This window comes from Sebastes umbrosus, chromosome 1 (assembly GCF_015220745.1).
Source record: "Sebastes umbrosus isolate fSebUmb1 chromosome 1, fSebUmb1.pri, whole genome shotgun sequence".
Classification (NCBI taxonomy): Eukaryota; Metazoa; Chordata; class Actinopteri; order Perciformes; family Sebastidae; genus Sebastes; species Sebastes umbrosus.
The window spans coordinates 30580769-30856183 of record NC_051269.1 but is presented as its reverse complement, the minus strand read 5'-3'; the positions used below and the strand labels follow the sequence as shown (position 1 = coordinate 30856183).

Here is a 275415-nt window from a genome sequence, read left to right as displayed (position 1 = left end):
TTGACTATGACTTGCACCAAACTGCATGTGATTTTCATAAAGTGGTCATGTCTGTAAAGGGGAGACTCGTGGGTACCCATAGAACCCATTTTCATTCACATATCTTGAGGTCAAAGGTCAAGGGACCCTTTTGAAGATGGCCATGACAGTATTTCCTCGCCAAAATTTAGCGTAAGTTTGGAGCGTTATTTAGCCTCCTTCGCTTAACCAAAACTGAACCCTCTACATCCTAAAAATCGCACATTATGTTAATGCGTTAAACAAATTAATGCCGTTAAAACAAATTTGCGTTATTATCACGTTAACTTTGACAGCCCTAGATACAATATATCAATACATAAGCATCCTCCCAAAGTTTAGGAATATCAGCAAGTCATAGCAGAGTCATGAAGCCCAAACAATTAAAAAGGGACACAAATTTTAAGAAAGAATGAAAAAAAATAAGATTAATATATTTTGAAAATGATTAACTACTTGTAAAAGCCAAAACTAAATTAAGAAAACAAGGTTCTGTGTGTGTTTTGATTTATTTTTTTTAAAGTGTGCTGCAAAAAAGTTAAAGTTTTGCAGGAGCTAATAATGATAATAATCAATTAATACATTTAATTAAGTGATCCAGCTTTTAAGAAGACTAAACTTCCTCTCACACACAAACTAAAACACACACATCTTACAGACTGTGTTGAACAGGCCAACACACACAAACACACACACACGCCGTGACATGCAGCCTGAGAGCTTAATTAACAAATAGTTGTGTGGATAGATCAAGTGTGGCTTTATGAACAAAATACCAAATAAATACACACACACATTCTCATATTCCCTTCAACATCTAATCAATGAGATCATTTCCTCACATCCCAGTTGTGCATTTGTTTTGGATGCAGCGTCAGATAGCTCAGAGCATCTTGGACAAATATTTTCTTTGGACCAGAACACGGCAAAACAGACAAAAATCATTAATGTAAAAAAAGATTTTCCAGTTCCATTTCCCCTCGCTCCTCTGGCCTCACATTGTTTTAGGAGTAAAACCAGGTTGTTTGAGTTTGAGCAAGTCAAAGTCCCTGAGGTGCTGGAGCACAGCGGAGGGAGAGAGACTTAACTACACAGTGAGATCACCCTCCTCTTCATGCCCTGGAGATGAGTGACGTGCAATTTGTGAACAATTCGCTCGCCTTGAATGACTCATTTTTAGCAGATCTGAGTGGGAGAGAGGGTGTGAAAGTGTTTTCAACGACTAGTTCTTCAAAGTTTGTTTAAATCCAAAAAGATGTTCAGGGATCTCTTTCTGAAAAAAAAACTCTGAGTCTTCGAGCAGCTCCTGAAGCCAAAGCACCGCAGTTTATGAAAAGTTGCAGACCCTCAAAGTCCTGCATGACTGCAAACCACAGTTGGTAATAATAAACAGGATGGAGAGTATCTGGCAGCATGAGGAGAGCCACTAATTTTCCACTTTTGGGAAAAGTCAGCCTGCAATTAGGGTCAAACATCGGCAGAAACTTGACATCCATGTTGCTCGCATTAGTAATACATCTGATACTGGCCCATTGCTGTGAGGTTACGCCGACTCTGGCCGTCTGACGACACAGTCCCAGACCGCGGCAGATGAGAAGGAAACACACTGTCGGGAAGAAAACATGAGAAGAGCAGGATAGGTGGAGAGGAAAGCTGTGAAAGAGTTTTGACCTTTGCACATCTAGAATGGGATGTCAGGGCGGACACCAGACAGGATGCAGAGTGGAATTCTGGGTCGTCTGAGGTCACATTCAGGGTTGAAGTCGCTGGAGATGGCGACAGAGAAATGTGTGTGTCCATGTGACCGAGTTCCTGATAACCCAGTTTCATTCACTCATTCTTTCGTGCACCTTGATCACCTTGATTCTTAAAGCTGCAGTGGGTAGAAATAAAAAAAAGTTATTTTTATAAAAACTATAAAAACTATATCCTGACAGTAGTGCATGAGACAGGTAATCTGAAAAAAAAAGTCCTCCGGTGTCCTCCGGTGCTCTTAATGGCATCTGCAACATTTCACAGACTGGAGGAAAACAACCAATCAGAGCTGAGCTGGAGCCTGCTGTCTCTGAGCAGCTGTCAATCACTCAAGAACTCCGATCAAACAGTCAAACTAGGCAGCGCTGATCAAATATGAATCAATATTCTGTTACCGTAATGCCTATTTCTCACCTCAAATGTTTTCAGAAACATCTTGTAGTGTACTGTTTAGCTGTAAAATGAGGAAGTTTGTGACCCGGCAGCCATGTTGAGATCAGTTGAGGAAATACCAAGCACCGCCCACCAGCCAGAGCACAGCCAATAGGAACGCTCTCTGTCTAAAATTACCTGTGATTGGTCAAAATCTCCCGTCATGGGCTAGATTTTCTAAAGCCTGAAAACAGAGCCATGATGAGGTGCAGAAGTCTAGTTTTCTCTCAGAACACTTGAATTACAAAATACTGAAAGGTTATTATGGAGTTTTTGCCCAATGATGCCAAAAATATACTGCCTACTGCAGATTTAATGTCTTGGCCACTAAACTTTTTATTTTAAACTGGGTTGTAGAACTAAGAGCAGTTCTTTCAGTTTTACCACTAAACTGATTCTGCTCCAGGTCCGTCCCTCCCATCCTCAACAAAACCAACTTGAGAAAAAACAAGAACATTTTTGATTTACTGAAGCTTCATCTACCAATCCTTTACATGCAAAAACACACATACTCTCAAATTGTGCATGTGCAGACTGCAGGGTTGTGCTTTTTGAAACCTTTTCTCAGGCAGGTAATTTATGTTCAAATAATTATGCTCAGACTTATCTGACAGGATGGGTTCGTACCAAGGTGCAAAGAGTGCTGTTGATCGACAGAGCTGCGAATGAAATCTGCTGTAACACGCCCAGTGACTCATGCCGAATGGATTCAATCAATTGCAAAACACTTTTTTAAAATACCAACAACAGAAATATTATAAATAATGTCCTCTGGGTACTCTGGTTCTCTCCCACAGTCCAAAGACTGTTGTGGAGGTGAGGTTAATTGGTGACTCTAGATTGTCCGCAGGTGTAAATGGTTTTCTATCTCTGTGTCAGCAGCCCTGTGATAGACTGGCAAACTGTTATTGCATGGTAAACACAGGTGTAACTGATAACATTAATTGGTATTGTGCATGCTGGCTCACTAGAATGGCTGTGACACTAAATAGAACAAGATCATAGTTCATTCAGGCTGTTCTCATACACTGTTCGTAGCTATACCTTCGAAAAGTAATGCACTATAATTCGTATATATCCCACAAAATCAATTAATGTGTAATTAACATAATCGTGAACCAGGAAATATAAATAGTGGTGAATAGGGAGGAGGTCGGGTGAATGGCTCCTCCCTAATCTCTATATACATAAGCGGTCAAGCTTCATCACCTCACAGTCTGTCATGCAGACTCTCTCCGTTTCCATCTGATACTCCGACTCTTCTGGTCTCCCAATCAGCTCTACCTCTGAACCTCGTCACCATCAGCTCTGACTCAGCTAATGATAATCGGACCAACTCACCTATATCAAAAACTTTATTTGATTCATAATGTACATAAAATTTGACCTCTGCATTTAACCCATCCCAAGCATTAGGAGCAGTGGGCTGTTACTGTCTCGTTCAAGGCTACTTCCTATATGCAGACAATAGGAATTGGGGATATAACCGCCAGCCTTGTAGTTAAAGGATGACCCGCTTTACTCACTAAGCTTCAGCCGGCCCTATAGATGCATGCAACACCTCAGTGTTTATCAAAATAGCAACATCAATCACCAGTAACCCATACAACTGGTGGATTCACAAAGAACAACTACAGCAGGATATGATTCTCTCAAAACAAATACTTCACATGAAGTCCAGAATAAAACACAGAAAAACCTCAAATCCTGAACAATCACTCAAAAATGCTGTAAACATTCAGGGTGGAACATAAACCCAACATCCCGGCGTCTAACCATTAGATTATAAAAACAGCTTGGCGGCACTAACAACAAACACATGAAGTCAAATTCCTCCTGCTTGTCTCGTGGACTTCGTCAGCAACTCAGACAAAGAAAGGAATAATTACAAGAAAAGGATGGAGAGAGAAAGAAAGGGGGGGAGGGGAAGAGAAGATGTAGGTTGTTTGTGAAGGTAAAAAAAGCAGTTTACCTTTATGACAGGATAATTCAACTAAATACAAACACACTTAGTGCTCCTGAGGTGATTTCCAGCCTGAAATAAAGTTTGCTTCTTTAGTCAGGAACTGTGGATATGACAGATTATTTCCCAGAGTGGAAAAAACAACAGTGAAATTCAAATTCTCAAGTGTGAACTACGACCTTTTTGCGTGCCATAACTGGGCTGAGGAATTGAATCCGTTGTTATGGTCATTATTGTAGCCTTAAAGTAAAATACTGAGCTCACTCTTTTTGGCTCCACAAAATACTCTGTTTCCCTCTCTGGAGTCTCAAGATTGAGCGTACAGTATACGGGGCTGAGGCAAACAGCGCGGTATTGTGATTGTAGTTTGACTGGAACAGCAGAGGTCTCTGAGGGCAAACACACACACGTCAGTCATCTTTATTGAAGCAGACGTGGACAGGCAACAATGAAAAATCACCTACTCCTCTTCCTCCTCGCCAGAGTACAGCTGGTCGAGTGTGAAAAGATGATGAGGAAGCGTTTCCACTCAAATCGAAGCCCTGCTCGCAGGTGTGCTGGGTAATGTTCACTTTGTGAGGCAGAAGACTGAATGAGTTGTGTGGAACGTCAAACTTAATTGGGTGCAACCTAATATCAAATTTCTTAGTATGCTTAATATGTATTGCAGATTTTGGGGTTATTACATGAATATCTCCTTTTGGTCACTTTGGTGAAAAATCACAGCAAATATTAAATTGCTTTAAAAACTGTACAAATATTCACGGTCCTCCAAGGATGAATCTTGCAGACTTTAATGATCAGCTGACTTTTCCTCTAGCGCCATCACCAGGTTGACGTTTTTGTTTTTTAGTGTCTCTTTCCCGATGTAAGTCTATGGGTAAAAGTCTTTTTGGGTCCAATGGCATCACGTGACGGACACAGAAGTTGTAGTACCGCCGTTTGGCCACTATGAAAAATGTGCATCAAAGCAGAGCGCTCTTCCTGGGGGCTTGGTACCCATAGAACCCATTTTCATTCACATATATAAACTCGGAAAAGAAAGTTTGGAAATTTGTGTTTGGTGGATTATTTTTCTGTTGTTGCAATGCTAATTGGCGTTGTATTTTACATCGTTGAAAAGCCTGTTTATTTACCTTCACAATGATGTCCAACTTGTAAGGATCATGCATGTGTGGGATGAGCAGCACAGCTGATTATAAGGGTAGCGCCCAAGTAAAATTTGCCAAAATGCCATTTTCAAATGCCGGTTTTTCCTCGTCAAAATTTAGTGCAAGTTTGGAGCGTTATTTAACCTCCTTCGTGACGAGCTAGTATGACGCGGTAACTTTGACAGGCCTAATTTAATTATTAAATTGATAACTGGAATAAAGAAAGAAGTCGAATCATGAACTTCAGGCTACGTTAGAGTTAGCATTTAGCTCAAAGCACCACTGTGCAGCCTCACAGAGTCACTTGCATGGCTGTAGAGTCCTAGCCTTTTTTAATGGGGGTGGGCGTGCACTAATTGAAAACACAAAGAGCTGGTCTTCTTTTCTTAAAAGGAAACACCGCCTCTCCGAGTGCAGATCCAAGTAATTACCTACAGAAACAATGTAGCCAGCGGCAGGTTAGAGAGCTCAAAGTTAGAAACCTCTCTGGTGGATTTCTTCATGCGGAGCGATGAATGACAGACAGAGTGAAAGACTCAAGTGTAGCTACTTGAAAAAACATGAACATAAAGGGGGGTAATTAAGGAAAAAGATATACGGTATTAACCAATCAGATGCTTGGTGATTAATACAAAAATAAAAAAATGAAACAAGAGCATCCAGAGAAAGTAACAGCATTTGAAAACCTTATACCAGGCTGGATAAATAAACCAGGTCCACAGATAGCCAGGTCCTCTGGAAGGGACCACCACTGTGCCGTCGTATGGCCTGACATCTGTTTTGCAGCTTGGCTGTGCACGGTGGTTTATGTTGAGAAAGCAGTGTGTGTATATCATCTTTGGCCCCGGTCCATGGGGTTTTGACAGTTGGCTGCAGGCAAGGTTGTCTGATGCAAAGGTTTCACGGGGAGAAGAAAGAGCTAACGAGGAGACAAGACGAGGAGCCGCTCTCGGCAACACTTTCAGTCTTTGCTCGAGAGGTCAAACGATGCGCGAGAGGAAAGCTTTAAATGTCCAGCTTTACTGCAGAACAATCCTACGAGAGTCCCTGACACAAAACATGTTTGAAATGTGTCCATTTTTTTGGCTTCTCCTCTTGCCATGAAAACCCTGCCTCTCGTTCACTCGGTTTTTATGCGACACCACCATATGGAAGAAATTTGCTTCAGCTCTCCTTGAAATTGTGTTGAAAATTTCATCTGCCAAGATGATTTCTCCTCTCAAATGGTCCTGTGTTCTCTCTCAAAGTGCACCGGACATAAAACTGGACATGAGAAGAAGAGGTCAAAGTAGGGCCAATGAATCTTCAGGATTTATGTTGCTTTTAAAATTTGCACCACTTCTTTGAAGGCCTTTGATTTATTAAGCACTGAATCACACTAAACATGTTTTGCATGCCAAAAGGCATTCATCATTCCTGACTTGAATACATGGATAGCAGGAAACATTACAATTGAGGTTAGAACGTTTTACTTGAATTCATTACTTGGTTCTGGTGTTTGGCTAGACACGTTTATTATAAAATATATTGCAGATGAAAAGGGAAAATAATGTAACACTGTTGTTTGCACCTAAACCAGGAAACTGGTTCAAATTGTTACATGAAACTGATCGGACAGGTCTGGAAAAGTCAATGAGGCAAAAGATAAAAAAGCATAAAAACAGAAGTCTTTAACACACCCAGACTACAATTCACATTTCTAGATTGTGATTACACAATAGTTTCATCCAGGGATGTGCACAGGAAGCTTCTTTTACAACTTTACATGATATTGTTTTTTATTGTTTCATTTATATGTTGAAAGCTTCGTAGATTTAGATGTTATGATGACTCAGAGGCTCTTACCTGTCGATGTATTATATTTTATATTAAAATAATTAAAGGTGCAGTAGGTAGGATTTGGCGACATATAGTGGTGTGGTTGCAGATTGCAACCAACTGAGTACCCCTCCGCTCACTCCTCCCTTTCCAAGACTGCCGTGACGTGATTCGCCGAGTGCAAAACTGTGGTAACGCCGTTCACTTCACTCAGAGGCCATCCTTACCATAATAACACTACTTTAGGAGCAAGTCAGACGGCAGCTGCCGTTACCACAGTTTTGCACTCTGCGGCTCACGTTACCGCAGTTTCACAAGCGTGTCAGAAAACTACGGTGGCCTTCAGCTGCGCCTCATTCTTTGTTCTGTAATAAACAAGTATTTAATTTGTTTTAAAGCTGTCATCTTTGTCATTTAAAAAGCAACAATATACCTAATAATAGCCTAACAATAAAGCGTATTTATATAGCACTAAAATCAGAATATATAAAGTAATTTGCAAAAAAAAAAAGTTGCAATAATACCGCCTATCGCGCTGTTTAGCCAGTCATTGTCACCGCAGAGCAAATTCCTTCACCGCGACGGTACTCATGTTTGGTTTTCCCGTTCTGGGCTACTGTAGAAACATGGTGGAGCAACATGACAGACTCCGTGAAGAGGACCGGCTCCCTATATAGATATGACGGGCTCATTCTAAGCAATGATTCAACAACATAGTTATGAATATTATATTCCATTTCTGCTAATAGATCCCCAAAAATGTTACACACTGTTCCTTTAATTTCTTTCAAATTCCACCTAAAAAGTAACATACAGTACACATGCATGTTATGAAGATGACATCAACTGTGACAACTAAAACTAATCACATGGGAAGTTTTGTAAAAGTTCATTTATTCATAAAAAAAAAAACTACAATAACTGTTACACAAATGATTATGCTATTGGCAAAGCAAACCATATGTAGTTTAGAGAAAGCAAAAAGTATAATAAAAGCAAAACTTTCATTTCTGACACAGAAAAAGCCAATCTTGTACCACCCCAGGCTCACTGGCTGGACTTAATGAGTGCTCAACACTCTGTTTTCAAATACAAACATTATACTTTCATTCAGTACAACGTGTATGAACAGACATTTGCATAAAAGAAGAGTTTGGAGAAAAAAAGGCACTCTTGGGAAACAATTCACTGAATTTAAAGAATTATACACTTTGGGATATTTTCTTGGGTATAAATAGATGCAAGTAAATGAAAAGCAGGCAATGGTAGAAAATAATGATGTGACGTAATGTGACGTTAGGTCTCGCAGCTTTTTACACTTTGGCACAGCTGCTCCTCTGTAACTATACGCTCCTATAAACAGCCAGAGCATTATGTGAAAGACGAGACACCTCAAAAGACGGAGGGTGATTTGGAGCATGTTGACGATAGTATTTCTGAAGTAATTCTAATATTTATACAATGCATTATGTGTCCAGCACAGAAAGAAACAAGATATCAAATTTTCAAAGCTTTAAAGCTGCAGTCGGTAACTTTTAGCAAACATGATAAAAAAGTTATTTTTATAAAACGGTCACTATATCCTGACAGTAGTGCATGAGACAGGTAATCTGTGAAAACAAGACTCGGTCAAAACCGAGTATATGGCTGGACCGTCTACGGTCTGTTTGTGAATTTGTGGCTAAATTCTTACACAAATAGTCAGTGGTCATGTCGATAATATTAAATGCAGTGAGTCTTTCTTAAATGTAGCCTACTGCAGTAGCATATCACGACATTGTAAAGCTATGTATGAAAAAATAAGCGCCGGTGAGTGGAACCGCTGACACGCCCCCCTGAAAACATAAACAAAGGACTGTTCCAACCTTTTCATTTTGAAAGAGCAACAGCCAACGAGGAAACTCCAACACTCGGCTGACCAATCATGTAACTTCCACACTCACTCCGTCGCTCAGTGACTGACATTTGCGTTTGTAAAAAATCATGTTCCTCTATGTCCTCCTGTGTCCTAAAGTTTGCTCCAGCTGGTGGGCGGTGCTTGGTATTTCCTCAGCTGATCTCAAGTAACAAACTTTTCTCATTTTACAGCTAAACAGTACACTACAAGATGTTTCTGAAAACATTTGAGGTGAGAAATAGGCATTACAGTAACAGAATATTAATTCATATTTGATTATCCGTCTCGTGCACTTCTGTCATGATATAGTGACCATTTTATAAAAATAACTTTTCATCTCATTTGCTCAAAGTTACCGACTGCAGCTTTAAATGTTGTTCAACAGTTCATCCGCCAGCTGAGAGCTCTGTCTGATGTTTGGAAAATGTTTGTGCTGCCACTGAATTAAACTAAGAAAAGACAAAGGGGTTTTTACAGCAACAGTTATTCAGAGAGAACAATCACACTGGACTAATGGGGTGAAATAAGAGTTGAGGAGATTTAGATGAAGATCTCTGTGAAAACCATTCAAATCCTTTATCTCAAAGGCAGTTAATCCCTCACTTTAGTTCATCTGGGGAGTCAAAATAGGTCAAGTGAAAGCCCTCCCAACACACACTACGCACACACTCACACACGGTACTTAGAAGTATACGGATAAGGATGTAAATGGGAACGAATGGTCTCTTTGTAGGTGACAGTCTCGATAGTACAGGTCAATTTTAAAACTAGTGTTGTGCAGGTGAAGTTTGTTGAAATTTGGTATGTTCCTTTTGAAATAAGCATATTAATTAGGTTAAAGACATGGAGTTCATTGTGTTACTCTAAATTGATCACCACTGTCAATAGACTTTTTTCACGGCAGCCACATTGACATGAAACAGCAGGTAAACACAGGTTTAATTAATGAATTTAATTAAGATTCCATTTAGTCTAGACGAGCGTTTCCAGTGAGCCAACATACACAACAGCAGCACACTGACTCTGTTTGTCCAGAATGGAACCAGACCTTAATTAGCATCATTGGTAACACCTGTGTTTACCTGCTATTTCATGTCAACATGGCTGCTGTCTAAAAGGCCTCTTGTACTCTAGTTTTTTAGTGTCCTGGAGAGGACCTTTTTTAGGGTCGTGTCCTGATCCGGGTGAGTTTGGGGCGTCTTTGACTCGTAGAGCTGTTTGAGGCCGAGGGTCTGCTGCTCCTTCGTCGTTTCTCGTTGGGCCTGGCGCAGCAGACGTTTCATGGTCTTCACCTTTTCCCTCAGGTGGTCGTTGGCTTTCTCCAAGGAGCGCACCTTCTGGGAGAGAGTCAAGACCCTCTCCTCCTCCTCAAACAGAGCCTTCTGCACCGCGGAGCACAACAACTGGGAAGAGAAGAGGTACGTTTTGTTTATTATTTGCATTAAATGCATTTGAAATATCAGGAAAAGGAGCATTTGAACACTTGAACTGTCAAAATATTGATTAATGGCTTTCAGGTTACTTGCTCGAATAAGGCCAGGATCGGTTTATATTCCGTGAAATTTCCAACAGATTTTCATCTCGCTCTGCCTTTTGAATGAAATCGTACACTGGAGTTTTATCCCATAACGGCTCACACTAAATACTAGTGTCAGATTTGGTATGTTTTTGTAACATTTATGACGTAGCCCCAGACAGATCTACTGTTTTTGATGCAGGATTTCCTTTGGATAAATCATATGAGAGAACACATGTGGCATGCTCTTTGGGCTGACAACCAGCGGCAACAGCTCGTAAGTCTTTCAGCATATTCCACTGTTTTTGGTATGAGTGAGTCAAAGAAAGAGAAAGAAAGTTTTTTGGCTGCTTGTAGCCTAAAAAGAAAGAGAAGAGAAGGGGAAAAAGTCAAGAAATTAATTATTGCTGTAAGTATGTTTGAGATTATTGCTTTCTTGCTGTGGGATAATTCATTGAGACTTTAAAGAGGACCTATTGTGCTTCTTTTCAAGTGCATACTTGATTACATTACAAACATGTTTTCATGATTTAATGTTCAAAAAACACTTTATTTTTCTCATATCAGCTGTGCTGCAGCACCTCTTTTGACCCTCTGTCTGAAACGCTCTGTTTGAGCTCCTGTCCACCCCCGAAAAGCCCAGTCTGCTCTGATTGGTCACTTTTCGGCCTCCGCTCCAGCTGCGCTCTATCTAGCTTTGTTTGATGGTGTGTCAAACTAGACACTAGGCAGGGATTATGCAAACGTATTACTCGGTGACATCACCATGTTACGGAAGAAAAGGCGGGACTTCAATCAAGGCATTTCAGGGAGTTCAGGAGCAGTGTTTCTGTGGGGGAGAGTAACTCCCTTTGGCGTGGACTTTGTAACTTTGCATATCTTTTACTTTCACAAAAAACTACTGTATATAACACACAAAAAGGAAAGGGAAAAAGCACAAAAGCATCATAAAGACCTCTTTAAGAGTTACCATGTACACAACACACAGTATTGCTCCAGATAGGGACCAAGATAACTCTGAGGTAAAATGGTTACACAACATGCTGCGAGATGAAACCCAACATGCCTGCGAACCTGCGACAGACGATCCAAAGTTCCCGGACCTTTTCCTAGGTGAAAAAATGAGCTCCAGCTGCCTCTGACTGCATGCCTGTCTGCCTGAGTGTGGATTTCCTCCTCAGATCCTAATGCTTCCACATGGGGCCAGCGTGAAACTCTGATGTATATTCCCTGCCATCAGATAACAACCGCTGAGGGTTTTGAGGAAATGTTAAAAATGTGCGGCTGGCTGCCGGCCCACGTCACTGGTTAGTGCATTACCCGCTGTAATATTAGCTCTGGATTTTCTCCCATGTGCAGTTACTTATGTCCCATAAGGGATTTGAAACTTTATAATGCAAAAGATGAAGTTCAGGAGCAGAATAATCAAGTTATGTAAAGCAGGAGGTGTAAAACGGCATATCGCTGCTCTGTGCACCCAGGTATGACTTTCACTCAAACACAAGACGCCTTCAGTTGTTTTTCTATTTGTACACGTTGGCAGTTTTTCAGTCTAAGCTGCAGTGTAGACAAATACTTAAGTAATTGCCCTTGAAACAGTCTGGAGTCGAGAGTGAGACACAGTCATACAATATAAACCTGACATATTTTTCTAGTGATAAGCTTTTGTAATTTATCAATGTGACGTTCATACAGGAGACAAGAAAGGTACATTTCTGTTATTTCTGTGCAATGTAAGGGTAATAATAAACAAATTATTGTACCACATGTCGGGGATAGAGCTTGATAAAGAAGCTAATTACAGTTACATTGACAAATAACAACCTAAAGAGGACAGAATGATAGACAGTGAAGACGATACTGGCTATAGACTACTACTGCGCTATCAAGAAAAGCACTCTTTCCTGTGTGATATACTGTTTCATAAGCATTAATCAATCATCGGAGCAGTTTAACTACAGGCAAGAGCTCCAGAGCAGCAAAGATGAGGTACGACTTGGCGATTTTCCAACAAGGGTTTTGTAGATAAACATAGACCAGTGGTTATTACGTCTCTGAATAAGGGAACGCAAAGTGGTGTTATTTATCATATAAAATGCAGCAGTCAGTATTTGAATTGCCTCCATTTAGGAAGTAAACTTAGAAGTGAAAGTTTTAAAATAGTCTTAAGGGCTTATGAATGGACACAGTCGCATATCCATGAATCATATCTCTATAATGTTTTTTACAACTAATTTGGGAAGCATTGTTCTGTTTCAAAAAGTCAAGCCTCTGTTCTGTCACAGCTTTCCAACAAGATTTCCTATATGACCTTTTGCCATAAAGCCAGGTGCCAAGATTTGTTTTCTCTCAATATTAAAGAGTCCGAGAGGAGAAGTTATTGCCATCTACAGTATACCTCTGGATCTCAAAAACAACATATATTTTGTTACATACAATTGTTATTTCTTAAAGGAGCTGTTTGTATGATTTGGCGGCATCTAGTGGTGTGGTTGCAGATTGCAACCAACTGAGTACCCAGCTCCCAAAACACTGATTCTTGCATTTCCCACAATGCAACTTTGTTACATAGTGCTTTCGTTAGACCCTCCCCGTCTGGTAAATGCCCACGTCTTTCAAACGCAAGAGCCCCAGTTTTTGAGAGGCCCCAAAATGGATCCATGTGGCACACCCTCGGTACCTAGCAGGATTTCATCCACTCTTAGTCATCCAAACCCAACTGCAACATGGACAAAACAAAAAGGGTTCATATTTTATGCAAGAACAAAGCCTTCTTCAAGTGTCATTTCCCGTCTCAGAGGAGGCATGATTGATATCTGAGCGAAAACAGACACATTTTAGTCATACCACGTTAACTGAAGCTGAAATCTTGTGAGTCAGTTTTGCCTTTATAAAGTGTTTGTAGCCCTTCAAAGCTAATATTTCCGCATTAGTGTTGGGACCATAAAACTGTGGGAAAATGCTTAAAATAATGTTTTTATTGCTGATAGTGTTCGACATTAAATGTCACCATGACTACATGCTATCTGATTTACTGTGGTTGACACTGGATTATGTGATGCGTATAGCATGATCTGCTCTGTCAGTTTAGGTCAGTTGTCCAAACAATGGTTGCGCAGTACCAGTAAAAACAAAGTCTGTTTTTATTTTGCTGTAGAAGGAAATCTAATCATGAGAATGATGTAAGAGAGCAGCATTGATATCTAAATGTTGTTCTGTAATTATAATCACAATCCTGGCCCACAAGTTTGCAGTTAATGGAAATACAAACCATGTTTTCATTCTCTTTACCCATGGCCGGCTTTTGCTTTTATAGTCAGCAGATGATTGGAAACAGACAGAAGAAGACTGGCCTGAATCAGGGGGATTAGGCCAAAGGTTTAGATTCATTAAAGGGGATAAAGCAGCGTTGAGTAACTGGAAACCATTTATATACCGACACATGGACTCTGGGACGAGATGCAGGAAATTTACAGAGTCAAGGAGCACCAGGTGTTAGTGTTTGCCAAGAGTGTTAAGGTAAAAAAAAAAAGAGCTTTCATCAATTAAACAGTGGAGCTGAAGCTTATTGATTCGGTCATAAAAAGAGTAGTGACCTTTAGATAGTCTCACACTGTCATCAATCTGCATCGTCCGGTGTAATCCAGGAGCATTTACTTTTACGAGGTATCCACTTCCCCTGGTTTTACTTTAGTTAGTGATTTTCTACATTTCCATAAATTCTTTTCCGTAACCCCCAGAGGATGGACATGATATTGTTGCATTGGTTGTATAAAAAGGTGGAGAGTTGGTTTTTCCAGTCCTAAAAAAAGTGATCCATGATTTCATAAGCCCACATTTAGTCCGTTTTAATTGATCTCTGGTGCAGTTTGTTTAGGCGGTTGTGAACGCTGTAATTATACTCTGGTGCGGACCAAAACAACCGATTCAAGACCACTTGCGAGAGGTGCTCTCAGACCGTTTCCAAGCGAACCCTAGGTCGGATTGAGAATATAATCCGACCCAATTGCAGGAAGTGAACCAAAACGCAGGGAGTTTTGGGCTGCCCGTGCCGTTGTCTGATCACAGCAAGTATTTGGAAATAGTTGCTCAATATATTGTTTACAACCCAGAGCCTTAACTGGAGATGTTTGTTCTGAACTCTTTCCAAAGGACTCTGATGAAGACGCAGTTGGCGTTGAAACGTTAGTCTGTAATAAAGTTGATTGCCTTAAATCCATGTGCTCCAAAGTGCTTTGGACCTGGTCTCTGAAGTCTCTCCTGGATTTCTCCAAGATTACCCGATTCTGTGAGCACCGGACACGCCTACTATTCCTTGTGAAACGGTTGAAGCGCGTTTAACCCTCTTTTCCAAATGTGTTTGGTAGGAACACCAAAGCAGGATTACAGCTAGTATCACCAAACGTATCCACGGCGCATTCTGCTCCATGTTGCTCGGTTAGCGTTATCGCTTTCCGTCTTTACATTTTCCACCGCCAAATTTCTGACCAATGAGAAAGATTTCTGGCCCTGCTCCTTCATAAACGCCCCTCAGTAAAAATCATTTTTTATTTGGTTCGCTTTGATTTGTGCACTGTGAAACCGAACCAGACTAAATAGAAAGCAAACCAAAAGTATCAATTTCGCTTTGATTTGGACTAACCAAACCAACTATGGCTTGTGAAAGCGCCCTAAATCAACCTCTTTACACAATATTCATCATATCTTGTGGCTACACTTGTGTTGTGGTCTAAAAACGTTACCATTTCTTCTGTGGTGAATTTTGCTTCTTTGTTGAACATCTGCATAAAACAGCACTTTGTATTTGATTCTGAGGGACTGACACCCAAAGCTGACTTTAGTGTTTTGTGAGCCATCCGAGACAATTGAAGTTTAATTGGACATGTCTCCACGTGATCTCACTTACTTCTACATTAGAGCTGTCGTCTTTGGGCACAAGAAACTTTTCTATTAAACAACAAAAAGGTTTGCCAAAGAGCTGGCAAAAACAATGTTGTTTAAAGTAGATTTTTCCTTTAAACATAGTGAGTTCTTTGTGTAGTCGAAACCTCAGAAAATGTGTGTTTGGTTTCCCACGTATTAAGAACATATCTAACTTTCCAGTTTCTTCATAGTATTCCTTTGAAAAAAACAGGATGTAATATTGAATCCTTTTATGTGTGCACCGCAGTACTTCGGGCTATTGTGGCTGACTCCACTCTTTTTCCCAAAACATTTGCGTAATCAGCATAAATGCGCAACAACTGCCTCAAAATAGACGTCCTTATCACTAACTCCTCCTCTTCAAAAGAAGCAAACAACACTAGGAACCAGTTAGTGGTGGTGGTTTTGATGTGCTACATACCCGGCTGTCCTCCTGAGCCTCCCACTCCGGGGCGTAGTTGTGGACCTGAGTACCAGACGTGCAGTTGGAAAACTGGAAAAGGCTGGCAAATGCACGGTGGTTCTCTGGAGTGTCGGGGAAGATGGGGTCCTGGAAGTTCACTCCATGAGGGATAATATTGTAGTCCTCATCCATCCTGCATGGCAGAAAAGATTGAAGTTGGAACGAAGGCAAAAATGAACATATAAAGTTGTGCATGTGTCAAAACAGAAGCAGATGCACACAAACAGAAGTCTACTTTATCTTCATGTCATCTGGATGTCAGATGAAAGCAAACGGACAGGTTTCACCTGTTCATCTCATAAAGTTGACAGTATGTCATTAGCAAAAAAGAAACATTTGCGCAAAATTGTTTGCAGATCCTGGTCTATTTTTATGCAAATTCAAGCATTATGTGGATGTGTAACGCCAGCAAACTACAAGCCAAAGGGATTTACTGAGCATGTTTCATATCTTCAAGTGTGAGGGAGGAAGTCTTGAAGCAGTGTGTTTCCATACATCTGGATTCCATCTTGCATCCCTCGAGGGACATCAAAAGTTTGGTTGTCCCTCAGAGACTGTGTGGGTATGTGGGGGTGTGTGTGTGTGTGTGCATGTTGAAAGAGCAAAAAGAAAGCTGATGTTTTGCTTCACCAGGAGAGGTCAAAGGTCAGGTGTAAGCAGAGTGACCAGGAGGTCAGAAGGAATTGTGTATACAGAGGAACTCTACAATGATGGAAACAAAAGTAAACAGAAAAGTGACATAAAACTCTTTTTTTACAGTAAAAATGTAGTACATTTTTGGTACATATGTACAACTCAACATATTACAAAAACTTGATTGTCAGTGACAGTTTATATAAGAAGGGAGAGGGAGTTTTTACAGTGAATGTAAAGCTCAAGCAGAACAGTTGGTCTGGTTCATTTAAAGGTCCTGAGGGAGATCCTGAGTTACATTTTTCTCCATGCTAAGCTCACATACGTTCTGTCCTGGGAGCGTATACTCATGATTGATTGGAGAGACTATTTTTGGGCTGAGATAAGTGTTGTTGGGGCTTTTATAACAGGAAATGGATGTCCATTGGAGAGTACGATGAGAACTTTTCAGTTTTGGCTTGCTCATACGGTGTCTGGGACTCAGTGTTGTGGAGCTGCCACAGAAACACTCCTTTGAAACTCTACACTGATCTGTTTTAGGTTTATGATGGGGAGTTTCACGTTAGTGAGAATGCCACAGAGTGGGACATGTGTAGGCAATTTGTTTAGCCATATCTCATTTCTTTCTATTTTCATGAAAGTTTAATTTTTTTGCAGAGACTTAGATGAGAAGATCGATACCACTCCCATAATTGTACGGTAAATAGAGTGCTGAATGAGCATTTTTGCACTTCTGGTTCATTTGCCTTAAGTCAATGGGTTTTTTTAATGTATTTTTTGTTAGATGCCTGAAATAAGGTCTTCTGTCTACGACTTAAAATATCTCAATAAATACCCCACTTGTGAATTTTGAAGCTTTTACGTGTCTTAAAAAAAGGCGGTTGCTAACAAGTGGCTAAATGAGACTAATAAACGTCATCATGCAGAACACTAATCCGCCTTTAGCTTAGTGGTGGTGATGTGAAGTCATGCAACTGTGGTGTAGTTCGTTTATAGCCCAACGTTAGTTTTTTACTTCTGCCGATTGCATTTACACTTCAAACCACATAAAAGTGGTGTTCATTTGTGGAGATTATCTTGCTGAACAAAACGTGTAAGCATCATATACGTTTGATTGCGACAAAGTTTATTTTTTGCAATAATTCAAAATCCAATAGAAAAATTCCATTGAGTTTTTGTCGAGGGAACCAGGGCGATGCTAACTTCCAGGATGGCCTACAAATATACGTCATCCCTGCAGCACTCTTTATGAAGCTAAAACCAGAGGGCAGTTAGCTTAGCTTAGCATAAAGACTGGAAATGCAGGAGACAGCTTGCATGGCGCTGCCCAAAGGTAACAAAATCTGCCTACCAGCACCTCTAAATTTAACTAATTAGCATGCCATTCCATACAAAAACTGAAGTGTAAAAACGACGAGTTGGACATAAATATTATTTAATACCCATCTGAACTATGTTTTGTTTCCAATAGGTACATGCTTGTAGGCTAAAGTCTGCTGCAAAGGAAAATGTGCATGAGCGTTTTAGGGGAGTTGCTCTCCATTATTTCCCTGGTAAACAACTGGCAAAACAGCTTTTGTTTTCTCTGGTTTACTGAAGCAATCTTTGCTTCTTAATCATCATCAGGTCTGCACTTAAACACAACTCTGTTGTGACTTTAGCTTCAGGAAGTTTCCGATGGTGGTCGCCCGGCTGATTACGGGGATAACGTCCGGATGTTTTCACCATCACAACAGGGGACAGCAAAGTCGTCCCTGGAGGTGTAATTAACTAAAACCAGTGAAATCATCTGTAAAGTCTTTTGCATGACCACACAAAGTGTGAGTGTGATTCTGTGCACATGATGTGTAACATATGCTATAAAGAATACTATTGTGGTTGGCCCTAATGTGGGACAGCCCCAAACATTAAACTTGAGGAATGCTTTCCAGTGCCCCCCTCTGAATATCTAACTCTTCATCTGTTTGAGAGGAAAAGCAGAGTAAGAGAGAAATATTGGTATAAGGCCTGTCAGCACACGTTCCCTTCATCATCGAGCGGCAAACTGGTGTGTTTGAGCAGGACAAAAGGTGGTCCTATATACCGACCGGGTTTACCTTCAAGCTTTTGGGAAATGTCTGGCTCTGTAATTACGCTGGCTGGAATGCAATAGACGTTTCCTGAGTAACAGTGTTGTTTCTGTCCAACACAGACATTTAAGAATTAACCTGCCACACACTTTTTGTTGAGTGGAATGTTCGGCAGGTTATTAAATACATTATTAACCTGAAATCAGTGGGCTACGGTATCACATGGACAGATGTTGATTAAAAGAGAATATGTGAGGATGGTGCCAATCCTCTGCTTTTGACAGCTGAATGTGTCCTTACAGGCCGACGATTGATTGAATCCTCCGAGAGTCTTTACTTCCATGACAGATCTCTGCACAGGTCTGAAGAGTTGATGGGCCAGGAGGAGGTGAGGTTCAATCCATGGATTTTATATCATAATCACAGAGAATACATTACTGAGGTGGACTAGCGATTAAGACACATACAATATACTCACTTCAGTGTCATTCCCCCTCTCTCTTCCCTTATTTTCTGTCTCCTTTCAACTGTTTATTGAATAACGGCAACTATGCCCCCCAAAAAATTTAAAAATAATTTCTAAAAAGAAATGATGGATATCCTGCTGTTGGACAGTTTAGGGCCGTCGGTGAGCGTCTGTCGGCCTAGTATTTGCGGTGTGTCCTGCACCGTCGGCTCTAGTCTACCCGTGTTGGAGGCTTTTTGGCCGATTCAGCATGTTGAATCGGCGGCGGAGCCCGTCTGTGAGAGAAATCACTTTGATTGGCTGTTCAGCTTAAATGAATCAGTGAGCGAGAAGAGAAACAGAAGTGAGGAAAGCAAACGTGTAAAGTCAAAAGAAGGCTCATCTCATTTTTCATCTTCATTTCATCTGATCATTCAAATACACGGATATTTTCGACATGGCCATCTGGAATGAAGCTAAGTGGTGAGTGAGAGTGGTGTGAAAATGGTCGGCAAACGCCGTTATGTTTCATGTACATATCATAACAACGGCTTGTAAATCGTATGTCCATAGTCCTCGGTCTTCCGGTTTCCCGTTTTGAATTTTGAATACAGACTACCGCGACCTGCTGGTGTGGAGTCATTTCATCTCACGCTGGCGTAGAACGTACGTGGTAGTTGGTTATCAGCTGTAGTCAAGTTCAAGTGCAACTTTTTGGCCAAGACACAGCCGACGTGAGGCCACTCAGCGGTCGGCATTTCCGCCTGGATATCTCAAGTGTGATTGACTGATGGTGCTTACCCTGTTGTTTCCCACTTTTATAGAGATTGAATAAAGCAGACGTTCTCACTTTTTTTCCCGCCCTTACAAAATAGAGAATATACCGGGGACTCCCTCATGTATGTTCCTGGGAATAATTTGACGTTGCCTATTTTTTAGTCTTAGTTATGTGAAAGAACAAGCCAAGAAAAATGCATTAGAAAGATATTAGATATGTATTAAACATATTTTCAGATCAGTTATAGATTTGTTAGATTAGAACTAGGGCTGTCAATCAACTAAAACATTTGTCATGTATTTAATACTCTTATCAACATGTGAGTGGGTAAATATGCTTGCTTTATGCAAATATATGTATATATTTATTATTGGAAACCAATGATCAACACAATGACAAATGGGGACAAAAAGGGACCCCTTTAAAAATGATCATGACCGTTTTTCCTCGACAAAATTTAGCACAAGTTTCGAGCGTTATTTAACCTCCTTCCTGACGAGTATGCCGGGGTTGGTACCAATGGATTCATTAGGTTTTATAGTTTTGTATGATGCCGGTATCTTTGCTCTAGCTTTAAAACTAAGCCCGTTACAACCTCCAGAAGATCGATTGCATTAATTCCTTAAATAAATTAGTGGAGTTAAAACTAATTCGCGTTAACGTGTTATTAAAGCTGAAGTAGGTAAGATTGGAGCAAATATGATTAAAAAGAGTTATTTTATAAAACGGTCGCTATATTGTGACAGTAGTACATGAAACAGGTAACCAGAAAAAAATCATGTGTCTCTGTGTCCTCCGGTGCTCCTAAAGGCATCTGCAAGATTTTACAGACCGGAGAAAAACAGGCAGTCAGAGCTGATCTGAGGTCTGCTGTCCATCTGCTGTCTATGAGAGCCGGCTGTCAGTCACTCGCGAACTCCGACCAAACGGTCAAACTAGGCAGCGCTGATCAAATATGAATCAATATTATGTTACGTTAATGCCTATTTCTCGCCACATGACCGGATCACAGCCAATAGGAACGGTCTCTCAAAAAGATTTTTTAAAGCCTGAAAACAGAGCCATGATGGGGTGCAGAAGTCTAGTTATCTCTCAGAAGACTTGAATTACAATATGCTGAAAGGTTATTATGGAATTTTTGCTCAATGATGCAAAAAATATACTGCCTAATGAAGCTTTAACAGGTTAACTTTGACAGCCCTAATTAGAATGTAATCTATGAACTATTATACTGTAGATTTCAAAAGATATATATATTATTCGTTGGACTATGAAGCCTTTTGCAAACAAATATATATATATATATATATATATATATATAAATTATAGCATGATAATTTAAATTATTTAATCTGAAAACTTTTCATTGACCCTATGGCAGAGTACCACGGACTCCTGGGGGTCCGTGGTACCCCACTTTGAGAATCACTGGAATATACAATCGGTTATGATCAAATCATTAACTTTTTGCCATTCATGGTCATGCATTCCAACAAGAAAAGGAGGCAGTCCTGTCATCTTTTACTGGCTGAGTTTATAGACTGTCTTCACCTAACTTGACAAAACAGATGCCTGATTCTCCAGCACCCAGAGTTTTAGTCAAGTTTTAACTTGAAATAGCAAAGACACAAACACAGTTGGAAAAGAAAGTGCAAGTGGGTCTCTGAACATCAGACACACTTTTAAAACTTTCAGCCTATAACAAAATTATATTCATATTCTTGAAACCTTACCCTGATAGGGTAAAAAGTACATTTATAACAGGGCATACATTTATAGGACAAAGCTTAACTGATACAGCCCAACTGAACAGTTTATTTTGTTGGAAATTAATCATAAAAAGATTAGTTTTTTTATATCCTATATAACTCAGATGCATAAAGATTCTCCACTCCTTTCTGCTCCAGGTGAATAAAACTGAATGCATCTGTGACAATAAATCATTTTCATGATTGATTAGATCAATAGGGATTATCTGTGTATATACTGTGTGTGTATATGTGTATGTATGTATATATGTATACAGTATATATATGTATATATAGATAGATTTTATTTTATTTTATTGTTTTAAATTGTATTTCTTTTACCTGTGTATATTCGTTTTACTTATATATCTATTTATTGTATATAATGTGTTTTTCCAGTATCTATACTGACTTATTTTATATTAAAGGGACTGTTTGTAACTTTTTACACGTATAAATCTATGGGGTCGGGATCCCATGCGCGCTCGCATATGCGCGCTCGCGTGTGGCTACGCTGTTCAGACTGCTCCACTGCCTGCTTGCCTTCAGTCACACAACGCGCGCGTTCTCGCTCCACCCCTAGACGTGGATGCGCGCACACTACACACTGAAGGAGAGTTAGTTTAGCTCTGAGAATATCTAGTGAATGTACAGTGGACGTTTGTGCAGAAATAACTGCTGCAGCTCCTCCAGACCAACAGAGGTTTCCCGTGTCTTGTGAAGGGATGGGGCTCCGCAGAGAGAAACGTTATCGTCTCTGACTGGCTGCCGGTGTCTCCCTCCGGCTGCGGTCGGGAGCCGATAACGTTTCTTTTCCTGCTTCAGCCCCAGAGGCTGAAGCAGCGGGGCTGAAGCAGGAAAAGCCAACACTAGGATCAGCAGTGATTCATGGAGAGACCTTCGTCTGGTCAGCTAACATTACTGCCAAGCAGGTGAAATATAGAGTGATATTGGGGTTTTAGCTGACGTGTGTCGCCTCACTGTTTTGAACGATGCACGTTCATGTCTATTTAGAGCGAGCAAAGCGCGAACCTGACGCTGACTTTCGTTAACTTAACGGCCACAGGTGTCGCTGTTAACAAGCATTTCTGAAAGTTACAAATAGTCCCTTTAAGTTTCTTTGTACCTAGAATGTTATTATTGGGGACGTTTGTGAATGTTTATTCTGTTGTTTCAAAATGAACAAAAAAATAATAAATATAATATTGGAAAAAAAAAATAGGGATTATCTGACCTTAGAAAGAAGTAGTAGTTGTTGTTTTTGGTGACACTGTAGGAGAAGCAGGTGAAGTAGCCCAGGCCGGTGACATTGAACCTGGAGCCTGCAGGAACCTCCAGCATGCTGCCCCACGCCTGATCGCACAGCAGCTCGATCTCGGCGGAGAAAAGCAGCTCGTTGTCGGTCTCCAGGACGGGCAGGTAGTTATTATACACATTGTAAGACTCCTTGTGCAGTGCCAACACCTTGGCAAAGACTATGATCTGCGCCAGCTCGGCTCGGCACGCTTCTGTCTGAGGTCTCCAGTCTCTGGGCAGCTGACATCCCCAGCTCCCATCAGGACCCAACGCTGCCACGATGAACAACACAATAATCCACATGATGATCCGGCAGAGAGGAGACGACTAGTGGGTCAGAGAGGCGCACCGAGGCGCACGATGCTGCTGATGGAGGAAATCACCAAAAAAAACAAAAAACCTGCAAGGCTTTACATGCATATGCTTCCACTAATGCTGATTATTCACAGTAAATCAATTTAAACAAAGGTTTTACGCAGCAAAATAGTCCTGTCAACTTCTCTGCTCTCTGCTCTCCCTCCTCCAGCCACAATATACCTGCAACCAGTGGATCAGCCCATTCACACCAGCATCCCCATGCAAAAAAAAAGAAAATGTGCCTCTGATCTGACCTTTGAGATGAGATCAGGAGGAGTAAATAAAGATTGTGCATTCAGGCCTGCATGCGTGTCAACTTTCCAAAGTAAAAACTTTATGAAAATGTACAACAAATCCTCCAATGTTGTGAGATTAGGTGGCATTTAATGCAACAAAGAAGAACCGTATTGAAGTCTACACAGCAAACAATGAAAGTTTAGAATAAATCAGTGGCGCCCTCTAGTGTCAATATGGACACACAATGGTCTGTAGTGGAGTTTATCCAAAACTGGGTTGAGCATCCTTTGACTACAAGGTCGGTGGTTCGATCCCCGGCTCCTCCTACTCGCATGTCGATGTGTCCTTGAGCACCTCACTGTTCCTAAAAAACGCTTAGGATGGGTTAAATGGGTTCATGTACCTGTATGTACAGTATATGACAAGTCTTATAGATTTCCTCCTGGCTATTTCACTGTAAATTGATTATTATAGGCTACTTCAACCTTTTCCGGTGGCACACATAAAATATTATGTGACTTTGAATTTCGCCTGGAAAATGTATTATTATTTTTATTTTTTTAAGGTTCAACACAATATATGAGAGAGAATATTTTCCAATCAGTCTCATTATCATTGTCGCAAAGTTTTACATTCATAAATGCAAATTTTGCGAGAGTTAAACCTCACTTTAACGTTTTCAAGAAGGAAATGGAACTATATATTAAGACAATATCTTCTGTGAGTTTGTGCTCCCTTTTTTAATGTATTTACTTTAGTTAATATTATTTATTTATTTATTTATATTATCCCCTGACATGTTTTGTGTTTTATGTAACTTTTTTTAAATTAATTAATTTTATTTTTATTTCTGTTTTTATTTATCCCTTTATTTAATTTATATGTAATTCTTTACCTATGTGTTGATTTAATTGTTCTTTTTATTGTTTACAAATTTAAAATAAAGTCTATTGAAAATATGTATATATATATATATATATACATATATATATATATATATATATTCAATATACTTTATTTTAAATTTATTTTAAATTTGTAAACAATACAATATTTATTTATTTTTATATTTATTTATTTATCTATTTATTTATTTAAAAAAATAAATATATATACATATATATTTATTTTTTTAAATGTCAGGGGATAATATATATATATATATATATATATATATATATATATATATATATATATATATGGAAATATGTAAAACAAAAACAAAAAAAGTGCAGGCCTGCTGTCCCATTGTGTTCAGCCTGCTGCTCAGGTATGGCAGGTAGACTGCTGTTGATCAGCTGACTCCGATAGGAACCAATCACAACACAGCTAAAATCGACCACGTGGGTTTAGAGGTTCCGTAGGGCCAGTGGCGCAATGGATAACGCGTCTGACTACGGATCAGAAGATTCTAGGTTCGACTCCTGGCTGGCTCGAATTTTCAACATCGACATAGTGCACCCAGAACACTTTAATTACTTAACTCATTATAAACTGTCATCATGTCTACAGTAGTTTGTTTTTTTCCCCTCAACTATCAAACACAGACTATTGCTTAAAATTGGAGATAAAATCAACATGGTAGCCTGTCATGTCTACAGAGATTGCTTAGAAGCGAATAAAGTCTATTGTATGTAAGGATGGTTCCAGTCCTGTGCCTTTGGGTGCAAAAGGGCTATAAAACTACTAAAAAAACTCCCACAATTGCTCAATGGTTACAAAAAGACAGAACAGGTGTACATGATGGAATACATGACTGCCCTGGTACAACTGAAATTGCCTATTTTAAAAAGGAGATGGATGTTAGTTATAGAATACCTTAGTCAGGAATCCTGTACTTAATTGTCTTTGATGTATAGTTTTTGTAGGTATGTATGTGGGTGGATGTGTGTGCACTCCATCCATATGCAGCGTTACTTTGTTTTTGTGTACATGTATGTCAAGTGAGGCCCAGTCTCAAGGCGGTTTAGTGTTGTGATGATAAGATAAAATAAGATAAGATATTCCTTTATTAATCCCGCAGTGGGGAAATTAGCAGTGTTCAGCAGCAAAGGGGATATATAGTGCAAAAAACAAGATGCATCATCTAACAGAGTAAAAAAGAGCTAAACATAGTGTAACAAAATATGAACCATTTAAATAAAAGGAAGTATAAAAATAGGAGCAGTATATACAGTATCGAAAATAAACAGACTGTTAACAAAATTGCACAAGTGGAAAATTATATTGCACAGTGAGAATTAAATGAAATTTCACCTGAAAATATCAGGTTATTGTCAGTTTTTTGGTGTGTAAGTGGTCTACTGGGAGCAGTGCATTTCTGATTAATTGCCTGTTAATTTGTATCAATGGCAATAAAGTAAAAAAAAAACACAATCAAGATGAGGCCAATTGCCTGTATAAGGGTTTACCATAAGTTATCTAAGTTAGACAGATAGTGGACGGATAGTGTAATGATTATAATAGCCCAGCAAGCCAGCATGTAGCCTAGAATACATAAACTCTGTATATTAAGACTTGACCTTGTAGACACCGCCAAGGCAGTACTGAAGCCTTCGGTTGAAAGGATCCTGTGAATCATTACCGAGGTAACACAGATCCCTATGATATCTCCTGCTGGCCGAGTGAATCAGTCATGTGAGAGCCAATCGCGTACCCTATCAATACCAAAAATCTACCAAGATTTGACCAATCAAATTGTGAAAACCAATCAGCTTTCGTTGCGCTCTCCAAGATATGACCAATCAGAGGCCGTCCCACTAGTGCTATGACCAATCAGGAGCGGTAGATCTACCAAGATACGACCCGAAGCCGGAAGCCCTCCCCCAGAAACGAAGGTCAAGTCCTTTTAATGCATCCATGGACAAGTCCTCCTTTGAGGCGGGGGAGCTGGTTCGGACCGTTCAGACTGTTAACTTTTGCTGTATTTTAGGTAAATTAACTGTTATTCTATTGTCTTGAAGTTTTAATATTATATTTTAAGTTAAATTATTGAAAATATGTGGTTTACAGTGGTTGCGAGGCGGCATGCTAGCAGGCTAATTATGAAAATTGCATAACCTAGTTAGTTTAAGCTGGCCAAAGTCACACAATTCTCCATTCATAACCAGCTAGGTCAGGGGTCGGCAACCTTTACTGTCAAAAGAGCCATTTTAGGCAAAAAATAAATAAAAATCTGTATGGAGCAGCAAAACATTTGAGTATTATGATGAAGGTAACACAGTTTATAGTCTAAGTATATATAAGTCTAATGCAGTGAGGGCCAAAGAGCAAATGTACTACGGAGTATTAGGGCCACATTCAGGGAAAAAAAAATCTGAGATTTCCAGAATAAAGTCATAATATTACAAGAAAAAAGTCGTAACATTATGAGAATACACATGATAAAGTCATAACTTAATGAGAAAAAAGTCATAATTTTACAAGAATAAAGTCATGACTTTACGATAAAAAAGTCGGAATATTACAAGAAAAAAGTCATACTGTAACATAACTAAAAAAAACAGTCGTAATATTATGAGAATAAAGTCATAACTTTACGAGAAAAAAAAAGTCGTAATATTACAAGATAAAAGTCATAACTTTACGAGAAAAAAAGAAAATAGTACGTAAAATTATTACTTTATAATATTATGACTTTATTCTCGTAATTTTATGACTTTATTCTCGAAATCTCAGATTTATTTTATGTCCTCAATGTGGCTCTGGTACTTCGTCGTACCGTCGTACCATAGACCTACAACAATGATAAATAAAAATGAAAAAGTAAACAGACAGTTATTCATTTCCATTTTTAACAATCCACAGGGAGCCACAGGGAACCACTGGAGAGGCGCCAAAGAGCCACATGTGGCTCCGGAGCCGCAGGTCGCAGACCCCTGAGCTAGCTGATGTATAACTACACTTTATTTAAGACTGCTGAGAGCATTTAGATGTGTTAGCCTATTGTTTACTTAGTAAATCATGTACAGTTAATAACCGGCTGGCAATAACACTGACGTTATCTTATCAGTAGAATAAGATGGAAATGACACAGTCTACAGGTTAATGTTACCGACATAATCTGTCCCCAATTAAGTTAACATACAAAAACAGGCTAAAATAGATGAATAAATATGTATGGGTCAGTCATTGTATTTAGTTATTTGATTAACTTTCTTGTCTACCTGCCACTGTGGCTGGTGGATTTCAAAATCTACCAACCACTCAATAGATTACCATAGTTTTTTTTGGCTGGTGAGTGAAGCAAATCTAGCAGCCACTTGTATATTTTACAAGCATTTGGCTGGTGCTAATTTCCAACCCTGATGGCTGTTCTGCGTTGCGACAGGACCCTGATAATGAGCAGCATCTCCTGGGCCAACATCAGCTACAGTTCATAATCTTGAGGGGCCAGACATTTCAGTGGGTGGCTGAGGATGCACTGGGGTATGCTGGGTATGTGGTTGCATCAGTGTCAGGGGAGTCAGGAAGCTCTGATTCATATAAAAACCTCATTAACAAAAGAGCTTTCCAGAGGTACATTTCACTCTAGTATCTCGTGGTCCGTTATGCCATTCAGGTCAAGATGGAGATGAGATCCTCCAAAAGCCGGAGCCGACCTGCCACTGCTGCCACCTCATCACAACCTTCAGCCTCTTCGCAAGCTGCCATCTGGATGGGACTCCTGCCTGGAACAACATTTTTTACATTTTTGCAGAGCATCCAGAACACTTGCGTAACGTAAAACATCATGGAAAGTAATTATAGCACAACAGCACAGACTTTGGTTTAGGGCTGCAACTAATGATTATTCTCATTGTCGAGTAATCTGTTGAATTTTCCCCCCGATTAATCGATTAGTTGTTTTGCCTATAAAATGTCAGAAAATGATGAAAAATGTCGATCAGTGTTTCCCAAAGCCCAAGATGACGTCCTCAAATGTCTTGTTAAGTCCACAACTCAAAGATATTTAGTGTACTGTCATAGAGGAGTAAAGAAACCAGAAGACATTCACATTTAAGAAGCTGGAATTAGAGAATTTTTACCTTCTTTTTTTTTTTTTATTACTCAAAACGATTAATCAGTTATCAAAATAGTTGGCGATTAATTTAATAGTTGACAACTAATTGATTAATCGTTGTTCTACTGTATCTATTTTGGATACAGTTTAACAGCTACAGAAAACAGGCCTCTGTCAGAAGGAGTAAAAAACAAAAGTACTTCAGGTATTGTGTTGTCGCTGGTGTCCAGGTGGAAATCAGTCCCAAAAAAGTTGGGCTCTGCAGGGATAGGAACCAGCGGTATACACTGACATCTTACCAAATTATAATAAATATTATGTATTTATTGTGTTTCTATATCAGGATAAAATCATCATATTAAGTTATCATGTCTAAATGCCAGATAACAAATGTGCCTATTACTCAATCTAGTTATTTAACTTGACTCACTGAGCTGAACAGAACAGATCGTGTAGGTTGAATACTTCAGTAAATGTCATGACATACAGTCATATGGGTGACTGTACAAAAATGTCTCCCATGCAGTCATAGTCAGTTGATATAAAACAAATAAACCTCTAGGTGGCAGCATCATCAAGTATCAAAGCCTTAAGGCCTTGAGATTTAGTACAATTGGTCTCCATTATTAAGATAAGTTGTTGCCAATCCTTCACTTTTAATTTGCTTGTCGTCACTCAATTGAACTATCACATAGAAAGCCTGATTTGCAAAACATTCAACACAAGTACAGACACTGAGTACAGATTTCACTCGAGGGTCTTCTGATAATGATTTCATTGTTTAAAGCACCATTACTTGAATGCTACAGTGGCAGTTACAGTTTGTCTCTTTTGTCCGAACGCCCTGTCAGTGAGTCATAGTGAATCATACTGCCAGAAAAGTTACTCACCACAGCAAATACAAAGTTTTAAATTGTCCTTCAAAATTAAAATTCTTTCCAAACCAAAATCTATTCTTAGGACTTTCTCCAAACACAGACACACAAATATTTTTCTCATCAAGGCCTTCAAACAGGTAGTTATGATGTTTTTCTCCACACCCTCACAACACATTTTTTCCCTCCCCACTGCTCAGTACAAATCCATCCGATGGCTGTTATCCCCTCGGGAATGAGGCTGGGAGGCCGGTGGGCGTGGGGATCTCTCAGGTGACAAACACAAAGTGCCAGGAGCGGCAACAACACTCAAGTGTGTGAGAGGTGAAGAATCTGCACGAGGACATGGATGCAACACTGTTGACCGTGATGCTCATGATCCCCTACATCTGCGAGGGAGGTGAGATGTTTTTATGATTGATAGTTCCAAGAGAAAATGTAACCTCTCAGCTTTTATCTGTGAAATTAATGCATCTGTTTATGTGATAGCGCTGCTGAGAAAGTCGACAGCAACCAACTTCCTTCAAAAAATAAGAGAGAAGCGTGAATCTGAGTGTTTTCCTGGAGGCTGCAGCACCGAGGTCGACGAGGCTGGAGAACCGATGGAAGCAGAAGATGGAGGATATGTAAGTTCTCTGTAAATTGTACTTTCTTTCACATTCAATGCCAATAGAAGATTCCATACAGCAAACATGTACCTGATAATACATTCATTTGACATCAAGTTAGTCTTGGTTTGGTTTTATTTTTGGGAGAAAAACACAAATTCCAACTTAAGGGGAGACACTAAGGGTGAATAGGGGATCACAGATCACCATTTAACTTCCCCAGTTGATTACTTATATTAAGACCATTATTTTTTAGTATTACAAGTTTTATGAAATTGTATGTTTAAATATTCAAATGAGGCATTATCTTATTAAATATGTGCTAATTTGCAAACATTTCCAGAACAGAAATCTGAACACTGGATGAAGCCAGGTTCAAATTACTTCTTTCATTTTGTCGACAAATTAGAGTCAAAGGTTTTTACAGAGGGGATTTTGGATATCTCTTTTTGTCACTCCATAAATCAGAAAAAAAACTGTCAACAGCCATAGAAAACATTTTTTGCCATGTTTTTAGGAATGAAATGTTCTATAAAAAACAATTTTTTGCCTGTAGTGTCTCGACCTTAATAATGTAACTCATTAGATAATGTTTATTCTCAGTGTTCCTCTTTAAACTAATTCAGCTCAAGCTTTTAACTAAAACAAAGTATAAATAACAAATTTCAAAGCACAAGTTTATTTTTAATATGTATTCAGACTGAAAATCTTACTCTCTGCAAGTTCTCATTTTTCAAAACAAGTGTAGATGTCATGTAACTGTAGTCGATGTCAACAGGAAGGTTTCAATTAAAAGTTGGCCATTAGCCAGGTCTCTGCACAGAGGGAGACTCTATCCACATGAAAGTACTAATAAAGACCACGTCCAGAGCCGAGACTCGAGGGTTGAGAAGTACTCCTCTGTTCGACAGGGATACGCTGTAACTCAATCAAGCGAGTCACTGAGGCGTTTACCATTACCGTGTTCCTACATACCGGGCTTAGAGTGAAGGCAGGCCATTAACATCCACTTTGTCACTTAGTGCACCTGCTGCTAATATCAGGTGACCGGCATGAAAGCCAGCAGAGAGGAGGAATGTGATCAGCTAGGATTTCTGTCATGTTGTAGGACAATTAGTTACATTATTGTTTATTTCACATAAATGTCATGGCATAAACCATTTTTTTATTTTAAAGGTAGACCTCATGTATACTAATACTGTCATTAATACTGCATTTACACTGTTCAAGAAATATTCGTATTCATTTTGTATTACACCATTCTGGCATTTATATATAACACACGTAATAGATCCCACTTTTCAGCGTTTGTATTTACTTATTTGCACTGTTGTTGTTTGTTATATAATGCACGTCTTAATGCAAATATTTGTACATATTACATATTTCTGTATATTCTTATTTTCTTATTTTAAATTTTAGCAGTGCCAGCTTAATTCATAGGCCATATAAGCGGTCGCCCAGAGCACCACCTTCTGGGGGTCGCTGGTCGCCCTCTAAAAAAATAATTTAAAAAAAATGCCGTCCTTCCTCATTTTCTGCATTGAGGTAACAAATGAACAATTAAAGAAAGAAAGAAATACACTACAAATGCACTTATTTGTTAATAAAAGTGTAAATTGTAGAGAAACTGACTGATCACTTTTAAGCTAACAATATCAGGGTCCAATTGTTTATTTATATATATTATATTATATATATTATATTATATTTATATATATATATATATATACATATATATATATATATATATAATAAATACAGTTATTTATGAAAATAAGAATCTTAATTTTTGTCCTATAACCATTGTGATGGCCACGGGGGGGCTTCAAATCCGAATTTCACCCAAGGCACCAAAACTGCTAAAGCCGGCCCTGAATTTTAGTACTTAACTTATATTTGTTTACATTTATTGTGTTTATATTGTAGCATTATGTACATAATTTACATGTTAAATACTCCTTTATTTCTATTTTCTTACATTTCTTTATGTTTTTACAAGAATAAAGTATTTCTGATTCTGATTCTATTAGCAATCATGGTATTGTTGTGTATTATGTGCATTTGGAATAAACATAACAACTCATTTATAGGACGAGAGTTCCAGCCAGCTGTATAATGGAGGTGCTGCTCAGACAGAAATAATCAATGTAAGTTGTAGTTTGGTTTTGAATCTTATCTTCATTATGTTGTTTTTAATAAATAAATACAAGTTATATTACACATTATGAATAAAACCGTTAAAATAAAGCCTAAAAAACCCTTTTGTCTTGTAGCAGAGCCCTGGAGGGGAAGTCCAGGTGGATGAAGGATCTGGGATGTAGCCAGGAGGGAGAGTGCAAGACGATGACGTTGTTGCTGGGTCGAGGGAAGCTCAGCCTTCCCAAAAGCATCCTGCTACCAACTTTTACTGATTGTATATCAGTAAAAAAAACATTACTAGCAATACACTATAAATTAATAATATAATCACTAATATGAACCTTTGAACAAAGAATTTATACAATTAAGATGATTTGTTTCAAGGGTGAATTTGCATGCTTAATTTCCTTTCATTAAAATATTAAGAACGGTGCTAAAGAACACTTTTTATTTGTTACCTACAGTTGTTATTGTTTTTAGTTTAGTACTGGATACTGATATCTTGTTCCAGCTCAGTAACTTGGTATTGAGTTGGAAATAGAAAAAAAGAAGGTATCCTGTACGTTAGAAAACTGAGAATATTTTGTAAACACTGTTTCATTACACATATAATTTTTTCAAGAGTTTAAAAGTACATCAATATTAGATACATTTTGTAGTATAATTATAACTAACATTTAAAAATATATTGACCTACCATGAATCTTATGTGTATGATAAGTACAAACTAACCATTCTCAACAGGAAGCTTTATATTAATGTTTTAATAAATGTATATTATGCATGTTTGCTAATTTTGTCTCATCATGAGTTAATTAAAGGACTGTTTAGTAAGATGTTTGGTCGCCCTCAGCCACTTGGTAATGCTGTGACAGGGTGTGTACAAAATGTAATCATTTAGCTCTTCATTTGGGTTGTAAATAAGCCTGTGTGTCGTCCTCTCTTCTGCTAGTTAGACCTGTGTGTCTTGTATGCTTTGTTATTGTGTTGGTATTATTAGTCCATGTGCTGGTTAAACCAATCCAGATAATTAGCACTAACCCACTGATTAATCGTTTTAATAACTCACTCATTAGCCTGCAGCATTAATTCATATCTGTGAACTCTGGGTGTTCTCTGAAACAAAGCATATCATTGTCCTCTGAGTACTTTCTATTTATAAGTCAGAGAGCAATGCACACAATCAACAAAAATGCTCCAGCAGTTTCTTGCTCCAAGTATTTCATATTTGAACTATACAGAGATCCCTTTTGTCCATGTGGACCGCTTCAAATAACGATTTGTTTTTCTTTCTCTATAGCATTTGTGAAATATTAGTTTTAGTTCCCATGTGTCACATGCTGATCATGGGGTTTGATGGTCGCCTCCTCCTCCTCACATATCTACTGGACAGTGGACCAATAGAATGAATGGAGGGTGAAAATAGACGGCGTTACTCTTCTATTTTAAAGACTAATCATCTATCTTGCCATATTTTCAAGTACAAGCTCCCTTTAATGTTGTAATCCAATTATGTGTTAATAATTGTAGCTATGCACAGATGCCTTTAGCCTACTGCCTCTTTAATGCTGCCTTCAGGCTCTCATCGTAAACTCACTTTTGTTTTAGAAGTAAATACTTTCTTATTTGAATTTTTCTTATTTACTTCCTTATTGGGTGATATTTTATTTTCGAAATTAAGTGGCACAGCTTTGTGCATGATAACACAGTGAATAAGGAATATTACAAATAGATAAATTGGCTTTACAACTTAGGTTTTATATATTAATTGTGTTAAAAAAAAGTTATTCTATAGATAATATTCAAGATTCAAGAGTTTTATTTGCCATTTGCACCTAATTGGAATTATGAGCAGTTTACACAGAGTCAGCTTTAAAAAAAAAAAGAAAAAAGGTAGAAAAGGCACAAGGTAATTACAGTACAAAATAAGTAGCACATTCAACTCAACACAATAAATTAATTAATTATTAAAATATAAAACTACCCTCTGCATAGGAACGATACCCCCAGAATACAAATATACAGTATATATGCTCCATGACCATGTTAAAAGAACTTGTAGCTCTCATAAATATTTTTAAAAATAAATAATTAATATATTTCAGACAGTTGCACAGCATTACAGTCCATACAGTTCAGGTGTACTGTGTGTCAATAATGGTATGGAGGTGAGGTGTGGGGTATTTATATAATAATTGTGCTACAAATTATATATTTAATTATATATATATATATATTATATAGACAATATTATCTTAATATAAATTGCCCTTACATCTTGGTACAGCTAATAAAAATAGAAACTCCCACTTTAGTGTTTAATTACCTCGTTTGCGTGCGTATTTATTTGTCCCATTTCCGACAGCACGTGAAGGCAGCATAACAACCCAGAGCAGTAACTGTTACGGGTTGACACTTTAGCTTTTAGCTTTTAGCTCACAGTCAACAAACAGCGTCGGTGTCGCTCAGAGAAAGTTCATTTCACAATGTAAGTCTTTCATGTTTCTACCAGATGTTTTTATAAATGTTACTCCGTGAAAGCTGCATAACTTACCGGACTCTTCCGGGTGGATTTGGGGAAACAGGATCACAGAAGGAAAAGCAACGCCCAAAAGTTTGAGACTAACGTTAGCAAGCAACAAGTGCTAGTTGTTAAGCTAAGCTAAGCTAGTTATCGCAGTGTTACATTAAGAGTTCAGTAACTTTGCCCAACACAAACTATGTGCATTTGTTAGTTAATTAGATAATTAAAGGAGAACATACATGGCAGGTTTATATCATGTTTACAGCTGCGTAAATAAATGTAAATATTGGGACAATTAGCTTTATGCTAACTTTAGCATTTCCTCCGTGTTATTGGTTGAGCTAGTAACGTTTATGACGTGTTTATGTTCAGTTAAAAAAAGCGGAAAAACAGGAACTGTAATTGGGAATCATTAACAGTTTGAGCAAAGTAGTGTTGACATGTAGGAAATGTATTGATGGTTAACTTCATGTTAGTGGGTAATTAAAGTGGTGTGACTAGGAGTGATGTTTTATTCTTGTCATTCACTGTTTATCAGATTTAATGTTACAATAGATTTAAAGCCAAATCAAATGCCCTTGTTTGTTTCCCTGTTTCCACTAACCTCCCCCCCATCCCTTCATCCACTCCCACCCTGCTCCTACCTACCACCCCTGTTTACCACTCTACACAGGAAGTCTGTCTGAATAATATGTAGGAGTGTAATCCAATGAACAGTCAAAATTATATATTGCAGCCCTGATCAAATCTATCCACATTTAAATAGTACTTGTTGTTGTTTAGGTGAGGTTAATCCACATAGATCCTGGTATAGAATATTCAGGAGGCATTGTAACCAATGTTTTAGTGATTTATAAGTCAAGGGAAGTTTTCAGAGTAGCAACCCAGATTTTGCACGATTAAATGGAACTGGTGTTTTTATTAAATCAGTGTTAAAGACACACTGTTATGATGAAGGATTGCATGAATCATTTAATCCATTTTTGCTGACATTGTGATTTTTTTCCAGTGTTTGACATTAGTCAGCTAACGGTTAAGTCACACTACACAGATACATGACACATCTTAACTACCTAATTTGTGTGTGCTTTATGCTTTGACAACGCAGTAGAGAACCTACAAGTATAGCCAAATTCATTATCTCAATATTTTTTTTGTCTTCGAGTTATGAATAAGTAGTAATTTATACATATGTAACATCTGTCCAAAGATTGTGGGTTAAACGCCTGAGTAAAAACCTTCAAAATTAACAGGAATTACAATTCAAGTATAAACTTTTTTAATGCAGCAACAAATTAGTCAAAACTTAAACAGGAATTAAAATTACAGTATGTAATGTGTACAATATATAAACATAAAGTTTAATTTAATAGACCGGCACCATTGTCACCAATCCAGCTATATCCGATCCAGTATATGTATCGGTGCATCCCTACTGAAGAATATGACAGCAATAAAGGCAAATCAAATAACAGTATTTGTTTTTTTTACTTTCTATAAATGGGCTGGTTTGCTTCAGGAAAACCTACGTTGTCTAGCCACAGTTTCATGGCGTAGAGAATGGATGTATGACATGGGGTGAGCATAAAGCCATTTGAATACATTCATTATGCATTTTCATGAACAAATAAATAGTAAAACATCAAAGTTAAATTAAATCCCATAATACATTGTCTCATGCAATTGCAGTAACTTTGGACAATTTTAAGCCTGTGAACACATCTTACACCTCTAGGGTCAGGAGAGATAGGAGAGAGTCTTAATAATTCAAGATGTTTATTGTCACGCCAGTTATACAAGTACAATCATGTGAAATGCTTTTTGCTGGGAAGTGTAATCTGTTTACAACCGTTTTACATGGCAGACATTTTGACATGTCAATAGAGGAAATGTCAGGTGTAATTATTAATAATATAAATGGTTGCTTCTCCATTTTGTCAGCCAGTTTCAGGTTCCTGTTATTGTGTAAGCTGGCTCTCCTGGCACGACTACTTACTGGAGCACTTCAATTGAATAGAGTCATCATTCATGTTAATTACACCTGTGATGTTTGTGGTATCACAAGTCTGAATGTCTCTTGTGTAAAAGGTAAATAAAAGACATGGTCAAATAGAAATTCTACAGAAAAAGTCTTATTAAAAAAATACAGGTTGCAGGGGTACATACCGTGACCTTGCAGCTAAAATTAACTATCATGTTTGTTAACAGGCAGGCAACAGTAGTTATAACTGATAAGTTGATCGACAGAAAATATATTATCTATTTTGAGAATCGATTAACAGGTTATTCACAGTTATGCACAGTAATCAGCTTCTCAAATGGGATTTTTTTTCTGTTTTTATAAATCTTCGATGCCAGTAAACTAAATATAAAAGTTTTGGACAGTTGGTCAAACAAATGAAGACATTTTGAGACGTCCCGCTATTTCCTGACAGTCTATAGACCAAACAGTGAATCGAGAAAATAATCAATAATGAAAATTAGGGATGCGACGATACTGGATCAGATATCGGGCCAATGCTGCCTCATATAGCTGAATCGGATATCAATGACAATTGGGCCAATATATTAAATTCAATTCTATGTTTATATACCATATACATTATTTACTGAAATTGTAATTCCTATTAAGTCTTGACCAATTTGTTGCTTCATTAAAAAGGTTTACACCTGATTCGTAATTCCAGTTAATTTTGAAGTTGTTTTTAAGAGATTGTTGGTGCATGATTTATTATTTTAATAACAAATAATTCAGTAAATTTATATCTATGTATTCGTTACATTTTGTTTTACAAAGTTAAGAAAGCAAGCATCAGTCAAGTCTGATGTCGCCTCACACATAAAGGAATGATCCCAGTCATTTCCACAGAGTGAGGCTTATTAATTAAACGCTGGTATCGGATCGGTACTCAGTATCAGGTGATACAAAAAGCCCAGGAATCGCTATCGATATTGAGAATGAAAAAGTCTAATAGGTGCATCCATAATGAAAATAATCGTAAATTGCAGCCCACTTGTTTAACATTTGCAATATTTTCTACTTGCAGATTGGGCTCGCAAGTCAGAGTTGTACTTGCCCCCTTTATGTTTTCTCTGGCCCAGCGGGAAAAACAGCTGTTGGGTTGTTTGTATTGAATCGGCAGCATTATGACATCATAAGAATAGTAGTTATGTATTCATTTATTTTTAGATAAGCTGCAGGGCCTGCTGCCTCATACAGGTTTTGTCCAACCTGTGCCCCCACACCTGTGCTGTAAGCTTGTATTGCCTTCATGGGTGTCTAACAGGGGAGCATACTCATTTTAAATTTAGCACACCTATTCACCATTGTTGGGTGTGTTGTTTATCTTCCTTTTGGAAGGAGTTACGTCATGGATTTGTTTTTCTTCCGGAAATGAAATTGGTTAGACTTCCTGGCATACATGAGTACAGTTTCCATTGAGGTGACTGTGATGCTTTCCTGTGTGGTTTAAACCAACACAGTTTGAATGTAAGTGAGCTGTTGTATCTTTCTCCTGGCTACACTTATGCTATCAGCTGCAGTCGCCTCTGAAATGCTGACAGATGTTTAAAGCACACTGACTGATTTGTGATGTTTACGCAGTCTCTCTCAGCAACTCTCTTGCTCTGTGGCAAGTAACAGCCAGGTTGTAGGATCAACCAGCTGTCATGCTTTGTTACTGCTGCACTCTAAAACTAAGGGCCTCTTTCTGTAATACCAGGAGAAATAAGAGAGGCTGTGAGGGTTTTCATCAGCGTCATGTGAGAGTTAGTGCACAGCAGATCTAATCTGCAGTTAAATGTTAATGGATCAATTTGTACTGCTCACCATCAGGTTCTTTGGCCCTTTTTAACTCTCAATTTTGTTTCATACCTTGATTTAATATGAATCTGATATTTTAATTTGATGAGCTTTTATTTATAAAAAGGTTAAATAAAGCCAGTGCCTGACCTACACTGAGGATTAAGCAATTTAATTTATAGCTTTGTTTGCCACAAGGGATGTTTTTAACATACTAGTAAATATATTGTGGGTTTTGCGTTTGTATTTTATGGCTGTAACTGTTTGCTGTGTGCAGTAACTGTTTTGCATGTAAAGGTAAAGGAGTAATCCATCTACAGCTGTCTTTTAATGTGGTCTGAGTTTTTGGTGTACACTGGTGTCTTTCACTGAGTCATGATAAATCCTGTATAATCTCTACAGTTCGGCCTTCAACCCATCCTCCCACATTCAGTTATCTATCGTCTTTCTTGAGAAAAGTGTAGCCATTGCAGAGAAATGCTGTGTCGTGCCAGAGGGTGGCAGTAGCTAACCGCTGTGAAATGGGCTGGGCTGTAGGGTCAATCTAGAAACCATAATTAAATGATTCAAGTAAACAGTATAATTTCCTTGTACGAGTTTCTGTGATTTATATTTGTGTCCTTGTTTAGAAACAATCTCCCAAATTGTTAATGAAAGAACAAGCTTCAGAAAAATAAAAATTCAGAGGCTTGCTTGCAGTTTGAGGTGGGCTGTGGGTGCATGACGTCATGTCTAAATTGCGCAGCGGTTCATTTTTTCCATGTATTTCACCCAGCTCTCTATTGTCAATTATTTAACTGTTATGAAGCATTTATATGAAGCATTAATCATACAGCAACTCTTTGGGCATCCCATTCATTCCTTATCATCATCCAGTGTATTCTTGCTTTACAAAAAATATCCTCCATTGTCATATTATCCACCCTCAGCTCTCATTTAATTTTTTTGAATCACACCCATAGCCACCGGGCAGACATGATGAACATTACATGTTAAGGAAAGTGTGCTTTATAACTGCAGTTATTGGCAGAGGGACAAAACAAATAGAGCATGAGTGCAATATTCACATGGCTAGAAGGCCCCACCTCTTCCCCTCCCAAAATGTTACATAATTATTCCCTAAACTAAAAGAATCAGAAATACTTTATTGATCTCTGGAGGGGAAAATGGGGGCGTTACAGTTGCTCTTATAAACATAAAGAAATGTAAGAAAATAGAAATAAAGGAGTATGTAACATGTAAATTATGTACATAATGTTATATATATATATATATATATATATATATATATATATATATATATATATATATCTTTAGGTAGGTTAAGAGTTTAGGATGCATTACACTATTTTAGCTTGTAATCATGTAATTGTATGGGCCTCCCTATATGAGCCCCCTCCAATTGGAGGTTGCAGACATTTACCTCAATCACAATAGGTTGAATATTAGACTGTATTTTGAGCTGCAAAATAAAGTCACAGGTGTGTAATCATCAGTTCATTTCTTTACAATTTTACAATATTTTCAATGGTGTTGACTGATTCAGGAGATATATAGCTATGGGATAAACTAGAGTTTAAGTGTGATAAGAATGGATTTTTACAATTGTCGTTAGGCTGTTTGCTTCCACTTACCACCAGCTGTTATTAGTCATATGAGTCTCAACAGTTATATTTTTATATTAATAATATTTTTTGGTGAAATCTCACAGAAGGCTAATATCTACACTTAATTGTCATCATTTCACCAGGTCAGCAGCCGGTCCAGAAGGTTCCGGCGGAGCGTCAGGCAACAAGCGCTTGCAGCAGACCCAGGCCCAGGTGGATGAGGTATGATACGTCTCTTTTTACTGGCTTACGAGGTCCAGATAAAGCCCCAAACTTATGTTTTCACACTAGCTGATATTGATGATAATCCCCCAAAAAAATACGTTTAGAATCTCTATTAATATATGACCTACCATGAGTAATACACACATTTCTGTTTATAATTTTTAAAGAAAGCTGCCATATAAGAGACCATTTAACTCTTTCCCCTGTCAAAGCCAATCACATGTTATTTATGAAATCAGTGGACAAATTTAGAGACGGTTCTACCTCGTCTACCTTGTCTCTCACCTAGCTCACTCTTATTATTGACCTCCACCTTACCCCCCACCCACCCCCTCCATCTCCAGCCACTCTGTGAGACTCCCATCTTCCTTAATGTCTGTGTGGAGCAGAGACTTGCATAATCCTTGGCAGCAGTGTCATGAATCACCACAACGTGGAATCAGTGGCTCTATAATGCTCCACCTCCACATGTCAGCTCACATGCCAGAGAAAAATTATATTCAAAAGCATGTCAGGAGGCCACCAGGAAGAAACGTCTGCTTAGTCTCACTCCTCCTGTGGTTTTGTTCTTAATCTTCTTTACAGTTCCCTTTCTTAGCTGTGGCCGTCTTGATGTTGGCCCCTCCTACACAGCGGTTTAATGTAGCATGTCACACAAAGCCTCCAATTGGCTGCCAGCGGGTTATATAATCGCTGCCTCCATGGTTATGTAAGAGCTGCATGGCCCTACACACTTCTCTCCACCCTGCCACTCTGTCTGAGAGGAGGGGCAGTTGTAGTGTTTGTGGATCAGTGGAACATATGGGTTATGTGTAGTCTGCGATAGTGTGTGTGCGCACATGCATGCCTGCCTGATTGTAGGTGATCTCTGTCATTAAGCAGAAAATGTGTATTATATACCTTTTTTTTTTTTTAACCTTGTACAGTAAGGTGTGATCTCTACTTTTGGTGGTTTTGTTCGGTAACATTGTTACTCAACATTTCCAGCATTGATGTCATGATTCTGCATTGTATATAGGTGCATTTCCAATCTCTTCTATTAATTCTAAAATAACTAATTAAGGCAGTGTTTGATTGATCTTCAATGAGTTGTAGTCACGATTAAAGCCGTTTCACACCAAGCAAGGATTTTTGTCTGAAAAATTTGCACGTAAATTTATAAAAACTGATTTTGTTGGTTTTTATGAATGCCCTGCGGAACATTCGTGCGGGGGAAAAATATTCGGACAGGCCTCGATTTCAGGAGATTTCCACCTGCGGAAATATGTTTGACCAATGAAATCCTTTGTTCTAACTGATTACCGTCATTCGGCATGATAATTAGTAGGGATGGGGGGGGGGAATTGATTCACCTATGTATCGCAATTATTTTTTTTACAATTTTTAAATTTATTTTTTAATGCCAGAATCAATATACTGTATTTGCTTCATTTGAGTCTATGCGGAGGTAGAAGGAAGTTACCGCTCCAGCACTACAATACTACACATACAGTAAAGTATGGAAACACTTGGTTTCACACATTGCCAGGAAAAGCAGAGCTAGACATCACGGCTAAAGCTGCGTGCTAACTCTGTCATGGACAGGAAACGTTATCGTATTGCGGTAACGTGCGGTCAAGCCAGTCGTCACGCTCATCTCCGTGGTCAAATCGGCCGACGCTACAACTGTAGAGCACCCATATACTGACATTTATGCTAAATGTATTCAAACGGCCCCGATAGAGCTGATCATGGATGTATAAAGAGAACAGAGCTGACGGGAAAGCTAGTGACGGACTTGGTGAAGTTAGTGGAAGTATACACGTGTGACTATATCCAGTTTTCAAAATAAGGTGTTAACAAAGGGAACTGTATATACAAAATACATATATGGAAATAAGATTGATTGGATTATATTCACCAGAAGTATAAAACATTACATGTCCCTTATAAATTAAAAAGAAAATATCACTACTTTGTGAGGGAAATGTCTTTATTCTTTGATTTTTGGGTTGCTGGAAAAAAATGTAATAAATTATTCCTGACAATGACTGATATATTTGACTTCAGGACATCTCTGACTACAAACACGCTGAAAATCAAACATTTTCACTGTGTAAATTTAGAGATTTTCCAAAGTAAAAGTCCCTAGAGGTGTATGATTGGTGTATGCTAGCCACAACAGCTAACATTAACGTTAGTATCAAATTTAGGGTTCGATTAGTTTATGTATTTTGTAGTTAACGTTAGCCCCTCTGCGTTTTTGTTGTGTGAAGTGGACACGGCAATTTTTAGGAGGAAACCCACTTGGCCTCAAACGCAGATAATTCGCACCGGAACCGGTGTACATAGTTGTCACACACATAGTTGTATGCCCACACGGCATTTTTGCGTTATATTTATTGCATTGCAGGTACAGTCATTTAAAAAGTACTGACATTAAACCATATGTTTTGTTCTTGCTTTGTGTCTTTGTGAGTAGGTGGTGGATATTATGCGTGTTAATGTGGACAAAGTGCTGGAACGTGACCAGAAGCTGTCTGAACTGGATGACAGAGCAGACGCACTGCAGGCCGGAGCCTCCCAGTTCGAGACCAGTGCTGCCAAGCTGAAGAGGAAGTTCTGGTGGAAGAACTGCAAGGTGCCTAAACACAGTTTGGTCCAAAAAAAAACACACACACCCCTTTTCCCTCTGTAAATGAAAATAACTAACTGATCTAAAATGAACTCCATACCAGACGTCTCTTGGCTGTAAGTGGCCTAAATTCTATGAATAGTTTAATTTGCCTACACAACATACATTATATACACATGCCACTTATAAAAGTGAACTGAAGTGAAACAAACATATAAAAAAAGATATTGTTGAACAAAAATTCTTACATTTTCCAGTTACTAATTGCAGTTAATGTGTGTGGCACTGAATTTGCTGTATTATTACTCCTTGCAGATGTGGGCCATCCTGATAGCTGTCATATTGATCATCATCGTCATCATTATTAGTGAGTATCAAGCCCGTGGTTAGAGGAGCTTCTCATCGACAGCTGGTGCAGTTTTTGTTACTTCAGATGATTAAAAGTATCTCTATGAGTTTCAATGAGTTTCTGCACAAAGCCCTTAATATAATCAGAAATACTTTATTGATCAACCGGGGGGAAATTGGGGCGTTACAGTTGCTCTTCTATAAACATAAGAAATGTAAGAAAATAGAAATAGTAAGTAACATGTAAATTATATACATAATGCTACATTATAAACAAAATATATGTAAAAAAATAAAATTAAAATAAATATTAAAATTAAAAATGAGAATATAAAAAATATGAAATATGTACGTGCAAATATATGCATTATATAGCATGCAAAAAGGTAAATACAAAATTCTGTAACAAAAGTGTGTTAAATATAAAACAGAAATAAGAATATTTGTTGAATGTACCGCATAAATGCAGTATTAATTACAGTATTGCACAGATGAATTATTGCACAAATTATTATACAGTTAAGTCAGTAAAAAGTAAATAATAATGATATAATATATACTGTATATAATAATAAAGTGTCATTATAATTACTTTACAGAGACTTCAGTTTAATCTGGGTTGTTTATACTGTTTATATATATATATGTACACCAATCAGCCATAACATTAAGACCACTGACAGGTGAAGTGAATAACATTTATTATCTCGTTACCATGGCACCTGGCAGTGGGCTGGATATATTAGACAGCAAGTGAACATTTTGAACTTTGTGTTGGAAGCAGAAAAAATGGGCAAGCGTAAGGATGTGAGCGACTTTGACAAGGGCCAAATAGTGCTGGCTAGACGACTGGGTCAGAGCATCTCCACAACTGCAGCTCTTGTGGGATGTTCCCGGTCTGCAGTGGTCAGGACCTACCAAAAGTGAACCGGGTCAGACCCAAGGCTCATTGATGCACGTGGGGAGCGACGGCTGGCCTGTGTTCTCCGATCCAATAGAAGAGCTACTGTAGCTCAAATTGCTGAAAAAGTTAATGCTGGTTCAGATAGAAAGGTGTCAGAACACACAGTGCAACGCAGTTTGTTGCGTATGTGGCTGTGTAGCCGCAGACCGGTCGAGATGCCCACGCTGTCCTAATGTTATGGCTGATTGGTGTATATACTGTATATACACACACACAGTATGGTGAAATATAGTATATTTAAATTTCAGATACTTTTGTTAGTTATTACATTCTTGTTAAATCAAATTAGTTCATGTAAGTCTTTCATCTAAGAAGTTCCTGCCTACTTCATTCACAGTTTGGAATTACTCCTAAAACGGCAGCCACGGGAGGAGCGGAGGAAACAATGAAGAAGAGGAGAGAAACGACGTACATAATTAATGTCTCAGAGGAAGACGTCACATGATTACTGGGTACTGAGCTCCACAACATTTTTCTCCTCGCAGGGAGTCTTCATTCCTTGTCCTGTTTTGCTCCCTGTGTGTGTTTGTGTGCGCGTGTGTTTGTGTGAGTATTTGTACATGTGCCTGAGCAAAGGATTGTCATAATACCAGAGGTTTACCCTACATCACTGCACCATACCATCTTTCAACTTGTATTAGAGTTCTATGCCAGTTGCCAAAGTAAACAGAAACAGTTTGATAATTAAAATCAAACTCAAACAAACCTAAAAAGTACAACTGAATCATCTTTGAAAGTATGACAAAGAACACATAAACACACACACATACTCCAACCTCAGGACTAGAAGTGAAGATGTTGTTGTAAACTCTCCTCAACTCATATTTACTTTTTTATGTTTTATTAATAGCCATTGATTTTGTGTGCCAGGCTAAGAGAAGTGCCTTTGAGGATATGCTGTTCTGTGTTAGTTATGATTGTAACAGTAACCCTGCATATCGTTGAAGAGATGCCGCTTTCCAACACACACATTTATACTTTACAGATGCCAATATTTAGATTTTTCTCCTCATTTTTTTTTTTTAATATAAAAGATTTGCTGGTCTGTCATTAGTGTCACTAGTGCAGTGCCTGTTCAAAACGTGCCTGTTCAAAACGTGCCTGTTCAAATTGTGCCTGTTCAGAACGGGCCGATCGCCTGGCCTCCGGTGTTGCTGCTTACAGCTTTCTCGAGAATCGCTCATCCAAACAACTTCACACTCCACGCTGCGCTTCCGTTGATCCCTATCAATACACCTGCCATGTCATAGTTGCATCTCCTAGCAATGCAAGAGTATAGGCGTTTGGGTGCAAAAGCTCACGCGAACATCGATGGAGAGTGAGCTGTAACCAGCATGCCATTTGGTGGTGTAACAGTTAATTGGGATCCCCTCTCAATCCCCTGCACAGTGTGCACACAATACACTACCAATACATTTGTCCCGTAGATTTCAAGAGCTTGAATCCTTGGGTCCTCACCCACCAGGTGTGAAGTCGATCGGATCAGCGGTTGTCGAGAAAATCAAAGGACATATGTACCGACAGAGACTCCTTCCATTTTTGTGAGATGGTTACAGTCAGCCGGGGATTGGTGGGATCTGATGCCTTTATTTTATTTATGCACATGGTCTAGAGCTAATTAATTTCTCTGTGTAAGATGTTTGATTTTGGATTGAATAAAAATGAATTTCATTGGTCACCCAACAACAAATAAGCTAACCAGTAACACACTGTTGAACCACCTGATCATACCTATCCTTGTCCATCTTCCTTTCAAATAGAGCTTAGTTACAGTTAAAAACTAGTATGAGCTTGTGTTTAGATAAGTGCCTCTATGTTAAGACCTACAGCCTCACAGCTAGAGAAACTGCCACGGATTTATAAAGAAAGTGCTACACTGGGTTAAAAGTGTCTCAATCAGGTGCTCTCAAGGATGTGCCAGAACGTTTGCCTTTGTGATATATTCAAGCACAAAAAGAGAAGTAAGAAAATGTAGTGTTAGACAGATGCCTTAATGGGTTTCTCCAATGGAGAACAGCCAAAATACAGCCACGCCTCCTTGATCATATATAAAGATTAGTGCCTTCTGAACGCTCCAAACAAATACTGTGCTGCTTGCTTATTCAGCTGAGCTTATTAACCTTGAATTAAGTCTTCTGTTTAGTTACACTGGCATTTATCCCAGCTGATCAATGCAAAGTACTTCTCACGTGTGATAATTTAGTTTTTATTAACAATAGCTTTTTTTGCAGTCTATTATATGTAGATCTAACTTTAGGGAGACTGTATAGTATTTTTTTGTCTGCTGGTGAGCGTCATGCGTGTTTGAGTGTACAGAATGTTGAGCAATGACGGTGTTATATACCGACACTGGATGATTGCATTCCCTGCTGTTGCCTCTATCCTATTAAAATACATGTTTTAATGAGATAAACAGTTTGGGATTACTTTGTACATTCATTTCACTCTGTGTTGAATTTCAGTCCTGCAAGTACAACTGCTTATGTTGCATTTTTCAGTAAGGCATAAGAAGTTATATGGCCTTCCCAGTGTATGCAGGATAATATGGTAATTGAAATGAACACTAAAACAAGGATGGGCTCTTATTTTTTAGAGTATATAGATATAGACAAACTGTAGCCATTAAGGAAACTGTAATATTTTCAGAGGCCACTGAAAATGCTTTTGCAGACCAGGCTTCTATCACAGATGTGTGGAATTGTCATCATCCTCTCACGTCTACACGAGAAATGTGAGACCCAGTAACGTCAAACCCTTGCTTATGTCTGCCCACTGGGAACGCATTTGGAAATAAGTGCAATTCTACTCTTTGGCCCAAAATGCCTTTTGCTTGAATAAAACAGATTTAACTTAAATCACAAAGCCTCATCTGTTATTTGTTTCTGATCTGTGACAGAATAAATGTCAAAGTTTGCTATTTTCAAAAGCAGCTCAGGGACTTGTTCAGGGACGCACCGATACTGGATCGTATTTCGGGCCGATACTGACTCAAGTCAATGGGGTTTTATATTTTAATTCCCTTTTAAGTTTTGACCAATTTGTTGCTGCATTAAAAAAGGTTTACACCTGTATTGTAATTCCTGTTAATTTTGAAGATTTTTACCAAGTTGCTGGTGTACGATTTATTATTTTAATATTTATTTAATTTATTTGTTTACAAGTTTATTTGACAGGGACCACATATAATAAACAAACTTAAATACTAATAATAAATGTGATGCATAATTAATAATTCATTCTATGTATATCTATGTATTTATTTTATTTTGTTTTACAAAGTTAGGAGAGCAATGATTAAGTCTGGCCTGATGTTGCGTTACACATAAAGGAATGATCCCAGTTTCTTCCACACAGTGAGGCATACAGTTTATTAATTAAACACTGGTATCGGATCGTTACTCGATATCGGCCGATATACATACAAAGCCCAGGTATCGGTATCGGGACTGGAAAAAGTCAGATTGGTGCATCCCTAGACTTGCTGTCTCACAGCTCCAGCTTCATAGACGGCTATATTGTCTTTGATTCCTCTGTTGGAGCCAGATATAGACATACTTCTTAAATAATTCAAAGATCCAGATGGGTCATCTGCTCTGCTGAGCAGCTTACTGGCCGTCACCTGACTGTCACTGACACTAGAAAGACTGTAAGAAAAACAACAGTAATATAGTGTTACGTCATTGCTATGAATTTTCCATAGAAAAAAAGGGTTGTGGCTTCTTATTACCCGGCACCAGCTGTTCATCTCAGTAGCTTTCTCCTATATGAGCATTCAACCTATTTATTAGCCATGACACCCAGTCCCAACAAACCTACAACAGGAGGAGGACTCCTGGCATCAATTAGTTTTCTTAACTTTGCAATTGTCACTATTATTTTTACACTTTTGTATTCAAAAAATAATTTGTACAATTCCTGCAATCAGGGCAGGAAAGACCTAGGTGGAAAGGGTGCAAAAATGAGCTGTGGGCCTCAAATGATCCCCTAAGCCCACTGTGTGCCTTACTCATGTACAGGAAAAAATGATCTCCAAAAACCCCCCCATCAGATCAGATATTTATATTTGGGCTATTTTGGGCCTTGGACAACTGACCCAGTGTTCCTCCTCTGTTGGCGGCCCAATCTAATTACTACAAATCACATGATGAACCTGGAGTCCTTGGCCCACTGAGGGTCTGGGGCAGTTGCCCACTTTGCCCAATTAGTAATCCAGACCTGCCTGCTCTATTACTATGTAGACTAAGAAATAACAGACATCACTGTATCAAACCGTTCTCAAGTTCAAATTTAAGTTTCTTTGTGATACCAAATAGTTCAAATTAAATAATTTGTCTTCAAGTCCAGATTGTAAAACCAAGAAAACCAAATTAGGGCCACAACTAATGATTGTTTTTCAAGCAATCAAACAACTAAGTTTGATTTTATAAAATGTCAGAAAATAGTGAAAAAAATTTCCAGCACAATCTTGGCATTTGTGTCTGAAAAATGCCACCTTGGCCAACTCTGTCTAGCAAATATTCATTATCTTGCCAGTTGATTCAACAAAAACATATTGTTAAAGGGACTGTTTGTAACTTTTTACACATATAAACCTACCGGGTCGGTGTCCCATGCACGCTCGCAGATGCGCGCTCGCACTCCACACTGCAGAAGAGTTAGTTTAGCTCTGAGAATATCTAGTGAATGTACAGTGGACGTTTGTGCAAAAATAAATGCTGCAGCTCCTCCAGACCAACAGAGGTTTCCCGTGTCTTGTGAAGTGACGGGGCTCCGCAGCGAGAAACGTTATCGTCTCCGACCGGGTGCCGGAGGGAGACACCGGCACCCAGTCGGAGACGATAACGTTTCTCTGAAGCAGGAAAAGCCAACAGTAGGATCAGCAGTGATTCATGGAGAGACCTTCGTCTGGTCAGCTAACATTACTGCCAAGCAGGTGAAATATAGAGTGATATTGTGGTTTTAGCTGACGTGTGTCGCTTCACCGTTTTGAGCGATGCTCGTTCATGTCTATTTAGAGCGAGCAAGCGCGAGCCCGACGCTGACTTTCGTTGACTTAACGGCCACAGGTGTCGCTGTTAACAAGCATTTCTGATTCTTACAAACAGTCCCTTTAAGTTTCTTTGTGATACCAAATAGTTCAAATTAAATCATTTTATAAAATGTAAGAAAATAGTGAAAAAATGTCCAGCGCAATCTTTTAGCGCCCAAGGTGGCATTTGTGTCTGAAAAATGCTCAAGATCAGATAACTGACAACAATTCAAGAGGTTAAAAAGATAAAAAAATTCTTGTGAAAGGCATCCAGATGTGTGAAATGCATCAGCTGGACCATCATGTAGGGGCTCTGTTCATTCATTCTAGTAGTAGAGGGGTGGATGGTCGGTGCAGTACAGTGAGTTGGTGCCTACAGCTGCAGCTCCAGGAGCCTTCAGAGGGGTGGATGGATGCAGTATAGTGAATCCTCCAGCTCCAGCTCCTGCAGCCCTTCAGCTCCAGCAGCCCTTCAGCTGGCTTGTTGTCCCTCCTGTTGCGTAACACTGAAGTCCACGTGAACCATCAAGCCCACCACACACCGCTCTGTTAGACACGCCCACCTGTCAGACGCCTCGTCCAATCACAGCACAGATGTAATATTCCGTCTGACCAATCAGCGCGCAGTGGGCGGAGTCTCACCACGCTGGCGTCACGTTGCACAAATGTGTGAAACCCCTTCAGGAGTAGATGAAGCTTTAAGCTAACTTACTGGCACATAAAAACAAACAAATACTATAACAACAGTCTAAATACAAGTTGATAGAGTTTTATTTGTTCGGCATATTGAAGCGGAGACACACGTGGACTCAAAAAAGGTAAATATTCATTAAAAAGACCGAAGATTTGAGGTGAGTTGGCTGAACAAGCTAGCTAGTTAACCACCTTAGCCTCACTAGCTTCAACCAGAGAGACTACAGAGGATGTAAACAAATGACATTTAAATAGCTTTCTTGTTGTTTTCTTTACTTACTTTGTGAGTGTGTATCTTGTAGTTTAAGCTGGATACTCCAAACAGTATATCTTAGTTGTAAAGCAGTGCTCAGCAGCCTGTATTGCTAATGTGTTTACTAAACAACATCTGAAATAGTCAGTTAGTGACAAACTGTAGTTAATGACGTCACTCTTACACTGCATGAATAACAGTTATCATATGAGCTAATACAGCAGCAGATGTATTGATTAGTTTACTTGCTCACTTACTAGTGCCAGGATGTATTAATGTTCACATCCTATATTAAAATGTCACATTAAATGTAATGTATAGCTTGCCCAATGTGTGGCAATATACACAACAATAATGTCATTGTAATGTCATGATTTTGTGCTTTAGTTGTTATAGTAGTGGCTGCCTCTGTGTGTTTACTAAACACACTAAACTGTAGTTAATGATGTCACTATTTCACTGCATGAATAACAAATGCAGTTATCATATGAGATAATACAGTAGCAGATGTATTGATTAGTTTACTTGCTCAACCTACTACTGCCAGGATTTATTAATCATCCTATATTAAAATGTGACATTAAATATAATGTATAGCTTGCCAAATGTCTGGCAATATACATAATAATGTCATTGTAATGTCATGATTTTGTGCTTTAGTTGTTATAGTAGTTACTTTGTGAGTGTGTATCTTGTAGTTTAAGCTGGATACTCCAAACAGTATCTCTTAGCTGTAAAGCAGTGCTCAGTAGCCTGTATTGCTAATGTGTTTAGTTTACTTGCTCACTTACTAGTGCCAGGTTTTATTAATGATCACATTCTATATTAAACATTTTTATTGACATGTAATGTATAAGCTTGCCAAAATGTGTGGTAATATACACAACAATAATGTAATTGTAATGCTTTTGTGCTTTAGTTGTTATAGTAGTGGCTGCCTGCCTGTGTGTTAAGCCCTAAGACGTATAGATGATGTCATGTTGCTGGGTTTGTTGAGGTTACTGGGTTTATGTTTGGGCGGGGGTAGTGAACGTCAAATGAGTGTCAAGTTTGTTTACTAAACAAACTAAGCTCTAGTTAATGTTGTCTCTCGTACACTGCAGGAAATAACAAATACAGTTCTAGTGCCAGGATTTATTAATGATCACATTCTATATTAAAAATTTGGCATTAAATGTAATGTATAGCTCGCCAAAATGTGTGGCAATATACACAATAATGTAATTCTATTCAATTCAATTCAAACAACTTTATTAATTGGTTTGGAGCAGCTTGTACATAAAAACATAGATAAAACATAGTGACACACAACAACAACAACAACAACAATATATGTAAGCTAAGAAAATATATAAAACAGGACCCAAAACTTGTAATGATTTTGAGCTTTAGTTGTTATAGTAGTAGTGGCTGCCTGCCTGTGTGTTAAGCCTTAAGACGTATAGATGATGTCACGTTACTCTGGTGGTTGCTGGGTTTGTTGAGGTTACCAGGTTCATGTGGGGTTGGGGGATGGTGAACCGTCAAACAAGTGTCAGGTTTGTTTTGAGTGGGAAGAGGTCATGGGGCTGTTGTTGAAGGTTTTCTTTTTCTAGTGGGGCGAAGGTCTAGTGGGGCGAAGGTAAAACAGGTATACTATTCATGATGACTTAACCTTAAATCCTCTTTTATATCTGTTGTATTTGTGTATGTTTGTTATACTCTTTGGTGTGAGGTGACCTATATATAGATGCACTTACTTACTTACAGGCTCACTATACTACTTCTGGCTGCACATATATACCTCAACTCATAAATATTTAATTCAACCTATTTACACCTAAATCTTCCTGGTATTTTCCTATGTGAAATACATGTTAAGGTGTGGATAGCCAGTCTGTATTAGGGCTGCAACTAATTATTTTCATTGATGATTAATCTGCGATTATTTTCTCGATTAACCGATAAGTTGTTTGGTCTATAAAATGTCAGAAAATGTTGATCAGTGTTTCCCAAAGCCCAAAATGACGTCTTCAAATGTCTTGTTTTGTCCACAACTCAAAAATATTCAGTTTATTGTCAAAGAGGAGTAAAGAAACCAGAAAATAATCACATTTAAAAAGCTGGAATAAGAGAATTTTGACTTTATTTGTCTCATGGCTGTTCTTTGACCCGGCAGTTAGGTGTTGCAAATTCCCATTTAGGCATAATTATGAATATTACTCCAAACATTAGCTATGTATACAAATCAATAGGGCTACAACTACAGATTTTTTATTTAATTGTTGATTAATCTGACGATTATTTTCTCGATTAACCGATAACTTGTTTGCTCTATAAAATGTCAGAAAATGGTGAAAAATGTTAATAAGGGTTTCCCAAAGCCCAAGATGACGTTTTGTCCACAACTCAAAGATATTCAGTTTACTGTCATAGAGGAGTAAAGAAACCAGAAAATATTCACATTTAAGAAGCTGGCTTTTTTCTTAAAAAAAAATAACTCAACCGATTAATCGATGATCAAAATTGTCGATTAATTTAATATTTGACGACTAATCGATTAACCATTGCAGCTCTACAAATCAGTGTCAAAAAACATAAATAACTTTACTTTTTTTCTTGTGATAACCTTCATTAAATGATCGGGAGTATGTGTCAATCACCAATCTTAGTGTTGCGTCTAAACTTTGTTTACATTTGGATCACAATGTACTTTGAACAAGAATTCAAACTCACACTATTCATCTCGAGAAAAGTACTAATTACTAACCTGCCTGAGCACCATGACCATGGCTTTATCAGGTGTTGTAAATTGAAGCAAGGCCAGAGCATTATCCCTACACCACCGTAATCACAGGTTTGCGTCGTACGCACACAGTACAAATATAATGTCTCAAGTAATAGGAGGATGGCTTATACGCTCCGAATTGAGCAAGCTGGTTATGTAATCCTGCAGTGACGACCTGTTGAACGACGCAGGATATTTTCACTGGCTCCTGTTTATATCTCTGTGTGTGTGCCTCTTTGTCTGTGTCTCACTTATATTGTCTCGCTGCTTTGTGTATGTGGTGGTAGCAGCCGGTTTGGTTTGTTTTTTTAATTACTGATATTATGATGGCCTAAAAAAACTGACAACAGGCAGTTTGACTGGAGAAGACAAATGCATTTACTTCTGTTATGTTGAGTTCGATTTCAGAAAGATACTTCACAAAAAGAACTATTTTGAAATATACAGTAAATACTGTGTCTGAATTTAAACCAATATGTATGGGTTACTCTACAAACATTAAATAATATGCGTCACTTCTGAGTGTCTGCAGGGGATTTGAACTGCATTTGATTTCGGAGGAAAGATGAGGAACATTTCTCAGCTATTATGCGACAGAGTATCACAGTATTATCGTGTTATTGGTGGTGTGTAAAGGATGGCATTTGGCAGAGTTGTTGTTGGCAGTATTGATGGATGAATTGTGCCCATATGTGTGAGTCGTGGATGATGGGAGTGAGTCAGAAAGCAGTGAGCCAGTTTGATAGTCAGATTGTCCAACAGTATTAGATAACAAGGCAGATTGTGTTTGTTCACATTTGAGAAATGAAAAACATAGAACAGAAGATTTGTTTATATTTGATTTTATGTTGTTTTTTTGTGTTTTTACCACCTCGGGCTTGGCACACGTTTTTTGGCATTTTAATTTGGGGTTTTCCCTGCCTCAATAGACATTTTGACACGTCATAGCAGGAGAAAGCACGGCACTGGTGAAAGTAATTCCAGTAATGATGGCCTTGTTTCATTCAGTTAAAGTAATGCCTGGAACTAGCGCACAGAAATAGAAGGCAGCAATCATCAATGTTATTAATTACACCTGTGGCCTTTCCTGCTACTCCGTATTATATCTGTGTCCCAGTTTCGTACTGATTCTAAGAGGATTCACTGTGTTCACACTGGAAAAATGAAGTATATTCAAAACATACTATCAGATAGATTATTTTTTTGATTCACAGGGGTCCCACAGCTAAGACATTTTCATTTTCTTGTTGTGATATGCTTGCTTTATGCAAATGTATGTATATGTTTATTATTGTAAATTAATTAACAACACAAAACAATGACACATATTGTCCAGAAACCCTCACAGGTGCTGCTTTTAGCATAAGAAATATGCTCAAAACATGACATGGCAAACTCAAGCCCAACAGGCAACAACAGCTGTCAGTGTGTCAGTGTGCTGACTTGACTCAAAACTGCATGTGATTATCATAAGTGGGCATGTCTGTGAAGGGGAGACTTATGGGTACCCTTAGAACCCATTTTAATTCACATATCTTGAGGTCAGAGGTCAAGGAACCCCTTTGAAAATGGCCATGCCAGCTTTTCCTCGCCAAAATTTTGCGTAATTGCGGAGTGTTATTTAGCCTCCTTCGCAATTCTAGTTTCATATGATGCCAGTATTTTCACTCTGGCGTTAAAACTAAGCCCACTGCGGCCAGGATTTTTAAGAGGTTAATTAAAAATCAATACAGTGTTTTGGAGAATCAATACAGTATCGTAAAACATAATATCGCCATACTCATGTGTATCGACATTTTCTTACACCCCCAAGTTTCTTATATCTCTCTTTACTTCCTTTATCTTACAGTGCTCAAGGCCGACCCTCACATCCCACGCTCAGCACTGATTCATTGAGCACCGATTTCTTGTCACCACATGGAACCCATTCCCTGGTTGAACATATGAAGACCTCTACTGACCACTGTAGTTGGACAAATTACTATTGATGTGTGACCAAAGCACCGAGATGCCTGGAGGTGACTGCTGTCGTGATGGGGATGAGCCTGCGTTACTGTCAGCAACAGCAGGAGGAGGAGGAGGTGGACAGGAGGCGAGGATGTCGTCAAGGCAGCAGGACGGAGAGGCGCCAGGTGGAGAAGTGGGTCAGGAAGATGAGGAGATGACAAGTGGATCGCATGATCTCTCATCTCCGGCCAATCACAGCCCTGGTAGCGTCACAGGATCCACCTCAGCTTCAACCAAGAGGTAGTTATCTGATTGTGTGTGCCTGGCGTATGTTCACTTCATACCACAGTGACCCAAGCTGCTGCCACATCTCTTTATTCATCTCAGGACAAGTTTTAAAATGAACCACAGCAAAACGTAGCAGTGTCTTGGTTTTTATTTTTGTAGCTCTGGCCTTTGGTTCTATCCGTTATAACACTGTACTCACCAAACTAATAGCTGAGAACTCCAATGGAGACACACGACCAGTCAGATGATCATACAGGTTGTAAACAAGCTGACAGTTTAGCCAGATTACACCATTTATTTTGGAAGTAAAAACTAGATGAATTCGTTACACAGGAAAACAAGCGTTGCGTTTCAAATTACATTATCTTTTTACTTTTAGTACATACTGCAGCTGCCCTCACACAGTACATACTGTTGCATGCAGTATGCATACAATTGTGACACACTACTTCGTCATGACATTGCAACTTGAACTTTGACCCTGTTGCTCATATATCCGCTTCACAGAGGACTGTGGGTCAGAATAGCCAGAAAAACATACTGGCTTACATACTCAACTCATCTTTATTTATATAGCACCTTTCATACAAGCATGCAGCCCAAAGAGCTTTACATAGAAAGATTAAAACAACACAGACTAAAATAAAAACAATGAAAAGTGGAAAAAGTTACAACAATAAACAATACAATGTTAAAATAAAATAAACATCAGGGATAAAATGATTTAAACTTACGACAGGCAGGAAGAATTAGCGATGTTATCTCTACTTTGTACTGAAAATTCACGAAGCAAAAATAATATGTATGAATTCATGGAGACACGTTAAATAAACACTTGTGTTGGTGCCACAAATCAACAAGTTGGTTCTCCATTTTCCATCTTACTACTACTTTATGCTCCGCGTTTGCATTTGCCGCCTTTGGTCTTTCTTAATTGACTGCGTCATTGGTTGTCATCAGGGTTTCCCACACACAACATGATATCCGATAAATATTGTTTAATGTTTATGATTTCAATACGGTGTGGCCAGGATGGACTTCTGAGCAGATTGGGGGAAGAATATCTGAAAAGATAATCTTTAGAACCACCAAAAAAATCAGGGCTTTGCTCATCAGTGTCGAGGAGGGAGGGGGGAATCGGGCCTGAAATCGGCTTGACCCTCGTGTAGTGTGTACCCGGCATTACTGTCCCCAGACTCAAAACGATAACGGAGAAGCAGCATTCAGATTTTATGCACCACATATCTGGAACAAACTCCCAGAAAACTTGAAATCTGCTCCAACTTTCAGTTCTTTTAAATCAGGGCTTAAAGCCTTTTTTTCTGTTTGCTGCTGCATCTTATTAAGTTAAACTCTCTGAATGTGTGTGTAGCAGTGAAAATACAGACGGCAGCAGAGGACAGGCCCACAGAGAGGTGATGGTTACAGTGTCTGAGATGAAGAAGAGGATCCCATCAGAAAAACGCAGTCGCAGCAAAGCCAGCACTGTGGAGGCCTTACAATACGCACTCAACTGTGTCAAGCAAGTGCAAGGTAAACTTGAAACCCTTTGTTACGCTTAGAAACTGTTTTGTTTTCTTTCAAAATCAGAGTAGTCTGTTTTTCTCCAACAAGCTTGACATCATTTGGTGTTGTTTCAAAGCAGCATGTGTGTTTGTGTTGTAGCCAACAGCGAATACTACAAACTGCTGATGAAAAACGGTCAGGATGAGAGGAGAGATGCCACAGTCTGCACCCTGGAAGAGTTGGAAAGAGTCACATCTGAACACACCCTTAAAAACACGGTAAGAACACACACACACACTTGCATACATACAGTACGTGCACATGTTTATTTGCCTCACACCTGGGCATGTGTGTGAGTGTATGTGTGTTTACTGCTTTGGGTGTGTCAGTGACACTTTTGTGTCGCTTGTGTGCGTGTGTTTCTACATGTGCGTGCGTACTTCTCTGTGCGTAGGACTCCTTCGTGGTGGTTTTCTCGCTGTCGAGCGGCCGCGTGCTGTACACGTCGGAGCAGGCTCCCAGCATCCTTTGCTGCAAGAGGAAGTTCCTGGAGTCGGCCAAGTTTGTGGAGCTGCTCTTCCACCAAGATGTCAACGTTTTCTACTCGCACACAGCTCAGCCGCATCTGCCGCCCTGGAGCAACTCGCATACAGGTGTGTTTGGACCACAATTTTATATTTTGAATAAGTTGTCATTTATTTATTTTTTTATTATATAAATATTTCTATTTATGATTTGTTTAGTTTATGATAGCTGTTATTGAGGTTTCAGTTATAGTTTTATTCCATTGTTTTCCTAGGCAGCGGCTTTGAGATTCAGCAGCTGTGACTTCCTCATGAATAATTGAACACAATATAACTAGGGCTGTCAATCCATTCAAATATTTCATTGCATTAATCGCATGATTGTCCATAGTTAATGACGATTAATCGCAAATTACTTGCACGTTTTATGTCCATTCAAAATGTACCTTAAAGGGAGATTTGTCAAGTATTTAAAACGCTTATCAACACAGGAGTGGACAAATATGCTTGCTTTATGCAAATGTATGTATATATTTAATATTGGAAATCAATTAACAACACATTGATTATCATAAAGTGAGCATGTCTGTAAAGCCCTTTGAAAATGGCCATCACAATTTTTCCTCGCCAAAATTTAGTGTAACTTTGGACTTTGGCGTTATTTAGCCTCCCTCCCAACAAGCTGGTATGACATGGTTGGTACCAATGGATTCCTTATATTTATGTCTAGTTTCACATGATGCCTATCTTCACTCTAGCTTTGAAACTGAGCCGGCTACAACCTCAAAATCGCAAGTTGCGTTAGAACTTAGAAATGGGAGGCGTTAAAATGAATTTGCATTAACACGTTATCATTGCGTTACCTGACAGCCCTTAATATAACACAAATATATTCTAAAATCCTTTCGCTTTTTGTTTCTTCCAGGTTATATTTAAATTGACTGTATAGTGGATTTTATGACAGTGTCTGTTGTAAATATTTTCTGTTTTATTTTGAACTAAAACTAACTTTTCTCTGCTGTTTGTCTCTGCAGCGGGGGTTCTGTTTGACTGTGCCCAGGTCAAGTCTTTCTTCTGCAGAATCAGGTCAGTATCTACATTCAGTTCAGGATTTTCTTCACTTGGCTTCCCATAAAGCTGTGATTTCACAATAATAACATCTCTCTGGGAAAACCGGATGTGTTCAGAAAATATGAATTCTTTATAAACATTATCTCAAATGTCTTTACCAAAACCTTTCAGTAAAGCACAGCTGAAAGTCACTTTTTAACGCTCCTCATACATCCTGCCAACCCCTTTAGGCTTCATATATTAAACATACATTGACATACATTGTTGTTACAGAATTATTTCTAGTAGAAAGATGGAGATTTGACTGCATTTGTTTAAATCGTCTCCAGCTTGACATAATTTTTTCGGTGTTTACTATTAGTTGGGTAAAATGTCTCATGTTTACTTAATAAATTACAGTACAAATACAAATTGTAATTCATGTTTTAGGGGCGGAAAGGACCGTGAGGGTGAGATGCGTTACAACCCATTTCGGGTAACCCCCTACCTGCTGACGGTGCAAGGAACAGGAAGCAGTGGGGAAGAGGAGGAGCCGTGCTGCCTGGCGCTGGTTGAGCGCATCATCTCTGGATATGAGGGTACAATTATTAGCACAACTCAAACAGCCTTTCCCCATGAATAGTAAACAACAAATTATTTATTTTACTTCCTTTTTTGGCTTGTGTTTGGATGCATAGCTTTAACATAACAAGACTTTGACATGTTCCTAACGTTGATTTCATTCGCTCATACAGCACCTCGGATCCCCATGGACAAGCGCATCTTCACCACCACACACTCACCTGGCTGTGTGTTTCTGGAAGTGGATGACAGGTCAGTACGCACACACACACATAAACACACACGCATGCGTGCACAATCAGAGTTTACATTGAGCTTTTAAAGTGCCGGTGTGTGGATGAAGCTTAATTTGATGGTCATAATCCACAGGGCTGTGCCGTTGGTAGGATACCTTCCACAGGATCTGATTGGCACGTCGTTGCTGACTTGCATTCACCCAGATGACCGCCCCCTCATGCTGTCCATGCACCGGAAAGGTAAGGAAGTTTAAAAATAGACATAATTTGTATATTGAGACGAGAATTTGTCTGCCGATCAGCGATACAGTCTACTATCTAGTCTACAATCTTCACTGCTCTCTTGACGTTTTTTCCTCACTTAAACTCTCCGTGCCATGTATAGTGTTGAGGTACGCGGGCCAGTCTCGTCCGTTCGAGCATTCTCCGGTGCGTCTGCGCTGTCAGAACGGAGACCACATCACCTTGGACACCAGCTGGTCCAGCTTCATCAACCCTTGGAGCCGCAAGGTGGCCTTCATCATCGGACGGCACAAAGTCAGGACGTAAGTGGCAGCGCTGTTACACAGAGCGTTATTGAAATGGAATTACATCATCATTAAGATGACATCACTGTGCTGTCGTCTTTTCTCACCAGGAGTCCACTGAATGAGGACGTGTTTGCTGCTCCGACTAAGGAGGATGTCCCCGTCACCCATGAAGAAATAAAAGATCTGCAATCAAAGATCTATAAGCTTTTCCTGCAGGTCATTATTTCAGTGTAGTTTATTCAAATATTTATTATAATTTATAATTTCATAATAATAATAATAATGAATTTGTTGGCCATTATTGGCCTTTTTCAAAAAAAAAATATTACTATATAATTGATGTATTAATGGTGAAAGCAAGTTGACACAGCTCTTACTTAACTAACTAACTTTTGTTTTCTTTCTTTTTGTGTGTCAGAGCTTCTATAGTACCTTCACTTGTTTGTGTCTCTCCTCCACAGCCGGTCCGTAACAATGGTTCCAGTGGTTATGGCAGTTTGGGGAGTAACGGCTCTCATGAGCCCTACATCAGCGTGGCTTCATCCAGTGACAGCAATGGTAACCTGTGGGAGGACTCGCGTCGGGAACCGGTGAGACAACACAGTGAACATCACAAGCCAGGAAGCCAGTAGTAACACTGCTGCCGAGGTTAATCATGCTGATACTTTGTTTTGTGTGTTATTGCAGATGACTTTGCAGCGGATCTGTGCTGATGTGAACAGAGTCAAGAGTTGGGGCCAGCAGGCTTATCTGGGCTCCAACCACAAAATTGCTCTTCTTGGCAAACCAGTCACAGGTAATGCAGCCCCAAGTACAATTACAAAACATAAAACATACACTGTTATTCAAATGTGCAAATATTTTATACTATTTGCTAAAATGATCTTCTCCCCCCCCAGCACGTCTGCCCCCTGCAGTGTCCAACCCTAAGGTCAGAGATCATGAAGAAGGCAGGAAGCAAACACACATTCCCTCCTATCAGCAGATCAACTGTGTGGACAACATCATCAGGTGTGTGACGGCAGCATCATCACGCCACTGTTGGATCGTTTCAGTTTATTACGCGCTAAAGCGCCTCATTCCTGTCACACTCATTAATTGTTTCATGTGTTGCAGATATTTGGAGAACTGTACAGGCCCAGCCCTCAAGCGGAAGAGTGTTTCTCATTCCCTGGCCACGTCCTCTTCCTCATCCTCATCCTCTTCCTCAGAAGATGACAAGCCTGCTGAAGCCACTCACACAGCTCAGGCCAGCTCAGACGGTATAAACATGGCACATACACCCAACTGTTCACTACTCGCTATAGGGGTGTCACGATTTGATTCGCTTTTGACTTAAAGGTTGAAATCAATCGATTGTTTTTGGATTTAGAATCGCGACACCCCTACTCGCTTATCATTTGGGTAATATTTTGTAATATTAACTGTTTTACTTGTTTCTCCTCACTTTCCAGTGGTGTTGGACAGTGCGGCATCAGTGGCCCCGACGGCAGCAGCTGTTGTTGGAGCGCCTCTGACAGACATCACAATGTCCACTAAGGCCATGAGTGTCACTAGCCAGTGTTCGTACAGCAGCACCATCGTCCATGTGCCACAGCCTGAATCAGGTACATAAACAAAAATGTTCTTTTGTATTTTAATGCTTTGGATCACTCTCTTTTAGGATCTTTTTTAACATTGTTGAACATGTTTTTTTTCCTCAATGTTCTTCCACAGAGGCCACGGCACTGGAGGACGTCCCGATGGGCAGTGAGCCTGCTGATGCTGCTCCGACCCCTTCCCGTCGCGCCCCGAGCCCTGCCGCCGAGGGACGAAGGTTTATAGGTCTCACTAAGCAGGTGCTGTCAGCTCACACCCAGAAGGAGGAGCAAGAGTATGTGGATCGATTCCGCCATCGCATCCACCAGAGCCCCTACAGCTCCTATCTGCAGCTGGACAACAGCTCTGTGGCTCACTCCCACCACCCAGGTACTTATTTACTTAATATAAGGCTTTTACTGAATATAAAGGACACTTCAGCGCCTTCAATGAAACTTATTCTGCAGCCTGTGTCCATATCACCACAGGCGACTACGTGTGTCCAGTAAGCGGTGGCGGGTTAAACCGCTCTCGGAGAGGGAAGCCCAGACACAAGCGCCCCAAACCCCAGGGTTCCTCAGACAGCTACGCTTCCCCAGCTGGCCCTCCTCGCCGTGTCCCAGACTCCTCCTGGCCCTCCTCAGAGTCCTCCCAGCCCCAGATGGGGGCGCCCTACAGCCAAACATCCCCACTCCAGGCGTCATTCTTCCCCATGATGGCAACCCAGCCTGGTCCTGAGCAACCGCCCACAGCACAACAGCTGCCTGCAGCAACCCCCATGGTGCTGCAGCCTCCTGACCAAACCCAGCTCGGCTACAACTTCAACATCATGCAGTCCGCTCAGAGCCTGCCGGGCATGCAGCCGTTCCAGATGGACCCCTTTCAGAATCTGCAGAATATCCAGACATTTCCCAACCTGCAGCCCATGGCGCCAGCGCCGGGCATCAACCCTTACATGACTCCTGTCATGGCTGTCATCCTGCCCAGCTACCCATCGTTCACTCCAGGTTACCCGTCCATCTACCCACCGGCCGCTCCTTCCATGCTGCCCCTGGCACCCATCACCATGACGGGCTTCGCTCCCGCCGGTGTCCCCTTCCCTCAGCCCCAGTTCCAAGCCCTGCCGGGCCCCTCACTGACCTGCCTGGGCCCTCTGCTTTGCTCACCCAGAGCCAGCTCCTCTGTCGGGGAAGAGGAGGAGGCAGCCGAGCCTCGGGCTTTATTCTCCAGCTCTCGCTCCAGTTCTCCGCTCCAACTGAACCTGCTGCAGGAGGAGCTGCCAAAGACGAGCGAAGGGCAGAGCTGCATCGGGTACAACCACGCAGAGAGCCTCCACAAACAACATGCCAACCAGGTCAGTCCGTCATACATACACAGTATATGTTGATATAGAGTTCATAGCTCTCCAGTTGTATTCACAGCACAAGTACTTGGCTTAGTTCTGACTGTTAAACCTTTTGGCTTGATCAGGGTGATAACCCCAGTGAGTCTGGGCACCACGACGCCCAGTCTACATCCAGTGAGCTGTTTGACATGCTGCTGCAGGAGGATGCCAGGTCAGGGACCGGCTCTAACGCCTCAGGGTCTGGGTCAGGGGAGTCTGGAGGCTCCCTGGGATCTGGATCTGGCTCCAATGGAACCTCCATCTCACTCACTGGTAAGAGGGAAAACACACACATATATCTATACATGCACCAACAAACACTGTCCCCTTGGCAATATTTCTAAAACACATTCATAGTTGAAACAATCTGCATCGAATTAATAAAAAATACATTTTACTGAAGCGATTGACGCAGATCACTCTCGGGCTTACAGGCAGCAGCAACAGCAGCAAATACTTTGCCAGCAATGATTCATCGGACACATCGCGCAAAATCCGTAAGAGCCAGGAGGCAGCGGCAGAGCACCAACACAGCTTCGGCGCTCGGGAGGAGAACTCGCTGTGGGGCATGATCCAGCACACGCCTGAGCGTGTCATGATGACGTACCAGATCCACACCAGGTACACAAACAACACCACTTTTAACCGTTTCATTCCACTCAGGATGTATGAAAATAAAATGTCATTTACTTTGGTATACTGATTGAAATGTGGCCATAAAAGCAACATTTCAACCCGAGCAGATCAGAGCATCAATGTGATTTGCATTTGAAATCACCATCCTTTGGGGGTGAAATATACTACTACTATATATTCAAATTATATTATATTTATTTATTTTATCTATTTATCTTTTTTAACAAAATAATAATAATAATAATTATTATTATTATTATTATTGCATCATGTGCATCCACATAGAGAGCAGTCTAAAATAAGAAAGGGAAGAAATAAAATAAATGAACAAAAATACCTTAAAAGAAACTTGTTAATTTTGGCCAAACTCATAATTAAATCAATACTTAATATGTAATTTAATTTTGGAAAGTTTCAAGAGATTTTGCATTAACCAGTGGATTCAACTGTTTGGTGAATAATGCATTCCTTACTAATGTCTTTCAGTGTCCTGTCAAGCTCTTTGAAGCAGCTGGTTTTGGGACAAAAGTCTTTTTGTGCTCGCCATCTTTTTAATAACATTCTGTGATACGGCTGCTCGACAGTTGTTTGATGACTTTGCTTCTCAAATTCCCTTGATCTTCACATTAGTATCATAGCTGCTTCTCAATCCTGGTTTTACCGTGGAAAACTGTTCGAGACACTTTTTCTGGACAATCACTGTGTCTTCACTGGAGTCGTCTTTTAGAGAGGGTAGCTGCTTAAAAGGCAAAGGTGAAATTCAGTTTTACAGGTGCCCTCTGCTGATTTGATTGTGTAATGACATTGTCATAATCCTTGAATGTAAGACAATCCCACCTTTTCATGTGTAATATCCAGAAAAATGCATCGTCTTTTATGTGTAAGATGTCAATTAACCCTTCATCCTCTTGTCTTTCCTCTCCTGCAGGGACCAGACTGAGGTGTTGGCAGAAGACAGGGAGAAGCTTCGGGTGCTTCAGCCACTCCAGCCCTGGTTCAGCCAGGAGCAGAAAGAGGAGCTGGCGGAGGTCCATCCCTGGATTCAAAAGCACACCATCCCACAGGAGATAGACACACAGGTGGGCATCTCCGATATCACACACACACACACACACACTCATCACAAACATATTAATCTTTCTACTCACCTGAACACATGTTTAATGTCTCTTTGTGTCTCACAGGGTTGTGTGAGTTGCAACTCTGGCCCAGGGGTCGCCCACCCGCCTCACCGTACTGCCCCCAACAGCTCGGCCCCTCTGCAGATCCCCCTGCAGAACTCCGTCGGACCTGTGGAGGACACTTGAGAGACCTGGGACCACAAAACCTACAACCTTACAGCGAACAAGCCCTGCCAGAAACCTCAACAACTCCCACCATGCGTCTCTTCTGACCACCGGAGGAGCGGGTCCCTTTGCTTTAGTTTAACATGTTTTTGTAAAGGTGTCGGGAGGCTGGACCGGGCTCTGAGGAACGGAGGAGGCAAAAAGAGACGGACATTTTCTCTCAGTCAACCTGACGTGACTGCCTTTATCAGACCATAAATATTATACCTCTCTTCTTGTTGTGATCATAGACCCCTGTAGGGGTTTAGTTTCTATTTAAGACTGGCACCGTGGACCACTTGACACTCAATATAGAAAGATGGTCCCATGGTTGTTGCTCCCTGAACACGAACACTGTGTACATGACACACCCGGTCTGTCAGATGGGCGCGACCGGCTGACAAAGACGGCACTGGCCCAGTTTGAGAGCACACGCCGTACTCTTCTCCAGAGACGTGGAGGGCAGGTTGTACAGTACGTCAACTCCTTCAACTGCGTAGTAACTCACCGTGGTTGACACATGGTGAATGTTTTTTTTTGATGGACATAAAGACAAAGACACATTTGCTGCTCTCTGTTTATGATATTCAGATTCTAGTCTTGTAAGTTGTTATTGGAGTGTATTCTCTTATTCCATATGTTGGTTTCCTCTTGTCTGCAACATCAGTTTTTATGTTACTCTGACTCACGAACAACAGCAAACATGGTGATCATTTTAAATTGAATTTATTGCTAAAGCACAAGTCCAAAATGTCCTGTAGCAAGTCCTTACTCCACCCAGTATCCTGGTCATCACCCTACTGTATCTGTAGCTTACCTTTACCTTTTGTAAACACACAGCGTGGCCCCAAATATCCTCTGATCCTCCTGGGTTTACTTACTGAATGAATTTCTTCTTAGACTCTGTGTCTGTTTGACTGTGTATGTGTATGAAAGAGACAGCCAGAGGGGAATTAACTAACCCGTTGTAGTTCTGTGAATGTCGTCACTCTTTTTTCTTGTACTGGCTTCAGATTGCAGCTGACTTTGTGAATGTGAGCGGGTGAGGGTGCGATTGAGAGCTGCTTCTTTCAATAGATTTGTCCAACAGTGCAAAGACAGACCAGGGTTTTCTACCATTTTTAAATTTAAAGTATATTACAGTACCATGTATTTTATAGAAAAAAAGGACACAAAAACAAACTTCACAAAGTGTATAAAAAGCCATTTGTCTTGAATTCAGGGACTGTTTGTTTGTGACACAAAGGAATGAATAAATAAACTATGTACGTAACATCATGTACTTTGGTGTGACTGTCTGTTAAGCACTATAGAGTGTTATAGGAAGGAGTCCTAAAACCCGGAAATTAGTTAGCTTTAGTTATTTTAGCACTTACGGTTCCCTCGTCTGGAAGTCAATGGGTTTTTTGAATTTTTAGTTAGATGCCTGAAATAAGGTCTGTGGTTAACACAAGCTGAAGAGATTTAAACGTTTTGTTCTACGACAAAAAATACATCAATAAATACCATGCTCGTGAATTTTGAAGCCTTTATGCGTCTTCAAAAAGGCGGTTGATAACAAGTAGCTAAATGAGACTACTAAAAAAATACTACTACTACTACTAAAAATCATAGAAGTGTTTGTGGAGCTTATCTTGCTGAACAAAATGTGTAAGTATCATAAAGGTTTGTTTGCCACAGAGCTTATTTTCTGCAATAATCCGAAACCCACCCGGGGCGATGCTCACTTCCTGGTTGGCCTACAAAAAAAAAACGCCATCTCTGCACCACTCCATACACAAAAAAATAGGCTATAGCTATGCTGATACCTACCATCATGTATTTCTACTCTCATCAGTGCTACCAGTAGGTGCTGGCTCAACGCAAAATATTAAAAAAGGCAAACATCAGCAGCAAAGTGTTTACATACATACAAAGTGGCACTACAACCAGGGTTGTAACCACCAATGAGGACACAGACGTCATGCCCTGAGGAGGAGTTCACTTTCTACAAAATCACATGGTGGCTTTTTAAAGCTGATTCTGATATTTTGTAGACTCGATGGCTGCGTTCCAAATCACATGCTTTTTCTTTTTACTTTTAGTACATACTGCAGCTGCCCTTACAAAGTAGGCACTGTTGCATACAGTATGCACACAATCGGGACATACTACTTTTTCATAACATGGTGCCTTGAACTTTGACCCTCTTGCTCATAAATTTAAATCAATATAATAAAAAATTCAATGCATAGGTGTGGGGTGAAACTTAAGTTGACAGACCATGGGTGACCAGATGGGTGACTGCACAGCATTTTTATCACTTGTCCCACATCCCACTTATTCAGACGATGTCCCACATTTTCATTGGCTCTAGTTTTCAAAAGTCAAACCATGAATGCATTGCACGGCTGCTTACATACATAATGAATGGGAAGCGTGGAAAGGACGGAGCCTGTGGACACGTACCTTTAGTCATTTGTATGCAAAGAGACCGACCACACAAATAATGGACTCCAGTTAAAAATCAGCATTGAACATTGAAGTTTATTACATGTACAAAAGGAACCTTCCACAAAAAAATACATTTTGAGCATCAAAATCAATCATTTGTACATACACCGCTTCATTGGTCAGTTAGCATTCAGTTAATCATCGTCTACAGAAGCAGTACACACTGAGAGTCACGCTTCAGTCCAGTCAGTGAAGCCAAGATGGATATGTGAGTAAAACATGAGGAATAATGATCATAGCTGTAATAACCGATAATTCAAATTCACTCAATCACAACTTTATTCAAAGTATGCACACATTCATTTAAAAGTCAAGGCTCGGTTTAAACTCCCCTCTGGGTGGTGCTATTGTGCTGTGGTCCAAGTCCTTTTTATTGAGGTTGATCAAGTACAATTAAAGAATACAAAATTTCTAATACTGACAATTTGAAACCACGAGGCCTCAATGTGAGCTTCTTCTTCTTTTACTGGTTTTCTGTATCATTTAGTCGTGTCGCTGTCTCTCCTCCCTGGACAGAAGTCACTCGTGTGGAGGTGTTCAGTTTGGAGCCTCTGGACCAGCCAGTGACTCCAGTGTCACTTTTTATTTGTCTTCTCCTCACTCACTTTGTCTTTTCACTCTCACTTGGAAAAATTCTCCATCTCTGCAAAGACAAAATTGTGGTTAAGGAGGATGAAAATGAGACAATTCATGATAGCTGACTTTGCACGTGTGTGTGTGTGTGTGTGTGTGTGTGTGTGTGTGTGTTACCTTTGTCAAGATCAATGACTTTCGGCTGAATGTTGCTGTGGACCTTCTCTTTCAGCAGGTTGTTCTTATAGTCTGAAATCACACAGGAGAAAGTTAAAACACACTTTATAGACTGTATATAAAGATGGACGACGCGTCTCCACAATTCCTCCCACTGTACAAAATAAAGCCAAAATATCCCAGATTCGGAAGCTGCCATCTTGAGATTTTGACGTCATTTGGCGGTAACAAGGTCCCGCCCATACACACACCCGAGCCAATCAAGAGCCGAGAATGGCAGCAGCTGCCTTCTTTTAGACGATTAGTCGACTAATTGGTTGTTTTAGTCTTAGTTGACTAAGATTTCTTTAGTCGATTAGTCCTTTTTTATGCTTTTTCATGTTGAATGACTTATTTCCAAGAAACTTTTGAGCACACTGTCATGGTCCTGGGTTTTGGTCGTAGTGTTTCCTATTTTTTTTGAAAATTCACTCCTCTTGTGTCTTGTCTGGTGAACTTCCCGCCTTTGGTGATTGTCTGCCCCGCCCTGATTTGTTCCACCTGTGTTCAATCACCCTGCTCACCTGGTGTATTTAGTCTGTTTCTCTGTCAGTTCGTCGTCACTCCTTGTGTGTGATTTTTCACCCTAGAGAGTCGGTTTTCCAGTTTTCCTTTTCCCGCACATTGCTTTTTGTACCATACCATGTGGATTGGCTTTTGTACTTGCTTCGATCCGCTGCATCTTTGTTTCCTGTAAGTGTTTTTTCCTGATAACCCCGACACACAAACCTTTGGTAAACACAAGATGTGCTGCTTTTGTGTGATTCTTTGTGGAGAAACTTGGTTTTACAGATCTGCCGATTAAATCAACGAATCGATTAGTCGGCAAAATCGTATGAGTCTTAGCCGACGAAGAATTTCTTTAGTCGAAGACAGCCCTAATAGTTTTGACTTTTTAGTCTGGCCCATGTCCCATCCACTAACATGGTGGGGGCTGGATTTATACGATACTGCAGCCAGCCACCAGGGGGGCGATCGAGATGTTTTGGAGAGCTGACATGTCGTCCATCTTTATATTAAGTCTATGCGCACACACACACACACACACACAAACACACACAGTCGAGACAAAAGACATTTTCTTTCTCTTTCTTCTGACTCACCAAATGTTCTCTCCTCCTGACAGCACACGTTAAGTTCAGTAACGTCCATCTCAAACTCTTCCGAGCTGCTTTGACATCTGCTGGACCTATCAGGGTGATAAAGAGACATCTGAGAGTGTGTTGAAGAGTAAGACAGTGATTATGTGTGTGTGTTTGTGAGTTCTCACCTGGTGGATGGCTGCGGATAAAACTCTGAAAACACAAGAAAATCAGATTCAGAAATGTAAATTCAATGTAAATCTACAGTCAGACTGAGGCGCTGGAGCTCAGACCTTTGGTTTTTCGTCTGCGTGTGATGAGGATGATGATGAGGATGATGAATGCCAGGAGGAGGAAGGAGGTGAGGACGTAGCCCAGCGGCAGGAGAAAGTGGTGTCTCTGATCTGGCAGAATAACGTTGATGACTCGCGGTGATTCAGCCTTCGTGGCGTCTGAGTGGAGCAGAAATCACAACAGTCAGCATTTAGTTTTCCTCTGAACAATGTGTCACTGTGAGGTTTACAAATGTAATAAACAAGACCAGAACTTTCACTGAATACTACAGACATTACACAACTCATGAGTAACACAGAACTCCCACTGAACTGTATTTGTGGAGTAGTTAACTTCCTGCAGGTTCATAATTCTCTTTCTCAGTCAGAGAGTAAACATGTTTTTAGCTGCACTTGCAGTGTTGGTCAGTCCGTCCACTCTTTTGGTCCAGACTGAAATATCTTGACAACTGTTGGATGGATCGCCATGAAATTTGGCACAGATATTCCTGATACATAGAGAATCAATCCTACTGACTTTGGTGACCCTCTGACTTTCCCTCTAGTGCCAACAGCAGGCCAATATTTTCAATTATCCTGTGAAATATCACATCTCCTTGATATATTGACACAAACTTTGGTCCAGACATTCATGGTTCCCTGATGATACATGACTCATTACTATCCTTTCCTCTTGCACCACCATGACTTTTCCATTTGTAGGTTTGAGTGAAATGTCTCAACAGTTATTCGATGGATTGTCATAAAATTTAGGACATATTAATACCCTGTATATAAGAAGTGGACGTAGTCACCATGACGTCACCCATTGGTTTGTGGACTGACATTTTAAAGCCTTAAGTTCGGCATTTTGGCTATCGCCATCTTGGTTATTTGGAACCAGAAGTGACACGAGAGGGTGGAGCTGAGTACAACCGAACGCTGAATAAGACATTTTTTAGGCAACCAAAAAGGTTATTAATTAACTTCCATGAACTGAAAACACACTGTGAAAGGGTTAAAGTTGTAAGACAAAAACACGGACAACTCCCAGACCGGACAACGCCGTGGTAGCAACTTGTCAATCACAAGGTAGCCCCGCCCTAAAGCATACCCTGCTTTATGGTCTATTTGACTTTAATGGGACCATAATTGACTAAATGAACATCATGCTGTATTGAAGAAGACTTGAAACTAGCGATTGAGACCATAAACTCATGTTTACAATGTTTACTGAGGTAATAAATCAAGTGAGAAGTAGACTCATTTTCTCATTGACTTCTATACAATCAGACCTCTTTTTGCAACCAGAGGAGTCGCCCCCTGCTGGCTGTTAGAAAGAATGCAAGTTTAAAACACTTCAGCATTGGCTTCACTTTTCGGACCCAGAGCTGCCCATTGATTAATACCTCCGTTCAGAAGAATTATAATCATCAGGTCAAACTTTTAATTTGTCAAAAATGTTAGTTTAACTTTGTTATTTCGTGCTAATTTGAAAATGTTAGCATGCTAACTAAGATAAATACAGTGTAATCATTACTGTCTAACCATCAGCATGGTTCAATAGTCATTGTGAGCATGTTAGCATACTCATGTTTAGCTTGAGTGCTAAATACAGTCACACATAGAAACTGATGCAAACATGTAAGCTTCTGTGATATAATGATCAGGTTACTACTGTACTTAGTTAAATGATTATTTCTTCAGTAAACAAGGAAATCATTTAAAGAGGGAAGATATTCTCTTTTTTAATGGATGAATAATATATCTGTTTTCAATACCCACTGTCACTTTGTCTTTCATATCCTCATTTTTGTTACCAATTTGTGGTGAACACTGAAGACACTAAAAGACTGGATCAAATTATCTTGTCTTTGTTCTCAAGGCATTCTGTGGTTTGTGTCTAATGTGTGTTTGCAGTGGCACACAACATCTAATGCCAACGAAAATCATTTTCAGTCTGTGCATGTGGCTGCATATGCGTGTGCGTTTGTTGTTGCACGTGTGTGATGCCACGTAAGGTCTGACACCTTCAATTTTTATGTTTTTTTCTTCCTTTTTTTCATGCAATGACATTTCCTGGCTGTAAAAACACATTTCCAGGGCAGCGAGGAATAATTAAGCATTAGGTGAGATGTGCGGTTCTAGCCGAGTGTTGAGAAGCAGAGGGGTGAGCGAAGGCCTGGTTTCATTTTGCCTTGTTAAAAAAGTGCAAGGCAAGGAGCAGCTGTGGACCTCAGACTCAACATATTTGAGCCAAAATGAGATCCAGACAGAAACTCACGCTGTGATTTACTTTTCCTGGCAGTAAAACACAGAGAAGCGATGAGAGGAAGAGGAGAGAAGGAAGGACGGAGCGGGGTGGAACAGAGGAGGAGAGCCAAGGGAGAGGAAGGGGACGGCGAGATGTTTCTCCAGAGGTTTGCCTCGCAAAAATGAAGCTAGAAAAGACCCTTGATCCCCAAACACAAACTTATAACGCGCATACGCAGCTGCAGAGTACATGAAAACAACATGTTCATTAACATTACAAATCCTCTGATCCTTTTATTTAGTTTAAAGCCAGTTTCTGCTGACCCGTGCCCAGATGGGAACATATGTGTTTGTGTTTAGACTGGTTGCCCCGTCCTCTCCCGGCTCAAGGAGAAATAACTCTGATGGGAGGGAGGGAGGGGTGACCTACATCTCCTCTCCCGTGTTTCATCAACCGACTCCTCGCCCCCGTCCCTCCGTCTCTCTTTGTGTATCTCCCGTCTCAAAAACCTCATTCCTCTCTGTCTCAGTCTGTCTGTGGTGGCAGCTGCCTCGCAGATGAGGCAAACTTCCTGTTCTTGTCAACCAAAAACAGCTCTCTTTCTTCATAAGGAAAGGTTAAAAAGAAAGTGATGGAAAAGAGCGAAGAAGAGAAAGGAGCGTGATGAAAATAAACAAACCTGAGTTTGTGGGATTCTCAAATGGGGGGAAAACAGAAAGAAGGCCAGACAGAGGGAAGTGAAACTTCTCCAGATGTCAGGAGAGAGCCAGAGTCAACAATCAGAGAGGGCGAAACAGGAGCAGATTAAGATGATAAAATACTGTCTGAGGAAGAAACTGTACAAACTCACTCCTGCGCTGGACGTAAATCATTTATGTGTCTTGTTTCTAAACAGTTAAATTCCCATGGTGCAATCCTATACTGTATTACAGCTCAGGCTCAGGGAGTGAAGGATTAATTGTGTCCAGTATCCGAGAGATTCCGACGAAATGAGATCGGACTTGGCGCGCTCTTTGACACACACAGATGGACCTGGCCACAGGCATCTCTCATTTGAGTCATTTCTAAACCTCTCTCAATGAGTTTCCCACATTGATCCATCTGTCATTATCTGCTTTGCTTCAGTCACCTCCTGGAAACACAGACACATGCACCCAAAAAACGATCTCATTCAATAAGAATTTGAGGTAGGCAACCGGCATGCCAACGTGCAAATCCTCTCCCTTTTCTTTCCCTTTTCTCTAATCGGGGAAAGAGTTTTGAGGCAGATCAAAGCACTGAGAAATGTGAAGTGAATTTTTGAGAGAGGAGAAATGGAGAGGAAGAAGCAGAAAAGAAAGTGGGATAATGCACTGAAGACAAAAACAGACCTCCCCAAGCACACATATAGGCCTACATACCAAGAAAAAGTCTGCCTAGTAGCTACATAATGATGAAATAGTGGAGGGCAGTGGGTGAGAAGAAGGTGAGAGGCGATGAGGGTGAGGTTTATGGGAGGGAGTGTGGTTTCAGGGGTCTGGCGTCAGAAAGGCTGACGGCGCAAGAAAGAAATCTCTCATGAAACAAACAGAAAAGTTCAGCAATAAGAGCTTTTCTTCCCCCTTCTCCTCCTCCTCCTCCTCCTCCTCCTCTCATCTCCTTTTCCTCTAATGTTACTCTGTGGAGAGTCTGAGGCGAAACATGGCAAGGATGAATGATGTCGGCACAGAGGGGAAGAGTGACGGAAAGAGCAGATGTGTTTTTTTTATCCTAATTGTACACATGATAGTTCAAATCCACTAAGTCATAAAACATCCTCTCTGCTCAGGCACTCACTATAGCTAGAGCAGGAGGAGAGACTGAGTGTGGATGTATTTGTATATTTGTGTGTGTGTTACCTTTGTCTCCACTGGGCAGAGCTTTGGCCGGCAGGGTGGCCTGAATCACTGGTGCTTCCACTGAGACGTGAAACTCTCTCCTCTCATGTAGACCACAGTAGTGGTGGTGGAGGTGGCAGGAGTACATCCCCTGGTCTGTGGGCTGCGTGTGGAACGCAGACAGATAAACACACAGATGAATCATCAAAATGTAAACACCACCAAAAACAAAAAAAGAAACTGAAGTTCAAAAACACAAGAATGGATTGATTTGAATGTGCACACTAACGCAGGATAAAAGTTTCTGGTGCTGTGAGAGGGACTGTATGTAAGTTTTTACACATATGAACATTTTAAAGTGTTTTTTATTGACAATGTGTGAACAGGTTGTAACCTAACCTAAAAAATAAGACCTCCCGCGACTTTCTGGGTTTCCTCTATCAGCCTGTAGACTACTTTTGATGTGAAGAATGCCGAACGTTTTTTGCAGGAAATTCCAACGGATGTGACTTCATGTGCGCTCCACCTACAGGGCCAACAATGTGCAATGATAGCTAACGTTCAGTTAGAAATGGAGTCCACTAACGCCAATAAACGACCGGCCTCCACCACAGCTCAGACTCTAACACAAACTCCACCGAAGCACAAAAAAAACACAGATGTCACTGTTAACAAGCAATCTGATTCTTACATATAGCCCCTTTAAAGATGTGTCTATGTCATAGACTGTATATAAAAATGGACAACACGTCTCCACTTCCTCCCACTAAAGAACACACACTGTCATCTTGAAATTTTGACATCATGTGGAACCATAGTCTGCGCAGTAGTGATCAGGCTGTGGAGCCGCAGTATCGACGTCCTACCCACACAACTGCCTGAACCAATCATGAGCCGAGCGCGGCTAAAAACTTGTCAGCGAGAAAGACTCACAGCTGTCAATCATGACGTCTCACCCCCTTTATATAGCATCAAATCACTAATTAAAACCAAACTTATCAGAAAAATGAACACTTAAACATACATTAGTGTGATAAGAACTACCTAAAATGACAGAAACCATCTTTTGGAAAAATGTATTTGAGGTGTACTTTCACTTTTTAAGTTTGGCCCATGTCCCATCCGCTAACTGCAGGACTTATGACCTTTACTGCAGCCAGCCACCAGGGGGCGATCCAGCCAGATGTTTTGGCTTCACTTTTGGGGAGCTGTCATGTCGTCCATCTTTATATACAGGGTAGTGGCTAGAAGGGAGCCCGCAAACTGGGGAAACTCTCACGAGATTATTATGGTTAGGCATTGATCTTGAATAGTTAAGGTTAGGACAGGTTGTCGGGCAGCGAGTCTCGTGAGAGTTTTTGCAAGTTTTTGCAGATCTCAGATCAGATATTTTTTGCGGGCGCCCTTCTAGACACGACCTATAGTACCTATAGTACAGTCTATTGTTCACAGCAGTAATTTAACCCTTTAACACGCAACCCTTTTGACATTTTTCTGCCTAAATTGAAATAAACAAGGATGTCTGACATTGACATCAGAACGTTTTGTTCACCTTTCGCATATTTTCTTATTTTTCATCATCGAGTTAAGTAATCACTCTTTAACTATCTATAATTTGTCAAAAACGTATGTCCCTGTTTTGCATGTGCTTTACACAACATACTTGTGTAGAATAAACGCTCATTTGCACAAACGGGATCATTTTAAAACACTTAAAACTTCTGATATAGCAGAAAACTTGAGAAATTATCTATTACTGTCCTGCCAGAATAATAGATTTTGTGTCAGAGCTAATTAATTCTACTTTTATATTTTGAAACCTAAAACAAGAACAGAATTGGTGTGACAGTCTGCTGAGTGTTGCCTGTAGCTGACTGGAAACCTGGCCCCGTTCCTCAGCGTGGTAGTGAAGCACAGTAGCCCGCTGAGCCTGTATTTAACCTAAATGTTCTGATTTATGAGCTCTATCAAAAACACAGAGACCCTGAGTTCTCTAAAATGTGACTGTGAACATTTCTCTGCTTGCTATCACTACAATAACACAGAGAGGGGACTGGTAGGGGACAGACCTTGTAGGCCTTTTGTTTGTTATGTTACTGTTGTTGTTTTTAAGAAAACTGATGTAGTTGCTCAACTTACTGTGTCTGCCAACCTAATTTTCTCAACGGAGCGATAAAGAGCTGCATTACTAATGACGGTACCATGTGTTCTGGAAACACTGTTTACATGTACACACACAGTCAGGGAGACTACAATGGGAACTCTTGCCAAAGCAGTAAATCTGTACTGTGTGTACTGAAACTAGCAGGCCTCTGTGATGTTTTCTGTTAAGTTGCTCTCCTTTTACACCCACCTGCAGACCAGATATGGAAAGTGAGAAGTCTCCCTCTGAGAAGGCCTGATTGCTGATGTTCATCTTCCTCTGGAGGAACAGCGGTCCGTAGCTACGCTGCTCCCCAGAGGCATACAGGTCCACCAGCCGGTCGGCGCGGTCGTGGCGGACTCCTGGGGACTGTCGATCCCAGTGGACCACCTGGACGCCACCAAGGTAGAGAGGGAGATAAATGTTTCAGTAAATATCACAAAATCCCTCTAAATTAAAAAATTAATCTGGACTAAGATTGATTGCCTGAAAACAAGCTCATGCCCTCCACACACCTGCTGGTCCTCCTCCTCCTCGCTCCAGTCCGTCCACACGTTACGTCGGTTGACGCACGGCAGCACCACGGTACTACCGAGCAGCACCACGTACACCGCCTTGTGTCCGTCCCAGAAGCGCTGCTGTTTACGACCTTTATGAAAAGACGAACCGAGTCAGCTTTAATGTTGCTACGTCTTGAAGGTGCTGATAGTCGGTACGGTACCATGTGATACGTACGTGATTTAGTGACGTTGAGCTGGACTCTGACTGTCTCGTACAGGTGGCAGTAAAGATGATGAAGGTTACAAGAGTACAGACCTCTGTCGTTCATCGTCACGTCTGTGATGCAGAAACACAGAATATGAAAACATGCTGATAACGTCGGGTAAAATCATTGTTATCTATTTACTTAAAGGTACAGTGTGTATGATTTGGCAGCATCTAGTGGTGTGGTTGCAGATTGCAACCAGCTGAGTACCCCTCCGCTCACTCCTCCCTTTACAAGACTGAGGTAACATGAGCCGCTGAAAAAACGCTTCATAAGCGTGTCGGAGAACTATAGCCTTCAGGTAACGTAAAAACAGGAAAGGCTCTCTCTAGAGTCAGTGTTTGGTTTGTCCGTTCTGGGCTACTGTGGAAACATGGCGGAGCAACATCGCGGACTCCGTGAAGAGGACCCGCTCCCTATGTAGATATAAAAGACTTATTCTAAGCTAACTAAAACGAAACGATTCTTAGTTTTAGGTGATTATACACTAATGAAAACAAAGCTATGAATATTATATTATTATTGTATTATATTATATTCCATTTCCGCTAATAGATCCCCTGAAATGTTACACACTGGACCTTTAAACTTAGATGTAGGATCCATATTCACTGTTCCTTTAAAAGTCTACAAAAAACTACAGTGCTGTGCTGAAGTTTATGAGTTAGAAATCATGATACTTCATGTTACTTTTATTTTTTCATGCAGCTGTTGGAAGATAAATCAACAACAACACGCAACCACAGATGTAAAGAAAATAATCCTCTAAATTCTTGAGTCAAAACCGTTGGAGTCAACTCTCAATTGTGTTGTTGTTGTGTGGATGTTGCCCACAAGCACATGAATGCATTTATCAAAACAGCAGGCTTTACCACATGTAATACGAAAGTGCTGCCTTGCTTGAAACAAATACCACCTCATAAAAATTAAAAAATTTTAGTGAAATAAAAGATTAAACGATGGTTATTATGTGTGATGCATTAAGATCTGGTTTATCACTTCTCCTGAACAATGCCTTATGGGGAACAAACCCCTTAACTAACCTTCTTTTCAGCTGTATAATGTGACAATAATGCAACTTCAACCAACAAACACAAGGTCACCGTAGTTCTCCGTAGTTCTCGCTTATGAAACTGCGGTAACGTGGGCCGCAGTGTGCAAAACCGTAGTAACGCCAGCCGTCTGACTTCCGCTGCTCCTAAAGTAGTGCTATTATGGTAAGGATGGTATCTGAGGAAGGCGAACGGCGTTACCACAATTTTGCACTCGGCGTAACCACAGTCTTGGAAAGGGTGGAGTGAGCGGAGCGGTACTCAGTTGGTTGCAACCTGCAACCACACCACTAGGTGCCGCCAAATCCTACACACTGCACCTTTAAGTACAAGTATAACCAAGTTGGTCCTTTTATAGAGATCAGTTGTAAAAAATGACATAAAAGCAGAGTTGTAATGAATCAGACAGACAAAGTCAGTCATAATGAGACCAATTCACCAACATCAACAGCTACAGACATGAGAGTCAAAGACAGTGAGTATGACCTTTGATGACCAGAGAGAAGTTTCCGTCCCTGAAGGCTCGTGGGCTGAGGCCGACCCGGCCCTGGTTGTAGGAGTTGTAGACCCTCTGGTCGCCTGCAGAAAACATGTCCATCACCCTCTCCATGGCGTAGTCTGGACGGGCCCGGTACATGTCCCAGTGGACCACCCTCTGCCTGTCCCTCACGCTGTCCCGGGTCCACACCATGCGTCCGCTCACACACTGCAGCACCACCTTCGACCCAGCAGGGGCGCTCACATTATACCCTGCCACCACCACACTGCTGCTGCTGTCACCCTGACCGGACACTGACAGACACAGAGAGGGTGAAGAGTTACAACACTGAGACATTCAGCATCTAATAGAAGTACATATGAATTATGATTGCACACACAAAGAAAAACATACCTGCAGTGAAGAGGCAGGCCACAGGGACTGAAATGGAAACAGTAGGGAGTGTGTGAATAATCACTTAAACAGATCCTGTCAGACTGCATGTTGTGTCAAAATGTATAACTCCTGCATGTTGGAGGAGTCTCTAAATTCAGATTAAATACAGCTGAAGTTTGTTCAAGTAATAAAATGATTCAAGGTCAGCAAGTGAGATCAACAACAGACAATTTACTGCAGCTGTTTAAAATAAACTAAATATGGATAATTGAAAACAATAATGGAAAGTCTAAACTCTTCATAATGTGCAGTTAAGCAAATGACTGTTGATGTTTTGGACAGTGAGTCAGTAGAACTCATCTGACAGGAATGTGCGTGTCTGCGTGTGAATCATGAGGTGGACAGGATGAAAGCATCAGGTCTGGATTTAATATAAACCTGAAAATATTCAGATAAAAAAGATGAAAAAGAGGACATTAGGAAAAAAATTGAAGAAAAACTCAATCTAAACAAGTACTGGTGCAGTACAAATGCTTGGTCTTAATAGGCCAATTTTTCAATATTATATTTATTGTTTTTTTGTTCATTTTGAAACAACAGAACAAACATTCACAAACGTCCCCAATAATAACATTCTCGGTACAAAGAAACTTAACAAACCTAATATTAATATAAAATAAGCCAGAATAGTTGCAGGAAAAACATATTATATACAAAAAAATAGATGAATAAGTAAAAAGAATATACACAAGTAAAAACATTTTAAATAATAAAATAATAAAATAAAATAAAATATATTTATATATTCGTTTTAAAAACATTTTAGTTTAGTTTTAGTTTATTAATTTTTTGCACAATTTAAAAATACACAAACACAACAACATATTATTATTATTATTATTATTATTATTATTATTATGATGACGATTATTAATAATAATCATCATAATAATAATAATAATATATGCAGTGCAGGACGAGACAGAAAACCCACCTAAAATAAGCCTAAAATAAGTTATATAAGCATTCATACATCTGCATGCATGCTTTTTAAATATAATGCTGCAGAAAGCAGACTCCAGCCTACTTACTGTGGATCAAGAGGAGAGCCTGAAGAATGATGTCCTCCCTCTCAGACTTCATGTTGACTATTATTGTAATGGTAAGAAGGAGACTTGTTAAGGTTGTGCACCTGGTGGCAGACGCTCCTGCAGAAAGTAAGAAAACACGTCTCGTGTATCCATCCGCAGCAGAAGCAGCAGCAGCAGGACTTGATTTGATCAGATTTCAGAGTTTGGAGAAGTTAACAGGCAGCAGCACGTTAGAGCTTCAACACAGAACCAAAACAGAACAGGACTGATCTGATCCCACCCGGAAAATGAAACAAGACACCAACCGGTCTGCATGGACATCCCCTCCCTCTCCTCACTGAACTTTACTTATAACAATAACAGTAGGCTATACTACCATAGACTGAATATTACCAGAGTATAGTAGGCCTATTATCCTATATGTTCTCCTATATTTGTATACTCTACTTGATTTGTATGACAGCTACGTTTACTACTTACTTCTCAGATTATATAAAGTATATATAAAGTATATATGGATATAAATATATATAAAGTATATTTATTTATTTATATTAAATCATATATGATAATTTTATATGAATTATTATAGATTATTCTACCCTTGAGTATATAACATTGACTCCACCTTGAACAGCCAGAAGACCAAAATGCTGCTTTTTCAGAGCGTCAATGATAATAATAATAATAATAATAATAATAATAATAATAGTAATCACCATCATAATAATACTAGTAATAATAATAACAATAATAATACATATAATGATACGAATTATTATGATTATGATTCATTTTTATTTTTACTTTTCTTATTATTATTATTATTATTTATTATTATTATTATTATTATTATTATTATTATTATTATTATTATTATTATTATCATCCAACAATAGCCTATATAGGTAAGAGAAATGTATTTACATTGCACAGTTCATACGAGTTATTTTTTGTTGCTTTACAAACATTAAAAGGAAGTGAAAACAAACTTTAAAAGATTGAATAAAAAATGTGACTTTGTGTACAAATATTAAGATAACATATAATAAGATAGGAGACATTCTTGCGAACTCCTACTTTCGATACCTACAGTACGTATGTGCTTTTAAGTAACTCAAGTTTTGAATGTGGGACTTTTAAAACATTTTTCTGTAAATTTTAGAATTAGAAAGATGTTTTCCACTACAGCTTGATCTCTGCATGTTAATGCATAATTTTGATAGGGCAGGGCAAAGGGGTCATATCAAACTTTTGGTTAGGCTGTAGTTTGTCCTTAATCGTCATCAGTCAATAAAACCTCCACATATAAGCCATTTGAATGTGCATCATATCACTTTTACTGTATATTGCAGTATTGATCCTATTTATCCAGTAAAGTAGCTCAGTATCTAATTGTTTCCACTGCTCCAGCTGATACTGCTCGTTTTTCAGCTCAAAGGCGACCCTTAGTGGCTGATTTCATGCTATGACATGCACAATTACTGTATAGTCATCAAGGCTCTCTTGTAACAACATTGCAAGGTGCATATTATATCTGCATTGTGTCTATTCATGTGATCGCAAAGGCTGGCGGTAGGAACAGCCGTATAGGCTCTATATCTGTACATTTGGACATTTAAGGCACGGATTTCTCTATTCAGTATAACAAAGTCCTGAGTTATTGCTCACTTATCTTAAAAGTGTGTTCCCATACCGGGAGTCGAACCCGGGCCGCCTGGGTGAAAACCAGGAATCCTAACCGCTAGACCATATGGGACCGATACGTGCAGTATCCACCACCTCTCACAATAAATACAGTTTTATTATTGAATAGTAATAATAATAATAATAATAATAATAATAATAATAATAATAATAATAATAATAATAATAATAATAATAATAATAATAAATATGGCAGGTTCCTTCCAAATTGTGACTGATTAATGGGACTGTCCATAGTCTTTAAAATTAAATAAATCATGACCCTATGAATTGTATTAGATTACAAGATCTGTTTTGTATTATCCAGGTCAGTATTCCAGTAGGAATAGCCTATTCTGACTGTCCTTTGTGATTAGTCAATGACTTGCATGATTGGGATATATTCTTGATCTAGACTAATTAAAATTTAAAAAAAAAAATTAATAATAAATTAAATAAATAAATAAATAAAACAAAAATTAAATAATAAATAAATAAAGAATTAAAACGCCAGCAAACACATAATTAATAAAATAAAACATACATACCGATCAATTGATTAAACATTTTGCATAGGATAATATACATATATACATAGATACACATACATTTGTAATTTAATTTAATTTAATTTAATTTAATTTTATTTTATTTTATTATTATCTATTTATCTTTTTTTTTTTTATTACTTAATTTTGAACCATCATTCCCTGTGTAGACATGTTATAATACGTTATTTTGTCTAGGCAGTGGGAGAAAGTGAAAATGCTCTTTGTTAAATATCTGTGAATAATATTATTTTTCTTAAATAAAAATATTATATTTATAAAAAAAAAAAAAAAAAAAAAAAAAAATGTACATTAAAAAGAAGCTCAGAAAATAACAGGATAATTTATATCAAGCCCCAATTTATGTTTCTGGGATGTTTTGTCTTTCCCAGCTAAATTGTTAATCTGTGTTCTTTTATTGTGGACTTTCACAATAACCTGCCCTGTTATGTAATCTGTGAATCAAACACATGATTTATTTGATATCAACGTATTTTTTATAGCAGACATTATAAATTGTCCTCGTTGCTAACAAACATGATATTTAAAACATTGTGTGAATGACACCGTGGACAGCGCTGCACACACACGGAACCTTCGTTTTTGTTCGATTTGTTGTCAACCGGCGCGTTTCGGATGTTACACCCCAGACGCTTCCTCTCAAACAAGCGAACTCATTGAAGTGTTTGTGTCTGGAGGTAAACGAGTCAAACAAGTGGGATTATTTAGAGGAATGTCGCGGGATTGTTGATAAATGTCATGTTAAATATGATTATAATGTCTGAATGTTGATGTTTGACTTCTATCAGCGTGTTTATGATCAGTTTTAGTGATTAACTGCACGGCTAGCTGCATGCATGCTCGGTCTCTAGCTAACTGTAGCTAGCTAATCACCCGGTGTCACGGAAAACTCTGAAGAATTATCCTCTTTATAATTGCTTTAACTAATTTGTGCGGTACATAAACCTCTCCTCTCTCCTTGCAGGTCCTGTGTTCAACGTTAAAAGATGTTTTTGACCAGATCGGAGTATGACAGGTCGGTGCAACACAAACTGCTTTGTCATTTATTGAGCGCTTCTCAGTTCAGTGGAAACGAGCAAACTCAGAAGAGCACAGTCATGTTAAGAAGTTGTTTAAACAGGCACTTTTTTTTTATTTTAAAAGCTCATGGAAATGTGGAAATACTCTTGTTTCCAACCCCTTATTGTAACCTTGTAGCTGTTTGTTGCAGGTAGTGAGCTAAGAGCTACAGCTAGTAGTCACTTCGCAACAAGTTAGTTTGCTTTCACTTTCGATATCACTTTTTTTTACTTGATTTAACCACCCAACCTAATTTAGATTGTAATGTGGTGTTCAGTACTGTTCTACTTAAGATACGCAGCTAAAACGATGCTATTTTGTGTCTTAACTCTAAACACAAACACAACATATTGTTAAATATATGTATTTGTTTGCAGCACAAGTTGTTTTCAAACTATATTATTAATAATTTTCACTCTTCTCTCTGTCTTCTAGAGGTGTGAACACATTCTCTCCTGAAGGAAGGTTGTTCCAGGTTGAATATGCCATAGAGGCCATAAAAGTGAGTATTACACACTGAATCATGTCAGTTTGCTAATATACTTCTTCTGTGTGATATAATGTATACAAAACTTGAAAACAAGTGTCCACCTTGAAGCTGATAAGTTTTCTTTTGTCTGGCTTTGCCTTCCCAGTTGGGCTCCACTGCCATCGGTATCCAGACAACAGAGGGGGTCTGTCTGGCTGTGGAGAAGAGGATCACCTCTCCGCTGATGGAGCCCAACAGCATTGAAAAGATCGTGGAGATTGACAGTCACATCGGTGAGTGGAAAGACACAAATTTGCATGCCGTCCGAAGACGAGTTAACTTGAACATGTTATTTGCTGCTAATCATATCGCATTACATATTTTTCCAAATTTCTCAACACTAATGAAAGCACTAAAATGCTCATTAAAAAAATGTTTTAAAAATGCTAAATGGTGATAATATTTAGTAGCTGCTTAAATATTTTGGGAGCTTTGGGATGATTTTTTCCCCCAAGTAAAACATACACCTTCGTTGTTTAGTTGATAGGATGCTGTTTCAGTCATATCCCTTACAAGTGACTTCAAAGTTTGATCAGAGGAGTGATATGTTGCATAATAATGTTCCCTCAGATAACAAAGAATGACATCACATTTCTCCCAGGTTGACTGTGCTGATTGTTGTTTAAGGCTATAGCAGGTGCAGGACCTGTAGTTTCTTAATTTTCTTTCTTTCTACCTCAAAGGTTGTGCCATGAGTGGGTTGATAGCTGATGCCAAGACTCTAATTGACAAAGCGAGAGTGGAAACACAGGTATAAATGCTGAGCACACTGTAATATAAGCATTTCAATGACCTTGTTTTTTATCTATAATTAATCTGTTTAAATTCCTCCCTAGAACCACTGGTTCACTTACAATGAGACGATGACAGTGGAGAGTGTGACTCAGGCTGTGTCTAACCTGGCACTGCAGTTTGGAGAGGAAGACGCTGATCCCGGTGCCATGGTCAGTAACTTGGCTTATCAATACTCATCTATTCAAACCTCAAGCCGAGCCATGTCGTGTCATGTTTTTTTTTTCCAAAGGCATAATGTTTGATGGTGTTCGAGTAAAGTACCATAACCCATAGTCTTCTCTCTCTCTCTGCTCTGTTCCTCTGTGCTGTCATCTATACAGAGTCGACCATTCGGCGTAGCACTTCTGTTCGGTGGAGTTGATGAAAAAGGACCCCAGCTGTACGTTCAGATTACTATTTGTGTACCTAATATACTTGACATTTTAAACAGAAACGTGTTCACCTTTAATTCTGACTTCTCAGAGACTTGACTGTTATCTCTTTGTGAATGAAGGTACCACATGGACCCATCAGGAACCTTTGTGCAGTGCGATGCTCGGGCCATCGGCTCAGCGTCCGAGGGAGCACAGAGCTCTCTGCAAGAGGTCTACCACAAGGTACCGACCACTGCATGATTAAATTCAACAAGAAGATTAGCTAAGCAAATTGTGATGTTAAAGGGATAGTTTGGGTGTTTTGAAGTGGGTTTGTATGAGATACTTATCTATTGTCAGTGTATTATCTACATTAGATGATGGTCGGCATGCCCCCAGTTTGGAGAAGCAGACAGGAGTAACCGCACGGGAGCAAAGCAATGTACTGCTGTGGGCGGGACTGGCAGCAAAACACATTTTGGCACCTAAAAGAAAGGCTCACCTAAAAAAATCAGTTTAGAATATTATTGCCAGTTTACCTTTCCATCAGACAGCCCATTCCGACGGAGAACTACAGCCATTGTATCTGTCTATGCTCTTGCCAAAGCCACCAGACTCTATTGAAAAAGAACTGTAATTTTACCTTGCAGAACATAAGGGTTGCTGGTCTACCGCTGTAGAATTACTGTTTTTTTAAATGGAGTCTGGTTGCTTTGGTGAGAGCATAGATTAGGGCTTCAGTTCCCAAACTTCTCCAAACTGGGGGGCGTGCAGATTGTCATTTGTAATACACTAACTATGGATAAGTACCTCATACAACCCCACTTCAAAACACCCAAACTATCCCTTTAATAAGCTGCTATCTTGTGTGTGCGAAATGAACATTTTTAGAATGTTTTCAACCTGTATAGGCACAAGTCGTCTAAGGTAAAGGAAATACATGCAAATCACCAGGATTGACAAGTTGTTTCTTTTCCATGTCTCCCTCTCTCGCTGGGTAACTGACAGTCCATGACATTAAAAGACGCCATCAAGTCGTCTCTCACCATTCTGAAGCAGGTGATGGAGGAGAAGCTCAACGCCACCAACATTGAGGTTTGTTCGTTGTTTCTCACCCAGTTTCTGAATAATTGATTTTACTACAGCAAGGTGCTTGAAGATTGGACTTGTCTGATAATGTGTAGTTGAAACCACATCAGTAGAAATGCCTAGTGTAATTATTTTTTACATTTGTTTGAAATAACAAACAAACGTAGTGTTGAGTTTGTACAGGACTGCCAGAGTTTAAATCCTCAGGTTTCATGCAGGCTTTCTTTATCTGTGTTTCTCCTGCAGCTGGCAACGGTAGAGCCTGGGAAGACCTTCCACATGTATTCCAAAGAGGAGCTGGAGGATGTAATCAAGGATATCTAAAGAAGGAAAGACTTGAAAGTCTTGGTTTGAGTTCTGGGCTGGAGAGGAGAGGACATGGAAGTACACCTGGGCTCAAAGTCACAACACAACCACAACTTTACATCAGCACATTCTCATAGCTGCATTCAAATTTGTTTTGATTGCATAAGAAGCTTCTCTTTGTAATGTGTAAATTTACTTCTTGTCTCTCAGTTTCTGTACAACCCTGTACAGCAGCCTGACCAGCGCTTACAGCTGAGTGGCAGGAAAACAGTAGGGGTGGGGGTGGGGGTGGGGGTGGGGGGGTATTTTTTGTTACGAATCAGTACTACAATTAAACTGTTGTATTCAGAAAGTGGTCTGACTCTTTGCATTTTTTGTGTATTTCTTGTTCTTATTGTTTCGAGTATAATGTTTAAAAGCTGGGTACTTAATACTAGACAAAGTATTGTACTACATGTACACGGCAACATCACATTACAGAGTGATACTCATGGTAAAAGGAATTAATTTGTTAACTACAAGAAAATCATTTAGTAGTTTAATCATTTAGTTAGGGCTGCAGCTAACGATTATTGTCATTGTTGATTATTTTCTCGATTAATCGATTAGTTGTTTGGTCTATAAAATGTCCGAAAATGGTGAAAAATGTTGATCAGTGTTTCTCAAAGCCAAAGATGACGTCCTCAAATGTCTTATTTTGTCCACAACTCAAAGATATTCAGTTTACTGTCATAGAGGAGTAAAGAAACCAGAAAATATTCACATTTAAGAAGCTGGAATCAGAGAATTTTTACTTCTTTTTTTTCTTAGAAAATTACTCAAACTGATTAATTTATTATCAAAATAGTCGCCGATTAATTTTTAATAGTTGATAACTAATCGATTAATCGTTGCAGCTCTATGTATATCAGAAACAAAAAAATATTGTAGGGGTTTAAGATTCTGCCCATGCATGTCTTATCCAATCTTTATCCCCTTGTTTCCTGTCACTATCTAAATAAGGCAGAAAATGACCCTCAAAATAAATTTAAACTTAATTTATTTGTCTCTTCTATTTATCCTTTACTACTATTTAATTTTAACTCCTTAATTTTCCTTTTTTTTTGTCTTGGTACACACTTATTTATCTATTTTCCGGTGTAAAATGTCCTATTTTTCTCACCACATTTTCTATTTAATTAGAAATAAAATAGTAAAATAAGTACATTTTAATTTATTAAACCAACTGATTGATGGTAAAAGAATATTTTTTTTTCAATCAACTGCTTGGGGGTTAAAATTATAAAGCTTTATTATTGTTTTTACACTCCATTTTGAATACTTAACTAACAATATTTTTTATGATCGTAGAGGTGGTCAGTTATATTTTTCTCCTTTAGTCAGTTTCAGGGCTTCATAATCATGAACTGCTAAAATAATAGTTAAAATGTCATAAGATATTTCAGAGCTTCATTATGTTTTATTAGTAGACAGAGGATTTACAGAAGACAATTACAAATACTTTGCCTCACGCACGTTTTGACTATTTTACATCACAACAAAAGCAAGTGCTTATAGGAAGGAAACAAACAAGATAGCAAAGACAAAAAAAAACATACAGATTCAAATCAATTTCCATTAAATGAATCATCAAGACAGTCATCTCTATTATCCAGGGGAATGTTTTATACTTATATACTAAAATATTATTATTAATAATAATAATAATAATAAATGAGTAAATTAAATAACATTGAAAGTATGAAAAATGACGCCTTGTTACTTATTACTTGTTTTATCTGACATTTCTCACCTTTGAAGTGTCTGCAAACATAAGACATAAAAAACATAATAAAATTACCAGATGAAAATATATTGGGTTCCTTCCCCATATGTCATATTTTACAGACATCAATTGCTGTTACCAAACATAACTATGTACAACACAAGATAACTGGGAGGAATATTCAAGTTATGCACACGTGTTTCACATAAAGTCTTGTCTTCGGGGTCTGATAAAATCAATCCACTTTGACCTTTCAGAGCTTTTTAAAGGTCCCATATTGTCAAAAGTAAGATTTTCATATCTTTTATATTATAAAGAAGGTTTAAGTGCTATATACATAGTGTGAAAGTATCGAAATGCTCAATATACAGAGAAATGCACACAACTCGTTTTCAGAAATTGTGCGTTTGAAACGAGCCATCAGGATTTCTGTCTATTTGTGATGTCACAAATATACACTATATAGACTGTTACACAGTTTTAAATGTGAACATTCTAAATGTGTCTCAGATTATTTCTTGTTGCAGTGTATGTGAATGACATCAGCTGACAGGAAGTAAGCAAGGACCTTAACTGTTGCTAAGCAACGCAATTCCGTTGCAATTCCGTTGAAATGCACTAAAACGGAGCGTTTCAGACAGAGCGTAAATACAGGTATATTCAGGCAGACAGAATGAGGAAAATAATGTTGTTTTTTTTTACATTACGGCATGTAAACATGTTCTAGTAGAAACACAAAATACAAGTATGAAGCTGAAAATGAGCATGATATGGGACCTTTAAAAGAAAAAAATAAACTAATGTTATTGTGGGGAAAACAAAAAAAGCCTGTCCTGCAGACTGGGTGTTCTGTTTTTCTTCTAATTCTTGGAATTTCAAATTCAAAGAATAAAATGTCACCATTATAAAACGAAAAAAAAGTTGTCCAGGTCATTGCTCAGTCTGTCCACCAGGGGGCGGTGCAACACCAGAAAACACTTGACATGTCAGCCGTCCAATCAGAGAGCAGGATATTCTGGCGCTGACCAATCAGCTGCCGCGGTGGATGGGCCGTTATGGAAGCTGCTTTCTGGTGATGAGAGGGGGGCAACAGTTGGGACAGAGAGAGGAGCTGCTCGTTGAGTCTTAAGTTACAGTCTTCTTGTAAACATGCTCTCCTCCGTGGTGTCCTGCATTTTGGCGCTCGGGTTGTTGTTGTTGTCGTCTGCGCTGGGCTCAGACCTCCACGAGGGAGAAAACTCGTCAGGTTTGAGGAGGCTGAAGAGGGAGTTAGTCGGTGATGAGGAGCGACTTAGTTTAGAGAAGTTAAAACGCAGCGCAGGACTGAATGAACAGACATGTACAGATCTGCCTGGAGGAGAGGCAACCCTGCAGAACAACACACACTCTGTAAGTCACTTATTCATGTTTCTCTTTTTAAATTAAAATAAGCTTTATTGGCATCTTTTTACTTTTTACTAGAATTTTGTCTGTGGTCACTAATACTGTTTCTGTGTGTCTGTGGTCACTAGTAGTGTGTCTGTGGTCACTAGTAGTGTGTCTGTGGTCACTAGTAGTGTGTCTGTGTGTCTGTGGTCACTAGTAGTGTGTCTGTGGTCACTAGTAGTGTGTCTGTGTGTCTGTGGTCACTAGTGGTGTGTCTGTGTGTCTGTGGTCACAGGTAGTGTGCTCACTAGTAGTGTGTCTGTGTGTCTGTGGTCACTAGTGGTGTGTCTGTGTGTCTGTGGTCACTAGTGGTGTGTCTGTGTGTCTGTGGTCACAGGTAGTGTGCTCACTAGTAGTGTGTCTGTGTGTCTATGGTCACTAGTAGTGTGTCTGTGGTCACTAGTGGTGTGTCTGTGTGTCTATGGTCACTAGTTGTGTGTCTGTGGTCACTAGTGGTGTGTCTGTGTGTCTGTGGTCACTAGTAGTGTGGTCACTGGTAGTGTGTCTGTGGTCACTACTAGTGGGTCTGTGTTCACTACTAGTGTGTCAGTGGTCACTACTAGTGTGTCTGTGGTCACTAGTAGTGTGGTCACTACTAGTGTGTCTGTGGTCACTAGTAACTAGTGTGTCTGTGGTCACTAGTAACTAGTGTGTCTGTGGTCACTAGTAGTGTGGTCACTAGTAGTGTGTCTGTGGTCACTAGTAACTGGTGTGTCTGTGGTCACTAGTAACTAGTGTGTCTGTGGTCACTAGTAACTAGTGTGTCTGTGGTCACTAGTAGAGTGGTCACTAGTAACTAGTGTGTCTGTGGTCACTAGTAACTAGTGTGTCTGTGGTCACTAGTAGAGTGGTCACTAGTAGTGTGTCTGTGGTCACTAGTAACTAGTGTGTCTGTGGTCACTAGTAACTAGTGTGTCTGTGGTCACTAGTAGAGTGGTCACTAGTAGTGTGTCTGTGGTCACTAGTAACTAGTGTGTCTGTGGTCACTAGTAGAGTGGTCACTAGTAGTGTGTCTGTGGTCACTAGTAACTGGTGTGTCTGTGGTCACTAGTAACTAGTGTGTCTGTGGTCACTAGTAACTAGTGTGTCTGTGGTCACTAGTAGTGTGTCTGTGGTCACTAGTAGTGTGTCTGTGGTCACTAGTATTATGTCTGTGGTCACTAGTAGTGTGTCTGTGGTCACTAGTAGTGTTTCTGTGGTCACTAGTAGTGTGTCTGTGGTCACTAGTGGTGTGTCTGTGGTCACTAGTATTATGTCTGTGGTCACTAGTAGTGTGTCTGTGGTCACTAGTAGTGTGTCTGTGGTCACTAGTAGTGTGTCTGTGGTCACTAGTGGTGTGTCTGTGGTCACTAGTATTATGTCTGTGGTCACTCAGCACATGGAGCTGCTCATAATGTCCCACACTGTAAACAACCTCACAAACATTTCAAAATCACTACAGATCAACCTTTTAGATGACTTTTAACTGGAGCTTTTCCAATGCAACAAGATGAATGGTTCTGTAGTTATGCTTTGACAGCTCTCTTTGATTTGAATGAAATGAATCTGAGAGGTTAAACGATTAATCGACACAAACAGAAAAAGTAATCGGCAACCGTTTTAATAACAATATCGTGTAAATAATCCAGTACCTCTTAAATAATTTTTTATATACAGTTATGGTTACAGATTCTCCCTCCACTTCCCTCCACTTGCATTTTGAGTGTAATTCATTTGCCAAAAAAAGAGAAAAAAGTTAAAGATGAATTAAACTGATAGGATTTTTAGCCCCACCGTGAATGTTTGGTATTTTTGCTTGAAAAATGACCGAAACGATGAATCATTAGACCAGTCGATCAGTCAACTCATCGTTGAAGCTCTGATCGATGTTACAAAGATAAAAAGCAGAGAAAATTAGCATAAAATGGAGAAGGTGGAAATGGCAAATGTTTTGACTAAACTATTGCTTAAATAATCTATTGTCAAAATAGTTGTCAATGTATTTACTGATGATCAGCTTCTCGTTTCTATCTGCTACACTTTTTAAATTGATCTGAATTAGATCGTCAGTCCGGGTCAAATCCATTAGTCCTACTGACTAATGGATTTTATGAAAGGTGAATAGAGGATGTAACTACAAAAAATCATAAACATTTTGTTGTGTTCTTCCAGTCTGGTAACAGGCTGATGTTGAGAATTGATGGCACATCCAAAACCGATGTGACAGCATTTGACAATATCAGCATCTTTTGTTTTTTTTGCCTTCTCTTTCTTCTTCTAGTCTTTTAACTCTCTCACATCTTAACCTTGATCCCACATTATAATACACCAAAGCACACCTTGTGTTATTTAAGTACTGAACATGGTGTAATAGGAAGCACAACAAGAACAACCCAGATGTCCAGAGGAATGTTCAAGCATAACAGCGTGGTCCAAAGCTTCAGAGCTCCACAGGACAGTCTTCCTGTTGTGTGTGTGTGTGTGAGTGTGAGTGATGGACGAAGTGGACGTTACATCATTTCTGTGGCTTAGACACCTGGGCTAGCTTTTGAGCATGAAAACGATTCGGCGCACTCACTGAGAGCAGACCGCTCCCGTCTCCTCTGGCCCTGACTAATATTCCCCAAGTTTTTTTTTTGCTAGATTTAATCGAGATCAGACAAGGTAGTATGAGCATTTAGATCAGTGGTACACGCTCCATTTTTTTATTTGCTGTTTAATTTGACCAAATCAGACCAGTCTGACCGAGTCCTACGCTTCTGTGTAGGCTATTTTAGGCCCTGATAGACTACACAGGATGTGTTTTGTTTGCTAGAGCCCAAGCTTTGCCTCATGTTTTTTGTATGTTTGTGTAAGGTTCATTTAGCTGACTCTGTCTGGTTTACAAACTAGCTTGCTGTTTCTTTTTTTTTTTTTTTTTTTTATCCAGTCCTCTATCCCCTCTGGCCAGAAGACTGTAGAGAAAAAAACATGTTGTGTTTTCAGGGTGAAGCGTAACTGGGTCGCAGCCAGCTGTTGGAGCACCAAGAAAAGCAGCAGAGTTGATGTTCCACATGTTGAAAGAGAGAGAGAGTTATGGAAAGTGTGGGTTTGTTGATATACAGAGAGAGACGTCCAATGAGATCAACAAACTGGTGAAAATAGAGAGGCACTTGTGGACTTGTACCTGAAACTTAGAAGGTGGAGAAATAATTAAGTGCTTATCTGTGTTTGCATTTAATTGCATCCATTCCACACTCTTACCAGTGCTAACAGTCGATTCGCGTACGGAAAATCAATCAATAACATTTTATTTGTAAAGTCAAACGTTTGTGTTTATCAAGCAAAATTCCCAAACTTTGCTGGTTCCAGCTTCTTAAACGTGAGGAAATTAGCTGATTTTCTCTGTTCTGTATAGTCACTTTTCACAGCAGACATTTCGACATGTCATTGTATGTCAAACACAGGTGTAATTAATAACATTAATTATGACCCTGCTCCATTTAGCTGGGTCAGGGCCCTGGTATAATTGTGCATGGTGGCTCACTGGAGTGGCTGTGACACACTAAATAGAATGGGATTATAATTAACTTTATCAATTACACCTGTGTTTTCCCTGCAATTACATGTCAAAATGGCTGCTGTGAAAGGGGCATATTGATTATTAATTAATTAATTAATTAATTGTTTGGTCTATCTACAGTATTATCAGAAAACAGTGAACAAGACTAAGAGTCTACAGCCATGCTAACGGCTCTGTGAGACTCAGAGAAACAAACACTCACAGAGACAATGCTAATATGCTGATGTTTAGCAGGTATATTCGCGTAGAATTTTCTATTTCTATGGTTTACCATGTTCACCATCCTAGTTTAGCGTGTTAGCATGCTAACATTTACTAATAATTAGCACCTAACAAACATAGAACAGAACAGGACGTCATTGCCACCCCTAGAGCCATGACAGCATGGCTAAAAACAAGCTAGACAATTCAATCCAAATAACTTTCTGTCGATCAACTATTCGATTAAGCAAGTAATCGTTCCAGTAGGGCTGCAGCTAATGATTATTTTCATTGTAGTTTAATCTGTTGATTATTTTCTCGATTCATTTGATTAGTTGTTTGGTCTATAAAATGTCAGAAAATGGTGAAAAATGTTGATCAGTGTTTCCCAAAGCCCAAAATGACGTCCTCAAATGTCTTGTTTTGTCAACAACTCAAAGTCATAAAGGAGTAAAAAAAACAGAAAATATTCACATTTAAGTAGAATTTAGACTTTTTTTCTTAAAAATCACTCAAACCAATTATCAAAATAGTTGTCTATTAATTTAATAGTTGACAACTAATCGATTAATCGTTGCAGCTCTACATTCCCGTACAAGATTGAAATTGCGATGGACATATTTTCACTTTTTTCTAAGCTTTTATAGACTGACCGGTTAATCAACAAAAATAAAAAATCAGCATGGTTAGTCCTGGTTTTCTTGAACAGTAATAATCGAATGGACATTAATACGACCCAGCGTACGTCTCTGCCCGCAAAACTAAGCCTAGTATCAGAGGATTGGTGTACACAGCTTCGTGTGTTCAGATCAGAGCCAAGAGGGTTTGACCTCCTCTTCTGAAGTTTTATGTGTGTAAACACGGCTGAAGCAGAAAGGTTAAAACCCGGAGCAGAGGGAATAAGGAGCTCATTGTGTCGCCGTCTGACCTCTGAGAGAGGACTTCACTGGGCTCCCACCCACCAACAGTGTGTATTACTGAGTCTGCATGGACGTATATGTGTGTGTCTGTTCATGTACAGCAGTGTGTGTGATACTCACTTCTGCATTTTGTTCTTCACCTTCGAAAGTTGAACGTATTGACCTTGAGTTTAATAATGTGCAGAAGGAGCTTAGAGGAGCCTTTTCAGAGCAGATGTGAACCCTTAAATTCAACATGATACAGCATGAGGTCATGTCTGGTTTGTGAGGCCACGTCCAATCGGGACAGACTTTTATCTCTTGATGTTTTTGCTGATTAGTAAGTGTCTTTTCTTCTCTTCACTGTCTCCTTCTACGCTTCTGTTTTCCCCATCACAGAACAGGACAGAGAGATTATTATGAACCTTTGCATCAACTCTCTTTTCCGATCCGGCTTTACCCTTCTCCAGTCAGATAAAACAGCAGTTTTCACTCCGACACAGCTTTCTCAGCCTTTGCTTCAGCTGACCTGCCTTATAATGCAATTGTTGATTGTTTGGGTTTCAGCCTCAGTGAACTGTAGCCGGTCAAGTCAGCATTTGTTCAGTCAGCGGTTTCAGAGGAACAGATGTGGAAAACACCCCGCTGGTTAGATTTAACACAGGTGTACAAGCAACTGGCAGCCTGCTCCTAAGACAAGACACGGCATGAAACCTGTTGACCTGCAGTTACCTTGGTGGCTCTCGTCACTGTGACCAGATTTCAGGCCATGTTTCTGTAGGTACATATTTTGATGGGAGGGCAGAGAAATATTCCTAGTTTACCCACTTCTTTACATACCAATGACATTGACCACTGACATCAATAAGTATTATGAGTGAAACTGGAATTTTGTGCATCCAGCAGAGACCTAAGACCTTCTTAAACCTCGACTGTGTCCATAACATGTGAGGTTTAAGAAGGTTTACCCTTCCATATCCATCATATTTAAACCATATCCATGGGCCATAATAACGCTTTAAGATTTTTTATTTTACAATTTTGCCTAATGCGACATAGATTGAAAGGGAGAAGAGCAAGAAATACGGGGTGAGAGAGAAAACTGACATGTGACAATGTTCCTTGACAGATTTGAAGCCAACACACTGTGGTTTAATGGTATGAGACTGAGTTGGGAAGACAAGACACATCATGCTTTACATGTTTTACCTGACCAACAGATTGACTGGATGACTGCAAAGGAGGGGAGGTTAAGTTGTCAAGCAATTAACCGATTTAAGAGATGAAGGAATAGTTGGATGCAGGCAGGCTGTGATGAAATGATTTATGAAGAGGAGAGATGGAAACTTGTGTTCACGCACTTGGACAGTCGGGGGCCAGCCAGTTTCCACTGGACCTATTTACAAGGAGTTTCCAGCAGCCCAACCTGGCCGTCGTCCTGTGGCTTTATAGAGCTGTATGCAGACTCTCCGTGGTTGGGCTCACCTTGTAAACATCTCTGCCCTGCCAGCAAGAGAGAGGAGGGGAGAGAAAAACCTTCGATGGCTCAATACATTATGCTGAAACGACCAACGTCACTCTGGATGAATAGACTGGAATGTTGTTTGCAGTCAGTGTGCACTTGTTGTGAAATAAAAGTTCAGGACTAAACTATTTCTGCCTCTAATATGATGTAACACCAAGGATTTGTTTTTAGATTTTATGTTGAAATTTACACTGGAAAATGTTTTTGCTTGAAATAGGTACAAAAAAATATGCCAATGGAACAAGTGAACATTTGCTTGCTACGATTTCTTGAAAGATGATGTAATATTTAGGTCTTTTCAAGATAAAAAAGAGATTTTGAAATTAGCTGAGAAAACTAATTTTGAGCTATATTTCACTAGCATTAGGAACTTGTGTCAAAATAAGCCTGCAATGCTCAAAAGTAGTGTTTTGAACAAGATATTCAAGATGCATCGTCTAAAAACAAGTCCCTATATCCCAGTGAAATGTTACTTGTTAGGTGATTGTGTCATATATTAAGTGTTATGAGATATTTTGACTAGTGATTAGACAAATATACTTGGTAAGATTTGGTGTTTTGCAGTGATACATTTTATGAAAAGTACATTTTTGGCCTACATTTACTGTACAGTATGTGTGTGAGTGTGTGTGTGTCTCGCTGTGCTCGGGACATGGGTGATTGTTTTGTTCTCCGGCCTCGGCTTTGTCATTATGGCGGGAATGTAGGTCACACACGCAGAGTGCATTCAAATGGCCGAGTTACTTTGGACAGTAAGAACAATTCATTCCGTCCTCTCGTTCGGCGAGCGACGGAAACACACACAGACACACACACAAACTCTCTTTGTTTATATCAGACTAAACTCTGGACTCTTGTTTGTGTGTGTGTGTTCTTCAGCTGACACAGTATTAAATAAACAATATCACATGAGATTCAGAATTATTTAAAATAATCCTGGTCAAGAAACATTTTTGCAAGAATGACTCATTGATTGTTTTCTAAAAACTTTTTTTCCCCTTCCCTTCCAGTTCACCTTCAAAGTGAGGACCATGGGTTCACTGTCACTGGCCTGGGTGGGAGATGGATCTGGGGTGAGTTTGTTTACATGAGTGATAATATATGACTAAGACCAAGATGTTGTGGAGATGGTTGTGTAATCCTTGCTCTCTTCCCCCAGGTGCTGCTGGTGTTGACGACATTTCAGGTGCCGTTGTTCATGATGCGTTTCGGCCAGTCCAACCTCTACAGGAGGTGAGAAATGTCTGGTGGTTGTTGGCAAACACTAAATTGAGCAAAACATTATTTGTCATAGCTATGGTCTGAGGGTCTAACTGCAACTTTGTCACTGTGTCAGTGAAGACTATGGGAAGACATTCAAAGATGTGACTCACCTGATCAACCACACCTTTATCCAGAGTGAGTTTGGCATCGCCATCAGTCCCGACCACTCTGGCAAGGTGAGCCGTAGTGTGTTATTCTACGTTTTTAAGTGCTGAAGATGCAGGACCTTTTCACATACTTAGGGATTTGTTTTTTTGTTGTGGTTGCTCTATATAAAAGTCCATAACCTTTGCCTCGTTATAACACAGAAAATGATAAAGCTCCACTCTACTAGTTGTAACATTAGCTCCTCTCTGTGTTTGGTTTCAGGTGATGCTCACTGGTGATGTGTCAGAAGTCGGGGGGTTTAAGCTGTTTCGCTCGCAGGACTTTGGCGTGACCTTTGTACCAACCGACCTGCCGTTTGAGCCCCTCATTCAGATGCTGTACAACCCTGGAAACAGCGACATACTACTGACGCTCAGCATCACGGTAGCAGCTTTCATTCTTCAGACCAAACCAAGCCTCAGGTCCTAGTTTTGAGTTTTAAAGAGGACCAATTATGCTAATGTGCTTTTTCCTTTTCCTTTAGTGTGTTATAAAGTATGTGCATGTCTTTTACATGCAAAGTTACAAAGCCGAAGAGTTTGGTTTGGTTGATCAATCACAACAGAGTGGGCCAGCTGACCAATCAGAGCAGACTGGGCTTTTCGGGAGGTTTGAGAAGAAAAAAAAAGCCTTGTTTTGAACAAGTAGAAACCCAAAATACAAGTTTGCACCTGAAAATAAGCATAATAGGTCCTCTTTAATAAAGTAATCTAAACTGGATCAACTCACCTCTCTTTATTGGATGCTAGACTTCTATTTCAAGCTACTAAATTCTTGATTAGGCATGACTGAATACTCAAAAAGTCTATGAACACTTTTCTTTTACTGATGAAGCCTTTTCCCCCCCCAGCTGGACCTGTGGCTATCTGAGGATTTCGGTGCCACCTGGAGGAAGATCCATGACAGTGTTTGTTTGGTCAGATGGTGAGAATGGTCCTCTACATCATCTGTCAGTTTTGTAATAACTTATAAATACACACAAGACATGTGGGTTGTTGGTACTAAATATGTAACAGATGACATAATGAAGTCAAACACTAGGGACTGTAAGAAAATGATTGATGTTGGGAGGGGGCCTGAACCATATGTCTAAAAAATCAAACCCAACATTATTAATATGTGGTTTTGTCCTTCTCCTTGACAACCCTGATGATACCATAGGTTAACTCTTTATGATGCATTTAACTTTACTGTTCTGTTATAATGAAGAATAAAGTGAAGACAACTGTTGGCCAGTGTAAAAATGCAGCAAGGTTTAGTGAGATAACCCCAAACTATAAAAATCTGCTGTTTCTCAAAACCGTCATATTGGTCCTATTAGCTGCTAGAAAATAAAACCCTGTTGCAGAGACTTGATTGATGCTCTGCATGTGGAAAAACGTATATTTATGATCCATGCCGCACACACAGTAGTAAATCAGTAAACGGCAGTGCTGGAAGAAGTACTCACATCTTAAGTAAGAGTAGAAATACAACCGTCTAAAAATACTCCGGCACAAGTAAAAGTCCTGCATTCACAATGTTAATCAGCAAATTATACATAAAGGTGATATTTATAACATTGATCACATTAAGCCACTAGATGTCAAATTCTCCCTCCCCCGTTCCATTGCACTAACTTCACAACAAGTCGTTCGCCGACACTTACCATCAATCTCAGCCATTATCTGTTTTTTCCACACTAACTGACGATCCAGAGATACCACGTGATACCAACGTCGTTTTACTGTTGGCTCACTAGCCTTGTTAGAAGTGGGAACCAAACGTCAGATATCTTCCACAGAGATAAACAAAACATTCATTTTGGACCGGCCAGATTTTTAAAAAATATTCATACACAATTCTAATATTTTTTTTCAGGAAAAACGAAACTTATATTCAGGCACCTTTCTAAAGTTTTTTTTTTTTTTTTTAAATATTCGTCCACATAAAAATGTTATCAATAAGACCTTTAAAGTATCAAAAGTAAAAGTAATCATTACGTAAAATGGATCTTTTCACAGGGTTATATTATTATAGAATATTATATTATTTTGTTTTTGTCACTAATGAATACATTTTAATGTTGTAGTTCATCAATGTGGAGCCAATTTTAGGTACTTTGTATACTAAAGTGTAGATTAGTAGTAAAGTACTGCGTCATATGTTTTTTTTTTTTTTATGTAAAAAGTAACTATAAGTGTCAAACAAATGTAGTGCAGTAAAAAATACCATATTTCGCTCTGAGATGTAGTGGAGTAGTAGTATAAAGTAGCCTCTCCTTCTTTGACCCCATCTACCCCTCGAATAATTTTCATACAGCCCGTTAATAGATTTCACCACTTTTATAAACATTGAAGTTATTTAACTTATTTAACTTGTTTAACTTGTCGTCTAGCAGAGTGTGAACCCTCAGTAACCTTCTGTATGTCATTCATCTGTGTGTGATTGGTTTAGAGTGAAAAATAAATTGTCAAAGCGGGACATAAAACACTGACAGGGTGTGAAACAGCTTTGTGCATATTTGTTTCCACTTAGCCTCCATGTGCATCTTTGTTTTTGCCATAACAGGAGTGTGTTTGTGTGTTCTTTGTCCATTTCTGTTATTCCAGCTGTTTTTCCCACCACAGTTCGGATCGCTCTCCCGACTCTCGTTTCATTTGGGCACCAGAGTTCACATGAGGTTGCGGTGTCAGCCTGCGGTTGTTTAGCGCTGCATTGTGGGAACATTGTGATAGCTCTGTGTGACCACAGCTGTTATTTAGGCCCCAGCCTAAATTGAGTGAAGAGAGAGAGAGAGAGAGAGCCGAGGCTGCTGTCAGAGTGAATCATGAGTCAGCAACGGCAGCATTCTTATTCAGCCCACAGTCCTTGAACCGGCAGAATCTTTGCAGTGTGAAAACCTTCATCCCCATTGGCAGCGAACAAAGCCAGAGAGGGCTTGGAGCGCGGCCCGGGGGGTCGATGTGTGCCTTGCTCGCACAGCACTTAGAAGAAACCACAAACCATAATCTGTGATCTCTACAAATTCCAAAAGTGGATTTATATTTGAACTCAGACGACTTTCAGATGTTTAAAAAATGTCTTTCCTTTCTCCAGATTCCTTCCTTCACCGTTTCTTTTTCTCACATACAGGGGTCCAAAACACACTATCTACTTTACAACGAACTACAATGGATCATGCAGTAAGTGAAGACAGTATAGTCACCCGTATATTTAAAATCCTGCAATACATCTAGTAACTCCACTTTCTTTCTGTTAGATGATAAAGGCATGTTGGAGTTAAGGACGACGGCAGACTACGGTCGAAGTTTCAAGACCATCGCAACCAGAGTTTACTCCTTTGTACTGGGAGGGCGCTTTGTTTTTGCCTCCATCATGACTGGCACGGTACGTGTGAGTGTGTGTGAGTGTGTGTCTGCAAGTTTTTTGCCTCTTTGCCTTTATTGGATCTAAAAGCAGAATGTGTGTTTCTGTGAATCTACCTTGCACTGTTTTTGTGATGCATACAGTATCTCTATATACAGTATGTTTCTTCACACATTCCTGTGTGTGTATAATGTTTCTTCATAGACATAAATGGTAACACACCGTAACATTTTTGTACAAATGTTGCCTCTATGTGCATTTTCCGAGGTAAAGACTCGCCCAGAAAATATATTTTCTCACTTACCACAAGTGATATCTAGCGGTTCTCGACCCCGTTTTCACCTGGCGTTAACATGCGATCTATATCTGGATAAGGAAAAACATATGTTAATGCAGGGTGATCGGATCAGCCGGACCACATCTGGAGGTGGTTTGGCTCATATTGTGATAATATCTCATTCAGGTATGAATGCAATCCTTACAGCCTGACCACATTCTGAAGAAAAACAAATCTGCTCCGAATCACCTAACTTCACCTCTTACTGCTGGCTGAAGATGCAAGACTAAAGCTCCATCTAGTAGCTGTAGCTATCAAGTTTTCCCTGGCAAAAAATGATTACAAATTAATGACCCATGTCCATGGCATTGCTTTCCTTGACTTAGGAGGAGCGGTGTTTGTTGTACACCAGACCCACCTAAACTAATTTGCATATTGAGATCTGATCACAATGCAGGTAAAAAACGAACGCTATTAATATCAGGTGTAAATGCAAAGGCCTATGGATCGGTTGTCATCGTCCAGATATTTCATCCAGATACAGATCACAGCAGGTGTAAACGGGAAATAGTTTTTATATGCTTAGGATTTGTGCATATTATTATTATTATTATTATTATTATTATGGGTTGTATTTATGAGGTACCTATTACGTATGAGGTAGATGACGGTCGTCACGCCCCCAATTTGGAGAAGCAGACAGGAGTTACCGCATTGAAGCAAAGCAACGTACTGCTGTGGACGGGGGCAGTAGCAAATCATATTTTAACCATCTAAAAGGAAGGCTTACCTACAAAAAAATCAGATTAAGTGTACGCTATATTTAGAATATCTTCACCGCTTTACCTTGCCGTCAGACGGCCCTTTCTGACAGGGAATTGAAGCCGTTGTATCCATTTATGCTCTCGCTAGTGTGTTTGTGCTGTTGTGTGAATTTGGTGAAACCGAACTAACCAAAGTCACACAATAACACAAACTAACTGATCGAGGCAGCGGTAGACCAACAACTTCTGTGTTCTGCGAGTTAAAAAATACTGTTTTTTTTCAATGGAGTCTGTTTGCTTTGGCGAGAGCATAGATAACGGCTTCAGTTCTATGTCGGAAATATAAACTGTATTGAGCCTTTCTTTTAGGTGGCTAAAATAAGTTTTGTTACCGGCCCCGTCAACAGCACTGTATTGCTTTGCTTTTGTGCGGTAACTCCTGTCTGCTTCTCCAAACTGGGGGCGTGCCGACCGTCATCTACTGTAGGTAATACACTGACTATCATCATGCAGGTGATTGTTTGTTCTTTTGTGATTTAAGTGTACTGTCCCTTTAACATTGCTTAGGGAACAGAGCGTATGATCCACGTGTCAGTGGACGGAGGCGAGGTGTGGAACATGGCGCAGCTTCCTACAGTCAACCACGAGCAGTTCTACTCCATCCTGGCAGCCAATCAGGACATGATATTCATGCATGTGGACAACCCTGGAGGTCAGAGCCAGTGAGGATGCTCATAGTGATGATTGATGTGGTTGATGATGATGTTGACAATGTTGGTAATTACAGATGACGCTAATGACTAACAATAATGTTCATATAATGCAAAATAACCTTCATGCTAACAGTCTGATTAGGTGTCCTTGAAAAGGATCCTGAAGCTGCTGAAAGTTTCTCTGTGGGGGTCAGTAAACGCATCATTTGTTATGGCCCGACTTTGAGACTTGTTTATCTTTGCGTGTGTTCTGTGTTGACCAGACTCCGGTGTTGGGACCATCTATGTGTCAGATGACAGAGGAGCCGTGTTCTCCAAGTCTCTGGAGCGCCATCTTTACACGACCACAGGAAGCGACACTGACTTCACCGCCATTGCTTCACTCAGGGGCGTCTACATGACCAGCGTGCTCACAGAGGGTGGGTCAGCACACTACGTAATATATACTTACACATTTAAGAGGAATCCTGTGGTTATTCTTTGTCAACATTTTTAAATATGATTTATTATCTTTTCATTTAATTACACAAAGTTGCAAGATGTAAACAGTTCATATATCACTAATAAACATGCAAAAAAATCATCTATGGATCCTGATGGTAATTGAAGTGAATGTTATTGACTGCAGATGGTGCAATGGAGACAGTGATCACCTTTGACCAAGGAGCAAAGTGGCAGACGCTGCGCAGACCACAGAATAGCCACTGTGACACTGAGACCTCCACCAACAGGCCTAACAGAGTGAGATTTATACACAGTATATTTAAATATATACATTTTTCTTGTGATGTGCGTGTATTTTTCAGTATGTCTGGAGTGTTTCATTTACGTGATGAGCAGTTTTAGTGTTTTGTAATGTTATTAAAACTGCTCTGTTTTTTATTTCTATGGAATTTTAACATCAGTATGAGTGTCTGCAGTGAGCATGTTGACTTGGTACCAACATTACCCTAATTATCGTGTCTTTACAGTGCAGACTTCACATCCACGCCTCCTACAGCACCACCATGAAGATGAACGTACCCATGCTGCCTCTCTCACAGCCCAGTGCTGTGGGCGTCATTCTAGCCCATGGTAAAAAGATGTCTTTACCCTGAATCATCTCACTGCATGGTTAAACGTCTCATAACACCGGTGTCCTCTGTTTCCTCAGGCAGCATTGGAGACGCAGAGTCAGCTCTCTCCCCTGACGTGTACGTGTCTGACGACGGGGGCTACTCGTGGCTGTTGGCTCTCAGGGGCCCCCACCATTATGCTATACTGGACTCTGGAGGGCTGCTGGTGGCTGTGGAGCACACCAACTCACCTGTCAATCAGATCAAGTGAATATAACCGAGTATACTACATGATTTGTTCATTGTAGTATTTGCTCTTATATATTTTACGGACTCTTTTTCTGCCCATTCTTTTCCCCCTACACCGTCAGGTTTTCAACAGATGAGGGGCAGTGCTGGCATACGTATAACTTCACCAGCGACCCGCTTCACTTCAGTGGTATGGACAGCGAGCCCGGCTCTCGCTCCATGAACGTCAGCCTGTGGGGCTACAGGAACGACTTCAGTAAATGGGTGGTGATGACCATCGACTTCAGGAAAATCCTCACCAGAGACTGTGAGTATGTGAAAGAATACGGGATGTAAAAGGAAGCGTTTCACCTTGATTTACATGTGTGTGTGTTTATATGTATGTGCAGGTACTGAAGAGGACTATGTCCAGTGGCTGGCTCACTCTGCAGACCCCAGTGGGTCAAGTGATGGCTGTGTGCTGGGCTATAAAGAGACCTTCTTACGCCTGAGGAAAGACTCTGTCTGCTGGAACGGGAGGGACTATGGCATCACTAAGAAGCTGTCCCCCTGTCCATGCACAATGGACGATTATCACTGGTATGTTTTTGTGAAATACCAAAATAGATAAAGTCTATTTTCATCCTGCAGACAGTTTGTTTCCGTAAAAGACTGCCAAGTGAGCTTCTGCTTTGTCTCACAGTGACTTTGGATATTACCGGCCAGAGAACAGCTCAGAGTGTGTGGAGCAGGAGGAGCTGAAGAGTCATCCTCTTGAGTTCTGCTTAAACGGGACAACTGAACAGCTTCAGACTAGCGGGTGAGGACAATTGTTTTTATCTTTGCTCTCTCTTTCATCAGCTGTAGTTTAGGATAGTAGTTCCCTACCTGGGGTCCAGGCCCCCCTTAGGGGTGTCTCCAAAGATCCCAGGGGGTGCGCCAGGATTTCTCTGTTCTGAAGTTGTCAAAATTAGATTTGCACATTAATAACTAAAATCATAATAACACACTTATTGAATAATATATACAAAAGTCTGTATTAAAAACTATTTAAATAGGATACATTTTTTGCTACTAAGTAGCAAAATCTAATGAAATATTCTGCTTCAATCCATATTTGTTGCCGTTTAGCCTTTCAAAACAAAATTTTCTCAGCGAACAAAAAAACCTGTTTTCTAATCTAACTACACCATAAATTGCATGTATTTAACCACAATAACACAAAAATGTATTTCGGCTCTTACTGTTTTATGGTAAATTAATTAAGTTGTTACATCATCACTTTATTTATGTTGACAAAACGGCCAAGTTCTATTTATTAAGTTGACTTAATAAAAAAGGACTAATTTAATATGCCCAATCCCTTTAAAGCCATTGCTCTGTGAGTATATATTTCAAGAATAACTAAAGAAATACACGGCACGAAACACAGCACAATTAAATACTTTCTTAGTTTAGTCACTAATAGTATAAAAGATAAAGATAAACATCAAAGGTCAAAGCAAATATGATCACTTGAGCCTACATCTCCCTCCATTAGTGGTATGAGTCTTATCTTCCGTTTACCAGCTGTCTTGTCCTGCCCTGAGTCCTTTTCATTGAGTTTTATCTTACCTTACATGTCTCTCCGTCTCTCCGTCTCTCCGTACATTTTAAGCTACCGGAAGATTCCAGGAGACCAGTGTGAGGGAGGTTTCCAGCCAGATAGGAAGGAGACGGACCTGAGGAGGATGTGCACCAGCAACGCCCTTTATCCAAATTCTCTGGTACGTCCTGCTCATTCTGAGGTGCTACACAGCAGAACGTCATCTACCTGGTTAACTGCATATGAGGATACCCGGAAAATCAATAGCATGGTCAACACTGAAGGCGTGAGTGTAGCAAGTAGCGGTGTGACATGAGTCAAGTTCCCAACCAAATTGATACTGAATTTCTAAAAAATCGGCAAAAGAAAGTGCAAATTAATGTTTTCATCCTCGACACTAATGCAAATATTAGGAGTTGGGGGCATCGAGGTAAACAGTTGGTGGCGCTAATTCTCCAGCAGAATGCCATTAAATCATTGTAGAAGAAGAAGGCACAGCGAGATGACGTGATTAAAAGACGGGAAAATGGCATTTATGTTTGCTTCATGTATTCATGTGAGGAAGGTCGCCGCAGTTCTCTCTCTCTTTCTTCACCACTCACTTCCCACATACACACACACTCTACGCACTGGCTCTGCTCCAAATGACCTATGCTACTCTTACATTAACTGGCTCTAGGGAGGGCCATTTGCCTTTTCATGTCAGCCACCATAGTTGTCCTACATGCTTGGCACACAGGAGAGGCTTCAGTTGGTTGTAATCTGCAGCCTCACCTCTAGATACCGCCAGATCCTACACACTGTTCCTTTAAGTCACATCATTCATGTATGTCATGATTTAACTGATCTCTGTGATTTATAAATCTTTTAAGTTTGTTTTCAGTGCACTTTGTCACATTTATCGATACACTTTTCAACCTCAGTCAATCGTGAAACCGCTTTTAGGATGTGATTTCCAGAGTTTCCACTCAGGTTCTTTTACGCTCAAATTGAAAATGTGCATAAAAACAAGTGGATAGAAACACACTAATTGTTCAATAAGTGTAGGTTCAAACTTAAACACAGGCAGATGTAGATGTAGTCAAGTTTTTCTTTTCTTTTTTTCCAACCTGACATCCTCAGGCTCTTGAACAAATCCTGTTGTGCATACAGTAGCACCCAGTTATTCACAAACAGGGATGGTAATGAAGCAGATTTTACACACTTGTTTTCAGCATTGTAATTTCTCTACATTTTCAGCCCTTTCTGTTTCTGTAACTCTAACAGACTGAAAGCAGCTCACCGAACACCGCTGTCATAGTGATGGTTGTCATAGCGATGCTTCTGACGAGTGCTGTTGCAGGCGTTTGGCTGGTTAAGAAATACGTCTGCGGGGGACGGTCAGTTAACTATGCTTCATCTTTCCACACACGCTTAATGCACACAAATAAACACTGTATTTCATCTCTGTTTGTTTCTAATATTTACTCGTGTCCTCATCAGGTTCCTCGTGCACCGATACTCTGTGATGAGGGAACACGTTGAGGCTGATAAAATAGAAGGAGTCGATGATGTTGACACTCACTATATGGAGACAGGAAAAGAACAGTACAACGAAGACTCAGATCAGGTATCCGATACTGTGTAAAAGGCCCTATTTTTAGTTCAGCTTTTTGATTCTTATTAACTAATATGTGTTGTTTGTTTCCTTCCACAGGACCTCTTAGAATAAGGTGAACATTTCTCCACTCAAAGGCTCTTCAAGACTAAATTTGTACGCAGTCTTTCATGATGCCTGGGCACTCCTGTTGCTCCCACATGCCGATTAACATCTGCTTCTCACTTCTTGCTGTCCCCTGGTGGCTGGAGGACTCAACGGCAACTCACATTGCTTCCTTGTACCAGTTGAGTCTCCCACAAAAAGGCGAACCGGTGGTTTTGGGGAGGGGGGACGAACCCAGCGCAGAGCAGAAGAAAGCCTCTGGGGTCCCTGGAGAGCTTTTGTCGTTTCTGTCACAAAGAGTTCTGTAAAGACCACTGAGTCTGAATACGTGCTCTGTATGTTTCCTCTCATGCTGACCTGAGAAAAGATGGCCTTTCATATCGTGATGCACTGCAGAAGCACAATACAGAGGCTAGATATACTGTAGAGGCTTGCAGAACAGTTTATATCATAAGAGTTAGGGAACAATCAAGCAACAGAACACAGAAAATAGTCATCAGTATTTTAGCTCAGAGAATATGTCTGCTGTCAGTTCACTAGTTTTTGTACTCAGTAAAATTAAAACTTGTACGATACAGTGCTGTTGTGCATGGCGGCCATTTAACCGTTAATTTTGTCAGCTTCATCAGTCACTAAAATAAGATTAGACTCCTAGAAATAGATTATATTTCTATAGATTGTATTTATGGCTAGACTACTTACTATGAGTTACCTGTTAGTCACAAGTTCTTTAGAAATGAGCACTTTTCAATTAAACAGCAGCAGTGGCTCCTCTAATGTTACCGGTCACTATTTCTGACTGGTGGTGTTTTTGTTTTTACCATACACAATATATGCTTTTTAGTGGTAACTATTTACTGGAATTGTAATCAAGTGATGCACTTTAAATCTAATAATAATAATCATAAATTAAATTTATATAACACACTTTAAAATACAGCGAAATCTCAAGGTGCTTCACAAAAAGGGTAAAACAATCATAATAAAATGTTTACAATTCTAAACAATTTACACAAAAGAACCATGCAATTAAAAGTGTTAAATAAGATAAATAAAATCTACAGACAAAATATTTCAAGGCCCAAGTTAAAAAGTATATAAAATTAGAGACAGAATCTGAATTTAAAAAAAATTATATATGAAACTTTGAGTACACTGTAATGGCTTTTTTTTTTATATAACAGTAATAACTTTTTAATAAAGACTGGTCTTTTGTATTTCACGGCACTTTTAAAAGAAGGTGATATATAATCATTACAATATTTTAATAGTCAAATATTATTCATACGTTTTAAATATTATTATTAAATAGTTTCAATTGATAGAAAATTCAGAATAAAATGTAACCAGAACATAACAAATTAGTGACCGCTAGTGCTTATTTTAGATGAACTTGTATCAGCTCCCAGATAAATGAGGTTGACTAACAATAAAATAAGTACCTTTTTAGTGCCTATTGAAGCTTTTAGAATAAATGTTAAAAGGACCTGCCATTGTTGTGAAGACATAAACTATTTTTGTATACAGTGCAGCTTCATACAAGCAATATCTTCTACTCCCCTGTATGTGTGGTGAAAATGAAAGACTTGAATTATTGCCAAAGCACTTTTATTGTTTAGTTTTCTAATTGTAGAGGAGAAACTTAACCTTAGCCCAGCATTGTATGAAGTATGAAGGTAATGCTAACCCAAACCCTTTACTTGAACTTTCTGATTTTTTTAAAAAAATTTTTGCTTAACAGGGTGCACCAATATGTTGCTGCTGTTGTGTTTTAATTTTTGCTCTGTTGTTTTATTTGGCTGACATTTCCCCCATATCAGCCGATACCAAGATGCATTTGAATAACAATCTTAATGCAGCTGCAGGCATAATCATGAAGATAATCATTACATGCTGTATACATAGCTTAATATTAGCAGAACAAACATTTCCAGAATTATACTGATATTGTTTTTCAAAGCTACTATTAGCCAGTCTTCTTATATATTGGTGCATCCCAATTTAATAATCTCACAGATGTTGCAAAATATCCACAATAATAGAACTAATTTATCAGATTAATGTGTCTGGTGGCCATACACTTTATTAAGTTAATTGAGTAATTAAGATGTTTGCCGGCTACCATTTCTTTTATCTGCAATGTAAGAACTGTAACTTCTGACACGTGCAGGGCTTACGACCAATGCTTGTGTTCTCCAGCAGAGTCAATAATATCCCAGCGAATAAGCTATTGTAATAAGCTCGCCTAATATAGAGGCATATTCTCAAGGACTGTTGGGTGGACTTTGTCAGATATGAAAGCAAATTCATATGCTTGATGCTTCTTTATTTACACAGAACAAGAACAAACCCAGCTATTTACTGGATTCAATGATTTTATTTTTGCACTGTATCTACAGATCTGTGAAAAAGTTGCATTTGTGTCTCCTTGTGCATCTAATTTTTGTAAAGTATTCGGGCCATGAGTTGTGATCTTCATTCCATCTTGTTTTCTTGACCGTTTGCTAGAATATCAGAGATGAGTATCTCTGAATTAAACTATTCTGTAGCACAAATGTTTTATAACAATGTTTGCATTTATTGAATGAAATAACACAATCTCTCCTACATCCGTTCAGTTGTGTTTGGGTTTTGTTAATGCATAATTTCTGCAAGTCAAATCAATTTAAAAATATGTAAAGTATGTTCATAGCAAAGTACAGCCTACTAAAATGTAAAAACTACAAATAGCCATTGCAAAGATGTGGTTATCTTTAGCAGGGCTTTATTATTATTGCATTAAATCAATATACTGCTGGTGTTACTGTAACCTTGAAGGTGGAAAATAATGTGCAAGGAAATGTTCAGTCACACCACAGCTATGGAGCTATACTGAGGTAATTAACAATGATCGAACAATCACTATGAATTAAGAAAGTGCAAATTAAAAGTATTTGCATTAGTTGTTTACTGAAGACACTGATTTATATTAGTAACTCAGTGTTTACTTAATGGTGTTAGCAATTATTTAATAGGGCTGGGCAACATATTGATATTATATTGATATTGTGATATTAGACTAGATATTGTATTAGATTTGGGATATTGTAATATGGCAATATGGATAAACACCAGCGAGGGATTTTTCACAACCTTGCAACCCAAATTTAGTTCTTATTAATGGCTTATAAGCAAAAGTTACTTAAAGGTCCCATATTATAAAAAAGTGAGATTTTCATGTTTTTTTATTATAAAGCAGGCTTAAGTCCTATGTAAATACTGTGAAAGTATCGAAACACTCAATCCACTGGGAAATACACACAGCCTGTATTCAGAAACTCTGCATTTGAAACATGCCGTCAGGATTTCTATATTATAATATTTAGACCCTTGACACAATTTTAAACGTAAGCATTCTAAATGTGTCCCAGTTTATTCCTGGTTGCAGTGTATGTGAATGTCATCAACTGACAGGAAGTACACATGGACCCAAGCTGTTGCCTAGCAACGCAATTATGTTGCAATTCCGTCAAAATGCGCTAAAACGGAGCGTTTCAGACAGAGGGGTAAATACAGGCATATTCAGGCAGACAGTATGAGGAAAATAAAGTGTTTTTTGAACATTAAAGCATGTAAACATGTTCTAGTAGAAACACAAAATACAAGTATGAACCTGAAAATGAACATATTATGGGCTCTTTAAATGTGAGTTAAACAAGTAACCCAAAATATCTCTTTTCATAGATGTGGAAATATAACAACTAGAACTACAAAGCTATAGTTACTTAAAACTGTACCCGGGTACTTCCCACCTCTGTTAATGCACTAAAGGAACTATTACAGTTGTTCTCAGTCGCTTTGGCTAATTTAATAATAAAACAGTCTTAATGCTCTCAGTATGGACAGACAGCATTGTACCACTGGAGGCCATGACGTCATTCAACCAGCAGGAGGCACAACGCTCTTCACTACGTAGCTGTTTGACCGGAAGTAGACATTATTCAACCGTTTGAATCTTTAGCTCAGCGATGCTAACTATCTGTTAGTCAGAGAGAGCTAGAGTTATAAAACAACCCAGTATTCATCATCTATTAGTATATTTACAAGATGTCGGGTAGTTGTTGAGGCCACAGTGCGTGAGGAACAATGTAGCTGAGAGGTAAAGTCAACTCATCGATCATTTATCACATCAACGGTCGGGTTGTTCAGGAAGTAGCTAGCATGCTAACGGTAGCTAGCACGTTTTGCTAACACGTTAGCTGGTAACGATAGCTTAGAAGCTGGTAACGATAGCAGGTTTTGTCACCTGCCCGAAGTTACCTAGAAGTTCCAGTTCACATACAAGTATCTAATAATTGTGTTGTTTTTTGCTAACATTAAATATTATCATTTTATCCACCGTTACGTCACCTCGGCTTGACGGTTTGTTTTGGCCTTGTTGTTTGAAGTATTGATGTGTCGTCGCGAACGAGCCGGTTCAAAGAGCCGACTCTTTGAACCTACTCTTTTAAGTGAACGATAATGGTACGTGTCCACAGGCTTCGTGCTTTCCACGCTCCCCATTCATTGTCTATGCAAGCAACCGCGCAATGCATTCCGGTAGCGTGGCGTCGCGATTCGAGAGACTAGGCGTGCAGGAAGCCCGCTCCTCATTTGCATAAAGTTGAAGTCCTGGCTACTTTATGCAAATCACGGGTGTCCGACGCGACTCGCCGCCTCTCGAAACTCCCGAAGATCTTTTAAAATAAACGTTGTCGATCCAAAATAAAGACAAATTCATCAACTGCATGGCTTATTTCTTGCCTCAAATGTTTTCAGAAACACATTTCGGTGAACTATTTTCGTGAAATAAGAGAAGAAAGTTTCCAAACGAGCCTCCATACTGGTTCCGGTTTGAAGCAGCAGCCAACAGCGGGAAAGCGTTCCTCCAATCAGGAGCCGAGTGCCTTGTTTCTAGGGACAGCCCACCAAGCGTCCAATGTTGGGAAGCGTCGCATCGCGATCAAAAACGCCCCTGTGGACACGTACCATGACTGAATGTTGTGTTAATGACGTTAGGTGATGACAGACCATCAAGCAGGGAGGGGCGTGGGTGCGCGGCGCGCTGACGGTCTACAGATACAGAGGAGGAGGAAGAGGAGGAGAGAAAGAGAGGAGTGTGATGTGCGAATAGCAGACAAGATGAGTGACAGTCGGACACGAAGCAGCATGTAAAATTACGATATTCTGGAAATTATAAGGTTTAGTATAATTATATTGAATAATTTAAGTGATATATGTGCACACATACTAATCATAGGTCAAAAACAGCGCTAAATTTGGCTGAATTATAAAAGGCAGAAGTGGTAAAATGAGGAGCCGAAAGAGCCGGCTCTTCTTGGTGAGCTGAGCCAAATGAACAGGCTCACTAAAAAGAGCCGGAATTCCCATCACTAGTTTGAAGACAGTAAACTGTCGCTAACCAACGTCAACTGTCGTAAACCAACATTAACTGTCGCAAAAGGAGAAAGTAATGGTGGAGATGGTGTAACGAGTCCATCCATCTGGTGAGCTAACGTTAGCAGGTGTAGTCTGTTTAGCTTCATATATAAATTAGACCAACGATATTTGACGTTGCTAAATGTTTTTTTGTTGCTATTAAATGTATCGTTACTTAACATTCAAGCTTACAATAATTTGACAAGTCAATGTGACCTCGTGGGCGTTGGTATTACGTGTTACGTCGAGGCGTTATGTGGTGATGATGATGATGATGAATTAGATGATGATGGGTAATTTAAAGACTAGTTTATCTTACATGTTATAATTGTGTATTTCAGACTTCGTCCGTTTACTATGAGCTCCCTATTAGCCGAGCCTCCTGCATCAAGCTCATCATGCAGGACTACACTACCTGGAGAGGGGAATCAGGTATGCAAACTTTGACAGCTGCTTTTGCCTGTACAATTATCCAACATTACAAATGTAGTTCACATTTAAAGCTAAGTGATGGTACTGTTCCCCCTCCACAGGTTCAACCAAAACCCCCTCTCCTGCAGATTCTGCGTGTTGCCGGAGCCCAGGAAGAAGTCTTCACACTCAAAGAGGTGAGCTGTCAGGTGAAATGCCACGTATGTTTGTTAGTATGCAGCCTGTTTTACTAGCTCATAACTAGGGCTGACCTGAATGCTTTGAAGCTTCTCCCATTGATACATCCTTAAACATAAGGTGATTGGACACACCGATTACATTAGGTCCCCACCATCGTTTTGCTTTTTTTACAGAAATAAAACCCATTTAGTTCATTTTGGCGTATCAGCGGCATGTTATCAATACAAAGTCGGACGACGGACACTAAAAACTGACATTGAATGTGTCTGCTCCTTACGGAGTCTCAGCTCAGAGTAGCAGGTGTCATATTTCACTCACACACGGGACGAGAGAGAGTTGACAGACAAGACGATGCGAAGCGAAAAGCAAAAGCACCTATTTGGCAATATTTCAGGTTTAATCCCAAAGCTATAAGGGAACCATAAGGTTAATGAGGCCATCACTGTGCGGCTACATATATTGACCGTCGTCTTTTCTTGTAAAATGTCCGGTGTAATCGGTAACACCATTTTTGTCACGAGTTTATTAACCGGTGGGAAAATTCTCACCGTCACATACCTTCGAATATTTCTCACCGAAGCTTCGAAGCCCAGAAAATGGTATTCGGGACAGCCCTACTCATAACAAAGTGTTATCTGTTAAGTGGTTATTCAAAGGTTCAGTAGTAGGTAAAATGTGCTCACTATTTTGTGTAGGTGATGCACTACTTGGGTCAGTACATCATGGGGAAGCAACTGTATGACAAACAGAGGCAGCACATAGTCCACTGCCAGGATGACCCTTTGGGAGAGCTGTTGGAGGTGGAGAGCTTCTCCGTCAAAAACCCAAGGTATTCACCTGCACCACAAATGGAGCTTCTGGTCAACACTCGATTATACATGTAAACTAAGGAGGTCCATTCTAAACTCTCATATTCTCATTTTACAGCCCGGTGTATGAAATGCTCAAGAAATACTTAGTTGTTCTTGGTTGTTCTGGTAAGTGATTCATTCATTTTATGCTTATACATTTGTTATGTGAATGTGACATAATATTTCTGTCGGGGCATCGTCAAAGAACAAGCAATGTATGAATGTATTTGTTTACTGCTGTTAGTACATTGTACATTTATGATGACTTGAAATTCAATTTTGTCTTTTTCCTCTTCCCTTTGTGTTTGATGAATTAATTAATTCATTTACATCTTTAACATGATATGTTTTGAAGTGAAGATCCTTGGTGATTATCTATACATACATCCTAAATTCAGCTTTCTTTTTGCATGCATTGTGAGTGCTTGTGATAGTTTGTGCATTTCTTGGGGATGCGGGGGCCAGAAAAACACCATTTTCCAGCTCGTCCTACGAAGCTGCAGAAGAAGGCCTTAGTGAGAGAGTGTGTTATGCTATTATTAAAGGGTGGGGATGTCCTTTTTCTGTTACTGTGTCTCATCTGAAATGCAGACGCTGCAGAGAATCTTTCTGTGGGCCGTGAATGTGTAGAGGGCGGAGTGGAGGATCGTGGTCAGGTAAAACCGAAGCATGGTGCTGAGGAGAAACAGAAATCCCCAGCCCTTCTCACCTCACTACACACAACACTTGAAGGGACAGGGCTGACAGGCTGAGCTGCTAATAATGATTGGATTGAGACCGGTAGGCCTTGGTGTAGCACCAAGTACACAAAACTATAAAATGAGCTGCTGTCTGCGTGTGTGTAATGAGGAGGGGAGGTAAGGGCTGCTGTCTTCGTTGGTGTGCATTTTGTACAGAGTGGCACCGTCTCTGTACAACCCCATCCTTGGTTTGTACTGGTGGTGTTTCCAGGACTCTTTTGTGGTCCACCAGCACCACCCAGTGGATGGGGGGCAGAGTCACCCTCTCTGTCAGTCTCAGAGTTCTCTTCTCTGCTCCGAAACTGGAGGATCGCAGTTCCTGATCCAGCCACAGGCCTAACAATAACCCACCCCCGTGTTCCTACACCTTTCTTTCCGACTCCCTCCAAAATCCACCTTGAAGTACTTAATTATGTGTAAGACTTTGTCTAATCCTTGTTGAGCTCCAGTCAGATTCTGGTCTGTCCTCACTGGCCTTACAAATCAATTGAGTTACTGCACGTGTTAAATCCACTTCAAGATCGTTATCAAATTTAAGATCTGATCGTACTTGCAATATGTTTTTCAAAAGTCCATATTTCCTTTATCAGCTGTGATTAAAAATAATCATAGAAGACATGAGATTCACTCTTGATGATTTTGTTTCCTTTCTCGTGGAAAAAAAAATGTATTTTCTGATTATGAATTCTTAGATATATACTCTACAAGAAAATCTTGTAGAGAGTATATATCTATAGATCATATCTTGGAATAAAACATTACTTAAACCCTATTATTTAATTTGTATACTAGATATTAAAACTGTTTTTACCGGACTGGATTTTTTAAAACTTTAACTCACTAGTTTCATCACTGTTAATTGGTACACTTGCTTTCCTTCCTCGCCTTTCTCTATCTGTCTTTGTTTTTACCCTCTACACGGTTTTGGTGCCCTAATTATTAAATTAGTTTTGACCTCCCTCCCCACTGATCCTTACCCTAATTGCCCAGCCCCTTGTTCCCTGTACCACTACCCCACACACAGGCCATCTTGAAAAGGAGCTGCGAGTCCTCCAAGTACCCAGTTATGGCTCTGTCTTCTAATTTTTGTCCTTCACATTTCCTTCCTAGATATGTGGAGGTGTGGTCAAAGCAGGGCTGGAGGCTTGCACCGACGTGCCTCTCCTGCCGACCCCCTCCCAGCGACGACCCCGGGAGCCAGACGATGGTGAGCAAACATTCTGTTATATGCTCAGCAACATGGCCAGGACAAGACCTGCTCATTTAACGGTTCAAAACCTCTCCAGACTCCCTTGAAGGCCTGCCACGGTCAGCCTGCAAACGGCCCAAACTGGACGTTACTTTGGACGAGTGGGACCTCTCTGGCCTGCCCTGGTGGTTTCTGGGTAATCTCCGCAGTAACTACAGCCCTAGGAGCAATGGCTCCACTGACATCCACACAAACCAAGTAAGAAACCTCATGTGTTGTTAGAAAGTTCATCTAATAACATTAGTAACAGCTGTTTCAGGGTTAAGTTTGGAGATTTACTTTATTTTTTATTTTGGAAAAGCATTCGTTTTACTTTCATCATTCAGCATTGTGCACACTTAAAACTCCCAGAGCTTTTCTTTTATTACATTAGCTTTAATTGTTTACAGTTGGACATGGGAAGCTTTCATCTTAGATATTACAAAAAAGAAAAAATTAATAAAGAGCGAGCTGTTAGATGTGATAAAATAATAAATAAGTTACATTATATTCTCACTCATTCACAAGTCGGCTAAAGTCTGATCTTATAGGTTTAATGTACTCCGTCCACTTGGTCCAAATCCAGGAAAAAAAATCAACATTTCTATAATATATACAATATATTCATATAGTATTTCTATCCATCAATGGTGGACGGCTCAGATTTTAGCCACTGTCTTGTGACAGCCTTTTTGCTTGATGTCTGAAGTATTTGTACTAGTTTCTTATCATTAATATTCCACCCTTCAAATGAGATGTCACTCATCTATACAGTATCACATCTAAAAGGAATGTCGATTCCAGATTTTTTATATAATTATGAATTTCCAGCCAATAAGGCACAATAGCCTGGCTATTCCAGAAAATATGGAAGTGATTGGCGTCATTTATCCCAGTTTTAACAGTTCTAGGGGCTCCCTGAGAGGAACTGCCCACTGGGCAGTTTCCCCGAGAACGACATACCTTCAAGGGCTTTTTTTCTGTTTGCATTCGCACCGCCAATAGGAACGCTGAAGTGACGTAAGCTGCCCGGCTCCGCACGCACACATCTCCAGCTGGGAGATTGGCGAGCGGCTAGTTTGCTATGTTTCACAAGCTCTCATAGCTTTATTAGTAATATAAGTATAAATAAACAACTGTTACATGCCACAATCATATAAACTCAAGCAAAATAGCTGTCACGAAAGTACCTTTTGAAATTTCAGTTTGAATTGGCTATCGTTCTTTGGCTTAGTGGGTCGTGCTACTGGGTTAGCCATTTGCTACTGCGTTAGCTCACTGAGCAGCGGCTCTCCTTCTCACTTTGGCTCAGTGGATGTGTGCTTGTGAACAAGTTAATTTTGAGACTTTTATGTCAGTTCCATTCGTCTCTTTTCTTCCATTTATTTTGTGACGAGCTGTTGCCTGTTTTTTGTGTTGGAAAAGTACCTACTCTGAAATAGGAGCTAAAAAAAAGTAATTCTTAGAACTATGAAAAAGTTCCTCCGGTTCAAAAACACCTACAGTTCCCAACATCTGCCACCACTTCCCTGATGTTGTTTTTGCAAGTTGAGAGATTTCAAGCTTAAAAACACTTGACATAATTACTTGATAGCAAATGGCATAAATTGGAGTCTAACAGTGGTGGTCTGACTGATGTGTCAGTTGTCTCCTGCACAGGAGGAGGACACGGCCATCGTGTCGGACACCACCGATGACCTCTGGTTCCTGACCGAGGGTGGGAGTGAACAGGTGAGCGTGGAGATGAAAGAGGCTGCACTGGAGGAAGGGAGCGCAGGAGAAGGAGAGGCTCTACCTGATGATGATGACGGAGGAGGGAAGGAGGAGAAAGCAGATCGAGAGGTAGGAGTTTGTTAAGTACTTTGTCTTTATTGGTCAGGCTCATACCACATATAATTATTTTTGGTGTGAGAAATAAATGTATTTACTGTCGAGAGTGAGGATAATGTTATATGAGATGTTCAAATGTCTTGTATATTTATCCAGATGCAGGAGGAGCCAGATGAAGACTCGCAGTGTCTGAGCGATGACACTGATACAGAGATCTCCACACAGGTGTGTGTCTGTTTTGTTTTTTTTGTTAGTTATAGAATTTGATTATCTGTAGATTGATGCAGATGTGTGACTTTGTATGTACCTTATCCCTCAGGATGCTTGGCAGTGCACAGAGTGCAGGAAGTATAACACACCTCTCCAGAGGTACTGTGTTCGCTGCTGGGCTCTACGTAAGAACTGGTACAAAGACGTCCCCCGACTCGCCCATTCCCTTTCTGTTCCTGACATCCCAGCATGCAGCTCTCTCACCACCCATGACGAGGAAGATGACAGCGACACCGGCATTGACGTCCCAGACTGCAGCAGGACAGTCTCTGACCCGGTCATCCTGCCCTCCCACTCCACGGCTGACCGCCCGCTGCCCACTACGATTACAGGGAAAGGCAAGGGGCCTTGGCCCTCCAGCTTCAACAAGGATGAGCAGCTCTCAGGGGGGGAGAGTCAGGAGAATCTGGGTATGGAGATTGAAGAAGCTAGGCCTGAGGCACTGTTGGAGCCTTGCAAGCTGTGTCGAGTGCGACCGCGCAACGGAAATATAATACACGGACGTACGGCTCACCTGTTAACCTGTTTCCCGTGTGCAAGGAGGCTACACAAGTTCCAGGCTCCTTGTCCAGGATGTGGGAAGATCATTCAAAAAGTTATTAAGATATTCATCCTCTAAAAAGCACTCATCAGTCAGGCTCTAGGGACCTCAACAACAAAACATACAACATCAAACACATTCAACCATAAAGATGCATGCACACTCTCTGCTCGTAGACACACACACAAAAACATGCACCTTACCCATAAAACCTATATTGATTCACGCAAAGTGTAGCACTTGATGAAGCTTGCTCTTGGTTGCATGGTTTATTCTGCATCACACTGCCTCCGAAGTATTGTTAGATGAAACCTTGGACACGAGAGTTCGTCATACCGAATGTTTTTTTTGGTGCTACATTTAAATAAGGGACATACAAAGGCAGAAGTATTTATTTATTTATGAGAAGATCACCACGGAGCGCACGTTTTTGTGAGCTATTATTTGGTTTCATGAAAGCTTGTTTTTTTCAGCCTATGTGAATTTTCTCATTGTTTTTTTGCATTGAATGGTGCCATTTAAAACTAGTATTGCTCACCTTAGTTCTGTTAGTTTGATTCTCCCCCACCCCCCCCCTTAGTTTCACTTCAGTCATCAACTGGACAGAAAAGGAAAGATGAGTGCAGGTATTTAACTACAAGAGTAAAGCATCTTCTGGGCCATTTTGTTTTTGTTTTTTTAACCGTTTTTATACCCTCTTTGGTATTGTGGCTCAGAGATTTCAGTTATAAAGACAAGATTGAAGGACGAATAGGAAAGAAAGTCTTAAAACCATGAATTTATTGTCAACAGCTGCAGCTCCATTCAAGTATCCTCCTTTTCCTTAAAAAAAATAAATAATTATTTGCATAATTGAATGTACTGTAAAATACAAATGTGGTGGCTTAAGTCCTGTTTCTCTAAACATAGTATTTTAAAATGTAGAGTTGAATCTAACTGGCTTGAGAATGCACAGCTGAAGTATTTACTGTAATATCCTCTTGGGGTAGCAATTTGATGTTAATATGTAATCAATCCCGTATTTACAATTGCCAAGCCACGGATGCCTGCAGTAAGTCGTAATTGTTGGTTAATGTTGAAATGTTATCATTCAGAAAGGGTACGTAACATCTCCCTGAACGCATGATCAATGAACAATTTCTGTATATTTTGTATTTAATTTATTTATGATTCAGTTTTAATTGTTTAGATGACCACATCTAATGAAGCAGATAAAAAGGCAGCACTTGTTACAGAGCTCTAATATGTAATTTTACAGCAAAATTATTTTCTGAAAGATATATACAGAAAGACTTTAAGGAAACAGGATTAAATGTACCCTCTGTGAGAATGACTGCGGAGTACTTAGTGGGAGTTTGGAGGTTTGATTTCAGCGTTACACTGCCATGTAATGACTTTAATTTGTGTATTATTATTGATTGATATGATTTTATTTTGATGGCTCTGCATTATTTGATTGTATCGCTGGACCATATAGATACGACTTCAGTAAGTGTGTGAGCTGTCTCCAAATACATTATCGACGTGAGATGTCCAGTGACATTAAGCATTAAACTCTTGGCTCTGCTTAGTGTAGAGGGAGTATCATAGCTCTTTGATCTGCTCTTAACTTGCGCTTAATCTTTCTGCCAGCAGATGGGGAGAAATCTCAATATTGTGTCTGGTGCTCACAGAAGCTGTACAGTACCAGTGATAACATGTAAATCATATATAGAGCATGCCTCCTGTCGTGAATAGAGCCAGCACTCAGCTGCTGTGAGAGCTATATAAATGCTATAAAATATTAATGTAGCCTGTATTTATCTCCGTAATTGTGCATCAAAAGAAAGTTACTATACAGACCTCATTAAAAATTGCTTAGTACAAATTATACCATTGATAGCCTATACTGGTTCAGAATGAATGATCGTTGCAATTAAGACCAGAATGTGCTCAAACATGGTTCAGTTCATATAGTTGTGTTTTTCTACCTGTCATGGAATAAAAGATGTTTTGTAAAGCGATATAGAGTTGATTGGTTCATTTAGTTCACTTGCTGACCAGAGGGACAGTAGATGTACAGTCCCCACTGGTGTGTGTGTGTGTGTGTGTGTGTGTGTTTTGGCTGAAGAATAAGTCATTGTATGACAGGCCAGCTGTCATGTGTCCTCTCCTTCTTGACTGGGCTCCAGCACCTGCAACTCTCCTCTGCTTACTCACTGTCCTGCTTCCTTGTGTCTGCCTTATTTTTGGGACAGACACCCTATCAACTAGTCAACAGTTTACTGTATGTTGCTGTAGTCTGGAGTCTACAGCAACATACGGTATACTGTAGACTAGAGGATAGGGTGTCTGGAAGTATACCATATGCTGCTGTAGACTGGAGTATACTGTATACAACAACATACAGTATACTGTAAACTAGAGCAGTGGTTCCCAACCTGGGGTCCAGGCCCCTGCGCCATAGAGGATTTGTCTGCTCTGAGGTTGTAAAAATTAGATTTGCTCATGTATAACTAAAATCATAATAACACACTTACTGGATAATTTATACAAAAATCTGTATATAAAAATGCATTTTTTGTTACTTAGTAGCAAAATCTAATGAAATCTTCTGCTTCAATCCATATTTGTTGGCGTTTAGCCTTTCAAAAACAACATTTTCACTGCGGTCAAACTGCTCCCCCGCTTCACACACACAAAGGGAGACACGCACCTGTATTAACGGGGCGGTCTAGCACAATCTAACAAAAATAACATTTATTTAACCACAATAACAAAAAAATCTATTGTGGCTCTAATTCTATTACAGTAAATTAGTTAAATCGTAAAAAAAATAAAAAAAGAGATTATGTATCTGCAGTCGCTTGGTGAATCCGTCAAGACATCATCACTTTATTTATGTTGACAAAACTGTAGACGAGCTGTGGTTGGTCTTTGCCCCCCTTATGGGGGCGCCAAAGATCACAGGGGGTGCGCCAGGATTTGTCTGCTCTGAGGTTGTCAAAATTAGATTTGCTCATGTATAACTAAAGTCATAATAACACACTTACTGGATAATTTATACAAAAATCTGTATATAAAACTATATAAAAAGACATTTTTTTGTTACTTATTAGCAAAATCTTGTGAAATCTTCTGCTTCGATCCATATTTGTTGGCGTTTAGCCTTTCAAAAACAACATTTTCACGGTGGTCAAACTGCTCCCCCGCTTGACGCACACAAAGGGGGGCACGCACCTATATTAAAGGGGCGGTCTATCAGCAACCTAACAACACCATAAATGACATTTATTTAACCACAATAACAAAAAGATCTATTGTGGCTCCAATACTATTACAGTAAATTAATTAAGTAGTTAAAGTCGTTGGTATATATTTTATATTTAATACACTTAATAGAACCCACCTCTCAGCATTTTGTATTTACTTATAAGCATTGTGTATTGTATTTACTCATTTGCACTGTGGTTATATGTTATACATTGCACGTCTTAATGCAAATATTTGAACATATTTCTTATATTCTTATTTTAATTATATTACTAACTTATATTTCTTTACATATATTGTGTCTATACAGTAGCATTGTGTACAATATTGTAGCATTATGTACATAATTTACACGTTATTTACTTCTTTATTTATATTTTCTTACATTTCTTTATGTTTATATAAGAGCAACTGTAAAGCCCCAATTTCTGATTCTGAAAAATACTTTGCATCCCACCACAAACATCATGTAGTAGGGAGGAGTTGTTGTCCTCCCTGAGGTTCGCCCGACAGTATTAATTGCTCCTGACAGCCATACTAAAATGCTTTTCCCTCTCTCTGCATCTAATTCAAGAATGGCATACTGCTTTGTCCACGGTGTCTGGCGCGTCACAGCGCGTAGACACGAAGAATGGCATAACACCCCTGGTGACATGGCACCCGAAGCTTGGCAGCTCCAGAATGGCACGGCCCAGGGAGTGGTAGGGGATCTGCATGTTTCCATGGCGACAGTACCTCCTTCCAAACATCCCAGAATAACACAACACATTCTCCCTTTATCCCCATGGCGTACCGTACGCAATACTTCCTAGAGGGAAAATAGTTAGGATGCAATTGCTCCCATACTTTTTCCATTTTTATCATTTTATTGCCGTTACTGGCTTTCTTGTACTTTGATGCACCTTCATAAATAGTCTATACATAGTATATCTGCGTCACTCTCTTCCCGTGTCCTTCGTCTGCATAACTCCAGCCTGTTTACCCTCCTTTGCTTTCTTCTGGTTGTGTGTCTGGATATCTGTAACTGTATCTGTGTGTACAGGACCTTTCTGTCTCACCTCCACACACACACACACACACACACACACACACACACACTTTCCCCTCTGTTGTGTCCAACTATTTGGTCGCTCCAGAAACCAGGACGCTAAATTTGTCCCAGTGCTGACATGGGAGAAGGTCAGTGGAGCCAGAGATACAGAAAAAGGCATAAAGACAAGAGAGATTTTCAAAATAAGAGTAGGGGGAAAATAGAGATGTGACACATTAAAATGAGATTAGAGGAACATAGTAGAGCTTTCCTTGTACCCACAGCAGGAGGTCTGATATGGAAGATGATATATGGAAGCCGGGCTAACTGGGTTCAGGGCATAGTTTCCGCATAGCTATCCACTCACATCTCGCAACAGCACAGTCGTATACACACCAGTGGCCTCAGACAGGATTGAGCCGTGTCTCCTAGAGGAGCTATGCAGATTGTGGTTTACACTTGGGCGACGTCAAGGTGTAAATTGCCTTCAAATTAAACTGGATAGGTTTTATGAGGGCCCGGCTTTACCCTGTCAGATAGCTTTCTGATTAACCTAAGTGAAACTGGCAAGCCTACTGTGAGTTATCACGCAACTTGTAGCAGTATAGAGTGCTGCAGGGATGACGTATTTTTGTAGGCCAACCAGGAAGTAAGCATCGCTCTGGTTCCCTCGACAAACAGCCAATGGGATTTTTCCAGTGGGTTTTGGTTTATTGTGGAAAATAAGCTGTGTGGCAAACACACGTTGATGATACTTTCACGTTTTGTTCAGCAAGATAATCTCCACAAATGAACACCACTTTATATGATTTTTGAAGTGTGAATGCAATCGCCAGAAGTAAAAAGCTAACGTTAGGCTATAAATGAACTACACCAGGGTCGAATGAGCGTGAGTATACATAACAAGGCTGTAAAGGCGGACGAGTCGGCGTGATAGTAGTCTCATTTAGCCACTTGTTAACAACCGCAACCGACACATAAAGGCTTCAAAATTCCCAAGTGGGGTATTTATTGATGTATTTTATGTCGTAGAACAAAACGTTAAAATCTCTTCAGCTTGTGTTAAAGGGACTGTTTGTTATAAATCAATCCAGGTCGGTGTCCCATGCGCGCTCGCGTGTGGCTATGCTGTTCAGACAAGACTCCAACACAAACTACACGTAAGCACCAAAGTTATATCTAGTGAAGCCCAACTTGCAAAACAGTGTTGGCCGCAGTCGGAGGATGCGAGGGAGACCGTAGCTTTGGTCTCCAAGGCCGGAGTCTCTGCTCCTCTGCCTGCCTGCTTGCCTTCACTCACAGCTCGCTCCACCTCAAGTGTGGATCCACACTGCAGAAGAGTTAGTAGCTCTGAGAATATCTAGTGAATGAAACAGTGGACGTTTGTGCATAAATAAATGCTGCAGCTCCTCCAGACCAACAGAGGTTTTCCGTGTCTTGTGAAGTGACGGGGCTCCACAACGAGAAACGTTAACGTCTCCCTGTTAACAAGCATTTCTGATTTTTACAAACCTCGGACCTTATTTCAGGCATCTAACTAAAAGTACGTTAAAAAAACCCCGCTGACTTCCAGACGAGGGAACCGTGAGTGCTAGAATTTTAACTCGTTTCCAGGTTTTACGACTCATTCCTGCACCACTCTAGTGGAATATATGTCATGTAAACAATCTGGTTGTTTGTATCGGTGGAGCAAAGTGAATAACTTTAGGGCTCCCATGTGCTGCAAAGTATGTTAGTGGGAAGTGGGTTATGTACGTAGGTATGAGTATGTGTATATGTGTTTGTCCATGTGTGCTGGCTGGAGCCTCGCAGTGAGCGGGGATGCCAGTGAAGGGAAGGGCAGCGGATGGCTCAGGGGCTCAGTCCATTCCTGTGATTTAACATGACACCACTTGCACTAAGACTGGCAACAGCTGCGTATGCACATGCCGGCCATTCTGTTTGTTGTAGGGGATTACCCTGCGATAAAAGCCCCAGTGAGCAGCAGCGTGGCTGGGCTACAGAACTACTGTTTCCCCCCTGACTTAGAAAGCTTTCTCCAGGCCTCCAGAGCCCTGTGAAAACACAGGTGTGGGCACTTCATTCTGAACTGCAATGAATGGGAGTATTCTCCCTGATGATTAGCCGGGTCGTAGTAGTGTCACATCACCTTCAGGCATCAGATAGCTTATGTAAGGTTCATTACTCGACAGAATTAGCTGGGCATAGTAGAGTAGTAATCAGCTCCCATTCATTAGTTAGGTGATTGATTTGCTTTCACTGTGTTGTACTGATGCTCATCTGAGAGGAGTACACTGCTTTGTCATCTTTCAGCATTAATGTTGTGTAAATATCACCATAATCTTGAGTTCGGCATTGTGCCGTGTGAAAAACTGTTATCAAAGCGTTCAGCAACGAACGTGCAATTATCATGGCGACAGTAGAGAAACAGTCTCCGAGGCGACACAGTCGGGCATCTGTTGCTGTCACTATGGTGAACATGTCCCTGCTGAAAGGCACTTAACCAGTCCAGAAGATTGTTGCGTGAGTCCAGACTCCAAACAGGAGTAATACAGTACAGTAAACACTCCAGGTTAAATACAGAAATAAACACATTTCCCTTCCTTTTTCCTTAACTATACATTCTTTAAAATCTGTATCCCGTGTTCATGGTGCTCCTACACACAAACATGTTCACCATATACTTAAATGTACACTGTTTTAGTCATGGAATAGAGGTTGAGCAGGTTTGTATGTTGACAGAAACTTTAAAGGTTCTCTATATGATATCCAGAGCATTAATAAAGCATCCAACAACTACTTGCTATGTAAAGATATAGAGAAGTATGTCTACCTGAGCAGAGAATGAAGTTGCTCTCCATCGTCTGTGTGTGTTGTAATCCAAGCTTCTCCATGCTTTGTTGACATAACCGGGCTGGCCGCACGTACTTTTAGTGCATGTGAGCGTGCCCCACTGGCTAGCTCACGGCCGCCGCTCTTCACTGCTGTAATACGGCAGTTACAACTGATAACGCCGGCGCCGTTGCAGAAGCGTAGCACCCACCCCCTCCGGTTCCCCCTCAGGTAAACACTGTTCTATCTGTCAGCACTGTTTGTTGTTGTTTTCACTGTTAGCGCTGTTACCACTGTTAGCTATGAGCCGCCGGCTCAGCCATCGCCATGTTGAGAGCCATGCAGAGGCAATAGAAATACTCCCAATCTCGCATTTAGCACCTTTAATAATGCAATTTAATAACATTACGTATTAAGGAACAAATTAAATTTCTATAAAAAAATGTGTCTTAAAAGTAATAAAACAAAAAGTTACCGAAAGTGTAGTTTCCCAGTTTGCTGGAAAGGAACTTTAATTAATTTCAATGAATTATAAAGGAGCCTGGGAATGACTCTGTATTTTGGTTCTAATTTTAGGGAAAATAGAAACAGTGTTCAATTGATACACTTAATTAATTAATTAAAAATAATTGCTAGCTAACTTAAGAAAGTCCTTTTTTTAGTGCACAGTAGGAGAACGCTGCTGAACAGAGAAAAATCTAAAATTTTGTATATAGGCAAGCATACAATCCTAACACATATAATCAATAAGGTTTTAGATGATAAATTAGTATTACTTGGGTTTAAATAAATCTCTGTCAGCATTTAGTTTAGGACATTTCTCTTGCTTATAAACTCAAACTCAAATAACAAACTTTTTCCCCTATAAAGTGTACCACATGATATAGTTATTGCATGGAAACTTCTTAGGTTACTATTAAGAAAATGTAAAAAGCGTCACCAAACACACATATTCCATTGAATGCAGTTTGTAGTGTATCATGTTGTATCTGAGTGGATAGAACATCCTTGTTTATCCCCCTTTAATCAACACTCCTTCACCGTTGTTATGTTATTCTCCTCTTACATATCTGAGATTTCCCGACTGTGCTCAGATGACAGTTCTCCTGGTCAGTGATGATCTTGAGGCTAACCTGGGGTGAGGAGGACTGATCCTCCCCCGTCCTCCCCCCCGCTCAGCTGTCCCACAATGTGCTGCTGCTTGTCACTGAGGAGAAGTGGAGCAGTGTTGCCAGTGACAGGGCAATCCCTGCACACACATAAACACAGACACGCACACGGGGACCTATACACACTTATGCACACATACAAAGGGGATTTTGAGTATAAATCTTATTTTGAGTGTAAGTAATTTGGCTTCTTCTGCGTTAGTTATTTCAGTTATCAGGATCATATTTTGTGAAGATGTTTTAAATATTAACATAAAACTTTAATAGAAAGCCATAGTAGCAGTAGAGTTATCAACTGAAACATCAAATTTAACTTTTTCCCTTTTTAACTTCTAATTTATATAATATTTTTAAGACATTTAGATTCATTTCCATCAAGTTTTTAAAAATAGGGGATTTCATGATTTTTTCTTCACCCTGAAACATTTAGACAGTAACCATAGATGTCAGTCTTCATATACAAAACAAATATATAAAATATGTTGCTTTTTATGACAGATATTGCAATTCTAATGTCTAATAAATTAATAATAAATAGATACATTTTAATATAAATTCCAAATTTTATTGACTTAAAAATGCCCGTAATTTTAAATTTGTATCTATTTTATCCTCGTTTGGGTGTGTAAAAATGTATTTTAAAAATTATAAAAAATGTCAAGATATGCAAATAAGAGAAAAGAAATGTATCAATGTTATGTACAGATACATAGTACATCAATTAAAGGTTTATAGCTGTTTATTTGGTTTCTCTGAGATCTTTACTTGTTCCATCAGTAGATTTACTCTTTAGAATAAAATCAAATGGGATTATAAACATTCAAATATATTTTATTTTGTGTTATCTCTTGCATGTGTGTGATCAGTTATAAACAGCTGAAATATAAAGTACCTGTCTTAAAAAGATAAAGATAGATCAAATGTAGTTATAATCCGAACGGGGGTGTCGCGATATACTCGTGTATATGATATAATGATATAATCGTGATATTTAAAAAAAAAGATTAAATGTCGATATGTTAATAATACAGATATGATAATATTGTGTAAATAATCCAGTGCCTCTTAAATACTTTTATATATGCAGTTATGGTTACAGACTCTCCTTAGACCTGTATTTTGAGTTCCAAAAAAGGGACAAAACACACAATAAAAGTTAAGGAGGAATTTGACTGATAGCATTATTTTCTGTAGATATCGCATGAATTCTTTTGGTCACGATAATTGTGTAACGAAAATCTGATATCGTGATATCCCTAAATCCTATTTATCACTTGAGAGAATATTTGAATTTATCTGTATTTTGTTAGTCTAGTTTGGTTTCTTCACTGACTTTAGGAGGGAAGATATACACAACTTCAGTATCTGCAAACAGTAAACAAACACCCGACCTCTGGTTTACTGCATCTCAAGTGTTCACTTCAAAATGCTGAGAGGGGACTTGTTCCTCAAACGAGACACAAGTGTGTCCCTGAAACGACTACAAAACACGCGCGAGTTCTCTAGTTCTGCTGACAATGGGTTACGATGACAGAGGGTTATGAGTGACTCTGACACACTGCGCACCCCCTCCCTGCTGTACCCCCGAGAGCAACACAGGCGTCTTTGTACTCGCTCCACCATCAGTGACTATCCATCACAGACTAACCTGACAGCCCACCGCAGCCCTGCGCCAAGCCTCCACTCTGCACTCTGCCTCAACCCCAGACCAGGACTAGACCACGAGCCACCAAGCCGGTCCTGCCAGACCGCTGCCTGGCATCCAGTAGTCCCAGAGGGGTTCCTCTGTCTCGATCAAGACATCTTACACCGACTGGGATACTTTCACTCACGCAACACATTTTAAACAACACATCAGTTTTCTTTGTTTTGTAAATGTGACTTCATTGCTCTAAAATTAGGAAATATAAATAAAGAATAAGTACTGGAATAGTTGGGCCTATACATAAGTACATAAAGGGATAACAATAGTTAGATTATAAGTATAGAATAGTGAATTGAGAATGCAATGACTTTCCTGCAAATGGCCTACAGCTTGATCCCTCAAACCAGGCCCCTAGCAGACAACATGCTGTATATGATGCCTTCAAATGGGGTCGTGTTTACCGTGTTTACAAGATGAGTCCATATGAACACCCCCCTCTTGTGGTATTCACAACCTCGTAAGTGGAAAGTTTCTGAAAGCTCCGAGTTCACGAGTTGTGGCGTGTTTGTTGACGTTGTCAGAAATGTCGGAGGCCATGGAAGTACATTTTTCGGTACATAATAAGTCCTACTTCGTAATTTTATAATATGTCTGAAGAAAATGTGCCGTTGCATTTCCTGCATTATGTTACCCACTTGCTAGCTTGCTAAATTGTCAGCCTGTGTGGCTTCTAGACGGCAACAGTAATGTTAATATTGCCGTTGCTTAGCAGCATGTACACGACTTCCCATGTTGCAAATACGAGCTCACGAGTTTCATTTGAAGGCACCAGTAGACCTTTTCATTGACATTGTGTTGCTGTGGCAACAGTTTGGTCCAAGTTTACTTCCTGTCACCTACTGCATTAACAAACATTGCAACAGGAAATAGAAAGGGGGCCATTTAATATGTTTATGTTGTCGAGTTTGAAAAGGTCTATATTTATCTTGCTTGTTAGTGTGTGTTTTTACATATATTTAGGCCTACTGTGCACCTGCTTTGAGTCCCATAAAGATGTGAGGGCTCTCTAAAACACAGCATTTAAAGTGGTAGGCAAATAGCAGGAAAAGCACAGGTGTAATTAATTACAGTGATTACAGCTGTGCTCCATGTAGGTGTGCTAGTAAACTATCCCCCGTTGAGCCAGCATGAGCCGTACCATGACCCTGGAACTAAATAAAATGCACCCATAATTAATGTTATTAATTACATCTGTGCTCTTTCTAAATGTCAAAATGTCTGCCATGATGCAGTTAATGCAATATATATGCTCTTTAAAGCAATGTGCTGCTGTGAGTGTTTAGATAAAACAGTCCATAGCCTACTAGGACATTACCTGTCTTACAAAGAACTGAAGAGAGAACTGAAAAAACTGAGCACTGTGCTGTATAGCCTGTCACAGTGGTTCCCAAACTTCTTCACATCAAGGACCCTTAAATTGACATAAATTAAACCACAGACCCCCATTTGATAAGATTTTCTCACAGGGTCCCCCATCTGATACGATTTTTGATGTTTTCAAGTTTGGAATAATAGTAAGGAATAATATGTCAGTCTGTGTCTAATGCCACCAACCTTTCTTATTGAGATGTCTCAAAAATATGAAACTACTTCTTGTAAATGTTCCTTTCAAACAAATAAAGGAACACACCTCTGTAGATGAGGGGCTTTTAGTTTTTTAACCCTTCTTATTAAAATGCTGCTACAGAAGGATACCACACATAACTTCTCTCCAACGAGGAGACTTAACACCCGACGAGAGGTTACGAAAAAAACAACAAATCATTCTTCCAAAAGAGGCAACCACTGAAATAATCGCACAACATGAAGGAACAAAAAATTAACAAAGTTAGAGAAAAAAGCTTCAGTTTTAGGTCTGCTCAAATCAAAGAGCTTCTTCCTATTTGGCTGTAGTGATGCCAGCCCAGTGTGTTGAATTCAGAGCATAAAAAGTCTTATTTTTTTATTTTTTGGTAATGCAAAAGTCCTGGAAATGAATGCACATTCAACACACAACAAAAATAAAGCAGCCAAACACCTGGAATGCGCTTTATCCAAACATTTAGAAACTTCCCCCCCCCCCCCCTCCCCCCCCCCCAAAAGTGGAATTGTACTGAAGCGTATGAAACCCATGACCAAAATAGTCATACATTCTGTCATTTGGTGCCTTCAAATGGGGTTGTGTTTACTATGTTCACGAGAAGAGTCCATATGAACGCCCCCCTCTTGTGGTATTCACAACCTCGTAAGTAGAAAGTTTCTGAAATACACAAAATAAGTTAATATATAGTAATTTTAGTCGTATATTGTTTTTATTCGTAATTTTATAATAGGTCTAAGGAAAATGTTGATATTCCCAACGGCCTCATCTTTTTTCATTATGTCATTATGCCTTTGCATTTCCTGCATTATGTTACCCACTTTCTAGCTTGCTAAATTGTTAACTTCTGTGGCTTGACAGGCTTGACTTGATGTGTCATTGGCAGCGATAGCTCCAAACAATAGTTATGTAGCGTGGCCACGAAAAACAGAATTACCTGTCTCCAGCAAACATGTCCTGTCAGGTATGTGTGTGTTATACTGTGATAAACCTATGGCAGTGAGTGATACAGGATCAGATATGTAACACATCTCACACTATGCCAGTCATTCCAGGCCACTTCTCTGCTGACAGAAGTGTGTGTTTTGGCTGTTTGTCCATGTTAGCGGAAGCCAGTCGGTATTAGCTGGTGAGCTACTATGTGAGACATGTCCTGGACGGATTAACGCCCGGTGGCTAGGCTAACACTGTGAGGTCAGGACGAACGAAGAAGGCCATACCTCTGCGTGGTCGTCTGATTATTGTCCCTTGATTTCTGAGAGTAACGGGAGCCAGTGTCAACGTGGTTCTCGACTTACCGTACTGTACTCTGTCCGATCCTGCTCAGGCTTGTCTGACTCGGAAGTCCAGTATAGCTCAGAAGGTCACTTGCGTCACCCTGTGCAATCATCTTAGAAGGAAAGTCAGTAGATATGAATGTGGATACATAAAACCAACACCCCAACATTGGCATGAGCTTCTGAGCTTTGACATATTTAGTATGGACCTAGTTGATCGCTCCGAACCTTCAGTCACAACAGAGTACAAATGTTTATCTGTGACCTAGTTTTGAGTAAACAACAATCTCTGGCCTCATTTCCTTCCCATCTAACTAGGAGTCAAACAACTTCTTGTCATTGTGTATCATTGGCTCCTAGTAGAAGTGACAGCTGTCTCCAGACTGTACTGCCCCCTCCTCCGCACCCATGGCAGGGGACTTTATGTGTGGTGTCACGGAGGGAGGCGCGAGTCTGGGATTAGCTCATTAAGACGGACATCTTTGATCCCAGGTTATCTCTTCCATTTCCACGGCAACTTGATCATATCCTGGCCTCTTAAGACACACACGGGGGACACAAACCCACACAAGGGTGCATGTACACACACACACATACCCACGCACAAACGGGCCATAAAGCCCTAGAGAGCAGGGCCCAACAGAGATGTGAAGTGTAGATGTGCAGCAACAGCTAAACGTCGTGTCAGGTTTCTGGGGGCTCGTGCTAAATTTAACCCTGTGATCCTGCAGCAGGCAGAGGGGTTTAAATGCCAGCCTACAGTTGCTCCACACCAGTTGTTCTCCACACGTCTTCCACTCGTCACAAACTCAGGCCGACGACGAAGACAGGCACGCACACGTACACTCCGACACACACACGCTCCGGGCGCAGGACCGAACACCACATACAGTAGAGCAGTTCCAGGGGAAGCAGGAAACGTTGTCCCTTTTTCAGACCACAGCGTCTTCGTCCAGCATGGAGCTTTTTGAGACCAACCCTTACTTCTTCCCTGACCAGCGCTTCTACGAGGGAGGGGACAACTACTTCCCCTCTCGCCTGCCTGGGGGGTACGACCAATCCTCCTACCAGGATAGGAACTCCATGATGGGGTTGTGTGGGAGCCTGTCCGGGGGTGTTGGAGTCGGGGTGACGGGAACAGAGGACAAAGCCTCTCCATCCAGCATGTCACCTCACTCCGAGCCCCACTGCCCGGGTCAGTGCCTGCCCTGGGCCTGCAAGCTGTGCAAAAGGAAGACGGTTACCATGGACCGTCGAAGGGCGGCCACAATGAGGGAGAAGAGGCGTCTGAAGAAGGTGAACGAGGCCTTTGATGCTCTGAAGAGGAGCACCCTGATGAACCCGAACCAGCGGCTGCCCAAGGTGGAGATCTTGCGGAGTGCCATTCAGTATATCGAAAGGCTGCAGGCCCTTGTGTCTTCCCTCAACCAGCAGGACACTGAGACGGGACAGCAGGGACTGCACTACCGACCCAGCACAGCCCAACCCAGAGTGAGTAGGAAGATGTAAAGACAAAGATGAAATGTGAAGTAGAGGAAAAGATAAACGACATAGGCAAAAACTGAGAAAATGGTAAAAATGTAAAAATGTTCTTGAATACTTTGACGAACTGAAACACCTTAAAGCCTGATTCAGAATTGATCACAAGTTTTGAGGTTTGGGGGTAAAAGCTGGTGTATCCGTCTTTGTATTCAGGCAAAGAATGACCAGAGGCACTTCCTGTCATTTTCTTGCACTTATTTAAAGAGGTTTTTAAGATGATAATCCAGTTTTCAGTTGTAATGTGTCAGACGGTTCAAAGAGACAAGTTCAAAGAGACAATGAGAACAAACTGATCAGACAGGCCAAATGTTTGGATATCTTTTACATTCAACTGTATTTTCTGATGGAAAAGTCTGGCTTCTTTTGTTGAGATATTCTTCATCATGTACATTGGCCTCTGACGGGTCGCAGGTGGTGGTGGTGGTGGTGTGTGTGGTATTATACTGCACTGTATTCTGTGTTTCTGTGTGGGACTGGGTGTGCCGTGTCATAACACACAGTGACTGACAGCAACTTCTGTGTGTTTATCTCCATGGTAACAGGTGTCGTCAAGTGAGCCCAGTTCAGGCAGCACCTGCTGCAGTAGCCCGGAGTGGAGCAGCACCCCGGAGCAATGCACGCAGAGCTACAGCAGCGAGGGTGAGTACAGTTCACATACACGGTCTCATTAGACAGCACAAACAGATCCGCACCGCCTCGCTCAGATACTCAACATGTGACACGGGTCTCTTCGCAGATCTCCTGAGCGCTTCCGACTCTCCGGAGCAGGGGAACATGCGAGCCCTGACCTCCATCGTGGAAGGCATCACTGCAGCAGCAGGCGGAGCCGTGGCCTTTCCTGTGGACATTTCCAAATAGACCCTTCACATGGCTGACCCATAGGTGCACAGAGAGCCACAGACACAAAGGAAAATTGGCAAAGCAGGCTGATAACCGGTCCAATTTAATTTATTTTTCAGCACTACTGATCTGAGTGTCTTATGCAAAAAAAGTTTAAATAGTGATTTATTTGAATTGTCACTCTGCTGATCAATGGGTCTGCTAACCAAACTGGATTCCTCCTGTTCACAATGAGGCCTTATTCCCTTTATTCCCTGCCTTATCCTGTCTGTCAGAGCCACAGGAGCTTAGTCTAACTAGAGATACAAGGACTTTACTGCATGAACCCAACACCTAGTTACTAGAGTGGATCTCTGTTAGGCTCGCCGTCAGCCTGATAGAGCCACAGAGGAATGATAAAGCCTGGTTTTCTCCTTACTTAATTTAAGTTTTTCCTCTTTTCGAAACCTTTCCCTGATCTTTCATTCTTTTTGTGTGTGTTTATTTGTGGGGCCAATATGTACCATGGCAGTGTTGACCAAGAAGATCTGCTTAATTTAAACTGGTTATGAATGCTAGTGATGTAAATACGTTCCCTTTTTCTACAGAGTGGTTTTGCCATTTTATTTTTTAATTTTTTGCTAACTTATTTTTGACTTTTATAACTAAGATTGTTGTGTATTTGTAGATGTTCCGAAAAGGGATATTTTCTGTCCAATTCTTCCAATAAAGACCATTTTCAATACACTGTTCGTCATTGTCCTTAATGGAAAAAGGAACACAACATCCAAAATCTTTAAAAAACAGCTTTACTTATGTCTATATAGTGTCATAAATACAGTTCACTTATTTTAAATAGCCAAATAATAAAATCTTGATTTGTCAGCATTGTTTCACACCTGGAATAAAGACACAGTACTCATAGCTGCCACATAGCACATTACACCTTTTAGACACCTTGAAAAAACTCTAAAATAAAAAAATAAAATAAAAGATTGTACACCCATCCAGCACTTCACTGGTTCATATGATGTGTTCTCATTGGATGAGGAGTTGGTCAGCCAAGAGTACTGACTGCTCACTGGCACGTCTCCATGGCAACTGAACGGGAGGTGACGGGACGGGATTAGAAGAGTCCGTCACATTGAGCAGTTTTACGTGTATATCATTGGCTGATGTTGAGCAGCAGTTTACAGTTTGATTTGAGAGAAAGTAAGGAATCAACAGAGAGGAGCTACAGTGTTCACACTACCCATCCACAGAGAAAAGTCACACGGCTGGGGTCGGCCTTTCACGCACAATTTCTCTACAAGTCTCGAGCAGAGAGACTCATTTGCTCACTCACACACACACGTACTCTTCATATTAAAGGATTCTCTCTATTCTAGGCTACATAGTGTCATACTGAAGGCGAGAGAGGCGAAAAGAGGAGAGGTAACAGCTACATAGTGTCAAAAGAGGAGGAGGAGAAGGAGGATGGGAAAAGGAAAGAACAGGAGAAGAGGGAAGAGAGAGAAGTCTGAAATTGGACCCATGAACCTGTGAAGAGTCCTTTGTAGAAACACACCCCGTCCTTAGTGAGACCCTCCCACTAACGATTCACACACTTACAGCATACAGCAAAAGACACACAAAGGTCCGACACAGAGAGAAAGAGAAAGAAAGAGAAAGAGAGAGAGAACAGTCACTATCGAATACAGGGCATTGGGTTTCATACAGCAATGATATTATATTATTTTCCATATATATTTCCAATATATATATATATATATATATAATATTTCTATAAAAAACATAAGTCATCCATTTTATGTACAGAGACGATAATGAGTAATACCTTGCATAACCGGTAGAGGGGCAATGTGCAGTGGGATCTGCCATTTATACAAGTATTCATCATTCCCAAGTCCAAATCAACGTCATGTCACCATCCCGTTAAATCTTTTTTTTACACGTGTGTTGCCCATAGGACGTGATGACACTGGAAGATTGGTTTGGACTTGGCCATGTTGAGAGATTAGAACCAGGACAAGAACCCACAGCTGAGACCAGGGGGGAGCAGGAGCACAACACCACAACAACAAGGCTACTGGGAGCACTGGGGTAAACTGGGAGAGACAGGGATGTAGTCTCCTTTACAGCAGCGAGCGCAGCCAATGAGCACTCTCAAAGAGTTCAAAGGTCAGAGTTGGCCTCTGTATTGCACGTGTCCGAAGGAGAGGTCGAGAGGTGAAAGATGGGAGGTGAGGCCGGGCGACGGAAGGGGCGAAGACCCCTCCCCAGTGGCACCCAGGACTCCCTCTCCAGATTTGGCATATCACTCTCAAAAGGCCGCAAGCATGTGTCCGTATAGGTAATGAGAATGCACTGGAAGAGAGAGAGAGAGAGAGAGAGAGAGAGAGAGAGAGAGATTAGGCGCACACTAATGTTTAACTCGGATTTTATGCATATGGTGGTGTGTTCTTTATACTATGCCAGTTTTCCAAAAATTAGATTAGGAAAAAAATCACACAATATATCGCTTTGCTTACAGTATCACAATATATTGAATCGTAGCCTGTATCATGATACGTATCATATCACCAGATTCTTGCCAATACACAGCCCTAATTATAAACATTGTAACATTAAAAACACTGCAACTGTTAAAGGGACTGTTTGTAAGAATCAGAAATCGGTTGTAACAGCGACACCTGTGGCCGTTAAGTCAACGAAAGTCAGTGTCCTGTTGCTCGCGTCTGCCTGTGTGCATGCGCTACCTGAATGTGAGCGAGCATCCGTCAAAACGGTGAGGCGACACACATCTGCTAAAACCATCCTAGTGATCCTAGTGTTGGCTTCTCCTGCCTCAGCCTCCCGACCGCGGCCAGACGGAACAGGGTAGACACCGGAGATGATAACGTAACTTGCTGCGGTGCCCCGTCACTTCACAAGACACGGGAAACCTCTGTTGGTCTGGAGGAGCTGCAGCAGTTATTTCTGCACAAACGTCCACTGTGCATTCACTAGATATTCTCAGAGCTAAACTAACTCTTCTGCAGTGTGTAGTGTGATCGCATACACGTGTAGAGGTGGGGCGAGCTGAGCGAGTAATGAGCGCGATGTGTGAATGAAGGCAAGCAGGCAGAGGAGCAGAGGAGCAGAGTACAGCAGAGACTCCGGCCCTGGAGACCAAAGCTACGTTCTCCCCCGCGTCCTCCGACCGCGGCCTACACTGTTTTGCAAGACAGGCTTCACTAGATATAGCCTTGCGGTTTTGGTGCTTCCGTGTAGTTTGTGTTGGAGTCTGAACAGCGTAGCTACACACGAGTGCGCATGGGACACCGACCCGGATTGATTTATACGTGTAAGAAGTTACAAACAGTCCCTTTAATCATATCATTATCAATGTTGTTGTGTAAATTAAAGGGACTATTTGTAACTTTGTACGCGCATAAATGTAGCGGGTCGTCACACATGCGCGCTCGCATATGCGCGTTCGCGTGTAGCCGCTGTAGACTCCCCCTCTGCCTGCTCGCCTCCACTCAGACAGCTCAGCTCGCTCCACCTCTAGACGTGAACGCGCGTTCACTCCACACTGCAGAAGAGTTAGTTTAGCTCTGAGAATATCTAGTGAATGCACAGGGGACGTTTGTGCAGAAATAACTGCTGCAGCTCCTCCAGACCAACAGAGGTTTTCCGTGTCTTGTGAAGTGACGGAGATTTACGTTGTCTTTTCGTTACCGACCGGGTGCCGGTGTCTCCTCTGCTCTCTCCGGCTGCGGGCGGAGAGAGCAGTGAGACATGCTGCAGAGCCCCGCTGCCTCAGCCTGCACTTAGGCAGGAAAAGCCAACACTAGGATCAGATCTAAATCATGTTCATGGAGAGACCTTCGTCTGGTCAGCTAACATTACTGCCAAGCAGCTGAAATATAGAGTGATATTGTGGTTTTAGCTGACGTGTGTCGCCTCACTGTTTTGAGTGATGCTCGTTCAGGTATATTGAGAGCGAGCAAGCGCGAGCCCGACGCTGACTTTCGTTGATTTCACGGCCACAGGTGTCGCTGTTGAGAAGCATTTCTGAAAGTTACAAATAGTCCCTTTAATGATTCTCGCATTATTTACAAACTCAAATCAACCAAATACACACATCAGTTAATTTACATTAGCCTGAAACTGTGAAGTTAGTGCTACATTCCTGCCTCATCATGCCACTGGGCTCAGCAATGCTTGTTAAAAGCGGTCGTGTCTAGAAGGTAAATTGCTGGAATTAGCAAAAACGTACAAACTCTCGCGAGACTTGCTATCAGACAAGCTCTCCTTAACTTAATCATCTCGCGAGAGTTTCCCCAAATGGTGGAACACCTTCTAGTTCTAGACACGACCGTTAGAAGCTGTAACGGTTGTTAGCCTACCTGTTAGCATTAGCGCTGCTGTTAGTAAGCAGAGAGGAGTTAGCATGAGTAGGTCCGAACGGCCGAGGGGTCGAGTCTCGGGCTGGCCGGAGGAGCAGCTTTCACAGCGGGACAAGAGAGAGCACACAGCGGGCAGTTAGTCAGTCAGGACAAGCAGACAGAAGAAGCACATAGATATAACACACACAGGTAGATATATATATAGAGGAGTTTGGTTAGTATTTAGTAACACACACCTTCAGGCTGGAGCTGTTTCCTTGGCATCAGATTGACTGAGGGCGGCATCGACATGGAGGGCATCCGGAAGCCGGCAGGCAGCGTCTCCATGGAGCCCGCCATCATGCCCAGACCCACGCCTCCTTCACGGGCACGAAACCTCTTACGCCACGATGGAGAGCGACGAAAAGACTTGTCATCTCCACTCTGCAGGTGATAAGGAGGACAAGAGAGGTCAGTCAGTCAGTCAGTCAATAGGCTCTTTTTCCATCCACACACACATGTATCTGTGTTTCATTCATTCATTCTCACTGTGCAATATCATTATCCACTTGTGCAATGTTGTTAATAGTCTGTTTATTGTCAATACTGTATATACTGCTCCTATTTTTATACTTTCTTCTATTTAAATGGTTCATATTTTGTTACACTTTGTTTAGCTTTTTGTTTTTGTTACAGTGTTAGCTGATGCATCTTGTTTTCTGCACTATCCCCTTTGCTGCTGTACACTGCACATTTCCCCACTGCGGGACTATTAAAGGTATATCTTATCTTATCTTATCTTATCTTATCTTAGGAGTGTATGATTCAACTTTTTCCCCATGGTCTAGTGTTAAAAAAGTTAACAAAAATCGCAATAAATCGTAATATCGAATCTCAATATTTAGAAGTAGAATGGCAATGTTGAAGTTGTTTTCTCTAGTGTACTTAATGAGTTTGTCTATAAGCTCACCTACTTAAAAACTGGTTTATAAACTATTGTAATTACGAACTGTAAATTGCATATATGAAAACAACCTCGAAAAAAGGGAAAAAAATAAAGTATACAAAAAAAGAAGTAGAATGGCAATACTTAAAAAAACGCAATACATATCGAATCGACACCCAAGTATCGTGACATTATGGAATCGGGAGATAGATAGGTGTATCGTCCCATACACTGCTCCTATTTTTATAAAATAGACTTGTATCTGGAATTTCATTCATTCATTCACACTGTGCAATATAATTTTCCTCTTGTGCAATTTTGTAAATAGTCTGTTTATTGTCAATACTGTATATACTGCTCCTATTTTTATACTTCCTTCTATTTAAATGGTTCATATTTTGTTACACTTTGTTTAGCTTTTTGTTTTTTTTACTGTGTTAGATGATGCATCTTGTTTTTTGCACTATCCCCTTTGCTGCTGTACACTGCAAATTTCCCCACTGCGGGACTATTAAAGGAATATCTTATCTTATCTTATCTCTTATCTGATCAGGACACTGAATTTTTGTTTTATTTGCGGATGACACCAATATTTTTTGTTCTGGGGAAAATCTGCAGCAGCTTTTGGAGGTGGCCACAACAGAAATAATAAAAGTTTTGTTTAATTTGGGATCTAAATAAATCTGGGATAGTTTATGTATTATATTATATTATATTATATTATAATATATTATCATTCTATGATATATGAGTTAATAGAGGAGAAGTGAGAAAGGGGTAGGAAAATATAAGTTTCACTTCTACCTACTCCTTTTCGGACACTATTACTCTTGTTTTGTTTGTTATTATTTTGTATCTGTTTTTATTTATTTTCGAAATAAAGTCATTCATTCATTCATTCATTCATTCATTCATCAAAGCAGCAGCTTGAGAGGTCACCTCCTCTAGCCGACGGTCGGTCCCCAGGGCTAACACGTTGTTGAACTCTCTCTCCAGAACCTGCCGGGCCTGGAAAACAAACAGCACACAACCCTGGGTTAGAAATGAACAGGAGCTGATGGCAAAATGTCAATGAAAGCTCTTGAAATACCTCTGATAAACAGGAGTAACCTTTATGTTCTTTTGTTCACCTGTGAATATGAAATTGTGGGCAAGTAATCTGTGACTCTTTCAAGTGAATTGTGAGTGAGGCCTTTTTATTTGATCAGAGAGCCACTGATCCAGAATCTGAGGCAGAAGTAAATGTTGGCAGCTTGTGGCAGTAGAGATGGAAACGCTGACTGCACACAAACTGCAGCCTTACCAAAAAGTAAATCAACCAATCTCATAAAAACCTCAACAACTGTGACTGTTGGAAGATGGACTGGTTGCAGAAAGGCCTAAAGGGCGTACAGTGCTGGGAACAAACGTGTTGAATGTGTAGGATATTTGTCATACAAATTATAATAAATCTTACTAGTACAAATCTCAGGTTTATATATTAGGTAACTTTACAGGTCTGCAAATTTTATGGTAATTAGGTAGGGATGTACCGATACCGATACCAGTATTGGGTATCGGGTCCGATACTATGCTCATGTACTCGTACTCGTACTCAAAAAACGGCTCCGATACAACGGCACGATACCACTTTACAGCAGCGTGACATTAACCTTTTGTCACCATCTTTGGGGTCCTCACGGTCCACCTCCCTGAGGGTGCGGGCGAGATGGGCCGGTGGTGCGCCCGACCCCGCTGGTCCGGGATCCCACCTCAGCCAGCGCAAGCCAGCGCTCACTTTTTTGGTTTTTGCTTGCACCCTCTGACTCCTGCGTGCTTTAGACTCCTTGGTCCGTGTTTCAAGACGGGTCGGTTGGGTTGTCGACATCGCCACAGACCTCTGGCGCCTTTTACTTGGGCTGCGGCACGACGCAGTTGGGGCGCGCTGAGGACAGTCCGCCCCGGTCGACAATCACACCAGGAGCAAGGAGCCCCGTCACGGTGCAGCGAGGTCCGGGCGGGGAGCGCTGTAAAGCTGCGGCCACGAGCCACCTTCGCCCCGAGCCTTTCCAAGCCGACCTAGAGCCGGTCGCGGTGCACCGCCTCGTATGCGGGACACCCCAGCCTGTCGTGTGTTGCTCACACCCTCCAGCTGGCTGTTAACGAGGGTCTTTTGGCACAGAGAAGTACTCGGTATCGGCGAGTACCCGAATATAAGTACTTGTACTTGTACTCGGTCTGAAAAAAAGTGGTATCGGCGCATCCCTATAATTAGATGATAATTGGCAAGAAACCTATTTGAAATGTCTTTGGAATTACTGCCAAATTACCCCAATAATACCTCAAAATGTATCGAAAATTACTTTATTATAAACATTATTATAAGTATCGTATATCGTAATACGATACATATAATATGGTATCGTTGTCCAAAGAATCAATATAATATTGTATTGTGATGAAACTTGTGATTCACGCCCCTAGCTTCTACAGTAGCACAGAACAGACAAACCAAACACTGGCTCTAGTGAGAGCCTTTCAAGTTTTTACGTTACCTGAATGTCACCGTAGTTCTCCGACACGCTTGTGAAACTGCGGTAACGTGAGCCGCAGATTGCAGAACCGTTGTACCGCCAGCCACCTCCTGACTCCTGTTGCTCTTAAAGTAGTGTTATTTTGGTAAGGATGGCCTCTGAGTGAGGCGAACGGCGTTACCACGGTTTTGCACTCGGCGGCTCACGTTACCGCAGTCTTGGAAAGGGAGGAGTGAGCGGAGAGGTACTCAGGTAGTTGCTATTTGCAACCACACCGTTAGATGCCGCCAAATCTCACACACTATACCTTCAAGGCTGCCCATAAAATGGACCAAACTGCCCATAAAAAAATCTGATCATAGAACGCTTGATATCTTTCTCCCATTCAGGTCTGTTCAATCATTGCATGCTGAGTGTTACCAGCTGTGTTCCCCTCTATAACCACCTGTGTGTTCTGCATAGGGATCTGCAGAATGAGCGCGAGGCTGCTGTAGTCGAAGGTCTCATCCAGAGAGATGAGCGATCCGTGGACGCCGCTCTCCAACAGGTTGCCGCTGTACTCCCTCAAACCAATGGACAGAACCCAGTGGATCACCTGCTCATTGGTCCACACCAACACATCTGAAGTAAAAGATAGCGGCTCAGACTCAAGGTACTGTAGCATCATGTTATATATATATATATATATACAGTAGAGTGTCAGCCCACAGCATTACCAGCAAATAAGAGCAACTTGATTTAGAGTAAGAGAGCTAGAAAGAGAGAGAGAGAGAGAGAGAGATAAAGAGATAATGTGCATGTCCACATAGTGTCAACTCACTGGCACACTCCCTTTGTTCATTTAAAGCACAGCTGTCGGCCAGCTTTCCAAGTTGGAACAGGCGGTGTGTGTGCGTGTGTGCGTAAACAGGGCAGGACTCTGATTTGACATGACAGCTGAGTCAAGTTCATGTGCAGAACTCAAGGTCAAAAGGGCGAGAGGGCTGGATAGATCTAAGTGTGTATGTGTGTGTGGAGTACTCTTGGTATGTGGAGCCTTGGATCATAAGATTGTAGGCCTGCTTCAGCTGGCGTTTTGACAGTCTAAAGGTGCAGCTGTTTCAATGCTCAGGCCAACTGACAATATCAGGCAAAACCACTAGGTGGCCTGATGACACTGTGGATGTGTGCATTCTTGTGTACTAGTGTTTGAACGTGTGTATGTGTGTGTGGTTCCTTTTTTGTCACTGTTTGTGTATCGCGGTGTGTGTAAAGTGTACCTTTCATGTCGTGTTGGCTGTCCTCTCTCCGGCGCTCCAGGTCTTTCCTGTCATAATTGAGTCTCTTCAAGCACATAATCCCGTACTGCAGACTGGCCCTGGTATATATACACACACACACACACACACACACACAAACACACACATATAGAAATACACGCACACAGAAATATACACACTCACAAACATGATGGAACAAACAAGCTCACACACAAACATAGAAAAGCACACATGCATCATTCATTAGCCTTTATCCATAGCTGCTGTGTGTCCAGTTAGCAGATGAAAAAGGAGGCAGCTTTAGTTACAGACCTATGGAAGCTGTCCACCATCTTGAGGTGGCTCCTCAGGTCCTTCTTGGTCAGGTGGTCCAGCATGCGCGCGTCCACCAGACACTCCATGAAGTAGGAGCGGTACTGAGGCAGGCCGAGGCTGGGCAGCCATTCGTTCCCTATCCACTCATGATTCATGTCGCCGTACGCCAGAGTCTACAGAGGAGAAGAGTACATAATGCTACTAATGTGTGCAACAGAAAAAGAGACAGACTGCTCTCTGTTTCAGGATTATATACTGTACATGTCGTGCCAAAAGCTATGAAAGTGGTAAAGCTAATAAAATCCATTTTCATCCAACTAAATTAAGAAAATTATCCTCAAATTTGTTACATTGAGTAACATAAGTGTTTGGATCCGATTGCACTTTGTTACAGGCGTAATATACTGTATTTTTAAATTAGAAAAGATACATACAGTGTTTTCTATGAGCAGTACACGCATTTTAAACATCAATATCGCAGGTGATCATGTTCATTTAATTGTGGTAAGCCAAAATTGTGATCACGATTAATATTCGATTAATTGTGCAGCCCTACACTCATTGGGTATGTAGTGCATAGGATGCGGTTTCGGACATAGCCTATGTGAATGACATAAACTGACAGGAAGTAAACATGGACCCAAGCTTTTGTCTAGCAATTAATTTCCATTAAAACGGTCTATTAAAGTGACAAGGGCATTTATTAAATGCCAATTGAGCACAGTCGGTACACACTCCTGAAAAGAGCTCTAATCAGATGGACTATGTGAAAACACCAGTGTGGGTGGACTGTGACTATGAAGCTTATTTAACACAGATAAAATGTGCAAATTGCTAGAACATCAGAAGATGGAATATGTTGCTGGCAAATGCAAACAAAATAATCATCGTTTAACTTGATTGAATGGTCAGTTTACCCAAATTACAAAAAGACATATAACTGAGGTTCTTATATCTGAATGTTGTTCCTCCTTTTTTTGGTTGTTTTCCTACGAATGTCTAGCATCATGTGATGCACGTGACAATTTCTGCTCCAGTCTTTTCAAAATAAACTTCCGTCTTCACAGGAAACAACTAGGTTAGGGTTTAGCAACAAAACTACTTAGTTAGGTTTAGGAAAAGATCGTGGTTTGTGTTAAATTAAATACGAAAGTTGCATAACTTAGTACGAAAAATACGTGACAAATAAATCAATGTTGACTACTGTTTTTTCACACGGGGTATAAACACCGGCGTCCTGGGTGAAAGTCTGGTGATTTATGACCGAGCCATCCACCCTGACCTCCTCCCTACACGCCGTTTGTCGCTCTCTATACTTCCTGGTTCACAAATGCGTGGATTACATACGAATTGATTTTGTGGGATGTATACAAATTACAGTGCAGTACTTTTCATAGGTATAGCTACGAAGGGTGTATGAGAACAGCCTGAACTGAGGCAAACATAATTTAGTTTGTGGTGCTCAAAGCATTAAAAAATAACACTTAATAAACTCAAACTATTCTAATTTCCTTAAAGAACATTTTTTGGTTCCTGCCAGATATTCTGTGTCTCCTCTACTCTCTAGTGCCTCTGTGTCCACTTACTGTGTACAGAGCATAATATTGACGGCAAAGTGGCTGCCCTCTCTTATTCTATATGTGCGTTAGTTAAGAGCGTGGGTGCATTTTCAGATTGTGTGCAGACAGATGTTAGCAGATCAGCGACCTCACCTGTGCCCAGCTGCCCTCCTCATTCTCCTGAGTGGCAGCATGGCAGAGACAATACACAAGGTCAGAGAGACAGGGGATAACTGAAGACACACATATTGCACATTCAGAAAAAAACACAAACACACACACACACACACACAAAGCTCAAAGAGTTGCAGTTAACCTTCATTACACATCTCCAACACTCATATAAATACACATATCATTAATCAAACTTTTCATGGAGACCACAGGTTAGAGCAGTTCAATCAAACACCCATATACAAATACCAGCACGAGCACAAAAATGCATTAGTGTGTGATGTAGTGTGTATTTAAAGGGGTCTTCCGGGAGATGATGACATATGTGTGTCACGGTGGGGACAGTGTGAGTGTGAGAGAGTGTTGGGTGGGGGGGGCGGAGAGGGGATGGGAGCACCCAGATGGTACTGACCGCTTTAGTGGAGGAAGCCAGGTTCTCCATCTCTTCATGAGTCACCCACACATTTCCGGAGGACTGCGCAGAGGACGAAAACACACCCGAACACACACGCACATGCACACATACACGCACAAAAACACACCCAAGAATGTGTATGTTTTCACACATACCGACCCCCCATGCACACACACACACACGCACACGCACACACACACCCACACAGAGACACAGACAAACATCGTGTTGAGTGATGCCAAGGGAGGGAGTGTATTTCAGGCAGGTAGCTTGTAGCTATATGTGGCATTATTCGTGTGTCGTTTTTCCCACAGAACCCCATGCAATTTATAGCAGCGGAGAAGGACAAGTCAACCCAGCACTGTGGTCTGAACAGAAGAACAAAAAAAAAAGAGTGAGGAGTCATCACCTCAGGGTGCAGAGTGATAAAGCTAGAGGCTTAGGTTAAAGCTAAAGTTGGTCACTTTTAGCAGATATGATAAAAAGTTGTTTTTATAAAACGGTCACAATATCCTGACAGTAGTGCATGAGACAGGTAATCTGAGAACAAGAATCGATCAAAACCGAGTATATGGCTAGACCGTCTACGGTCAGTCTGTGGCTAAATTGTTTTACAAATAGTCAGTGGTCATGTCTGTAATGTTAAATCCAGCGGTACATGTCCACCAGGTCCAGCGAGGACACTAGGGGACGCGCTGCTCCACTCAACTTGCCATTTAAGCTTTGACGTACCCTATCGTTGAATGCATGTGATTGGTCCCTGGTTTTCTGCTTGCCTTTTCAAACAGGAAACAACATGGCGGCCTGCTCATAAACATTTTGTTATTCCGTCTAAACGATCCACCAAAATCTACTTCTGTAAACATTTGAAGTAAAATTGGCTATGCCACTGCTGAATGTCGTTTCAGTTTAGATCTAGATCGCTTAGTTTGACAACTTGGTCCAAGTTTCGTGAGCCGGACGTGTTACGCTGGACGGGCTAATTTGCTTAACCGCCTTTTCATTTTGAAAGAGGAACAGCCAATGAAAAAACTCCAACACACGGCCTTCCAATTGTGTAATTACTCACTCACTCACTCACTCACTCACTCACTCACTAGGAGGACACAGAGGAACATTACTTTTTTCACAGATTATCTGTCTCATGCACTACTGTCAGGATATTGTGACCGTTTTATAAAAATACCCTTTTATCATATTTGCTCAAAGTTACCTACTGCAGCTTTAATACAGTGGAGGAGGCTTTGAGTGATTGGTGTAGGGTAGTGTGGGTTCATATTCACAATCCTGGATTACATTTTTTGTGTATGTTCATTTATTTATTTGCTGTTGGTGTATGCACATGTGCGATCATGGAGGTGTATTTGTTGTATTCTTAATTTTACCGTTCTGGAGGTGAGCGGTGCAGACGGGCTGGTGAGGGACACCATCTCCTGGATGGCCAGGCGGAGTTTGAGTCGGTGCAGAGGGTTGCTGATGCCAATCTCCCTCTGAATCTCCGTGTCGGACAGAGCTGACATGATGGCTCCGCTCTTCACGTTGGCACGGCAGGCCGCCACATACCACGCTGGCATACCCACCCACAGCTGGTGAGAATCGTCAAGATATTCAACGTCACCACCATTGTCCCCATGAAAGGTCAGACAGAAGGGTAAGGGACTGCAGATCCCTCCCTGGAATGGTCTGTCTAGCATTTGATATCACTGCATTTATCACTGTATTAAATGTAGTAGCAGCCTGACATAAAAACAGCAAGATAGAGGGAGGTTTTGTGATAATGTACGGTTGGTAGATAGAAATGTAGATTAGGGGAGTACCTCTAGCCAGGAGACGACAGTAGGGCCGTCCCAATGGGCAAATGGCAGGCCTCTTTTCCTGGCGTCTTCCAGAAGCTCGTGTCTAACAAGGGAATTAAAAATGGACAAAGAAAGACAGAAGGAAGTGACGATTACAAAGAAAAGTCTTATCGAACATATTAAAATAACAAGAATGAGAGAAAAAAAACACAAATTCAGAGAAAGAAAGGATGCTTTTACTTTTTCTTCATCCTGCGGTCCCTCTCAGCCTGTGTGCCCAGTTTTCCCAGAGTCATAGTGTCACCAATGCCCATGTCAAAGTCCGCTACACAGTAAAACAGTGTTAATTTCTATCTCTGTAAATCACACCCACTGTCACACTGTCTGCATGAGTGTGGGATGCAGTATGTAGTTTGCAGTGTACCTGTTAAGGCCGGTATAGTCTGTCCTTCCCGACCTAGAGTCTGCTCCATTCGACCCCCCTTCTCCTTCTTTCCAAACAATCTGCCAATCGATGACTTGATGCCTTTTTTCTGCTTGCTGCAAACAGTTAAAACAGAGGAAACGGTGTTACGCTAAAATCTTTATTATTGTCAACTTTGAATAAGCAAGGTAAACAATTGTTTTTGTGTGTGTGAAACGAAGAGATTCAGATCCAGTTCCAGCCACTGTAATCTTCAAAACTTGTTAGTGGAAAGTTGAAGTAAGACAATCCGACAGCAAGTGTGTACTGATGCTGTGTTGTCATACTGTGCTGCCTGTGTGAGAGAGCGTGTGTGTGTGTTTACCCTCGGCCGTCCTCTAGACTGCCTGTAAACTGGGCGAAATTGGTTTCCAGCCGTAAACTGCGTGGGGACGAGGGTGGCGACGTCTCACACTTGATTGTAGCTTTGTCCACTTCTACCGGAGACTAGAAGAGCCACAAAAGCAACTCAGCTCACTCACGAAAGCCATAGTTGGACAAAAAAAACAGTCCAATTTTTGTCGTGTTAGTTGCAAACTTACCGCTACTTTCCTGCGGTGTTTCCTCAAGTCGCTTGGCTATCAAACAAAACAACAATACAGTTACAGATAAGACTTTTTACAGTGAACACTCTGCTATAATATGCGTGCATGCTCTCTGACCAGAGTCATGATGCCTAGATGGTGGCTGGCGTTGCGTGAGTGGTGTTTAGGTGTGGAATGGCCGCTATTGGGCGGGGAGGAGGACGATGCCAGGGACTGGGCGGTGGCGGAGGTGGGCAGCGCCCGGGGTCGAAGCGTCACATTGAGTCCGTCCATGCTGCCGCTGTTGACACGAGACTCAATCTCGTCAGAGCGGAGGTCTGCTGACTCTCTCTCCACCTGGATCATCCTGCACACACATACACATAGTTATTTTTGAACACAGAACATCCCATGAATCAATTAATTAACAACACACACCTTGTATTTCTGTGATAATGAATGAAACTCTTATTTGGAGTTACAAAGCTAAAAATAAAATCATTTAGTTTGTATTTCTCATTTGCTCTACAAGTCATACTTGTATTTTTATTTCTTATTTACTCAATGAATATTCATTTATTTATCATTTACGATTGTATGACAAATTGTAATAATGCAAAGATTCTGGCAAATAGTGCAGACATATTTTTTGTATTATTCCTTCGAGGGAGTCTGGCTCCTCTGCAGCAAAATCAGCATCTATTTTGCATCTCCTCCCCAGAAGCATATTCTGAGGTGTCACAAGAGGACCTTGTTTACTGTAAACAGCGTCCTCTTCCAGCAGGAAACAGAACTGAAGAGTCTTATCGTCATGTTATCATCTTTCTATCTAACGCCACTATCAGATGTGGTGCATCTTGTCTGGCCACAGGCCTTCACGCATTGCATTAACAAGACGAAGCAGCAGCACCTTTATTTTGCTGTAGTGTCTTCAAAATGTCCCTTTCCTTGTAATTATTGCATATTATCTCGAATACTTTGTTCTTCTTTTATCTGCATCCTGTTTTCTGGCTGCTGCGCTGACCCAGTTTCCCCCACGGGGGATCATGAAACTGTCATGTGCTGTAATCTAATGTGCCTGTGCTTTGTCACCTTATCTCTTCGTTGATAGCGTCGAGCTGCTCCTGCAGCATGAGAGCGAGAGTCTGAGCGTCAGATTGGCCGCTGGGGGAGAGCAGGGTCGAGCTAACGTCATCATCCAGGTCTGACTCTGCCTCGATGTCGCTGCCGAGGAGGTGGCTGACGCTCCCGCGCAGAGACGGGTAGTCCTGTTCAAACATAGCACAAACCTGGACACAACAAACACACGTGAGCTTTAACATATGTAGACGTAGTAAAATACAACATACATTGATCATGAATCAATGTACCTGAATGATGTGCTTTATGCATTAAAGGGGACATATCATGTTCATTTTCAGGTTCATACTTGTATTTTGGGTTTCTACTAGAACATGTTTACATGCTCTAATGTTCAAAAAACACATTATTTTTCTCATACTGTCTGTCTGAATATACCTGTATTCACCCTCTGTCTGAAACGCTCCGTTTTAGCGCCTGTCTCTTTAAGACCCCCTCCCGAAAAAGGAGTATCAGCGCCGTGTTATCAATACATAGTCGGGACGACTGACGCTACAATCTGAAAGTGAAAGTGTCTGCTCCGTACGGAGTCTCAGCACAGGAGTCAGATTTCCCACGGGGGATGAAAGAGAGTTGACAGACAAGACGATGGCGGAAGTTTGGTGTCAAAACGGAAAGCAAAAGTGCCTATTTGGCAATACTTTAAACCCAATGCTATAATCATTACGTTATTGAGGCAATCGCTGTGCGGAGGACGGAGAGGCCAGACACACAGCCGTCCGACGGTAAAGATCAAAGTAAGCGCGCTACATATATTCAGTGCCGTCTATTCTTGTAAAATGTCCGGTGTAATCGGAGAACAGACAGATTAAAATCTGCAAATACTGCACTATAAAACCAAGCAATAAAACAAAGGAAGGCATAAGAACAAAGAAACATGTAAAAGATAAGTATAAAACAAAGGAAGAGCGACAGTTACTTTAAAGCCGAATAAATAAGATTTCAATTCTTGTTTAAAAACGTTCACAGAGCTTACATCTCTTAAAGCCTTGGGTAGGGAATTCCACAGTTTTGTTGCATAGTTAAAAAAGGCTGAGCTGCTGATTTTCTTATTTGTGTGATAGTTTGTGTTTAAAATAAACGGCAACAGAGGATCTAAGACACCGTGAAGGATTATAAAATGACAGAGAGTTAGTAATATAGGCCAGTCCCAAACTATTAAGAGCCTTGTAATCAAGTAAAAGAACTTTAAAAGACACTGGAAGACAATGCAGGTTTGCTTAAACTGAAGTGATATGCTCTCTCTTTCTTGTTCGAGTTAAAATGAATTGTAATTTGTCAATGGATTGTTTTGGAAGACCGGTCGAAGAGGACATTACTGTAATCTAATCTGCTTGAGATAAAGGCATGAATAAGTTTTCATGTCACGGCATCTTGATGGGATAGGAACGGCCGTACTTTTGCAATATTTATAATTTAAGTCTGAGTCAAGGATGATGCCCAGGCTCGTGACTTCTGACTTAACCTGTAGGAGCCAAATTGTATTCTAATGAACATATGACATAGGAAGGGGAGCCCAATCTGAAGAGCTTGTTGAATTGCATGTTTTCTGATCTAGGCAACCCACAAAAAACTGGGTTGTCTTATTTCACAGTTTGTTGGTTGGTAGGCACTCCAGATACCCAAATGTATGTACATAAGCACTGAAAAATTAGTTTTTAATGATATGTCCCCTTTAATTCTGATTAAACACATACACATAAAAATATACAGTATATGACACTTGTGGAAGTGTGTGTGGCCAGTTATGAGAAGAAATGGATGAACAGGGAACTTACATCAGACAGCATGTCCATGGCAGCAGGTGAACGAGAGACAGAGAGACAGAGAGGTTAGTAGAGAATGGCAGCCAAGCACTGACACTTATTAGCAAAGCAGACGTGAACTTAAAGCACTGGTAAGGTAAGGTATGTTGTTAGAAGAATAGTTGACACATGATCTTGTGACCTGTAAGTTGGCCATCCTGCTCAGTGTGTGTATAGTGTATATGAGAGGTGTTTTGGCCTGATATAAACATCATTAACACCTTGTTTGGGTCGTCCCGTAGCGACATTCTGCCCTTCTGCGCCCGCCTGATCACAGTTGTGCTGTAGTGGCCGTCCTGGCCCTCCACCACAGAGAAGCGAAGGTCGCTGGCGCTACCCAGGTGAGACCTTAGATATACACATAACAGCTTTCCATCATATAATGTACGTAGCCACATGTTAGAAGGTGTGTATGATGTGTGAGAGCATGTGTGGAGGAGGTGTGCAGTATGTCCGTGTGTACCGAGGGTGAGTTCCATCTCCAAACGCCCCACTGCGGCGTTTCAAGTGGTCGATCTCATTTCTCAACTTCTCAATCTCTCCGATCAGCCGTTCCTAAGGGAGAGAGAGAGGCATTACGGGCAACATATTCAGATTGCTTACAGACATAAGAGTGGTATTGATCTTATCATCTAACTTTCTACAAGAAAGCGAATACACAAACTTCCCAAAATAGCGAACAATTTCTTTAAGATATTTTAAAGGTCCAGTGTGTAGTATTTCGGGGGATCTATTGCAGAAATGGAATATAGTAATCATAACTATGTTTACATTAGTGTATAATCACCTGAAACTAAGAATCGATGTGTTTTGGTTAGCTTAGAATGATCGCTTCATATCTACATAGGGAGCGGGTCCTCTTCACAGAGTCCGCCATGTTGCTCTGCCATGTTTCTACAGTAGCCCAGAACGGACAAACCAAACACTGGCTCTAGAGAGAGACTTTCGCGTTTTTACGTTACGTTTTACGTCCCTTTAATGTTATAGCAGGTAAAACTTAGGTTAAACTAATTTAATCATACCTTATATTTGATAAATTCATCTTTTTTTAAGCATCTTAATCTGCAACTTATTGACTAACTACAGCTTTAAAATAAATCAAATGGAGTAAAAAATACAAATGAAATGTAGTGGAGTAAAAGTATAAAATAGCACAAAAATGTATTTATGTTCAGTATTTGAGTAAATATACTGCTGATATGGGGCATATGCGTTGGAAGTGAGGAGACATTGTAGTTTTAGTGTGTTGAGGTGATTGATCTGAGTCTTACTGACCCTGGTGTGGTGGAATTCTTCAAGCTGTTTCTGGCAGTTCTCGAGGTCCTGAATGAGGGAATTCTAGACAAAAGAAACCATGAAACCGTGTCAAAACAAATCTGTGTGTCCAAGCAGAGCATGTGCTCTACTGTATATTCATTTGTTCTGTGAGGCAATAACAACCGCAGTATGAGCTGCTGCTCAGATGAATGCATGTGCACAGGCCTTGCCTTGTCCTCCAGGGCAGCCATGCGTTCCTTCAAATGAAGCTGCAGTCTTTCATTGGACTCGGTGAGCAGACGATCCACGGTGTCAGACAAACGCTTGTTGTGCTCCTCGTTCATTTTCTCTCTCTGACGAGCCTAGTGAGCGGAGAGAGAGAACCAGACGGAGGAGGGGGGGAATGACTTCATCAAATTTTCTCTTTTGACACAGACTCCATTTGGGTGTATTTATGCAGCTAATCAAGCATCTCTGCATGGATTAAAGGATGAAGTGTGTATTTAGCCCAAGATCACCAGCTGCCAGATATAGGTCCTCTTGGCCAACAATGGATCTCACAGCCAGGGTGATTTAATTACAGTCATTTACGTGGCGATGAAAAAGGGTTAAACGCCTTCTCTTCAATGGGAAGCGCTGTGCTTAAATATGTATTCGGTATACGGTAATTCCATTAAAGTAAATTAACACACACAAACACAAATCTGCATCCTCCGAGAGCTCCTTTAACTAAATATAGTCATGAGATCGCACACAGAGAGAGAGAAATTAGCCTTGCGTGAATTATTCAGAGTCTAAAGATAGCAGCCAATCAGGTTTGTGTTGCAGCGGGATATGTGGATTTGGTTCAGATTCATGCAACGATGCACCGGGAAAATGGAGAGCTCTTCCTATGTGCGGCCGTCCTGTGTGTTTGTGTATGTGCGTTGTATGCATGAGGGAGCAGAGAGCCATGAGTCAAGGCGTTCGGCTAATGTGAAGCATCAGCGCCCACACACACACACACACACACACACACACACACACACACACACACACAGTGAGAGGTCAGAGAAACCCTGCAGGGCTGGTGCACACACACATATGCTCACACACCCTTCCTAGCTCTTGGTTCTTCTCCTCCAGTTGTGACTCCAGCTGTCTGAGCCGCTCCTCCACGTTGCCATGGCGCTCCTCAGCCTGCAGGGGGAGACACTTACATGTAAGTAAAACTGCAACTGTGTTCAATGTCTATCCATGTATCTGTATATAACCTATACTCGTTTTATTGCATCAGCCTCCTTTGCTACAGATGTGTCTGTGTGTGTGTGTGTGTGTGTGTTACCTTAGAAAGTGCCGCCACTCTCTGCGCCAGTTCAGCCTCCACCTCCGGCAGTGTCTCGGCCTTCCTCATGGTCTGAGCCAGCCTCTGTTCTGCCATCTCCAGCATCTCCTGCAGCTGGCGCACCTTCTCCTCGCTCTGATGACACACACAAACACACACACAAGTGCAAAGAAAGACATTAGTGCGTCACAAGAGAGGTGGAATCAGTGTACTGTGCAGCCAGCCAGCGAGCAGCAAGGGCACGACACACGGGCACAAATGGAGGATGTTTCTGGTATTCCCCATGTGGAGCTGAACTCAGAGTGACCCTGAACTAAACATGAACCTTTGCACAGCATGGTTCTTTCGCACGCTCACAAACGGACTATAATATTCTTCAGTGCCTTACATACATTGCCACACTTTTCGAAAATCTCTATTGATTTTCTGATTTTGCCTCAGCTTTATTGTAGATGATATTGTTGAGGCATGAAATATTTAAATGTTGCAGGAGAGAAAGCACATTAGCCTGAATCCATAACTCACATGTCACCTTGCATCAAGACAAATGTGCCATTTTTGGGTGTCACTTAACAACACATTAGGAGTGTAACGCATCCAAGGAAGCCTGAGCATAGCAGACTAATGACACGGCACATTTATAAATATTGATTTAGTCGTTATGTCAGGCTTCATTAACTGATTTGTAACGGAGCAGCTCACTGTGTTGTTGTTTTTTTCAGACACTGCTTGAATCCCAGTCAGGTACCCCGTATGGCTTCTAGTGTTACCTGTCGGTGCAGCGAGTCCTTGGTGGCCAATTCATTCTCCAGTTTGTCGTTGAGGTCGTGGATGTGTGTGGTCTCCCGCTGAGCGGCCAGGTAGCGTTTCTCTAACGTTGTTATCCTTTCCTCCATATCCTCTCTCTGTGGGTGCACACACACAACAACAATAACAACAACAACAGGAAAATCATGAAAGACAAGCCTATAACAATGTGCATAGTGAGGCCAAAAGCCATAACCAGTGTGCTTCATCTCTACATATATGGCCAAATTGAATATCATCTAAACCTTCAAAGTATTAACATTCAACAACATGCATGGTCTTAACCATTTTCTAATGACAAGAAATGACACAAATGTCAGTCAAAGTTATAGGAGGCAACAAAGATTTACTTCTAGCTTTAAGTAGTTTCTTCATTTCCATTTTTGTATTTTGCGACTATAATGTCCAGCCGATATCTGATCCGGTATCGGTGCATCCATACTAAGAGCTTTGTTAGAGGACTATGTGGTTACTGCTTACACATCTGCGTTGTCATCACTTCACATCTGTATTATAGCCAGTAATGCACCTGTACTAACTGATAATACTGGCAAGTAGTTAAATTGTTGTTTTAGCTTTAGCATCAAGCAATAAACTTCAGTTACAATAAACAGCTTTATAAATAATGTAGTATGTCGCTGGTAGTTGCTATAGTTGGTGTTAAATGCAATAACACAACACAATATAGTGCATGTTAGTTCAGCCAGTCTTTGCCATCTGCTATCATGTACACTTCCTCTGTAGGAGTGAGAAATCTCAATAGCTTGAGAAACAAAGGTCTATTTTTTTTAATAATGATATAGTAATGCATTAATATAGAACCATCTTCTTTCACACAAAACAGCAGAATGTTAAATTCTTCGCTCCAGGTTTTTGTAACCCGCTGCTCTCGGTGCTTGCTCCCTGAACAAAGCACATTTCCTTTGCTCTCACCTCTCTCTGTTCCCTATGTTGTTTGATTGACAGTTCCTCGCTGCGGCTCAGTTCTCGGCGTGCATTCGCGAGCTCTGCCTCGAGGTCGGCCATGCGGCCGTTGAGAGTGGCAGAGTGATCGCGGCTCTGGGCCAGCTCCTTATTGGTCCGATCCAGCAGCTCCTGAAGCTCGGACACCCGGCTGCCGTCATCGTGGGCGTCTATGGAGCCGTTTGGCAGTCTCTGTAAGGTGGACACACAACATTAATGGCAATATATGCACATTATTCTCACATAAAAGGTATTTCAGGACTGAGACACACATTCAAATGTGCACACTATGGGCGGAGGGTGTTGTTGTAGAACTGATAAAGTTGGATGACCTAGATATAAAAGTGTTGAATGTTATGCATACGAGGCTGCCATGTTGTTGTTTTGATGTTGTTTCTCTTCTCTTCGCAGCTCAAAGTGCAGTTAATTTTTAGGGCTTTAATTAAACAAACCTTCTGGGACGCATATTCAGACAGGCAACACAGTGGGCAGCAAAAGTTAGTAGGACCCCCTCCACTCCCTCATGTTCTAATTTTGCCTGCTCATGAATACATTACAGAAACATGAACATACACAGAAACAGTGGGGGGGAACAGAGCTAAATGGTCTGAGGCTGTGTCATAAAACACACCTGGTGTTTGTGCAATTGTGCATAATTCCAGTTTAGCCATTATATTTACACCCAGGGACTTTGGAAATAGCACCGTACAGCCCCATATGACTGACAATGTGTAGCAAACATCAGGTACGACATGGCCCTAAGACTGCCTTGGTTAGGGTTCCTGCTGAAAAAGTCCATGTGGTCATGATCATTTTATGGCGTTTTGAATTAAAAATATCCTCTAATTGCAATATCCGGGGGCAGTGACTGTCAGAGTTCACACTTTGAGACATCTAAACTACCAAAACCGTCTTATCCCAACTGGTCACATACCGCCGCTTTGTTATGCCCCTTGGCGTCACTTTATTTTCGGCATCAAAACCACTATGGTTAGGTTGAGGAAAGAAATACATGGTTGGGCTTAAAGCTGCAACGTATGCACAGTGAAAATGACACTGAACGTTGTGAACGTGGGACACGAACATCTGTCTCCTGTATGAAAGCTTGTTTGTTGGACCCATCCTCCTACCCGCCCGGTGTGTGTCTTTTCGCTCTTTAAGGCCCACACACACCAAGCCGACATCAAAGTACTAGAGGTGATGAACGCCTCACGTTGCCTTTGTCTTGGCCAACAAGTTGTACTTTAACACACTGCAAAGATTAAAGCCGACGGCCACGTACGTTCTGCGCCTGCGTGAGAGGAAATAACTCTCCCTACAAGTAGGTATCAGTAGTCTGCATTCGACATTCAAAAAGGGAAACCGGAAGACAGAGGACGGCGGATATGCAAGCTGTTGTTATTAGCTTCAGTCCAGATGACCATGTAGTCGTGAAAATATATTGGAAGATGAAGATGAAAAATGAAAAGAACCTTCTGTTTTTTTCCCATTGACTTTACTCGTTGGCTTGCTTTCCTCACTTCCGTTTCTCTTCTTGTGCACTGATTCGTTTAAGCTGAACAGCCAATCAGAGCGATTTCTCTCACCGACGATCTCCGCCACCGATTCATGCTGAAGCGACCAAAAAACCTCAGACACGGGCAGACTAGAGCCAACGGTGCGGGACACACATAAAAACTAGTTCGACAGACGCTCACCGGCGGCCCCAAACTGTCTGATGGCTACCTGTCAGCTTGATGTGTCAGGGCTTTTAAACTATGTCACCACACTCCTGCTGCACTTTCTCGGAGCGTTTATTGTTGCTGTGGATGGGTTAACACTGTAGTTAATGGAACACCCGGTGCGTTTCATACCGGCGCTAAAGGGTGCTTTGTGCGACAGTGTCGAACGCCAACGGCCGTGACAAAGCCTCGGTATTTGACGCCCTGGGAATAAGAACAGGCTGAAACTACACTCTTCCTCCTAATGCTCGCACTCTCTCAGCCAATTTTCTCTTCATCTTTTCTCCCTCACTCGTATTCTCCTTGCTCTCATCGCTTCTTAATGGTTACTTATTGATTTTTCAAGTTTGATTATTCCTTTAATCAAACTACTGCATATTGACACTTTCTTTATCCTTAAGCCAAAGTCAGTGGATCTTGTGCTGCTACTCCCCGGCTGCCTATAGCCCCGCACAGAGAGGAGGCTGATCTCATCCAGATGCAAAGAGGCTCTGCTGTTAAGGGAGGTTTGTTACTCCCTGTGTGTGGACGGATCCAAACACGGTTACATAATGTGTGCTCGTTTCAGGGCTGGCCTCAAACCGTGGAGGACAGGGCTCGAATGAAGAGCAAGATGGTATCAGAAAGGTAAAGGAGGATTCGTGCTACATTTAGCCCCATTAACCTATCCTGACTGTGTGTGTGTGAGTAGATGTGTTAATGTGCGAGGAAAAAGATGCCAAGACAGCGACGGACTCATAGCCTACTATAGACAGACATGATAAAGCACAGAGCAGAAAAACAATCACACAGCCAGGAAGACCTTCCATGTAGGTTTGGATCCATCTGTTCGCTCCAGTGAGTCACCATCCTTCCTTTGTCGCACCATGCTCAACTGAAATGTAGATTAAAAAAGAAAGAAAGAAAAAAAAGAACAATGAACAAACTCACATATTTACTGTCTTTTCTTTTCCCTCAGTGAATCCAAGAACAAAACTTAGCCTCCCAAAGGGAAGTCTGGCTCTCAGGCTGCCAGCGTGCTTCAGACGACATGCCCCACCATATTTAACATAACTACAAATATGAATTATACTCCGAATAGAGGAGGGAGCTTCAGTGAGGGTCTGCTCCTCTTATAAAGGCTGTGTGATCAGTGCAACTTAACAAGCTTTGACTTTAAATCTTACATAACCCACTGGGATTCTGCTTTAACTGAGCCTGCTGTGAATATTTAGCGTCATTTTTTAGAACTTTTTAGATCTTTAGAACGATTTCTTTAATGACATTTTTAAAGAGAAGAGTACAGAAGTTTGTATCTGAGTGTGTGTTTGTATGAAGAGAGGGCTGAGAAGACAGAGCCTCTCACCCAACGTGACACTTGAAGCATATATCAGATCAGACTGGAGGCTTCAACAGATGTCTGCAAGGGACTGAACAGATGTTTCACTAACCAATAACCACACATAGGAACACACACACACACACACACACACACACACACACACACACACAGTCACAGTCACATTCACACACCTCACCTCTTGTGTGTTAGTTGCTAGCTGTCCCTCCAGGCTGGACACCCTCTCCAGAGCCACCCGAAGCCTCTCACGTACCTGACAAACACACCGAGAACACACACACATGAAGTCCAGAAACACAAAGAGGCCACGTGTCTGTAGAGAAGCACAATCCTGGATATGATTTAGAAACAGAGGATTTTGTAACACTTCATTTTACAGGTCTGCAAATTTCACAGTAACTAGGTGATAAATAGCAAGTAACCTTTTGAAATTTCTTTGGAATTACTGCCAAATTACCCCAATATTTACCTTAAAATGATCAAAAATACTTTATCATAAACACGATTTAATAATTATATATATAATTTATATGTATATATAATTTATATTATATATATACTCGTTAAAATAGGGCCCTTAGGCTTGAGTATTTTGTCTAGGAAGGATGGAATTACAGATATCTGTGATATATATCCAGTTTAGCTATTAAATATTAAAACGGCCACTTATACTTTTTAAGGATTTAAAGATATCTTAATTTTGAGTAGGAGAAATAAAGTTTTAGATATCTTAAAATATAATTTCTACTAGTAAGAATGGTACTGTGGATATCTTAAATTACCATTCTGACGAGTGAGAATACAGTTTAGACCAGGAGAAATCTTATTATGGATATAAGAGTGATAGGAGGTTGATTTGATTAAATGTTAAAACGGCTTGTCATATACAGTTTGCTGTTTGTTGTCTCAAGACTGCCTCCATCTGTTTCACATTAAAAGCCTTTCAGCAACAATCTCTTCCCTTCAATGGAGAACTTTTACTCTGAAACACAGGAAGTGCTGCAGTTCATTTACAGCTTAATGAGAAAACAAACGGCAATAATTGGGATTAATTAGTGAGGGAGGACAGCAGTTCTGTTGAAAAGACAAACTAGGAGCAGCAAAGTGATGGAAATACGATGTCCTGAAAAATGATGCCAATTGTTTCCCTCGCATTTATTTATGTATTAGAACAGACTGCTGCCCTTATTTATATATGTGTGTGTCCACCTTTTCATCCAGAGCCTTGTGGTGTTCAAACAGCGACTTGAGGGCTTTGAGGACCTCCACCTCGCTGGAGACTCCAGATGGTGGGGGTGCCTGTCTCTTCACCACTGTCATCCTCAGACTGCGTTCGTGACGAGACACCAAACACTCCAGGTGCTCCAACAGCAGCTACAGTACACACACACACACACATGAACGCATGCGTGACCAAAGAGAATACTAATTTCAAGCTGAGAAACATTGTTTGTTTTCATCAGCATCACCACACACTCAAACACACACACACACACATACACACATACCCTGGTGTTGTTCCTTTCAGCTTTCAGCTCAGATATTTCCTCCTCTTTCTCCAGCAGCTGCTCCCGGCATATGTTCAGCTCCTTCGTCAGGGTGGCAAACTCCTGCACAAGACACACACACACACATACAGAGGTTAATACTGTATCAGTGATCAACATAATGGGTTGAGCACATACAGTATGCAGCTGTAATCTCAGGGTGCAAACACATGTGGGCGTGGCTGACAGGTTTTTGGTGGCACAAGCACAGGATGAGCACATTGCTAGTAGCTGTAGGAGGAATTACTTTATCAGCAGGTGAGGCTTAAATAACGGGCAGTTCAGGCTGGCTTCTCCTAAAAGAAAACGTGTTGTCCGAGGGACACCGTCTGGGAGAAGCTTTCTGTGCACCTGCGATAAGAGGTGGTCTGAGGAGGCAGAAATGGCACTGTGCTATCTGATCTGCATAAACACAACCTCAGCTGTGCCGCTCTGCCCACCTCAGCGCTCGCCTCTGGGTTTTTGTAAGCAATAATATTAAGAGCAAGAAGTGGCTTAAATTAATGCCAGTGTGTCTAATTGGACTCCCCGAATCAGTCCTCACATTCAACATCCTGGTATAACTTTCTCACAGAGAAATAAACTCCCCAAGAATCATCAAGCATGCAGCCAAAATCACCAGCACCCCTCAAACACAACTCTCAAGACCTTTACAGTCATGCAGTAAAGAGAAACTTCATCACTATCTATTTTAAACGAGGCCAAATAGACTGTCACAACTTTTTAATCATCTCTGGCATATTTCCTACTTACTTAAGCCGGAAGTTTGTATTTCTCCAAAACAGCTATGATCGTAGGTCACATAAATGGCTTCAGTTTAAGGCGCCTTCTATCAGTACAGAAGCTGGCAAAGCCTGATCCACTACGGTCCTGGTCTTGGAACGATCTGCAGGCCAAGCTTAAACTTGAGACCCTTATCTCTTTAAATTATTTTAAACATAGAATAAAGGAAGTGATCACTGCTAGCTGCAGTTGCTTCAATTAAATAGCAAACACATGACCAACATGCTGCCCTGTTAATGCACTGTATAATGTAATGTATTTTGTCTTACCTATTGTTGCTGCTATGATTCAATGTTGTCTTGTATGTGTTGGATGCTGCTATTTGACCCTGTCTTGGCTAGGTCTCACATGTAAAAGATATTTTAATCTCAATGTGACTGTGCACTCTATGTGATAGACAATAAAGTGTTTTTAATCTTGAATTCACAAAACAAATTACATTTATTCTTGTTACTGTAACAAAATTGTTTTGTTGGTGTGTGTATACTTGTATTTTTTAAAATCTGTACTTTTACTTTTCTATGTATCACATTAACAAGTATATTACTTTGCTATATTTCAAGTCACATCCATTACAGAGTAAAAACAAAAAACACACCGTACTGATAAACTGTGTACGAGTGGAACAGAAGAAAGGAGATGAATCAGCAGCTGTAGCAGAGAAGAAGCAAAAATCACCATGCTGGGTCAGCACAGTGTCCTCGGAGGATGAAGGAACTGAAAGTGAATAGGATCAGAGCCGGACAGGGATTGTCATATGCTGAAGATGCTAATAGAATGAGAAATGGTGGCAGTACAAGAGGAACCTGAGCAGAAAAGAAACGGAGTTGATCAGATTATCTCTATGGACAAGAAATTAATTTGGCATTTATTGCAATGGATATAAATTTGTGGACATATCTGGAGAAGATCTAGATACTTGGGTCTGAGCCATAGACTTTCACCAAATCCAAAAACAAACAGTCTGAATTTGACCACATCACCAACATATACATAATCCCAGTCCTGTTCTGAGAGCACATAGAGAGCTGCAGTCCAGCAGCAGAGTATGTCTTACACACACACACACATGCTATTTATTATTACTAATACTGTATTATTATGATGTTGTTGCAGTTTTGTTCAGTTTCCTGTACTTGCTGTTTGCATTGCACTGTGATGTTGACATGGTGTTTTGTTGTTTGAATCTTGGAAACTGTTGTGACCTTGTACGGTGTGCTTCGGCAATAATGTGTTTGGTAACACTTCATTTTACAGGTCTGCAAATTTCATGGTAATTAGGTGATAATTAGCAAGTAACCTATTTTTAAATTTCTTTGGATTTACTGCCAACTTACCCCAATATTTACCTCAACATTTATTGAAAATTACTTTATTATAAACATCATTTAATAATTATACTATCCCAACAGCTGGTAATTTATTTAATACATTTCCAGGAAAAGAATACAAAGTTAATTGATGTGCTTTATTTCCCTGTCTGCTGATAAATAGATAATAATTAGCAAATAATTAATTTGAAATTTCTTAAAAAAACTCCCTGAATCATGACATTAGCTACCAGGTTACATTTGTGTAGACAATAAGTCACACAATGGTGAGATTTGTCAGGTTTATCAGAAGTGTCTTCTATTAGTTTTGGTTTTCCAGCTCCGATGAAGAGCAGCGCACAGCCGCTTCTCAAGCCTACGGGCCCAATTTGAATGATTATATGCTATTTTAGCATATAGTATTAAATAATGTTTATAATAAAGTAATTTTTTATACATTTTGAGGTTAATATTGGTGTAATTTGGCAGTAATTTGAAAGAAAATCCAAATAGGTTACTTGCTAATTATCGTCTAATGACCATGAAATTTGTGTACCTGTAAAATGTTACCCAGTGTTTCAGTATGTTCATGCCATATAAAGCGTCATTGAGTTGAATTGAATGGATAATGTCATGAAGGGGAATCACTTTGGGTGGACACTGTAAATAAAGCTCAACAGAAGAACTTCCTACAAACAGTAGTGACTAGTTCCACAAGGTGGCAGCAATGCAACATAACGACCGTAAAAACACCGAAGAAGAAGAAGAAGCTGCAGGTGTGTTTGATGGCCACAGGAAAGCAGCTCCATGTGGCTCCATGTTCAGAGAGGTGACACTCCCGAAATGATATGTTAGAAATACTACTACTTCAACCACAAATTAAGGACCACATATGGGTCGTGGTTACAATTAGCCTGATTGTACCTCAGCATAGTTCACCCCTGATGTGACGGTAGAGCCTCATTCAGCTCAAAACGTTTTGGATTAGAGGAGTGCAGCGGGACAAGAGAGTGGACTGGTTATACTGGGACAGTGGGACCAGAGAGGAGTGGACTGGTAATACTGGGACAGAGAGGTCAAGTGGATTGGTGATATATTCTGCTTTGAGTAGAGAAGTTGAAACAGCAGCCAGCAGATTGTGTAGGACTTCACAGTGCCGTCCAGACAGGTGAGTACAACAACAACCATTATATCCATGACAACAACAACGCACTGATGAGGTCTCCAGATGAGAACTTCGTTGCCTAGCAACATAGTGTGTAAAAACTGCAGTCCCTCCTCTGCTGTAATGTGTGTGTGTGTGTTTGTGGCTGCAGCTGCTGGAGATCATATTGTTTACATCATTGGTTCTCAAACTCTTTGGGGCCAGAGTGGGACACTTTACAGGGGAGAATATTTTCCAAGGACCCCTATTAATCTATAAACACAGATTAAGTATATGCTCACTACCATTTATAGGTCTATACTCTTAGATGCCATTGGATCTATTTGTATTCTAAATACTTCAGACCTGTTTCATAGTGATAACATTTGAATTTCAATTTGAATCATGTTCATACCACAAAACTGTAATGTTATTTAATGTGCATTTGGACTCAACTTGACAGCATTTATAGCTTACATATCAAGTAAAAGCTTTCAGAATATAAACAGTAGCAAGACTTGCATAGCCCTAATAAATACAAACATTTAAACTTCCCAGTCTAAAGCTGACATTAAAGCTGCAGTAGACAGAATGTTTTTGGCATCATTGGACAAAATTTCCATAATAACCTTTCAGCATATTGTAGTTCAAGTGTCCATATTTCATCATACCACCCCCCCCCCCCCCCCCCCCCCATCCCCTTTTTAAAAAATGTAACGCAGTATCATTTACCCAGAGTACAGTTTAACTCCTACCTTTTTACTTTTCGGCCTACTTAAGTTAATTTTTACACAACTAGCTTATTTTACTTTTACTTGAGTAAAATTTCTTTAAAGTAACAGTACTTTTACTTTAGTATAGCGTTCTAGTAGGCTACTCTTTCCATCTCTGACAAAACTTTTGACTTTAACTGGTACCGAGACACATCCACAATGTATTAACTGTAATTAAATGACGAATAAGAATATTAATTATCCATTAGACTGATGTACTTGTAGAAGAAACATCAACTGTCAGACCGCGGCTGGAATGTCTAAACTTATTTTTCAATGGTAACAGAAAACACTATGAACTGCTCTGATCACAATGTTGTGACAAATTTCATTATATTTTCCGAAAAGGCAAATACAATGGCATGAAAAACAGTGTCATGTTACTCTCTCTAATCAAACACATTCATAAAACCCCAGTGATGATCGAGGGCCTTTTCATTATTAAACTGAGAATAGATTATTCAAAGTGAATTCTTAGCTGTGTGAGAAAACTGTATTTCACTTGAGAGCCGTTTGATTTATTGATGTTCATTCTTCACGCTCCTCAATTTTGACAGATGGCTGTGCACTTCACTGAAGCTTTTAAGCACTCCACACGTCCTTTATAGCCACATTTGAAAAACTCGACCGATGAATTTGGACCACAATGGTTTCTGGTTGGTCGGGATCCACTCAGTCTGTCAGAGATGGCATGTTGGAAGCAATTTTCAGTCATTTTGTACAAGCGGGTGGCACGGCATAGAGTGCAGACTTAGTTCTGAGACACTGTTGACTTCTTTGTTAATATCAGTGTCATTTTGACGATGTAACAAGGTAACATCAAGTTGTACTGATGAATTCATAAAATAGGCTTTGAGGCCTTATGGAGCAAAGTAACAGTTAAAGGTTTAGTTCACCACAACATTACACGTCATTATCTATACATCCCAGAGTCTGTAGCGCGTTACTTCATCATCACAGCCGTCTCCCACGCTGTTCATGATAGCAGCTCCACAAACAACCACATATTGCAAATTTGATGGACATTTTTATGCTCTTTTGGAGCTGTAAAGAGACGGCTCCATTAACTTTAATACGTTGGGAGATGGCGGTGATGGAGCTGCAGCACTAACCTGCTGTGTGTTTGGTTTTTACAGTATATCAACTTTAATAGCTTTTCACCTGGCAATTTTTCATTTCGGGGTGAACTGGTCCTTTAAGGAGCATCGTTCTTGCAAAAAAACAAGTGACCTTAAAATGGTTGGCTACAAACCAATAATGGAGTATTTAAAAATGTTTGTAGTAGGATTTTTTGTAACTGACAACGTACTGTACTGTACCTTACTGAATATCTGATGCAACACACCCGTCCATCACTGCAAGACAACATTTAATCAATGACTGAATTGGACCAAAAAGGTGCCAATACCCGAATTCAGCAGTTGCATGACATGATCGTCACATCTGTCTTGGGTATATTTATATTTATATCTTGGTAATATATCCCATTTGAAATGTATTTTATTGTATGCAGTTCATTATATACTCGGATTGGGTCATGATTTTAGATTTTTAGAATAGTTATTCAATTATGAAAAAAAAAAAATCAAGTAGTTTATGCAACTATCATCTATCATCGTCTGAAAAAATATATTTTCTTTTGTTTTTACCGTCGCAGGTGCCGTCTGGTAGTAACATGTAAACCGGTAAAACGTGTGGCATGTTCAGTAGGCCTACATACGTCATAAATTTCCACAGTTTGTACATAAATGTATATTTTAAGGCTGTCAGTCAGATAGTCACTCCTAGTCAAATAGTTAATCGGGATTAATCGCAAATTAATCACACATTTTTTTATCTACATTTAGATTTGTCAAGTATTTCATACTCTTATCAACTTGGGAGTGGGCAAATATGCTTGCTTTATGCAAATGTATGTATATATTTATTACTGGAAATCAATTAACAACACAAAACAATGACAAATGTTTTTGGCAGCATTGGGCAAAAATTCCATAATAACCTTTCAGCATATTGTAATAACAAATGTACTGAGAAATAACTAGACTTCTGCACCTCCTTATGGCTCTGTTTTCAGGTTTTTAAATATCTAGCCCTTGACGGGAGACTTTGGCCAATCACAGGTACTTTCAGAGAGAGCGTTGCTATTGGCTGTGCTACGGCTGGTGGGCGGTGCTTGGTATTTCCTCAACTGATCTCCACATGGCTGCCAGGTCACAAACTTTCTCATTTTACAGCTAAACAGTACACTACAAGATGTTTCTGGAAACATTTGAGGTGAGAAATAGGCATTACAGTAACAGAATATTTATTCATATTTGATCAGCGCTGCCTAGTTTGACCGTTTGATCGGAGTTTATGAGTGATTGACAGCTGCTCAGGAATGGCAGGCTCCAGCTCGCCTCTGATTGGTTGTTTGGTGAAATTTGGATCCGATTTTTTTCAGATTACCTGTCTCATGCACTACTGTCAGGATATAGTGACCGTTTTATAAAAATAACTTTTTTTTTTTTTCATATTTGCGCCATTTCTAGCAAGGTGATTAGGGTTTCGCATCTAGACCACGACTCACCAGGAGGTGGTGGTACACAATAAGAAGTATGGTAATAATGTGGACAAAAATCAGAAGTGCCGGTACTCAGTACTGGTGAATGCCGGCCCATTTCAAGCACTGCATGCATTTAATGCATTTGTAAAGAGTTTTCAGACAATGTCAGATGTCTTTTGCTGAAAATGATAAGCTTCACCTGCTCTGGTCTGGGATTATAATGTCTCAACATTCTGTCCCGCTCAGATAAATCACAGCAGCGTAAACTGATCCTCACACAAGTCTTCCTCAGATCAGTGGAAGAAAAGGGTGAAATGTCACTCCTCGCTTTTTTGTCCTTCTTGTACAACTAATGTTTCAAGGTCTGGTTCTTGCTGCTGTCTGAGCAGTCAATTCTTCTGTCGGAGGATGTTTCCTGGTCTCTGAGCCCCATACTTAATCCACTTGGCCGTATGATTTTCTGTTATTCTATCTGCCATTGATTAGATTTACACGAGGTGAGAGGCCAGCAGTGCTGCTGTTACAGTGTACGACCAGAAAGAGAGCCGCTGACTCACACAGCCTCTGCTAGAAGCTGATTTTTAATATTTTCTGTGGTTTGATCACACTGGAGCAGAGATTGGGTGGCTGTTTGTTTACTAAAGTGTGTACAATCTGTGTGTGAGTCTGTGTGAGTGTGAGTGTGAGTGTGAGTGTGAGCGTGAGTGTACGTGTGTGTCTGTGTTTGTGTGTGTGTGTGTGTGTGTGTGTGTGTGTGTGTGTGTGCATGTTGTTTGAACATCTCTTGGTGCTTTGTTGGCATTTCTTGTAAGCTTGGCTTTAGTCCAAACCAATACCCAGAGGCTTATGCTCTCTCTGCTTGTCTCAAACACACACACACACACACACACACACACACACACACACACACACACACACACACACACACAGTTTTTACAGTCCCGGTGCTCCCTGCAGCCATGACGCTGCACTCTTGTTCTCACGTTTCTCACTGATGACCCAAACATTGAGCATGACAAAGAAATTCTTCTTTTAAGGCCTTGTCCACACGTACATGGGTATTTTTGTAAACGTAGCTATGTGTTTTATCCTTTCGTCCACACCCAAACAGCATTTTAGATCCCTGAAAACGGAGCTTTTGCAAAGGTGAAGGTTTTCAGCAAACTCTGTTTTCAGTGTTGACGTGTAGACAGGGAAAACAGAGTTTTTGGCTTGTAATGTCAGAGTGTGTGCCATTATCTCCTTTGTGAGGCGTCATTAATGAGGCGACATGTCGTGCAATAGTGGTATGAATGCATCCATGAACGGCGGACGTGGCCAAATAACCTGCTAACAGGACTTTTTACATATTTACACATAAATTTAAAGTTACTCTTCCACTATATTGAGGAACAGAGGCGTATGGCAAGCTGTTCTAACATTTAATAGCTACACAGGATATTCATTAGGGATATCTGCAATGTCATTTTGCATAGTCATAATTCTAATTCAACATATACCTAATTCTATTTTGACTGGTACGATTCAAACTACTTTTGCCATTCATGTGTATGGGGTTTGTCATTAGGGATGTCCATAATTCAGTTGCGGATATCTGTAATTCAAATTGCGGTTATCTGCAACTGAATTATGACTAATTCCAGTTTCAGATATCTACAATTTAATTCTGACTAGTCAGAATTACAGTTCAAGATATTTTTAATTCCCCTCAATTGAAGACATCTACATTGTCCTTTTTAAATATCTAAAATTAAATTTTAAATAGTCAGAATGACGCTGTACATTGCGAAATTGTTAGCCTTTGTGGCTTCTAGATGCCGACAGTAACGTTGATATTGCCGTTGCTTAGCAGCGGTGTTCTCACGACTTAACCACTTGAACGTCAAGCATATGTCTACACGACTTCCCATGTTGTAAACACGAGCTCACGAGTTTCATTTAAAGGCACCAATAACCAGGAGACCGGTGTTCGAGACTGTTGTTTTGTTTTTGTTAGTGACGTGTTTTTTGTCTCGTGTTTCTGACGTGTTTTAAGTACTTATGTTATGTTGTTTACGTATGTATTTTACTTAGTTTACATACTTATTTTAAACCTAACCATGATGTTTTTCCTTAACCTACCTTTAGTTGCCTAAACCTAACTGCGGACGTTTGTGTAAAAATGACAACCGAAAAAGAATATCCGTGTAATGTTGTGGTATTTATACGCCTTCCCATGAGTCCGTGTTGAAGATAGATATAAAAACAACATTACATCAAGTGGGACAGGCAAAACACAAATGCAGTTCACTAGCTGAACTGAGCTGATTAATAAGAATCAAAATCACAGAATTCAGATCTGAGACAAACACACACACTGTTAAACACACAAACTGATGTAGATCTCTGTTGACCATGCCCATCACGCTGCAAGCAAAACAACAAGTCAGTGGAAGCGGGAAGAGAGAGCGAAGGAGCATCGGGAGGAAAAAGGGGGAAAATGGGTCAGCTTGTTCACTTTACTTTCCCTTATTCCACAGGGGCGCACCAACAGACAGGAGCTCAGCCCAAATCCACCAACAGATGTTAGAGCTCACTGTCTCTTTCAATCATGGCAAAAAGGCTCAACAGGCCACCTCTCGCGCTCTCTAGTTCATCCCTTCATCCTTCTGCCTTTCAGGAGCTCGCTGCATCTCAAAAAACAAATGTGAGAAACATGCACTGATAAATATGACTAAGAATAGATAAAGGTATGAATACATAACCTGTGTTAGGGGCATTATATAACAGGACAGACGATGTGTTATATATATATATATATAGTATAACACATCACTGTCTAGACTAAATAACTTCTCTCTGTAATTTCTCATGGCGGTCTGTCTAACACCTTCCAACTGGCAGCTTCTACCTGCTTTTGATTTTTATTCTCTTTAACACACATACACGCTATCACTGTGTGCACCGTGCAATACTAACCCCCCCCCAAAACTGTATGAGCTATGAATCCTGGGATGTTTATTCAGCTTCATACAACACAGTCAGATACAGAGAGCGGCTCTTTGACAACACAACCTCGACATCTGTCAGAGAGTATATGGTACGGAGCGGAGAGAAGGTTCTGGGCTCCTCTGCCTCCAACCACAATGTGAGATAGCGAGTGGTTACCAAACACTGCTGAGCCCAGACATTGTGAAGGGATTTCTCCCCTTCGCTTCCTTAAGCAGTTTGGGATTAAAGGATGAAAAAAATGCTGTGTGTGTGTGTGTGTGTGTGTGTGTGCAGAGAGAGAGAGGGAGAGATTGGAGTGCAGTCGGATAAAAAAAAAAAAGTCACACACACATTCAATCCCCAAAAATATATGGTTTATTGGGAGTGTGCTTATCCTTCTGTACTTGTGTGTGTGTGTATGTGTGTGTTTGTAATGCACTAAGAGTTCAGCACTGTGGAGAGTTAACCTATATGCCACACACCTGAACTATTTCTGAAAGGGAAAATATGAATGAACTGTTACTATGTTCAGCATAACCCCCACATTTTATTTCAACAATATTTCTGCAGTGTTTGTGCAAATATACAGTAGGTGTGAATGTGCAGCAGTCTCACAGCAGTTCATGAAATAATTTAATCTATTTGATTTGTGTAAATAGACAAAAATATCCTTTTTTTTTCTTGTGACGCTCAGCACGACTTTCAACAAAGTCTGGTTTGTGTGTTTTCCTACGAATTTCCAGCAACACGTGACACATGTGTCAATTTCCGTTCCAGTCTTTTCAAAATAAAACTACTTAGTTAGGTTTAGGAATAGATCAACTTGGTTAGGTTTAGGAAAAGATTGTGGTTTGGGTTTAAATAACACCGGAAGTTCTGTAACTTGTACAGACGTTACGTGACAAATAAATCAACGTTGACATCTGGTTTCACACGGGACACGAACGCCCATCTCCTGGGAGGCAGGTGCTTTAGCAGTCATCACAAATGACGTGGTCATTCTTTGGTTGGCTAGGTGTTTCCTGTTTGTCATTCAGCAGTAAAACTGTGATTTAGTAGACTGACTGTGTGTGCGTTTTCCAACGATCAGCGAGGTAAAATGACTGTTGCCTGACTGGAGTCTGGTGTCTTTGATGAGAGCATATTAATTGTATGTTTTGTACATTAATACATTAGAATTATTGTCCAAATCCCTGTTGATTTTATTACCTTCGCCAAGGCCAAAGGCCTTGGGCCAAGGAGGTTATGTTTTCACTGGTGTTGGTTTGTTTGTTGGTTTGTTTGTCTGTCTGTCTGTTAGCAGGATTACTCCAAAAGTTTGAGATGGATTTGAATGAAATTTTTTGGTAGGGTGGGGTGTAGCACAATTAACAATCCATTACATTTTGGTGCCGATCCAGATTCAGGATTTTTTTTAAGGATTCTGATCAGCCTGTGCATTAAGACCACAGGGTATAACACACGCGCAGTGTAACTAATGACGTAGATGAGTGGCGAGTCTCCGATGTGCGGCGGGAGTTGCTGGCCGTCCACGGTGAGAAAGAAAAAAGGGGTAGATGACGGGACGGTGAGAGATAACGTAGTGTAACGTTATACATAATGAGGCTGCTGAATGAGAGAGGCACACCGTGTTAATAATAAGCCGACCACCTCACGGTACCGCCAGCTGTGAGCTGTGATCTGTTTTTAAAGTCATGCACCTTCTGGTATTTCTGTGCTTAGTTTTTTTTTGGTTTTGCAACATATTTTTCAGTGTTTATCTGTAAACTGAGTTACTGTTGTTTACCAGTTGCTAACTTTACTGCGCTGCAACCAGACAATCTGTTGTGCTTTGAATACAATATTTACTTTTTTCCTTTAGAAAAGTCTCTCCCTGCTCTCATCGCCTTCACAAACTGTATAACTCTCAGCCGAATGGAACAAGTTCACATTTGTTCTCTGCAGCTTGCTGAAGGTCATTTGGGTGAAAATAGGAGAGCACTAACAAAAGTAGATTTAGACAAGGCGAGGTTAGGGAAAGGGGGGTTACAGAACTGCACTCCATTGACAAACAACTCCAGGGATGTATTGAAGATTAGAGATACAGCAGATAATACCTTTTAAAAGAATGAATGCACTGAGCAACAGCCGCCTCTAACTTCACGGCAACTTCATCTATGTGTGGGTAGATTAACAAGACTGAAGCCAAAACAAATATAAATCGATGTCGGCTAAAGCCCGAGAGCGGTGACATCGTCTCTGTGAGCGTCAGTTGGTGGGAGGAGAGGAAAAGAGGAAATTGTGTGACTAAGCAAGGAAGGAAAGAGATGGAAACTGTAAACATGGCTATCAGCTCATTCACACATTGTATGATTCACAGGGTAGTGTTGTGGTACTTGATATCATTTATGATAATCTGAGGATGCTCACAGTCCAAGTGCACATCACCCGCAATCAGATTGAGTTTTGCATCTTGGAAAGACCAGCAAAACTTGAGTAGATGAGTTCAGCATGTTTCTTGAGCACAGCAGTGGGCGTTAGTTAATTAGTTAGTGCTGCCTTAGTGAAGTCACTAGAATCACTTCATCAGTTTTGCTCTTCCTGTTTTTCCTTCATTAAATAATGACAGAAAAAGTTCTACAACATACTGAGTTTACACTTTCACTCAGGTGTCTCAACAAAGTCTGACAGGATGAACTTCGTCATTATATTGTGCCCATAGATTGTATAAAATATGGACGTAGTCTCTCTGACGTCACCCACAGGTTTCCTGAAGAGCTGTTGTGAAAGTTAACGTGGGTGGCTCTGGCCGTCGCCATCATGGCAGTGATGACAAAGCCTGAAGGTCTTTGCACACCGAGTATATATTTTTCGTTTGTGTTTTTTTTTAACCCATCATCTGATAATAAATGTTATGCACAGAAACCTTGCACATTGAGTCCAATGCATTTCTTATTCTATTCATGCGAAAATTTGCAATACAAGACAAAACTGAATTAATTACGTGGGTGCAATGGATACTAGTCCCAAACGGGGCTAATGAATGAATGACATTAGCAAGAAGCTATCGTCTAGCTGCCCAGAGCACAATCACTATTGTCTAATGTTTGGTATATCCTTTGTTTTGCAACCATCCTGATTCCAAGCTGTTCTGCAATCACCTGCCACAATCTGTCGTTAAATTCTGCATCTATGTATTCTTTTAGTTCTTTATAGTGAAGTGCTTTGTGCTGGGAGACGAAGTGAATGTTTACCATGCCATTTAGGATGATGAGGTTTCACGGACGGTGGCTCTGAGTGGTCAAACAACCCTCTTTTGCCTTTTGACGGATGTGAAAAAACGCAGAAAATCAAACCTGTTCCAAAAACTTAAATGATGGACGAAAGTTTCAGAGCTGGTGTGTAAACGTGATTGAAAGAACGTGAGGTTGTATTTATTTTTAAACGTGCAACAACTTTGGAAGAAAAATATGGACTTGGTGTGCAAAAGGCCTTAACTCCAGACTAATCCAAAAATGGGCGAAGAGGTGGATCGTCGGTGGAGCTGAGGCAGGCCGGGTGACGCAGCAGAGCAGACAGCTAGCAGCTAGCGACCCGGTACGTCACCCACCTGTCACCCAAAGCGGCCACGCCCTCAATTATGCTGAACTTTAAGCCTTAATATAATTTTAACAGGTGAGTTATATTCATACACAACTCCCAGACCGGACAACGCCATGGCAGCGACCTGTCAATCATATGCTAGCCACGCCCTAAAGCATCCCCTGCTTTAAGGTCTATTTGACTCTAAACGGGACCATACTTTACTAAATGAACATCATGCTGTATTGAAGAAGACTTGAAACTAGCGATTGAGACCATAAACTCATGTTTACAATGTTTACTTAGGTAATAAATCAAGTGAGAAGTATGCTCATTTTCTCATAGACTTATATACAATCAGACTTATTTTTGAAACCAGAGGAGTCGCCCCCTGCTGGCTATTAAAAAGAATACAAGTTTGAGGCACTTCCTCATTGGCTCCACATTTCAGACCCCGGAGTTGCCCACTGATTGTGACCCAAGGTGTTTATTTGAGCAATTCTGCAGGAATGTGGTACAAGTTCTACAATGGAAATGCAAGAGCGGAAACTGAAAAGATTGAGCTTCACTGATTAACCCACAGAAATGATCATTCGCTGTGGAGAAGCAGAGAAGAAGGAGATACCTCATCAGAGATGGTATACACTAACTGAGCTCCTCTCATTTGCGCGCACCAAAAGACACTAAATTAAGTCTGATGTGAATCTCCGTAATTCACTGAGGAGTGCCACGCTGAAGATGAACGCAGGGCCGGGGACTGGAGGATGAGTGAGTCCCCGGGGAGACTCGGATATCACAGCTCTGTAACTCTTCACCACTGCAGAGAGAGCGAGGCGGCAAACAGCAGAGAGGTGGACTCGACCTTCCTCTGACAAATCTCACACACACCACCACAACACCTTTCCTGGGTGTTGGCCCTAAGTAGGCAGTGAGTAATCTGTTGCCATGACGCCACCTCGCACACTGCGGCCGTGGCCATGGCAACGGCTCATTAGGAAAGGGAAGTGTTTTGAGCAGCATGCGAACTTCGCATGAACGTCTCATCAGGCGAACGCAGCCCTTGCGGGCGCGCACACGTCGCTAAAACGCAGACACGCACAAAGCCGCTGAGAGATGTTCTTCTGTGTGACGGCGTGACAGCTCTGGAGACCGCGGAGCGAAGCAGCTGACTGCAGCACTTGACAGATCTCCACCCTGACTGCTGCTCTGGAGGAACAGCGCTCGCTGAAAACTTTTTCTGAAAGCTTCTCACTTCAGAATGCACAACATGGAAAGTCAACAAAAACACTTTTCCTTCACGGCTGAGAGACAGATGTAGTAAAAATTAGGCTTCTGCATAATCATTGTGAGTCATGAGCAAATCAGCCTAAGTGAAGCACATTAGGGATAATGCCAAGACTGACTGAAGCCGCGCCAGCTCTGGACTCACTTCTGAAGCAGCTGATAATACAACTCGGTAAATCCCGCTCTGAACACCTTGGAAAAAGGGGATTTCTAGGTGAAATCCCGAGCATAAGTGAATCTAGAAGAGTTTTGAAGGGATTTAAATGACACCTGGCAAAAAACCCAATGACCCACCACTGTAAAAACATGCATATCAAAAGTCATTTAATACCCTGACTATTGGCCATAAAGTTGATTGACGCAGCAAAAGCATTTTTACTGCATAGCTGACAAATCATCTCTCTCTCTCTGTGTTTTTGAAAATATCACTTTCTTATGCTTCAGCAAACAAAGGTGTCAAATCCTTGCAAGTTTCCCAACTTTCTCTCCTCCTCCTCCTCCTCTGTGCCCATTGAAGGCCCGAGCCCAGAATAGCATCCATTCATGTATCCTGGGTTTCTTCATTTAAAGAAAAACAAAACCTGAACCAGAAAAAGGGACAAAGAAAGAGAGGAAGGAAGAGAGGGGAATATTTCCTCTGCTCGGATGAAAGGAGATGCACAAAGAGGTTTTTGTTGTGCATCAGCAGCAGAGTCTGTCTCTTGTATGCATGCTGCAATAAACATACCGATCATGCACAGCAGCCACAGAAAAAGAGAGAATTCCCCATCAGTGCATGACAGATATTCATCTCTTTTATTTTCTGAAAACATGCAACTAGCCACATTAACCAGTGAAAAGCCTTAGTGGAGGGCCCGCATTTCTAAACCGATATGCATTAATCATAGTTCGCAGCGTGATGGTGGGGAAAAGGAGGAGGAAGAGGTGGAGAGGAGGCCATATCTCAGTCCTAGAAAAGAGTCGTCAGCACTGAAATCGATACTCGGGTAAGGACACGTGGAGACCACAGAGAGAGAGCTATTTGATCTGGAGACAATCCTTCACCGGCAACATCCGCAAACTGCACGAGTCCCTACCTGGTACATGTAGGTGTTAAAGTGGGTCCCATTCTGAAGGTGGATCTTCACTGTTGGGTTCATGGTGAAGGTTAAACATATCAGATCCCTCAATCAGACCCCCCATAAAAAGAGAGAAAGAGACAGGTAGAGGAGTGAAGGGAAGAGAGGGTGATGGAGGTGGAAAAAAGAGAGTCCGGGTCGCCACTGAGTGTCTAGATGAGATTCCTGTGCTGCTTCCTCTGCCCTCCGCTCGGGACAACAGCACTCCGCTAGTCAGCCTGCTCTAACTGCAGCCGGGACGAGAGACAGTGGGGACGAAGGGGTGAGGAGAAAGAGAGAGAGAGAAAAGAGAGGGTAGGGATGGATGGATAAACAGGGAAAGAGAGAGAGAGAAGGGGTTGACGTAAACATGGGTGATTTTGATCAGAGAGAAAGACAGAATGAGACAGAAATGATGAGGACGCAGCGAGAAAGAGGAGGAGGAGGAGGAAGGGGGGGGGGGGGGGGGGGGGGGGGTAGGAGGAGGAGGAGGAGCGGCTCGTATTGTGATCAGCTGATGGAGGAAGGAAGAGGCAGGGTTTAGACTGCTGGCGACTCAGGCCACCTGTTCTCTATCGTTCACACACACACACACACACACACACACACACACACATGCACAGACACATGAAAGTTCAGCCACTCAGAGAGTTTTTAAGTCACATTTGGAACTAATGCCAAGAATTAGCATGAAATTAAACGCTCTATTTCCTCCTAATAAAAACTCCAGTCCGTGCTTAGTCGACACAAATTCAAGAGACCCATTTTTCCTCCAGCGTGACATTGTGCACGCTGATTCTTTCTATTTATAAATGGCAGCCTGTGTCGTCCCTCCTCTCTCGGTAGGATTTCACAGTGCATGCACTTAACTGGAGTCTGAAACACCTTCCGGTGCTTTTACACAGTGAAGAATATATCAAGTATATTTTATCATCCTATCGTTAGTGTTGTCTGCAGTGCAATGGATGTCATTCGACTTGTGATTCTTAACCTCTTTTTCAGTGCTATGATGACGCACCAAGGCCCACCTGATTATTGAAATATAGAAAATGTGCCACAAAGTCTTATTCGTTTTCTTAATTGATTCTATATGAATGGGTCACGTTTTCATGATCAAAATATTTTATTACACGGCTTTGTTGAATACTCGATTCTGATTGGTCAATCACGGCGTTTTGCGGTCTGTTATTTCTTTATAGCAGACCGTTGCTATGTATAACAGACCGTTGCTATGGGCACAGTTCTGATGTCGGACTCTGGAGGACCGTTTTTGTGTCAAATTATTGATTTCTTAAGTAAGTATCTGTGTAATAAGCGGGATAATGTACAGCTAGGGATCATTGTTGTGAAAGAAACCCCTTCAGGGCGATGCCGCACCCCGACACGGAGCGGAGAGGTGACCGGCTCGCTGTACATTATCCCTTACATAACATATCCATGATGCCAGAGCCTTTTTGCCACCTAAAGTAAATAGCATGATCATTAATAGGGATGTCACAATACCAGAAATTTGGTAGTCAAAACCAATACAAGTGAAATTTCACAATTCTCAATGCCAATTTGATACCACGGTAAAAAGAAAAAAAGTAAAACAATGAATCCAATGTACTTCAACATACACTCCTCTATTACCGTTGGCATGCTGGTTCTTGTTAGGAAGTTAAACAGGTCATAATTCCCTCTATTATCTATTTTATAGTGAAAACAACTTCTTCAAACAAATGTATTAAGTTTCACACCAATTCTACATTTTACAGGATTACATTTGAACACATCATGATAACGTTAGAATTTACCTTTGCCAAATACTCATTCTTACTTATTTTTTTACTTTAATGGAGCCTGAACGCACCATAATGTAAATCAATGGCACCTCCCGTGTTGAAATCGGCAAGACGAGAGCTAGTTAACGTTAGCTAATGTTAACTAGCTCTCATCCTGCTGATTTCAACACAGATTTGTTGTTAGCAATGTAGCATTATCGGGGAAAAAATAGGGCGCATCCCCTGGAAGCCTCGATAGTGAGTTTACTGCATCTCAAACACATTTTCTAGCGTCCCCGGGTCGACAAGACGTTAGTCTCGAGCAACGTTTTCAGAATCTTTGCATCGACTTGGAACCAAAGCATTGGTTCTCGTGACATCCCTACTCATTAAGAGGAACTCTGATCACTGATTTCACATGTTAAAGTCATTTTACTCGACAAGGGGAGTACTACCATTCCAGAAACAGCATTCATAATGTCTTCTGTGGTTGTAGAGGATCTTTGGCAAGTAACCCCGATGATGTCAATTGAGTAACTCCATTACAGTTTGTTTGTGTGGAGTTGGAAAGGTCATGGGCATTTACCAGGCAGTGAGGGTCCTACCAAAGAGTCTTTTGAGTTGCATCATGGGAGTTTTTGAAGCTTGACCCATATTAGGGACTACTGGCACATTTCCATCAAGCAGTCCCGTTCAGTTCAGTTCATTACACATTAGATTAATTTTGTGTTTCCATTAGCAAAAGTTGTAGATGGTACCAATAGGCCGACTCCATTCTTGGTACCACCTTGGTCGAGGTTCTAAGCGATGTGAGCCGATACTGGAAACTGGAGTTAAAACACTGCAGACCACTGATTGGTCAGAGAGAATCGCCACTAGCTCGACACCGGACATCCTGCACAAACCCCGCGATTTTTAAATAGCCAAGTTGCCATCAATAGCGACCACAATTTTAAATTCACTCGACCCAGATTTTAAAAAATGGCAGCTTGCAAAACTACACCGTACACTACGTCGTACAACAGACCGAGTGCAGACGTTTCTCTGTTTGGTTGCAAAGGATTCAGCGTTGAAGATGATGTCATGGCAGTTTCATGTACTGCTGCTACGGCGATCAGCTGAGAATCCCGCCTACACTGAGGGAGTACTATCCACAGTGGAAACACACCTCGAGAAAAAGAGCTGGTACCAAAAGTGAGTCGAGCAGGGCCGTACCACGCAGTGCAAACGCAGCTTAAAAGTCAGGATATCTCAACCCCTGTTGCTTTGATTTTGAACATTCAGTGTGTTTCTTGCAAGTCCCCAAACTTTCAGAATACTTACTAGGGTGCCCTTTAATACTGATTTCAGTATCATCAGTGGATTTTTTTCTGTAATTTTACTGCTTCTACACCAGCACCATGCACTGTTATTACTGTGCTTCATGATGTGCAACTAACAAAATGAAATGTGGAGAAATTTGAAGCCCTACATCAGGTGTAAATTATATTTTATAACCCACATTCTATTTTTTCATCTGTTCAAATGTTTTTATTTTTATCAAAAAAGTGCAACTTGCAAGCTTGATATTGATTTTTGTTACATTTTCAACAAATCCCTGGAGCTTTGGAGCACACTATCAATACTATCAGTATAGGCACATTGTCCTCTAAGTGGATTCACTTATTATTCCTACAGTACCTGATCAACAGACTTGGCCAATAACGTTGATTCCAATTCTGCAGACACACACCTCAAACAACTAAAGTGGTTTAGCATGGGGTGCAAAGAGTGTGTTACAGTAGAGTGTCTCTATGATTAAGTTGTGAGCCAGCATCTAATTAGTTACAACTGATTTGACTGTTCATTAATTTCATTCTGCATTTTCTCCCCACTTTCATTCATTATTCACTTCCCTCTATTGTCTTGTGCTTCATCTCTCATTGGGCTCACCGATTCTATGCTCCATCTTAAAAACATATGCAAATGCTCGTTAACACTTCATCTTACAGGTCTGCAAATTTCATGGTAATTAGGTGATAATTAGCAAGTAACCTATTTGAAATTTCTTTGGAATTACTGCCAAATTACCCCAATATTTACCTCAAAATGTATCGAAAAATGACTTTATTATAAACTTTGTTTAATAATTATATTCCGCTATTTCCCAATAGCTGGTTATTTATTTAATACATTTCCAGGAAAAGAATACTGTTAATTGATATGCTTTATTTCCATGTCTGCTGATAAATAGATAATAATTAGCAAATGATTTATTTAAAATTTCTTAAAAAAACTCCCTGAATCATTACATTAGCTACCAGGTTACATTTGTGTAGACAATAAGTCACACAATGGTGAGCTTTGTGCCTGATCAGAAGTGTCTTCTATTAGTTTTTGTTTTCCACCTCCGATGAAGAGCAGCGTACAGCCGCTTCTCAAGCCTAAGGGCCCTATTTTAACCATTATATGCTATTTTAGCATATACTTATTTAAATAATGTTTATAAAAAAGTATGTTTTGATCAATTTTGAGGTAAATATTGGGGTAATTTGGCAGTAATTCAAAAGTAATTTCAAATAGGTTACAATAGGTTGCTCATTTAGCATGGTACCCATTGGGAGTGGCAGAGCATAAATGTAAAAAAAAGACACAGGTTACTTGGCTTGCACGTGGTTGTCAAGGAAACAGGGCTCACAGGAGAGAGAGAGAGCAGAAGATGAATCAGTGAGACAGACAAGTCCCTACACATCAAAACATCTTTTAGTGATGGTGGTGACATCAACTGACAGCAGTTCACTGCAGGCTCCAACCTCAGTGTTACATCCAGTGAGTCGCCAAACACACCGGTCACCGCTGCCATCTGGTTTAGTGGTGAGACAGAGACCCCTACTGGTGGCACACGGTGCTCACACAAAGTAGCAGCAAACCAAGTTATCAAGTCTACATTTTCACACAGAAACAGGCACGTGAGGAGGCCAGTTCACTAGATTTAGAGAAGATAGTGGTGTCCAAAGAGAAATGAGTTTGACTGATTGTACATGCAGACATTTAGGTAGCGGGGAAACACTAGTGACAAGAGAAGTTGGTAAGAATTCAAAATTCATAATGATAACTTCTCATCCTTGACTTCAGTGGGAGCTAGACTGAGACACAAACACAAAAACACACCACAAAGCGCACATGCACATCAGCAGCACTGACAAAAAACTCCCAAAATTTGACACATTTGAAACTGCATTTTCTGTAGCAGAATTCACAGAAGTGGGAGACCTCTGACTATTTTTTATCTGACAGCCTCTCACAGTTTCTCTCTTTCTTGTGCTACCTCGGTCTCTCTCCTCCTGCTGCCGCCTAACTACACTTGATTACTTCTTTCACACTCTATCCACTCCAGCTCCTCCATGCTTGCTCTCTCTCATCCTTTTTTTTCCTCCTATGCTCTTCTTCTCTCTTCCTCTCTCTCCTATTTTTCTCAAGCGTTGCTAATCTCAGCTGAACCTTCCTTCCCTCGACGGAGAGCAGCCATTTTACATTATAACATAACATGGAGCAGAGGGCAACCCCCCCATCCCACCACCTCCACTATCACATACAACACACAACCACAAATAGATTCACAAATGCAAACATAAATACGAAGGGGCGTAGGTTTGGTTTTTAGAAGAGAGCAACGCCCGCACAATAAATCCAAACCACAAAAAAAAAACAATATTATAATGAAAATGTAATTGTTTCTTCCACAAGTCTAAGAAAAGAATTGGAAATGCTGAATTATTTTTTGTTTTATTTATTTAATACACGTACTGTACTGAAAACTGCATTTAGTGCCAGTGATAGAGAACTGTGACTGAGATAAGGCTGTTTTGCATCTTTAACCACAAATCACATAAAATTAAATAAAACCACATGCAAATATTTAATATGAAAATGTAATTCTAGTCAGAAATATGTCCATCATTGTTGGCCAAAAACCAAGGTAACCCCTTCAGTTTGCTTGTTTCGTCTCTCCTAGAGTGATTGCACCTATTACAGCTTTTTCTTTTTACTTTTAGTACATACTGCAACTGCCCTTACAAAGTACGTACTGTTGCATGCAGTATGCATACAATTGGGACATACTACTTCGTCAACACATTGCACCTTGAACTTTGACCCTCTTGCTCATATGGTGCCTTCAAATAAAACTCGTGAGCTTGTGTTTACAACATGGGAAGTCGTGTACACGATATGTTTGGCGTTCAAGTGGTTAAGTCGTGAGAACACCGCTGCTAAGCAACAATAATACCGTTACTGTCGGCATCTAGAAGCTACAGAGGCTAACAATTTATCAAGCTAGCAAGTAGGTAACATAATGCAGTAAATGCAAAGGTATGACAGAGGAAAAGGATGAGGTGGTTGGGAATATCAACATTTTCCTCAGACATATTATAAAATTATGAAAAAAACTATATACGACTAAAATTACAATATATTAATTTATTATGCACCGAAAAATAAACTTACATGTCCTCCGCTATTTCTGTCTACAAACACGTCACACTTCATGAACTCTGAGCTTTCAGAAACTTTCCACTTATGAGGTTGTGAATACCACAAGAGGGGGGGCGTTCATATGGACTCTTCTCATGAACACGGTAAACACGACCCCATTTGAAGGCACCGATACATCTGCTGTGCAGAGGATTGTGGGTCAGAATAGCCAGAAAAGCATGCTGGCTTGCATACTGCAAAATGCGAACGAATGTAGTAGGACATCCTGGTATTTTTGGCGTACTGCATTTGACATATTGGAACATACTAAATCTTTTTCTGGCATGCTAAATAGTAGTATGGGTATTGGAATGCACAGTGTGTTCCCAATAAGCTCCACCAATAAGATGGGGAAGCTGAGAGGCCAAAAAAAAAGTCCAGAAGTTTGTTGATGCTGTTCACAAAGCTGAGCGCACACTGTTAAAATTGAAGCGACCTAGATGAAGATATCTGCATTTCTATCAACTCAGAGCTCATCTTGATTATGAGGGATGAACAGAGCAACACAGATTTTAACCGTAAAACTGACGGGGACAAAACTGGGAAGTTACGCCTTTGTATAAACACACATTGCTTTTCCCAGATATCAGACACAGTCATCTCTCTGGGAAGATGCATCCGTCACCACCTTCCTCACCACCTCATTCTCTTGCTCCTCCTGCTCTCATTTTTTTTTCCCAGTCTCCTCCTCGGTCACCTCCTCCCTTCGGTCCCTGTCTAAAGCACCTGTGTCAGCTCTGTCTCTCTCTCCCGCTGTCCTCATCACTCAGTCGGAGCGCACGGCTTACCTCCCTCCATCTCTCCTTCACCGTGTCCTCCTCCAGCTCCCAGTCGGCCCAGAGGGAGGCCTATTACTACCACAGTGCACACAATCACTCCAAACAACAGGCACTGTTTGTATCCACGTTCACATCTGAACTCTACATGCATTCCCTACTAGTCGACTCTATCATGTAAAAGACATTTTATTCTCACATTTTCATATATTAATCAAAGATCAAGTAAAAAGATCAAGTAAAAACAATGCTTAACCCATTTATGATACACATGTACACAGTTTCAAGTCTGGCTGATTACATTAATACATACACACACACTGCCTCATTCACTGAAAAATACACAAGCTAACACACATATACTCCAGAGACCACACACACACACACAACACACACACACTCAGTCCGTCCCAGCTGCTCTGTTTTGTAGATGAAAGCAGGAGATGCACCAAAGCTGTATTAATATTAATCTTCATATTCGGAGTAAATAAACTGCTCCAAGGGTACCTCCGGCATAATTTTCAATAATCTCTTCTCTTCCCAATCCTTCATGTAGCTAAAAATGGCTGTGAGTGATGAAGTCGCCTAGGTGTTTGTGTGTGTGTTTGTGGAGGTCAGGAACGCTGCTCTTGCCCTTCACAGAGTGCAAACTGCAGTGGCAGGATGTAACTCTACACCACAGAGAGAGTGTGTGTGTGTGTGTGTGTCTACAGTAAGTCTACAATAACTGTAACTGTAATGACAGAGGCACGACAAGCACCTCTCATGGTGCCTGGAAGTGAGGCGTCACACTGCTGTGCTGTCCTTCTCCCACACCCTCTGTCCTTTTTAGACACACATGCATAGTAACATGGAGCGTGGGGCTGAATACCAAACCACTATTAATATTCTACTGAGTCTAATTATAAGAATATAGTTTTCTAATGCTAAATAAAGTGTCGAAAGCTCACCTGGGATAAAAGCTTTGCCAGGTGGTACAAAAATAAGTGTTTCATTGAATCATTATTTATTGAGTATGTCAGTATGTTGTCACAAACATTGTCCTCCATCTTTGTGGTCCACACATCCCACGGGACTGCAATGCCCTTGAGTTTGATCTTGTGTCAGGGATACACAGATGTTTTGCACTGGGGCTAATCACCATATTGATATAGGGCCAAAAATCTTCTATCCCGATATAGGTCATTTCATATAGCCTATATCCGGGGTCGGCAACCTTTTTGGTATGAAGTGCCATTTCTTTCTTTTTTAAGAGTATATTTATTGGTTTCCAAAGGGTCGAGCAATCAATGATTAAGGAGCTTAATACAAATATGTACCCTCTTTTCCAAATCACCCTCAACACAGAACACATTCTCCACACATGAGAGCCAAAAACGAAATAAATAAACAATAAAAATAAACAATAAAAATATAGAAATAAACAGTAATAAATCAAATAAAAACATATAAAATATACATATGCACACACACACACACACATACACTGTATATATATTTATACACATAAAAAGGGTAATCAGGCATAATGATGGGATAATGGCATTTCAAACACTAATATCTACATAGAAATATACCTTGAGATTCTCAGAACTGAAGTGCCATTTCTAATTTTTCTTGTGTGCCATATCAGCATTACGGTTGTTGTTTAATTTAACACCACATCAACATTTAAATCTACAATGGATCTTTAATTTTATTCCATATAGCAACATTTTTTAAAAAACATAACCCATAATAACCACATAACCCATTAATCAGGACATTGTAATTCTATATGAGAGCACTGTTTAAGAAGGCTGCCATCCTTATAAAAAACATCCACATCTAAGTTGAAATCATTAACTCTACCATCCTTCCACCAATTTCATAAGCAATTAACTTAACAGATTCTGCGAAGAAGGCAACGAGTACCAGCCAATCAGAGGCAGAGTAGGGCGGGTCTTCGCAGTATGCTGGTGGGGAAACACTGTAAATGTACAGGCCGTGCAACTGTCAGTGGCTGTGAAAGAGGTAATTTGCCATGCGGATGAGAAGGCACTTCAACATTTCCGAAAAATTCTCCTGCACACTTATTGCTAGTGTGCCATTGGTTAAACTGCAGCTATAGCTATATCTATATGGGTGAGATTAACCTGGGATCAAACTGAGCACTGTGTAAATCTGTCCATTTTATTCTTTATCAGTTTGTTCTGTTGACATTTTAAGAGCACTATACAAGATAACGATCATTCTGTTTAGCAATAAAATGGTTAGAACAAAGAATAAGTGGACAAATAGATTTGTTTGACACTGAAAAGACCAATGTGCACATACTAATGTAATAATAATAATAATAATAATGTCTTTAAAACTGCATCTACGCAACAAGGGAAAGGGAAGTAAATAAATAAAAATAAAGCAGCAGTCCACAGATAATATCATCAGACGACACACTTTATCATTTATGAAATTTGTTGCTATTTCATATTAAAACTTATTTCCTCACTCTACACCTGCTCATCTGGGTGCAACCCGGTATCACGCCAAAGCGTGTAATAGACCCGCCTGTCCACCATAGGATAGCGTGTCAGTGTCATGTTTTGCCTCGCTGATGCGTGAATATTACACGCGTATATGAAGGTGCAGTACCAGCAGAGGGCAACAGAACCATTCGTCATGGTTGGGTTTAAAATAAGTACATAAAAACTAAGTACAATACCTACGAAAACAATGGAGCATAAGTACAGAAAATGCGTCATTAACGTCACTAAAAAACATTAACTTTCAACCTATTTGAAAGTCCTGTGTTTGTTGGACCCAGCCAACTCCCCTCCCGCCCGCCATAAGTCTTTCTCAGGTTTTATTCTACGTCTCCACTGAAGCTCTGAGCGTAGCATATTTACGCAGATGCGTTTACATTGCAGTCAGTACAGACTACATGACGTACAAATATACTTGCCAACCCTCCCGATTTTCCCGGGAGACTCCCGTTTTTCATTGCCCTCTCCTAGTTTCCTTCCGGGGACACAATTCTCACAATTTCTCCAGATTCATGACAATTTTTTTCCCCCTTTTCGTTATCTTAGCCTGTTTCTGGAACTAAACAGCATTTATAATCCCGACTGTTTCTATACGCACGACAATAGAGCTACACCAAATGCCGTTTCCCGGCGGAAGAGAGCAGTCTATGCTTGCGACACAGCGCAGTTTGAGTTCATGTTTAAGCTGCGCTCGCCACAGCGCACAGCAACCAAAAGTTGGGGTTTGCTCGACGCAGTGAAAAGCCACTGTGGCGCGGCGCAAACCACTGGAAATTATAGGTTTCAGAGTACAGTGGTGCCGTTGTCGTGTTATGTCTGAAAGGACCTTCAGTGAGTGAGAGAAGGAGAGAGAAATGGAGAGTACTAAGAGAAAGAAATATTCAAGCAGGAGCAAAAATAAATAAAAACAAATGAATACTAGTATATGCCAGAGATTCACACGCCAAGTTCACACTAGAGGGGCGAATTATTCATTCTTCTTTCCTGGGAGTTAAAAGGAAAATCTAAAGTTTAACATAAAAATGCTGTTGCAGTGTACTTATTATTTTGTTATTTTCACTCTTTTAAAGTCACCAGAATGCAGGAAAAAAACGTTTCTTAAACTCAAATTTTCGCTTTGGTTTTGAAATCCTCCCTTTTTTTAAGGTCTCAAAGTTGGAAGGTTGCGTAGAAATGGCACGCAGAAAGCAAAAAATGGCGTTCTTATTGCACGCTTTTGCCTTGCGCATTATCGTGTCATTCCTACGCCTTTTCGTGCGACCGGGCTGGGGTGTGATGGGTGCATGTGAGCAATGACTAGTTTGCGACAATTGATTTTACTGTTTAATGATACGTCCCTCTATCTGCCTGCTACATTTCATCACTCATGGATTCTACCGTGGGTTCCTCCTCGTCTCAAATCCCCCTCCAGCCAGGGAAACTTATAAAACTGCTCGTTCAACATCGTAGCCTCTGGGAGTGTCAGTGTGTGATGGTGAGAGAGGGAGAGGAGAGGGAGAGGAGACGGAGAGAGAGGAGCACAGTGAATGTAGCACGAAAGACTTTCTCTCACGCAGGTTCCTAAAATACTCTTTTCATAGCTCACACACACACACACACACACACACACACACACAGATATAATGGTCTGGCCCCACGTAGAGTACAACAGTCACTTTCGGCAGGGTCTGATGTTTATTCAGATGCACATATTTTAATAAACAATAAAGCAGGTGTTAAAATTGAAATCTGAGCTATGTTCAGTAAGTAGAAACACAAACGCATTCATGTTTCTACAATCATAACATCTTTTGACATACAATATAATGATGATTGATTGTGCGTTAGAGGGTAAATTCCTCGGTGGATGTTGGTTCTATACATAGACTGTATAGTGGTGCAGGAATGAGTCCTAAAACGCAGAAATTAGTTAGCATTTTAGCACTTCCGGTTCCCTCGTCTGGAAGTCAGTGGGTTTTTTGAATGGGTTCTTAGTTAGATGCCTGAAATAAGGTTGTGGTTAAAGCAAGCTGAAGAGATTTTAACATTTTGTTCTACAATATAAAATACATCACTCGAGAATTTTGAAACTTTTACATGTCTCAAAAAAGGTGGTTGCTAACAAGTGGCTAAATGAGACTACAAAACGGCATCAAGCCTTCTCGTCCGCCTTTACAGCCTCATTGTGTATACTCACACTCATACGACTATGGGGTAGTTCCTATAAACGAACTACACCAACGTCGTATGAGTGTGAGTATACACAATGAGGCTGTAAAGGCGGAAAATCCCATTGGCTTTTTATCGAGGGAACTAATGTTATGCTAACTTCCAGGATGGTCTACAGAAATATGTCATCCTTGCACCCCTCCATATAGATGGACAATGCGTCTCCACTTCCTCCCACTGTACAAAAGTGAAGCCACAATATCCCGGATACGGGAGCTGCCATCTTGAGAGTTTGACGTCATTTGGAGCCAGAGTCTGCGCAGTAGTGACAAAGAACGTATATTGCCAAGAAGTGAAAGTTAATTGTTCATTCCACTACACCATCAGCGCCCAGCAGCAAAGCTATGCTTCCGCCATTTTGGACTGAAAGCGACTACCGGACTCCAGTAAAACGTCCGCCTAAAAAGAGCCGTACAAAAGTAAAACAACATTGTCATATTCTACCAATATGGCCTGTGTTGAACAATGAAATATTATAAATATAATAAGCGTTTTCAGTCCAAAATGGCGGCAGTGCCCGAGCCAATCACAAGCCGAGCATGACCAAAATAATCAGAAATATCAAGAAAAAAACACTTGAACATACATCAGCGTGATAAGAACTACCTAAAATGACAGAAACCAACTTTGGGAAAAATGTATTTTTACTTTTACTTTAACTTTTTAGTTTAGGCCCATGTCCCATCGGCTATCATGGAGGGGGCGGGATTTATGACCTATACTGCAGCCAGCCACCAGGGGGCGATCCAGATCTTTTGGCTTCACTTTGGGGAGCTGTCATGTCGTCCATCTTTATATACAAGCTATAGATCTATGGAGCTCTGGACAACAGGACACATAAGGCTCTGCCACCGGCTTAGGAGCATGAACACACACTCACACACACAGCAGCACATAGCACTTTAAAAATGATTTGCCTCTAATCTGGTCCGTACTATGATGGCCATGGAATGAAGCATTGCAGCTTTGCGTGTGTGTGTGTATGTGTGTGTGTGTGTGTGTGTGTGTGCGCGCGCGTGCACATCCATCGCAAGGCCCTGGATGATTTATTTATGAAATGTGATTTTTCTTTCTGGAGCTCTCCTGCCTTGTAACTCAAGCTCACACGCTCACACACACACACTCACACACACACACACACATACACACTGGTCACTCTCAATCATACTTTGCTGTTACACTGATGTACAGTATTTGCTCTACCAAGAAATTATTTTGTTTATTTTGGGATATGAGGATTTAAATCCTGTGTGTGTGTAATATGCACATGTTGGGGAGGGGTGGTCACTTAGTGTGTGTGAGTGTTTGTGCCTATATTGTGTTTATGTGAGTGTGAGTGTGTGTGTGCGGTTACTGTAGCAGTCCCTTATTTTTCCACCGGTCTAATCCCTCATAACGTACCATTCCCTCTCCTTATGACTCATACAGTGGCAGCTCATTTTCACTGAGAATACAGAGACTTTTTATGTCACTGTGTGTGTGTGTGTGTGTGTGTGTGTGTGTGTTTTCTCATACTAACAATAATCCTAAACCGCATCAGGGTCGTTCTGAATGTAGTTCAGTAATTGCTGCATGTATTGTGATGGTCACCTTGTGTGCAGTATGCACTCCTCAAGGCCAGTGGGTGAAAAAAATGGTGGAGAGCAGAGGAAATATTTATGTGAGCGGGTGTGGCACGGATTGCGTGAGTAACTTCTCTGCCACTTCTTTGCTCTTTGTGTGTGTGTGCGCGTGCATGTGTGTGTGAAGTGAAGCTAGTCACACAGAGTGACTGAGTGAGCTCATCTGTTCTGGGGCTCTATAAATATTGTAGATGCCATGTGCCTGCAGTAGACCTTCTCAGCAAGCTACTGTATGATGTCATCCTGGCACACCTCTAACCAACACACACACAGACACACACACACACACACAGCTGTGCTGCCAAGGCCTAATATCCATGGCAACGCTGGGGTGTGGTAGGTAGGGATGCAGAGCCCACGGCTGTTTAATGAATCCAGCAGCTCAAACACTAACATCTTCAAACTTCTATATTTCCTTTTCTTTCCCCAACGGCGTTCAATTCCTTTATATCCTATATTCCTACGTGTTTCTTTCCCATTCTTCCTGTCACTCCTTCCTTCATCATATTTCTTCCCTGTGTTGACTTTCTGTTTGCTTTGTGAACTATGACCCCGTCTTATTTCCCCTGAAGGTCATTAAGGACAACAGAAATATGAGAAAATACAACTACACAAGATCTAATCTATAATCTATTCGATAATTAAGTCATTTTTAGTGGCGGTATTTTGCTGGCGGTAAAGTATAACTTTTTAGTATAAGCGAAATTACATCTATTTTGATAATTGTGCCATGTTGTTGGCAAAAAAAAGATACCATGTCAGAGTAGGTGTGGGGACACTTTGGCTTCAGTAAAGTTGATAGAAAACTTAATGAAGCTAAAAGAAAATACTGTTATTAATAGTTGCGGCCTCAAGAGGAAGCAAGAGCAATTTGATCTTGTACCTGAAACACAATCATGTCATGTAATATGATGAGTGCATTGCCAAGAAAATAAAGCATTTGAAACAGAGCATATATTTATTTTTTATTTATTATTTATTTATAGTAGATAGTGTAGATTGACAGGAAATAAGGAGAGAGAGTGGGGGGCACCAAAGGTCTGGGATGTTGCGATCGCATGACAAGCATCTTACATGTAACCAGGATGCCCATAAAAAGAGCCTGCAGGATTTATTCTGTGATTCTCTATTTTAGCAAACACTGCCTAAACGTTTTCTCAGCTACTGAATATGCACATTTACAGTAGAGGTGCACTGAGGACTGTGTATTTAAAAATAAATAATATTATTACAGAGGTACACAATTATTTATCATCAATTAATTTGTCTATTATTTTCTCAATTAATAGTTTAGTCTATAAAATTCTCGAAGCTTATGAAACATCTGAAATGAAGCTAAGTGGTGAGTGAGAGTGGTGTGAAAATGGTCGGCAAACGCTGTTTTATTTCATGTACGTATCATAACAACGGCTTGTATATCCGCTGTCCTTGGTCTTCCGGTTTCCCTTTTTGAATGACAAGTACAGAAAAAATGACTTAAAAGACAACAACGTGCTGTCTGACAGTGACGGTGTGTCTGTACTTAAGGTTGGTTATGATTTGTTGATGTACCGTTGTGTGAATTGCAGGATTGCTCTACATATTGAATTATTTAGTTGCCCATTCCTAGGTGATGGGACAAAGTAAACAGAGGATGAAGCATGCAGTACATCCAGTACAGTATAGCTAGCCTACTACTTAGGCTTGTCGCGGTAGTCTGTGTTATTGGTGTTACACGGTGGTCTGGCACACACCGATGACATTACGTATACCCACCGTCGTTTTCCTTTTTTACAGAAATAAAACCCATTTAGTTCATTTTGGCGTATCAGTGGCATGTTATCAATAGATAGTCGGACGACGGACACTACAAACTGAAAGTGAAAGTGTCTGCTCCATACGGAGTCTCAGCTCAGAGTAGCAGGTGTCATATTTCACACATGGGACGTGAAAGAGTTGACAGATCGAGAGATGACAGAGGATTTGGTGTCGAAGCGATAAACAAACACACTTAATATTTCAGATTCAAACCCAACGTTTATGAGGCAATCGCCGCGAGGAGGACGGAGCGGTCACAGCCGGTGTGCATGGCGCAGAGGCGCCAGGTAGAAACCTGCGGCCCCGCAGCAAAAGCTGAAGCGAAGAGGCCAGACACACCGCCACCTGACGGTAAAGATCAAAGTAAACGCGCTATACATATTGAAAAATGTAAAATGTCTGGTGTAATCGGTAACACCGGTGTTGTCACAAGTTTATTAACAAGCAGGAAAATTTCCTCACCGTCACATCCCTACTACTACTTCCTGTTTGTTCCCTACTGGTCCATCACTGCTTTCATCATCCCGTCCCAGTGAACAGGGGATTCCTCCACAAAGTCCCTCAGCCAGACCCACTAACACACTGAGCCACTCGGCTTTGGCAGCCGATCAGAAGCAGCCATCAAGGTTGGAGCTTCACAGCCAAACGAACACACACACACAGACACACACAGAAAGAAACGGCTTTTAACTGTCAAACTGCTACCTGCACCTGGTATTAAGATTTCAAGGCTCATGCTGGGCAGGTTAAGTTTATACAACATATTCATCACATGTGAGAAAATATGCGTATACACACGCACACATATGGAGTTGCTGACAGTTGGTGTCCCACAGGACAGAAGGTGTCAGGAAGTCAACATCATCCCCTCCCTCTCCTTCCCCCCTCGTTTCCATGGAGACTAAATGTGCAGGGCTCTGAGAGGTGAGGAGGAGAGAGAAAACCCTGAGTCTGCACGTGAACAACACACACACACAGTTTACTGTATGTGGAGTCCGACAGACGGACGAGAAGAGATGTTGAGTAGGTAAACGGACAGACGGAAGGACGGCAGGATATCGATGAATATACGTTGCGTGTAGATGTATGTGGGTGACTCGTTGGCGGCGTGCCCTCAGGGCGAGGGGGAACACTGGAGGGACGGACGTATATTCCGTTGGGTCAGCATTAAACATGCGCCAACTGGATCTGTGGTGTATTCCCACCGGGCTGTTGTGTGTAAGTGTGATCATGTGTGTGTGATGATGATGATGCACCGCAGTTATGAAACGTCATTTGTAACGGGGAGGGGAAGGAGAAGTGATTCTGCAAATGACAGGAAAAAAAACAACCTAACGCCGATTTTAGATGCATTAATAGTAAACGCCCATTATTTGACATTGGAAGCAATGACATCAGCTTTTATAATTCTCAAAAATTCTGGATAAAAATAGTATGCTTTTTTTTTTTTTAATTAATAGCTTATTTTCATGAATGAAATTGAAGAATATAATCTCTCTTGCGGAGCTGCGGAGGCATTCCTCAGGGTGTGTCAGTTCAAATGCTCTAAATCAGCCGGACTGGAAGGATTTAAGCAGCTGTTTATGGAGGTTTGCCAGTCAAGACTTGTGCTGCATTAACTGTTAATCTGTAACTGGCTGTAAAGACGGATGGCTTGTTAAAGCAGCAGGAGTATTAAACCTAACTGATGGATCAAAACAGTGCAGGGCCTCCATTAAATATATGCTTGATCACATGATGATATCCATATTGTAACATCATCAAGGGCCCCATTAAATGTTGTATCACTGTTACTGTATATCCTGCTTCCTGCATTCTCTTATTATCAATGACTACATTTACATGCACACTAATATTCCACTATTATTCCGAATATGAAAATAATACGAATTTGATACGGGTCATCTAAACAGCATTTTCCGTTTGGATATTCTGAATTAGGCATTTTCTGATTAAGACATGTGGGATATGTTGATATTATTCAGGTTTTACGAGCATTCTTTGGACAAGTATACAGCACATTTGGAATATGCGTCTCTGCCGTCTCATTTGGGCTTTTTACGGAAGTTTGCGACACGTGGCCTCATTGTTTGTTTGTTCAAACAATGGTCTAAAACCGAAAGATATTCAGTTCAGTATCATAGAAAACTAAGAAAACCAATAAATATTCAAGAAGCAGGAACCAGATAACTTTTGTCAATAATCTTGCCCGTTTGCGGCCAGCTCTGTGCTTTGTACACAAACCAAACAGTTTGCAGAGATGTAATAACCAAAAGAAAAGCCCACATTTTTGGTCGGAAGGAGAAACACACCTACTTTTAAACATTATGAACACTTGGATATCAACAGGTTTTTGTATTAATTATTATATTAGTTGAAGGAATGAAAGAGGGAGGCTGTCCGCCACCAGTTCCGTTAATCGGAGTATGCACGGCTGCATGCAAACGGGAATATTAGTTGAATATTAATTTTCATTAGCCATGTAAACAGCTTAGTAGGAATATTTTTCTTGCTTTTTTAGAATAAGGACAAAACCGGAATATTTTGTGCATGTGAACGTAGTCACTTACCCTCGCTCTTCAATATGTTGAGTTGTTTATGAGCAGGGAGGTCTATTACTGTAATATGGCAACCATGGAAACAGTATAGAGAGTTGCAGAGCAATAACAGACCACAGACGACGATATGTTTTTATAAGAGAGAGAACAGGGAAGAAAAATATAAAATATAAGACTTTAAGTGTAAAAAGAGTTGTGTGTGTGTGTGTTATGTGTGGCACAATGCACCCACCGCCCTGGCAGAAAGTCCACAGCCAATCTGGACCAATTAAAGCACAGATCTGTGGGTGCCTGAGTATGTGTGTGTGTGTGTGTGTGTGTGTGTTTGAGTGTACGCTCCCTCCAGGGTGCCCCCCCACCCCCATTACTCGGCTCACGCAAGATGGCAGAGAGAAGAGAAAAGAAGAAGAAGAAAAGAAAAGAGAAAAGAAGAAAAGAGAAAAGATGAGAAGATGTTGCTGACACAAGATGCTGACATGCCAGCACTGTCTGGGAGAACAAGACGTGGAGAGAGGAAACTGAGGATCAGATAGGAGGAGGCAAAAAAATGAACAGATCGCAATGACAAAAGGATGTGACTGAAACTGGAGAGGCATAGGATGGAGAGGAATATCGGAGGATGGCAGCGGAAGTGAAGAGAGGGGGGGGGATGGGATGGTAGGAGAGATGGCACTGTCTGATGCAAGCTGCGGAGCTTCATATGACCTTTATGTAACTCAACTACAGGCACTTCCTCTCCGTCCCAGTCCGTCTCTCATTCACAACTGTCTTGCCTCATTCCCTCTCTCATTTGCAAGAGGACACTCGATTAATGGTGTCAAAATCAAAACGGCTTTCCACAGGGGCTTTTAGCAGCCTTCACTAAACTTGAGCAGAGGGGACGAGTGCACACCCACTCCTCCTCTCGTTAAAACACTATGTACACAGTGGTTGCATACAAAGTGAAAGATGCTCTTTATGATATCCAGAGTATTAATATAGCATCAAACAACTATTTGCCATGTAAAGATATAGAGGAGGAATGTCTACCTGAGCAGAGAATGAAGTCACTCTCCCTCTGTGTGTGTTGTAATCAGAGATTCTCTGTGCTTTGTTGACATAGCCGGGCCAGCATACTTTCAGTGCATGTTAGAGCATGTGAGCGTGACCAACGGCGTCATTGCATAAGCGTAGCACCCAACCTACGGTTCCCCCCCGGGTAAGCACTGTTATCTCTGTCAGCACTGTTTGTTGCAGTTGTTTTCACTGTTAGCACCGTTAGCTGCTAGTCGCCGGCTCAGCCGTCGCCATGTTGAGATAAGTGCGGAGGCATTTAGCACCTTTTCAATTTAATTCTTATACTTCCCCTATGAAATTTTAAAAAGGTGTTATTAACTCACAGCTGTCACATCTGGAAAGCAGGAGTGAATTGCAAGTGTTTCATTGTTTTGTTAAGGTTATGCATGCAGGGCTGTTTGGCGTTGTGAGACTGGTAGAATTTATCTCTGCAACACTCTGAGGAGTTGGCCTAAAGAGCATCAAACCAAGATCCACTGATTTACATTGTTGAAAATAGATAGCACAAGTTTCATCAACAACCACAATCTTCCCTGTTGCATACAATGCTAGTCAAATGTGAAAGAGAACTCATTGTAACTTGTTAAAATTAGTAAAATAAAGAAAGGAAAAGGTATAAATGAACTGGACCTACATAAACGATCTATACAGTATTTAAAAGGGCTCTCAATCGATTCAAATATCTAATCGTGATGTCATGTTTAGAAGGTAGCCCCCAAGTTGCGAAACCCTCATGAGATGGTTGAGGTTAGGATAGGTTGTCGGGCAGCGAGTCTTGCAAGAGTTTTCGCATGTTTTCACACCTTGGGGGTTACTTTTTAGAAACAACCCTTGTTGGCTACATCTCTATAGCAATGATAGCTGAGGCTCATGGGTATCATAGTATTTAGAGCCATCCGACTATACCAAACTGATTCAGCATATTATTAAAAGAAAATGATTAATTCCTCCCACCTCCCAACTCTGTTGAAAATGGTCTGGATCACTATTATCAGACTCCACACCGTGAATATTTGTTTTATAAAAGGTTACTAGCACAGTCTTTTACATGCATACGCTTAAGTGCCCTTTCCTGTGCACCTGCATTTAATAAAGCACTAACTAAGAGCCCCATTAGAATCTGAGAGCTTTCTAAAAAGCTCAGACCCGTTTTTACATGCAAGAAAATGACACCACACATTCATGTTCAGAGCTTTCTAACAGAGTAACAAATTTTGAAAGCAAATGAAAAATCCACCACATAGATAAAAATAAAATATATAAAATATATACAATGGACAAATCATTCTACATATTCTATCTAACAGGAAGTGTGAATAAAGAAACTGTCCCATTATTTGCAAGTTTGCATAATAATATGGAGCAGTAGAGCTGCTCAGTGGCCAGCAGATCAGACTGTGGTTGTACTGGGCAGCTTCCAGGTGTGAATGTGTGAATGTGTGACTGTGATCAGGGCGTTCCTGAAAAAGAGAGCATTGCTCTCAGTGAACCTCCCCCTGAATAAATAAAGGCAAAAAATATATATATATATATATACGAGGGCTGCTCGATTATGGCAAAAATCATAATCACGATTATTTTGGTCAATATCGAGATCACCATTATTTAACACGATTATACGTTGACTTTGGAAACATCATGCATTTAGAAAGAAAATTGTGTAGCCTACATTTTAAAGTTAAATGCATCAATCTGGTGCACATTGAGAGCAAAAAAGGGAGGCTAGAGCTGAGAAGAACTTTGTGCTCTTGTAAACAATTTAATCATAAATACATTGGTTTTATAGATATGGATGGTGAGGACATGGCGAAAAAGCGAAAGCACATCGCTGTAAAGGAAAGGGGTGCGCTGGATTTATAACTCGAAAAAAACGAGAGCGTCACTGCTAAACGGAATCCAGCACAATACTATTTTTATGTTTTTCATAATCGTTGGAAGCCAAAATTGTAATTGTGATTGAAATTAGATTAATTGCACTACACTAAATATCCATGAACTAACTATATTTCCTTATTGAACACATTTTCCTGTAGTAGTACAACACTAAATATACCACTACAACAAACTGGACTGAACTTATGAAGCTTATTTGTGAGCGGATTAAAATGTTCTCTACATGTAAGGGTGGCCATGTTTCTTGGCACTATTTGTCTTAAATATACTGCCAAACAAGCACTGTGGCGTACACTACAATATTAAAATTATCTAGAAAATTAAAAGAACTCCTATTTAAAAAAAAGTCCTGGCTGACCCATTGTGCTGTATGTTAATAGCAAACAGACACAGCTACCAAGTCAAACAGAATGCTGTTGACTACAGGTGTTCAATTATCCAGATCTAGGCCATTTCCAATCATATATACCGCAGGCCATTTCCAATTACAAGCATTTCTCGGTGCACTTATATTCTTTGCTTTTATCCTGCAACTGCTACGGTATCGACAACGAGCGCACTGCTTGAGGTTTAAACCAAATTCGAGGGGTTCAAAAACATCCAAGAGGCATCTGATGTTACTGACACAGAGCCTGTTTGTGTGTTTAAAGTCTAATTGTGTGTATGTGTGTGTGTGCGAGTGTGTGTGAGTTAGCATGAGTAAATGAAAGGGCTATTGGAGTGTGGAATTGAGGGCAAGAAGAGACGGTACGGGGCATACGGCATCAGAGAGAGAGAGAGAGAGAGAGACGAAAGCAGCTAAGTGTGAATGATGTTCTTCTTGCGCTGGGGCAGGCCACGTCACAGCCCCCATTATTCTAATGGGGCTCCACAATGCTTACTGACCTTCATCATCGACAGACAGCGTCTGTGCGTATCAGTTATTCATACAATTACAATATGTGGTAGCCGTCTGGGCTATTAGCGTTGTAATTAGATGCACTACATGGACTTTACAATGCAATCACAAAACAAATGTTTCCTTGGTACCATTGAAACACATACACACACACACATACATACATGCACATATAAGCATAAAATAAAATGCTCTCAGGCTACTATGGAGACCTCCTGGTTTAATGAGCTGATTTAGATTAATTCAATGCACGCAGTTGTTACAGGACGTACACACACTTCCACTTGATGTTAATGAACCTAAAACATTTTGAGATTCATCCAGCTTTTATTCATCACGCTAGCAACTAGAGACTGAAATCAATCACAAGCTGCATCCAATATATAATATTTTTTATGCAGAGGTTTGTGCCCCGGTCTCATATCCCGGCGGCGGTGCTCCCACCTCCTGCAGTCAGAGCAAAGCTGTACAGTGAACTAGCTGAGAGATATGAAGCATTATCTGACAGAACGATAGCTAACTAATAGACCTCTCAGCACACGCGCTTAAAGCCATCAGCGCTGATAAGACGGAGAGCGAGGGAGCGCAGGAGATAGAGAGTCAGTGAGACTGAGGAGGAGAAGCAAAGGGAGGGGGGGCGAGACTTTGAAGCGAGGGAGCAGATCAGTGCGTCGGTGAGCTTAATATGGATATTGGATCTCCACTGAGTCAACTCAAGAGTATTCATAAAGTGATTTTAAACAACAGCAAAACAAGGAGACACAAAAACTAATTAATCCAAAGATAATAAAAAAGAAACGCAGCAACAACTTCACCACAAAGACACCGGGACAGAGCTTGTATGTATGTGTGTGTGTGTGTGTGTGTGTGTGTGTGTGTATAAAACCATTTGAGTGTCTGCACCAACCCACACGTCTGTGAATGGAGCTGGAAGTAAATGAATAACAGACTGCAGCTGAGAACTGTTGTAGGTGGTGCTGAGTAAACGGGTCGTGATTTAATACAGAGACAGGACGATCTGAGAGCTTTCTGTGGACGTACGCGCATCCAAAAATATCTCATTAGTTCCTCCAGTGTGTACTTAGTGTAGTCTGCCTCAGATAGGGTCTATTATTCAGTAGTGTAAAGTTGGTGTATGTCATCATGTATTTATCAAAGCCTATCCTCAGAACACGCCGTGTTTTGGTGTCTGGCCAGCCATGATAGCGCTCTGAGCTGGCTGGCATCTCAATCACATCAGCACATACATCTTTCTCTGCGAGACGCATCCAAGTCTGAGTGTGTTTGTGCACACGTGCATGTGTGGCTGTACGTGTGTGAAATGAAAGCGGGAAGTGCTGACTCGGCGTGGGCAATTCATCACTTGAAGCATTTTCTTATGCAAGAAATCAATACATCTAGCGTCTGTTTACCGGGAGTAACTAATTGAGAACTATATGAGGCAATGATCATATTCTCTGTTTCGCAGCTCGGGTCCCTTTTTTAAAGTGCCTGTTATGTTATTTATCAATTACATGAACGTTTTACACAAATGTGCACTCCGTATCCCTGCTTTAAAGGGATGGTTTGGGTGTTTTGAAGTGGGGTTGTATGAGGTACTTATTCATAGTCAGTGTATTACCTACAGTAGATGACGGTCGGCACTGCCCCAGTTTGGAGAAGCAGACAGGAGATACCACACAGAAGCAATGCAATGTACTGCTGCGGACGGGGGCAGCAGCAAAACGGATTTTAGCTACCTAAAACAGAGGCTCACCTAAAAAAATCAATATCAGTTGAAATGCACGTTATATTTAGAAAATATTTACTGGTTTATCTTGCCATCAGACAGCCCTTTCTGAAGGGGAACTGAACTGAAAGTGAAACTTAAGCCGTGTTTCCACTGCAGAAAGTACCCCCTCAGTGTAGGCGGGATTCTCAGCTGATCGCTGTAGCCACGGCGTGTGAAACTGCCGTCTTCACTTCGCCAATTGTACGCCGTAGTTTTGCCATTTTTTAAAAATCTGGGTCGAGTGAGTGTATTAAAAACTGTGGTCGCTGTTGATGGCAGCTTGGCTATTTATCAACGGCGGGTGCGTGCAGGATGTCCAGTGTCATGCTAGTGTAGTTTCTCTCAGACCAATCAGTGATCTGCAGGGTTTTAACTCCACCTTCTAGTATGAGATGGTACCAGGAGTGGAGTGGTTCTATTGGTACCATTCACAATTTTTGCCAATGGAAACATGAAAATAACCAAGTTATGCATGAACGAACTGAGCTGGACTGCTTGGTGGAAACGTGGCTTTATCTATGCTCTCTTCAAAGCAGCCAGATTCCGTTGACAAAAACAGTATAGACAAGTTTCACTTTCAGTTCAGTTCCCCGTCGGAAAATATTGTAAATATAACGTACACTTAAACTGATATACATTTTTTTAGTTGAGCCTTTCTTTTAGGTGGCTAAAATGTGTTTTGCTGCCGGCCCCGTCCACGACAGTACATAGCTTTGCTTCCGTGCGGAAACTCATGTCTGTTTCTCGAAACTGGCGGCGCGCCAACCGTCATCTACTGTAGGTAATACACTGACTATGGATAAGTAGCTCATACAACCCCACTTCAAAACACCCAAACTATCCCTTTAAAGCAACGGTGATTCGCCTGAAGAAAAAGACAAGAATGACAATCTAGACCAAAGTGAAAATAAAGTGAACATGAATTATTACCCAGACTCCATTGCGTTGCGGAGCTACTTCCTGGTTCCCAGCAATTTGGGTATGTTGACTCCTGTTTTCACTTCCAAATATGTGGTTTAGATAAGAGGGTTAAAGCTGCACTCATTAATACTTTCATATTAACAGTGGATCAAATGGCTATGTGTAATATAAATGCTGTCGCATAGTGACAGATTCTCAGATAATTATCATGAGACCATTTTAGCATTTTGTAGCTAATTGTTTTGGTTTTACAGCCCACAACTTTACTTTCCCCCCTCTCTTCAATCTTGTTTTCAGCTGACTGCTGTTTTTCAATAAAAAGCTCTGATAAACTACCTGCTCAGTCAGCACCAAACGGCAGACAAAGTTAGCGACCAGCTGGTGAACATAGTGGAGCATTTAGCAGCTAAAGAGCCAGATATTTCCCTCAGGAGTTAGCGTAACAGCGCAAGGAAGAGTGGATATTGGACTTGCATTTGTTAGATGAACAGAAACACGACTCCAAATTAATGTTAATGTTGCTCCGAATGGGCTAGGTTTGTAAATAAGTAACTGTCTGCTAAACACATCAGACGCATCAATTGTGATTACTTCTTAATGTTGTGTTTACAATTGACCAAAAAAATCAGCTAATGCAGGTTATTTGGTGAAACTAATCTTCTCACATTGCTATGCCCCATGAGCTGAGTTATAAAGCTTAGTCACATGGTTTCACCGGTCCCTGCGACTTAGCTGGTGAGTAAAATTATTTTATAACAAATGGAAATGAAAAAATGAGCCAATTTATGAAGAAAACGATTTTTGTCTTTACGAATCAATTCTAACTCAGGCTTTATTTTCGTTATGCCTCCGCGTCAGCGACAGCCGTGCCTGGATGTTTATGTTTTATTATATTATATTTATGATTATGTTTTGGGGTTGTCCGTCTGTACGTACGTACGTACGTGCGTCCGTCCCATTCTTGTGAACGCGATATCTCAGGAACGCCTGGGGGATTACTTAGAATTTGGCACAAACGTCCACTTGGATTCAAGGACGACCCGATTCGTTTTTGGTTGTCAAAGGTCACTGTGACCTCACAAACACATTTTTTGCCATAGCTTAAATAATTCATATGATAATTATGACAATTTCAAAGAAATGTCTAACAGGATAAAATGATGAAGTGTTGACATTTTGGACAGACATGGATGTGAACTGCAACTTCTGGTTGGCGGAGGCATATAACCGCGAGGCGGTAATTCTAGTTTCATTATATTTGGTAGTCGTCTGAGAATCATTTGAATTAAAAACATATTGTTAACCACACTACTCCTGAAAAAAAGTTTTCATATCATCCACATGTTTGCCGCTAATGTAGAAAAATATCAATAATATTATCATGTTTCTATTATGGGTAAATGTCAATCACAGATGCATATTTATGATCCATATTCTGAAACAAATTAACAAAACGAATTAAAAGCGAATAAAGATAAACGCATAAAAGCAAGATGTGTTCCGTAGCCTATTCACATAAATGCACATAGAGAAATATATGCTTCACGGGAGCCATTATAGCTATATACAGCAATATTTGTCCTACTAGCACTGTGTCCTTCTCCCAAATCCTGCATTTCACTTGCACCGCCACGCTCTCTCAAAGCTCTGTGCGAGTGTGTGTGTGTGAGTGTGTGTGTGTGTGAGTGTGTGAGTGTGTGAGTGCGTGAGTGCGGGTGTTATTGACAGTCAGCAGCGGGGGGTATGTGCTATGTTGTGAGACACTGACAAGCTGTATTTCATGGAGCAGATGAAGCATTTTGAAGTTCTTTAAATCCCTTTAAGGGTCCAGCCGGGGACTTAGCTTCTGATGCCGCCGCCTGTGCTGCTGCTGCTTAAGTCTGTTGCTGGGAAAAAAACGGGGTCTAGAAGATGATGCCCCCCCTCCCCCCTACACACACTACTGTGTGTCTTTGCTTTACAATTTCAGAGCGTATGCCCTTTTAACCTTGGGCAGTGAGACCCTGCCATACTTTTCTGAAACACTCTGCCTCCCTCGCCTCCACACCCAAACCCCAGTTGTTGCAGGAGGGAAAGCGAACTGACAGAGTTCCAATAGTGCAGTTGTTAGACATGGCAGGGCCGCTGTGGGCTTAACTGCTGGCTGGAAAACTTCATCTCACATCCCCTTACTCCTCCTACTCCTCCTCCTCCTCCTCCTCTTTCTCATTCTGTCCTTTCCTGCCTCCCTCCTTCATTACTCTCGCCATCCCCTCTGGTGGTCCTGCAACTCCAATCACTCTGCTCTTATTACCAGGGAAAGGGAAGTCACACACACACACACACACACACACACACACACACACACACACACACACACACACACACACAGTGACTGTTCATTCTCCCCATTACCTGAGCATGTCCCTCGCTGCTGGGGACCGTCAGCTGACTTACTCTCTTTCTGTTTCTCTTTGCTAAATCTTACTCTCTACATCCATCTCTCCTTTCGCACTCTTCCGTCCCTCGCTCTCCTCCTCTCTCCCAGGCAGCCAGGGGGACAAATTGGCGCCCGGCTGAGCTAAATGTGCCTGGTGCTGGGAGCCAGATGGTACTGGCAGAGGGATGGAGGGAGCGAAGGATGGATGCCACTGAGAGATGGAGCGCAGAAGCCGTGGTGTGGCAGGGCAGCGTGGGGGAGCTAGCTTTGCACACTAATAATCTATTAGTGCTCAGGGGCCCGAAAAGCTGTGCATAAGCCCTTGCCAGGAGCCGGACTGGCCATGATCAAGACTGGACAACACACTCAGGAAGAAGAGGAGTGAAGTGCTGAAGAGTGGAAAGAGGAAAAGAGACTGACAGATGATGTAAAGCTGTCGTGATGCAGCAGGAGGGGAAGAGAGGATAAGAAAGAGGCTCAGACAGAGACGGAGAGGTGTGATGTCAGTCAGCTGCTGGGAGGTACTAGATACCTTGTTAATTAGATTCACTTCTCACTTCTTCCTCTCTTGCAAAATGATGGCTCTGCCCAAAGTTATGGGCAGAAGCTCTCTGACTGGTCGATCAAAACAGAAGGTTATGCAAAGGCACACGCTGTCGGACGATCATACAGGTTTTAAACAAACCACTAGACAGAGAGAGAAAACAAAGGCAAAGGGTGAAAACCCAAGCTGCCTGTTGTAAACATCCATCACAGCTTACATACCGACGTCATGGTTCAACTTTGACCTACCGTATACTTGCGGGATGATTACCAACATTTCAGATGTGCTGCAGTTTTACCTACAAATGCAGTGATTTGATGAAACTTTTGGCTTGTTTACATCCTGTACTGCTCGCGTTTCTTTCCCCGTTTGACTTCTTCTTAGCAATTAACTTGGTGAGTACAATCATAACCCACTGGTTCCCAACCTGGGGGTCCCGACCCACACTAGGGTTCGCCGAAGCTTCACTGGGGGGTTGTTAGGCCTTCTTGATTCTAAGGGGTTAGGGTTAGGGTTAAGTTAGGTTATCTTTTAAACATACATACTGTATACAGTTGTCCTTTATCTCAGCATTTCATTCATTTCTATGAAGAAAACTAAATGAAATTGTTATTTTTAAAGTTTAGATCACTATTTAAGATATAAACAGGATAAGGGCACGGTGAAGACCTGAACACGAACTATATTCACAGAGCCTTCCCTCTCTGCTAAACAGCCTCGTCCTACATTAGAAAAGTACGCAGTTAAAACAACCAAAGAGCTAAAAGAACAAGTGCCAAGCATCAGGGAGAAGAAAACACTGAGTTTGTCAGAAAAGAAGCCTTAAGTATGTATGATTGTTAATAAAAATACATAATACAGACAGAGAATGTATTAAAAGTCCATAAAATAACAGGAAAACTCATCTCTGATCAAATATTCACAGGAAACAATCTGCTCAAAATTCATCCAAATTGTTCGTTTCAAACAAACTTCCTGCAGTTATTGCGTTCGCTATTTGGGTTAGGGATTTTAATAATTAAGCGTTTAACCGTTAACCGACATTAAGAGTTTTAACTGATTAACAGCCGGGAGCTTGGCTTGGCAAATAAACTGTACACACACACTGCACTGCTACGTTCACAACTACAACGCCACTGACAACCCCACACTCACCGCCGCCACACACACGGTCTGCTGGACACCTGTTTGTGCATCGGCTTTTCATAGCAGCTGGGCGGCTTGTTTGGCACTAAAAATAGCACAGCTGCATGCAACGCACTAATCTTGTCAGTTAACGGTTAATAATCGGTTAACAAGGGTCGGTTATCGGTTAGAATTTTTTTTTTCTAAATTAGCATCCCTAATTTGGGTTAATTGTACAGTTCATCAGTTGCTCTGTACTGTCATTGCAAATATGCATTGGATGTAATATGAAATATCCATAAAATCACTTGGTCAGGGATCGTCAGTTTACTCAGTGATAGAAAAGGGGTAGTGTAGGTAGGGAACCACTGTCATTACCCAAAGAAATGATGGCCCAAGCTATGAAATAAGACCCAAGTAGTGAAACACTGGGATTGTCCTGTTTAGGTATAAATCTTGAGATCGATTTAGTGGACGATTGCTTTGTTTAAGTTAAGACTGTAGATGGTCGGGCCCCCCTCAGCCTAGTGGTTAAGACGCAAACCATGAACTAGAATATTCGGCCGGGGACCTTTGTTGCATCTCTCTCCCCCTAGTTTTCTCTCCCTTTGCCCCAAAACATCCTTAAAACGAAAGAATGGAGATGTTTGGGGATAAGCAATAGTGCAGTTAGGGGTAAGAACGTGGACATCCTTCTCGGTTGAGTCTGTAAGAACGCTGCCCTCTCTCTTTCTTTCTGTCACTCTCTCTCTCACTGTTTCCCTCTCTTCTCTTACAGGGTTTCTTGGTGACATTCAGCTGCTCACTTCATGCTCCACTTTCCTCCACATCAACCCAAATTCCAGTATTTGGTGCTTACATAACACGTAGCAGCACAAGATTTGGACCTCAGCAGCAGACCAATGAAATGTGGTAATTTCTCAACTGACTTTGCCCACCCTCCTCAATTTTTCTCCTATCATGGTGCACAAAGCTGCCTCAGCCATCCATGCAGAAGCAGCACAAGCTGTGGGCATGCTCGCTCGCTCACTCACATACACACACACACGCATAAGATGGCATGTAGACGCAGCATGCTGACATTTAAGAAAACACAGGCAGTGTGTGTGTGTGTGTGTGTTTGTTTGTGGATGGGTGCGGATGTGAGGTCGTGCTGATTGTGTGTGTGTGTGTGTCATGATAAGCTCGGGCCACCTCCAAACACAGTGCAGAGGGACCTTGGAGCTCTTGCTCCTTCCTCTGCAGCAGTGTGGTATATTAGCTTTGACACGCATTCCCTCTCACACTGTACCTGTAAGCAAAACACACCTCTGGTACAGTAACTATAATGGCTGAGTACCAAGCCTGCAAGGCTCTCTTCTGCTGGCCCTGGTTCAAGTAGTGTGAGATACCCTGCTCCCTGTTGGCCGAGATAAATATTATAATATATACTGGGAATGGGGGTATTACGCCCTTATATTTATTCATTGGTTGATTAACATCTATGATTAGTTTCCTTGTCCTTTATTAAGTCTACACTGATACAACTAAACCCAGGGTACACATCGTCTTAGCCTATATCTACATGAAGTAAATAAACTGTATTCCTCATAGTTCTCAAATGTTAGACCGGATGAAAGGCAGTGTATCACTGCCCCGACCTCTGACCACACCCCACCAAGTGTGCCCTGTTCCACCGGTAACCACTCTGTGATATGAGGAGGGATGCCATCCCCCTTCTCAGCAAAATAACTCAGGCCCTATTCAGACCTGGCATTAACATACGTCCGATCTCGCTTCCCCGCTCTATATGCAAATAAACACGTAGTAAACACATGGCTATTACAGCGGACGTTGTGATGTAATATTATATTACATTTTTTAAAAATCAAAATAAAAGGTTATTGTACTGGTGGTCCCCGGGGACCTCCGTGCCGCCGGCACCGCTTGTTTTGCCAGGCAACAGTGGGGTACAGAGCTTCAGAGCTGGGGATGAGAGCGGGCAGGCAGGTGTTAGTTCCGTGTTAAGCAGCGGAACACCGACACATCTCCGACAGTATGATAATGCTGCACTTTGCGTGCCTATAGTCTGATAATCTGTAGATAATGTAGCCTATAGATAAGATGTATTTTTAAAAAAATAAAAATACAGTTTTACCGACAGAATACAGTAGAGCACAGAAGCCGTTTCCAGCTGTTTCATCTAAAAAATGCGTTGGAATTTTTTTAATGTTTTTGAGCGTCTGTCTCAACAGTAAATCATCTGTTGAGTGTTTGATAGTTATTAATCTGTGCTTTAGAACGTAACCACCATGAAACAATCAGAAAATAACTTTTTTCTCTTTTATTCACAGTACCGTGAGTATTTCCTTGTTTTATGAATGAAGCGGTACACAAGCTGAAGCTGTTGAAGCAGCAGCACTGTGTATGTGTTTGACCAATCAGCAGCGGTCATCCCTGCAAACTCCACCCTGAAAGTTCCCGTACTTTCAGAAAGTACAAACCCCCGACCAGGGTCTTTTTTGGGGGGTAAAATGTCCCATGAACTTTATTTGGACCCTGGTCCCTGCGGTCGAATCGCAATGAGTTCCTCAAAAGGTTCCTATAATTCAGGGGGAAAGTTCCTGTGGTCGAAACAAGGCTTATCTGACTGAGGTTTGTGCAAGTTAGTAGCCTCCATCGTTCCGATGGCGCGGCGGCCGGAGCTGATAGCAGCCACTCTAGACAACGCTTGTGATTCCACCAGACGTGACAAAGCACATTTAAAAAATGTCTCTCTCTCTGCTGTATATTGATAAATCCGCGTCACTGTCCATGCTCCTGAATTAGCGACTTTTTCTCTGAGTCCTGCCCTTCGATTTACAAATCACCTTCTGCCTGTAACCCGGGTAACACTTAAGAGAATTAGGGAAAATTAGCACAAGTCCCTGATATTCTGAAAATGTAATTGACTTTTGTAAACATCATTACCTCACCACATTACAGTTTATTCTTCTACAGAATTACATCAGATCCTCTCAATATATCACACTATATCTTGATATATGTCAAACTCAACCAAATCTCCATTTAGACCAAATGACGAGATAACCGGTGACAGGGTGTTTTGAAAAGCTTAAAACAGCGAGCAATGTGTGTAACCTTCCCTCCCACACTAGACTGCGTTGTGCTGTGGGCTAAGGTCAGCTGCAGGAGTAGGAGGGGACGAGAACTGTCTGAGGGACCAGATAATGGACTACTGGGTTATTGATGAGTTAGATGAACAGAGAGAGTGTGAAAGAAAGAGAGAGAGGTCAGAAATAAGAAAGGAGGAATGAAGAAAAAAGACCAACAAACAGGAACGATGCAAAGGAAACAAACTAGTGTCACATCCAGATTTTGGAGAAGAACATGGAAACACTGATACCTGTATGTGCACAATATATGTGTGTGTGTGTGTGATTTATGTGTTTGGACAAGAGAAAGCAATAATCACTGCTAGGAGAAGTCAAAGGACAGGTCAGTGGTGTGTGAGGTCAAGTAAACAACACAACATACAAAAGGTTGTATGTGTGTGTGTTTAGATGTGTTTCAGTGTGGGCGGAGGGGTTAGCATTCAGAACAAGAGGCAGTTGTTGTTTTGGAAGGGCAGTGAGGTGTGTGTAGTGTGTGTGTGTGTGTGACTTTCTCTCTGTGTATTTGTATGCTGGCAAAAATAGCCAGTGTTGTCTCTGACTGGAACAGGTGTCCAAACATCACAACACACACCCATCAAACACAACATGAAACTCACATCCCAGCATGAAGGCACGCACCGCTTTGAATCATGGAGGATTAGAGGCTGTGGTGTTATCTCACAGAGAAAAATTCTCTCCGAGTTTGGAAAGCTCAATTTAGAGCAGCACAACTTATTATACAATGAAACTGGTGGGGTTCCCTTAAAGGAATAGTTCATCCGTTATTCACTTTTTTTGCAAAGAGTTGGATAAGAAGATTGAACTCGGTCTTGTGTGTTAAAGGACCAGTGTGTAGCGTTTCAGAAGATCTATTGGCAGAAATGGAATATAATATTAGTAAATATGTTTTCATTAGTGTATAATCACTTGAAAATAAGAGTCGTTGTGTTTTTGTTACCTTAGAATGAGCCCTTCATATCTACATACGGAGAGGGTCCTCTTCGCGGAGTCCGCCATTTTCCTACAGTAGCCCAGAACGGACAAACCAAACACTGAGTTAACTTTTACTGCTTGGGCCGGAGTCGAGCTGCAGCATTTATTTCTTCACATCTTCCACTGTACATTCACTTGATATTTTTAAAGCTAAACTAACTCTGTCTTCTGCTCCACTAGCTCACGTGTTCACTCACAAACATTTGTCGCCGCTCTCTCTCTCTCTCTCTCTCTTGCTTCACCACTCACTTTCCACATACACACACACACTCTACCCACTGGCTTTGCAATTCTCCACGCTACTCTTACAACAAATGGCTCTAGAGAGGGCTATTTGCGTTTTTGCGTCGGCCATCGTAGCTCTCCTTCATGCTTGGCACACGGGAGAAGCTTCAGTTGGTTGCAATCTGCAACCTCAACGATTGGAAGAAGGGGGAAACAGCTACCATGGCTCTGGCCACAGTTACAAAAAATAGACCTACCAGCGCCTCTTAATCTCAGTAATGAACACATCGTATCTCGTTTGTTTAATCTGTACCTCAACAGACAGGTGAAAGAGACAATTTGTGGTTTGTGTGTAGGTGAGGTTGCAGAATGCAACCAGCTGAGTACCCCTCCGCTCACTCCTCCCTTTCCAAGCGTGTCGGAGAACTACGGTGGCCTTCAGGTACCGTAAAAACATGAAAGGCTCTCTCTAGAGCCAGTGTTTGGTTTGTCCATTCTGGGCTACTGTAAAAAGTGGCGGAGCAACATGGCGGACTCCGTGAAGAGGACCCACCCCCTATGTAATTATGAAGGGCTCATTTTAAGCTAACGAAAACACCACGATTCTTAGATTCAAGTGATTGTACACTAATGAAAACATAGTTATGAATATTATATTCCATTTCTGCCAATTGATCCCCCAAAATCCAACACACTGCTCCTTTAAGGGAAGTTCTGTGCTCTAAGCAACCAGCGGAGACTAAGTTGTTGTTCATCAAAAATAGTTTGTAATAAGATAATAATCAATAGCTTCATTTTTTTTTTTTTTCAATTTTTTTTAAATCTGTGTCCCCAAAATATATAATACTACATCACTGGAGTGACCCTTTAACAATGGTACCTTTCCGAGTCATAATAATAGACACTTAATAATAGAATATGGTGATAATATAGAATATACTGTATATTACGCATAAATAAAGTGATTGAAGAAGAACAGTGACCTGCTTTGTCTGACACACAGTGTTCACCCACTGTCTGCTCTCTCTCTGCGTGACACACACACTCACACGTACACACACACACACGTGCACGCGCTCGCCTTACAACACATCCTTCTTGACAGTGTCGGAACAGTTTTTCTCACACAGAAGAGGAACAGGCACTGTGTGTGTGTGTGTGTGTTCGTATACTGTATAAGCATGGGTGTGCGTGCAAGCATGCGTGCGTGAGCCTCTGTGTGTCTGTTTAAAACCTAATTTGTCTACGGGCAAACCCATCTCTGAGGGCTGTATTAGAAGCATTTTGCACTGTAATGGGCTGACATGTTAATCTGAAACTCTATTCTCTGTAGCTAATGAACATATCCATCCTAGTCTCTGTGTGTGTGTGTGTGTGTGTGTGTGTATGTGTGGTGAAATGGAAGCGTTGTCCCATTTTTACGACGCTGCTGAGGCAAACATAAATTTGAGCGCTGATGCCAAGGTGATGTGGGTTTATGTATTTTTAACAATGACGACATTGAAGAGCGTTGAATTTTTGAATCGCTCACACAGTTTGTTTGTACGTTTTTGTATGTGTGTGTGTGTATTTGAGCGTGTACATGTGGAGGAGAGACATAGATCTGACAGTTCTGGGTCAGACCAGTCCCATGGAGTCAGGGATCCTACAGAAGACATAGCAAAACAAAACACACACACATATACACACCTTGTAGGTGAAGATGACAAATGTTTGTTAGGCAAACGGAAAGAGAAGAGCGGTTGGATTTGGGCGAAAAAGGCTGCCTTGCCGTGCCAACACTCATACATCAGTCTACACCTTGGGAGCAGAGAGAACTGAACACACACAGGGAGGAAAAATACATCTCACATAGCCGGCAACACACATGGTAGACACTGCTGACTGGAGGGCTGCACAAGAGCAAACAGAAAGCTGTGATATTGTATTGTAGTTGAGGGCATAAACACACCAACTATGGCTCGAATCAGCCTAATTACCTCTGACACGTATAGGATGGCGGGGTCAGCGGCATCGCCAACTGCTAAAAACATCGCTCTAATGTATTCATCACACCCAAACTTGAGATATCAGAAACAGTATGTTATTTTTTTTCAACACTTCCCCCTCATCATGACGAAGATGCACGCTGCAATAATTTCCAATGATGCATCGGGGCCAGACATTCCTCTTCAGTTGAGCAGACAAAAAAAACGAGAGTAGAAATCAATCGCGACTGAGATTTTCTCATTTCTCGGGATTGCTTCACCCACTGTCCGTTGCATCATCTCTCCACTGTGTGGCTGGTGTGGAAATGACCACTGCTGTGTTTTAGTGTGTGTAGTGTTTCCAGAGCGAGAGAGAGAGCAGGAGACAGCTTATGCATGTGCGCGCCAGTCATAATGTCTGCATAATGTCCCTGAGGTCTCTGACTGTATAACTAATACTTGTATTATTGCTAGAATAAAACATTACGCTGAACCAAGCAGGATTAGAAAACAAGCATGACAGCCTCTTCCCACTCTCTCTCTCTCTCACACACACACACACACACACACATAGACATGTATGCATGTGTGGAAGCAAGCAGCCCAGGGCCATGTACACTAGCAAGCGGCCATGTTTCTTTCACAAGAGGCTGCAGCGAGGCTGTCATCGTCAGCATGGTTCTCTCCCTCGCACATGCACACACACCGTACTGTGACATCATGCCACGCATTTAGACCAGCGGGTCAGAGGGTAACGCAGCTTTATGTGCTGAGGCTTCATTGTCGTCATGCTCGGTGACTGCAGCAGCACTTATTCAGCTCTCTTTCTCTACAAACATCAAAGATATCCCAGTTTACCGTCGGCTCCTTTCACTCACATTACCGCCGACAGGCAGGTCACAGCATACAAGAGGTGAGGCTGTTTCAATCCAGATAATGATAGGTGGGCCCTGCCCTCCTCTCTGACCAGCAGGGCTCTCAACAACTGGCCCACACCTCCACAGTCAGTCTTCTAGTGAGTAAAACCTCCTCCATTCATCCACCTCCAATCCACCTTTCAACCTACTATGTTACCTTTCTACCTACTACTAGACATTTAGATCCTCCTTTCTGGCACACTGCCACTATTGAGCTTTTGAAGTACCTGTATATCCCCATCATCTTCACAGGTATTCTCATGGTGATATCCGGAGACATGAAAGAGTGTTAGAGGGGTTCCCTATACCTAGAGAAATCTAAGCTTTCTAAAGAAATTGCTGCATATTCAACTTTTTCAGATCTAGCTCTAGCGGTTGGACTTGAGATTTGTTGCCATGTTTCAACTACGGATGTATAAAGAGAGCAGGATACAGCGTTGGAGGCGTTCATTCCTATGAGAGTTGCTCAGTGGCGCATCAGGCCAAAATGACTGGACTGCAAAGTGATAAAGTACCCGGATCATCCGGCGATCTTCCACATCCATTGGGCCCATAGAGCAGGCGCAGTAGCTTTTCCTTTAACCCCGCCTCCTAGTTCTCGTTCCAGCCTCGGTCTGGGTCTCATTCACATGAACGGAGGAAGATAAATAACTCTGGATTCAGCTATTAGTGCATTTTACAACTTTTAGAACCTAATGATTTAAATAAGGGCTATTCAAGTGTTCGTACTGGGAAGTTGATTTACCTAAAAAAAAAATTATCCGCTAATTTACAGACATCTGTTTCCCAATGTAAGTCTACGGGAAAAAGTATTTTTCGGCCCAATGGCATCATGTGACGGACACGGAAGTTGTAGTACCGCCGTGTGGCCATTACGAAAATTTGCTTCACAGCCCGGCGCTCCTCCTGGCAGCTTGGTTTCAACCCCCTGGCACCATTATCAAGGAATAGTGTTATTTAATTTGCTCCAAATCAGCATCAGTACCACCATGGCTGTATTAGCCTGCTAGTTAGCCCTGAAGCAGAACCAGGTGTTCAGCCCTGCAGATTTGCGAAAAAACTGAAAACCTGACTACCAGTAAACGTTATATGCATCATATAAGCACAAGACTGAAATAATGAAGGTCTTAAAGGACCAGTGTGTAACATTCTATTGGGATCTATTAGCAGAAGTGGAATATAATATTAATAAGTATGTTTTCTTTAGTGTATAATCACCTCAAAATAAGAATTGTTGTGTTTTCGTTAGCTTAGAATGAGCCCTTCATGTCTACATAGGGAGCGGGTCCTCTCCAAAGAGTAGCCTCCCCGGAGGCTGCGGGACTGAAGCAGGAAAAGCCAACACCAGGATCAGCAGTGATTCATGGAGAGACCTTCGTCTGGTCAGCTAACATTACTGCTAAGCAGCTGAAATATAGAGTGATATTGTGGTTTTAGCTGACGTGTGTCGCCTCACTGTTTTGAGCGATGCTCGTTCATGTCTATTTAGAGCGAGCAAACGCGAGCCTGACGCTGACTTTTCGTTAACTTAACGGCCACAGGTGTCGTTGTTAACAAGCATTTCTGAAAGTTACAAACAGTCCCTTGAAAGCCATTTGGTGCAATCAAATTTCCCATTACATTAGCACAAACCAGTGGAGTTCTGGGGTCCAGAAGTGGCTCATATCGGCCTGGTTGGTATCCAGCTTCACTACCAAAGGTTCCAACATCACCACTGACCTATCATCTCCTCACATAAGCATACACTGTAGACAGTTGTCTTGTTCAACACCATATCTCACGGTTGCTGCTTCCCTTGGACAAAAAATGTGAACCGTCTCACCCCAACCCTCCCTCTCTCCCTCTCTCCCTCCTCCCTCCAGAGGCCGACTCCTCCTCCTCTTCACTCACCTGAGGCAGCGCCGCGTTGATCTGCCTCTGGAGCACGTCCCTCTCGTGCAGCGCCCCCTGCAGCTTGGTCTGAGACTGAATGAGTGTCTCCTGAGTCTCCCTGAGGGACTCCAGCAGCTTGTCCCTCTCGTCCAGCATGTTGACCATCAGCTGCTCGAAGTTGGCCTCCTGGTCCGAGCCGTTCTGGACGCCTCCTCCACCTCCTCCTCCTCCTCCTCCACCACCACCACCACCACCTCCTCCAACACCACCGGTACCTCTGGGAGGACCGGCCGAGTCTCCCTCGTTGATGGTCGGCATCACCTCGCACATCATCTTCCCGGCTCTGTGGTGTGGGCAGCGCTATAGGACAGTGTGTCGCTGTCGGAATTATTAAGAAGAATATGCGGTTGATAAACAGATTTACACTAACTGATAGCTCACTAACTGATAGCTCACTAACTGATAGCTCACTAACTGATAGCTCACTAACTGATAGCTCACTAACTGATAGCACACTAACTGATAGCTCACTAACTGATAGCTCACTAACTGATAGCGTTGCTACGGGGCCTATTAACGCCCCGTAGCAACGATCCCCGTGGCAACGCGCGTCTTTTTACTCCCATTGCATTACATCTCTCTCAGTGCATCCTTTAAAGCTTTACCTTACCTAATCAGAGTGATTGAAACGATGAGAAGATGGTTGTTGTTGACCTTTCATCCATATTAACCGGCGTCTTTTCCTTTTCACCCGGTGAGCAGATGATCCTCCGCCCTGCTGCCCGGCGCGCCATGCACCTCACATGTAGTAGACCAGATCCCGGTGTGATGTGATTGACAGCTCGCGGATAGACGGGTACGACGGATGGAGATGGAGGGGTGGTGCCCGCCCGCGAGCACGACGGAGAGCACAGCACATTAGGCAGGACAGTTATATATAAAAAAGAAGATATTCCGAGATGGAAACGTTTTAATCTGCGTCCTTTTTTAGTCTTGGGGACAGTGAGAGCGAGTCTTATCTGCATCCGCCTTCTCTGCTTCCATCTCTCCACACACACCGCCACCGACGCTCACTCCTCCTCCTCCTCCTCCTCCTCCCACACACACACACAGTCCCTCAGCCACACACACACACACGCACACACCCTCACACACACTGGGGAATCTGCAGTTGTCACTACCAGGCTACACGGCTCTGGAAATAAGGGACCAACTCCCAGCGTGCAGCCTTTTGCACCACATGCGCGTAAAAGACACTATAATAGGGGACTGCATGGAATATAGCTGGACGGTCTCTAAGATAAGATAAGATAAGATGAACCTTTATTAATCCCCGGAGGGAAATTCAGATGTCAAAGCAGCAACATCAGCAAACATCAGCAAACAGAGTGAAACACAGGAGAGGTAAAGGTATACAAAAAGGATAAAAACAAAATAAATAGAGATATAAAAGATACAGAGTGAATGGGTGAACATAGTGTGTGCAGTCCGTCAATAAGTAAATGTAGTATGTGCAATAAATAAATGTAATGTGTACATATGTGCAGTCTATAAAGTTGTATATAGGATGTATAGTGTAAAGTAAGTAGTATATAGGATGCATAGTGTAAAGTAAGTGTATATAGGATGTATAGTGTAAAGTAAGTGGAATATAGGATGTATAGTGTAAAGTAAGTGTAAAGTGTGCCAGTGGTTAGAGTCCAAGATGGTGCCAGATAGTGCATGTTTAAAGTTCTTAAAGGTCCCATATCATGCTCATTTTCAGGTTCATACTTGTATTTTGTGTTTCTACTAGAACATGTTAACATGCTATAATGTTCAAAAACAATTTTATTTTCCTCATACTGTCGGCTTGAATATACCTGTATTTACCCTCTGTCTGAAATGCTCCGTTTTAGTGCATTTCAACAGAGTTGCAACAGAATTGCAACGCTAGGCAACAGTTTGGGTCCATGTCTACTTCCTGTCAGCTGATGTCATTAACATACACTGCAACCAGGAATAAACTGGGACACATTTAGAATGTTTACGTTTAAAACCATGTAATGGTCTAAATATTGTATATTTGTGACATCACAAATGGACAGAAATCCTAACGGCTTGTTTCAAACGCGCAATTTCTGAATACGGGCAGTGTGTATTTCTCTTTATATTGAGCGCTTCGATACTTTCACAGTATTTATAAAGCACTTAAACCTGCTTTATAATATAAAAGACATGAAAATCTTACTTTTTACAATATGGGACCTTTAAAGTCCTCATAGTTCTATTCATATATTGTATATTTGTGACATCACAAATGGACAGAAATCCTAACGGTTTGTTTCAAACGCACTATTTCTGAATAGTCAGAAAGTCTCCATTTTAGGGTTGAAAGTGAAGAGGGTGTGGATGAGTATGAGCATAGTGAATGGCAGAGGTGCTTTCTAACTTGCTAAAAAGGCTCTGTCCTAACTTTACTAACCATATGTACCGTGCCAGTGAGGTAACGTTTAGTTGTTGCACACGTTGCAGTGTTTAGGACTTTGTTTGCTCTGATCATCAAATAATGTTCTACAGTAATGACCATTAACTGCTCACATTGGAGTACATACATGTTGCCCTTTTTGATCCCAAAAGAGTTTTTACCTGAAAACCTTTATATAAAAATACACATTCTGTCCTATAGCTTATATTTTCCTTCAAGATTATTTGTGTTTCAACATATATAAATGATTGTGGAAAGGAGCGAAGCCATTTCTGACCACTTAGCATGGTAAAAAAAAAAACAGTTTTACTCAACAAGAAGGAGGAGTCCAGGGGAGCTTTTTATTTCAAAAGCCTTTTACTTTTTTTGTTTAGGGAGACATTGTGGTTTTGACAATACAGTTAAAACAATTATCTGTCCAAAAACATAAACTTTACCACATCGAAAACAAATCTTTGAATCCGACTTAAGTCACAGTATTTATTTGGCCAGTTCAAAATTAGTAAGTTTGAAAGTGTGAACAATATACCTGTTAACAATTTGTTCCTTGATTTAACATGAGGCATGAATATAGTCGTTTAATTTATTCATAAGCATGTTGCTGTGGCAGTACAGAATAGACGACAATAACAGCGAAACAAACAGCGAAAACGTTATTTACCATCTCTAAATAGAATAATTCTTTCAGTGTAGAGAATATGCAATAAGTCACTGTGCTTCCCTCAAATTATTCAGACACATTAAAGATCCTATAAGGCCTGAGTTTGTCTTAAAGCCATATAGTGCAGATGTATCCCCACATTTCCTCCTAGATCACGGTTCAAGATTTGAAAGTTAACTGTGAAGAGTGTTTGCTTTAAAAAAAAAAAATCAGCAGTTATTGTGACTGAAGGACAATCTCAGTCCAGTGTGAACGGAAAGTGATTAATAACCTATGAAAAGAGCTCACTCATCACTGACCTGATACTGTACTGATGAAGTTCTGCAGGGGTTTGGCTGCTGTAAAGTGTATAGTGGATTTCATTAAGATAAAGTTCATGAGAATTTCATGAAAGAATAATTTCATACAGTAAAATCAATTTAAAAATTAAGTAAAGTTGATATGAATTGTCATGAAAAGATAAAGGAAACTATTTAACTACCTAAAGCAAATTAAATGAAACCAGAGCTTGTTGGATAATGTGTTGATATTTGTGTCTTTTATCACTCTCCAATTATTAAACCCATAAAAAATAATACACATCATTAACTCCTTAAATCATTTATTCATTTCTCCTATGTGCCGATACAGATGATTTAATTTAAAACCTTTTCTATCAGTGTATATTACTTTGGGGATTTTAATACAAGTAAATACAGATATATTAATGTATGCATTCAAACACACAATTTTGAGCTTAAAAGCCTTCAGTCAATTATATTTCACCTCTAAGTTTAAATACAAAGAATATTATTATTATTATTATTAGTCAATTGGCAGAAACTGTGATGGCTAATTGTTGCCACCTAGTGGCTGAATCTGAGTTTTACTTGATGTTTTCTGCAGTGATGGAAGAAGTACTTAAATATTTTACTGAAGTAAATACCACAGTGTAGAAATTCTCTGTTTCGAATAAAACACATTCAAATTTTTACTGAAGAAAATTACAAAAGATATTAGCATCAAAATATAAATATATAAAAAGTAAAAGTACTCCTTATGTAGAATGGCGCATTTCAGAATAATATATTATATGATTGAATTGGAATTATTGATGCACTGGTGTGTACATTATTTCAATGTTGCAGCTGGTAAAGGTGGAGCTTGTTTTTTATTATTATTATTATTATTTATACTGCCAGGTAGCTTGAGTATTTCACCACAGGATCAATACAGCCTTATCTTTATCCATAATAATACATTATAATTTATTTGTTGTTATTATATTGTAATAATATATAATGATATATTATGTTTTTATTATTATGAATATGCAAAGTAAATAGTAACTTAAGGTATCAAATAAATGTAGTAAAGAGTACAATATTTCCCTCTGAGTAGGAGCGGAGTATAGATGTATAGAGCAGAGAATGGAAATACTCAAAAAAATACTCAAAAAGTACCTAAAAATTGTACTGTACTCAAGTTACAGTTTAGATTGCAATTATATTTCTCCTTTATTTACAATGTGTTGTGTCTGGCAGTTAAATGAAAGGATATAAACTGTTATATGTACAGATTAGAGAGTTTCTTTGTGTGATGTTTATTACAGTTTTAGGCCAAATTGCTGAAGGGCTGTTAGCAAGTGAGATTTGATTTCAATGGCTGACCTACTTGGAGCAGTTGTAGGTTGGATGAGTAACAATGAGAATAGATCTTGTTAGGCCTATTGATAAAAAAAATATGTTGATAAGGGGAAATGAACGCGTAATCAGGAGAAAACCATAGTGAATTGATTACCTTTAAGGTGAAATCAATAGTCTGTGTTAAAAGAAGGTGAAGACAATGAATAGTGGTCATAAGATATTAGACCATATTGGAGTTATGTACCTGGGATACAGACAGTAAAGGGCTTGATGAAAGCTCTGGCCACAAATGAGAAGAACCTCCTGAAATCTCTTGATCCATCTGTAAAGTTGGAGAACAGGAGACAATTACTGTGCTGACTACTTAATTGTCAGAGAGTAATTTCTCATGGCCAGAGGTCGAAGCACCACCTCTGCTTTTTTTGGTCTTCTTTGAGCTGCAGCATTTCTCAGAAAAGTGATTCAGCTCTAGTTTCATAGGAATTTACTCTAGAAGATGCGGCTCTCTGCATTTGAGTTTTAAAGGCCTTGACAACAATGTTGTCAACAGCCAATTTGGGATGCTGTGGCCTGCAGCACTTTCACAAAATACTTACATAGGTCACTGAACACAGCACTGTGGATCTGTTTTAGCATTGTGACTCTTAGGAGGTCTGATAACAATACCATAACAAAGCCACTGTCTTCCTTCTCCGACTGATGTTTGATATCTAAGTCTACCTGACTCAGCGGTGTCTGGGCAGTTTTAATGGTGTGCATAAGAAACCTTATGAGAGGTAGAGTGACAGAGTAGCTGTACTTTCAGTCACTTTCTGATATTGCTGTTGAGTGAGAAGTGGATGGGAAGATGACACAAGTGACACAGGAACCATCTCATCACTCTTCAGTGAAACCAGCTTTCCAAAGATTTTTTTAAAAAATTTGGCATAAACAACAAAATAATAATAATAATGATAATAATGATAATAATACATTATTATTATCATTATTATTATTATTATTATTATTATTATTATTATTATTATTATTATTATTATTATTATTATTATTATTGTTGTTATTATTGTTATTATTATTATTATTATTATTATTATTATTATTATTATTATTATATAGAAATAAAAGGAACATCTAATTTTCCTGCAGGGGAAATTTATGAAGCATTCTTTTTTTAGTTTTTTTTTTACTTATTCTTTATTTGTTTTTTTCCCCCTCACATCCCCTTTTACATCAAACAGTATTTCGACCTATAGTAGGTTGACAGTTTCCTTCACAAGGGGTTACAATATTTATAAGGTCTTACAATATATATCCAAACAATTCAACATGAAAGTATGTATAAAAATAAATCAAAATAAATTGAAAAAATAATAACACTAAATACAACCAATATAAGTAAAGTATATCAAAATAAAACAAAGGTTACATATAAACTCACTTTACATAGGCACAAATATTCAGTCCAATATGCATAGGAAAATATCCACATTATTTATCAAAATATTGAAGATACAATTTCTCACAATTTATTTTGTCTCACTTTAAAGAAGACACATTAGATTACTTCAGGGTATCACATACAGTCCCAGTTCTTTTTCAAGCATCTGATCCTTCAATTATCAATCCTAGGGTTCCCCCATTTCCTCCATTAGTGGTGTCCGTCTTTATATAAATGTATGAAGCATTTTGTTAAGAAACCCAGTTGCAGTCAAGGCGTGTTACTGTTCCTCCAAAGAAAAAATCAAACACTATATCAGTCAATTAAGGCAAGACTTAAAGGTCCCATATCGTACTAATTTTCAGGTTCATACTTGTATTTTGTGTTTCTACTAGAACATGTTTACATGCTGTAATGTTCAAAAAACACTTTATTTTCCTCATACTGTCTGCCTGAATATACCTGTATTTACCCTCTGTCTGAAACGCTCTGTTTTAGTGCGTTTCATTTTGGAATTGCAACGGAATTGCGTTGCTAGGCAACAGTTTGGGTCCATGTGTACTTCCTGTCAGCTGATGTTATTTACATACACTGCAACAGGAAATAAACTGGGACACATTTAGAATGTTTACCTTTAAAACCGTGTAATGATCTAAATATTGTATATTTGTGAAATCACAAATGGACAGAAATCCTAACGGCTTGTTTTAAATGCACAATTTCTGAATACGGGCTGTGTGTATTTCTCCGTATATTTCGCGTTTTGATAGTTTAACAGTATTTAAAGCACTTAAACCTGCTTTATAATATAAAAGACATGAAAATCTCACTTTTTACAGTATGGGACCTTTAAAGGGACTATTTGTAACTTTGTACGCACATAAATGTAGCGGGTCGTCACACATGCGCGCTCGCATATGCGCGTTCGCGTGTAGCCGCTGTACACTCCTCCTCTGCCTGCTCGCCTCCACTCAGACAGCTCAGCTCGCTCCACCTCTAGACGTGAACGCGCGCTCACTCCACACTGCAGAAGAGTTAGTTTAGCTCTGAGAATATCTAGTGAATGCACAGTGGACTTTTGTGCAGAAATAACTGCTGCAGCTCCTCCAGACCAACAGAGGTTTTCCGTGTCTTGTGAAGTGACGGAGCTCTACAGAGATTTACGTTGTCTTCTCGTTACCGACCGGGTGCCGGTGTCTCCTCTGCTCTCTCCGGCTGCGGGCGGAGAGAGCAGGGAGACACGCTGGAGAGCCCGGCTGCCTCAGCCTGCACTTAGGCAGGAAAAGCCAACACTAGGATCAGATCTAAATCATGTTCATGGAGAGACCTTTGTCTGGTCAGCTAACATTACTGCCAAGCAGCTGAAATATAGAGTGATATTGTGGTTTTAGCTGACGTGTGTCGCCTCACTGTTTTGAGCGATGCTCGTTCAGGTATATTTAGAGCGAGCAAGCGCGAGCCCGACGCTGACTTTCGTTGATTTCACGGCCACAGGTGTCGCTGTTAAGAAGCATTTCTGAAAGTTACAAATAGTCCCTTTAAGGAAAGTCTTAACTTGCTCTTGGTCACAAGAAATCATTGAAATGTTGGCAATGACCAGCAGGTGGCAGTAAAGCAGCAGAGGGGGGGAGGGAGAAAAAAAACCCCGACAACGATACTCTCGCGATACTTGCAACATTACGTCATTCCATGATGGCTGAAGATCCTGGCGGAACATTTTCCAATTTCTCTCTCATTTTTCTTTCTTTCTCTCTACCTCCGCTTGCCATAGAGACATGGCAGGACCCACAGGCCCGTTAAGCGCCCACAGATCATTGGTGTCGACATGCCCAAGAAAGGGAACCGAAAACGGCTGAAGTTTAAGGCCGGAGACGTTTGTTCGGAATCAGGTAACTAAGGTTACTACATTAGCTAGCATGCTAGCACGTTATCTGCAAGGCAAGGCAGCTTTATCTGTAGAGCACATTGCAGCAACAAAGTGCTTTACATAAACATCCAAGGACTGTGCAACAAAGTGCAAAAGCACATTAAGACATAATTAAAACAGTTATAAAAACATTACAGATTAGAAAATAAAAACAAGCTAAAATAGAATATAACACACAAGAGTAACAGTTAAAGTGCAGTATAAGATCATTATCTGGTTTAATAAAAGGCAGAAGCAGCAAACAGGACATTTGTAAGCTTTGTTTTAAAAGAACTCAGAGTTGGAGTTGCAGGTTTCTGGGAGCTTGTTCCAGATATTTTGTGCATAAAAACTGAACGCTGCTTCTGCATGTTTAGTTCTGACTCTGGGGACACTAAGCAGACCTTGCTTGATTTATTATAAAGGTACAGTGGGGTCACATTTGTGTTGCTGGCTCTCTGCGGTCACATTTCGGTGTAACACCTGTTTGTAACCTTAGCCTTCTGTCAGTGGTGGTCATAGCTGTTATATTTGAAAGAAATATGACTTCTAAAGAGTACCAGGCAGCACTGCTCCCAGTAGACCACTTATACACTTACACACTTAAAACAATAACCTGATAATTTCAGGTGGAATTTCATTTCATTCTCACTGTGCAATATCATTTTCCACTTGTTAATAGTCTGTTTATTGTCAATACTGTATATACTGCTCCTATTTTTATACTTCCTTCTATTTAAATGGTTCATATTTTGTTACACTTTGTTTAGCTCTTTTTTTCTTTTTTTTTTTTACTGTGTTAGCTGATGCATCTTGATTTTTGCACTATCCCCTTTGCTGCTGTACACTGCACATTTCCCCACTGCAGGACTAATAAAGGAATATCTTATCTTATCTTATGATTCTTTGAAAATATGTCTGTTATTCTTAGTGACTGTTGCTGATTATGCTGATGGACCCAGTTAGCCTACTGTCAGTAGTTGTCATAGCTGGCTTTGCTGATGTATTATTATTAGAAAATATTTGTGTTATTCTTAGTGACTGTTGCTGATTATGCTGGTGGACCCAGTTAGCCTACTGTCAGTAGTTGTCATAGCTGATTTGCTGATATATTTAAAAGAAATATGACTTCTAAAGAGTATGATTATTAGAAAATGTGTCTTGTTTTTCCTAGTGACCGTTGCTGATTATGCTGATGCCGACCCAGCCGTTGTGAAGTCAGGGAGGCTGAAAAAGGCTGTTGCAAATGCAGTTGAAAAAGAAGGTAAATGGTGATGATGTACAGTCAGACATTTCTGTGTATTAATGATTTGAGATTACAGTGTGACTTGGCCATGTCTGTGCACGCGATTCAAGTGCTTAACTTAACACTGTGTGTTTCAGCAAAATTACTCTGCGGCCTGGAAGCATCTCAGGGTGCTGTAGAGGAGGTCCTCTCGTCTTCAGTGAGTGTCACAGCCGATGCTTTGGACAGCAGTGATGACCTAGACCCTGAAGATGATGGAGAAAATGAAACTCAAGTGACCCACAAGAAGAAAAACAAGAGGAGAAAGGGTATTATTTGTAATTTGTTTAAAGTATGCACATCGAGCAATGAGTCGAAAATGGAGTCAACCTTTTGTGCAACTTTACCAGGGTGTTGACTGTGACGTTTGCATGTTGTCTTCACAGAAAGTAGTGAGCGTAGTAATGGAGGGGAGTATCCAGTGGATATCTGGTTAATGCTCGCCTCCTACATTCGGCCAGAGGATGTGTGCAGATTTGCTCTAATCTGTAGGAATGCCTGGACAGTCACTTGCACGGCAGCTTTTTGGACCAGGCTCTACAGAAGGTGAGGTGGTTTTATTGATCATGTGCATGCAGTCAATGGTGAACAGCAAAGTGGAGTGCTTCTATTTTTTCCTACCAGTATTTTTCTTTTCCCTGCTGCTTTTCCTTTTCCTATTAGCTATTAGATTTGCTGAGTCATTTAGCATGGAAAAGGAAATGAAAAGGTATTTTTAAATGATGTACATATTGAGTGTTTTATTGTGTTTTTGTAAATTGATGGATTCATATTTTATTTGTAAATTATTTTAATAATTCATCTTTTTATTGCCCTCCTCTTTTTATTATTTAATTACTTTGTGATTTAGTCGATTTATTCATAGATTAATAAGTTAATTTGTAAACAAATGTATTAATGCCTATTTTTATTTTAGAAATAGTTATTAATTAATGACTTGCTTTATTACTATTTCTGTGACTCTTGTGGTCCTCCATAATTGTGAAGTTAACCAGGAAAAACTTGAACGGGGTCTCTTCTCAAAACCAAATTTAAATCTTTGCCTTCCATGCTTTTGCTTTACTAATTTTTTTAAAAATGTAAAAAAATATATATACATTTTATCAGAATGGAAACTACCATACATGTCAAGTTCATGATTTGTTGTTAAATTGAGGATCATATCCATTGTTAGTAGTGTGTGTGTCAAGATAAAAAGTCTTGAATGTGGTCCAATAAATTACCAAAGTAAGGGAGTAAACTGACCATTTGTATAATTAACATGTTTTCTTGCCCTCCCACCTTCCATCTCTCACAGGCACTACAAGATTGACACTGACCTGCCGTTCCGCCTCCAGCCTGAGTGTATTGACAGGATGTGCTCTTTACGTGCCCGAGTGATTCGCTCCCTTTTCCATTTGTATGAGCCGTTCAGCTTGCGTGTCTCGAAAATTCCTGCCCTGCCAGAATCCACGCCCACGACTTTACTCAACTCCAAGGTAAATAATCTGATGTGTAGTCAGTCACCTAACTCCACGGATGTGGAGCTAAAGTTCTGTTGTTTTTATTTTTTTATGATCTATTAGTATTGCAAGTGATTAGCTTGTATTTAGAGATCCATCTTTTTCATGCAAATGCGCCTATGGCTAAAAAAGAAAACTCAGGGCTAACCAACCCTGCCAATAAACAATTTTGTGATATCCAGGCTAACGACGACCACCAATGTTAGTGGAGCCAGGTAGTTCAAAGAGAGCCAGACTAAGTTGAACTCTCTGCATGATAGAGGCCCCTTGTGTAGTATTTGGTTGGACTGAAAACTGACCTTCACGGTACATGGTTTGACACATCTGGGTTATGTGTATGTATTCGTTTAGTCTCATTTTTGCGTTTTAATTTTCAAAACAAAGAAACCAGTAAAAAACACACATGCATGTCCATAAAAACTTAAACTGGTCTTTCTCATTGTGGAAATGTTGATTTTATGTGTTTTCTGTTGCAGTGTTTACTGTTCTGGATCAGAAAGGTGTCAGGGACTCGGCCTGAGGCATTGTGGGAGTTCAGCTTCAAGTTTCTAAAGCAGGTAAAACAGGTTGTTTAAAACACTCCTTTCCTAATTTGATAACCTTTCAGTAATAGCCTGTCATCATTGCTGCTGTCATATTTTTTTTTCTGGTCATCTCCATCCCAGCAGGGGCACAGTAAGAATGGTTGTGCCAACTCCTTGTGCAAGCCCAGACAATACGAAGACGTCCACACGAACCCAGACTCTGACTGCTACATGCTTCAGGTCACCACCCTCAACTTCATCTTCACACCTGTGGTCATGGGCATGACGCTGAGCCTGGTTAGTAACTCTTGTGTTTGGTGGATATTGGCTACTACCTCATATGGCAGAGAGCACAGATTGTTCTATGAACTTTTGCATGTGTTACCCTATAGCTGACCCGTGTTGGTAGTAATAGGACCTAGGGAGCAGGATGTTGTTTTTATATGAGCTACAGTCTATAAGGAATTGTAGGTGTTTCTCGCAGCCACATAAAAGGTTGTGTGTAGAAGGTATCCCGCGAGTTGGGAAAACTCGTGAGATGGTTAACTTTAGGCATTGATCTTGAGTAGTTAAGGTTAGGATAGGTTGTCGGGCAGTGAGTCACGTGAGAGTTTTTGCAGATTTCGTAATTTGCGGGTTACCACTAGACATAAAAGCTAACAATGAATGAAGAAAGAGACGGGCAGTCTTAGGTGAATCGCATCAAAAAACATCCAGAATCTCCTCACCTACTGGCAACATGTTTGTCATGATATGCTAACATTTGTATCTTTATTGTTTTTGCCAATAATTTGCTTTATCCAATAATATCTTCTGCCCCAAAGATTAAAATACCACTTTTGATGATGAACTGGTGCACCAAGTAGAATATATAATATTAATAATATTAACTCCTCTCCTAATCTGTACTGGTCTGTCTTTGTTTTTCTCATAGTTCACAATGAACGTTAGCACAGACATGCGCCACCACCGCGTTCGTCTGGTGTTCCAGGACTCGCCGCTCCGACGGGGGAAGAAGAGGGGGGATCATGGCGGGACCCAGGTGGTGCTGGATCCCGTACACAGTGTAAAGCTCATGGACTGGTGGCACCCACAGTACCCCTCTTCACCCCAGACATAGGAGTCCTGCCCCCTTGACAGAACGTCACACCAAGAATCCTGCTGATATCTCATCCCACTCACCAGAAATGTGATATCGAGTGACGCTGCAGAACCCTGGATTGTGTTCATTTACATTTTGATTCGGCATTTCAATTGATATTCAAATTTCGATTGTCATTGTTAGATGTTAAAGTCTGAGATGGGATGCAAACCTCACCTTCCAGTGTCAAGATTAAACATGTTGCATGCCCATCTACCACCGCAACCTCCACACCCTACTTGTAATGTTATTTAAACATTCATAGATCTTCCTGGAAGTAAATCATGTACTGCAGAATTGTCCAGTATGAACATTATTCCTAGGAAGACTGGGCTTTATCTATGTAAACAAATCTGCCACATGGGGACCTTGGCAGTCCCTCTGCTCTTTCAACCATCCTCAGGAGAAATCTAACTTCAGTTTGTTTTGCATTGTTATCTCAGAAAAAAGTGCATAATGTTTCACAAAATAGAAAATACTGTGATATGATCACAGTGATAGTTGATAGATGATAAATATTGATAATATTGTTCAGCCCTACAGAGTCAGGCCTGAGAGGAACCCATTTAGAGCTACCAGTTGCATAAAAAAGATTCACAAGTTCCCCATTATTCTACATTAGTCAACATGTTGCATGTTGAACCTACATGTGCAACACGTTTTCGAGAAGTTTTAAAACTCGTGGATTAACAGGGAACATTTGAACTGACTGTCCTTTTGTTTTTATGCTCACTTGAAAAGTTACTCGAAAAATATCTTGATTTTGCGTTGGTTTGAATTGACAATGTTGCATCAACAGATTATTCTTTTAAAACTATGTTTTTTTTCTTGATCTATTTAATTTAAGGCAGCCTCACTTAGTATTATGTGAACATTAATGACACTTATCTTTACTGAAGGGGCCAAAGAGATGATTTACCTCAGACGTCATCTGCTGATTTGGGCAGTGTTTCTTTTCTATCTACTGTTTCTTGGCTAAAAACATCTTGATTGTCTCCTTGCTGACTATGTGAGTCATGTACCCTACTGCCTCCTTTTTGAATCTTTCACAACTTTGAATGGCTCAAAGTGTTTAAAATGGTCTGTCTTATAAGTGTTGAATCACACCAATCACATGCTTGATTATGATGGGGAGAGAGAGCGACCATTGACATTGATTTATCCATCCATCAGACACAATTATATGATTGATTTGCACATATACATATATTGTGAATGGAAAAAAATAGATTGACCACAAACAGTTTACACTCGGTGTTCCAGTAGCTCACCTTGTAGAGCAGGTGCCCATAAACCAAGGCTGAGTCTTTACCGCAGCAGCCCGGGTTTGAATCCGACTTGTGGCCCTTTGCTGCATGTCGCCCCCCTTTCTCTCTCTCTCTCTCTCTGTCCCTCTCTCCCTCTCTCCCCCTCTCCCCCTTTCCAGTCTATCACTGTCCTAACAAATAAAGGCCAAAAAAAGTTATAAAGGCCAGTTTACACTTCTAGAAATATGAAGTAGAAGACAGCTGGATGTTCTGGTTAGCAGCAGTAGATTGTTTTAGTGGTTGGTCTAGTTTTATCAGATTGTGTTACACTGATAAAAAAAACTTACCGCACTGAAATAAAAACAGAAACTGCCCATTCAAAATGCCTCCAGACAGTCTTCTGTCATGAAATGTTGATTTACTGTATATTATTGTTGATCTTTCTGCCCTCTTGTTGTCATACTGGGTATTACCGGTGTGCTCCAGCAGTCACTGGATAGCACAAGGCCCTCCTTCATATCTCTTTATATGTGTGAATGATTTTCCTCGTACCAGTTAACATGCCATATTCTTTTCAGACCAGTGAAACAAATAAAAACATATACAGAGAGCTGGACGACCTAGAACCTGAAATACAGCAGATGGACATTGTGTCTTTACAGTCATACAGATGCACTTGTGCTGTGAAATGTCAATACGTCCAGATTATAAAACTGACAGATATGTGAATTTTAGTTAAACATTTTGTCGGTCCTATGATTAAAGGTTTTCACATAATATAAGAAAGACCTGTGCAATCTGGCCTTAGAAATACCAGTCCACTTCTCTATAACAGTCTTCACTAAAATGATAACATTTTAAGATTAAAAATGCAAATGTATTGGATTATATCTAAATCAGATTTATTTGCAAAGTACATACATAAAAGGGATTTGACTCCGGTTTTATGCATTTCTCTCAAACAGTCATAGGAATAACAGCAAGGGACAAGGACAACAAAGCTGGACAAATTAAGGTAAAATTGTTGTTGTAAACAATACAAATAGTGCAAAGAAATAAATATTGAATGGATAAACATTGACTGGATGATTATGCATAGTATGTACATGTAAAGATGTCTATATACTGTATGTAAAGTGAATAGGATTCATATTGGTGACAGGTGATATGTACATATATATATGTGTGTATATATATATATATATATATATATACATATACATATATATATATATATATATATTGAGGAAGACACAGATACCACCCCACGGGGGTGAGAGGGAGATTTTGTGCATTCAAGATTATATTGCACATGGTTTCATCTCAACCCCTGCATGCTAACACTGACACATTACACTGAAACGTAACTGGGACTTAACGATCTCAAAGATCTTTTTATTGAGCAGTTATATTTCACTTTTTTCTCAATTGACGTGTGCATTCAAGGCTCATTTCATTGTTTTTACAATTGTGCGTGTAGTATTGGAGTCATTAGAAAATAAAATAAAATAAAAGGCACAAAGGTGATATCTAAATAAAATAATAGCAGACAGAATAAGAAACATTTAAATAAAGAAAAGAAAAAAAAATAATAATACAAAATAATATATATACATATATATGTATACATAGAGAGAGAGTTTTATGAGGTCCTCTAAGTTTAGCCAAAGACTTCCAACACGACTAAAGGGAGACAACTTCATCTTTATCTCTTCTTCCCTCAGTCTACTTCTATATTGTACTCGGTACTCTGTACTTTTTTTATTCTTATCATTATCAAATCAGCAGCAACTGGACTTGGTTTAGGTTCTTGAAACCTAAACCAAGTCCAGTTGCTGCTGATTTAACCCTTCCTCTGGTTTTCTTATATTGTTTCATATTTGGGATGCATTTAGTTCAGTCTGAGGGGGGGGGGGGGTATTATAAGGACAGAGGGGGTCAACTCAGTACTTTTTTTTTTATCATTATACAGACGTAGGCAAAGTTGTTGGTACCCTTCCGTTAAAGAGAGAAAAACCCACAATGGTCACTGAAATAACTTGAAACTGACAAAAGTAATAATAAATAAAAATTTACTGAAAATGAACTAATGAAAATCAGACATTGTTTTTGAATTGTGGTTCAACAGAATCATTTTAAAAAACAAACTAATGAAACTGACCTGGACAAAAAATGATGGTACCCCTAGAAAAGATGTAAAATAATGTGACCATAGGGACATGTTAAACTAAGGTGTGTCCTGTAAATAGCATCACAGGTATCTTCAAACTTGTAATCAGTCAGTCTGCCTATTTAAAGGGTGAAAAGTAGTCACTGTGCTGTTTGGCATCATGGTGTGTACCACACTGAACATGGACCACAGAAAGCTAAGGAGAGAGTTGTCTCAGGAGATCAGAAAGAACATTATAGACCTTCATGTTAAAGGTAAAGACTATAAGACCATCTCCAAGCAGCTTGATGTTCCTGTGACTACAGCTGCACATATTATTCAGAAGTTTAAGGTCCATGGGACTGTAGCCAACCTCCCTGGACGTGGCCGCAAGAGGAAAATTGATGACATATTGAAGAGACGGATAACACGAATGGTAACCAAAGAGCCCAGAACAACTTCCAAAGAGATTAGAGGTGAACTCCAAGGTCAAGGTACATCAGTGTCAGATTGCACCATCCGTCACTGTTTGAGCCAAAGTGGACTTAATGGAAGACAACCGAGGAGGACACCAAATCATAAAAAAGCGAGACTGGAATTTTCCAAAATGCATATTGACAAGCCACAAAGCTTCTGGGAGAATGTCATTTGGACAGATGAGACAAAACTGGAGCTTTTTGGCAAGTCACATCAGCTCTTTGTTCACAGACGCAAAAATGAAGCATCCAAAGAAAAGAACACTGTACCTAATGTGAAACATGGAGGAGGCTCGGTTATGTTATGGGGCTGCTTTGTTGCATCTGGCACAGGGTGTCTTGAATCTGTGCAGGGTGCAATGAAATCTCAAGACTATCAAGGCATTCTGGAGCGAAATGTGCTGCCCAGTGTCAGAAAGCTTGGTCTCAGTTGCAGGTCATGGGTCCTCAAACAGGATAATGACCCAAAACACAGCTAAAAACACCCAAGAATGGCTAAGAACTAAACATTGGACTATTCTGAAGTGGCCTTCTATGAGCCCGGATCTAAATCCTATTGAACATCTGTGGAAGGAGCTGAAACATGCTGTCTGGAGAAGGCACCCTTCAAACCTGAGACAGCTGGAGCAGTTTGCTCACGAGGAGTGGGCCAACATACCTGTCAACAGGTGCAGAAGTCTCATTGAGAGTTACAGAAATCACTTGATTGCAGTGATTGCCTCAAAAGGTTGTGCAACAAAATATTAAGTTAAGGGTACCATCATTTTTGTCTAGGCCAGTTTCATTAGTTTGTTTTTTTAAATGATTCTGCTGAACCATAATTCAAAAACAATATCTGATTTTCATTAGTTAATTTTCAGTGAATTTTTATTTATCATTACTTTTGTCAGTTTCAAGTTATTTCAGTGACCATTGTTGGTTTTTCTTTCTTTAACGGAAGGGTACCAACGATTTTGCCTACGTCTGTATATAAATGATATAATATATATATATATATACATATATATATAAATGTATCATTATATATATACATATATATGTATATAATAATACATTTATATATATTATAATTATGATATATATATAATTATTATAATATATATAATAATGATAAAAATAAAAAATGACTGAGTTCACCAGGCCTCCCTCTCTCCCTATAACAACCTCCATCAGACTAAACTAAATGCATCATACATATGAAACAATATAGAAGTGTAGACTGAGGGGAAGCGATAAAGCTGATGAAGTTGTCTCCCTTTAGTCGTGTTGGAAGTCTTTGGCTAAACTTAGAGGACCTCATAAAACTCTCCATACAGTCAACAGGCATCACGTCATGCCCTCAAAATACCAGATATGAGGAAAACTACATTTCCCACAAGCCCCTTCTGCGCTTTGCCATTGGTGGTGGTGGTGGCACAGGTGACCGCGGACGCTCAGAGAGTTGTGACAACATCTCGTCGGACGAAACGAAAACAAATTAGCCCGAGAGAAGTGTCGGCGGTGCTGCACGCTGTAGCAGTCTGTGTAAATACAGAGAAACCTGAAACTATTATTTATCTTTTAGAGGAGACTTTTCCCTCCTGATAGAGCAGCTTGTAGTCCCAGAGCGCACGAGAGGAGTGAGCACTCACTCTTTCTCTAGTGAGGCTGACTTCTCTACTTCGGTGTGTCTGACCTTCAGAGCTGGTAAGTGATATTTCACCACTGAAATTGAGCTTCTGCTACAACACCACCACCTCTGGAAACCACGCAGGGCACTCACTTGAAGTGCGTATTTCCCTATTTACATGCAAAATCTGGTGATTTTAGTGAGTTAAAAATGAAAAGTAGCCAATTTATTATTTGTCCTTAGGGGAATTAAAGGCAACACTGGCTTGCACTTGTCAAGTTAACTGTTGTTAAATCATTGCAAAAATAATTTCTGCATTGAAGACGACACATGTTAACTCACAGCCATGTGTTATCCTTAAACTTTACTTATAGGCATCACAAATCACAGTTGCACCATTTGTTAATTTTATTATGAATCTGAAAAGAATATAGAAATATTTAGACATCCACCAGCACATTATAGACATTTTCACATTATGTTTAGAAGGTATTTTTAAGTTAATATTCTCACATTACATGATTTGTACAAATATAAGGAATAACTATATAATAGTTTGAAATAAAATAGTGCTGAAATCCTGCTGTTTGCCTTTACAGTGGTACCACTTTGGTTTTGGACCATAATGCACCACTTTCCCCTTTTTACATTCATCACTGGAGAGCTATCCCTCTTGCCATTTATAAGCTGCAGCCAAGCTGGTATCAGTAACAACACCTCAGCCCCGGGGTATGCTGCTATGTATAAGCAGTGACTGTAAAGTGTGCACACTTTACTCTGCTGCTGCTTTAGAAGTGCTGCACTAAAATAATGAAGGCAGTCACCACTGACCATTTATGCCCCCATTGTCACCTCTGCGTGAGTGGGCTTTATTTACATACTGTGTGTTTATTATTAGTGTGCGTGTGCAGACAGAGTGGAGGGTACAGTTTTGTTTTTTTGCCTGATGCTATCCAGTAATGCAATGTTTTATTCCAATAATAATATTTGACATACCTGGGATTTAGCTGTGATTTTTTTAGAAGGAACTGCATGTTATTTTCCTGCAGAATATGGTCAAAGTTGCTGCTTAAAAGTGTGATATTTGTATAATAATTCACCGAGAAAACTTTATTATTAGGTGTAGTCCTGATCACTTTTGCCATACAAAATTATTTACCATGATGAATGTAGATTTGAAGACTTACAGCTGGTCTGTGTGAAGTCTGTAGGTCGACCTGCGTGTCTCCTCCGAGAATGTGTTCAGCCAAGGCTTGCTTATCTCCCTGCGAGGATGTGATGGTACGTGTCCACAGGATCTGTTCTTTCCAGACTTCCCATTCATTGTCTATGAGGTCTAGGCTACTTTATGCAAACCAGGGGCGTCTGGCACAACTCGCCACCTCTGGAAACTCCCAAGAAACCTTTAAACTAACCACTGTTGATCTACAACAAAGACAGATTCAGCAACTGCATGGCTTATTTCTCGCATAAAATGTTTTCAGAAACACATTTCGGCGAACTATTTTCATAACAAAAGGAGAAAAGAAGTTCTCAGATAAGCAGCCATGCTGGTGCCTAGTGCCTTGTGTCTAGTGGCAGCCCATAAAGCGTCCAATACTGGGAAGCGAGGCGATCACTCGCGTCCAAAAACGCCCGTGTGGACACGTACCATGAGAAAGAGATGCGAGGAAGAGACGCAATGATGGAGGATCCGAATGAGAAATCCTTGGTTCCACAGTCTTAAGTGACGTCAGTTACTTCAAACTGTGTGCCACTTGCGGAGGTGCGGCCTTTATACATTAGGCCACATGATAAAAAACTTCTGTGTAAGACACATCTGTGTTTCCTCGCTCTAAGCTCCTCCAGAAGCCTCCTCTCTCCTCAAGATCGTCCATGATGGCGGAGGGGGAATGATTTCTGGGTCACGGGAGGAGAGAGGACGCGAGGAAGCATTCTGTAGGTTAAGACAGTGAAATGCACCCCAAGCAAGTGTTTGACATTACACCCCGGTCCCTGACCCCTGACCTCTCCACCTGGCCTCTGTGATCATCCATACCATTCTCCAGAGAACACAATGGGGGTCAAAGGTCAGAGCAGGAAGGTCTCCATAGGTCTGATAGCTTGTAACTGACGAGTATCTTTTTGTTAAGGTTCTGCTTATGTTCATTGTGACTCGTCTACTTTCGTTCTTAGTGTATTTCTAAGAAGTTTCCCTTTAGATGTCCCCATTAGCGCTGATCCGATCATACGGTGAAGACCATGTTGTGTTACAAGACACAATGATGACAGGTCATAAAGTGTGTTACCAGAAATAGAAAGTCTAGAGCTCAGTGATCCCAATAAACTATGTATGTGATTATTTATGACCGATTGCGAAAGATGGTCTTCAAGGAACTGTAGCCACAGGAAACCACAGGAAAACCATAGAGCGATATTTAAACAACCCAGACAATTAATCATCTTTTTAATGGCTCTGCGTAGGTAGAAATATTCTTAATTCTGCTTTGCCTTCAGCCGCTTCCAGTAAAATGAGTTTTACAGGGAAGTTGCACAGGATCACTGAGGTCAACCACACTGACAATCTAGGTTTTTTGGTGGCACATGTATTTTCCTAGATGTGTTTCGATATATAAAACATACAGAAATGTGATACTGAAGGAAAAGATGACTTCCACCTCTTTGTTGTTCACTGTTACTGAGGCACGCACAGATGGGCATTCACATGCATGGAGGCCGGTTCAGCTCGTCTGAGGAAATAATGTGTGTTTTGATGCGTAAGAGTAGTTTGTTTTTCATTTACGTATTCAAACACACAAACACAGTGAATGTGTTGTTGATGTGTGTTTAGGCCAGTGGGCAACCTCTGGGTCTGAAAAGTGAAGTCAATGCTGAAGTGCCTTAAACTTGTATTTTTTCTAACAGCCAGCAGGGGGCGACTCCTCTGGTTGCAAAAAGAAGTCTGATTGTATAGAAGTCTATGAGGAAATGACCCTACTTCTCACTTGATTTATTACCTCAGTAAACATTGTAAACATGAGTTTATGGTCTCAATCGCTAGTTTCAAGTCTTCTTCAATACAGCATGATGTTCATTTAGTAAATTATGGTCCCATTTAGAGTCAAATAGACCATAAAGCAGGGTATGTTTTAGGGCGTGGCTACCTTGTGATTGACAGGTCGCTACCACGACGTTGTCCGGTCTGGGAGTTGGCCGTGTTTTAATCTTAGAACTTTAACCCTTTAACAGTGTGTTTTCAGTTCATGGAAGTTCATTGTAATATTTTGGTTGCCTAAAAATGTCTTATTCAGCGTTCCGTTGTACTTAGCTCCACCCTCTCGTGTTAATTATTGTGCAAAAAGCCAAGATGGCGACGGCCAAAATGCCAAACTCGAGGCCTCCAAACAGCAGTCCACAAACCAATAAGTGACGTCATGTTGACAACGTCCACTTCTCTTGTATACAGTCTGTGGTTTAGGCCGTACTACGGCAGTAGTAGTATTTTTCCACATGCAGAGTTGTAGCATGTGCGTTAGTAAAACAGCAGTTATGTCATCACACGGTTAAACCTGAAGTACCGTTCTCCTGGAAAGACACAAAGCCTTTCTCTCACTATCTCTCTGCTTGGATTGTCTCTCCTTTTCACTGCCCTCTTAATTTTTGTGAATCCACGAATGAATGAAAACATTTCCGTTGTGTAACAAGATCAAAAAGATAGATACTTACTGTGCAGCAACACTGGCATGAAGTTTAGCTGGAACTGTGACACTGATGTAGTGCTGCGACATATCAAAAAACATTTAAATTGAATTATTGTCTTGTAATTTTATCATGTGCCTCTTGACGTGTTTGTATAATGTTTCTAAGAAAGCCTCTGAACTCAAATCCTGTCGAAGAGGTCCATAGAAGATTACTTATGATATCTGCTGCCTGCTATTAGGGATGTCACGATACCAAAAAATTTTGCCACGGTAAAAAACAAAAGTAAAACAATAAATCCCATGTACTTCAACATACGTACACTCCTTTATTACCGTTTGCATGCTGGTTTTTGTTAGGAAGTCAAACAGGTCATAATTCCCCCTCTATTATTTTATATTGCTGTGAAAACATCTTCTTCAAACAACTGGATTTATTCAAGTTTTTCGACAAAAACAACATTTTACAAGATTACATTTGAACACATCATGATATTGTTAGAATTTACCTTTGCCCATACACATAGGGAAGGTCAGCAGCGCGTGGCGGCTGCGGAAACCTGTTGTTTTTTATTTTGGCGCCCATGTTAACAGGTGAGAGCAGCCACACTGCCGGCGTGAGCAGTGCGGCTTGGCTGCTGTTTTTTTGCTGCTATTTTTACCGCGAGCCATGCGCGGTTCACAGCAACGCCAAACAGTGTGAGAGATCGTTTGACTGTATATTGATATCACACCAGCTATATTACTACAGTTTTAGTGTCTGGATATCTGTAAAACATGTCACAGACATGAAAAAAAGTAAAGATCAAAATCTTCTAAATCAACACTTCCTGCTTCCGTTTCAAAATAAAAGCCCTCAAAGTTTTTTCTGTGGACAGAATTCCTTTTATTCTGAAATATTTACAGGACAGTGCTGTAGGAAATGCAGTGACTTGCAGGGCTCCATGAATGAATAAAGTACCGGGTTTTAATTGTGGATTATTACTATTATTTACAAATGAGCACACGCTTCTTAACCTTTTGCTGTCTAAAATAAATATAAATTACATTTATGAGGACTGAAATGGCCATTATGAAAGGCAAACTCTATGTAGAAAGAAAGGGCTGGCAGCAACAGCAGAGAGGCTGCCAGTGTGGAGTGGACACCACACACGTGAGAGACGCAATAGTTTGGCGAGGCAGCCGCCACGTGCTGCTGACGTGCCCTGTCTGTCTCTGCCGCAAGAGGGAAAAAATAGCGTGCATACCCTGGACGCATCGATGTTGAGTTTACTGCGTCCCAAACACATTTTCTACTGTCCCCGGGACGCCGTTAGTCTCCAGCCTTGACGGTACTTGCGGTCCTGTAGAAAAAAAATTGTTTCTCGTGACATCCCCTACCTGCTACATAACACAGTAATCAAAAACTCTTCATAAGACAAAAGTTGGACGTAATAACCAGTTGTTTATAGGAAAATGTATGCAAGGTGTCTGTGCGCTCACTCATTGTCAACACAAGTGTGTGTGTACAGACACACTGTTAAGAATGGGGACAGATGCACATAGAGGAGCCAGTGTGGTTATTGAGTGCACACAGTATGAAGGGTCAAGGGGTTAGTAAACACACCGAGCTGTGAGGTCACAGTGAGCAAGGTCATAGGTGACCGGTCATTATGTAGAGCAGATCGCACTCTCTCCAATAGCACAGCGGCAACCTGCGCCGATGGCCAGCAAAGGAAAACGGTGTCGAGTTTCAAGCACTTCAACCACACCGCAGACTATAGAGGTGACCATTTTTGACTTAATGAAATCATAACTACCAAACTACTGGCTGTGTTGGAGCATTTCTTTTCCCTGCCTTGTGTTTATGTTTGAATGTGTGACACGTACGATCCGATCACTTTGTCACAGAAGTGCACAAATTAGCACAAGCTTTACAAACTGTTTATGGAAAAATGTGTGCTTGGGTCATATTTTCAGCCTCATTGGACTCATGTCCGCTTGTAAGTGTTGGAGATGAGGTTAATTTCCTTCAGGTAAACAAAGGCAGCAGTACACACACACACACACACAGAGGCACACTGACTGGGCTCAATGGATGTACTCTAGTGTGAAAGAGCATCAGGTGTGTGTGTGTAAACACAGCTCCATCCATTTGCCATATGGACAGATCTCCCGTGACCCCGTACAGTGTTTTTGCTGCTTCGTGACAAGAGCAGGAAAAGGTGAAATAAGGAAGTGTTTTTATGATGATCTGGATTTCCCTTAAAAATACAAAACAAACTAATGAATAGGTTTGTCGCTATAGCTCGGACTTTTTAAACCACATAAATGACGGCCTGGCATGTGCTATGTGACAACATGACCCATGATCTACCAGAGGTGAGCGTGGGTGGGGCGTTTTAGGGCATGTGCTGAATGTGTGACTCCACTTCCTCATCTTACCTCCATTGCACTGTTTCATATCCTCTTTTGGCCGACAGACAGTAGTGATGGTCTTACGCAGTCTCTCTTGTCTCTGTTAGAACGGAGCCTCAGCTGCATCTGTGAGCTCGCTCTGCAGCTGGCCTCTTGTGTACGTTTGGACAATTTGCTTGTTAGTCTGAACTGCAGGGGTATAGTTTGTAGTTTGCAGTTGTAGCTCTCTGCAGCTCTCAGAGGCCCGCAACTATTTCAAAGAGTTATACTTTTATCTCTTTATAAAGATGTACATCAGTCATCTCAGCTATGTTTTTTTCACACATGTTAATGCTTACTGTTCCCACACTACCATAAAAAATGTTCACTAAATAAGTTGTAAAGTCTCAGTGTAATTATCTTAAAGGTGCAGTGTGTAGGATTTGGTGGCATCTAGTGGTGTGATTGCAGATTGCAACAAACTGAGTACCCCTGCGCTCACTCATCCCTTTCCAAGACTATAAGGTAATGTGAGCTGCTGAGTGCAAAACCGTGGTAACGCTGTTCCCCTCGCTTAGTGGCCATCCTTAACATAATAACACTACTTAAGGAGCAACAGAAGTCAGACAGCGGCTGGCGGTATCACGGTTTTGCCCTCTGCAGCTCACTTTATCGCAGTTTCACAAGTGTTTCGGAGAACTACGGTGGCCTTCAGGTAACGTAAAAACATGAAAGGCTCTCTCTAGAGTCAGTGTTTGGTTTGTCCGTTCTGGGCTGCTGTAGAAACATGCTGGAGCAACATGTTGGACTCCATGAAGAGGACCTGCTCCCTATGTAGATATAAAGGGCTCATTCTAATCTAATGTAAACACAATAATTCTTAGTTTCAAGTGATTATACACTAATGAAAACATAGTTATGAATATTATATTCCATTTCTGTTATCAGAAATGGTAACACACAGTTCCTTTAAAAGCTATTCCTCGAAACAAAGCAAATATATGAATAATATGAGGCAATCTCACTTGTTTCTCTTGCAGTTTCACTTCTTTCAGGAAATCATGTGGCTTTGATGCATGTTGTGAAATATCTTGACATAATTTGTGATTTACTTCAATAAAACTAGATTTCAAGGCTCTATGAAGATTTTAAGATGTTCTACTGATATTCACCCCCTCTCACACACAAAATATTTCTATTTCAATGGATGCTACGTTGTTGTTGAGAGTCTCTTGGTACTTAACATACTTTCTTTCTTCTCGTATGAACTCGTATGCGCTCTCTTAATAATATGCCCTCTGGGCTTCTCAAACAGGTTTTCCATTATACAATTCCTAATATACTTTCCAGTGGTTCAAGACTATTGCTGGCAATAACAACAGTCTGGTTTCATATGAGGATGTCAAATGACCCACTGATGATTCATGACATGACTGTGCGAATATGCTCATGTTGGATTTCACGTCTGCCTTTGATTGGGCAAATCATGACTTACTCCATATAGTTGGTATTAATGCCAGAGCCTTTGGACTGGTTTTTCCCCTGTTATTTTTTCAACCTTTTCAGTTAAGATGGACAGTTTTTCTGTTCTCCTTTGCTAGTAGCTCCTTATAGCTCACACACGTCGTAGGTCACATTGCTCTACATGTTTCCTCTTGATAATTCAGAAGTAGATAATTTCCTTCCACTTATGCTTTCAGTTCAGAATCAAATACAAGGTCTTACTGTTTGATAACAAGATTCTTAATAGCTTGGCTCCTTCATATGTCTTTAAAGTCCTACATCACATATGTTTCCTCCGTATTACGATAGTGTAGTTTTACCTGAAGCTGCTGGCTGTTTGTTTGCTGAAGGCAGTGTTGTAGTACTCAAGATCGGTCTTGGTCTCCAGGCCACTTTTTGAAGGTCTCGGAATCGACCGCATTTTTACTCGGTCATGTCTCGGTCTCAGAAAAAGAGGACTCTGGATTTTATTTCAAGACAACAACTGCGTGGATATCGCTATATTGCTTGTGCATTGTCTGATGTATTTATTAACATCATTATTGCGGTTGCTAAAATTGACACACCTCTGCAATGCCGTTTAACTATTTTATCAAGACATTTCTCATGCTACACTTATACACATACACACATATACAGTATATATGGCAATAAAAGAGGTGAATGAATTTCTCTGTGTATTTTTTATGGGAATGTGGATCTTTCAGATCAATTTGAGGAGTGCCAATGTTTTGCCCGCATAGGACTCAGACTGGTTTGGTCTTAGTCTTGACTTAGTCTCAAAATCTTGGTCTTGTCTCTGTCTCGATACACTGTGGTCTTGATCATGACTTGTCATAGACGGTGGAACAGACTCCCCTTTTAACATCAAGTGTGCCTCCACTGTTCACACTCTTGAATCAAGCCTCTATCTTTTAGATTGTTCACACTGATGCGGATGAATTTGAAAATGCGTCTTTTTGCGCTTTCACTACACTAAGCTGCCCCTTTCCTTTAACAACTTGTCCAAAGCATGCAGATTTTTCATATTTTAAAAAATCCAACTTTCTGTCACAACTTTCTTTGTGTTTGCTGTCGTCTTACACCATAAAGGTGTTTCAATTTCAGTGTTTCTGCCTGTAAGATGACTGAGCTAAAACGGTATGTCTTTGAGGGTCTCAATGCAGCAGCCTGGGAACTAGTTTTTTTTACCGAGTAGCATTTATGATCCAGAATCAAATCACAATTTTGGCAGATATATGTATTTATTAAAAGAGGAAGAAAGAGGACCTTTTGCACTTTAAAAATTAGCATCAATGTGCTGTTGTTGTTACACATTACACAGTTTGAATTAAGTTGACTACTTGGGTGACTTGCTCAGATGAATATTTCCAACATGTTTTCATCCCAACTCGTCACACTGACGCTTTTTCAGACCCCTCGGCGTCACTTTTTGGTCGCAGTAAACACGTTCTTAATGTTGTGAATTAAACAAAAACACTTGCTTAGGTTCAGGCAACAAAAACACTTGCTTAGGTTAAGGCAACAAAACCACTTAGTCAGGTTTAGGAAAAAGCAACATGGTTGGGTTTAAGATTACTACGTTTGTACAATGAAAATGTGACTTGATGTTTTGAAAACGAGACACAAACAGCGGTCTCTTGGTTGAAAGCCTTGTTTGTTGGACCCAAAGACCTCTCCTCCCGCCCGCACTGTGTGTCTCTTTCGCTCTTTAAACTACGTCACCACAGCACTTTCTCTGTGTGTTTACTGTTGCCATGCAAGGGTTAGATTGGAGTTAATGGAAAGCTCGGTGCGTCTCATGCCGGCACTAAAGGGTACCTTGTGCGGTGGTATCGAACTCCGACGGCCGTTACAAAGTGTCTGTGTTTGACACCCTGGCAATGAGAACGGTGGTATTTTTTTCCAGTTGTGACTAGTAAATTGATCTTGATCAATCTTAAACATCATTATATTGGGAGTGAAATCGTCTTAGTGGAGATTGTCTCTTATTCAAACCTGTGTGATATCGCTGCTGAATGGATGCTCCTCCTTCAGTCAATAGCAGGCGCTCTTCTCATTTTATAAGGGCTGTTATCTGCTGGGATTAATAACGCTGGATAGCACAGTGATTTTAGCAACAGCGCTGTCCTCTGAGTTTATTAACATCTTTATGGGGCAATCTCTTCCTCCTCTCTGTTAGTGTTAGCCGTAGTCCACAGCAGAATCATCTGTAGAAGAGATTCACTGAACTACTGTATAAGGTTGTGTGTGTGTGTGCTTCTGTGTATAGAGACACAGCATTCCTTTGTCTGCACTGCTTAATTAAAAACTGCCTCCATATTTGGTCAGATGACAAGAAATGGATGCTGATCTGGCACACACGCACACACACATACAGCACAGAGGAAGTTGCCTTGTAAACTTATTTATTATCGTTCCTCTTGACCCCTCCTTGAACTCTTCCCGTGTTTTCAATTGTCTCTGTCCTCCTTTACCTTTTCTGCGCTCGCTCTCTCTCCGCAGCTCTTTCTCTCTCGTCCTCTCAAAAGTCTGAAGGGCTCAACGGCAGCCGCATTCTTCATACTAATGGTAATTAGTCTTGAACTTGTCTACCCATAGAGGATGAAAATAGGAGAGAAAGAGCGACAATGAGAGTGAGAAGGAGTGGAACGTGTTTTTAAAGAGCAGGTTTTGGTGTGTGACGGTCGTAGGGAAATTAATTGTGTGTGTGTGTGTGTGTGTGTGTGTGTGTGAGCGCCTTATCTCACCACTCATCTCCCAGATGCCTTCCATTCCAGCTCACCGTACATGGCGACTCTCAACCATGCAAAAAGAAATGCTGTGCAGCTGGTTGGCTGGTTATTGCGCTACTCTCTCTTTCACACACAAACACACTCATACAGTAGATCCCCACTTTTGTTTACTCAGTACTAATGACGGTTAATTAATACTCTCCAAATAGAAAAAGAGTGCTCTAAACATCTGATTGGGACATCTAGCCATAGCAGCCCAAATAACATCAACTCTTCTGTAAATTAACTACAATTTTGTACAAAGTTTGCCAAATTATGGAGGTACAATACAAAGATCCATGGAATTATAATAATAATACGATAATATTCCTTTTATTTTGTTGATATCATCAGGGATGGCAGGTGATATGTAACACTAAACCTCAAAAGTCGGCTTGCACACAACCTGAGGTCACCTCAGGTCATATGATGTAGCACTGATGAGGAAGTGTTTGTTTTCCTAGACATATAAGAAATGATAAAAAAGGCACACATTCAGTGTCCGATAGGATGGGGGCTGAATCAAAGAAATATCTAGCAGAATTAAAACAGATAGATCTGCACACCAAATATCTCCCGTTAGAAGGATTTTTATTGCTGTAACGTTTTGAGCACCAGGCTCTTTCTCAAGCTTCGGTTATGTTTATCTGCAAGGACTCTCTATAATACTTCCATTTGATGTGCAGCCTTATAAAAATGGCATCTTTGTTTGATTATTTCACTCAGCGGCCGTCAGCTGCATCATATAGCTTCAGATACAGAGAATTTATGTGATACAGATACAGACAAAATGTTAAGAAAATGTTTCATGTGCAAAGCCATGTATAAATGGTCAAGTTGTAGATATTGGATGTTGACCGCAATGTTTATCCAACCTAAAGAGAGAGATAGCGGCTAGGTTAGCATAGCTGAGTTAAACCTCACTCAGACGTATCATCAGTCAGTCAACACTTCCAATAGAGCTAGTCTATTTATGCAGTATCTGTATTGTACAACCATGGCGACCGAGGGAGTAAACGAAAGGAAGCTTGCCCGGTGGACGAGTAGAAGAGGGTCTTGGGTGGTGTGTTTTGTGTTCGTGGACGCATGTGTGTATGTGTGTGTTTAGGTCCTGCCTCCTTCATAGGCCATTGTCAAAAGAGTACAAGGCTGTCTTGGTCAATGATTTCCCCCTCCTACACGTACGCCTCATGATTGGCCAGACTTGACAGGAACGCAGCTTTCCCAACCAATAAGCTGAGAGCCTGGGAGGGGGGTCCTGCCCCTGGACCAAAATAACCCAGTAAATACACTGCGGGCACTATGAGAACTGGAGCTGGCCCACTGTTGAATGCTTTGTGTACAAACAAGGGATGCTTGTGAGCCGGGTACTGCTGAACCACGCTGGTCAGTGTTCTCCTCTGTTGTGATAGGCACAACTAGCTGAGTGGCACGTTGATACCACTGTTTGTGTTTCTGCATTCAGGGATGTAGGATAGTAGAGGAGCGTCTGGGTGGAGGGTAGGGCTGCACGATTATGGCCAAAATGATAATCACGATTATTTTGATCAATATTGAGATAACGATTATTTATAGATTAGTGGACAAAATATTTTCACGTTTTACATAAACAGAGCGATGCTTTCACTTCCATGTTGTGCTACGTTCCAACCGACAAAAATCCTAAATGTTTTTATTTTGTTATTGTCATCTATAGTGGTTATTTGCATAAAAACACAAAATTTAAACGATTAGGAAATAAATTATTCTATTTTTATTTAAATATATGCTTTGATTAAAAAAAAATAATCTTGGCATTATAGTTTTAATTATATAATATAAGCTGCTTAGAGATAGTGTTAGGAAGTTAAATGGGTCATAATTCTCTCTATTAACTATTTTATATTGCTGTGAAAACATCTCCTTCTCCATCTCTAAGTTTCTCGCCAAAAACTACATTTTACAAGATTACACTTGAACGCATCATGATAGGGTTATAATTTACCATCGCCTAATACTCATTTTTACTGAGTAGAGCTTGAATGCACCATAACGTGCTCCGTGCTGTCAGCAGACGAGCCGGTCACTGTGATTACTCTGAGCAGCATTCAGGGGAATGAATTATAATATAATAGTTGTCTGATTAAGTTAGTTGTTCCAAGGTTGTTTTAAGGTTATTCCTCCATGGCTTACTTTGGACTTATAGTTAAAACATCATGTGGCGGCTGCACGTGTGTCTGACCGACAAAAAACTTGGATATACTGTATGAGACTGCTGAAAACTGGCCGTTTTGATCGGCTGCTGATTGACGGTGAATCTCTAGCTGTTAGTTTGGGAAGCGCTTGATTTATGCAACGGTGTTTTCTATGAGCGGAGCATTTTAAACGGCAATTAAATGTTCATTTAATTGTGGGAAGCCAAAGTCGTGATCACAATAATATTCAGTGCAGCCCTATTGGAGGGTTGCTAATAGTTGGGTTACATAATGGAAGTGTTTTATAAACACATTACACACAGAGAATCCATCAGACAAGCTGCTGCATGTAATGAGCGTTCTGCATGTGGCCTCTGCGGTATGTTTGTGCGGACATATTGTGTCACAACTCGAAACAGATGCAGATTGATTTGCTAATTGATTTTAAAGCTGGTCTCATTCTAGTTTAATGAGATGAGCTTACAGTGAGGTCTAATGAGGTTTAATGACTTCAGTGAGAGGTACAGTTTTTGGCCTCAACAGTAGAAGTCAGTGTCCTGTCACAACATAAAGGGATATGACAGACAATAAGCACACATTGCTGATTGCTTAAGTAACTAATTTGTGCCCAAAGACTATATTTAGTATGATAATGAAAAATGCTGCAACATTTGATTTGATTGGTCAAAAGTCTTGAAATTTGGTACGGGCATACGTATAGCTAGTATCTCACAGTACAACTTTGAAATTTTTAGATCACTTGAAAAATCACTCTTTTATCAATAGTCAGGATCAAAGTCAGGATTTTTGAGAAATGAGGAAAAATGCTAACATTGTGTTTATTAAATGTTTTCCAAATTAAATACTTTTTTTACATTGCATGTGTGTGCACATCTTTGATATTCAACTTGTTATGAGTTCAGAGATACCAAATACTTGATTGTGCTCCTTGTAGTTTCTGAGATATCACACTATATCTAGTAATTTGACACATGGGACGACTGTTTTTTCCTAACATATAATGGAGTCTATTGTAAAAACAGTAGTCCCATGTGCCCAAATATTAGATAAACAGTAGTATGATAAGAAAAACGAACTTTTCAGCCAAACGGTTTGACTGATTTCTTCACATTTGTGCTTATAGGCAAGCCCAAAGAACACCACCAAAGGAAATAAAAAAATGTCAGTTACGGGCACAAATGGGTTTAAATGTTTTTTGAAGTTTTGTCCTCTGAAACATTTATCGTATTGGCCCTGGAAAACAAACATCCTCCTATTTTGGACCTGTCCATGCATTTCCACATGTTCTGATGTGAAAATATTCTGCTATTATGTCTGATCTCACCACTAGGAGGCTCCTTTAATGGTCCTGTCAGCAAGTAGACGTCATTCTACCTTCTGTTGTTTCTTTAATCAGTTGTCTGTTGTTGGAGGGATGTGCTTGTGTTTATCTATTTCGTTGAGAATGCTGATAATGTCGAGGCACTAATCTGTGTTTGCATGCATTTTTGCTTGTGCTGACACAAATGGGTGCACACGTTCTGGAGGAGGGCAGAGGGAGGAGTGATTCATGACGTGAGTGACTTCTGTTTCTTGTAAACAAACCTTACAGCACTTTTTCAGAAGAAGTTTTACTGAAATCTGAACTCACTGTCATGTCACAAGGGAATCAGCCAATGACTGAGAAATAAACATGCAATCCTGTAGCTCCACTTTATACGCAAAGACACACAAACAGATGGAATTAACCCACTTTTGAATAAGTGGTTATCTGCATTTTTCTCTACTCGTAGCCTTGGATTCATAACATTTCATCCAGTATTGTACTTACCTAAATGTAATGATATATTATATTATTTTAATAGTGTAAGTTACAAAAAAAATATGCTGCACCACGCTGTCCAGTTTCTTATGTGATCACCTTCACAATGTCCCAACTAATCAGTGATGTCTCAGAAATGTATTAATAACATACATTTGCATCAGTCACAAGCTGAGATTCAGTGCTCTGTGGTCGCTTCACCTATGCATATTTTACAGGAGCATCCTTTATTTATTTATTTTTCATATATTTCTAAACCTGTTGAATAATCTCTTAACAATACAGTGACCATGACTTTCAGTAAAAAATAATAAATGTATGCTATGGAACCTCTCTTTTTATTATGAAAAGGCACAAGTGTATGATAATTTATACTGAATGGACACAGGTTATCAATGACAATTAGAGCTGCAACAATGAATTGCTTAGTTGTCAATTATTAAATGAATCACCAACTATTTTGATCTATTAATTGGTTTGAGTATTATTTTAAGAAATAAAAAGCCAACATTTTTCTGGTTCCAGCTTCTTAAATATTAATATTTTGTGGTTTCTTTACTCCTCTATGACAGTAAACTGAATATATTTGTGTTGTGGACAAAACAAGACATTTGAGGATGTCTTCTTGGACTTTGGGAAACACTGATCAACATTTCTCACCATTTCCTGACATTTTATAAACCAAACAACTAATTGATTAATCCAGAAATAGACGACAGATTAATCGACTATGAAAATAATCATTAGTTGCAGCTCTAATGACAATAAATGTGGAGTCATTTCCTGTCCTCAGGATTGTGTATAGACTTCTTATCGGTCTTATTGCCATGTAAGCATGCACACACAGTGTGTGGGAGTGCATTTAAAGAAGTAAATAATGCTGATTCACTGCCCTATAGTTCAGAAAAACACCTAAACCACAATGACCTGGCTAGTCAAAAATGAAGAATTGCTTCCAGGCTCTATTGGTGTTTATACACATGTGTAGGTGTTACTGTATGCAAATACTGCACACTGCTTTATGAAGGAGGCTGGACTGAAGGAGGAGGTCCACATTAGAGTGAAAGAGGGAGATGAGTTACTGAAGGACAGGACACAGGGCTCTCGTTGTTGTTGCCCCAGACTTCGGCATTCAGGCTAATTTAGGGGAAGAGGAGGAGAGTGGGAGGACGAGGAGGAGGAATAGGAAGCTGAGCTGTTGGTTATAGAGCGGGAGGAAGGTGACTAATAGTGACTGTCACTCAGACTACTGTAGCTCAGCCGGTGGAGGAGGGAGGAGTGCTGTCACAACCGGTGAACCAGTATATGAATGCACTAGTTGGTCGGGCTGTCTGTGTCTGTCAGGGAGTGTGTGTGCAATAACACGTGGAGGAGCAGATCTCTATTGGATACACTATGTTGTCTTTGGGATAGTTGGAGAGTTGCTGGTAAGGATCTAACTTTACACATACTCTACATTATGCATCAGTGTTTCTCACGGGCTGGCTGTTGGATACGACGCTGCCAATCTGAGCTCCATTCAGGCCGATAAATCAGAAATGAAACTGAACATGTCTGAGCAGATTTTTCTGGTGTTGTGACATGCAGTTCCTTTTTAAACTCTGCTGCTGCTGTTGGCAGTAAACTGACTGGTACATATTGCATTTTGACCTTTCTAAAACAGAAATAGGATCTAGAGATCTCGAGTCATCGCTCCATTGTTTAGCAATGTAATGATTGTTTGTTACGTGCAGCTAAATGGGGGCAGAATGGCAGTGTAATGGTACTGATTGTGTTGCAGACTGGTGGGGAGACAATGAAAGTAACTACGTGAAATACGAATTGTCTAATGTTAACTTTTACGCCAAAATGCATCAAATATAAATGTTAAAGTGAGGTCAGATTGTTGAGAGATGTTTGGAGTGCTGTTATACTAGTTCATAAGTTACTAGCACTACACCTGCGGCACAACAGGAATGATTGATCTGAGTGTGAATACCTGTTATGTGCATTGTTTCCGCTCAGGGAATAGCCTTACTGACACATTAAACATTTACTTTAGTTTTCTTTTTAATCTTTCAAGTATTGTATGAGAAGTGGCCATCGATATCAAACATGTTACAAGCAAAGATTTGCATCTAAAGCATTTGTGGCATGACAAACATCTTCAGTTCTTTCCCTGGGTTTCCTGCAGAGGAAGTTGCTTCACCACTTAACAAAACTAGGAGTTGTGAAAACTGATGGAAGGAAAGGGGAAGTGATGCATTGTGGTTATAATTGATGATGCTGGTCTATTGTCTTTCCCGTATGTCATTGTCTCTGTTTGATAAGACATTGGCTGAAAGTGTGTCGGTGCTGATAAGCTGTTGTTGTCCTTTCACATCGCTCTCTTCTCTCTGATCTGTGAAGCAGAGTGACCTGAGGACAGCAGGCAGGACTGAGTTGACAGATTCACTAAGGACAAGAAGGGTCTCTCTTGGTCGGCTATTTATAGACTGTGTTTAGAAGGTGATAGGCTTTGTGATTCACACGCTATGTTGATGAGTTATGGTGATTCATTCAGATGACCTTCAGGAAGTTGGTTACTGAGCAGAAATGTTGCGCTGTGGGCACTTTATGCCAGTAAATTAAGGTTCTATTCACCTCAAGTTTACTAACAATCTAAAGACACTGATCATTTTACAGCAGTTTTCAATGCATCCAACCCTTAACCCCAACTATGATAAAATGTATAACAAAAGGAAAAGGGTACAGTGTTTTGAATGTTTTCCTTGGTTAGTCTTTGTGTTATAGTAACGCTCTACAACAGGTCTATTCAATTACTTTTTTAGGAGGGCCAAATTTGAAAAGCAATGAAGTACCAAGGGTCCGGACATTTATATTTCTGTGTCTGATGTCTAATCTGCAAAACTAGAAATTTATAAATAAAAAAAAATACACTTTTTTAATCTTAGTAGGTTGTTGTTTTAATTAACACAATGTTGCATTTAACATTTTTTTTAATTCACTTTGACTCTCCTAAATTCCCTATTTTTAACAAAATAAGTATTTCTGTGCTTAGCAAGACATAACTATTAATGAACTGTCTAATTAGCCGACTAATGATGATCTTCTGATAATCCAACAATGTAAACACCCCATAAACTTAGTATGCAAGCAGGTTATTTAAATAAAAACACAGTGATATTGCTTTTATCAGTGTCAATAGCATGAGTGGTAACGTTGATGAACAGGAATAAACTCTCTTATTGGAACCCACTTAGACAGGAGTTCTGTAGGGGGAGATAGCAGGTCAGCAGTTAATTCATTAAACACATATGTACTGCATGCAAAAAACTGCATGGTTTTTGCCCAAAACTGCATGGTATTATCATAAAGTGAGGCATGTCTGTAAAGGGGAGACTCGTGGGTACCCATAGAACCCATTTTTATTCACATATCTTGAGGTCAGAGGTCAAGGGACTTTGGAGTGTTTTTGACTTTGGAGGGATCTTTGGAGCGTTATTTAACTTCCTTCCCGACAAGCTAACATTACACGATTCTTTGTGTTTTCTAGTTTTATATGAAACCAATAGCTTCACTCTAGCTTTAAGACTGAGCCCGCTACAACCTCTTAAAGACGGTTATGTCGGCCTGGATCGCCAGGGCCGGAAGGGTTAAATACATTTTTCATATTTATAAATAATCAAAGGGCCGGGTTGAGGTCGTTAAAGGACCGGATTTGGCCCACCGGCCGCCAATTGAATAGGCCTGCTCTACAAGAACATGCTTGAACCTCTACTCATATGAAAAACGTAGGTGGTAAAACCGCTAGAAACGATAAGAAAGATAGGAGGGTGCTGAAATCCCTCAGAGCAAACTTGACACCATGATGGCCAAGAATCAGCTGCAAAAGAGCAGCAACAATGTAAAACAACTGAATCAAAAGTGTCTCCTGCTACAGAATTAAGCCTTAAAACAATTGTCCTCTCTTCACACCAATCAGTGTGTGATACTGTATGTATACTCGGGTCTAACATGGTCTGTTGCTTCCTTCACTTCCGCCACGGAAGTTCTTTTCTTTTCTAAGTTCTTCAGTGTGTTGAACACCTGCTGCTTCCGCCTCTTCAACACTCCACTGACTCCTCTGTTCTTCACTCTACTCACAGTCACATATTATATTGTACAGCTATTCACTCCATCTATTGTCCATTTTGCAGTGTTAACCAACCATCTTTTTTTTTCTTTCTGTCTGTTTTTGTTTGTATCTTTTCCATCTCACGCCTCCATCTCCTTCCTTCATCTCTCTCTGGCCTCATCACCTCCACCTGCAGATTGCCATCCACTTTCTCCAGCATCCAGACATGTAGTCGGCAGCATAAGCAGAGCGTGTATCCTCCCTTGTGAACTCTTTTTCCTCTTAAACAGGTAATTGCACATCATGTGTCTGTATGTGTCTGTCTCTGTGCACAAATGTGCTTCTATATTATACTGTAGAAATCCACCCATTCAGTGATTGTGGAGCTATTCTGCATTAACAATTCTGACTTAAGGGCACCCAGGTGAACAGGGTAATATATACACATATTTTTTGTATTACAAGTTTTCTGAAATGTTATTTTTAAATATGCAAATGAGGCATTATCTTATTAAATGTATGCTAATTTGCAGAACAGAAATCTGAACATGGTTAAAGTCAGGTTCAAAATTCTTGTTTCATTTTGTTGACATATTAGAGTCAAATGTTTTTACAGAGGGGATTTTGGATATCTAATTTTATCACAGAATAAATCAAATAATACTCAACGGAAAATCAAAGGCTATAAATGATATGCTGTATGAACAAACCCCTCTGTAAAAACCTTCAGAATATAGAGAGGAATGAAACTGTAAAATTTGGTGTATGTAAGTGCTACTGAAGTGGAGATATATCATATATTTTTCACTACAAGTGAATAGGGTAAATATTTTTAACTAATAGATATCACCATGAAACTTCCCTGTTGATTATTTACATTAAGACAATTATTTTCTGTATAAGTTTTCTGAAAATGTTATGTTTAAATATGCAAATGAGGCATTATCTAATGCTAACTTTTGGTGAATTTAGGAGAAATATACAGATGCAAATAGACAAAGTAGTAAAATAAACACCTAAATGTGTATTTTTGATGTTTTCTTCCCACTAGTCTGAAAGAAAACATGCTATGGAAGCAAAATAGCCAAAATTTCAAAATTGACAAGTGCATGCAAAACAGTGTTTTTGCCTCTTAAATGACTTCAATAGAAATGAGAATCATTATTTATAGTCAGCTCATACACAACCCTTGTATGCTGTAACTAAATCCTGAGTATCTGTCGTAATTCGTACAGATGTGAGGTGGCAACAGGAATGTTTTTATATCTAAAGCAGCAATTGACCCAACAGAATACCAGTCATGAGCGTTTGAAACTGATCTGCCTGTGCGTCCGTCCGCCAGCCTGTCTGTCTGCATGTCCGAATGTGTGCCCTGTCGCTAAGCAATACAGCTGTTTGTGTGTGTGTGTGTGGGTGACACCAAAAAGGAAGGGGAAAGGACCCCATACTTGCCATGCCAGTCATGTCACATAATCCTACCAACCATTACCGGCTGAGGGTGTGTGTTGGCGGTGATTTAGGAATATTGATACTTTGGGTCTGTTTACATGTTGTGAAAGACTCTGTAGAGCGGTAATACAAGTGCACGCTTACCTTTTGTATGTGCATGTCCCCCTCTCACCCCCAACTGCACAAACACACACACACAGATGTGTGCTGATACATATACACAAAACAAAAAAACACACCATAGCTCAGAGGAACAGGGTGTTCCTGAAAAGGAGAACAGAGAGCAGAGGAGGTTATTTTAGTCATTAGAGCAGGCAGACAGATAGCTTAATGCGGAAAGGGTGGGTGTGTGTGTGTGTGTGTGTGTTTGCGCATGTGTGTGTGTGAGTGCGCATGTGCAGTGATGGAAAGGCTGGTGAAGTGCACAGTGCAGTGTTACATTTGGAGCCTTTGTGATATTAACAGGAAGTTGGACTAAGCGTTTGATAATCTGAAACTTGGTGTCGAAGTATGAAACGTGATTACTTGCACGTCTTTAAACCGTCACGACTGAGATTGAAGTTCTTGAACAGTATTTCTGATGTGTTTGTGTCTCAGAGCAAGGCCTGGTCTGGTTGAACTCACGTTGTGCCTCACCGGTACGCATTACCGGCACTTCTTCATTTTACTCCTTGGCATACCGGGACTTTTTCATGCGTACTGGAACCTCTCACAAGCCCTCGCCATATCAGGTTCTCTGGGAGATTCATAATTGCGATCCATAATGGCACAGCGCCTCATAAGCCGTATGAACATAAAAAAGTATGTAGGGAGCATCTGGATGAGCTGACGCACGGCACTGGGGAGGGGGGGGGAAATGTTCACGTCCTTTTTGTAAAATAATTAGTGAAATGTTCGTCATAACTTTTTTTTTTTTTGAACAAATATAATAATTGAAACATTTAAAAGTCTTTTGAATCTGCTCTTTTGGGGCAAACATTTCCAGAAGATTTCAACTTTCAGAAGAAAGCTACGATATGTGTAAATAATAAAATAATCATTTAACTAGTAAGATAATGTACAGCGAGTCGGTCATTGTCCGACGCGGAGCGGAGGGGTCGACCCCGACCCGCTAGCTGTACATGATCCCACTTACTTGAGAAATCAATAATTTGACAGGAAAAACGGGCTGCCAGAGTCCAACATCAGAACTGCGCCCATAGCAACGGTCTGTTATACATAGCAACTGTCTTTTATACATAGCAACGGTCTGTTATACATAGCAACGGTCTGTTATACATAGCAGCGGTCTGTTATGCATAGCAGCGGTCTGTTATACATAGCAACGGTCTGTTATACATAGCAGCGGTCTGTTATACATAGTAACGGTCTGTTATAAAGAAATAACAGACTGTAGAACGCCGTCATTGACCAATCAGAATCGAGTATTCAACAAAGCCGTGTAATAAGAAATAATAATGGTCCAGAATCATGTAAAATTGAACTAGGTTTAAGTCAAAAACATTCAAACCCAATATCTAATATCTTTTATTCACAATGTGAGACAATGTCAGAATGTGTCTCTTTATCCGGCTGCATAATATGTCGGAGCATCCTGACTGGGACACTGTTCCTAAAACCTGAATGATACCTACTAACAGGAAAGCACTATTAAGAAGAACTAAAGAACTATTAACACTAAACTAACCATCTTAACCCTATAATGTTCCAGTTGGAATATTATATGAATATTATAGGCCAACTATAGAAGATGCATGAGCCAAGTATAATAATATAGCAATAAAAATGCTTAAAGAAATAATGAATAAATAGGAATAAATCCCAAGCGATCGCTGATTCCAGCCGATACGCCAACATGTTAATAAGAGAGTACTGGCACTTATTTATTTTTTTCATTTCAAGCACTGAGAGTCGTACAATCACTTGTGTGACCTTGAGGGACTTCTTTCTACTTTTACTCGCCGTGCCGAATTGCTGTTACTGTGCATACGGAAATAAAATGTATTTTAGTTTCTGCACTTGTCAATGTGTCTGTAAATTGTCTTTGAATTTTGTGCAGCAGCTGCGGTCGCATACATGCTTTGTTGTGAGAGAGCACCTGAGTGCATGTGTGTGTGTGTGTGTGTGTATATTCACATCCCACATTCAACTGCTCAGTGTTGGCTGTTGAAAAGGCCTTTCTTGGCGTGGCACGGTCAATTCTAAAAATATACACCCCACAAATTAACACCATGTCTCTGAGCACAGGTGCCATGGCCCCACACTGCCCCCAAGTGTGTGTGTGTACTTGTGTGTTTGTGTCTATGAATGTGTTGCACATGTATGCATAGGAAGGAACTAAAGCTGTTTAATGCACAGCATGTTTAATGTACTCCATGTTTCCATTGTGTGCTTATTGTTGGCATGTTTGATTGTGACTAATCTGTGGCACAATCCAGAGTTGACCTTTGACTCGGGCTTCCTCCGCTCTGCATCCTCCCACTGGCTGTCAGTGTTTGAAGTGAAGGGGCTGTGACATCACAGCGTTGGACACACAATGGCCGCTGTGTGCTCGTACTGCGTCACAGATGCCCGCTTACCCTCAGTGGATGCCAGGCAATGGGAAGGCCCATGTGGGGGATCATGCTGCCTGGTAGCAGTGTGTCACCATATCATATCAGGAAGTGATATCCTGTCAAAGTGTATGTGAATCTGTTAAAGGATGTATATTATGTATCATGGCTTAGTCACAGTTGGAGGCTATATGAAATACATCTTTTGGAACGGTAGGTAGTGTTATGTAAACATTGTCGCCACTACATCTGGTGTCATAAGCAGCTCATTTTGCAGAGCTGGGGGATTTTAAATAGCAGTTCAAATTAATACTGGCCAATGGCTTGCTTTACAGTCTGTGCAGCCTACAGGTCTGTCCTTAGACCCTCGAGGCGTAGAGCGCATGTCCTCCTCTGGCTGGCATTCCTATCTTGCCGATTGAGTTTGGAGATGTAATCACCCCATTTGTGCCGTGCACCGTGCAACATTCCACCACTGTGTGTGTATATGTGCAAACACACTTTTGTTTGTTTGAAAGAGACACCTACTCCTACTGCTATGAAAGGACCAGTCTCTAAAGCTCCAGATGTTAGCAGCAGGTACGACAGTTGTTCCAACAGCATCAGTAGTTGTGAGCGTTATAGGAGAACCTGTGCTGTGATTAGTGTGTCTCCACTTCTGTACTTTTTGTTTATGGAGAGTCCGTTTTGGCAGCTTGGTCCTGCTGGTGTGGAGTCGGACTGTCCTTGAATCCCCGTTCTGGTAAGGCAGTTCTCATACACCGTCCGTAGCTATACCTACGAAAAGTAATGCACTGTAATTCTTATATATCCCACGAAATCAGAGATTCGGTCCAAAGTATACTGGAGTACACGGATATGAGGCAACAGACTTTATTAGAAGAGTGACGTTTCTATGCCAAGTAGAAACTTCATCAGAGTCGAGCACCGACAGGCCGGTAATTCTTTGTGAGACGGTTGAAGCTCGTGAAACCGCCTTCCTTTACATACCATGAAATCAGTTCATATGTAATCGTGAACCAGGAAGTATAAAGAGCGACAAACGCTGCGTAGAGAGGAGATTGGGGTTGATGGGTGGGTCAAAAAACACCAGACTTTTTTTCCCCAGGAGACCGGTGTTCATATCCCGTGTGAAACCAGAAGTGAACGTTGATTTTTTTTGCCACATAACTTCCGTAGTTATTTTAACCCAAACCACGATCATGTCCTAAACCTAACCAAGTAGTTTCCTGTAAAAATCGAAGTTTATTTTGAAAAGACTGTATGCATGTAAGAAGCCAAAATTGACACGTGTTGCTGGACATTCGTTAAAAAAAAATGCACAAAAAATTAGGAGTAACTTTTCGTAAGATATCATACGAACCGTTGTATGAGGATACGTTGTTCTGGTACATGGAATGTGTTGGTTTCAATGTGCATCTCTGCATGGGTGTGTGTTTCTCATGTGGGCCATCCAATGGGCACAAAGCGGGCAGTGTGTGCCCCCTCGGGTGCTGAAATGTACACTTCGGACAACAGGCGGCTTCAGTCCTCAATAGGAGCTGCCCTTCTTATTGTACCTCACGCACAATGAGCTTTTCTCTCTCTCTCTCTTTCTCTCTCTTTCTCTCTCTCTCTCTCTCTGTCTTTCTCTCTTTATGACCATATACAGACAGTGTTTCTGATGAGAGACCGGAGGATCAGTTTCTGATTGGTTGCTCAGACCCTGATGTCCCTGTCACTGCTCTTCTGTGTGTAGTCGTCTCACATTATCAGCAGAGACATTAGAATACAGTAGAAACCTGGCCATTAATAGGTTTCATCACACCTTTGTGGTCCAGACGAGTTGAGTCATTCAGGGGGTGCAGAGGATGATCACAAGTCATTGCAGAAGGGGAACTGTCAGTCCTGGGACTCCCCGCTCTTGAGTGTGTGTGCATGTGTACATATTAGTGAGTGTGTATGTGCAAGAGTGTGTAAGGGGTTTATGGGTGTTCCCCGTCGTCCTGCTGCTCACATGATCACCCAAGAACAACAAGACCACATGACTCTCACATGACCTCTCCACTGTTATCGAGGAAGTACCTCAAAATTCACCCTTTGTTTTTTGGAGGACCAGAGAGTGTTACTGCTAACTTATCTTCACCCCACTGCCCTCTTTCAAACATAAGAATGCTCTTGAAACCTTAATGGATGAAGTCAGCCTGGAGATGTGCTTTGGTTTGTTACTTGTACAACAAGGCCCAGTGCAATATGTATAACCTTACATAAAACTTAATTGACAAGAGAGGGCAGATGTCCTTATATGCTCAGTTAAGGACTGGTACCTTTTTGCTGGCAATTGAGGTAGGCAGATATAAAGGTACATCTGAAGAGCAGCATTTATTTGTTTTTTGTGATCTTTATGTTGTTCAGGATGAATTTAATTTTGTGTTCTATTGTCCTATGTACAGTGACTTGAGAAATCATTAGGGCTGTTAATCGATTAAAATATTGAAATTGAGATTAATCGCATGATTGCCCATAGTTAATCACGATTAATCACAAATTAATCACAAATTTTTTTATCTGTTCAAAATGTACCTTAAAGGGAGATTTGTCAAGTGTTTAATACTCTTATCAACATCGGAATTGGAAAATATGCTTACTTTATGAAAATATATGTAAACATTTATTATTGGAAATCAATTAACAACACAAAAAAACAATGACAAATATTGTCCAGAAACCCTCACAGGTACTGCAAATATGAAAAGTTATGTGCTGTGTGATTGCAGCCAGCAATAGACAGAATGGTTGGATATATTCTTAGTTTACGTCTACTTCCATTAGGTATTATCTGTTATAACTTAAAATGTACACAGTATTTTATATAGGCAGCATTCCTAATTGTTTGTTAAGACAATACATTTTAGAAGCTGGGTTTGTTTTGCTGATTAAAAAAAAAAAAGCTTTTTGTTGAATAATGTGGAAAGCCTTCTGGTCTGTTTTTCGTATATGTACAAGACAGACGTCACATGAGTACACTGCACATCCTTTAGAGCATTCACTGCTACAGTGTGTCTTTCTGTCTGTATGAGGCCTTGAATGACTGCCTCTGAATAAATCAGGCTGTGTAAAGAGGCCTTGCACAGGTAAATAGGATTAGAGGTCTGACAACCTTTGAACAACTTGTAGAAAGATGACTGGGTGCCTTTGACTCAATAGGAAGATTAAGTGCATCATGTGAGTGGCAGACAGGTGATTGATCCAGTTTGCCCAGTGATGCATCAAGACAAAGGTTTCACCAGTGGAAAAGTCCCCGGCCCCAGAGCTGACAGAACCCTCAGTGAAAATATGATGATTTGCTGTCTTACCCAGAATTAGATGAGAATCAGTTTCACCTCTGTGCAGACAATGATAGGCCCAGCATGTATTTCAACTAGCTTGAATGGGCATAGTAGTGTCATAGTTGGCTTGAACCGAGGGGTAACACTTCATTTTACAGGTCTGCAAATTTCATGGTAATTAGGAAGTAACCTATTTTTAAATTTCTTTGGGATTACTGCCAAATTACCCCAATATTTACCTCAAAATTAATTGAAAATTACTTTATTATAAACCTTATTTAATAATGATATACTAAAATAGCATATAATTGTTAAAATAGGGCCCTTAGAATTGAGAAGCGGCTGTGCGCTGCTCTTCATCGGAGGTGGAAAACCAATACTAATAGAAGACACTTCTGATCAGGCACAAATCTCACCATTGTGTGACTTATTGTCTACACAAATGTAACCTGGTAGCTAATGTAATGATTCAGGGAGGTTTTTAAAGAAATTTCAAATAAGTTATTTAGCAGACAAGGTAATAAAAGCATATCAATTAACTCTGTATTCTTCTCCTGGAAATGTATTAAATAAATTACCAGCTATTTATTACTGCTTATTGGGAAATAATAATTAATGTTTATAATAGAGCAGCGCACAGCTGCTTCTCAAGCCTAAGGGCCCTATTTTAACAATTATATGCTATTTTAGCATATCATTATTAAATAGTGTTTATAATACAGTAATTTTCAATACATTTTGAGGTAAATATTGGGGTAATTTGGCAAAGAAATTTCAAATAGGTCACTTGCTAAATATCACCTAATTACCATGAAATTTGCGGACCTTTTAAAATAAAGTGTTACCAACCGTGGTTATCTGTTGTGACTGTTGCATTGAAATAAGGAAGCTATAATGCTCATATTACAGTTGATAATCAATTTCTGTCTGTTAGACAGACACAGACAAATCTGACACATAAGACAAGTATAACGTAAAGAGCGCCTAACCACAAAGACATGGCTCAGTTAACATATAAAGAAGTGTAGCACAACATTGCACACTTCCTCTTCTCCTCTCACATCTCTGTCCTTATCACTAACGCACCCATTAGCAATTACACACTGAATCAGTTGAGGTAAAAGTGTTTTACACAGCTTCCACTCTTGATAGCCATTCTTCTTGTTTAGGAATCCCTGCAGACCTTTAATATCTTTTTGTTTTTTCCGTCCTCTGGCTCAACTCTCACTTTTCTCTCCCTTCCTTTCTCCTCCAGAGCTTCCTCTACCTCTCGGGCTGGACTGCGGTGCATTAACGTCGGCTCGCCCTCCCCTGCCCCCTCGCCCCCCAGCTATGGCCTCACGCATCGGCATGCGGATGCAGGTACAACACAACCACCCTCCACCATCCAATAAGCAGCACATGCAAGCCTTTCATTAGCTATGGATATCAAAGTCTGTTTGTAGTGTTGTCTGGTTGAGTGGACGCTGGAGAGGAAGGTATTCTGGTCTATGTCAGATCTTTGTGGCTTTTATTTGAAGGGCATCTGCACGCAGCAACCACTGATAAATTTGTCCCTTGCATATTTGAATATATATATTGTACATTGTTTTCTTACAGTGTGGTTTAATAGATGTGCTCTCTTAACAGCTCTTCCTGTCCACTCTTTAAAAAAAGCACGGGGTCAGAGAAAAGCTAAAAGCAGCATCACCCATTATAGTCAGTTTATAGGTCACAACGCTTTAATGAGCATTCCTGTGATTTGTGTGTGTGTGTGTGTGTGTGTTGTGTCCAGCTGATGCGAGACCAGCTGCAGCAAGAGGAGCAGCGTGAGAGGCAGCAGATTCAGCAGCATCAACAGCAGCAGAATGCAGCCCTGCAGTACATGCAGCACTGCATGGCCGTGCCACCGGCACCCACCCCGGCCATCAGCACCCCTCAGCATCACCAAAGCATGCAGGTCCCCGTGGAGGTTCTCAAGGTCAGTAGGGCTGCAACAAATTATAATTTTTTATTATAAATAAATGTATTTATTTTACTTTTACTAATTTAGTATCAAATCAATTACTCAATAAGCCAATAAAAATGCAGAAATGTGTGAAAAAGGCCCATCACAGGGTCGTTTCTCAGGGTTCCCAGAATTCATGGTGACGACTCGGTTGCTTGTTTGTCCTTGTTTGTGAAAAAGTCAAAGTTATTGAATTGACAATGATATTAAAACATAAAAGCAACAAAGCCTCACCTTTGAGAAGCAGAAACCAGTGAATGTTTGGCATTTTTTGATTGAAAAATGGTAGAAGAATAGATTTTTATGTTTATATACTAATCACTTAATTGATTTATTGTGTCAGGTTAGTGTGTGAATGAAGTCTATGCTTTTTGATCATGACTGATACATAATCTGAAGGTTGGAAATGACTTATTGAGAAGGAAGCATGTAGAAATATTTTGACAGGAAAAGAAAAATAACAACGTAAATGGGGATTTGTGGTTTGATCCATTGTCAATTGAACACAAAACCCCTTCCATCCTTCTTAGGGACGCACCGATACCCAGGACTTGACATTAAGCTTTTTCAGCCAGTTGCCATGTGGGCAAGTAGATGAGATGTTTTACTTTAGCCAATCTTACTTGTCCGAAATGGAAATGTAGGCCTATTAAAAAAATAAACTCAACATGGATTTAAACAATTATTATAATTTATTAACATACAAAACATACAATTAATATGCTTTCCTCAAAGCTCCCAGACTCCATTGACAGAAACAGTCATTTTACATCGCTGATCATTATAAAACACACTTCATTCAAACTCGACAGAAAAAACAGTGAGGCATACAGCTTATTACTTTAACACTGGTATCGAATCGGTACTCGGTATTGGCCAATACCCAAAGCATCATACTCTCTTTTTTCAGACTTGGACTGGACCACCGTGTGCACTACAGAGACAAAGCGCTAAACAGATCTCATTGAGGGGATTGGTGGAGGAGAGAAAGATGTTGGTTAAGGGGGGCTGTGGCATTTTGCTTAATCCACTCACATGTTGCAGCGGAGGTGGTCAGGACTTCACTGGGCGTCGTGGCCTCAAACGCAGCAGCACTGCCACACAGGGGAAAATCAGGGACAGATTTGAGAAAAAGGCCGAGAGAGAAAAATGCGGTGGAGCAACAAGCAGGTAGGGAGACAGACGGGGGGAGGAAGACGGGCAGATAAGAGAGCTTTGAAATGTTCTGCGACAGGACAGACAGGAGCGATGTAGATAGTCTGAGTCAGACAGTGGCTGATAAAGCTGAAGTGACATTTTACCCGATTCCAAAGATGCTTGTGTGTGTTCTTATCTTTGATGGTGTGTGTGTGTTTGTGTGTGTATTGGTTTTACGCAATGCTCCCTTACTGTATGTGGGTGGCTTTATGGTGTTTTGAACTGTAAATCTTTTGTATGCACCGGATAATGTGTGGAGCAATTTGCTGTATCGACGGTTTACTGTGTGCTTGCGTGCGTGCATGTGTGTGAGGAATCGGTGTTAAGAGTTGTCGGTGTCTTTCCTTTCTTTGTGTAGATAAGGTGATCTGTCTGTCCATCAGTCTCAGCGAGCCTGTCAGAGCTCCTGTGTTTCTTTGGACTTCATCTGAGCTGACAGCGCTGGGTCGAATAGTTACGACTGAATAGTTGTTCCTCACGAGACTCAGAGGCATTTAAAGCTGACAGACAATCACGTGTATTTATCCAGTGTGTGCTGTAAAAACATACACAGCGTAGCATGAGGGTGTAAAGAGATGTATTTATTAAAAAGTTTCTGGTTCATTTGATGTAATCCTGCAGTTGGTTATAAAACAGAGGGGGGTTTGGAGGGCTGAGTCTCTCTGTAGTAATGGGGAGCAGGGCCGCTCTCTACTCAGCTTTACTCTTTGATGTGAAGGAATGAGGCCAGCCCATTGCTTTCTGTAGCCACACCAGAGGATTTAGTGGCTTTACTACTGACTTAATGTCCTCGTGCCATCACGGTGTTATGGGACGGGGATAATGAGGTGTACATCTGAAGCACATACTCAGTGTTGTGAGTTATGTGTGTAAACCATGCTGAGCTTATAGAACACACTAAACATTTATGTATTAATTATAGGGCTGTCAATCGATACAAATATTTACTCGCATGATTGTCCATAGTTAATTGGGATTAATCGCAAATTAATTGCAGATTTTTAATCTGTTCAAAATGTACCTAAAAGGGAGATTTGTCAAGGATTTAATACTCTTATCAACACGGGAGTGGGCAAATATGCTGCTTTATGCAAATGTATGTATATATTTATCATTGGAAATCAATTAACAACACAAAACAATGTCAAGTATTGTCCAGAAACCCTCACAGGTACTGCATTTAGCATAAAACAAATATGCTCAAATCATAACATTGGATCAATGTGCAAAATTAATAATAGAATAAGAATTGATCACATCCTGTTACTGTCCATCTCTAATACAGGTGCAGACCCACCTGGAGAATCCTACAGACTACCACATCCGTCAGTCTCGGAGGCAACAGGTGAAAGAATACCTGTCCACCACCTTTGCCACCAAACAGGTACCTTTCTGGATGCCTTTACTTTGTACTGTATATCTGTTTACGCCTGTTTGTCTCTCATTAGATCCACTCCATGTATATATGGCCTGTCTGTGTTTTTGCCTGGTTTGTCCAACAATCCACACAGTATTGCAGTACTACATTTATCTGTTTCAGTTCTTCAGTCATTAACCCTAAGAGACCCTGTTTTGTTGTTTTGAGGGGGGAGGGGGATTTTAGGGGGAGATAGAGGTCAACAGTATATGCCACATAGAAGTGCTGTACAGCATCTGAAAGCTGAGAACCTGATAATTACATTTAGATGCAAGCCATAGATCCTCTGAATGCCCTAGGTCTCTAGTTTGGCTGTAAAGTTTCATTAGGCTGTGATGATCTTAAAGGTCAACACAGGTCATTTTATACAGTGAAATGGCTATTATGGGAACTAACATCATCATACATGAATACAATTGGGCTCATTGGATCCACAAGAGTCTCAGTTTTACAGTGATTTTTCCCAAAACTGCATTTGATTATCATAAAGTGGGCATGTATGTAAAGTGAAGACTCGTCGGTACCCATAGAACCCATTTTCATTCTCATATCTAGAAGTCAGAGGTCAAGTGACCCCTTTGAAAATGCCATGCTAGTTTTCCCTTGCCAAAATGTAGCGTAACTTTGGAGGGTTATTTTGCCTCCTTCCCGGCAAGCTGGCATAATTATTTAAAAGCATAATGGACTCCTTGGGTTTTCTAGTTCCATATGATATCAGTATTTTCACTTTAGCTATAAGACTGAGCCTGTTACAGCCTCTTTAATACAGTATTGTCTCAGAGTTAACACAATCATCACCCTCTTTCTTTCTCTCTCTCTCTCTCTCTCTCTCTCTCTCTGTCCGCAGACGGTCCATGCAGTAGCAGGGCTGGTGCCGCCCTCTCCTCCCCCAAACATGGGACCTATCGGGGGTTCAGCGTCCGCCCCCCCACCCCTTCGCTCCCCACACATGCGCACCGAGCAACTCATGTCTGGAAACAGCGCCCCCAACAGCCCCATGGCCATGCTCAACATCGGCTCCAGCCACGAGACCGAGGTAAGCGTGGGCAGATGGTGGCATAATTCCTGTTCATGTTATAAAGCACAGTTTACAAGAGCCATATTGAACAAATACCCCTAAAATATGACTTAATTACACTCCTATATAAAATTATGAGGATTGAATATTGCCCCCAAAGTGAAATTATCTCCACATTTTATGAAAGCATCATAATGATTTAATTGGCTGAAGCAGCATTTGTAAATGCGCTGGTGTTAATGTGTCGTGCGTACAGTTGGTGGATGAATGTGTTGGTTAACTGGCAGTAACTGTGACTGGCCATCATTGGAATTTAAATGCTCCATTATGGCCTTGCAACAGTAATTACAGCTTAACAAGTGACAGCAGAATGAAAGGCCCTTTGAACCCTGGCGGACTTTGACCAACTCTCGTCTTTTAGTCTCTCTGAGAGAAAAATAGTCTTACTCCTGTGGTTGAACTCCGTAACATAGAAGTTATCTTTAAAGTCTCTTTCTCTTGAGTCAGACATAAACCTGCAGGCGGGTTCACCTGGAGGCCTACATGCCAGCAGGTTTCAGGTTTTCTCTGTATGGTGTTTGCTAAACACAGAAATGTAGATTAGTTGCATTTTTTTGTCTTAAAGTTATGCATGATAGGCCTTTAAGCTTGTCATAATCACACGAATGACACCCCAGTTTTTTTTTTCCTAGATGGATGAGGTCATTGATGACATCATCAGCATGCAGTCCAATTATGACGATATTCAGGCATACATTGACCCCATCCAGATGCCAAACACAGTAAGTAGAACCAACCCACCAACAATCCTTCGATTTTATTGTTTTTTATACGACTAATGTGCTTTGACATATTCGACATATTTAGGTTTGATTATTACCAAAACATTCCAACATCTCAGGAAAGTTGATGAGTTTTTTGAGGGGCAATCTGTCCTTATTTGAACCGCAGGTCTAAGAATAGAGGATATCATGTTCAGATTGTAAAGTCCTTCGAGGCAAATTTGTGAATTTGGGCTATATGAAGAAAATTTACTTGACTTGAGTGAGATACTTTGTGGCAACTTCTCTTTTCCTTAGAACAAAAGCAACATGCAATATTCTTCAAAAAATACAAATAAATGTGAAGTTAAACTAGAGTGAAGATACTGGCATCATATTAAACTAGAAAACCATCCTTGCTCTAAATTTTGGCGAGGAAAAACTGACATTGCCATTTTCAAAGGGGTCCCTTGACCTCTGACCTCTAGATATGCGAGGGAAAATGAGTTCAACCAAACATGTCCACTTTATGATAATCCCATGTAGCTCAGGGCGAAAACCATGCAGTTTTTTACATGCAGTATAAATGTGTTATTTTTGCCTATTCTTAAAATGGTGTATTTCTTATGTGTTCTTTATACTATGACAGTTTTCCTAAAATTTGATTTAAAAAAGTTGCAATATATCAGCTTGCTCTCAGTATTGCGATATATTGAATTGTAATCCCTGTATCATAATGTACGTATCGAATCGCCAGATTCTTGCCAAAACACAGCCCTAATTTGCAATGCAACATACTATATGTATGTTTTGTGTTGGTCCACATGGGTCACACCTTGAATGCATCAGTTGTATTCAAGGAATATGTCGTCCTCTGAAACCCTCGTCCTCTTAAGGTTATATTTTGTGCCTGAAATGATTCATAGGATTGGATATGCCGAGTCATCAGTACCCAGATGTTGGCTTTTCAGTAGTTTCTGTAATCGCTGTTCCTGCATCTGTTCAGTCTTTCTCTGTCTTTGTCACTCCTTTCATTTATTGTTGATGTACTTAGTTTTTGTTGCTGTTATTGTGGACGGTGATGGTGTTTGTGCAGTTGTTTGTCCAGTTAAACTACAATAACTGTAACAAATGTTTAGTGCTGCAAAGCAGCCATTGTAATTTTGCTTTCTTTGTTGTCCGTGTGTTCCTGCATGTCCCCATACGTGTATGTCCTGATTGGGGCTGCAACTAACGATTACTTTCATTGTTGATTTAATCTGTTGATTATTTTCTAGATTAATTGATTAGTTGTTTGGTCTATAAAATGTCAGAAAATGGCGAAAAATGTCAATCATTGTTTCCCAAAGCCCAAGACGACGTCCTCAGATGTCTTGTTTTGTCCACAACTCAAAGATATTCAGCTTACTGTCATAGAGGAGTGAAGAAACCAGAAAATACTCACATTTAAGAAACTGGAATCAAAGCAGACTATTTTCTTTCTTAAAAAATTACTCAAACTGATTAATTGATTATCAAAGTAGTTGGCGATTCATTTAATAGTTGACAACTAATCGATTATTTGTTGCAGCGCTAGTCTTAATGCACCCATATACACAAACTCACATGCAAAAGTGTATAATTGACTTAAGCACTAAACATTCCTCCTTAAACCGTGCTGGACGTAGTTATAAACTGGAAGACATATCAGATGAGGACTGTACAGTGCTTTGTGTCTGAGGGAACAAACTCAGAAAATTAACAATTAAACTGCCAGCAGTTAGAGTTCAACTTGTTTACAAGATTTTCAGAGAGAGAGAGAGAGAGAGAGAGGGAGGGAGGTGGAGAAGGAGAGGGGGAGGAAAAGAAGGGAGGAGGGAAAGGGGGGATGAGGGCAATTTGTGCAAGGAGAAAACAGGCTGAAAGTCCAGTTAGGGGAAAGTTCACTCCTGTGTGGTGGGGAGAAGAGGTAGAAGAAAGAAAGGATCGGTGTTACCGAGGTCAGACTGCGAAGACAGGGGCGGCAGAGCCAGAGAGAGCTGAGTGTGCTGCTGGAGTCTGAGAGAAGAAGAAGAAGAAGAAGAAGGACCGCCGGCCTAGTGAGGGACGGAGTAGAGGATGAAGGAGATGAATAAGACGTATGCCATTGTGGAAGTTATTGAAGGAGAACAGATTCAGCTGGTAAGACACTGAAGTGCTGTTGTTTGTCAGTGTTTAAGAGAGAGTTTCAAGTATTTTACACGACTTTATACCATTGTAGGAGTTTAGCTATAACTCTGAGCGAACCACAGGATGCAGCGAGGGCTCTAACTCCCAGCCTCGGGTCTCTGATTATAGAATGAGCCACAGCAGGGGCGGCGGGGTGGGTGAGATTTATAGACAGATTTTTTTTTGTTTTTGCACGTGATGGGTGCTTCTGCAAGACTGGAATCAGAATTATTGCATGTTTGAGTTGATATTGAGCGTCATGTTGGGGGTTCATGGTGCAAATAGAGTATAAATATAAGCCGGTTCAACTAGTGCAGGCTCAGCTCATTGTGTGGTCGCCTATCTGACTCACTGCTTCACAGCTGTGTGTGTGTGTATGTGAGAGAGAGGGAAACCCAAACAGCCTCCTCTATCTGATAACGTGTCCTCTGTGGTTGATGGGTTTAATCAATGTGAGTGTGTCTGCATGCATGTGTGTGTGTGTGTGTGTGTGTGTGTGTGTAAGTACTGTAACATCACACTGATTGATTAGATTAGGCGATTGATCAACCCTGAGGATGATCAGTGTGTGTAAAGTCAGCAACTGAGATAGAAACTCAAAGATCAATATGTTAATAGTGCTGCATTTCCAGAACATATTACTGACGATGATTGTGTTAAAATACACTGGAAGCAAAATTGAGGGCCTTATTCCCAACTGACAGATCAGTGAGCCAAACTCACCTGCTAATCCTGATGGGGATTAAAGCGGCAAACTCCATGGAATTCTTGGAATCTCAAAGTTTAGTAAAAGCCGGGAACACCACTGAATACCAGGCACACAAGTGAACAGTTCGACTTTTAAGTGTGTGCGAGTGTGTGTATGGATGGTTACACTGAGCCATACCGAGTCCCAGTCACGCTTGCTTGTTCAATTGAGTTTAGATGAGTTCTTATTGGAGTGAGAGGGAGGCTGCCTGGCCAGCACAGAAGCATGGAGGAGGCTGGCGATAAAAGTTTATTTGAAACTTTTTTTTCTCTATCATCAGCAGGAAGTTAAGTAATCATAACAGGGTGGGGCATTATAATCAGATTTTATTTGGGACGTTGTCTCTTATGATGATGCACAGTTTTGCTGTTAAAACTTACAGTAAAAAGCAGTTAATATGTTAGTTTTTTTTTACATAGACTGTATATATGAAGTGGACGTAGTCACTGTGATGTCACCCATTGGTTTGTGGACTGACATTTTGAAGCCCTTTTTGGCCGTCGCCATACTGTTTTTTTGCAACCAGAAGGGATACAAGAGGGTGGAGCTAAGTACAACTGAACGTTGAATAAGATATTTTTAAGCAACCAAAAAGGTTATAATTAACTTTCATGAAATGAAAACACACTGTGAAAGGGTTAAAATTGTAAAACGAAAAGACAACTCGCAAACCGGACAACGCCGTGGTAGCGACCTGTCAATCACAAGCTAGCCACGCCCTAAAGCATACCCTGCTTTATGGTCTATTTGACTCTAAATGGGACCATAATTTACTAAATGAACATCATGCTGTATTGAAGAAGACTTGAAACTAGCGATTGAGACCATAAATTCATGTTTACAATGTTTACTGAGGTAATAAATCAAGTGAGAAGTAGGGTCATTTTCTCATAGACTTCTATACAATCAGACTTCTTTTTGCAACCAGAGGAGTCGCACCCTGCTGGCTATTAGAAAGAATGCAAGTTGAAGGCACTTCAGCATTGGCTTCAATTCTCAGACCCGGAGTTGCCCACTGGATTTTCCCCAGCTGTATAGAGAGGAAAAGTCCCGCCCCTTCCGGTGGACCACCATGGGACCTTATTTCAGAAATAATATGAATGATAGTTAACGCGCGAGAGACAAATATTATTTTTGATCCCGTTTGAATTGCGCCATGAATAACACATATGATGTTTGTAAATTTTAAAGATAATTTTGCAGGTCAAGAAAGTCTCAGTTTGTTATAAAGCTTTTAAAGTACAAGACTTTGAAAATACGTAATTAGAAAGACTACAAACCCAAAAGGAGGGACTTCGCCTCTCTATTATGTGATGAAGGTCAACTAGACAACTTAAGATGGGATTTTCCATCTAAACCGTTTAACATACAATTACAGTTGGCTAAGGTGTAAAGCATAACAATATAATTTCCTCCTCACAAGTGAAGATTTAAACTTCATCAGATTTTTAACAAAGCCTATCATTTCCATACAGAACCTGTGGAGGTGTGTGTGTTTATGCGTGTGAATGTGTTTGATCTCACATCTCACAGTAGCCATCAGATAACGTATCTTTTCCTTCAACTTCTTTATCTCTCAGGCCTCATTAGCAGCGTCACATTTGCCCTCGCTGCAGGGCGTACGATACGATATGTAACGAGGCATAAAAAGTCCATCAAACTCCAACTATACAGCACAATTAAAAGGAAATCACGTTTTTTTAGGAGTCCATACAAAACTAAATCACAGCTTTTGCGCAAAGTCTAAAGTGCAAGAGTTAGAAGACCACCTCACAAGTGTGAGTTCAGGAGCTGGAGGAGGCAGAGGAGACAATCGAGCCATAAAGAGAGATAAGGTAGATACGATGATAGTCAATCATTGCTGTGTATTTGGCAGGCTGCTCTCAGGTGTGATATTGTTGCATTATCTCCTGCTATCTGCTCTTTACAGCAACACTAAACACGAACACTGACTTTATAAAGATACTTACCAAGGTGTTTGGAGCTGTAAATGGGTAGTCTCCAGGAAACAGAGAGAACATTAGTGTGACTTGAAGTTGATTTAGCATTACTTACTTTTTTAATTTGGTTAAAGCAGCAGTAGGTAAATATGGAGCAAATATGATTAAAAATAGTTATTTTTATAAAACGGTCACTATATTCTAACAGTAGTGCATGAGACAGGTAATCTCAAAAAAATCATGTGCCTCTGTGTCCTCCGGTGCTCCTAATGGTATCTGCAAGATTTCATAGATCGGAGGAAAACAACCAATCGGAGCCGAGCTGGAGTGCCGCCTCTGAGCAGCTGTCAATCACTCGCGAACTCTGATTAAACGGTCAAACTAGGCAACGCTGATCAAATATGAATCAATATTCTGTTACTATAATGCCTATTTCTTGCATAAAATGTTTTCAGAAACATCTTGTAGTGTACTGTTTAGCTGTAAAATGAGAAAGTTTGTGACCCACCAGCCAGAGCAAATTTTCTCATTTTACAGCTAAACAGTACACTACAAGATGTTTCTGAAAACATTTGAGGCGAGAAATAGGCATTACAGTAACAGAATATTGATTCATATTTGATCAGCGCTGCCTAGTTTGATCGTTTTGTCCGATCAGAGTTCGCGAGTGATTGACAGCTGCCGCCGTTGACTGAACAGCTAATAGGAACGCTCTCTCTCTCTGAAATGACCTGTGATTGGTCAAAGTCTCCCGTCACGGGTTAGATTTTTTAAAGCCTAAAAACAGAGCCATGAGGAGGTGCATAAGTCTAGTTATCTCTCAGACCACTTGAATTACAATATGATGAAAGGATATTATGGATTTTTTGCCCAATGATGCCAAAAATATTCTGCCTATTGCAGGTTTAAGTTCAACAATCAGTCCTCTCATATTATAGTTAAAATCACAAATAAAGCTTATTTTACGTAATGTGACATCTTGTTTAATTGTCGGTTTTTGGAAGAGGCATTGTGTTGTGTGTGCCATGGTTGTCACTTTGTTGAGTAGAACTAGAGTAGAACTCATTGATCAACTGAGTTTAATTCTCAACCAATCTGTTCACGGAGAACAAAGCATTGCATAGAGGTACACATAAATGCGTTTTCATTCTTCTTGCTCCTTCATTCAGCACAGCTCACATAATGGAGTGATATTTCAAAAAAGTAAATTTCATGTGTAGATTGTTGGTTTTCTAAATGTGTATATTTGTTGTGTGTATGTGTTGCTGTGTGTGTGTGCGTCCTCCCCAGCTCCCCTTGTCTAGCAGTCACCTGGACGTGTATACAGGTCCGGGGATGAAGGGTCCAGGCATCGCTATGACCAGCAACTCCTGTCCCGCCAACCTAACCGTCAAACGAGAACTGACAGGTGCGAAAGACGGAGTTGTGCACTTTGTAAACTGTTACGATTAGCAGAAGTTGTATAAAAGACAGTGAAATGTAAAACATTTACTTCCTACACAGGACCTTCATCCTGTAATTTATGTCGTGGCATTTGTTGACACCACTGATAAACTGTTTCTGTTCTTGAGAAATGGCGCACAGTCTCAGCCGTTAGCTGATCACTTTTTGTTATTGCCAAGACACAGAAGCCCGTGCGATGGCCAAGGAGAGACAGAAGAAAGACAACCACAATCTGAGTAAGTCTTTCACTTCAGCATGCTCTTTACCCAGATGATGTACCTCCTTTTCTGCTTTCTCACCCACAGTACTGCACATTGCCCTTAGAAACACATGCACACACACGCGCACACAACACACACACGCACATACACCATAATCTGTCTCTTGCAAAAACAGTTTTATGTAGCCTTGTGCTGATTTAGCTGACATAGTGCAACTAGTGGGTGGATGGTTAACCTGGTAATTTCTGCTGTCTTGGCACTTAAGTGTAATTGCCTGTGACAGTGTGTACGTGCCTAAACGTTTGTCTCTTTTTGTCCTTTACCATATATGTGTATATATATATATATATATATACACACACAGTATGCACTGATCTATACTTTTCTCATATGCACCACAATGCCAACCCTGTGTCATGTTTACTGTTTGTGTGGGTGCTATAAAGACTTGAGAATTGAATCTTTTGTAGTTCGAAAGACCACAATCTGCCTTGAAGTTCTTTTTTTTTGTGCCTTTGCTTGTTCTGCACTATTATTTTCATCATGTATTTTCCTCTTTGTCTCTTCTTTCCTCTTCAATAGTTGAACGGAGGAGGAGATTCAACATCAACGATCGTATCAAAGAGCTGGGCACCATGATCCCCAAAACCAATGACCTGTGAGTTGCTTTTACTCAACGCTGTTATTTTCAGTGTGGATTTGAATTTCTGAATGAAATCTGTTACTGCCTGTTACTTATCTATGGAAATGTCCTGTGTATAATTTACTGTGTGCACAGTGATGTGCGCTGGAACAAAGGCACTATACTGCGGGCGTCTGTGGAGTACATCAAGCGCATGCAGAAGGACGCACATCGGTCCAGAGAGGTGGAGAACAGCTTCAAAAGGATGGAGATGGCCAACAAACATCTGGTGCTACGCATACAGGTAACACACACATACATGCATGCAGAGGAACTAGGGTGACCAGATGAGGATGTTCATTACATTTAGTGTCAACAAACAGTTGTAATAATTAGGGCTACAGCTATCGATTATTTTAGAAATGGAGTTTTCTACCGATTATTCCATTTATTAATTGAGTACTCGGATAAGAAATACTTTTGATTTATTATTAATGACTAATAGTAAATATACAAAGAAGCAAATAAGCCAGGTCTCTAAAAATAAACATTGGTTTCCTTAGAAAAATCAACATTTTTATTGCTTAAATTGCAAACAATTATATTGAGATTGTGAGATTTATTTGTTCGCACAATAAAACAAAGCAGCAGAAGCACAACAACAAATAAAAGAAGCAAGTTGTGCAGGTGAGATTATTAAAAACCCTCAAGGCTAATAGAAGGAATCTCACCTCAATAAGCAAATACAAAAGTCATAATCAACAAAAACTATTTTTTTCTGTCAAAACTAAACCCATTTATTGCGTTTAAGTGCCATATTACATTCTGGGTTTTAAATAAAACATTTTCTGAAATGCAAACAAATAAGTTAAAAAAAGAAAGAAATCAAATTGGTTATGGACTACTCCTGTAAAGGTACTATAACTTTAACTGATCGAAATGTGATGATCTGTTCGAATTCAAAATTGATATTGATATTAATAAATATGGAGGCCTCTTGCTCCCTGTGCGCTCCCGTGCTGCATGTTTCTCCTCTCTGCTGTGGACGGGGACTGCGCGAGTCATAAAAACTGATCAAATCATGTGGCCACTACAGGAACTACAGCATATCCACCATTAAGAATAAAAGGATGTCGGTCATCGTATCAATTGTGGCATAAAATATCGGCAACGAAGTGACTCAGGGACAACTGCTTGTATTCCGAGACTGTCCCAAATTTTTCGGGATATCTGGTCACCCTAAGAGGAACACAATCACAGTAAATACATTGAGACTGACGATGTTGCCCTCTGCCTACTGTCTGCAGGAGTTGGAGATGCAGGCTCGTATACATGGCCTGCCCAACAACTCTCCCTCCGCCCTGAACCCCACTGACCTGATGGGTTCTTATATAAAACAAGAGACCAGCCCAGAGTCGAACCTCTCTCTTCCCCCTGGCACAAGCCACCACCAGCCCCAGCACCTACCCCAGAACCAGGCTCACCCTCAGGCCCAGCAGCACCACTTCCTCCCACAGAACCACCTCCACCAACAGGGCCAGGTTCAGCAGCAGCAGCCCAGGCAGCTGCAGCAGCTCCCCCAACACCTGCAGCAGCAGCAGCAGCAGCCACCCATCCAGTACCCAGCTGTAGGCAGCTCCCAGCCATTTGACTTTGCCCAGTCGCTGGACTTGTGTGATGGGATACCCGGCTTCTCAGATGGTATGTCAGGGCTGGGCGACCTGGGCGCACTGGACGTCCAGGGGAGGAGAGGCGAGCTGGGCTTCCTGATGATGGACGAGCCATTGTCCCCTATGGGAGGAGACCCGCTGCTCTCTGCGATGTCGCCTGAAGCCTCGATCGACTCCAGCCGCAGATCCAGCTTCAGCATAGAGGATGGAGACATACTGTAGATACATTCACTCACACAAACGCATGCACAAGCACATGCAGAGGTTTCAGTAAAAAATGTAAAACAGCACATTTTACGACAGAAAGGAATCAGCCACCAGACGTGACATCATTCACCCAGCACACACCCATACACATTTTGTACACAATTTGATCACACACTGATGACATTTGTGGTATAATTATCTCCCCTTAACGGTACGAGCAAAAGACTGTACACAGTTGTCACACAGTTGAAAACATTCTGTATAGTTTGCGCACACACACAAGTGCATGTGAGATAAACTGAGCAGCTTGAAACTTTGCCCATCAGAGCATTTACAAGGGGCGAGCCAACACTGCCAGATCAGGAGTTATACTGCACACTTGGCCATGTTTCCATAAAGGTGGCTCTGAATCATAATTGAACAAGGGACAAAAACCAGCAGTTAATTAGATTGAAGTTATCAGATACAAGGACAACCGAGCGCATTGTCTCCCTTGATAGAGGACAAGTTATTTTCTCCTTACATCAACCTCTTTTAGTAACCATAAATGATTGAATGAACGATAGTGAGTAAAATGGAAATAGCTTCATGGTCCTGCATGCATAATTTATCTGAAGGGGACGCAGTCCAGTCACATTGTTCTCTTCCTCAATCGGTTATTCCAGTGTTGCCTCTAGCACCAGCTGTTTGGTGTTTGACACAGATCTGTGTTAAGGCCCAGACACACCAAGCCGACATCAAAGAACTAGCGACGATGAAGGCCGACTGTTGCGCCGCCTCACGTCGCCTTTGTCTTGGCCGACAAGTTGTACTCTAACACACCGCAAAGACTACAGCTGACAGTTAGCACGTACGTTCTGCGCCTGCGTGAAAGGAAATAACTCTCCACACCAGCAGGCGGCGGTAGTCTGTATTCGTCATTCAAAAAGGGAACCCGGAGGACGGTGGATATACAAGCTGTTGTTATGATACGCACATGAAACAAAGCGGCGTTTGGCGAACATTTTCACAACACTCACTCACCACTTAGCTTCATTCCAGATGGTCATGTCGTTGTGAAAATATCTGTGTATTGGAATCATCAGATGAGATGAAGATGAAAAATGAGAAGAGCCTTCTGTGTTTGTCCTTTTGACTTTACTCGTTTGCTTGCTTTCCTCACGTCCGTTTCTCTTCTCGTGCACTGATTCACTTAAGCTGAACAGCCAATCACAGTGATTTCGCTCACCGACGGGCTCCGCTGCCGATTCAACATGCCGAATCTGCCAAAAAAACTCTAACATGGGCAGATTAGAGCCGACAATGCGGGACACACCGCAAAAACTAGTCCGACAGACATTCACCGAGTGCCTCAAACTGTTCGACGGCCGACCGTCGGCTTGGTGTGTCAGGGCCTTTAGCATGCTAAGCTGAAGTGTATTCTTCAAGTGTCCACATTTTACTGGAGGAGGCAGATAATCCAGCTTTCAGCAAAGCCCCTTTAATTTATTACATCCACTCCATGTCTATTTGTAATTGTTGTCTTCTTACAAACACACACTGCTGTCCCCCAGTTTCTACACCTTTAACACCGTCATGACCTTTACTGTGGAGGGAGTAGAGAAAACATTTGGACGGTCTCCAGAATACAGCGTGTCGTCCAAAACTGTGAGGTGTCAAAATACTCAGGTACTGTAACAGAATACACAAGCCGGATCATTTTTAAGCAGTAGCAGATGTCAACCTGAACGGTGTCCGGCCCGTAACCCCTATCAATGTGCCTTTTGGTTTATGCAGCTGCTGCTCTTCAAAGGCATGTTTTTATAGGTTGGAGATCACGACCAGGGTTTTAGATTTAATATCAATTATGCCTGTAAATGCTTTGCTTCTGTACCATCTATACGTTTTGTTGTTGCAGGAGATAAACGTTTCATTTTTCCTCTCTAATTGACTCTGTAGGGCCCTGCTTGCATGAGAGGCCCAGGTGAAGGAGATATATAGTGACAGGGTTTAATACTGGAGAGAGAAAGAGAGAGTTTGTCTCAGCTGACAGCAGAAATCTTCACTGTTAAACATCAGTTCTCACTCGCATGCATTCACACTCTCACTCGGTTCACAAACACGCATTAAACGTGCAGATGTTAGCACACGAACATTATAGAGCTCACATACATGCAATACATACAGTGCAGCCTTGAGGCTGTTTTCAAATCAGCATGTTAATAAGTCTCCTGTGCTTCAGTCTCTCCTCTGACGGGTCGAGCGAAGCTGCCGGCTGCAGAGGTCAAACTCAGGTCTGCTGTTCAAACCGCCACCTATAGGGAATCTGTTATCCCACTGGTTGTCACGGTGATGGTTGGCGAAGGCTGAGGTGGACCTGAGTTGTACCTCTGCCGCGGGCGACCTGGGGCTTGGCTTTGATTTGATATAGCTTATGATCAGTACTGATAAAGGTAGAGAAAAACTTTGATGGTGATTTTTTTTTTTGATTAAAAGAAGTGTTTTTCTTTATTATAGTTTGTTGTTTATTTTATCTCCCAAAGCACTGGACTATATTATTGTTTTGACTTTGTATATGGAAGAATTATGGAATAAGATTTATTTCAGATGTTTTATGCCACTAAGCCACTTAAATGTATTTTATTTGTATTTGTTGTTTTAGTTCTATTTCAATTTTATTCCAAAACTACCCTTTTCTTCTCAGAGCCATTTTCAGTAAGCACACTGTAAAGGCACACAATGTTTTATTGGGGAAGGAGTGGGAAGCCGTTTATACACTTCCAGATTTCGACTGACTTTAGAGAGATGAAGACATTATGTACATTTATGATACCATTTTTATATGATTGGGTTTTTATTTTTCTCTCTATTTTAACTTTGAATTTTGGAGCCAGACAGAAACTTGATTATTTGATTTGATTCAATTCAAATTGCTCATTTTATGAATGTAAGTTTTACTGGAGGTTCTGGTCAAACCGAAGCAGGCCGGCGTTTTCGCCATGCCTACTTCCTCCCTGACTTTGGTTTCCATGGAGACTGGAAGACGACTGACTTCACACATAAACTCTGAGCCGAGGTGTTGTGGTTTCCACGGCGTTGGTCTTTTGTCTGTCTGCCAGAGTTGTGCCTTTTCCCTTTCAGCCACAGTTTGACTGTTGTTGTACTTTCACCCAGCCGACACTCCAAAGAGCTGCTCAGGCCTCCTCTACTCTTCCACTAGAGGGCGCTCTGCAGAGCAAACTACAGGGAAAAGTGGTTCTGATTTTACTGAGAATATAAAATGTTTTACCAGAATCCATTCACCGGCTTTGAGTGTTTTTTTTATTGATGTGATTTGAGAAGTGTGTGTATGTGTGTGCACTTACATTAATTGGGTGCGGACAAAAATATTGTGATATTGTGGGTACCAAAATCTGATCCCCACAAGGTTAAAGGGTAACACTTCATTTTACAGGTCTGCAAATTTCATGGTAATTAGGTGATGATTAGCAAGTAACCTATTTGAGGTTTCTTTGGAATTACTGCCAAATTACCCCAATATTTAACTCAAAATGTATCAAAAATTACTTTATTATAAACATTATTTAATAATTATATGCTAAAATAGCATTTAATGGTTAAAATCGGGCCCTTAGGCTTGAGAAGCGGCTGCTCTTCATCGGAGGTGGAGAACCAAAACTAATAGAAGACACTTCTGATCAGGCACAAATCTCACCATTGTGTGACTTATTGTCTACACAAATGTAAACTGGTAGCTAATATAATGATTCAGGGAGTTTTTTAAGAAATTATTACAGAAGTTATTTGCTAATAAATTTAATTTATTATTATATTATTAAATCACTTAAATCTCAGTTAAACACGTGTACGTACGAGCATGATTTTGTGACATCACAGCTAGTTTCGAAGCCAACGAGACTTGCACAAGTGTGATGTGGGAATTTGAAGCCTCCAGTGCCCATACACTGAGAATGGACTTTTCAGTGAAGTAGGAGACGTCTTGTGTCCAGTAGTTAAACTTTTGAAATGAACAATATTTGCTTATTCATAGATTCTGGAGAAGGATTGGATATCATTTTAAGATTTTTTTATCTGGGTTATTTTTAAATAATAATAGTGTAATACTGTATACCGTGATACTGTGAAACCATGTTATTTTCTGAGATGATTATCGTACCATGAAAATCTCATACCGTTACAACCTTCCAAGCTGAATATTTTGCCTGAAAAACATCTACGGTTCACAACTTGTTAAAGTTAGTGTAAATCTCCTGGGAATGAATGCA

The 275415-nt window shown here is 40.6% G+C and overlaps 11 protein-coding genes, 3 long non-coding RNA genes and 2 other non-coding genes across 37 annotated transcripts; 12 read left to right on the top strand and 4 right to left on the bottom strand.

Annotated features, from left to right (window-relative positions):
• Positions 1-9314: 9314 nt before the first annotated feature.
• ccdc3b (coiled-coil domain containing 3b) lies at positions 9315-23585 on the bottom strand. The gene is made up of 3 exons (XM_037769538.1): positions 22844-23585; positions 15895-16069; positions 9315-10437 (listed from the first exon to the last, which is right to left on the bottom strand). Exons 1-3 carry the CDS (start codon positions 23206-23208, stop codon positions 10165-10167), a joined length of 813 nt encoding a protein of 270 aa, XP_037625466.1. The 5' UTR covers positions 23209-23585; the 3' UTR covers positions 9315-10164.
• A 1277-nt stretch (positions 23586-24862) lies between these two features.
• trnar-acg lies at positions 24863-24935 on the top strand. Its single transcript has one exon. It is a non-coding gene; the product is annotated as a tRNA-Arg (tRNA).
• A 9495-nt stretch (positions 24936-34430) lies between these two features.
• On the top strand, positions 34431-47065 carry vamp3 (vesicle-associated membrane protein 3 (cellubrevin)). Its single transcript, XM_037772746.1, has 5 exons — positions 34431-34614; positions 40203-40281; positions 42746-42904; positions 43214-43265; positions 44548-47065. Coding segments are annotated over exons 1-5 (309 nt in total). The 5' UTR covers positions 34431-34612; the 3' UTR covers positions 44565-47065.
• A 2811-nt stretch (positions 47066-49876) lies between these two features.
• per3 (period circadian clock 3) lies at positions 49877-65816 on the top strand. Its single transcript, XM_037773804.1, is given in 23 exon segments — positions 49877-50057; positions 54802-55073; positions 55076-55199; positions 56560-56720; positions 56853-56971; positions 57148-57346; positions 58252-58303; positions 58718-58866; positions 59023-59101; positions 59219-59325; positions 59471-59630; positions 59723-59831; positions 60077-60205; positions 60303-60411; positions 60515-60626; positions 60732-60877; positions 61070-61222; positions 61332-61583; positions 61682-62547; positions 62664-62850; positions 63012-63198; positions 64142-64292; positions 64398-65816. Coding segments are annotated over 22 exon segments (3762 nt in total). The 5' UTR covers positions 49877-50057; positions 54802-54985; the 3' UTR covers positions 64521-65816.
• Positions 65817-67044: 1228 nt separating this feature from the next.
• On the bottom strand, positions 67045-79479 carry LOC119490435 (matrix remodeling-associated protein 8-like). The gene is made up of 12 exons (XM_037773817.1): positions 79211-79479; positions 78138-78164; positions 77732-78037; positions 76163-76264; positions 75943-76076; positions 75638-75817; positions 73306-73447; positions 69196-69354; positions 69091-69115; positions 68924-69009; positions 67782-67853; positions 67045-67674 (listed from the first exon to the last, which is right to left on the bottom strand). Exons 1-12 carry the CDS (start codon positions 79260-79262, stop codon positions 67652-67654), a joined length of 1308 nt encoding a protein of 435 aa, XP_037629745.1. The 5' UTR covers positions 79263-79479; the 3' UTR covers positions 67045-67651.
• Positions 79480-80897: 1418 nt separating this feature from the next.
• Positions 80898-80969, bottom strand: trnae-uuc. The gene has a single exon. It is a non-coding gene; the product is annotated as a tRNA-Glu (tRNA).
• Positions 80970-82014: 1045 nt separating this feature from the next.
• On the top strand, positions 82015-85951 carry psma5 (proteasome 20S subunit alpha 5). Its single transcript, XM_037785806.1, has 10 exons — positions 82015-82142; positions 82430-82480; positions 82960-83026; positions 83160-83286; positions 83737-83804; positions 83890-83997; positions 84169-84227; positions 84342-84444; positions 85210-85296; positions 85537-85951. The coding sequence occupies exons 2-10, from the start codon at positions 82452-82454 to the stop codon at positions 85612-85614; spliced, it is 726 nt and encodes a 241-aa protein (XP_037641734.1). The 5' UTR covers positions 82015-82142; positions 82430-82451; the 3' UTR covers positions 85615-85951.
• A 2480-nt stretch (positions 85952-88431) lies between these two features.
• Positions 88432-108643, top strand: LOC119491751 (sortilin-like). Of its 2 annotated transcripts, XM_037775962.1 has the most exons (20): positions 88432-88750; positions 95963-96025; positions 96112-96185; positions 96289-96391; positions 96585-96746; positions 97213-97286; positions 99477-99526; positions 99604-99731; positions 101319-101463; positions 101728-101883; positions 102093-102205; positions 102436-102538; positions 102618-102786; positions 102891-103075; positions 103158-103347; positions 103451-103567; positions 104405-104513; positions 105599-105711; positions 105815-105941; positions 106029-108643. In XM_037775962.1, the coding sequence occupies exons 1-20, from the start codon at positions 88511-88513 to the stop codon at positions 106041-106043; spliced, it is 2436 nt and encodes an 811-aa protein (XP_037631890.1). In that variant the 5' UTR covers positions 88432-88510; the 3' UTR covers positions 106044-108643. The 2 variants fall into 2 exon arrangements, with proteins under 2 accessions (XP_037631890.1, XP_037631899.1); XM_037775971.1 differs by lacking the exon at positions 88432-88750 and having other exon boundaries at positions 96294-96391.
• A 1300-nt stretch (positions 108644-109943) lies between these two features.
• mdm4 (MDM4 regulator of p53) lies at positions 109944-119566 on the top strand. Of its 3 annotated transcripts, none has more exons than XM_037771110.1 (11): positions 109944-110172; positions 111833-111923; positions 112025-112099; positions 112799-112932; positions 113031-113080; positions 113546-113610; positions 114805-114901; positions 114981-115141; positions 116582-116764; positions 116909-116977; positions 117072-119566. In XM_037771110.1, exons 2-11 carry the CDS (start codon positions 111849-111851, stop codon positions 117639-117641), a joined length of 1479 nt encoding a protein of 492 aa, XP_037627038.1. In that variant the 5' UTR covers positions 109944-110172; positions 111833-111848; the 3' UTR covers positions 117642-119566. The 3 variants fall into 3 exon arrangements, with proteins under 3 accessions (XP_037627038.1, XP_037627027.1, XP_037627032.1); XM_037771099.1 differs by having other exon boundaries at positions 109946-110172; positions 116567-116764; XM_037771104.1 differs by lacking the exon at positions 109944-110172 and adding an exon at positions 111493-111559 and having other exon boundaries at positions 116567-116764.
• A 659-nt stretch (positions 119567-120225) lies between these two features.
• On the top strand, positions 120226-120904 carry LOC119489015. The gene is made up of 2 exons (XR_005207074.1): positions 120226-120274; positions 120363-120904. It is a non-coding gene; the product is annotated as an uncharacterized LOC119489015 (long non-coding RNA).
• A 10217-nt stretch (positions 120905-131121) lies between these two features.
• myog (myogenin) lies at positions 131122-133513 on the top strand. Its single transcript, XM_037771505.1, has 3 exons — positions 131122-131898; positions 132492-132588; positions 132686-133513. Exons 1-3 carry the CDS (start codon positions 131365-131367, stop codon positions 132805-132807), a joined length of 753 nt encoding a protein of 250 aa, XP_037627433.1. The 5' UTR covers positions 131122-131364; the 3' UTR covers positions 132808-133513.
• A 48-nt stretch (positions 133514-133561) lies between these two features.
• On the bottom strand, positions 133562-213307 carry ppfia4 (PTPRF interacting protein alpha 4). Of its 11 annotated transcripts, none has more exons than XM_037771410.1 (31): positions 212642-213296; positions 211990-212349; positions 158970-159071; positions 158671-158835; positions 157640-157714; positions 156925-156996; positions 154372-154593; positions 153402-153536; positions 152632-152766; positions 152403-152486; positions 151538-151669; positions 151326-151388; positions 150514-150605; positions 150272-150398; positions 148198-148394; positions 147244-147472; positions 147124-147159; positions 146907-147028; positions 146543-146658; positions 146359-146443; positions 146140-146221; positions 145708-145908; positions 144320-144382; positions 143887-143913; positions 142172-142347; positions 141860-141957; positions 141046-141221; positions 139027-139095; positions 137399-137585; positions 137163-137260; positions 133562-135135 (listed from the first exon to the last, which is right to left on the bottom strand). In XM_037771410.1, the coding sequence occupies exons 2-30, from the start codon at positions 212302-212304 to the stop codon at positions 137202-137204; spliced, it is 3642 nt and encodes a 1213-aa protein (XP_037627338.1). In that variant the 5' UTR covers positions 212305-212349; positions 212642-213296; the 3' UTR covers positions 133562-135135; positions 137163-137201. The 11 variants fall into 11 exon arrangements, with proteins under 11 accessions (XP_037627338.1, XP_037627354.1, XP_037627347.1 ...); XM_037771426.1 differs by having other exon boundaries at positions 148198-148373; positions 212642-213293; XM_037771419.1 differs by lacking the exon at positions 137163-137260 and having other exon boundaries at positions 212642-213300.
• On the top strand, positions 137219-148394 carry LOC119489276. Its single transcript, XR_005207145.1, has 4 exons — positions 137219-137351; positions 137430-137612; positions 141063-141252; positions 148217-148394. It is a non-coding gene; the product is annotated as an uncharacterized LOC119489276 (long non-coding RNA).
• Positions 153360-160178, top strand: LOC119489282. The gene is made up of 5 exons (XR_005207146.1): positions 153360-153491; positions 154405-154595; positions 156691-156749; positions 158683-158820; positions 159027-160178. It is a non-coding gene; the product is annotated as an uncharacterized LOC119489282 (long non-coding RNA).
• Positions 213308-219840: 6533 nt separating the features above from the next.
• On the top strand, positions 219841-226150 carry tmem183a (transmembrane protein 183A). Of its 2 annotated transcripts, none has more exons than XM_037780835.1 (8): positions 219841-220051; positions 221243-221332; positions 221452-221622; positions 221740-221899; positions 222651-222831; positions 223332-223412; positions 223524-223676; positions 224314-226150. In XM_037780835.1, the coding sequence occupies exons 1-8, from the start codon at positions 219988-219990 to the stop codon at positions 224497-224499; spliced, it is 1086 nt and encodes a 361-aa protein (XP_037636763.1). In that variant the 5' UTR covers positions 219841-219987; the 3' UTR covers positions 224500-226150. The 2 variants fall into 2 exon arrangements, with proteins under 2 accessions (XP_037636763.1, XP_037636756.1); XM_037780828.1 differs by having other exon boundaries at positions 219842-220051; positions 223521-223676.
• A 3623-nt stretch (positions 226151-229773) lies between these two features.
• Positions 229774-271710, top strand: tfeb (transcription factor EB). 8 transcript variants are annotated; one of them, XM_037771568.1, is made up of 12 exons: positions 229774-230078; positions 248620-248713; positions 256988-257094; positions 257507-257692; positions 260202-260300; positions 261181-261369; positions 262044-262133; positions 268278-268395; positions 268610-268666; positions 269234-269309; positions 269430-269577; positions 270581-271710. In XM_037771568.1, exons 3-12 carry the CDS (start codon positions 257065-257067, stop codon positions 271163-271165), a joined length of 1578 nt encoding a protein of 525 aa, XP_037627496.1. In that variant the 5' UTR covers positions 229774-230078; positions 248620-248713; positions 256988-257064; the 3' UTR covers positions 271166-271710. The 8 variants fall into 8 exon arrangements, with proteins under 8 accessions (XP_037627496.1, XP_037627456.1, XP_037627479.1 ...); XM_037771528.1 differs by having other exon boundaries at positions 269421-269577; XM_037771578.1 differs by having other exon boundaries at positions 229775-230078; positions 268616-268666.
• The last annotated feature ends 3705 nt before the right edge of the window (positions 271711-275415 follow it).

Bases quoted from the DNA above. Each gene is read 5' to 3' on its own strand.
- tmem183a (XM_037780828.1), top strand. From the start codon at position 219,988: ATGCCCAAGAAAGGGAACCGAAAACGGCTGAAGTTTAAGGCCGGAGAC. The intron at 222,832-223,331 runs GTAAATAATCTG...TTTCTGTTGCAG, and splicing joins CGACTTTACTCAACTCCAAG to TGTTTACTGTTCTGGATCAG. The intron at 223,677-224,313 runs GTTAGTAACTCT...TTTTTCTCATAG, and splicing joins TGGGCATGACGCTGAGCCTG to TTCACAATGAACGTTAGCAC.
- tfeb (XM_037771551.1), top strand. From the start codon at position 257,065: ATGGCCTCACGCATCGGCATGCGGATGCAG. The intron at 257,693-260,201 runs GTCAGTAGGGCT...TCTCTAATACAG, and splicing joins TCCCCGTGGAGGTTCTCAAG to GTGCAGACCCACCTGGAGAA. The intron at 268,396-268,609 runs GTGCGAAAGACG...GTTATTGCCAAG, and splicing joins CGTCAAACGAGAACTGACAG to ACACAGAAGCCCGTGCGATG.
- LOC119491751 (XM_037775962.1), top strand. From the start codon at position 88,511: ATGCTCTCCTCCGTGGTGTCCTGCATTTTGGCGCTCGGGTTGTTGTTG. The intron at 97,287-99,476 runs GTGAGAATGGTC...TCTCACATACAG, and splicing joins AGTGTTTGTTTGGTCAGATG to GGGTCCAAAACACACTATCT. The intron at 103,348-103,450 runs GTATGTTTTTGT...TTTGTCTCACAG, and splicing joins ACAATGGACGATTATCACTG to TGACTTTGGATATTACCGGC.
- ccdc3b (XM_037769538.1), bottom strand. From the start codon at position 23,208: ATGTGGATTATTGTGTTGTTCATCGTGGCAGCGTTGGGTCCTGATGGG. The intron at 16,070-22,843 runs GTCAGATAATCC...TCTGCCATGCAG, and splicing joins AACTACTACTTCTTTCTAAG to GATGGATGAGGACTACAATA. The intron at 10,438-15,894 runs GTATGTAGCACA...TTCTCTTCCCAG, and splicing joins AGGCTCAGGAGGACAGCCGG to TTGTTGTGCTCCGCGGTGCA.
- myog (XM_037771505.1), top strand. From the start codon at position 131,365: ATGGAGCTTTTTGAGACCAACCCTTACTTCTTCCCTGACCAGCGCTTC. The intron at 131,899-132,491 runs GTGAGTAGGAAG...CCATGGTAACAG, and splicing joins CCAGCACAGCCCAACCCAGA to GTGTCGTCAAGTGAGCCCAG. The intron at 132,589-132,685 runs GTGAGTACAGTT...GTCTCTTCGCAG, and splicing joins GCAGAGCTACAGCAGCGAGG to ATCTCCTGAGCGCTTCCGAC.
- mdm4 (XM_037771099.1), top strand. From the start codon at position 111,849: ATGAGCTCCCTATTAGCCGAGCCTCCTGCATCAAGCTCATCATGCAGG. The intron at 111,924-112,024 runs GTATGCAAACTT...CCCCCTCCACAG, and splicing joins TACCTGGAGAGGGGAATCAG to GTTCAACCAAAACCCCCTCT. The intron at 114,902-114,980 runs GTGAGCAAACAT...AAACCTCTCCAG, and splicing joins ACCCCGGGAGCCAGACGATG to ACTCCCTTGAAGGCCTGCCA.
- ppfia4 (XM_037771410.1), bottom strand. From the start codon at position 212,304: ATGATGTGCGAGGTGATGCCGACCATCAACGAGGGAGACTCGGCCGGT. The intron at 159,072-211,989 runs GTGAGTGAAGAG...TGTCTTGTGCAG, and splicing joins TCAACGCGGCGCTGCCTCAG to GAGTTTGCCACCCTGACGAA. The intron at 142,348-143,886 runs GTGAGGTCGCTG...TCTCCTCTGTAG, and splicing joins AGGAGGGCAGCTGGGCACAG to ACTCTGGCGTACGGCGACAT.
- vamp3 (XM_037772746.1), top strand. The intron at 40,282-42,745 runs GTATGATACGTC...CTTTGTGAGTAG, and splicing joins CCCAGGCCCAGGTGGATGAG to GTGGTGGATATTATGCGTGT. The intron at 42,905-43,213 runs GTGCCTAAACAC...TACTCCTTGCAG, and splicing joins TCTGGTGGAAGAACTGCAAG to ATGTGGGCCATCCTGATAGC.
- LOC119490435 (XM_037773817.1), bottom strand. From the start codon at position 79,262: ATGAAGTCTGAGAGGGAGGACATCATTCTTCAGGCTCTCCTCTTGATC. The intron at 69,355-73,305 runs GTAACACACACA...TGCTCCACTCAG, and splicing joins TCTGCCCAGTGGAGACAAAG to ACGCCACGAAGGCTGAATCA. The intron at 69,010-69,090 runs GTGAGAACTCAC...TCACCCTGATAG, and splicing joins TATCCGCAGCCATCCACCAG to GTCCAGCAGATGTCAAAGCA.
- psma5 (XM_037785806.1), top strand. From the start codon at position 82,452: ATGTTTTTGACCAGATCGGAGTATGACAG. The intron at 82,481-82,959 runs GTCGGTGCAACA...TCTGTCTTCTAG, and splicing joins ACCAGATCGGAGTATGACAG to AGGTGTGAACACATTCTCTC. The intron at 83,027-83,159 runs GTGAGTATTACA...TTGCCTTCCCAG, and splicing joins ATGCCATAGAGGCCATAAAA to TTGGGCTCCACTGCCATCGG.